The sequence below is a fragment of the Boeremia exigua genome (assembly GCF_020726555.1).
Source record: "Boeremia exigua strain MPI-SDFR-AT-0100 chromosome Unknown C7974scaffold_1, whole genome shotgun sequence".
Taxonomy (NCBI): domain Eukaryota; kingdom Fungi; phylum Ascomycota; class Dothideomycetes; order Pleosporales; family Didymellaceae; genus Boeremia; species Boeremia exigua.
The window spans coordinates 76,955-320,747 of NW_025763518.1; the positions used below are offsets into that span (position 1 = coordinate 76,955).

General features: G+C 51.8%; 82 protein-coding genes across 82 annotated transcripts; 43 read left to right on the forward strand and 39 right to left on the reverse strand.

Moving 5' to 3' along the window:
* Window positions 1–6,325: 6,325 nt before the first annotated feature.
* C7974DRAFT_298621 (uncharacterized protein) lies at window positions 6,326–6,769 on the reverse strand (the record flags this gene model as incomplete). Its single annotated transcript, XM_046137702.1, has 1 exon — window positions 6,326–6,769. One exon carries the CDS (start codon window positions 6,767–6,769, stop codon window positions 6,326–6,328), a length of 444 nt encoding a protein of 147 aa, XP_046002255.1.
* Window positions 6,770–26,910: 20,141 nt separating this feature from the next.
* On the reverse strand, window positions 26,911–28,461 carry C7974DRAFT_467347 (uncharacterized protein; the record flags this gene model as incomplete). The annotated part of the gene is made up of 3 exons (XM_046146358.1): window positions 27,876–28,461; window positions 26,985–27,817; window positions 26,911–26,945 (listed from the first exon to the last, which is right to left on the reverse strand). The coding sequence occupies exons 1-3, from the start codon at window positions 27,989–27,991 to the stop codon at window positions 26,911–26,913; spliced, it is 984 nt and encodes a 327-aa protein (XP_046002256.1). The 5' UTR covers window positions 27,992–28,461.
* Window positions 28,462–29,609: 1,148 nt separating this feature from the next.
* On the forward strand, window positions 29,610–31,250 carry C7974DRAFT_381691 (uncharacterized protein). Its single transcript, XM_046140601.1, has 4 exons — window positions 29,610–29,894; window positions 30,091–30,213; window positions 30,264–30,480; window positions 30,535–31,250. Coding segments are annotated over exons 1-4 (1,047 nt in total). The 5' UTR covers window positions 29,610–29,892; the 3' UTR covers window positions 31,240–31,250.
* Window positions 31,251–31,431: 181 nt separating this feature from the next.
* On the reverse strand, window positions 31,432–34,257 carry C7974DRAFT_438383 (uncharacterized protein; the record flags this gene model as incomplete). Its single annotated transcript, XM_046145253.1, has 7 exons — window positions 31,432–31,478; window positions 31,537–31,905; window positions 32,260–32,500; window positions 32,866–33,120; window positions 33,462–33,519; window positions 33,639–33,954; window positions 34,008–34,257. The coding sequence occupies 7 exons, from the start codon at window positions 34,255–34,257 to the stop codon at window positions 31,432–31,434; spliced, it is 1,536 nt and encodes a 511-aa protein (XP_046002258.1).
* Window positions 34,258–35,704: 1,447 nt separating this feature from the next.
* C7974DRAFT_381692 (uncharacterized protein) lies at window positions 35,705–36,519 on the reverse strand. Its single transcript, XM_046140602.1, has one exon. It carries the CDS (start codon window positions 36,490–36,492, stop codon window positions 35,749–35,751), a length of 744 nt encoding a protein of 247 aa, XP_046002259.1. The 5' UTR covers window positions 36,493–36,519; the 3' UTR covers window positions 35,705–35,748.
* Window positions 36,520–37,030: 511 nt separating this feature from the next.
* On the forward strand, window positions 37,031–38,800 carry C7974DRAFT_438392 (NADH dehydrogenase). Its single transcript, XM_046145254.1, has 2 exons — window positions 37,031–37,691; window positions 37,741–38,800. The coding sequence occupies exons 1-2, from the start codon at window positions 37,139–37,141 to the stop codon at window positions 38,685–38,687; spliced, it is 1,500 nt and encodes a 499-aa protein (XP_046002260.1). The 5' UTR covers window positions 37,031–37,138; the 3' UTR covers window positions 38,688–38,800.
* A 420-nt stretch (window positions 38,801–39,220) lies between these two features.
* C7974DRAFT_370760 (glycoside hydrolase superfamily) lies at window positions 39,221–41,273 on the forward strand (the record flags this gene model as incomplete). The annotated part of the gene is made up of 2 exons (XM_046139979.1): window positions 39,221–40,318; window positions 40,371–41,273. 2 exons carry the CDS (start codon window positions 39,221–39,223, stop codon window positions 41,271–41,273), a joined length of 2,001 nt encoding a protein of 666 aa, XP_046002261.1.
* Window positions 41,274–44,379: 3,106 nt separating this feature from the next.
* C7974DRAFT_381698 (uncharacterized protein) lies at window positions 44,380–45,627 on the forward strand. The gene has a single exon (XM_046140603.1). It carries the CDS (start codon window positions 44,491–44,493, stop codon window positions 45,442–45,444), a length of 954 nt encoding a protein of 317 aa, XP_046002262.1. The 5' UTR covers window positions 44,380–44,490; the 3' UTR covers window positions 45,445–45,627.
* A 1,376-nt stretch (window positions 45,628–47,003) lies between these two features.
* On the reverse strand, window positions 47,004–48,732 carry C7974DRAFT_429607 (major facilitator superfamily domain-containing protein; the record flags this gene model as incomplete). The annotated part of the gene is made up of 4 exons (XM_046144645.1): window positions 47,004–47,178; window positions 47,229–48,215; window positions 48,264–48,488; window positions 48,539–48,732. The coding sequence occupies 4 exons, from the start codon at window positions 48,730–48,732 to the stop codon at window positions 47,004–47,006; spliced, it is 1,581 nt and encodes a 526-aa protein (XP_046002263.1).
* A 484-nt stretch (window positions 48,733–49,216) lies between these two features.
* On the forward strand, window positions 49,217–51,469 carry C7974DRAFT_381703 (amidase signature domain-containing protein). Its single transcript, XM_046140604.1, has 2 exons — window positions 49,217–50,190; window positions 50,250–51,469. Exons 1-2 carry the CDS (start codon window positions 49,353–49,355, stop codon window positions 51,086–51,088), a joined length of 1,677 nt encoding a protein of 558 aa, XP_046002264.1. The 5' UTR covers window positions 49,217–49,352; the 3' UTR covers window positions 51,089–51,469.
* A 945-nt stretch (window positions 51,470–52,414) lies between these two features.
* On the reverse strand, window positions 52,415–54,068 carry C7974DRAFT_381704 (RNA polymerase II transcription factor SIII subunit A-domain-containing protein). The gene has a single exon (XM_046140605.1). It carries the CDS (start codon window positions 53,982–53,984, stop codon window positions 52,836–52,838), a length of 1,149 nt encoding a protein of 382 aa, XP_046002265.1. The 5' UTR covers window positions 53,985–54,068; the 3' UTR covers window positions 52,415–52,835.
* A 124-nt stretch (window positions 54,069–54,192) lies between these two features.
* On the forward strand, window positions 54,193–55,497 carry C7974DRAFT_284 (Tho complex subunit 7-domain-containing protein). Its single transcript, XM_046137606.1, has 2 exons — window positions 54,193–54,276; window positions 54,329–55,497. The coding sequence occupies exons 1-2, from the start codon at window positions 54,234–54,236 to the stop codon at window positions 55,324–55,326; spliced, it is 1,041 nt and encodes a 346-aa protein (XP_046002266.1). The 5' UTR covers window positions 54,193–54,233; the 3' UTR covers window positions 55,327–55,497.
* Window positions 55,375–55,974, reverse strand: C7974DRAFT_291 (tubulin binding cofactor A). The gene is made up of 3 exons (XM_046137648.1): window positions 55,707–55,974; window positions 55,570–55,656; window positions 55,375–55,518 (listed from the first exon to the last, which is right to left on the reverse strand). The coding sequence occupies exons 1-3, from the start codon at window positions 55,866–55,868 to the stop codon at window positions 55,423–55,425; spliced, it is 345 nt and encodes a 114-aa protein (XP_046002267.1). The 5' UTR covers window positions 55,869–55,974; the 3' UTR covers window positions 55,375–55,422.
* A 94-nt stretch (window positions 55,975–56,068) lies between these two features.
* Window positions 56,069–59,405, forward strand: C7974DRAFT_459419 (MCM2/3/5 family-domain-containing protein). The gene is made up of 3 exons (XM_046146102.1): window positions 56,069–56,485; window positions 56,534–57,481; window positions 57,529–59,405. Exons 1-3 carry the CDS (start codon window positions 56,173–56,175, stop codon window positions 59,304–59,306), a joined length of 3,039 nt encoding a protein of 1,012 aa, XP_046002268.1. The 5' UTR covers window positions 56,069–56,172; the 3' UTR covers window positions 59,307–59,405.
* Window positions 59,406–60,583: 1,178 nt separating this feature from the next.
* Window positions 60,584–61,510, reverse strand: C7974DRAFT_419147 (uncharacterized protein). Its single transcript, XM_046144202.1, has 3 exons — window positions 61,214–61,510; window positions 60,975–61,156; window positions 60,584–60,919 (listed from the first exon to the last, which is right to left on the reverse strand). Exons 1-3 carry the CDS (start codon window positions 61,300–61,302, stop codon window positions 60,909–60,911), a joined length of 282 nt encoding a protein of 93 aa, XP_046002269.1. The 5' UTR covers window positions 61,303–61,510; the 3' UTR covers window positions 60,584–60,908.
* Window positions 61,511–63,236: 1,726 nt separating this feature from the next.
* Window positions 63,237–64,000, reverse strand: C7974DRAFT_370769 (uncharacterized protein; the record flags this gene model as incomplete). The annotated part of the gene is made up of 2 exons (XM_046139980.1): window positions 63,237–63,278; window positions 63,326–64,000. 2 exons carry the CDS (start codon window positions 63,998–64,000, stop codon window positions 63,237–63,239), a joined length of 717 nt encoding a protein of 238 aa, XP_046002270.1.
* Window positions 64,001–64,530: 530 nt separating this feature from the next.
* Window positions 64,531–66,923, forward strand: C7974DRAFT_310 (WD40-repeat-containing domain protein). The gene is made up of 2 exons (XM_046138247.1): window positions 64,531–65,614; window positions 65,668–66,923. The coding sequence occupies exons 1-2, from the start codon at window positions 64,658–64,660 to the stop codon at window positions 66,694–66,696; spliced, it is 1,986 nt and encodes a 661-aa protein (XP_046002271.1). The 5' UTR covers window positions 64,531–64,657; the 3' UTR covers window positions 66,697–66,923.
* Window positions 66,924–68,382: 1,459 nt separating this feature from the next.
* Window positions 68,383–69,246, reverse strand: C7974DRAFT_407262 (uncharacterized protein; the record flags this gene model as incomplete). The annotated part of the gene is made up of 1 exon (XM_046143218.1): window positions 68,383–69,246. One exon carries the CDS (start codon window positions 69,244–69,246, stop codon window positions 68,383–68,385), a length of 864 nt encoding a protein of 287 aa, XP_046002272.1.
* A 394-nt stretch (window positions 69,247–69,640) lies between these two features.
* C7974DRAFT_298750 (uncharacterized protein) lies at window positions 69,641–70,294 on the forward strand (the record flags this gene model as incomplete). The annotated part of the gene is made up of 1 exon (XM_046137709.1): window positions 69,641–70,294. One exon carries the CDS (start codon window positions 69,641–69,643, stop codon window positions 70,292–70,294), a length of 654 nt encoding a protein of 217 aa, XP_046002273.1.
* Window positions 70,295–70,796: 502 nt separating this feature from the next.
* On the reverse strand, window positions 70,797–72,908 carry C7974DRAFT_438418 (uncharacterized protein; the record flags this gene model as incomplete). The annotated part of the gene is made up of 3 exons (XM_046145255.1): window positions 70,797–72,530; window positions 72,611–72,732; window positions 72,788–72,908. The coding sequence occupies 3 exons, from the start codon at window positions 72,906–72,908 to the stop codon at window positions 71,025–71,027; spliced, it is 1,749 nt and encodes a 582-aa protein (XP_046002274.1). The 3' UTR covers window positions 70,797–71,024.
* A 1,030-nt stretch (window positions 72,909–73,938) lies between these two features.
* On the forward strand, window positions 73,939–74,524 carry C7974DRAFT_370772 (ribonuclease III domain-containing protein; the record flags this gene model as incomplete). Its single annotated transcript, XM_046139981.1, has 2 exons — window positions 73,939–74,158; window positions 74,211–74,524. The coding sequence occupies 2 exons, from the start codon at window positions 73,939–73,941 to the stop codon at window positions 74,522–74,524; spliced, it is 534 nt and encodes a 177-aa protein (XP_046002275.1).
* Window positions 74,525–76,412: 1,888 nt separating this feature from the next.
* Window positions 76,413–77,930, forward strand: C7974DRAFT_298777 (uncharacterized protein; the record flags this gene model as incomplete). The annotated part of the gene is made up of 2 exons (XM_046137711.1): window positions 76,413–76,724; window positions 76,944–77,930. The coding sequence occupies 2 exons, from the start codon at window positions 76,413–76,415 to the stop codon at window positions 77,928–77,930; spliced, it is 1,299 nt and encodes a 432-aa protein (XP_046002276.1).
* A 102-nt stretch (window positions 77,931–78,032) lies between these two features.
* On the reverse strand, window positions 78,033–79,086 carry C7974DRAFT_438424 (uncharacterized protein). The gene has a single exon (XM_046145256.1). The coding sequence runs from the start codon at window positions 78,937–78,939 to the stop codon at window positions 78,145–78,147; it is 795 nt and encodes a 264-aa protein (XP_046002277.1). The 5' UTR covers window positions 78,940–79,086; the 3' UTR covers window positions 78,033–78,144.
* Window positions 79,087–81,902: 2,816 nt separating this feature from the next.
* Window positions 81,903–83,062, reverse strand: C7974DRAFT_367 (zinc-binding domain-containing protein). The gene has a single exon (XM_046139862.1). It carries the CDS (start codon window positions 82,903–82,905, stop codon window positions 82,003–82,005), a length of 903 nt encoding a protein of 300 aa, XP_046002278.1. The 5' UTR covers window positions 82,906–83,062; the 3' UTR covers window positions 81,903–82,002.
* A 986-nt stretch (window positions 83,063–84,048) lies between these two features.
* Window positions 84,049–85,014, reverse strand: C7974DRAFT_376 (uncharacterized protein). The gene is made up of 3 exons (XM_046140248.1): window positions 84,859–85,014; window positions 84,429–84,807; window positions 84,049–84,373 (listed from the first exon to the last, which is right to left on the reverse strand). Exons 2-3 carry the CDS (start codon window positions 84,528–84,530, stop codon window positions 84,275–84,277), a joined length of 201 nt encoding a protein of 66 aa, XP_046002279.1. The 5' UTR covers window positions 84,531–84,807; window positions 84,859–85,014; the 3' UTR covers window positions 84,049–84,274.
* Window positions 85,015–87,639: 2,625 nt separating this feature from the next.
* On the reverse strand, window positions 87,640–88,054 carry C7974DRAFT_438426 (uncharacterized protein; the record flags this gene model as incomplete). Its single annotated transcript, XM_046145257.1, has 2 exons — window positions 87,640–87,752; window positions 87,799–88,054. The coding sequence occupies 2 exons, from the start codon at window positions 88,052–88,054 to the stop codon at window positions 87,640–87,642; spliced, it is 369 nt and encodes a 122-aa protein (XP_046002280.1).
* A 949-nt stretch (window positions 88,055–89,003) lies between these two features.
* C7974DRAFT_438435 (P-loop containing nucleoside triphosphate hydrolase protein) lies at window positions 89,004–91,581 on the forward strand. The gene is made up of 3 exons (XM_046145258.1): window positions 89,004–90,929; window positions 90,997–91,237; window positions 91,283–91,581. Exons 1-3 carry the CDS (start codon window positions 89,058–89,060, stop codon window positions 91,561–91,563), a joined length of 2,394 nt encoding a protein of 797 aa, XP_046002281.1. The 5' UTR covers window positions 89,004–89,057; the 3' UTR covers window positions 91,564–91,581.
* Window positions 91,582–95,148: 3,567 nt separating this feature from the next.
* Window positions 95,149–96,283, reverse strand: C7974DRAFT_407271 (uncharacterized protein; the record flags this gene model as incomplete). Its single annotated transcript, XM_046143219.1, has 2 exons — window positions 95,149–95,914; window positions 96,075–96,283. The coding sequence occupies 2 exons, from the start codon at window positions 96,281–96,283 to the stop codon at window positions 95,149–95,151; spliced, it is 975 nt and encodes a 324-aa protein (XP_046002282.1).
* A 467-nt stretch (window positions 96,284–96,750) lies between these two features.
* C7974DRAFT_407272 (uncharacterized protein) lies at window positions 96,751–97,738 on the reverse strand (the record flags this gene model as incomplete). The annotated part of the gene is made up of 2 exons (XM_046143220.1): window positions 96,751–97,522; window positions 97,572–97,738. 2 exons carry the CDS (start codon window positions 97,736–97,738, stop codon window positions 96,751–96,753), a joined length of 939 nt encoding a protein of 312 aa, XP_046002283.1.
* Window positions 97,739–98,135: 397 nt separating this feature from the next.
* On the reverse strand, window positions 98,136–99,020 carry C7974DRAFT_408 (uncharacterized protein). The gene has a single exon (XM_046143289.1). It carries the CDS (start codon window positions 98,888–98,890, stop codon window positions 98,183–98,185), a length of 708 nt encoding a protein of 235 aa, XP_046002284.1. The 5' UTR covers window positions 98,891–99,020; the 3' UTR covers window positions 98,136–98,182.
* Window positions 99,021–106,699: 7,679 nt separating this feature from the next.
* On the forward strand, window positions 106,700–111,176 carry C7974DRAFT_381731 (uncharacterized protein). The gene is made up of 4 exons (XM_046140606.1): window positions 106,700–107,074; window positions 107,131–110,144; window positions 110,188–110,428; window positions 110,505–111,176. Exons 1-4 carry the CDS (start codon window positions 106,858–106,860, stop codon window positions 110,702–110,704), a joined length of 3,672 nt encoding a protein of 1,223 aa, XP_046002285.1. The 5' UTR covers window positions 106,700–106,857; the 3' UTR covers window positions 110,705–111,176.
* Window positions 111,177–111,801: 625 nt separating this feature from the next.
* C7974DRAFT_299247 (yeats family-domain-containing protein) lies at window positions 111,802–112,732 on the reverse strand (the record flags this gene model as incomplete). Its single annotated transcript, XM_046137735.1, has 2 exons — window positions 111,802–112,580; window positions 112,678–112,732. 2 exons carry the CDS (start codon window positions 112,730–112,732, stop codon window positions 111,802–111,804), a joined length of 834 nt encoding a protein of 277 aa, XP_046002286.1.
* A 232-nt stretch (window positions 112,733–112,964) lies between these two features.
* Window positions 112,965–114,398, forward strand: C7974DRAFT_381735 (uncharacterized protein). The gene is made up of 2 exons (XM_046140607.1): window positions 112,965–113,079; window positions 113,295–114,398. The coding sequence occupies exons 1-2, from the start codon at window positions 113,025–113,027 to the stop codon at window positions 114,113–114,115; spliced, it is 876 nt and encodes a 291-aa protein (XP_046002287.1). The 5' UTR covers window positions 112,965–113,024; the 3' UTR covers window positions 114,116–114,398.
* A 6-nt stretch (window positions 114,399–114,404) lies between these two features.
* On the reverse strand, window positions 114,405–115,358 carry C7974DRAFT_381737 (uncharacterized protein). The gene has a single exon (XM_046140608.1). The coding sequence runs from the start codon at window positions 115,009–115,011 to the stop codon at window positions 114,598–114,600; it is 414 nt and encodes a 137-aa protein (XP_046002288.1). The 5' UTR covers window positions 115,012–115,358; the 3' UTR covers window positions 114,405–114,597.
* A 139-nt stretch (window positions 115,359–115,497) lies between these two features.
* Window positions 115,498–117,701, forward strand: C7974DRAFT_419162 (uncharacterized protein). The gene is made up of 3 exons (XM_046144203.1): window positions 115,498–116,093; window positions 116,204–116,481; window positions 116,534–117,701. The coding sequence occupies exons 1-3, from the start codon at window positions 115,966–115,968 to the stop codon at window positions 117,421–117,423; spliced, it is 1,296 nt and encodes a 431-aa protein (XP_046002289.1). The 5' UTR covers window positions 115,498–115,965; the 3' UTR covers window positions 117,424–117,701.
* An 802-nt stretch (window positions 117,702–118,503) lies between these two features.
* C7974DRAFT_429624 (aquaporin-like protein) lies at window positions 118,504–119,773 on the reverse strand (the record flags this gene model as incomplete). Its single annotated transcript, XM_046144646.1, has 2 exons — window positions 118,504–119,240; window positions 119,287–119,773. The coding sequence occupies 2 exons, from the start codon at window positions 119,771–119,773 to the stop codon at window positions 118,504–118,506; spliced, it is 1,224 nt and encodes a 407-aa protein (XP_046002290.1).
* Window positions 119,774–121,861: 2,088 nt separating this feature from the next.
* On the forward strand, window positions 121,862–123,552 carry C7974DRAFT_381742 (uncharacterized protein). Its single transcript, XM_046140609.1, has 2 exons — window positions 121,862–122,558; window positions 122,612–123,552. Exons 1-2 carry the CDS (start codon window positions 122,155–122,157, stop codon window positions 123,360–123,362), a joined length of 1,155 nt encoding a protein of 384 aa, XP_046002291.1. The 5' UTR covers window positions 121,862–122,154; the 3' UTR covers window positions 123,363–123,552.
* A 1-nt stretch (window position 123,553) lies between these two features.
* On the forward strand, window positions 123,554–125,145 carry C7974DRAFT_381744 (uncharacterized protein). The gene is made up of 2 exons (XM_046140610.1): window positions 123,554–124,314; window positions 124,373–125,145. The coding sequence occupies exons 1-2, from the start codon at window positions 123,950–123,952 to the stop codon at window positions 124,944–124,946; spliced, it is 939 nt and encodes a 312-aa protein (XP_046002292.1). The 5' UTR covers window positions 123,554–123,949; the 3' UTR covers window positions 124,947–125,145.
* On the reverse strand, window positions 125,043–125,996 carry C7974DRAFT_407282 (uncharacterized protein; the record flags this gene model as incomplete). Its single annotated transcript, XM_046143221.1, has 1 exon — window positions 125,043–125,996. The coding sequence occupies one exon, from the start codon at window positions 125,994–125,996 to the stop codon at window positions 125,043–125,045; it is 954 nt and encodes a 317-aa protein (XP_046002293.1).
* A 1,590-nt stretch (window positions 125,997–127,586) lies between these two features.
* On the forward strand, window positions 127,587–128,963 carry C7974DRAFT_459434 (transaldolase 1; the record flags this gene model as incomplete). The annotated part of the gene is made up of 4 exons (XM_046146103.1): window positions 127,587–127,625; window positions 127,703–128,017; window positions 128,066–128,449; window positions 128,496–128,963. 4 exons carry the CDS (start codon window positions 127,587–127,589, stop codon window positions 128,730–128,732), a joined length of 975 nt encoding a protein of 324 aa, XP_046002294.1. The 3' UTR covers window positions 128,733–128,963.
* A 178-nt stretch (window positions 128,964–129,141) lies between these two features.
* Window positions 129,142–130,332, forward strand: C7974DRAFT_381749 (superoxide dismutase). Its single transcript, XM_046140611.1, has 4 exons — window positions 129,142–129,242; window positions 129,562–129,741; window positions 129,792–129,943; window positions 129,995–130,332. The coding sequence occupies exons 1-4, from the start codon at window positions 129,230–129,232 to the stop codon at window positions 130,112–130,114; spliced, it is 465 nt and encodes a 154-aa protein (XP_046002295.1). The 5' UTR covers window positions 129,142–129,229; the 3' UTR covers window positions 130,115–130,332.
* Window positions 130,333–130,347: 15 nt separating this feature from the next.
* Window positions 130,348–131,895, forward strand: C7974DRAFT_564 (uncharacterized protein). The gene has a single exon (XM_046146864.1). The coding sequence runs from the start codon at window positions 130,396–130,398 to the stop codon at window positions 131,806–131,808; it is 1,413 nt and encodes a 470-aa protein (XP_046002296.1). The 5' UTR covers window positions 130,348–130,395; the 3' UTR covers window positions 131,809–131,895.
* A 1,412-nt stretch (window positions 131,896–133,307) lies between these two features.
* Window positions 133,308–134,913, forward strand: C7974DRAFT_407286 (concanavalin A-like lectin/glucanase domain-containing protein; the record flags this gene model as incomplete). Its single annotated transcript, XM_046143222.1, has 3 exons — window positions 133,308–133,721; window positions 133,770–133,775; window positions 133,828–134,913. 3 exons carry the CDS (start codon window positions 133,308–133,310, stop codon window positions 134,911–134,913), a joined length of 1,506 nt encoding a protein of 501 aa, XP_046002297.1.
* A 2,441-nt stretch (window positions 134,914–137,354) lies between these two features.
* On the forward strand, window positions 137,355–138,261 carry C7974DRAFT_438465 (P-loop containing nucleoside triphosphate hydrolase protein; the record flags this gene model as incomplete). Its single annotated transcript, XM_046145259.1, has 3 exons — window positions 137,355–137,505; window positions 137,555–137,758; window positions 137,813–138,261. 3 exons carry the CDS (start codon window positions 137,355–137,357, stop codon window positions 138,259–138,261), a joined length of 804 nt encoding a protein of 267 aa, XP_046002298.1.
* Window positions 138,262–138,460: 199 nt separating this feature from the next.
* On the forward strand, window positions 138,461–138,948 carry C7974DRAFT_591 (uncharacterized protein). Its single transcript, XM_046146917.1, has one exon. The coding sequence runs from the start codon at window positions 138,571–138,573 to the stop codon at window positions 138,817–138,819; it is 249 nt and encodes an 82-aa protein (XP_046002299.1). The 5' UTR covers window positions 138,461–138,570; the 3' UTR covers window positions 138,820–138,948.
* C7974DRAFT_381755 (uncharacterized protein) lies at window positions 138,581–139,696 on the reverse strand. Its single transcript, XM_046140612.1, has one exon. The coding sequence runs from the start codon at window positions 139,483–139,485 to the stop codon at window positions 139,078–139,080; it is 408 nt and encodes a 135-aa protein (XP_046002300.1). The 5' UTR covers window positions 139,486–139,696; the 3' UTR covers window positions 138,581–139,077.
* Window positions 139,697–141,517: 1,821 nt separating this feature from the next.
* Window positions 141,518–143,626, reverse strand: C7974DRAFT_671 (uncharacterized protein). Its single transcript, XM_046147054.1, has 2 exons — window positions 142,377–143,626; window positions 141,518–142,324 (listed from the first exon to the last, which is right to left on the reverse strand). The coding sequence occupies exons 1-2, from the start codon at window positions 143,265–143,267 to the stop codon at window positions 141,701–141,703; spliced, it is 1,515 nt and encodes a 504-aa protein (XP_046002301.1). The 5' UTR covers window positions 143,268–143,626; the 3' UTR covers window positions 141,518–141,700.
* Window positions 143,535–144,493, reverse strand: C7974DRAFT_429630 (uncharacterized protein; the record flags this gene model as incomplete). The annotated part of the gene is made up of 2 exons (XM_046144647.1): window positions 143,535–144,008; window positions 144,059–144,493. 2 exons carry the CDS (start codon window positions 144,491–144,493, stop codon window positions 143,535–143,537), a joined length of 909 nt encoding a protein of 302 aa, XP_046002302.1.
* A 1,557-nt stretch (window positions 144,494–146,050) lies between these two features.
* On the forward strand, window positions 146,051–147,895 carry C7974DRAFT_429631 (peroxisomal catalase-like protein; the record flags this gene model as incomplete). The annotated part of the gene is made up of 3 exons (XM_046144648.1): window positions 146,051–146,362; window positions 146,412–146,669; window positions 146,720–147,895. 3 exons carry the CDS (start codon window positions 146,051–146,053, stop codon window positions 147,893–147,895), a joined length of 1,746 nt encoding a protein of 581 aa, XP_046002303.1.
* Window positions 147,896–149,170: 1,275 nt separating this feature from the next.
* On the forward strand, window positions 149,171–151,278 carry C7974DRAFT_438477 (uncharacterized protein; the record flags this gene model as incomplete). The annotated part of the gene is made up of 4 exons (XM_046145260.1): window positions 149,171–149,703; window positions 149,781–150,065; window positions 150,130–150,359; window positions 150,394–151,278. 4 exons carry the CDS (start codon window positions 149,171–149,173, stop codon window positions 151,008–151,010), a joined length of 1,665 nt encoding a protein of 554 aa, XP_046002304.1. The 3' UTR covers window positions 151,011–151,278.
* A 156-nt stretch (window positions 151,279–151,434) lies between these two features.
* On the reverse strand, window positions 151,435–151,779 carry C7974DRAFT_429633 (uncharacterized protein; the record flags this gene model as incomplete). Its single annotated transcript, XM_046144649.1, has 1 exon — window positions 151,435–151,779. The coding sequence occupies one exon, from the start codon at window positions 151,777–151,779 to the stop codon at window positions 151,435–151,437; it is 345 nt and encodes a 114-aa protein (XP_046002305.1).
* Window positions 151,780–152,104: 325 nt separating this feature from the next.
* C7974DRAFT_467382 (NAD(P) transhydrogenase mitochondrial precursor) lies at window positions 152,105–156,186 on the reverse strand. Its single transcript, XM_046146359.1, has 9 exons — window positions 155,298–156,186; window positions 155,150–155,243; window positions 155,040–155,102; window positions 154,732–154,990; window positions 154,551–154,670; window positions 154,159–154,504; window positions 152,824–154,111; window positions 152,338–152,770; window positions 152,105–152,290 (listed from the first exon to the last, which is right to left on the reverse strand). The coding sequence occupies exons 1-9, from the start codon at window positions 156,026–156,028 to the stop codon at window positions 152,250–152,252; spliced, it is 3,375 nt and encodes a 1,124-aa protein (XP_046002306.1). The 5' UTR covers window positions 156,029–156,186; the 3' UTR covers window positions 152,105–152,249.
* An 854-nt stretch (window positions 156,187–157,040) lies between these two features.
* On the reverse strand, window positions 157,041–158,435 carry C7974DRAFT_299922 (uncharacterized protein; the record flags this gene model as incomplete). The annotated part of the gene is made up of 2 exons (XM_046137779.1): window positions 157,041–158,109; window positions 158,203–158,435. 2 exons carry the CDS (start codon window positions 158,433–158,435, stop codon window positions 157,041–157,043), a joined length of 1,302 nt encoding a protein of 433 aa, XP_046002307.1.
* A 2,135-nt stretch (window positions 158,436–160,570) lies between these two features.
* Window positions 160,571–161,843, forward strand: C7974DRAFT_381765 (uncharacterized protein). The gene has a single exon (XM_046140613.1). The coding sequence runs from the start codon at window positions 161,243–161,245 to the stop codon at window positions 161,579–161,581; it is 339 nt and encodes a 112-aa protein (XP_046002308.1). The 5' UTR covers window positions 160,571–161,242; the 3' UTR covers window positions 161,582–161,843.
* Window positions 161,844–162,857: 1,014 nt separating this feature from the next.
* Window positions 162,858–165,481, reverse strand: C7974DRAFT_754 (uncharacterized protein). The gene is made up of 3 exons (XM_046147220.1): window positions 164,115–165,481; window positions 163,784–164,067; window positions 162,858–163,734 (listed from the first exon to the last, which is right to left on the reverse strand). The coding sequence occupies exons 1-3, from the start codon at window positions 165,315–165,317 to the stop codon at window positions 162,990–162,992; spliced, it is 2,232 nt and encodes a 743-aa protein (XP_046002309.1). The 5' UTR covers window positions 165,318–165,481; the 3' UTR covers window positions 162,858–162,989.
* An 850-nt stretch (window positions 165,482–166,331) lies between these two features.
* On the reverse strand, window positions 166,332–167,346 carry C7974DRAFT_780 (uncharacterized protein). Its single transcript, XM_046147268.1, has one exon. It carries the CDS (start codon window positions 167,251–167,253, stop codon window positions 166,615–166,617), a length of 639 nt encoding a protein of 212 aa, XP_046002310.1. The 5' UTR covers window positions 167,254–167,346; the 3' UTR covers window positions 166,332–166,614.
* Window positions 167,347–170,372: 3,026 nt separating this feature from the next.
* On the forward strand, window positions 170,373–170,900 carry C7974DRAFT_407297 (uncharacterized protein; the record flags this gene model as incomplete). The annotated part of the gene is made up of 1 exon (XM_046143223.1): window positions 170,373–170,900. The coding sequence occupies one exon, from the start codon at window positions 170,373–170,375 to the stop codon at window positions 170,898–170,900; it is 528 nt and encodes a 175-aa protein (XP_046002311.1).
* Window positions 170,901–172,166: 1,266 nt separating this feature from the next.
* C7974DRAFT_301157 (Metallo-dependent phosphatase-like protein) lies at window positions 172,167–174,240 on the forward strand (the record flags this gene model as incomplete). The annotated part of the gene is made up of 4 exons (XM_046137836.1): window positions 172,167–172,286; window positions 172,334–172,432; window positions 172,500–173,080; window positions 173,130–174,240. 4 exons carry the CDS (start codon window positions 172,167–172,169, stop codon window positions 174,238–174,240), a joined length of 1,911 nt encoding a protein of 636 aa, XP_046002312.1.
* Window positions 174,241–174,274: 34 nt separating this feature from the next.
* Window positions 174,275–177,801, reverse strand: C7974DRAFT_419182 (fibronectin-binding protein A N-terminus-domain-containing protein; the record flags this gene model as incomplete). The annotated part of the gene is made up of 4 exons (XM_046144204.1): window positions 177,752–177,801; window positions 177,638–177,706; window positions 174,352–177,582; window positions 174,275–174,283 (listed from the first exon to the last, which is right to left on the reverse strand). The coding sequence occupies exons 1-4, from the start codon at window positions 177,782–177,784 to the stop codon at window positions 174,275–174,277; spliced, it is 3,342 nt and encodes a 1,113-aa protein (XP_046002313.1). The 5' UTR covers window positions 177,785–177,801.
* C7974DRAFT_381778 (Longin-like domain-containing protein) lies at window positions 177,802–178,902 on the reverse strand. Its single transcript, XM_046140614.1, has 5 exons — window positions 178,673–178,902; window positions 178,498–178,624; window positions 178,410–178,451; window positions 178,313–178,358; window positions 177,802–178,266 (listed from the first exon to the last, which is right to left on the reverse strand). The coding sequence occupies exons 1-5, from the start codon at window positions 178,857–178,859 to the stop codon at window positions 178,069–178,071; spliced, it is 600 nt and encodes a 199-aa protein (XP_046002314.1). The 5' UTR covers window positions 178,860–178,902; the 3' UTR covers window positions 177,802–178,068.
* Window positions 178,903–179,060: 158 nt separating this feature from the next.
* On the forward strand, window positions 179,061–181,917 carry C7974DRAFT_381780 (uncharacterized protein). Its single transcript, XM_046140615.1, has one exon. It carries the CDS (start codon window positions 179,066–179,068, stop codon window positions 181,583–181,585), a length of 2,520 nt encoding a protein of 839 aa, XP_046002315.1. The 5' UTR covers window positions 179,061–179,065; the 3' UTR covers window positions 181,586–181,917.
* Window positions 181,918–183,615: 1,698 nt separating this feature from the next.
* On the forward strand, window positions 183,616–185,055 carry C7974DRAFT_370804 (uncharacterized protein; the record flags this gene model as incomplete). Its single annotated transcript, XM_046139982.1, has 1 exon — window positions 183,616–185,055. One exon carries the CDS (start codon window positions 183,616–183,618, stop codon window positions 185,053–185,055), a length of 1,440 nt encoding a protein of 479 aa, XP_046002316.1.
* A 4,518-nt stretch (window positions 185,056–189,573) lies between these two features.
* Window positions 189,574–190,287, forward strand: C7974DRAFT_280434 (glycoside hydrolase; the record flags this gene model as incomplete). Its single annotated transcript, XM_046137585.1, has 1 exon — window positions 189,574–190,287. A coding segment is annotated over one exon (714 nt), but the record flags the coding sequence as incomplete, so codon positions are not given.
* A 587-nt stretch (window positions 190,288–190,874) lies between these two features.
* Window positions 190,875–192,233, reverse strand: C7974DRAFT_381787 (chaperonin 10-like protein). The gene is made up of 2 exons (XM_046140616.1): window positions 191,723–192,233; window positions 190,875–191,672 (listed from the first exon to the last, which is right to left on the reverse strand). The coding sequence occupies exons 1-2, from the start codon at window positions 192,062–192,064 to the stop codon at window positions 190,971–190,973; spliced, it is 1,044 nt and encodes a 347-aa protein (XP_046002318.1). The 5' UTR covers window positions 192,065–192,233; the 3' UTR covers window positions 190,875–190,970.
* A 129-nt stretch (window positions 192,234–192,362) lies between these two features.
* Window positions 192,363–193,929, forward strand: C7974DRAFT_459449 (nmrA family transcriptional regulator). Its single transcript, XM_046146104.1, has 3 exons — window positions 192,363–192,834; window positions 192,888–193,299; window positions 193,357–193,929. Exons 1-3 carry the CDS (start codon window positions 192,661–192,663, stop codon window positions 193,683–193,685), a joined length of 915 nt encoding a protein of 304 aa, XP_046002319.1. The 5' UTR covers window positions 192,363–192,660; the 3' UTR covers window positions 193,686–193,929.
* Window positions 193,930–195,429: 1,500 nt separating this feature from the next.
* C7974DRAFT_381790 (uncharacterized protein) lies at window positions 195,430–196,112 on the reverse strand. The gene is made up of 4 exons (XM_046140617.1): window positions 195,878–196,112; window positions 195,799–195,827; window positions 195,647–195,742; window positions 195,430–195,596 (listed from the first exon to the last, which is right to left on the reverse strand). Exons 1-3 carry the CDS (start codon window positions 196,024–196,026, stop codon window positions 195,678–195,680), a joined length of 243 nt encoding a protein of 80 aa, XP_046002320.1. The 5' UTR covers window positions 196,027–196,112; the 3' UTR covers window positions 195,430–195,596; window positions 195,647–195,677.
* Window positions 196,113–196,223: 111 nt separating this feature from the next.
* Window positions 196,224–197,241, forward strand: C7974DRAFT_381791 (uncharacterized protein). The gene has a single exon (XM_046140618.1). The coding sequence runs from the start codon at window positions 196,377–196,379 to the stop codon at window positions 197,052–197,054; it is 678 nt and encodes a 225-aa protein (XP_046002321.1). The 5' UTR covers window positions 196,224–196,376; the 3' UTR covers window positions 197,055–197,241.
* A 1,111-nt stretch (window positions 197,242–198,352) lies between these two features.
* C7974DRAFT_381793 (uncharacterized protein) lies at window positions 198,353–199,471 on the reverse strand. The gene is made up of 3 exons (XM_046140619.1): window positions 199,213–199,471; window positions 198,502–199,156; window positions 198,353–198,452 (listed from the first exon to the last, which is right to left on the reverse strand). Exons 1-3 carry the CDS (start codon window positions 199,356–199,358, stop codon window positions 198,417–198,419), a joined length of 837 nt encoding a protein of 278 aa, XP_046002322.1. The 5' UTR covers window positions 199,359–199,471; the 3' UTR covers window positions 198,353–198,416.
* A 311-nt stretch (window positions 199,472–199,782) lies between these two features.
* Window positions 199,783–201,660, forward strand: C7974DRAFT_407307 (Alpha/Beta hydrolase protein; the record flags this gene model as incomplete). The annotated part of the gene is made up of 4 exons (XM_046143224.1): window positions 199,783–200,100; window positions 200,151–200,274; window positions 200,328–200,825; window positions 200,879–201,660. 4 exons carry the CDS (start codon window positions 199,783–199,785, stop codon window positions 201,658–201,660), a joined length of 1,722 nt encoding a protein of 573 aa, XP_046002323.1.
* Window positions 201,661–201,705: 45 nt separating this feature from the next.
* On the reverse strand, window positions 201,706–204,451 carry C7974DRAFT_940 (fungal-specific transcription factor domain-containing protein). Its single transcript, XM_046147558.1, has 8 exons — window positions 204,285–204,451; window positions 204,112–204,215; window positions 203,880–204,064; window positions 203,251–203,832; window positions 202,981–203,192; window positions 202,839–202,937; window positions 202,591–202,789; window positions 201,706–202,535 (listed from the first exon to the last, which is right to left on the reverse strand). Exons 1-8 carry the CDS (start codon window positions 204,375–204,377, stop codon window positions 201,751–201,753), a joined length of 2,259 nt encoding a protein of 752 aa, XP_046002324.1. The 5' UTR covers window positions 204,378–204,451; the 3' UTR covers window positions 201,706–201,750.
* A 1,852-nt stretch (window positions 204,452–206,303) lies between these two features.
* On the forward strand, window positions 206,304–207,526 carry C7974DRAFT_407308 (family 9 polysaccharide lyase; the record flags this gene model as incomplete). The annotated part of the gene is made up of 2 exons (XM_046143225.1): window positions 206,304–206,495; window positions 206,540–207,526. 2 exons carry the CDS (start codon window positions 206,304–206,306, stop codon window positions 207,524–207,526), a joined length of 1,179 nt encoding a protein of 392 aa, XP_046002325.1.
* An 838-nt stretch (window positions 207,527–208,364) lies between these two features.
* Window positions 208,365–210,383, forward strand: C7974DRAFT_985 (uncharacterized protein). Its single transcript, XM_046147659.1, has 4 exons — window positions 208,365–208,814; window positions 208,863–209,720; window positions 209,772–210,204; window positions 210,278–210,383. Exons 1-4 carry the CDS (start codon window positions 208,408–208,410, stop codon window positions 210,290–210,292), a joined length of 1,713 nt encoding a protein of 570 aa, XP_046002326.1. The 5' UTR covers window positions 208,365–208,407; the 3' UTR covers window positions 210,293–210,383.
* A 2,287-nt stretch (window positions 210,384–212,670) lies between these two features.
* On the reverse strand, window positions 212,671–213,041 carry C7974DRAFT_407310 (uncharacterized protein; the record flags this gene model as incomplete). Its single annotated transcript, XM_046143226.1, has 2 exons — window positions 212,671–212,719; window positions 212,836–213,041. The coding sequence occupies 2 exons, from the start codon at window positions 213,039–213,041 to the stop codon at window positions 212,671–212,673; spliced, it is 255 nt and encodes an 84-aa protein (XP_046002327.1).
* A 2,235-nt stretch (window positions 213,042–215,276) lies between these two features.
* C7974DRAFT_1020 (uncharacterized protein) lies at window positions 215,277–216,066 on the forward strand. The gene has a single exon (XM_046134854.1). It carries the CDS (start codon window positions 215,495–215,497, stop codon window positions 215,942–215,944), a length of 450 nt encoding a protein of 149 aa, XP_046002328.1. The 5' UTR covers window positions 215,277–215,494; the 3' UTR covers window positions 215,945–216,066.
* A 2,158-nt stretch (window positions 216,067–218,224) lies between these two features.
* On the forward strand, window positions 218,225–220,522 carry C7974DRAFT_407311 (uncharacterized protein; the record flags this gene model as incomplete). The annotated part of the gene is made up of 1 exon (XM_046143227.1): window positions 218,225–220,522. One exon carries the CDS (start codon window positions 218,225–218,227, stop codon window positions 220,520–220,522), a length of 2,298 nt encoding a protein of 765 aa, XP_046002329.1.
* Window positions 220,523–221,674: 1,152 nt separating this feature from the next.
* On the reverse strand, window positions 221,675–222,728 carry C7974DRAFT_438513 (uncharacterized protein; the record flags this gene model as incomplete). Its single annotated transcript, XM_046145261.1, has 2 exons — window positions 221,675–222,360; window positions 222,413–222,728. 2 exons carry the CDS (start codon window positions 222,726–222,728, stop codon window positions 221,675–221,677), a joined length of 1,002 nt encoding a protein of 333 aa, XP_046002330.1.
* A 468-nt stretch (window positions 222,729–223,196) lies between these two features.
* Window positions 223,197–224,063, reverse strand: C7974DRAFT_1045 (glycoside hydrolase family 61 protein-like protein). The gene is made up of 2 exons (XM_046134903.1): window positions 223,560–224,063; window positions 223,197–223,508 (listed from the first exon to the last, which is right to left on the reverse strand). The coding sequence occupies exons 1-2, from the start codon at window positions 223,960–223,962 to the stop codon at window positions 223,240–223,242; spliced, it is 672 nt and encodes a 223-aa protein (XP_046002331.1). The 5' UTR covers window positions 223,963–224,063; the 3' UTR covers window positions 223,197–223,239.
* Window positions 224,064–225,424: 1,361 nt separating this feature from the next.
* Window positions 225,425–227,889, forward strand: C7974DRAFT_381811 (copper amine oxidase). Its single transcript, XM_046140620.1, has 2 exons — window positions 225,425–225,832; window positions 225,880–227,889. The coding sequence occupies exons 1-2, from the start codon at window positions 225,560–225,562 to the stop codon at window positions 227,683–227,685; spliced, it is 2,079 nt and encodes a 692-aa protein (XP_046002332.1). The 5' UTR covers window positions 225,425–225,559; the 3' UTR covers window positions 227,686–227,889.
* C7974DRAFT_381814 (hinge domain of cleavage stimulation factor subunit 2-domain-containing protein) lies at window positions 227,890–229,315 on the forward strand. Its single transcript, XM_046140621.1, has 2 exons — window positions 227,890–228,088; window positions 228,132–229,315. Exons 1-2 carry the CDS (start codon window positions 227,909–227,911, stop codon window positions 228,966–228,968), a joined length of 1,017 nt encoding a protein of 338 aa, XP_046002333.1. The 5' UTR covers window positions 227,890–227,908; the 3' UTR covers window positions 228,969–229,315.
* A 1,437-nt stretch (window positions 229,316–230,752) lies between these two features.
* On the forward strand, window positions 230,753–231,965 carry C7974DRAFT_381816 (uncharacterized protein). Its single transcript, XM_046140622.1, has one exon. It carries the CDS (start codon window positions 231,232–231,234, stop codon window positions 231,838–231,840), a length of 609 nt encoding a protein of 202 aa, XP_046002334.1. The 5' UTR covers window positions 230,753–231,231; the 3' UTR covers window positions 231,841–231,965.
* Window positions 231,966–232,187: 222 nt separating this feature from the next.
* C7974DRAFT_381817 (uncharacterized protein) lies at window positions 232,188–233,834 on the forward strand. Its single transcript, XM_046140623.1, has one exon. The coding sequence runs from the start codon at window positions 232,669–232,671 to the stop codon at window positions 233,671–233,673; it is 1,005 nt and encodes a 334-aa protein (XP_046002335.1). The 5' UTR covers window positions 232,188–232,668; the 3' UTR covers window positions 233,674–233,834.
* A 2,844-nt stretch (window positions 233,835–236,678) lies between these two features.
* Window positions 236,679–238,432, forward strand: C7974DRAFT_381819 (uncharacterized protein). Its single transcript, XM_046140624.1, has one exon. The coding sequence runs from the start codon at window positions 236,715–236,717 to the stop codon at window positions 238,293–238,295; it is 1,581 nt and encodes a 526-aa protein (XP_046002336.1). The 5' UTR covers window positions 236,679–236,714; the 3' UTR covers window positions 238,296–238,432.
* The last annotated feature ends 5,361 nt before the right edge of the window (window positions 238,433–243,793 follow it).

The following is a 243,793-nucleotide window of genomic DNA, read 5'->3' on the forward strand; positions in this document are numbered from 1 at the left end:
TAGTTACTCTCTATATAGTCGACTGCTCTATCTTGGCGCGTCTTGGTCGAAGCAATATTACTAATCGTCTTCTTATCTGCTAGTCGCGTTATAGTCCGCGCAGGTTCTAACTGCATTATGCTGCATTTGCAGTGCTTTAGCAAAAGCTTCTTGAGTGCCTAATCTATCTATAGGTTATGCTTTCGTAACTAGGGAATTCCTAATATAACGTTGTAAGTAGCTATCCTAAAAGCGTCTAGGGTTATTTCCTTATAGTGTTCTTAGATAGTTATTAGAACAGACAATACCTCGTGGGTTATTTCTGATTCCTTAGGCATAGGTTCTCTATTAGCTACTTATAGTGGGTAAGGTTTTGTCTTCCAAGTAGGGCGTAGTCCGGCTAGCTATATCGCTCGCGAAGAGATATAGTTGGACTGTGATCCGCAGTCTAGTAGTGCCCGCATCTATACTCCTCCTAACTTAATAGAGAGTATAACTAGGCGATCGGTACCGATATTGTTAATAGATCGATCCCTAGCGCATATCGTTTGCGCTAGTCTAAAAAAGACTCATCCTCGCTGTCTAACACTTCTTCGTGTTCAAGGAATCCTTGCTGCCTCTTAGCCTCCTTGTAGCCTTTGCAGTTGTTATATAGGCATCGTTGCTAATATAGGTTTAAGCAGTAATTATTAATTAATAACTATTTAATACACGCATACTAAGTATCTTTCTCTCCTAGGAAGTAGTATTGTTATTGCTTGTCCTACAAGTAAACTTCGCACGTGTTGTCCTTGCATTTATACTATTTATTATAGTAGTGTTGTTTCGTGCTAGGGAACTATCTACTATTTATTTTGTTGTCGTAGTATACCGTGCACGAGTCTGTGCTACAGGCTACCTATAAAAGGGTATAGTAGAGGAGGTTCCTTGTGTCTATTAGGTACCAAGGTGTTGTCCTTCGTCGTGCGGGCATTTGCCTAACGTCGGGTTTATCCTGTGCTGGGATATCTTAGCTAGCGCGTTGCAGCGTCTTAATAGTTGCGTAGTTGTTTTGTTAATAGTCCGCGAACTATTCGTTATACTATTCTTTAGGTTTCTTTAGGAGTTTGTGGATAGATACTAACGCGTTCTTATAGTTCTTGCGGACTTGTAGGTCCAAGGCAACTATAACTAATATCTCGCCGTTGTTATATCTCTATAGTAACTTCTGCAACTAAATGCGAGCTACTATAGGTTTATTATCTATAATGTCGAGTATGTCGTTGTTTAGTGCATAGCGTCCTGCACTTTCTTTGTTGTTGCGTGCTATGCGTTCGTTGCTGATGCGTCGTGCTGCGTCAGCCCAGTGCTTAGCTTCCAGTCGTTGGTCTAGGACCTAGAGCATCTGGTCGCAATGTTCTTAATATTTAGCAGATCTGCGTTGTTTAGTAGTGCAGACTTCTAACTATTGGTGTGGTATAGGTGTGCTGCTTCGGACGTTTTGTTGGTCCTTATCGGGTTCGATGTATTCGTTATCTGTCCCGGATTCCGTCTCTAGGTCTTCTATAAGACGTCCTATGTTATTAGTAATTATTTCCTAGTTACTAGCATCAGTAAAGCTAACTCTTTTACTAGATAATATGTTAAGCTGTCGCGTAACTTTGTTCTTGCTGCGATAGTCTCTAGCGAAGTGGCCTTGTTTGCCACAGCTATAACAAGTTACTAGTAGCTTGTTAGTTCTAGAACTACCCTTGTTCTTAATATTCTACCGTTTAGGTCCTTTGTTAATGTTAGAAAGGTCTATAGCCTCAGCGCTATAGTATCCTGTGTTGGTTCTAGTATAGACTTGTCGTGACGTGTTAGACTAGTAGCGTCCTCTACGCTGTCCTCGTTAGATGTTATTTTTCTATTAGTTCCTAAAGGCGTGTGGTGCAGAATTAGTGGCCCGCGCTTAGGGGTTATCTCGCAATTCCAACTATAGCTTATATAGTTTAACGTTAATATTAATCGCAGTGTTAACCAATGCATTGAAGGTGTCAGTGCTGGCGCTGGTGCGCATTAGCTCCTCCTTGATCTTTAGCTTGAGTCCTTGCTTAAATATAGTTAAAAGTGCGGTGTTGTCCTAGTTAGTGTGTGCAGCGAGTTGTTAGAACTCCGCGGCGTAGTTAGCAGCTAACTTAGTTTGTATAATACGTTGGATCTCGCGTCTTGCGCTAGAGACTTTGTTAAATATGCTAAACACGGGTTTAATCTGTTCCTTAAAAGCATTGAAGTCCTTTATCTAGACATCTACTTCGTCTAGGGCCTCGCCCGCGTTATACTGTTGTACAAAGGGTTTAATCTATTTAAATGCCGCGCCACGCATATAACTGCTAACAAGCACAACCCTTTTAATCTCTTTAACGCGTTCGCCTTGGAACAAGAAGAACAAGTCCTATTGCATAAGCTAATTGTTAAGCTTGTTACATTCGCCGTAGTAGAGATCGGGTTTGTTAACCGTGATGTTACCTATGCGGGCAGCACTATTATCGGTCATGTCTATATTGTTAGACGTTAAGCTAGGGGTAGCTTGGTTTCCTAAGGTAGTAGACATCTTAAGGGTGTTTAAAATATTAAGGTTGTACTTTAAGCAAAGCTCGTAAGCACTATTTAATTAGTTCTCAGGGATAAATACTGTTAGGGAAACCGAAGGGGTCTTGCACTAAGGAGTACAGATATAATCTGTCTATCTTAAGGGCAAGGGGTAACAATAAGTAGTATAGAGTAGACTGTCTAGCTTAAAGGTTAGGTTAAGATCCAATATCATAGATTAATACTTAGGTTAAACACGAACTATAAGGGTTGTGTTCCTACTTGCTATATACTATAGAGAGTGTAGTAGCTTACCAGGCTCGACATAAGCTGCGTAAGCTAGGCTTACCAAGCTCGACGTGAGCTGCGTGAGCTCCACATAAGACCTACTTTAGCTTGACTGCCAAGGAGTAAGCTCGTCACGTGACTTGTAATAAAACTGCGCCATATAGGATAGCCCGTGTAATATCATGCCAAGCGTGTTAGCATTTGCTAGGTGTTAGCATCTAGTTAGTTATAAAAGGGCAATTATAACAGGGGCTAATAATAGCTAGGTTGCTATATAGAACTCTCTAGTAATTATGCTATCTAGTTACTTAAGACTTAATCTTAGGCTTCTAGTATATAAGGTTCCTAGCCTATTTTCCCCTAACCTAGCTACTATAATAGGTAGCTAGTAGTTAGTTAGCTATTTTATATATATAGCTAAGCATAGAGGCAAAGCCTTATGTGTTAAGCTTTCTTATATATTATATAATTATGTCCTCTTTAACCCTAGTAAGCTAGAATAAGTTAGGATAGGAATTGCGTTATAAGGTGGTTTTAGCGCGTTAGTTAGAGAGAGTCCTTTAAGGAATGTTATAGATAGCAGCAGCGTGTTGCTAGCTTAGCAACGCGTTAGATTTTATAGCTTAGATAGCAAGGACTATCCTATCCTCACAAGAAAGCAATTTGAGATCAGGTTGTTAAGACATTGGATGAAAGGTTGAATGAGGTGTAATCTTGGCAAAGGTAAGCGACTCGCTTGCCCGAGCGACTCGCTTACCGCTCACGTTATGTGCAGACTTGTTGGTAAGTATATCTCAGCCCTTGCAGTTCCGTAAATCATGACCTGCTATGCCGCAACCCCTGCAACGTCTCTTTGCCCGTTTCTGGATCAATTTCTGAACAGATTGTCCTCTAGGCCTTTGCGCGGGCGACTTCTTATGGGTTGTAATCTGCCGCTGCATCTTCATCAGCTGCTCCACACGCTCTTCCAATAACCTATTTTGGGTTTCTAGAGCATCCACTAACTCAGCATACAACAAGAGAGTCTGCATCGTCGGTGAAGTAGCAGTCCGAGCGCGCTTCTTATTTGACTTGCATTGAGTAGACAACCACTCGTTTCGACTTCGCTGAGTTGACGTCTCTGGTACGACAAATCGGACCTTCTTCTGACCCGTGCGGTCTAACAGGCGTAGCTCGGGCTGGATCTCGTCTTGGGCCAGGTCAATGGGCATTGGAAGCTCGATGGGACGTTTCGACAGCACAGCGTCTGGATCGTATGGTACTAGGCCGGCGTCTCGGAAGCTTGCACAGATGCTTTGCTTTGTGGAGGCTATACTGAAGGCTGCAACCAAAGCGGACAGGAACCAATATGGCTCAACCACCAACCCTCTGATGCGGTCTATCAGGTCGTCTAACTTTTCCGAATATGCCTTTTGTAAGGACGGGAAATATCCCACATCGAATGGCTGCAGTCGATGGCCGTACCAATATGGTACACAGATAGGGATGATCCTCCTTCCATGGCAGAGACGTTGGAATTGGATAGAGTTATGGAACTCGTGGCTGTGAAGGATGAGCATCCGGTAGGCTTTAGCAGCGCGAGGCTTAGTGTGCTTGTCAAAATGCTCCAGCCATACAGCTGCTGTCCGTGCCGTCGCGAGGCCGTCCTCAGATGTTGTAATCCCCCAAGTGCGAGGCACATCGCTCCCAGGATCCCCTATAGTCAGGGGAGGACGGCCAGCAAAGATGAGGAATGGCGGAACCGCCCGGCCTGTCGCGCTGAGGGCTTGAAGTACTGTAAGATGGCGCGAACATTTGGGACGATGATCTGGGTATCGTTGTCGTCTTACGTCGGAACCCGCTTGTAGGACGCCTTTGTCGCTTCTGTCTACGTCGCTTCGATAGTCGTCAAAGCTGTATATGTTTGCGTCCTGGACCTTGTACTGAGCCTTCACGTCTTTGAAATTGGTAAACCACTGGTTGATGGTATCGACCTCGCGTCGGGCATCATGCTTATATCGGTCACAAAACTTCACTGGTAAGTCCGTCCGGCTCTTGACAAAGTCCTTGACCCAACGGATCCCAACTGAACGCTTCTGGCCAGCAAGCAAATCGTTAGCGGCCTCCTCAATACCCGCCGCCCAGGGAGGGAAGCCTCGAGCTTCTAGCTCCAAAATGTGTTGCACGAGGTGATCCTTCTGTTGCAGCGTAAGCCTGGTCCTCATGGCGCGGGAACGAATGTCGCGCTTGGAGCTTCTTCCCAATCGTGAGAAAGGAGCCGATGCAAGGTTGAGGGTGCCCTACGCCAAGTTGCTTGAGTCTTTAATGCGTGTTGTGAGGAAGTAACGTGGGACGCGCGGTCGCTCTACATCTTGTTGTTGAGCGGTTACAGAGTTCTGCGCTACCTAATGACTAATCGCTCATCGCACGTGACTTTGATTTCAACAATGTGGTCACGCCTTCTATATCACCTAATCATAAAGATGAAATTTCGCATAGACTGCGAGCACCTAACCTAGCTGCTGTGTCCTTTTAGTATAGCCATAGTGTCTGATCATCGTCGCCCAGTGACCTGTCCGTGCACCGAACGCCCGAGTCACGAAATGACTGACTTTATGGCAACAGCTGATGCTCAACTAAGTCAAGGCCACCACTGTTAGTTTTCGGCGACATAGACATCGGCACAGATTTCATACACGTCTAGGAGTCTTGTATGTCGCTTAGAACCTCTACAACGCTATCATGGCTGGTGTGCGGACCGATTTATGCGTGGCCGCCACGCTGCTTGGTACTTGCGGGATAAATGCTCCAATCAAGATGCGCTTACGTGGGTTCAAATTTTTACAGCTAACCTAGATGAGAGAGCCAATCATGAGCGATGGACGTTTGTAGTCACGTGTTGATTCAATCGCTTCTTATCCACGTATTTTCTCAACGCTATATATAGGACAATGAGCGCTGGAGAACGTTAGAAAGCACATGTTAGCATCATTCACATGTTCAAGGGGCTTACGCGTACGACAGTAAGTGTCGCAGGCCAAGCGCTGTCGTGAACCTAAACTGTGTTACTAATCGTGCCACGCAAGGACCTAGATATTAGCTGAGCTATGATGCTAAAATAAAAAAAAACAATATACACACTCTTCTCAAGATCCTATACTTGCAACCCCCGCACCCAACCGTGCGACAGTAAGCTACTTCTAAAGTCATTTATTAAGCAAGGAAGGAAAAAGATCTAATATACGCCTACGCCTATACCCACCTCTATGAGCCAAGCACATCACCACATTCGGGCTACAGGTGCCTTCCAGGACTTTAACATTGGATCTACCGGCGTCTCTCTTGCCCATGTTACTCCAGCTGATGGCTGAGCCGCATCTGGTTCAACACCTCCTGGTTTACTTGCTTCTGGAATAGCGGTCTCGTGTTGACGATGATTACTCGCGTCATCTGCCGGACCTTCTTCAGCCTGGGTAGTTGCCTTCCGTGGGCAACCACGCTTTCCTTTGCCTTTGCCTTTCCCTTAAGTTTAAGGTGCAGCATCCCTCCTAGCACGTTCTGCGACGATATCCTCGTAAGTCATCACCCTTGCTTTCCCAAGGATTTTCGACTTTGTCGATCTGCGAGGTTTTGCCTCATTGTTTGCAGTCCTGAGGACCTTGATGTAATTTTCATCAAGAGCTTGGCGAGCAATAGATTTCTCAACGGCGTTGGCAAGCTTTTGGACTAGCTTACTATGCTGCTGATCAGAGCGAGAGCACTGCTTAATCTGATTTAGCACATCTTTAAGAGCTTCTGATGATAAAGGTGTGACTGGTGTTTGAACAATCTCGTCCTGGGAAGCTCCATCTGCTCTCAGTGCTTGAACAGTCAGTGGAGCGCCTGGCTTTGTAAGGTCACGGAGAACCCTTTCAGGGTTAAATGGAAACAGTCCAGCCTTTGCCCAGCCTGCGAGGATATTTCGTTTAGTCATCGCCTTCTCTCTTGCCCGGCTGTATATAGTGGTGAAGTGCTCCTTGTTGATATTCGTCAGACCTCCGCGGTACAGTCGTTCTACTTGCTCTCGATATGCTGACTTTAAGGGGCCGAAGACTGACACATCGCATGGCTGGAGCTTATGAGAAGTATGAGAAGGAAGTCTAGAGAGCGTAATGTTGTTCTCAAAGCAAAACTCCAGTATCTCAAGGGTTTCGTGGGTTCCGAAGCCGTCACATACCAGTACCCGTGGTTTCCCGTTAGCACGAGCTTTCGTCTGGGGATCAAATACTTCTTTCATCCACTTCAAGCTAAGATAAGAGTCGTTGTAGCCGGTTTCGGAGAGAGCGAAGACCCACCCAGGTGTAGGGTACGTTGTTCAGTTACTCCGATGGGTAGAGGCAGGCCAGATGATCATTGGGTGCAGAAACTCACCACTTGCTGACACGCACTCGATAGCAGTCACCATCGTACGCTTGACACCAGCGCCTCTATAGTTCCGTTGGTCATCCTTACCTATAAGAACTTTGACAGTGCCGAGCATAGAAAGCATAATGCCTGTCTCATCCATGTTATACCAATTCTGTGGCTCAACGTCTGGTCTACAGACTTCCGGTCCGATTACATCGAACCAGTGTACCACCTTATCATATATGTTGTTATCATGGCGTTCCCAAGCCATCGCTCGGTTGTTCCTCGATTTGATCTCGGGGTGCCGGCGGCGGAAGCCCTGAGGCCAGTTCTTGTGCGGCTCGCTGGCAGGTCGATTCGTTGTACGTCGGCGGGCGATGCAAAAAGCAAGCGAGGGAATATATTTTACACGAATAGGAGATCCGCTGGTACTCATACGTAATATGAAATCCACGAGTGCTTTCTCCTCAGAAGGGGTTAGATATTGCTGGCCTTCGTCTTTCGCTTTTCTCGATTGTCGTCCTTTGGAGCGATAATGCACAGTAGTACGAGGGACATTACATTACCATGTCTAGCTCGAGCAGAGACGCTCCTGCGAACATTAGGGGGCAGTTCTAATGCCAGTGCATGACTGGCTGGGTCCATGGTTGCTGTGATTTACGGACGCTCTGAGTGAAGTGGACACGACCGGTTGCAGGCCATCCATCCTCACGGTGTTGTGCTAAGAATAGAACAAAGGAATGTGCTAGAACAAAGCTCACGTGATAAACACGTGAGGATTCTTTGCAGATGACAAAGCTCTTCTCTTCTACGCTAAATTCTCACATTGAATCATCGCAACAGATTCGCGACGGAGAAACCTTAATATTAACGCCACATATTGATATTGAATATTCTAAGACAGGGAAACTGAAATTTTGTATCCAAAGTTGCCCTGTGTACTCTCGACATGCGAATATAGCTTGAATTGGTTGCTTAAGCTGAGATGGCAAGCTAAGACATAATATATCGCTATTAGTAGATTATTGCTGCTTGCTATAATACTGCGTATTCTTATATCTAGCTATTGATATTATATAAAGCATAAGTAAATAAAACATTTTAAAACTTTCTAATATTGTTAACGTACCTTATAGGCGAGTAGAATACTAAGTAAGTAGAATACTTTTGCTAAGCCCCTACTAAAGCCTACCCTATTATAACTTAAAATACTATAAAATAGCGCTGCATAAGGCAAAACAAGCTATAATATTACTTAGAGACTACTTCTATATTATTCTTGCACGTTTGTGCGTTATGTCTAGTCTTACTATACTATCTATAGCGCCTTTAGGTTAGCTTAGCCCTATTAGTGCGCACCTGCTTCTTTGCCTTCTTACTATTACTATACGCCCTAAACTCTATTAGAGCTATTAATTACTAGCCCTTCTTAACTATTAGGGTCTCTTCTGCCTAAACTTACTTTCTATTATAATCTTATAAAGGAGTATAGCATAGTATAATAAGTAACTAACTAGGTTCTATCTAGGTTATAGAGGTATAGTAAGTAGGACTTATAATTATAGTTATATAACTTACTTATTAATAAGTAAGTATATAGACTACTACTTATTAATAAGTATAGTATAACTCTACTTATTAATAAGTACTCTTATTACCTTTTATTAGATACTTATTAGTTACTTATTAATAAGTAAACCTTAGTATTAGTATATAGTAAGTAGGAATATAACCTTTATAGTTTATATTTAACCTAAGTATTAATCTATAATATTAGATCTTAACCTAACCTTTAAGCTAGATAGTCTACTCTATACTACTTATTATTACCTCTTACCCTTAAGATAGATAGATTATATCTATACTCCTTAGTGCAAGACCTCTTTAGTTTCTCTAATAGTATTTATCCCTAAGAACTAATTAAATAGTGCTTATAAGCTTTGCTTAAAGTATAACCTTAATACTAGTAAGCCTCTAATAACTTACTATAGCTATAGTAAAATAGACTACTTTACTAGAGACTATTATAGCAAGAATAAGGTTATATAATAGCTTGATATACTATCTAGCAAGGCTAAGCCTACTAATGCTAGTAATTAGGAAATAATTACTAATAATATAGGACGTCTTATAGAAGATCTAGAGATAAAACCTAAGACTAATAATAAATATATTAAACCTAATAAGGACTAATAAAGTATCTAAAGTAGAGCACCTATACTATACTAGTATAATAAACTAAATAGATCTACTAAATACTAAGAGTATTATAACTAGATGCTCTAGGCCCTAGACTAATAACTAGAGGTTAAGCACTAGACTAATATATTGCAACGCCTAAGTAATAAATATATAGTATATAATAATAAAGAACGTATATAATAGTATATATAGAATAATAATAACATACCTTATAGGTAAGCTACTATATCTGTGCGCATAATGCGCAGATTTGCGTAATGCGCCGAACTACTAAAATACCTCTATACTTATATATTTATAATAATATAATGTAATAGGATTATAAGAAGCCCTCTTAGAGTATAATACTTTTATATCTAAAGATAAGATTCTATAGACTAAAATAGTATAAAAGTATAGTGTTATATAGTTAATGTTAATGCGCATATAGAGAGGTAAGACGCGCCTATATTAGGAGAAGATTATTGCATAATAGAAGCTTACCCCCTAATAAGAGAAAGAGCTTATAACTTATATAAGAGAGCTTACTACTTATTCTATACCTCCTATAAGGGAGATAATATAAAATTTTATATCTTCTATAGCTAAGGATCGCGTAAGCAAGAGCTAGGTTACCTAGTTTATTAACACCTATGCTATCTATCTTATCTCTAAATACTTAACAGGTATAGATACTAATTGCTATAACGCTAATTTATATTAAAAGTATAAGCTCTACTTTAACCTACTATAACGCAAGATTGCTAAATATAAGGTTAATAGCTACTATATATATAATATAGATAAGAAGGGCTTTATAATAGGGGTTACTACTAGGATAAAATATGTCTTTAGTAGATAGATATAGAAGAAGGGGGAGGTTAAGGTATTACTCTAAGATAGTAATAGGGTATAGGTAACGCTACTAGCTTATATATATAGTAATAGGATAGTACTACCGCTAGGTCTCCTCTATAACTCTGCTAATAGTACCCTATAATTAAGCTAGGTAGAGGAGATAGAGCTAGGGGTATACTTAGTATTTGTTTCCTTATCCCCTACTAGCTAGACTAATAATAATATAGGCCTTGCCTAGCTTTAGTAGGTGTTTAATTGCTTTACTAAGACTAAGGCACAGAGGAACTAGCGCCTCCTAATCCTTAATAGCTATAGATTCTATATAATAATAGATTTTATTAACTATTATAATTAGAATAGAATACTTCTAGCTATCCTTTCTCCTTACTTAATATATATACTGTAGCTGTTAGATATAGTAATATTTAAGCCTCTCTTAACTACATACTTAAAGGAGCTTATAATATATCTTTATAATAGCTAGGGACTATTAGTAATTAAGAAGAGTAACTTCTTCTACCTATTCTAGAAGGCCTAGATAAGTATATTTACTTAGGGGCTAATACTTAAGTCTTTTAAGGCAACAGGTATAGTACCCCTCTAACCTAACGTTATACTCTAACGCTTTACTAAGGACTCTCTAGAAGCTTCTAATACTAGCAGAAGCTCTTCTTTAACTTATTCTAGCAAAGATTAGCTTAAAATTAAGACTCTACTGCGGAAGGTAGCTAAGGATAAGAGTAGTAAGGAGCTAAGGAAGATTAGCTAATCTCTCTACTATATCTTAGTCTAAAACTAGCTACTCTACTATAAGATAGCAGGCCTAAAAGAGGTTCTTAAGACTTAGAAGAAGTATAAGAAGAAGAGCAAACCTCTTAACTTCTAGAAACCTAAGGACTATTATAGTAGAGCAGTGTTTTACTCTCCTTATAGGGTTAAGAAAGCACGTTAGTATAAGCAGGTAAAATAACAAGAAGCTAAGGCAGAAGAGGTTAGAAAAGTAGAGATAGCTAAACTTAGGCATGCTAATAAGCTATATAAAGAAAAGCTTTAATAGGAGAAGTATAAGTAGTAGGTAAGGGAGAAGGAAGAGAGAGCCTAGGTTAAAGCTAAGAAGGTAGAAGAAGTAGCTAAATGCAAGGCTAAAAAATAATATTAGAAGGAAGCTTATAATACTGCAAAAGCTATATAATTATCCTAAAGAGGTAATAAGATAACTTTAAAAGCTTCTATAGTAAGAAGTAAGCCTATGCGTTATATAGTAGGTGCTTATAGTTACCCTATACCTATAACGCCTTCTCTGCCTACCTGCACCTATACTACCTATAGCAGCTAAATAGCAACTCTATATAAGTAAAATATATAAGAGAATATTATTATATAGGTCTATAGAGTACTCTAATAAATTATCTTATAATAATAACTATTAAGTATAGCTCTATAGCCTTATTTTTAAGTAAGCTATTTTAGTAGTGTAATATATTACGCGAATCTGCGCATTATGCGCACAGACATAGTAATTACCTAGGTAAGCTAATTACTTTTACTAAGCCTATACTAAACTTTATATAACTTATAATACTATAGTAGTAACTTAGGTTCTACTGCAGGTTATAGTATATAAAATTACTAAGAAATACCTTATATATTATTCTTATATATTTATATATTATGCTCTACCTTACTATATATGCTATAGTGTTATAAAGACTAAGTGCCTAGTTTAACGCGCCTCTTCTTACTTACCTTCTTTCTATTACTATAGGCTTTAAACTCCTTTAGGGTAGTTAAGCGCACTCCTTTACTAATAGTAAGAATCTCTTCCCTCTAGATCTACTTCTTCTTATATAATTTATAGCGCATAGCAGCCTTATTAGTAGCTTAAAGCTCTATAACCTAGTTGCACACTAAAACTAGTAAATATACTATTATTTCTACACCTTTAGTAAGCTAATTAAGACTGTTAACTATTAAAGTTAGTAAGCTATTTCTATATTGCTAAATCCTCTCTTAAATTAGCTTTAATTGCGACCTAAATTCTAGGGTATTCTATAGAGTTTAAGAGTACTATATACTCTTATCTATAGTAGGTAGTAGTAGAGTATATAGGCGTACTTTAAGCTTTAATAATATAGCCTCTAGATTAAAGGGGACTAAGCTAGCGCCTCTAAATCCTCCCTAGATATTACTTCTAGTAATAGAGGTATTAAAAGCTTCTTTAAAGCATAGTAAGAATTTAAGTTTTATAATATAAGTAATCTTGCTATATATTAGTAGATTAGCTTAGTAACTATAGGCCTTCTTTATTAGGGCAAAACAACCTATATTAAGTAGCTATAATAGGTATAATAAGTATAGAGGTATATATAGAGTAATAATCTTATATTTCTTATAATATTAGTAGAAATTAACTAAGTTATAGCTCTTATAGCTGTCTAGAATAAGCAGCTAATAGCTGCTAATAGTGCGCTCCTTTATATGCTTATTAAAGTGCTTTAGCTACTTAATGCTAAGCTTATTATTAGTCTAGCTGTTCTTAGAGATAGTAATAACCTAGTTATAAGGTATAGATAGCTCCTTATACTAAGTAGAGAGGTAGTGCTTGCCTTAGAAGATAATAAAGGATAGAATAACCTACCCTAATGCATTAATACCCTAGATAATACTAGTCTACTCTTAGTTACCCTATTATACTATCTTTAGCCTTCCTTAACACTTAGAGCCTATAATAATAGCTTCTATAGATATAACACCTATTATAAACCTAGACTTATTAAAGTTATAAGTATCTTTATCTAGAATACTATACTTAGCTTTAGTATTCTCTACTAGGTAGAACTAGCTCTAGATTACCTTAGGATCCTTGCAGAGGGCTCTCTTATAGTTATACTTTTAATTAAACTTAACCTTAAGCTCTAGGTAACACTTAATAAACGTGCTAGCCTAGTTCTTGCTAATAGAAGGCTAGTTATATTTAGTAAGTAGAGAGTTAGCTATATCCTCTATATTAGTAAGCTAGGGCAGGTATCCTTGCTTATCTAGCTTTAGAACATGCTAAATAATTACCTCCTCTTTAGTGCTTATTAGTTTTATTAATTTAGGCTTATAATTATATTATAGAGAGGCTCTAGCAAGGCGTGTACTAAGCGTGCTTTAAGAGATTTTATAGATAGCTGCAGCGCGTTGCTAGAAGAGTGTTGCGTCTTGTTAGATAGCCTAGATAGCAAGCTATATATTTGCTTTATTTAAGAGCTTTTTTATAAGCTTATATTAAGCTATTGCAAGTTATATAAAGTTTAGTATAGTCTTAGTAAAAGTAATTAGCTTACCTAGGTAATTAGCTTACCTATAAGGTATGTTATACTTAATATTATAGATAATAAACTAGTAGTAGCTTATATTTAGTTATAGAAGTTACTCTAGAGATATAATAATAGCAAGATACTAGCTATAGTTATATTAGACCTATAGGTTTATAAAAACTATAAGAATATATTAGTATCTATCTATAAACTCCTAAAGAAACCTAAAGAATAGTATAATAAATAGTTTATAGACTATTAATAAAATAACTATATAACTATTAAAATGCTATAATACGCTAGTAAAGATATCCTAATATAGAATAAACCTAACTTTAGGTAAATGCCTATATAATAAAGAATAATACCTTAGTACCTAATAGACACTAGAAACCTCCTCTATTATACTCTTTTATAGATAGCCTATAGTACTAACTTATATATAGTATACTATAATAATAAGATAAATAGTAGATAGTTCTCTAGTATAAAATACTACTACTATAATAAATAGTATAAATATAAGAATAATATATATAAAGTTTATTTATAGAATAAATAAGAATAATACTACTTCTTAGAAGAGAAAGATACCTAGTATATATATATTAAATAGTTACTTATTAATAATTACTACTTAAACCTATATTAGTAATAATACCTATATAATAACTATAAGAGCTATAAGGAGGCTAAGAAATAGTATAGATTCCTTAAATATAAAGAAGTATTAGATAGTAAGGATAAGTCTTTTTTAGACTAGTATAAATAATATGCGCTAGAGATTAATCTATTAATAATATTAGTACTAATTACCTAGTTATACTCTCTATTAAATTAGGAAGAGTATAGATATAGGCACTATTAGACTATAGATTATAGTCTAACTATATCTCTTTATAAGTAATATAGCTAGCTAGACTACGCCCTACTTAGAAGATAGAACCTTACCTACTATAAGTAGCTAATAGAGAACCTATACCTAAGGAATTAGAAATAACCTATAAGGTATTATCTATTCTAATAACTATTTAAGGATACTATAAGGAAATAACTCTAGATACTTTTAGGATAGCTACTTATAATATAATATTAGGAATTCCCTAGTTATAAAAGTATAACCTATAGATAAATTAGGTACTTAAGAAGCTTTTACTAAAGTACTATAAATATAGTATAATATAGTTAGAACCTATATAGACTATAATATAACTAGTAGATAAGAAGATAATTAGTAATATTACTTTAACTAAGACGTGCTAAGATAGAGTAGTTAACTATATAGAGAGTAACTAGCCCTAGCCTTATAAAGTAGTAGTTAAGGAGAAATATATAACTCCTAATATCCTAGATATATATTAATAATATATATAGATATTTAAAGAAGAGCTTATAGTAAAAGCCTTACCTAAGTATAAACCTTAGAATTATAAGATTAAGCTCTAGAAAGGAAAGTAACTAACTTTTAAGCTACTATACTAGTTATTGTCAGGCCTCAGTACCGAGCCACTGAGCCAGGCAACCCTCCAAAAGGTATCACGACTCACTCTGATGAGTGAGCCCTTGCTCGGTACAGTATATATTGTTGTTCCATCCCAAGTCACATGAGATGAAACCTGACAGTTATTAGAGAAGAAACTTAGTATACTTTATAAGTATATTTAAGAGAACCTTTAAAAGGGATTTATTAGAAGATTAGAATTACCTATAAGGTACCCTATTATATTTGTTTTAAAGAAGGATAGTAAGCTATAACCTTATATTAACTTTAGAAAGCTTAATAAAATTATAATTAAGAACTACTACCTACTACCTAATATTATAGAGCTATAAGATTAGTTATAAGAAGCTTAGTACTTTACTATATTAGATTTAAGAGGAGTATATAACCTTATCTATATAAAGGAAGGTAAAGAATAAAAGATAGTATTTAGAATAAGATATAGACTCTATAAGTACCTAGTTATACTATTTAGTCTAATAAATATACTAGCTATATACTAGGAATTAATTAACAATATTCTTAGGGCGCACCTTAATAGAATAGTAGTAGTATATCTAGACAATATCCTAGTATACTCTAAGACACTAGAAGAGTATATATAACACGTTATAGAAGTGCTAGAATACTTAAAGCAAGTAGAACTCTAACTAAAACCTAAGAAGTATAAATAGTATAAGGAGAAATTTAAATTCCTAGGGTTTATTATAGGATAATATAGAGTTAAGATAAGTAATACTAAGATTAATATAGTAAAGAATTAGCCTACCCTAATAATAGTTAAAGGGATTTAAGAATTCCTTAGGTTTATTAACTTTAATAGATAATTTATTAAGGATTACTTAAAGAAGGCCTTGCTACTTATAAAGCTTATATAGAAGGATATACTCTTCTTATAGAGAAAAGAATAGAATAACATATTTAAGTTATTATAATAGGTATATATTAACCCCCTAACACTAATTATATTTAAGAATAATAAACTACTTTAAATAGAAATAGATACCTTAGATTTAGTATTAAGAGTATATATTATAAAAGAAAAAGATAGATAATAGCACCTAATTACTTATTACTTATATAAGTTCTTAGGACTAAAAGAATACTATAATATATATAATAAAGAACTCTTAGTAATTATATTATCTCTAGAACATTAGTAAGTATATATAGAAAGCTATTTAGACCTTATAATCTATATAGATTATAAGAACCTAGTATACTTTATAACTACTAAGGTTCTAAACTAAAGATAAGTTAGATAGTTAGAGATGCTAGGCTAGTATAAGTTTAAGATCCTATATACTCTAGGCAAAGATAATAGTAGAGTAGATACTCTTAGCTAATAATATAACTTAGTAGGTAAAAAGATAATTAATAAAGCTACTATACTTAGAATTAACTAAGACAGATCCCTTAGACTATTATAATAGCTTAATAATATTATATATATATTATAGGAATACTTTATACTAAGCTAAGTACTAAATAACCTTTAAAAAGAAATTATATATAATTATTATAATAATATACTATATAGTTATCCTAGAATTATAAGGATAATAGAACTTATTAAGAGATATTATAAGTTCTTAAATATAAAAAATAAGGTTACTAAATATATTAAAGGATATATTAACTATTAGTAGAATAAGTATAGTATATATACTAAATATAAAGAAATATAGGTAATAGAACTACTAACTATACTATAGATAAATATTATAATAGATTTTATTATATAATTACTAACCTTTAAGAACCCTGTTATAGACTATAAATATAATTTAACATTTATAGTAGTAGATAGATTTATAAAAGCTACTAAGTTTATGCCTTTCTAATATAGCTATACTATAGAGTAGCTTGCTTAGGTATTTCTAGATAGGATTATTTAATACTATAGTATTCCTAAATTAATTATTAGTAATAGAGACAAGCTCTTTACTTTAAATTTTTAGATAATATTTCTTGTAGTAATAGGAATAAAGAAGAAGCTTTTAATAGCCTATTATCCATAGATAGATAGATAAATAGAATAAGTAAACTAGATAATAGAGATATATCTTTATATCTACTATAACTAGTAGTAGAATAATTAGGTTTTACTCTTGCCTATAGCATAAATTATAGATAATAATAAACTATTAGAGGTAATAGGTATAATACTATTTCTTATAAATTATAGAAGATATCTAAATCTCTTTATATAAAGTCTTGATAGTAATATCTAAATAGAATTAGTAATATCCTTAGTATAAAGACTAAAGAAAGTATATTAGAAATTGCTTAAGAATATTACTAGAGCTTAGTTATAAGTAATCTCTTATATTAATAAGAAAAGAAAAACAGCACCTCTACTAAAGAAGGGGGATAAAGTGTATCTCCTTATAAAGAATCTATGCATAAGAAAACTAATAAAGAAACTAGATAAAGTTAAAGTTAGACTATTTTTTATTTTAAAGAAAATTAGCCTAGTTAACTATTAACTTTAGCTACTAAGAGATATAAAAATATACCTTATATTCTATATCTCCTTATTAGAACTAGCTAATACTAGCACACTAATCTAGAAAGACTTCTATTACTAGAATAATAGTAATAATAAATAGAAAGTTAAGAAAATAATAAAATATTAAGAAACTAGACTAGATAAAGAATACCTAGTTAAGTAGTTAGGATACCTAGACTTAGAAAATATATAGGAACTAGTAATAAACCTTACTAACTACTACTAACTAGTATAGAAGTACTATAGTTAGCTATAGACTTCTCTATAAGGCCTATAGTGCTCTAGGTAATTAGCAAAGTATATATGCTAATAAATGCTATAGGATAATTAGCCTCCTCTACTAAATTAAGCTCTCCTAACTTAACTATTTTATTTACTAGGCCTAATGCTTTATACTGTGTGCAATCTTTAGCCTATTTTAGAATCTTCTTATTTTATAATAACTATGTAATAATAGTTACTAGTAAGGTCTTAATATTCTCTACTTTCTTATAATACTTCTTATAAGTATAGTCTAATAACTCCTAGAATATATTAATGCATAGCTTACTAGCTTTAGTGTACTTAGTATATTTTATTCTTTTTAGAGTATTAGGTATAATATAGCACTTATAGCCTTTAAAGAAATAATAGTTATAAGAAACTTTAGATAGCATATTAGCTTAATAAATTTTAAGACTAAGATAAAGGTTATAGACATATAAGAATATCTTAACTTACCTATTACTAGATATAGGGACACTTAGCTATATATAATCCTATTCTTAACTTATATAGTTTAAAGATAAACTAGATAGGAAGGGGAGGTAGTGTTATAATTCTATAAAGGAGTATAGCATAGTATAATAAGTAACTAACTAGGTTCTATCTAGGTTATAGGGGTATAGTAAGTAGGACTTATAATTATAGTTATATAACTTACTTATTAATAAGTAAGTATATAGACTACTACTTATTAATAAGTATAGTATAACTCTACTTATTAATAAGCACCCTTATTACCTTCTTATTAGATACTTATTAGTTACTTATTAATAAGTAAACCTTAGCATTAGTATATAGCAAGTAGAAATATAACCCTTATAGTTTATATTTAACCTAAGTATTAATCTTTAATATTACTTCTTAACCTAACCTTTAAGCTAGATAGTCTACTCTATACTATTTATTATTACCTCTTACCCTTAAGATAGATAGATTATATCTATACTCCTTAGTATAAGACCCCTTTAGTTTCCCTAATAGTATTTATCTCTAAGCACTAATTAATTAGTGCTTATAAGCTTTGCTTAAAGTATAACCTTAATATATAGTTAGACTATAATCTATAGTCTAGTAGTACTTATATTTATACTCCTCCTAATTTAATAGAGAGTATAACTAGGTAATTAGTACTAATATTATTAATAGATTAATCCCTAGTATATATTATCTATGCTAGTCTAAAAAAGACTTATTCTTGCTATTTAATACTTCTTTATATTTAAGAAATCTATAACGTACCTTATAGGCAAGTAGATTAATAGGCGAGTAAATTACTTTTACTAAGCCCCTACTAAAGTATCCTCTATATACTAATGCCTTAATAATAACCTAATCTTAACGCGTTAAAGGAAGCTTAAATATAGCTTGCGCTTTAAGCTCTTAAATAAGATGCAAAACTCTTATAGCAACGCGCTATAGCTATCTATAATATTTCTTAAGCTATACTAAGCTATTAACTTACTAGATAGCCTTTATAAGCTAATACTATGCCTAACTTATAAGAGTTAGATAATAATAAGGAGCAGGTAATTATTAATTATATACTTAAGCTAGACAAGCAAGGATTTAGCCCTTAGCTAGCAGATATAGCTATAATAGCTAATTCTCTACACGCAGAGCGCAATCTAGGCCCTATTAGCATAAACTAGCCTAGTATATTTATAAAGCGTTAACTAGAGCTTAAAGTAAAGTTTAATTATAGGTATAACTATAAGTAAGCCCTCTATAAGGATTCTAGAGTTATATAGGGCTAGTTTTCCCTAGTATAAAATATAAAAGCTAAGTATAGTATTCTAGATAATAATACGTATAACTTTAATAAAATAGGCTTTATAATAGGCTAGATCTCCTAGAGAGTAGTTATTATAGCTTTAGAGAGATAAGGAAGGCTAAAGGTAGTCTAGCTAGGCAACTAGGAGTAGATAACAGTTATATAGGGTATTAATGCTAAAGGATAGGCTATTCTACCCTTTATTATCTTTAAGGCGCGCTACTACCTCTCTAGCTAGTATAAGGAGGAAGACCTGCCCTAGGATTAGGTTATTATAGTCTCTAGTAATAGCTAAACTACTAATAAGCTTAGTTTTAAGTAGTTAAAGCACTTTAATATATATATAAAGGAGCATACTGCTAGTACCTACTAACTACTAGTTATTAACAGCTATAAGAGCTATAAATTACTCTAATTCTAGAAATACTATAAGGATAATAAGATTATTACTCTATATATGCCTCTGCACTTATTATACCTTCTATAGCTACTTAATATAGGCTGTTTTGCCCCTTTAAAGATAGTATATAGGCGCTAAGCTAAATTGCTTATATATAACTAAATTAGCTATATTATAAAGACTAAGTTCCTGCTATGCTTTAAAGCAGCCTATAATATAGTGTTTACCTCTAGTAATATCTAAGGAGGGTTTTAAGGTGCTAGATTAGTTCCCTTAAACCTAAAATAGGTTATATTAGCCCTTAATATAAAGCTTTAGACTCTATTACTACTACTTCCTACTAATAACATACTCTAGCAGTTGCAAACCCCTAGTAATACTCTAGAATTTAGGTTGTAATTAACTCTAATTTAAGAGAAGTATAAGAGGCAGTAGAGTAGCTTACTAAATTCTATTCTAAGCGCGCTTAAGTACTATGCAAAGGGGGGAGCAATCTTATCCTATAAGCTAGTTTTAGCTTAATAGGAAATTAAGGAGCTTTAAGCAGCTAATAAGGCTGCTATATAATAAAAATTATATAAAAGAAAGCAAGTTTAGAAGAAAGGGACCCTAATAGTTAAAGATAGGCAGCAGCTAGCAGCTCTAAAGGAGTTTAGGGCGCGTAGTAATAGGAAGAGGATAAAGAAGCAGGTGCGCACTTAAGAGGGCGAGCTAACCTAATAGCGCTGTAGAAGGTGCAATTAGACAGGACATAACGCGTAAATATGCAAGATTAATATAGAAGAGGCCTCTAAATAATATTCTAGCCTATACTATACTGTGTAGGACTAAAGTATAGTATTTTAGGCTATAATAGGTTAAGTTTTAGTAGGGGCTTAGCAAAAGTAATTTACTCGCCCGTTAATCCGCTCGCTTATAGGGTACGTTACTGCTTCTTAGCCTTCTTATAGCTCTTATAGTTATTATATAGGTATTATTACTAATATAGGTTTAAGTAGTAATTATTAATAAGTAACTATTTAATATATATATACTAAGTATCTTTTTCTTCTAAGAAGTAGTATTATTCTTATTTATCCTATAAATAAACTTTATATATATTATCCTTATATTTATAATATTTATTATAGTAGTAGTGTTTTATACTAGAAAACTATCTACTATTTATCTTATTATTATAGTATACTATATATAAGTTAGTGCTATAAGCTATCTATAAAAGAGTATAGTAGAGGAGGTTCCTTATATCTATTAGGTACTAAGGTGTTGTCTTTTATTATATAGGTATTTGCCTAAAGTTAGGTTTATCTTATACTAGGATATCCTTGCTAGTATATTATAGTATCTTAATAGTTATATAGTTGTTTTATTAATAGTCTATAAACTATTTATTATACTATTCTTTAGGTTTCTTTAGGAGTTTATAGATAGATACTAATATATTCTTATAGTTTTTATAGACTTATAGGTCTAACGTAACTATAGCTAGTATCTTGCTATTATTATATCTCTAGAGTAACTTCTATAACTAAATATAAGCTACTACTAGTTTATTATCTATAATATTAAGTATATTATTATTCTGTGCATACTATTATATATATTCTTTATTATTGCATGCTATATATTTATTGCTTAGGTATTCTACTATATTAGCCTAGTACTTAACTTCTAGTTATTAGTCTAAGAACTAGAGTATCTAGTTATAATATTCTTAGTATTTAGTAGATTCTTTTAGTTTATTATACTAGTATAGTATAGGTACTTTACTTTAGACGCTTTATTAGTCCTTATTAGGTTTAATATATTTATTATCTATCTTAGGTTCTGTCTCTAGATCTTCTATAACACGTTCTATATTATTAGTAATTATTTCCTAATTACTAGTATTAGTAGGTCTAACCTTACTAGATAATATATTAAGCTATTATATAACCTTATTCTTGCTATAATAGTCTCTTATAAAGTAGCCTAGTCTGCTATAGCTATAGTAAGTTACTAGAGGCTTGCTAGTTCTAGAACTACCCTTATTCTTTATATTCTACTATTTAGGTCCTTTGTTAATATTAGAAAGGTCTATAGCTTTAGTACTATAGTAACCTATATTAGTTCTAGTATAGACTTATTATAATATATTAGACTAGTAGTGTTCTCTATGCTGTCTCTGTTAGATATTATTCTTTTATTAGTTCCTAAAGGCCTATAGTATAGAATTAGTAACCCTTATATAGAGGTTATCTTATAATTCTAACTATAGCTTATATAGTTTAATATTAACGTGAGTGTATAGCGAGTGACGCAGTCAAGCGAGTGACGCACCCCAACAAACCATTGGGCCTTCTACGTGCAATTACTCAACACCACAACATTATAATGTAGCTAACAAGATATATCCTTAATCGCTAACGTCTACTACATCTTTTTTACACGTGCGCAAGTTGTGCCCTGTCTCACCGCAGCGCTTGCAGTGCCTTTTGCCCTGCTTGCCTGCACCTGTTCGGGCCCTACCCTCACGCGTTTCCCCCTCTACCTGCGCCTCAACGTCGCGTTGGGCTATCAAATCCTCTGCCTGTTCCTTTGAGAGGTCTCCACCCTTCTGAATCCGCTTTCTTTTACGTGATTTGCGCTCAGAAGCAGCCTTGTTCGATGCTTCAAGCTGCAGCACTCGGGCTGCCAATAACGTCTGCCCATGTAGTAGCATTGCAGTGCCTCTCTGCAGCTGATTAACAATCTCCACCATTGGAGTTGGTGATGATCCTTGGTGCTTTTGAATACGATCGCGAAGCAGCGTTGATTGAGACTCTATCTCGTTGGCGTTGGTGGGTGTCTTGGGGTTCCATTGGGCCCCCCCTGGTAGAGGTGGTGTTGGCGCCCGAAGCTTGACATCAAGCTTTGATAGCACCACCAATGGGTCATTAGGCACTAAGCCAGTTGCCTTAAAGCTTGATGTGATGTTTGCCTTTGAGAACGCCTTCTCAAAAACCTTTGCAAACGTTGCAATGAAGGCCTTCTTGTCAATTCGGCCAATGTGGTCTGTTGCCAAGACTCTGATCTCTTTACTATACTCCCGCTTTAAGGGGGCAAAACAGCCCACATCAAGCGGCTGCAGGATGTGCGACGAGTGTGGAGGCATACACAGAGTAATTATCTTGTTCTCCTTGCAAAGATCCTGGAATGCAAGCGACTTGTGGCTTTCGTGGCCGTCAATTATCAGCAGCACATGGCTACCCACCCTCCGGCCCTTAATCTGCTCAATGAAGTGCCTTAACCAGGCTACACCAATATCGTTTGTAGTCCAGCCGTTGTCGCTGACCCCAATGCGCCATTGGGGCCTTAAATCAGGGTACCAGGACGCGTCATGGTTCTTTGCTTTGAAGATAAGGTAGGGCGCGATTGCCCAGCCTATCGCGTTGATCGCAGCAATGAAAGTTACCCACTCACGGTCTCCCTGTTGCAACCCAATGGGCTCAGTACGTCTCTCTGATGCAGTGACTACTTTGACGCAGTTTCCAATGCCTATAGTAAAGCCAGTCTCATCAAAGTTGTAGGTATCTTCATCCAGGATGCTGTACTTGGCCTTAACATTCTGAACCAGGTCAAACCAGGGCCCAATGACCCCTGGATCGCTGCACAAGACTCTCTGGCGATCTCTCTGTCGAGTCATATGCGATTTTAGTCCAGGTTCGCGTTTGACGAAGTTTGAAGCCCATCGTGGGCCAACAGGCTTTGCGCCGCGTGCAGCGCGCAGTTGATTAGCCATATCTTCAACACAATAGAGCGTTGGGGCAAATCCTTGGGAATCCAGCTTCCTAATATACTGCACAAGTGTCCTCTGCTCTGTCCTCTGAAGATTCGCTGATTTAGGGTGGGTATCGCGTGTTGACTGCGTCCCAGCGCGTCGGCGGCGGAGGGTTGCCTCAGAGACCCTGTACACTGTAGCAGCGCGTCGCACGCTTAGCTCTTGAGGTTTCTTAATTGCTTGAAGTGCAAGCTTGATTCTGTCTTCTTTTAGGAGCGATTCCAGGTCAGGTGGTTGGTCCATTGAGGTTTGAAGGTAGGAAGGCCCAATGGTTTGTTGGGGTGCGTCACTCGCTTGACTGCGTCACTCGCTATGCACTCACGTTAATATTAATTATAGTGTTAACTAGTTTAATAAAGGTATTAGTACTAGCACTAGTATATATTAGCTCTTCTTTAATCTTTAGCTTAAGTTCTTATCTAAACATAGTTAAGAGTATAGTGTTGTTCTAGTTAGTATATATAGCAAGTTACTAAAACTCTATAGTATAGTTAGTAGCTAACTTAGTTTGTTTAATATATTAGATATTATATCTAGTACTGGAGACTTTATTAAATATACTAAATATAGGTTTAATTTATAATTTAAAAGTATTAAAGTCCTTTATCTAGTTATCTACTTTGTTTAGAGTATTACCTAAGTTATACTATTATATAAAGGGCTTAATCTATTTAAATGCTACACTATATATATAACTACTAGCAAGCACAACCCTTTTCTTCTCTTTAATATGCTTGCCTTAGAATATAAAGAATAGGTTCTATTATATAAGCTAATTGTTAAGCTTGCTATATTTACTATAGTAGAGGTTAGGTTTATTAACTATAATATTACCTATATAGGCAGCACTATTATTAGTTATATCTATATTATTTAATAAGCTAGGGGTAGCTTAGTTTCCTAAGGTAGTAGATATCTTAAGGGTGTTTAAAATATTAAGGTTATACTTTAAGCAAAGCTTATAAGCACTATTTAATTAGTTCTTAGGGATAAATACTATTAGAGAAACTAAAGGGGTCTTGCACTAAGGAGTATAGATATAATCTATCTATCTTAAGGGTAAGGAGTAATAATAAGTAGTATAGAGTAGACTGTCTAGCTTAAAGGTTAGGTTAAGATCTAATATTATAGATTAATACTTAGGTTAAACACAAACTATAAGGGTTGTGTTCCTACTGGCTATATACTATAGCAAGTATAGTAGCTTACCAAGCTTAACATAAGCTTTATAAGCTAGGCTTACTAAGCTTAATATAAGCTGCGTAAGCTCTATATAAGACCCACTTTGGCTTAACTACTAAGGAGTAAGCTTGTCACATAACTTGTAATAAAACTGCGCCACATAGGAGAGCCCATGTAATATCGCGCCAAGCGTGTCAGCACTCATTAAGTGTCAGCAGCTGGTTGGCTACAAAAGGTAGATCGTAACAGATTTATAGCATGTGGCGGCCTTATAGGCAGCCTAAAGCTTAGCAACCTAGCTGCGCACTAACCCTAGTAAATGCGCTATCATCTCTGCGCCATTGGTAAGCAATTAAGGGCATTGACTGTCAATGTTGGCGAGATACTGTCACATTTCTGGTTCTTCTCTCGAATCAGCTTCGATAGCGACCCAGATTCTCGATGGCGTGCAGCTTCTTCCCGCCAAAGCACACAAACAACATCGCCACGCTCCAACACCCCGGTGACCCGGTGCTCCGGGCGCTCTCGCGGCGGCGGCGTCGTTTCCACATGTCCCTCACTGGCGAGCCGGGGCAGCACAGCGACGAGGCCAGCACTGCGCACTGCCGCAGCGTCTGGGGGCTGGTCAGACTCGTGGCGGAGGGAATGCGCGGGAAGCCTGTACGGCAGGCGTGCAGGAGAATCAGCCGGCTGGCAGACATACCACGTTCCACACGTCTCGCAACTGCGATCGCACACTGGCAGCATCTTCATCGGCGCGTACCCTTGGGCCAGCCAGAAGCTGTCCTCATCCGCATGAACCCCGCGTTTCGGCATCAGCAGGCTCTGTTCTGGAAATCCCTCTTCGCATTCGAACGTCGAATTTGAGAGCAACGCGCCGAGACTAGACGGCGCAACGCAACGCAACGCGCATCTAAGCTGATATCGCGTTTTGAAACGGAGCGGTTGCTGGTCTTGAAGATTGATGGGGCTGCGGACGGTTTGGTGGCTGTGTTCTTTTCCTTTGGGCTGAGCGGTGTGGTCTTGCTGTGATGCGAGGTAGTTGATATAGTGTGAGCGGATACGTGATCTGTAAGATTTCACGCAGTAATTGATGTTTTGGGACTACGTACAGCGTGCTGCTGGGTGGTTCGCTGTGGTTCTTCGTCAATGAGTAGCTATGTACAGCGCAGAGCTTCCCTTCCATCTTTAACAAGGGCGGAAACTTTGAGATGCCAGTTGAAGTAGAGACGCAAGACACATTTACCCAAAGGGCAAACCAAGAGGCCTACAACACTAACTAGCGGGTCACCCTTGTTAGTGGAACGGCTGATCAGCGCGCAGGGACTAGACGCTCCTTTTAGCAAAGAGGATCACGGCAAGCGAAACAGTCCATAGTCATGCGCTGCACCTGCTAGCTTAGCAAGCGGCAGCGGCGCTGTGTAAGCTGTTAGAGCAAGATGTTTGCTCGTACATCTGTGAGCCCAGCGCAGAGAATCGCGGTCGCTATGTAGAGGCGTTGAGGGTGCGCGCTGAGTGCTAAGGGCTGGGCTCGCAGGCCTGTGTCGATTTCAGCAGTCTATTTGATCACAATTGCGAGCATGCAGCTAGCGAGACTGCTGCCTCTGATTTCGGCCGTCATCAGGTAAGCCCAGCGTTGATGGCATGTACAGGTGCGCGATATAATGCACCGAGAGGTTTTGCTCTCAATCTACCTAAACGCTGTAGCGTCATGTCGCCAGCCAGCACATGTGCGTATTAGAAGTAGACTTTAGGCTGCGGTGTAGAAGCAATACGGCAAGTAACAGGTAGACTCTGCTGTAGCCTATTATAATAGTAGCTAAGAGCTATAAGTATAAGAGTAAGCTATATCTAGTATAACTAGCTTTACTTAATAAAATCTTTACTAGAAAGAAAGATAGAGATATATATATAAATATTAGAGTATTTTAATATAGATATAAGATATATGCACCTCTCTAGTAGGTGTAGCATAGAGTGCTTCCCTGAGTATCTAACAAATCTCTAAGCTGAACAGTAGGCGCAAGCTTACCAAGGCCAACTTCAAAGTCAATTGTGACATTTTTACCACTGTAGTTGAAAGGAATTGTTGGGCCACCAACCTGGTGCAAGCGGATTTTGAGATCCTTCTGTTGCCACATCCAGAAGATGTGGTCGATGTTGCCATGGTGGAGGTAGAATACCGGCTCGCCGGGGCTGTTGTTCGCATCACCAGCCTGTCCGAGAGCACCTCCAACACCGAAGTGACCGCTTCCGTGGATGTTGGGAACGGCGAAGCTAGCCTCGCCTTCAACGGCCCTGGCAAAGCCAGTGTAGTCCTTCTGGGCGAGGACGTTGTTGACGAGCTTCTGGTCGGCCCAGACATTGATCAGAGTGGGGACAAAATCGCGCTTGAGACAGTGGGGAGTGGGGAAGTTGACTGAGAACTTGTCGGCTGTGAAAGGTCCATTCTGTACGCAACCACCTCCTGTTCCGCCAACGATGCCGAAGGGGTTTGTCTCATTAGTGGGTTCAACCTTGTTACCGTTGCCACCGAATCCAGTGTCTGCTTGCCAGATCTCAGAGTCAAAGATGCGTGTTGAGGTGGGATTCTGAGGTTCAGCATCTAGAGACCAATTCCAGTAGGGTTGAGCACCAGTGTAACCGCACTCTTGCCTAAGAGCCTTTTCATAGGTATAGATGAAATAGCGGTGCCAGAGAGTGAAGTGACCGACCCAGTGGATGTCGGGAGTTTGGCTACTGTGTACGGCTTGGAAGTCGTCGAAACGGTTTATGGCTCCCTCGATGCCAGAGATGGCTGGCTTTGATGCTAGGCAGAGTACTGCATCGATATACGCCCTCTTCTGGGGAATAGAGAGTTGCTTCCTGCAGAAGTACAATGGTCAGCAGAGTCCGAGATGATTCATTGGTGTGATTGACTTACCATTCTTTTCGTACAATGGGGTTCTTGCACGTCTTTGGAGCAGAGGCAGGGAGAGCCGCGGCTACTGCTGACGAAGCCAAGTAGAGCGAAGAAACGAGAATGGAAAGGTTGACCATTTTGGCGGCTGAGGTTGAGATTGGCAGCTTTGTGTTTCGGATTGATTGAAGGCGAAAGCGTATTGTCCCTGGCTGGTGACTGTGAGTGTTGAGGGCATCAAGCTTTATTTGTGCCTCACTGCAGGCCTTATCATACCCACTTTACCCGTCTGAGCCTCATCGAAGGATGACCATGCAACTGAAGTCCGAGCCACGAAGGCATGAGTAACGAAAGGAAATAAGTGCTGAAGGCAAGAACGGGGCATTGGACCACTTGCCGTAGTATTTGGGGCGAGATCCGGGTCTGGAAAAAGCTTGTATGCATGGCGATTCAGGAGAGATGCGGTTGTGTGGCACAGCTGCATGGTCTTTCGAGGTGCCCTGGGTCTGGAGGATTGAGTTCGGAGAATGCAACGCGTGCGAAGCGCTTCGATGTGCATATTCCGGTAGGCGCACGCTTACCGGCGATTTTGGTCATGAGCCATGGCTTCTATGTGGCGCACATGCAACAGTGATTGGCCTGCGAGTACTTACCTGCGTATTCTGCTGTGTTACGGTGATGATATGACCAAAAGCGTATTGATCTCTGTAGCAATAGCCTGCACAATTTTCGCATGGGCTGGTGATTAAAGGATAGGATGATTTCAGATGATTGCGCCCGGTGGGCCGGTCTACAGATTCCTGTAGGATTACTCGCATGGCTACGAATGGATTGCCCGAGATCCTAGAGCATGGCATGTAAATGTTACCTCTCGTGTGTGCTTGCTTCATTCATCTTGAATAACGCGTCGCAATAACCTTGAAATCTGATCGGCCGAAATCAAACTCCCCTGCGCCGCTCTTGTTGGCGGCAATGCAGAAGGTGAGGCTGCAAGATTTTTGTCGCGGGGACGGAAGAGCTTACGGGACAGGTTGACCCGCTTTCGCGCTAAGATCCTGCTGGTTTTTGGGCCGTGTCTAACGTTCTAAACCAGCGATTAACGGGTACTTGGGTGCCAATAAAAGCCGCACACCCTATTGTCAAAGCCCTAGCAAAAGTTCAGGAACACCACCACCCAACGCGATCTTCCAGGTTATCTTACTCAACACAAACAAGATTCCAGAGCCTGCGAAAACATGATCTTGTAGAGAATCGTTTTCTCTATAAATCCCTTTTTTAGAATTTCTATTTATGCTATTGTTGTGGGCTTACGTGGAGGAGGTAGTTTGGGTGTGCGGTATTTTTGTCACCCGAGGTGACGGGAAAACACAGGGTCAACTGTGGCAAATAGGCGAGGAGAGGCAAACACGGCACATAGCTCCTGCGGGATCATGGCGCGGTGGACCCTGGAGCGTTCCTTTATTGCGGAGCTGTCGACCTACCAAATGGCGTTCTTCGACCGCGAAGCGATACTCCGATTTTCAGCATCCTATAGTATGGTGATGCGCTAACGCACATACGACTAACCGCTCAAGACTTTGAAGAAGTTCCTCCTATCTTCACGCGGAAGATCGAGTCTAAGAGCTCACTTTGTTCGTCCGGGTACCGGCTCGGCTGGGGAACGGGGAAGTTGTCGAGCCGTCCAGGCGATAACTGAGGGAAACTATAGGTAGTAGACCGTCCAAAACAAAGAGCCGCACCAACTCCAACCAGGATGACTGCAACGAACGCGCGAATCCTTCGCCCTTCCTCAGCGTTTAGCTGGCGTTGCTTATCCAATGATGGCTCGGAGATGCCAGCCGTCCCCAGGAGACTTTACTCACGCATTTGCGGTCCTGTTGGACACACGGCCGGATAATAATACGAAGGATTCACAAGATGAAGCTGCCCAAAGTGCTGGATCATGATATTATGCGGCGCGGAGGGTCAAGCTACAAGGAGGAGCAAGAATTATTCATAGCCCAGAGGTTGCCATGACCTCTTTGTGAGTCCCGTGATTTGAATGTGAGTGTATTCCTACAGTATGACAAGCGGCACGCGTGGCTATGGTATCACCTGGGACAATGGTTCGCGACAGCCTATGTTTCTGATCGTCACTGGAGTTCTCCTATTGTTCTCGACAATCGCTGTAGCGCTAAGGTACGATCTTTCGGAACCTTGATTTACTTACTCGCCGCAAGACTTGCTCACTATCTGCTAGGCTGCACTGTCGCCTCACTATCATACGATATGTAGGATTAGACGACAAGTTCATGATATGTGCTTGGGTGATTGCTATCTCACTCGGTATTCAGAATGGTTTTCTTGTCAGCTGGGGAACTGGGTATGTATACCCGTAGTAGAAAAACTGACGGCAACTGACGGGAGACGAAGGCGACACAATGTCGATTTAGATCATTCAATTATTATGGTCCCTACGTTCAAGCACTGGTATGCATATCAGCTAGTTTACCCTTGGGCGTTGCTCTTCGTCAAAGCTAGCATACTGGCACTCTACTACCGGATCTTCACACAAACAAATTTTCGCTACGCTGTATACGCCGTTAGTATATTCGTCACTGTTCAGACCATTGTAGTCACTTTTGTCAACGTATGTCATACGCGAAACCCCAGCATTCCCCGAGCTCGAAGCTGACTGATCCAGGCTTTCGAATGCGGTGCGAAAGAGCCATGGAGAGCATGGGTCCCTACCTTTCCCAAAGGATGCAACGACCTTCCTAGGACGTATTTCGCGATGGCCTCTGTCAACATCCTCACAGATCTCTTCATCCTAGCCCTGCCAATGCGAGCTTTTGGACAGCTAAAACTCCAACGAACAAAGCGCATTGCACTCCTCGGTGTCTTCATGGTCGGAAGTGTAGCTGTTATCGCATCCATTGTCCGTCTCTACGCCCTTTGGGTATACGCTGTAACAGACGACCCACCCTACGACGACATATTCATCCTCCTTCTTTCCCAAATCGAGATAAACGCTGCTATAATATCCGCTTCAGCACCCGCCCTCCGCCCTCTCCTCAACAAAGCCTTTACTTCGTCCTCGCACGACCGCTCTGGCCCAGGCTACCCAGCTTCTTACGCACCTGGCGGCCAAAACAGCAAGATGTTTAGTCGCGCAGCTAGAACACATTCGAACGGACAAATGGAGCTCTACACATTCAATGGGGGCAATAGGGCTATCAATGTACCAGTAGGGGGTACGCGCAATACGAGCGAGGAATCGATATTGGGTGTGGAAGGTATTACAAAGACCGTGGACATGACAATCGAAGAAGACTATGTGAGGGAGTCAGTACATGGGAAGAGTGGAGAGACGCAGGGGTATAACGGTGTAAGACATAGCGATGTATAAATTGAGTAGACAAGAAACCTGAATAGTCTTACAAACATGGGCTAGAAGAGGACAGCAACCTTGCGTGGTTGGGAAGCCGTCTCCTGATCTCTTTTGACTCCTCGCGATTGCCTTACCTGAACTAGTTGAATGTCTCAGTTCATTAGACCACAGCCTCATTGAAACTCTGTATTTGAAACAAGGGCTGCGCGATTATGCGGATACTTCAATGGCGGGCCGCGTTCTCTCAAATAACAGAGCTATTGCAAATATAGCCCGCAGCCTAGTTCAGACTTGCTGCACTCTTCAGCGACTCACTGTCTAAGTTTGCTAATCTTTGTACGTTCCCTAACTGCTCTGGAGTTTTATATGCGCTTACATGTGACTGCAGAATACTAGATTGCATCTCTAGCAGAATCTCTGCGGTCCTTGTATCTGTTTCGCTCATCTTTTGTTGAATACGCCCCTCGTACGCATCACGATCTGTTGTGTGTTGTTTGTCGCTTTCCTTAAGTTGGCTGATGACTCTAGCAGCCTCGACGTCGTCTTCTGGGAGCTGTGCGAGAGGGGACAGCGGACGAGTAGCACCATCTTCATCCTCGTCGGGCTGGATGTGAGAATCTCGAGGAACAGGAACGTTGGCACTGATGCGAAGACCAAGGCTTGAGGGGGTGGCAGACAGAACACCTAGGGTTCAGGTGCGCAGTGGATGAAGTCACGGCAAGTCTCGCACTACTTAATACTAACAAGCGTTCCTAGTAAAAGCTTCTAGTGAGTGCTTCTAACGGAGCTGGCTATATCATAGCAAATAACGCGCTGAACTGTCAGTGTCGGCGTCTAGGAGTAGAAAAACTATGGTTAGTCGTGTACTGCTAGAAGCATCTCGAGCGACGTTGTTCGTACTGTATGGAATACCAGGGTTTGAAATCCCAATCCGTAGCAAGCAGGTGAGTAAGCGTAAGAACGAAGTGGCGAAGCGTTAATAGAAAAGCATTATTGCATGATTTCGCCCGATGCCGAATTTTCGCCTATGCTGCTTACGCTTCCGCGTGCTATCTCTTTGGCTCGCTGCTGAGATCAACGGAGGCGTATGGGGGATAAATTGCTGCATGAGACGTCGAGACTCTCGGCAATCATGCTGCTCATGCACTTCACCGACAGCGTTCAAAAAGAGCATAAGAAGTGTCGCGTGTAGGCTGACGGCTTTTGATGTAAGCAGCGGGCCGAACGTAGAAAGGACTCTTTCAAATCCAACGTATCCACGATCGCAGACGTTTAAAACCTAGGTTAGTTGTCAGCACACAGTCTCTAGCAAGGTAAGATATACACATAGCTACCTCAATGCAATCGAAAGATCTCTCTATGCTAAGGCAGCGTAGGAGTTCCCAAACATTAACGTTGAACAGTTAAAAATAGATATCAATGTCCTCAATACGCTTGCAGAAACCTGGAAGAGTATCTCTCAAGAAGAAGAAGAAGCTTCCTATGATAGCGTTGCTTGCTCTTGGTGCGAACTTGATGTACTCGTGATAGTCCCAACCGTCAAGAGGGGTCGCGTCGTCCATCATAGGCCGAGTTCAATTCTCATGAAAGAAGGATCTAGCTAACTCAGGTTTACGGTAGGAGTGCAGAAGGTGTTCAGCTTACAGATTTGGTGTGTTGAACTCTTCTCTTAATGCGCCATGCAGAAGCAGCATGCCATCGTTGCGGAATGTCACCATTGCCACCCAAAAAGAAGGGGGCTAGTTGCAAAGCGCGCGATGCAAATAGTCTACTCTCTCCAGAGCCAGCATTACGCGACGCCAAATATCTTGCGCTTGCTCTTGCATTATTCCCGTTGGAACGTAGAAGTAGTCCTTCAGCTTGTCTTATTGGTGCTTCATCAGCGTAACTCGCAAGGATCTACGTCTAAAAGAAAACGTCTTTGCTTAAAGCGAGGTTGGTGGCTTATCCCTGATCTTCTCGCAGACTTAAGCAATGGGTCCGAGTACCATGCCGCCAAGTGTCACTACTATAATATGGGGGAGGAGTGCGGAGTACCATAAATGCATCATGATTCGAACTGCATCGTGGGTCTCAAGACTTAATGCAACAAACAGAAGGATGGCATTGCAGGCCACGATTATGAAATTGATATCGTTTATGATACGCAGGCATCAGCCCTTTTGTCCATCCAAAAGGCCTTCTACGGTCGATTTGACGACATTTCGCAAGTCAAGCAACGCCGCGAAAAGTAAGCTCACATCATGGTCGATGAATCTGCCTAACTCTAACCCTATCTTCCTAGATAAGCTATTAGGCCTAAAACAAGGTAACCTTTATACTTCATTGAATGTGTATTATCTGTATTACTTTCTATTCTCTTAATGCGTGTCTATCTAAGCTATAGAATAGGTGTCTATTTTAAAACCTATTTCTACCACTTTAAGCTTGGGTTCGCCGCAACCCAAGCGTTTAACTTGGGAAAGAAGTCGCGGCTAACACCAATATCAACAAACTCCAGGAACGTCTTCACCTTCTTCTGGTCCTTTGTCATGTACAGCGTAAGCATGTACTCGTTGGCGTACAGGCCGACTGGCGTGTTGGCAGTAGAGCGCGCCCAGATGACGACCGCGTTGTTCTTCTCGTCCTCGTAGAGGTCGTTAATGACGGGCGTGAAGCCGCGGAAAAGGGGCTCGATGCTTTTGAAGTACGTCTTCCAGGCGGCAGCGTCCTTGACGGCAGCGCCACGCGAGACTAGGAGCCATGTTAGCCTAATGCGATGTGCGAGGGGAATGGGGATAGCGTACGCGGCAGGACCTGGTGTTGAAAACCGGGACCGTTCCAGCGGGTGACGCCCTCAACAGTCCATTCCTTGAAGCCATCCAAGACGTCGAATGCCGTTTGGACGCGCTTTGAAGGGTGCTTAGGCCGTACGTATGTCGGCGCCTTGTATTGCTCGACTGGGGCAGCAGGTGTCGTCTGTCGCTTTTGGATGGCGGCGGCTGAGACGGCAGTAGCTGCCGAGCATAGCAAGGTGACAATGTGAGAGATCTTCATGATTGTTGCTGGGATTTGAGATTCTTGGATCGAAGTTTACAAGAGACAACTGTTGATCTGCCTGTCGTCAAGAAAAGCTTGCAGCACCATGATCTTTTATACCCTTGACGGGTGAGGTTTCGACTCAGCTTTCGCATGCATGAATATCTTGGTATTACGCCTTCTGAACGCCTCTAAACGCGAGTCCATGCAGCTATATTAGCGTAAGAATGTTACTAAGTGCGATGCCAGCACAAGCTTTTAGATGACCCAGACGACTGGGCTGCAGGAACAGTCGGCTGCTATACCTGTCTCGTGTCCCTGTTTAAGCTTGAACAATGCGAACCATTACTGAAGGCACTGTCAGGTACGAACTGATTACATCGGCGCGAGTATAGCATCCTGGACAAGCATGCGCCTATCCTGCCCGCCCGCCTCCATTCCTCATCTTGAGGAATTCATCAGCGCTAATCAAGATGCCATGTTCCTCGGAAACTACTTTCTGAAGGTCGAGCCTTTAGCCACAATAAACTTCAGCAGCTGAAGTGGTAGGGGAGCTAGGCCTAGAGGAAGGTGTGATGCACTATTCGAGCTTAGCGTGCGGTCGCCAGTAGGAAGTAGGAAGTGTCTTATCGCTAACCCCGCCCTAAAATCGCACAGATGCAACGCAAGCCTAGGTGCAGATTCTCTCCTACTATAGCCTAATGTTACAGCACCTCTTTATCTATACCCGTTAGGCTTGTTGTTAAGGTCTACTTTGCGGGCAAACTAAGGTGGGAAGTGTTGTAGGGAGGACGCGGCCCGTTAATGTCCCGTTCAGAGATGCCCATACGGTAGGAGACGGCCAGCATAGATTAAATAGAATATTCGTATGCTGTCAGTGTATCTGTGAAGGTCAGCAACGTTGTGCAAAACGTACGCATCTGCAGGTAACATTATCAGGAACAGTAGATGTTGTTAACAACAAGATCAGGCAAACTATAGAGAAGAGGAATCAGGGTGCCATTATTTAGAATTGGAAGAAAAGAATGTAGTTTGTAGTAGAGAAGTTCGTCTACTTATAAAATTCCTGTCCAGAAAGATGATTCTGACGGAGTCTTGGGGCTAGCACGTACCTACGACGATGGCGTATTCGTAAAGCCTATGCATGCAGGGTCCAACCTGATAGCAGTCTGTGTGATAAGTACTTGCATACCCTACTTGCGCAATGGAACTAGACGCACTCCTTGGGGCGAACACGTTCCCGTGTGCATACACGCAGGTCCAGGCTTACTTGCAGGTTAATGGTTGCGATACATATACGCCGACCTGCGAGATCTTGGTTCTCCAAGCCGCATGTGGCGTCAGTATGTACTGTTAAGACATAAATCTTCGTAGTAGGGCTCGCTGATTACTTACGTAGGTACCTGCGTTGCTCGGCCACAGCAGCCAAGGGCCACGTTAGTGCCGATGTGCGAAAATGCGTAACTCTGTATAGACCGCGTTACTCAAACTTACATGACTATTCTACTCCTAGCACCTTGCGATGACATATCTGCTATCTTTTCCATCGGCTTCGGCTGTTTGTAGTCCTAGGTCTGCAGCAACTTGGTGCTGGAACGCCCTCCTCAACCTGTGTGCTGGGGGCAACACCAAGACACCTTCTTTAGTGCCTCCTATGTGAGCTCGAAGCTGCCCCATCTTCTTTAACTCTTGCATAACCGCATACCCTAGCCCTTTCTCCGCAAGCTTCACGTATATGATCCCCGTCTTCATACTCCAACTCACACCGCTCAGCCACGCCAAAGTATGTGCTGCACACCGTCCTCCTGCTCTTGTCAACGTACACAACGTCTCCTGCGCCACCACAGCACCTAGTCTTGCCCGTCTCGCATCGTCAGCCGATATCCAAGTACCCTCATACTCCAATTCTCTGCCGAGCTGTGATCTAACAGCTTTTACGAAAACCAAACTCTTCGTACTGAGTCGTCCCGTTAATCTGACCCGCACACGGCCCTCATAGTGCCGGTCAATCCGCGTAATCAGCAAAGTGACATCCTTCACATGCCCATTCAAGAACCTCATCGCTGAAAACTCCTCACTGACAAAAACATCGAGCAGGGCCTGGGGACGTCCACGTTTGTCCACTGGCGCAGGCGTGATGTCAATCCAGAGCTCCCTCACCCCAGGGTCTAGAAACGGCACGGCACAATACCAGGTAGCGACAAGCTCGGGATGCGTGTAGTTGGCGGGATTATGGTCGCCGAAGCGCCACATAATGCGGCCGAGGAAGGCGGTTGAGAAGAGATCCAGGCACATGCGGGACAGGTTGTAGCCACGGGTGTAGGGAGTGCGGGCTGTGAGCGAGGACGGGTGCGAGATGTAGTGTGTCGGTGTCCAGAGGGCGGTCACGGTAAGCATGTCCTGGCGAATGCGCTTGTTGATGTGCGAAAGGTGAATGAAGTTGGCGTGTGTCTCGACGCGGTTCGTGACTGGGAGGACGAGAAGGAGGATTTGTTGGCGCAGCTCGGTTGGGAGTTGGGTTAGTCGCGACATGGTGATGGTGAGATGAAGACTGTGGTTCGTGGAAACTCCAATACAGTAAAGGTTGTTGGAGTGGCCGCGCAGAAGATGTGGTTGGCATGGGTGCCTGTGGCTGTGTTGGCGATCATCAATGATAGAGGGCGGAGCGCCCTTCGCCAAAGCGCAATGTTAAAGTCTTAGGCGAGTATCAATACCTACGTACCAGCAGGTACAGAGTAAAATCAAAACATACATGTAACTAGTGCAAATTAGGCTTACCTCGGCTCCCCGCCACGGTACGGAAAAACGCTACCTAAACGACACCCACCTCGTATTGTAATATCCAATTCTAACATGCACATCATACCCTAGATTTCAAAGCGCATGCGCCCAGTGTACAATGAGACGTCCAACATCTTGTCGAGAGTGTAGGATTGCAAAACGGAAGTGCACTTCCAACTTCGCAAGCAAACACGACGCCTGTCTCGAGTGCAAGTCACGAACAATGAGGTGTTCAAACACGAATACACCAGAAACAATTCTATCAATACCGACTAATCACTCAACCTCACACCTTGAACGCTTGATAACGTCGGTGGGAGCTGACCCACAACTCGACTCTGAGTACTCGAGCAAGATCTGGAAGTTCGTAAACCTTTACTTTCGATACATTCACGACCGGCCCCATAGTCTTTTCCACGAGCCTTCGATATGGAAATCCCTTCGCACACGTTCATTGCCCGAACAGCTGTGGGCAGCTATGTGCGCTCTTGGATGTCGATTTTCATCAGATCAAAACGATCGAGATTCAGCCCCTGTCTTCGCAGAGAAATCAAGGTCGGTACTCGGCCAACAGCTTGATCACATGACTCTTGAGAACATTCAAACGTGTATACTACTTGCCAACTGGTACGCCGCAGTGCAGAAAAATGATCTAGAAGCCATGTATTTTGGTGGGTATTGGTGAGCCACTTTGCGCTCACTACCATTGACTCTCGATAGGTATCGCTACTCGCACCGCGCTTCTGACAAACATTCAAGAGCGGAATAAAGAGGACTCGTTGATTTTGCAAGAAATCAAACTTCGGACCTGGTGGTCATTAGTGATAGCAGACAATTGGTGCCCTCCCGGACTTGGAATTCCACGCACAATCCGTGCTGACCTCACGAAGCTGCTGCCAATGGACGAACTCGCTTTCCAGCGACTTGGAACCTCAGACCAAGCTCGTGATGGCGGCCGCAGCACAGGTATATGGGCTTATCAGGCAACTTTGGCAAGCACATTCGCACTTATTCAAGACACCAACTACATACTGGTCGCGAATAAAATTGACCATTTGGCAGTCGGCCAGATCGAGCTGGTCGCCCAACGATTACTTGATTGGCATGGCTCACTCCCTGACAATATGGTCATGAGCAATAGCAACCTCGATACGTACAGGAAGATTGGTCACGGTGGCACCTTTATTGCGTTACATTTCGGCTACCACTACTACTCAACAGTACTCTACTTCCAGTTTCTTAATCCAAGCCATCAAGAAATCAAAGAAGCTGGCACGTACGCAAGTAGGGCCAAACATCACGCTCTGGCTTTCAGCCGTCTACTCCATACTGCTCGGACCTGTGGAGATTGCCACGTCGTCTATTTAACTGTCGCGCAGCTTACTATTGTGTCATCATCAGTGCTGCTACACTCTCTCCTCTTTGGCAATGACCCAGAAATTGAAGAGGCACGTGCGCAATTAACAATGAACTTCGAAGCACTTGAAGAGTTGGCGATGTATTGGCCGTGCGTTCAGCGTATGAAGGAGAGATTATTCGTGTTCCAGAACCAATGCCTCCACGAATCGGCAGGAGATGCCTTCGCTCTAAACAGATGGACCATCAGATTTTTGCTGGAGCACGCACTTCCGTTCAAAGAGACATTTGCTGATTGCAAAGTTGCCTGATTGGGCAGATCGTGGCAGTCGTGATCTGATGAGTGTTTGACAAGCAACATGCACACGAGCTTGGACAAGCCATTGCGCTACGGTTGAAAATCTGACCTCGTACACTCGCATCCTGACTGAAAACCGGGGAAACTATCCGGAAGATGAACTACCCCGGGATCCAGCTTTGTCGGTTTAGCATCGAAAATGCCCGACCTGTTCAAGCGACTTCAAGCGACACCCTTTCCCAAAACCGGACTAGTCCGGCTTTGTCCGCCTGTGATTGGTTGTTAAACCGCGAAGCACACACTATCGTGCACTTGATCACGGGCGCATTATCTATATCAGCATCATATCGGTTGGGACTGCTCCGAACCCAGAGCATCAATACCTAACTTTAGCTAGCTTGTCCAGGAGCCCCATGGGGTAATACATGCAACTGCGGGCGAGCTCACCCGAACAAACACGGGTAATTGGTATAAGAGTGGACTTGAAGGCACACATCTTGTTCTACGATACCAGCATCAGCTTCTCTTTCCTCTCTCACATCCTTTATGAAGTCTCTACTCGTCAGTTGCTGTCTCCTCTCGGCGACAGTCGCTCAGCGTCAGACCCTGACAGTTGCTGCTGGTGGTGGGAACAAGTCCAGCCCGCTATTGTATGGCTCTTTGTACGAAGTAAGTTACGTTTGTCAGTTCAGCACTCGTGTAGCTTCCATGGCACCTTCTGGTACAGACCCCAAACTCACCACGCAAAAGGACATCTACCATTCCGGCGACGGTGGGCTTTACAATGAGCTGCTCAACAACAGAGCCTTCCAGGGCTCATCACAGAACAGAGAGGCAAGCCTTACCAGGACCACAGATCACTGGCACGCGATTGGCAATGTTTCCTTGTCAGTAGATCAAAGCACCCCAGTGCTATCTCCACAACTACCATGGAGCATGCGCATCGATGTTCCGGCTGGCACAACGGGCACCGTTGGTATCTCAAACGACGGATTCTGGGGCTTTAGTGTGGACCCAGCAAAACGTTATGCCACAAGCTTACGACTACGTGGAGCATACACCGGAAGCATTCGAGCCTCGTTTCGAAGCAAGATCTCCAACGAGAAGCTCTCTTCCACATCAGCAAACATCCAGAGCGGTAACACTTGGACTACTGTTAATTTTCCTGTCTTCCAACCTACCTTAGCCCCTGGTAATCCAAACAACACCTTTGTATTTACTTTCGATGGTGCTACGCTGGCAGGAAAGTCAATACAAGTGAATCTGCTCAGCCTGTTCAAGCAGACCTACAACAATCGCCCCAATGGAATTCGAGAGGACCTGGCCCATGCTTACAGTGGTCTCAAATCAACCTGGATTCGCCTTCCCGGAGGCAACAACTTACAAGGGCCAGGCTACGGCCGAGAGTGGAGATGGAATGAGACAATCGGTGACCTCACCTCTCGGCCCGGACATGTGGGTACGTGGGGCAACGTTGACACAGATGGCTTCGGAATCCTAGAGCAGCTTCAGTGGGCTCATGACATGGGTCAGACGGTTATTCTTGGAATGTTTGCTGGTTTGCACATTGGTGGCAATCTCGTTCCAGAGTCAGACCTACAGAGGTTCATCGACATGGGAATGGAAGAGCTGGAGTTTTTGTTGGTAAATTTCTTGATTGACCCGAACCTATTCTTCGTCTAACCACGCGTAACAGGGATCTACTTCGACGCGCCTCGGGGCCTTAAGAGCAAGTCTCGGATATCCAACACCTTTTAGCATCGAGTACATCGAGCTTGGCAACGAAGATTACCTGAACGGTGGCAGAGATTCCTATAATGGTTATCGTTTTCCGCGCTTTTACAATGCTATCAAAGCAAAGTATCCTGACATTAACATCATCTCCTCCGTTATCCCTGCGCCTCTCGGCATTCCCGGTACTTGGATCGACCTTCATATGTACGATAATCAAGAGTTCTTCGCGCGCCAGTACGATGTCTTCGATCACACTGACCGCAACTTCCCTGTTATCGTGGGCGAGTACGCGTGCATACGCGCCGGCGGAGCAGGCGGCCCTGAAATCGGCTCGCAGACTGTGGGTATGGCACTATCGGAGGCCATCATGCTTCTCGGTGCAGAGCGCAACTCTGACGTCATTCGTGGCACGGCGTACGGCGCACTGATCAAAAACTATGTTGAAGAATCCAACACTGTAGCGGTGATCAAGCACACTGCTGACCAAATTCTCCGCAGCACGAGTTACTATGTGCAGAAACTGTTCTCGGAATACCACGGCGAGGAAACAGTCGCTGTTCGGACTGAATTTGGATTGGGCATTGATCCCGTGTTCTGGTCTGCTACGAAGACCGGGAATACCAGGTATCTTAAGCTTATTAACTACTATGGGCCGGGTAGTGTGGTGGATGTTGTATTCGAAGGGCAGTTTGCCAAGACAGCTCAAGTCGTCACCCTGTCAGCGGCAAGTTGCGATGATAGTAATAAGCTCCCACAGCTTGGAGGGGAGGCGACGACAGTCAAAACGTCCTCACTTGTCAGCGAGAACGGTCGTTTCACAGTTGCGTTTGGGGCACCGTGTGAGATCAAGGTTCTTGTTGCTTGATAAATCTCTAGAGAGAATCAGCTTTGTGTTCATTGTCAAAACCCAGGAACCAAGAAATGCACGTTTTGATCGCAGGCCTAGGCATTGATGTTTTTCAGCGTGATACAATCGGGACTTCTTCCGTTGATTTTAAGATATACGGGATATGACATTGCTGCTCTCCAGGGATATCCGTACATTCTTTCGCAGACTAGTACTACGCGTATGCGAACAGTCGCTAATCTCTGTGTTCAATTATTGTTCCATCACACTAAACTGTTGGTATCGAAGATAAGCCTAATAATTACAACACCGCCAGTCCAAGTTTAGCTTATACCTGGTTACCTTGATTTACTTCGGTATCGTGAATTAAGCGTAATCATCCACTGGAGCATCCTTAGGGAATCGGCCAGGCAGTGTACCGAGGGACATCCCGCATTTACTATTTTGAAAAAATACTTATCTTTACTCCAAGACTCACAGCTGTCTGATTTAGCCAGTAGGCGTTGAGAAGCGCTTGAAACATTGACACAGGAGAATCAGGCAAGATAGTGCGGAAAATGCGCTGAATTCTCTTGTTTAGAAGGAAATCTGAATCAGCGTTCGTACCGTAAATCCAAGAGGAACCGAAGAGGTTAATCAGTTCAGCCGCTAGGCATTGGTACGATTCTCATGTCACGAAAGCCTGGAATTGGCGAACCTCGGCTACATCTGCAACCGACCATTATACACTTCGGTCATGGGCATAAACATCAAGGTGTGAGGCAACAAATCTCGCTTATAGTTTGCTTTTCTGTTTCAATGCTCTCAGGAAATGTTTGCTTGGCTTCCACTATTCTTTTCTCCTCCAGCCCCTGTCAGGATCGCAGTCTTCCACACGGCGCGGCCGCCTCAGGGCAGTACCTCGAGCGAGCAGACACATGTAATTCAGCCGCAGCTGAGGAATTGCGATGGTGCATAGGTCAGGCAAGATGGCCAATCGGTAGAAGATAGACCCGCTAATATCGTCAAGAAAGAACAGCGTTGCATTCGAACACAAGGTCTGCCATTCGGTCTCTAGCAACCTCTCACTGTGGTTTAAAGCGGCACATTAGATAATCTTGCCTACTGGGAAGAGAAACACGGCCAGACGCTAGAATTGGGTGAACAATCGACTAGGTACGAATGGGTCTCTGGCCCACTTGCTTCTGACGAGCTGTCTGATTATGACGAAATCCGCTCCACGGTAGTCCAGCACATAAACGAGATATTAGTAGCTAACAAGACCCGGTCTACAGGATCTCAACTCCTGCCTGGGGTCGCCTGGAATCGCCACAATATCTGTGGCTTCTTGGAAGCCATGAGGAAAAATACAAAACCTTCGCAGCTAGCCTTCTACCTAGTAGGGGTTACTGCGCACTATTTGTACCCGGAGATACTGGATAGGAGATTACGATGGTAGCTCCGGCTCTTGATCATTTGGAAAATCAATCTCCTCGATATCCTAATAATCGAATCGGGCCGGATGAGCTACTACAGTCTTTTCTGTCCGCCGAAGACAAGTCTGGAATTGGTATCAGATCGGTCCTTGCCGACTTGACGAAACCGATGACGATCCTGGTGTTGACTGCCGATCTGCTTGGTCAGACTCGACTTCGACTCTAAAAAGAGACTAGGTAGCTTGATTAAGCACTCAAGTCAGTCGACCTTCAAAACACGTTCAAATTCGAGCAATTCTCAAACCAGAGATCTGGTCCATGGGTTCAAAGACTTCAAATCTGCCATCTTGCATTTCTCAGGTCAGTGATCCGAGCATTTCAAGTCCTGCTTGATCGAATCTGCGTTACCTTTTCATTATAGCTAATAGAACTCTATTAATTAAGGCTCGAATAAGCAAGGTAGTTGTGTGCGATGCCAGGATCTTTGAACTCAAACAAGGCGAAGTGCAGATTACAGTCCATACGTGCGCTATTTAATCAATAGATGCGAATGTAGGAAGGCTCGGAATGATGCCAACGGAGTACCCTGCCATCTTCGGCAGTGAGGTTGCGGGTATCATAAACGAAGAAGGTTGTCGCGCAGAAGAAAGCCAAATCTGGCGGACTACAGCGCTTTTCGATCATGAGAAACATGTTGTTACCTTGAGTAGCGGCGCTAGCTGGAAGGAGAAAGAGGAGATCCCTGTATCTGCAGCGACGTCTGACTCAATCGCTTGGCGATTCGCGCGCGCTAATAGACCTAAAGAATATACAGCTGCTTTCCAGCACGGGTCATATGGCTACATACAGGCAAACTGAGGAGTCTCGGGCTTTTGAAACTCATCCTTGCACATCCAGTTTTTCCACTCCGACTCGATTAGAGAAATAGCAAACAAATGGATGTTACATTTACAAGCAAAGGATATCTCCAGTGGTAGACAGTCATAGTGTCCCCTGCAAGAGCGCATACGTTCGATAATCCGTCCGCTTGCCTCAGACTTTTGCATTGTGAAGCAGTCACTTCTTCGTATCCTCACTTGGCGGTCTCATTCGTGTTTGTAAGATCTGGGAGGAAGCTTGCCGTTGGTAGTACGGCTCAAGAGGATATACCCAGGCATTCAGCAACGGATTAAGTAAGAAGAGCGCTTCGGAAGTTCGATATCTTTGGTAGTCAGTAGGTCCGTAAGCTTATAATTAACTTAGCAAACAAGAGAAACACTTGAAAACAGAACGTTCACGCCGTCTTGACAGTTGACCAGCAACGCTAACGAGTGTTAACATCTTCAAAATTTGCTACACAACCTTGCTCAAAGTTGGTGATTTGTAAGACGCTTCCACTCGCGCATACACCCCGCTCCCAAACGCACGTACCAGCCTGCATTAGCCCAGCTGACACGATCTGCTCGATCAAATTGGAACGGATCAATTGTTAGCCGAAAGATTCTCTATATCGTGTACTGGTAAGGATGACATGGCGCCTACTCTTAAATTGATCTCGTATATTACTCAGCCATCTCTTGTCCGAGACCGAGCAGCGAACAGGTAAATAATCAGACGGACGAGTTTTGTCGCTCTCGGAAGTAACAGCGTGGGGCCGCATTGTCAGCTCGATTGGTATACAATGGTTTATACCTATGCAGTGATCGCACATAAGTAGGCCATGCTGGTACCGTTCAGGGACAATCAGCATCTTCAACCCTGAAAATTCATCACTTGTTCTTTGCAGATCTCTCCCATCAAAAACCTATACCCCATCTCAACATCAACAACAAATCCTTGAGATGTCTTCCAAGAAGATTATTACTGTTCTGGGTGCGACCGGCAATCAAGGAGGCTCCGTGATTGCAGCTATTCTTGCCCAACCGTCGATTGCCTCACAGTATCGGATCCGTGGTGTTACTCGTGATACTGCGAAACTCTCAGCCGAGAAACTCAAGTCTGATGGTGTAGACCTCATCAAGGCCGACCTCAACGATCTTTCGTCCCTGAAAGCTGCTTTCAAGGACGCGTTCGCTGTCTTCGCGGTGACCAATTATTGGGAAACAATGTCCAAGTCCACAGAGGTCGCACAGGGAAAGAATATTGTGGACGCTGCCATCGCTTCTCGGGTCAAACATCTGATCTTCTCCTCGCTCCCCAACGTCACGACCTTGACCGAAGGCATTCTTCCAAACGTCGAGCATTTTGATTCTAAAGCTGAAGTCTCGGAGTATGCAGAGGTCCAGAAGTCAAAGACAGGCATGTGGGTCACTCATTTCATGCCTGGATACTTTATGCAAAACCTCAAGAATTCCATCAGCAAGGATCCACAAACTAATGCTTCAATTATGGCCGCTCCATGGGACGAAACCAGCACGAAAATTCCTCTTATCGACATTGTCTCCGACGCTGGAAAGTACGTTGCTGGTGCCTTGGTTCTCGGATCCGCTGCCGATGGTGCCAGGATTCAAGCCGTTTCACAATGGGTTACCCCAACCGACGTGGCCAGTACCATATCAGAGATCACGGGCACTAAAGTGACCTTTGTGGAAGTACCCAAAGATGTGTGGGAGGGATATCTGCCGCTTCCTCCTCACGCGAAGACGGAACTCGGTGAAAACATGATCTTGATTAAGGACTACAATTACTACGGAAAGGACAGTCCTGCTAAGCAGCATGGGCATAACGTCTATATTGAGGCTGTACCCGGACAGCAGTTGACTACCCTGGCCGATTTCGTCAAGAATAGGTTCTAAGTACCTAAGATAACTATGCATTGTGCTGTACACATGCGTAAAAGCTCCTCAAGCGGTTGTAAGGAGACATTAGTCTTTAACAGCTCTAGCAATCATTCCAATGCATTAAAAATAAATAACTTGGCTCAATACAAACACGTACGCGCGCGAATGAATCTACCTACTATTCTACCTAAATCAGCCCCCGATCTTATGGCTTCAGGGGCGCTGCCTAACGCTCCAGATTCGAGATCCTAGAACGCGAAACATGGTAAAACGTCAATACTCAAAAGTTACTAGACCGTACATGCTCATTCTTTGGAGGTGACACTACTTGCGGTCCCTTCTCAGGTGCATTTGTTGACCTGATCTTATTTAAGCTTTGTGTATAATGCACAATTGACGTTGATTGTCGCATCTTTGGTTGCGATGACACCTAAATTGTAGGTATCAAGGACCGTGTTCTCTTCCTTGCAAGCGATTCGGTAAATGAATCTGTATACTAAGCACATTAGACAAATGTCCCTCTAGACTAGCAATGGCTGTGATATTGACTGTGGAACTCACGGACGACCTCCTCGAAATCCAGATGTCTATGCATGCTCAGTTCCCAAAACTTCGCACAATAGTACCTTCGTCATTCAAAGACCTTTCTGTGATCCTTGACAAGCCATACATAGCTTTAGCTACTCACAAAATCATTCAAGTTGTCCATGCTATCGAATTAGAAGAGGGTGCAGTCTCACACTATCTCTTATGCTCGACCACTTCTCCAGTGAGTTTGGCAGATTTGCTAATGTAGGCGCACTGCGTCATCTTTACTAAGGCTTGGAGATAATGACCTATGTCTTGTAATGCGACTTCGATCACGAGAGCCTTACCGTTGACTATGGTATGATTCATGCTAGATATCTCGAATTCATGACTGCTGGTCAAGGCATCATTGCTGTCAGATGTTCTAAATACAGTTCTATCCTCTCACCAGAAACATTCCCCCTAAAGTGAGTCAACGCAATGGACTCGTCCACCTAGACTTCGGTGCAAGCAGTATTGACTTGATCGAAGCAACAGTGTGCCCGCATCCACCACTTCCTTACTATATTCACGCTGCTGGAGCAAGCCTGAGAACTACTGCTTCAATTCCAACTGACCGGCGCTTGTGCTTGAGCAGAGTCATCGGAATTATGCACGTCAAGGACTTTGTGGATCTGGCACGGACGGTGGGCTGAGTCGAACGAGCGCCGGTGCACAGAGACGGTGGGCGGTAGTGGCTTCGGAAGACGATTAATGTGATGTCAATTTGCGTATGTGGTGTGGATATGTGGATGAGGGCGTTATGAGTTGTGCGTTGTGCGTTGTGCGTTGTGCGTTACGCGGCGTTGTGGTGGTGATAAATGATGATATTGCAATTTCGTGTCATTGGATGGACGCTGAATTAATCCGCAGCACTCCATCTCATACATCACACACGTATTTTGAGCTCAATCAATCATTATTTTCGTGACCTGATTGTATTGAACGATGATCGCTCTGTCAGCCCTACGGACGCCACACTATCCTTTACATCGCACCTTCGCACGTCAAACGCTTGTGTTCGCTGCAAGTACAAGCTGCCAGTATCTCGTCCTGCTTCGTTCCCTGAGCAACTTCCCATTCCGAATCATCAGCAGAAAGACTGAAGACGCAGCCATACCAACAAAAGCGGCCGAGAGAAAGCAGTTCCGGTAACCTAAGTCTGTCAACCATGGAGTAATGCTGTCTGAGGTCAGTCATGCTCGGAACAGTCGCTTTGCAGTTCTTCTTACCCATAGCTGACCGCGAATGACATCGTGTTACGAATGAGTATCACAGTGACAATCGCGTCGCCGCTGATTTCGTGGTAGCTGTCGATGAGATAGTTCACACTGAGTGTGACGCCTACGCATGATGTGAAAGCGAGGCAACCCATTGCGATCACAAGTGCCATCCAGTGCACCTGATATGCAGCGCCAACGCCCCAAAGTATCAATGAGCTCGGGACCATGACAAGACAGATAGCAAAGGGCCAAAGCCGATATTCAGCTTCCATGACGCCGTGGTTCCTTCGTGCGAGTATGATCGTCAACCAGTCACTGAGGGGACCAGAGACTAGCGACCCCACGACTACGCCAACGCAGCAAGAAACATAGCTGAGACCGACCATTGAAGCTTTGAAATTGTATGGTGATCCGCCAAGGCTGATTGAAGCTGTAGCATTCAGTACGTTGAACCAGATTAGGTATGAACCGTAGCTGAAGCCCGCGTAAACGATGACCGGCCAGCTGAGATACGTCAGACTCAATTTTGCCCGCGTAGCCATACTCTGGCCGGGTGAAGGCTGCCACATCGAGAGTTTCTGTGCGAACGACTTCCTGGGTGCAGTTGGAATGTCCGATAGAGCCGGTAATCTGGTCGTGACTGCACCCTTGCTCTCTTCTTCCGCTGAAGGGGTCTCACTTGCGGTACGCGTGACGCGAACATAATTGGTTTCCTCCAAGAAAAAGAACAGAAACAGGAGGGTGGCGGCGTTGAAGATGGCAGGCCAATAAAATACCCACTGCCAACCCTGTCCTTCAGCGATGAATCCAGATATGATGGGAGCGAAATAGTTACTTCCCGCCAGTGTGAGTGCATACACTCCCATGTAAGTACCTCTCTGGTGGGTGTAATACACATCCGCGATCGAAATCTCAGGTAAGGCCTCGATAGGCGCAGTGAAGAACCCCATCACAATGCATCGAGCAATCCACTCGCCATCACTCTTGACGTACGCGCTGATGCATGTTAATAGGATCCTATAATAGCTCTTCCTCAAGTTTTACCTCCATATGCTGGTACCAATCACGCCCAGCACGGATATGAGATAGGTCAGCCTCTTCCCATATCTCAAGGCAAATGGCTGCCAAAACAAAAGGCCCCAGCCAAGAAATAGGAACATGTACCCTGTACCCTCATTTAGTGTCTTTACAGACACTCCTGAGGCTTCGTAAAGCGGTACAAGCACAGAGTATACGGTCGAAAGCGCGATGCCAGTCATCCAAGTATATCTTCGACTGTTTAGCTACACCATCTACTCAGGTCGCGCTCCAATACCTACAGGCTTGAACAAATCATAGACAGAGTTTTTCGACGCGGCATCCAGTTGAGTGGATCTTCGGGATCATCGGATGGGGCTGGGTGCAAAATGATCTCGTCCGTACCTGCGCGCCGAGCATGGACTGAGTGATCACGATCAATAAGATGCACGGTGCCAGGCAACGAGTCAACACCAGAACTGTAGATGTTCACCATCTTGAAGTCGTGGTTCGGCGTTTGGGTATTTTGTAGTCGTGTGCATTGACCGAAGTTGGTGCCGTAATCATCATTTATGGTTGTCTCGGTTCGAATTGCTGTCATATCATGTGCATTCTCAGCGTCGTACACGGGGACGAGTGCGAGAACAGGTAACCAACCAGTTGCACATCTAATCAATACTCGGCTGACATAGTTCAGCCTGTTTAAGGACCCCTTATCGGACACGTCAATATCCAACGCCAGTGACGTCTGAAGAGTTGTTGGGACTTGTTAGAGGCAAAGATATGGGAAACGACAATCTCGATAAGCAGCCTCGAATCAGATATCATGGGATAGACGACACGAGATAGGTTGGTCGGAACCTGGAGGAACTATGGCTCCGTCGCGGCTATCATTGTACAGTCGGGAGGACATTCTCGAATAGGCGTAGCGTAGAATAGTACATTGATACCTCCGAGATACCGCAACACGTCTCACAGTCCCCACCTTTGGGGCTGTGAACATTTCTGACTTTGAGTACGAGATATCTGGTTTCAATAACGTGCAATACAAAGCAATCGAGATTTACACACGCTCTGCACAACTCGACAGCACGCAGCATTCGTCATTTGACAACCATGGCTTCTGGGACTCTAGAACTCGTCCGCATCAAAGGACTACCTCCAGGGACAGATGAATTCGAAACACGACGTGCAGCAATTTCCAAAGAGTTCGCGCGCAAGGTCCCATCAGAGCTACTCCTGCCGTCCGAATTGATCACGAACCCACCGAATGATGTTACAAACATCCCCAGAACATGTGGTGTTCTGACAGACCAAGAGATTGAGGTTACGGAGAGCTACGATGCGGTAGCTCTCGCAGATGTCGTCGCATCACGCAGGCTCACCGCCGTTGAAGTTACAACAGCCTTCGCGAAGCGATCCATGATTGCACACCAACTCACATGCTGTCTCACGCAGTGGTTCATGGACGAAGCACTGCATCGCGCAAAAGAGCTAGATGATTATCTTGAAAAGCACGGGAAACCGATCGGGCCTCTTCACGGTGTGCCCATCAGTATCAAAGAGCACATCCCTGTCGCAGGGACCTACTCTTCGCAGGGATCGCTGTCTTCTACCGTACTCGACAAAGAAGACTCGCACATGGTTTCGATCCTCAGGGCTGCGGGTGCGATCTTCTATTGTAAGACTAATCAGCCGCAAGCCGTGATGCATCTCGAATCAACCTCCCACTATGGTCGGACGCTCAATCCTTTCAATCTAAACCTAAGTGCAGGTGGTTCGACTGGAGGAGAGGCTGCTCTTCTAGCTATGCGAGGGTCCGTCCTTGGCGTCGGGACAGACATAGGTGGCAGCATACGTGGGCCGAGTGCGTTCTGTGGCATCTACGGGTTCAAGGCAACGTCGGAGACCTTACCAATGAAAGGATTTCTCGCCAATCCTTTCGCTGCTGAATGTAAGAACAGTCACATCATTTCTATGTGAGGGTACATTGACGCTTTATGCTTCTATTAGTAAATATCTCATGCAGTACCGGGCCTATGTGTAGTAGTTTACGCGACATGGACCTCTTCATCCACGTATTGCACAAGTCGCAGCCGTGGTTGCTAGATCCCAGCCTCGTTCCCATCCCCTGGACCGGCTTGAGCACACATCTATCGAAGCCACTCAAAATTGGTATCATCGAGGACGACGGGTTCATCGTCCCTCAACCGCCTGTAAGACGAGTAATTGAATGGGCAAAACTCAAACTCATCAACCCCGAACTTTCCTCGGTCTTGAATATCAAGCCCTTCCAACCCTATGGCGCCGAGAATGCCTGGCGAAAGATCCGCCGTATGTACTGGCCCGACGGCGGCGCCGTGACCAAGGCAGCCATACAAGTATCTGGTGAACCAATCCTGCCGCTGAGCGACCAGGTCTGGAGCGATGCGGAGCCCTTCGGTATGCTCAACGCCGAGGAGATCAACCAACTACGGTTTCAGCGTGATCAGTTTCGTCACGCCTTTTCCGATAGTTGGAATGAGCAGGATGTTGACATAGTGCTTGGCCCTGCGTTTGTAGGTCCAGCCTGTGCGCACGATACTGCGTTTTATTGGACATACACAAGTCTGTACAACTACGTAGACTACCCTGCTGCAGTTGTACCCACACCAGTCAGGGCGAGGAAGGAAGAGAATTACCCGGAGAGTTACACGCCACTAAGTGTTGAGTGCGAGCACGTGAGAAAATTATGGAGTGAAGGCAGCTTTGAGGGTGCACCAATCAATTTGCAGATTGTTGCACGAAGGCATCACGACAATCTTTTGTTCGGAGCCTTGGAACTACTAAGACCTATTCTGGATCTACCGTAATCGACTTCCGTTTGGAGAATATTCGCATTCATGCACTAAGAGACATGTGCTGCCAGTAACGCAGAGACACGATTATTCCAGACAATCCGCCTGGCTCTACCGACGGCAAAGGGCACGTAGATGCAACAGAATATTTGCCGCGAGATTATTCATGGTTTGCTTTGCAAAACATTGAGTCACTTGAGTTCCGACAAGTGTGACCCCTCCAGTGAAGTCGCAAAGCCCCTTTTCAATTGCACCTCATAGTTATATAAGTCGCCGTCGAGATCCTCAATGTTGTCATGAAAGGCAGAGATAGTCCCGGTAGTCATCACTGCAAAGAGCTTGTGTGGTGCGCATAATGTTAGAGACACCTTCAACTGGACATATCTGGTGTCAAAGTCCCAAATGTCCTTCGCGGAGGAGGGAGTCATATCTCCAATCGCGCTCCTCCTCCCCGCTTAAGAAGCATCTCGAGGTATTGGAACCGGAGCCTTAGCATATTTGATATTGCTGCAACAAACTTCGACCAAGCACTATGACGAAATATGATTGAGCAACATGTATTTGAGAGTTTGTCGGTGCGTGTGCAGAAACTTCTGAAAAGATGCGCGAGTGGTAATCATTCATCAAAGGTCGAGTCTTGAAAGGGCGGGCCAGTGAAACCCTTCATTGAAGTTATAGCCCAGCTTCCTGTCTTCTTTGAGCATAGGATCATGTGTGCATAGGATCATGTGTGCATAGGTCAGGTATTGACTTCGGCGATTTGGATGTCTACGCGGGCCCGATGCGCGGTGCTATTCAGCCTAGGGGCCATACATGAACTGCTGACTGTTGATACAGGCCGTCTCCAGGTCATCATGCGCAACGAAAGCTTCGTTGAGGGTAAGTACATCAAGCTCTGACGCTTCGCTAGAGGCTTTGATATACATCGAAGTCTTCAATTTTCTCGCCACTGACAGACACGCGCTTGACAAACTGGGATAGCCTCAGGTATCGCGCAGTCTCCAGGGAAAGTATGGGCTTGTTGAGTTCAAGGAAAACGATTAAGTGAAAGAAGAATCGTAGGTCATAGGCCTTTACTGAGAGTTCGTTGAGTGCCGTGCACACTCGAGAAATTCGCAGCAGATCCTCTCCATCGAAATATTCGCAGACATTCCCGATATGCTACAGTGGCAGGTCAAGCAGACGGAAGGGCGGCACATTGGCTTGAGGTTCGGTAGGTAATGCTGGAGCTATCGATCGAATCACATAGGTACACAGCTTAATAAAGGAAGTATGTGTACGGAGTCTTGGTATCGGGATTGAGGGCGTCCTAGCGCGGTGAATGGTACAGTGTCGCGGTGGTGATTGGGGAAGCTTCGTCAGGCTGAGTGATAATGCACTCACCGATGTAGAGGTGGGTGCTTAGCAACGCTTAAACAAGCTCTACCGTTCCTTACTGGACACAGTCACGCCACGCGATACCAGCCTCTTTGTTGACAAGACAGAGCTCGGTTACACTGTATGCATATGTAGGAAGTAAACTCTGGCTCATAGAATTTAGCGGCTCGTCTTGTTGTATCTTAATGACCAGTCCCCGAACGTCACACAGTGCGTTGATTCTACGGTTAAGCTGACCCGATTTCCCTAACGCCAAATGATACGACCCGTAATGCCAGTGGAGGTGTCAAAAACATCGACATCCACGCAAGATCCAAAACGCTAACGCACAATTCATGTTGTCCATATTGCAACATTTCGCTCGCATAAGTAAGACACCGAGCCCTTACGCCCTCCGGTACTTAGATGGTTGAAACAAGTTAGATTCCCTCTTCCTCTTCGGCGCTACTGCTGCCCCAGCGCCTTGCGCGGTCGCCTTGAGTTTGGGCGCGTTGAACTGCCGACCAGGTGGTAGTGACGGCCGAGACTGTGTCGCGCTTTCTGGCGGCGAGGCTGCTGCTGCTGGTCGGTGTTTGATGTTCTGCTGACTGGAGGCCGGCCTGGGTGCCCGCTTTTCCGCGGCAGAGGCAGATGCTTGCTTGGAAAGCACCATGACTTTTGGGGTCTCTTGCTGCGCCATTCTGACCAGTCGTTCTGGGATGGCGGACACCATGCTCTTCCGCATTGCAAGTTGATGCTGTGGTGTTTGAATCGCCCTAGTTCGAGCTTGGTTGCGGTCAAACATTCCCCTCTTCAGCTTATCCATGGCAACCTTGCCTGTTTTTGTAGGCGGCGCGGTTCGCCCGAAATCCCTGCCGCCCATCGACCAGTGACCACCGGTTCGCCCGTAGCTCTTATTTGTGGTCATTATGACAGTCTTGTTCACATCTCTGCCCGCTTGAAGCGCTCTCATAGACTCCTTGAGCTGATTCTCCTGGTCGAGCTTCTCCTTTTCCACGTCTTTCATGAGCTTCCTGTACACCTTGCTCCAATTCTTATCGTCGCGCGGGGTGTGTGGCTTCCTCTCCCAGTCGGGAACATCTCTTCTAATGTATCGTTTCCATATCTCCTTCGTCTCTCCTTGAATCTGTGGGCAGGTCTCCTCTAACTCTTGCAGCTGTTTGGGGTTTTGGATGTGACGAAGCACAGGCTCAAGGAACGAAAAAGGTATATCGCCGATATCGTTCAGCATGTCGATATTTCTAATGAGGCGATGCCTCGCAAGCTCGTAGAGACTGGGAACCGGCATCGTGAGGCGATGGGTCGGCTCCGAGGACTGACGTGGACTGCCAAGTGGCGGATCGGCGAGTTCTGTGTTGTGGCTACAGGGAGAACCTCTGGAAAGTTTGCGACGGGAGGGCGCGATGCAGAGTATAGCACAGGATCGTTTGTGAGAAACCGAAAAGCGTGAGACCTTTGAGCGTCGGAAGCGACGAGGCGATACGTGAACTTTAGAGCTAGCTTGAAAAGGGATCAAGGCTGACTTGTTATACATTCATCATATTAGCAAACCAAAGTTGAGGAGCTTTCCGACCCACGCAAAGTATGTATGTATGTGAAGAACGATTCATCAGGCACATGTGTCGAACAATGAACGGGCAGGGTGACGTTGGATCCGCGGTTGAGCATGGGACCCCCTGTCTAGCGCTTGGTCCCAGCTTCACGGTCTTTGGTGCGCGAACATTCAGTGGGTGACTGTCAAACCACTGGCAACAACACATCTCGCTGTCCTCGTCAAGCAAACATGGCAGTCACGGATTGGTCGCTACTTCCACAAGCAGAAGAGGGTAGGTACACCGCGTTCCCGTGTTCGCTGACGCACTCCACTGACCCCAGTAGATGCGCTTCATAACGTATCCCGATTGCTGGCCGTCGAGGCTCGACCATACCAGCAAGTCGCGGGGCGCCTCTTGAAGGAGAACTTTTTCGATTTCGCACGACCGAAGCAGCTACTTTCGCCGCCTCCCGATGCCTCGGCTGTGGAGGAGGAGGCTGCCGCCAACTTCGTCGAGCGCGAACAACAATCGCACAAGGTCGCAGTCTGGAGAGACAACATTATGAATGAACTTTCAATGCTCGACTATGCGATCCTGCGTTTTGAGTTCACGACAAACAGCAACCACACCGAGCGCGACCGTTACGCAGTGGAAAAGGACGGCATCACAGCGAAGCAGCAACACGTTAGAGATACCATAGAAGAGTTACGGGTCAAGCTCGTTAAGGCCAAAGACACGCTAGCTGTGCGTAAAACCTACGATGAGTTGACAGAGAAGATTACGAGTAGTAAAATGCTCAAGCCGCGCGACGAACAAAAGCAGGCACATGAGAGATTGGACGAGGAGATTGCAGATCTGGAGCGCGAAGTTCAGTCCGCGAAGAACACGTGGGAGGAAAGGCGCATACAATTTGGTCGCATTGAAGAGGAGGCTAGGGAGATGCTGCGCATGATCAAGGACGAGAAAGAGGAAGCAGAGCGCAAGGAGGGCATGATGAAGGACGGCGATGAGGATGGAGAAGGCGAGGGCAGCACATCTAGGGGAGATGCTAGTCACGTTGGTACACCAAGGCCGGACGGGGGAATGACGCCCATACATGTCAGCCAGGGCGGGGATGGATCGATGTCACTCAAAGTGCCACCACAAGATCGACTCAAACCGCTATCGAGGGATGTTAGTGTTGCACCATCTCTGGCACGGTCCCACGACGACACACCAATGGCAGACTCAGGCGCTGCGTCAGGTGTGCAGGCCGAAGACTCGGACGGCATAGACGAGGGAGAAGACCTGGAAGAGGGTGAGGATGACGGCGAGACTTCAGATAAGATGGACGAGTCATGATCGTTCGCGTTCATTCTCGTACTTCTTGCATAGCGCGGTGTTCAGGTGGGCGGTCGTGACTTCATCAACCATACTTCATACCCAGTCTCGTAGACTCTACGATCCTTCAGCAATAACCTTTTTTCCAGATGCAAGAGCTGCCTGTGCCTTCTTGATCTCCTCTGCGTCACCGCCGGTATCTGTGCTAGTCTCCTACGTTGGATTAGCACGAGCTGTTGTGCTCGAAGTATGCACGTAGCTCACAAGTTCGCCCTCAAGTTTCTCGATGGCCTGCTCGATTCTCGACCGAATAGCCGGGAAAACATTTTGAGTCTCTTGTAGTGCCTGCCTCTGTTCGCGCGTTAAACACTTCGTGATGTTAGAGTATTGTCCGAGCTTACCTCCTGCCTCAGCGTGTACTCTTTGTTCTCGTCACCCTCGCTGGCCTGAAGCTTCGTGATGCGCTCCTCCTGCTGCACGAGCTCTTTATGGTAACTAGCTTCTTCCTTGACCAATCGGGTGACTGATCCAGTTGCAACTGCGAGCTTCGAAGGCGGCGCCATGTTGGATGCTGAGACTACAGGAGATGTAGAGTGATGTTTTGCACTTTACTTCGAGCACGTGGTACTTTGATATGTAAGAGCTGCTGCCTTGTTGCTGTTTGCTTTGTTGCCCTGGCCGACGAATTTCATCGCGGGGCGATCGATAAGGACAAGCACCTTCCCGCATGCGGTTAGAGAACCACTTTACGCGCCTCTCCAACCACGCGTGAGCAACGCGTCAACAGCAGCCCGTCTGCACAACCCTCCCCCACACTCTACTCTATCGTCGTCGCAATCGCTCCTCTTTGAGCACCACGACGCTGATATGTCCTCTCCGACGAAGCGGCGCACGCAGCGCTCGTCTGCCTCTGCGACCCCACAACGAGCAACACGAAATTCTGCAATCCCTTCCAGTCCTGCGCCCGCGGGGGTTGAAGACCAAGTCCAGTCTGAGGCGTCGCAGACTCCGTCGCGTGGACTCCCTACAACACCGAGTAGCTCAAGGTTACAAGCTAGTTCAACACAATCGCAGTCTCCGTTATTGTTCCGCTCTTCGCCCGTAACTGGAGGTGATGCAAACGGCGAAGCTGGGAGTGATGGCGGTGCAACACCAAGGGCTAGTGCCACGAACATCGGAGGTATGACTGACCACTACGGATCATACACACCAATACTGACAAGCAAAGACTCCTCTCCCATCCACTATGCCTCCAGCTCTAGCCCTGGCCGGGCACGCAACACGCAAAACGACGACCCTAGAAGTAGCAGTAGTGCCCTTTTCGTCCGCGGTTCGGAACCAGTAGCCCGTCATCGAAGAAGCGACATCCACTCCGATGTGTTTGGGGCGAGCTCGGCAGCCGGCCCGCGCCGCAGGATGTTTGTCGATCAGCATGGCATGCCTGTGGGAGATGCATCTGACACGGCCACCTTCTCCAACGTGAACCCAGATACCTCAGATGCCGATGCGCTAGGAGGCAATGCGTCACGTATCATTTGGGGAACCAATGTTTCCCTGGTAGATGCCAGGCACGCCATGAAAGACTTTTTGATGAACTTTCAGAGGAAGTACCGCTTGATCCAGGACGGCGAGTTGGAAGAGGGTACGAGCCTTCCTGCCGAGCATCAAGCGATGACACGAGAGTATGTTGACATGATGAAAATGATGCTCGAATTCGGCATGACGCCTTTGAACTTGGATGCCCGCAACCTGAAGTCATACCCACCGACAAGAAAGCTATGGCACCAATTACAAGCCTATCCAAATGAGATCATCCCGATCATGGATGTGGCTATCAAGGACGTTATGCTTGAGCTCGCCGAAAAGCGCATGGCTGAGATGCGAGTCCAGCTGACACAGCAGCGCAGCGCGCAGCAGCCGAGAGCCCGCGATTCCAGCTCTCTGCCGCCAATGCTGAGCTCAGATGCGCCAACACCGGGCGCGCCACCACCTTCTCCGTTTGCAGACATCCCAAATCTAGTGAGCGAAGTCGACCAGAAGACCTACAATGTCAGACCTTTTGGTCTTGACAACACAATCAACCTGCGCGAGCTAAATCCTGCCGATATGGACAAGCTTGTCAGTGTGAAGGGACTGGTCATCAGGACCACACCCATCATTCCAGATATGAAGGATGGTAAGTCAAACGTTCCAAAAATCGAAGACCAGTGCTAACATGCTTAGCTTTCTTCCGATGCGCAGTTTGCAATCATTCCGTCCGGGTTGACATTGACCGCGGCAAGATCACCGAGCCCACCAAATGCCCGCGCACTGTGTGCGAGTCGCCCAACTCGATGCAGATTGTGCACAACCGATCTGGTTTTGCGAACAAGCAGGTCATTAAATTGCAAGAGACGCCGGATAATGTGCCGGACGGTCAGACACCGCATTCGGTCTCGCTTTGCGCATATGATGAGCTTGTTGACGTATGCAAAGCCGGTGACCGAGTTGAGATCACAGGCATCTTCAAGTGCAATCAAGTCCGGATCAATCCCCGCCAGCGATCGGTCAAGAATATCTTTAAGACATATGTCGATGCACTACACATTCAAAAGGTGGACAAGAAACGTATGGGCATTGACGTTTCGACCATTGAGGAAGAGCTCGCTGAGCACGCCGCCGGTGATATCGAGGAAACTCGTAAGGTCTCAGAAGAAGAAGAAACCAAAATCAAGGCTACAGCCATGCGCCCCGACCTCTACGACCTTCTCTCGCGCTCGCTCGCGCCAAGTATCTATGAAATGGACGATGTCAAGAAGGGCATCCTTCTCCAGCTCTTTGGTGGTACTAACAAGCAGTTCGAGAAAGGCGGCAGTCCGAAATATCGTGGGGATATCAACATTTTGCTTTGCGGTGACCCTTCGACATCGAAATCTCAGATCCTGCAATATGTGCACAGGATTGCACCACGCGGCGTCTACACTTCCGGAAAAGGTTCATCGGCTGTGGGTTTGACAGCGTACGTTACGCGCGATCCCGAGACCCGCCAGTTGGTTCTTGAGTCTGGAGCTTTAGTTCTGTCTGATGGCGGTGTGTGCTGCATTGACGAGTTCGACAAGATGTCTGAATCTACCCGATCTGTGCTTCACGAAGTCATGGAACAGCAAACAGTCTCCATCGCTAAGGCAGGAATCATTACGACTTTGAACGCCCGCAGCTCCATTCTCGCATCTGCCAATCCAATAGGATCGAAGTACAACGTCAACCTTCCCGTACCACAGAACATTGACCTCCCTCCGACACTGCTCTCGCGTTTCGACTTGGTCTACCTCGTCCTCGACCGCATCGATGAGCAAGCCGATCGCCGCCTCGCCCGCCACTTGGTTGGCATGTACCTCGAGGATAACCCTGAAAACGCCTCCAAGGCCGAGGTTCTCCCCATCGAATTCCTCACAGCGTACATATCATACGCTCGAACAAACGTTCACCCCAAGATCACTGAGCCTGCACAAAAGGCGCTTGTAGATGCCTACGTCGCCATGCGCGCTCTCGGCGCCGACATCCGATCCCAGGAGCGCCGCATCACCGCGACAACTCGACAACTGGAGTCCATGATCCGCCTTGCCGAAGCTCACGCCAAAATGCGCCTGGCTGAGGAAGTCTCAGCAGATGATGTACACGAAGCCGTTCGTTTGATCAAATCTGCACTCAAGCAGGCTGCCACCGACGCACGCACGGGTCTCATCGACATGAGTTTGCTGACCGAGGGCACTTCGACCGGCGACCGTAGGCGTAAGGAAGATCTCAAGCGTGCTGTTCTTGCTGGCTTGGACGAGCTGGCGGGTGCAGGGCAGAGCGTCAGGATGAGTGAACTTGTCAAGCATATTAGGGAGGGTGCGAGTGAGCAGGTGGAAAATCAGGAGTTTCTCGAGGTGCTCAGGGCGGCGGAGGCGGAAGGCAAAGTGCAGGTTACTGGCGAGGGGCCGCGGCGGACGGTCAAGAAGATTGTAGGGACGTTCTGATTAGACCGCATATGAGTAAATTTCATAATTTAGGTTCAGAAAGGGACTTGTCACAATTCCTAACATTGGCATTGGCACACAATCTACATAATTCCCCACAACAACTATTCATCATCGCCACCCTGTCTGCTCTGTTCCCACCAAACCTCGGGTACTACTGCCTGCAATCTTCTTGAATAGTCTATGTTCAGTAGTCATGTCTTCAAATCTAGCATGATTCATAAAGCGCTCATCCATGTCAATCCTGACGATCCCCTTGATGCGCACGTATCGCCCGCCATTTGAAGAAATATTCTCCAGGTACACACCGTACAAAGAGTCGTCCTCGCCTCTCTTCATACACCCCAGAATCGCAATGATCTCTCCGTCTGGGTACCGCCTGACAGGACGCGAGAGATAGACCCTTGTTGTCGAACAGCACCGGGGTCCGGATACCTTGCTTGTAGCCCACGGACAGCTCGACTCTCATTCAAGTTCTTGAAATAATTGCAGGAATTAGTACCTACAGTCTCGCGCAGTCGATGTAACAGCAGCGATGTATACCCAACAGTCACCCTGTATGAGATAGATACAAAGCTGGACATCACAAGAACCGAAGTTTGGGCGTAGATTGAGAACTATGCTCATGTGATATGCTGTGGTGAGGTCTGGCTAAATCATGCGCACTATGTGGGGGACGGCAATTGCGTCATCGGCAAGATACTCAAGCAACACAAGCACCCCAAGCACTAGCATCGCACAGCTCCCAAGTAAATACTGGTACATCACGGCTTGATCACTTCTTCACGAGAAAACCAGGTAGACCATAGTACTTGTGTGATCCGCATGCTAGCTTTGACAGAAGAGAGGAGAGCAGTAGACGACATAAAGGGATTACCAGCTTCTTAGTAGTAAGTAACATCACTTGTACAGAGTTGGGTCTGACAAAGTAAAGTCTAATCAGAGATCTGTCATCGTCAGCAGCAGTCAGCACTCTTCTGACCCGTCTCTTCTATTCCAGAAGACGAAAAGTGATCCGCTGTCGACCTTCATGATACCAAACGTCCTTATTATTTACAAGCTTCACCTTTGTTTGATCGTATCTTGCGTTTCCCATCATCGATACGGGGTGTCGACATCCTCCCCAAGATCGTGCTCTTTGTTTTTATCCGGCAGCGTCTCACCACTCGCACCAATATCTTCCAGCAGAGCTAAGTACTATCTAGGAGTTGATTGCCAATCATGACCACTTCATTGACACTCGCCTTGCTGATCTGCTTGGTGGCTCTAGTCGCATGGTTCGATCGAAAAGGGTATCGCTGTCCCCGCTGCTGAAAAGATTGGATGTTCTGCTCTCCTACATATGAGAGTTGATCACAATATCTTCAGAGGACTGACGAGAAAGACCATTGGATTAACAACTGCAGCTACATCCTTTACAGGCACCTCACGAGCATACGCCGAATTCCCACCTACACTGCTCGTTCGTCGAGCACTTCAGCCATGATCCGCTAGGGACGTCTACGGTCAACCAGCACCAACTACCACGTGACCCACAGACTCTCCAGCAGGAATTATCGGTGCATCCGTACTGCTCACTTCCGTAGTAGCAATCACGTGCTTCTAGTTCGCCTCTGCCAAAGATGTCGGTCGCTGTACGGTCTACAGCGGAGGTTTGTTCGCGCTTACTACGACGAGCAGGAGCAACGGCACCAGCTGAGAAGTCGGGTGCGAAGTCGGGGTCGCGACTCAGGGGGTGGTCCCTACAGTGGCGCACCTTCCTCTCAGGAACGCCAGCGGGGACATCCATGACACCGAGGTCACCGCATTCCTCGACCAGCTTGGCGCGGTAGACGGGGTCGTTGCGGTCCCTGTGAAGAATTCAATCACACGTTGTTCGAAAAGGCAGTGAAAGGTAAAGCACATACAGCTCGGCTGCGGGGGCAGCAGCAGTGGCCGCGCTGGCGACTTGAAGGCAGAGACAGAGGCTCGCAAGGAGGCTGGCGGAGAACTTCATGGTGCAAGATAGTAAAAGGCTCAGATTGATGTTGTGTCGTCGAATTGGGGGTGTTTGGCGACAACGGGAGCAATCGAGATGGGTCTTGACGACAGGTTGTATATGCAGCCTGGATCCTGAGTCTTCGCATTCTCATCATTCCCTACGGCTGCATTGCGGTAACATGAGATGCAGCAGATATTGATTGGTGGGAAGTGGTCGCACTGCAGCGCGCCTGAATATCACCAACGCGCTTTTTTTGATCATGCATAGAGAAGTAGGAGCCGTGCAGCAATTGTTGTTAATTGGTGTCGCTTGTTCACACCCCTTGTAGATATGGGAAACGAGCGAATTGCGGACAGATCTCTCTACCCGCGCTGAATCCTTTCCAACGTCGCCCAGACGCAGTACACTGCCTGCTTGGTAACAGCCCTGGAGGAGCAGCGAAGCGGTACAGTAACTAGGTAAGTGCCCAATCTTAGATCTCCCAGTACAACGATCACATTGAGCCAGGCGGAACTGTGCGAGGGTCCCCTATTCGCTAGGCTGCCACGTTCTGTTGTGGAGTAATAGAAAGACTTTGACTGCAAGACAAAAAAGGTCAACCTCAAGGTAGTCGTAAAGTCTTAGCGCGACCTACTATTGTTACACCAAAACTATTTCCAATGGCAATCGGCGACAAGTTCGGATAGCGCAGCTAGTATCCTTCCGCGAGATCGCACTTCGAAGATGAGAGATCAAGACCAAAGAAGCCCGTTAGGTATAGAAAGCCGAGGTGAGATGCAAGGCTTGCACGTTCCGTCCGTGTGAATGGCCTTCATAGCAGGCAAGATGTTCTGTCGCCCTTCAGACCTGGCCCACAAATAGGTTTCGATGTACAGGTATGCTGTCAGCGCCCATCATAGACGGATAAGGCACTTCTCTCATTAGGAGCCTGGAAGCCCCCGACACTAGTCTAGCCTCGAGTCCTCCAGAAAACAATGTTTAACAGCTTTTGTATCTCATCACTAACCGCTCATGGACCTACTAGCTTGAGAACGACGGAATATTTGAGCACCCGCAGCGTGACTGAGACATGCACAGCACTGATGCGACGTAACGTGGTTTAGATTCAGGCGGACTCAATCAACGATTTCGAAAAGATTACGACATATGGGCACCTTATAAAAATTCTTCGGTGGACTTATGTCGAGGGATGAGGTTAACTATGCCTCGTGGATATTCATCGGATTTGCACAATTGCCCGTTTCCCCTCGATCTACGCATCGTCCAGCCCCACACACACTGATTGGTCTGTGGGCATAGTTGCATCTGGACCCTGCAATCCTTCTGTATCTACAGTATGTTGTGCCCCGTATTGAGGATTGGGGGTGTTCCTGAGTGGCTAGTAAGGCTGAAGACATGATCCATATTAAGCGCGATCACATACAAAATACACGACCGACGTTGCGCGCATTGGTTTTCCGTACTTGGTAGGTGGTACTGTATACGTAGGATTGTGTTGCCAAGAAGTTTCAGGACCCTTCTACCGGTACCGCCAGGCAGAACTCCCTCGTCACATGAAGGGTTATTAGGAAGGCAATTTGGCAAAGGGACGTAGTTAGCACCTGAATATAAGGTATAAGTCCAGTTGCTCAAGAGTGTTGCACAAGACGGATCCTGCTGGCGATAATTTCAGCCAGCCTGCTAGCGTACTGTACTGCGTGAGCTGCTGCGTCTGTGCCGTCCCACCACATCACAAATGACTTGCGGATCAGGCAACATCTACCTCTCGAAATGAAAGTCTATTGTAGCGATCTGGCTGTGAACAGAGTGACCTACGTACGCATCTCTGTGAAGGTAAAACGCCGGTGAACGAGTAACTTCTTGTTCAAAGCACCAAACGCCAGGCCGGATCTTCAAGGCCAATGCAAATGCCGTGCAACACAATGCAGCTGACAGCTCGATAACTCAGATCAAGGCATCTCGACTCCTCCATTGGTCGGTCTTCTCATCAGCTATGCTAACGTCAGTTGGGTCTTGCCATGGTCAGATCAACACTTACTATGAACTCCAAAACTTCATCGCCGCCATATTGCCTCAAGTCCAGCGCCACCTTCCTTACTGGCTCAAATCCATGTCTCGCATACATCGGTGCCCCCATTGGACTGGCCTCTAAGTATGCCTCCACGCCTGCCTCGTCTGCTCTCTTCGCTCCCCACCGCACAAGCATACTCCCTGCACCCCTTCTCTCGTGCTGCGGCAGCGTGACCAGTGTATCGAGGACGTAGTGTGAGCGGTTCTGCAGGATCTCGCGCTTGTTCTCGTTGAATAGGTCATGGAGAGCGTGGAAAAGATCAGGATCACTTTCTTCGTACGGTTCGGAGCGCTTGAAGCTTTCTTCGACTTCTTCCCACGTCCGCTCCGTCGCGGTGGGATCTGCCGGCTTGACGCAGCGCCAGCGAGCACCTGCGATGATCTCACCGGTTGAAATGTCGACGCACTTAAGGTACAGTATGCCCTTGTTTACCACGCCATCGCGAATCTCTTCTGTCACTCTGTCAAGCGTTCTCTGCGAAGGCTCTCCGCGCGAGTATAGAATCTTGTTGACTGTGGACCGAAAGACTTCGTGCCGAATACGCGTGTACTGCTCTGCTTCTTCAGGCTTTAGTAGGTCGACTTGGAGGTCTGGGTTTCCTCCTTTCGTAGATTTGGCTGGTATATTTTTGGAGATAGCCATGGCTCTGCTCACGAATCCGGATTCAAGGGAGTAGTAGGAACGGGGATAGGAATGGAAGAAGGGTTAAGGGAGAGTGTCAGAAGATACGTCGTTCGGTTTCAATGCAAACGGGCTGGTGCCACAGTCATATTCACTTGGTCAGTTGCTCACTAGCACCTACCATGCTCGGAACAGTCGTTCGGACTCGGAATAGCGGACCAATCGAATCCGATGTTCTTACACAATGGACGACTGACCGGTCATCTGCTGTTGTCTTTGTGCTCACGATGATGTGTTTGTGGAAGCGAGCGGGTCATGTGATGTCGGTCCAGCGATTAAGGCGTTTGAAGGACGTCCAGGTGCGGTAGTAGGCACGGCTTCGGGCGGGTTTAGCGGCGGCTTTGGAGGCTGGGCGGGGATAGACGCCTGGCATACGCGCGCAGTCACGTGATGAGACGACACCGAGCTCTACCTCATATCCTAATGTTTGGAGGTAGGTATGAGTGACATTGGATGGCAGTCTGCGGCTCTGTGGTCCTGTGGCTTGAAGGTCTTGCGCGGAAGTAGATGACACTCCGCCGGGAGAATCTCGGCACCAGATCCCTGCAATAATTTTTGTCAATCCAAGTTCTTCACGAATGCGCGCCTGAAGCTCTACACACACGCGCAATCGCCGCCATGGCCCCTTCCAAGACAAAGACCCCCCCGCACAAGTCGAACAACCATAAGCGTTATCTCGCGGACGATGCCACCGAACACGCAGGATTTACACTCGATTTAGATGGCAGTGACGTTGAGGGAAAGGCGCTGCAGCCAGTGGACGAGTCGATCGACAGCGATTTTGAGGATTTTGGCAGCGACAATGGCAACCGAACCGGAGAAGGGGATGAGGAAAATACGGACAGCGATGCAGACAGTGTGAAGATCAACATCCAGGAAAAGAAGCAGGAAAAGGTCATTGCGCCGAAAGACTCGGAAGAGCAAGAGCTCGAACGCCTCATTTTCGGCGACTCAGCTGGGTTCAAAGAAGGGCTAGATAATTTCTCTCTCGGTCGCACAGCTGGCATGTACGGCGGTACTCCAGACGAAGAGCAAGACGAAGACGCAGATCTCGACAATGTAGCCGACGACAACCTCTTCTTCTTCGATACTGGTCCGGATGCGGCGCCTGCTGGCTCGGTCGCCATTACAAAAGCCGATGAATCAGAGGACGAGGAAGATAAGCCAGCATGGGAAGATAGCGATGACGAGCGACTGGTGGTCAGCCTTGCCTCTGTGCCTCAGCTGCGAAAGCTTAGAGAGACCGCCGAGGACGACATGGTGGACGGGAAAGAGTATGCGCGTAGGCTGAGAAAGCAATTTGAGCGACTCTACCCAGCACCGGAGTGGGTAGCACATGCGACGGGTAGTGCAAAGAAGAGGAGACGAACCATGGACGAAGATGAGAGCGGTAACGAGTCTGGAAGCGACATGGATGTTGACGAAGAGGACCTTTCTACCCAACCCTTGGCGAGGCTGTTGAAGGATGCAGATATACTATCTCGCAACACGCCTAGGGGACCTGCAAAGAGGAGAAAGCTGCAGGCCGGTACAATCGATATCCAGCGGCTGAAGGACGTCTCCAAGGCCGGGCCGGTATGTATCCAGTCCATACATCTCACAATTCCAGTGCTAACAAAAACGCGCAGTCTGCAATTACTTCTCTCTCATTCCATCCCGCATACCCTCTGCTTCTCTCGTCTGGGCCCAGCTCCACACTCTCGCTTCATCATGTCAACCCGAACCCACCGAATCCCAACCCGCTTCTCACGTCGCTACATGTCAAGCGCACGCCGCTTACCACAACCGCGTTTCACCCCTCGGCCTCAGATTCACGCATCTTCTTGAGTGCTCGCCGACGCTACTTCCATGTCTGGAATATCGCGACTGGGCAGGTCGAGAAGGTCACACGAGTGTACGGCCACCAGCACGAACAGCGCACGATGGAAAACTTCTCGCTTTCACCCAACGGGAAATTTATGGCGCTTCGTGGTTCTTCCAGAAAAGGTGGAGGTGTCATAAACATCCTCGACACAAGAACGCTGCAATGGGCCACACAAGTGCGCATCGAGTCGCGAGGTGGCGTTGCTGACTTCGCGTGGTGGAGTACGGGTAACGGCATGAGCATTGCGGGCAAGAACGGTGAAGTCACAGAGTGGAGTGTGCAGGAGGGTGTCGTTGGACGGTGGAACGATGAAGGCGCCGTCGGCACAACGGTCATTGCTCTGGGTGGAAAGAGTGGACGAGAAGACTGGTTAGGCGGCGACCGATGGGTTGCTGTTGGAAGTTCGAGCGGCGTCGTAAATATCTACGATCGAAGGGCGTGGAGCGAGAACGTGGAAGACGCCAAGCTAAGTTCAAACGGTGGCCTACCAAAGGCACCCAAACCGATACGCGCTCTGGGCAACCTGACCACACCCACATCGCACCTTACATTCTCACCAGATGGTCAGATTCTGGCGATGGCGAGTCGATGGAAGAACAATGCGATGAGGCTGGTACATCTGCCCTCTGCGACTGTGTTCAAGAATTGGCCCACTGAGAAGACACCACTGGGTAGGATAACCGCAGTGGCTTGGGGTAGACCCACAGAAGAAGAAGAGCGCGAAGGTAGCCTTGCACAAGTTGCTGTCGCCAACGAGTCGGGTCACATCAGGTTGTGGGAAGTAAGAGCGTAGTGTTGGCGCATGATAATATCACAATCCGCGACGTTGATGCAAAAATTTAAATCCAGCGTTCAACAACGCCATCGTATCGAATCTGCGACTTACCTCCCTAATCTGTTTTGAAGAAAACACCTCAGTCGCTTTGTCGTACAGGCTTGAAGAGTAGGCGCGGTCTGCGTGTACCTGCAAGTTTCAACTGCAACAGCCAGAAGCAGTCAAAACCAACCTTACGGCGCTTCAATCTCACCTTCCCGCACTCAACACAAGAGCTGTCCCTACTTTCCTTAGCAGTCTGCCTGCCGAGCTGTGGCAATGGACGGTGCCGCGAAGTCTGCAGTTTTTTGCAATGTCTTCCTGCACACTACACCACCACACCATCAAAGACAACATACATTCACTGCATCATAACCTAATGCAGACATCCTGAATACTGCATCATATCTGCAGCATAGTCACGCTAATCATCATGGTGAGGAGCAAAGAATCAAGCAAAGTAGCTCGACACCGACACCAGCGGGGAACGCCCGTCAGAGACCGCAAACGACAGGTCGTCACAAGTCGCACTTCTTCGACAGAGGCCGTCAGCACTTCCGCATTCGACGACGATGAATCTTCTCAGCAGGTCGACGCATCTCGTACTGCACCCTTCCAGCTCGATGGTGGTGCTTGTGGATCATCTTGTCCTCCAGTTACAGATCAACACGACCGCACATGCCCGAAGTCACCAGCTGGTACGATTGGGAAACGTGACTCGGTGGTCTCGGCCAACTGGGAAGAGACGAGTGCTGGGAGAACCACACAAACACACACAAAGCAAGGTCACCATCTCAGAGCATGGCGATCATGGTTTAGGGGCTTCTTTCGTTGGCCATATCGGATCTACGGCTGGGTTAAGATGTTTGTGTTCGCCCACGTTCGAGGAATTCAGAGCTCTCGCAGGAACGACTTCATCCCCACTCTTGGCGCACTCCTCGCTTGCGTATACGTCGCGCACACTGCCCTGAACTTCCTGTTTATAACTCTTGTCAAAGGTGCCAACGCACAAGATATCTCCGAAGCTGCCAACTGCAGCATTGTATACGTAACAATACCAGGTCCAATCATTACAGTATCGCTCATTGCAGCCCCGCCAACGGATCCAGCACGGGGCACATACTACTACTCGGTGATCAATGGCACGACGGAATGGCTCAACAGTGTCGTTCCCCCGAGTCGGACGAGTGTCGTCGTTACCCCAACTGCACCAACACCAGACGTCTCATCATTTGATTCTGGTTGGGAACCGTCAATGATACCAATCACCTCAGCCCCAGCACTGTTCACATCAATGTTATCCAGGACTGGCCGGTCAGACACATTATCAAGCACTCTGTTTGTAATTACCAGTATTCTACCGGACGGAAAAACGACAGTTTTCAGAAGTATATCAACGACTCTGATCGTCGGAAGCGGGCCTAATTCATTGCCAGGTTCAGACTTGCCGCCGGCCTTGACTAGCTCTGTCATACCCACTGCCACTTCATCCGACGGCCGTACCACTGCACTCAGTGACTCGCTCAAGTCATCCAGTCCTGCGATGTTATCCAGCATCTCATCACCTTTAACTTCGGGTCTGCCGACGAGTGCCTTCACCATCACTCGATCTGAGGGGCAGATTATGTCATCTGTTGGCACTACTGTCGCCACGTCATCTCTTGGTCATCCATCTCCGTCCAGGGGAAACACGCCGACAATCACGAGCTCGGGTTCGAGTGCATCAAGTGCAGAGTTCACTATATCCCTTCCAGACCCCATCGCCAGCAACAGTGAGGTCGTTTCCAGAACCACAACATCGTTTCCAGATTCCATATCGCAAGCGTCACCCGCGTCATCTGTATCTCGCAGCGCTTCAACTTTCGACCGCCGTTCCTCAGCAGTATCTAACCGTACGCCACTTGCTTCAGCACCGGCTTCAACGTCAGGAGCGACAACGCCCATATTAAGGTCGTCTGAACTTTCAATTTCAACGTTATCATCTATGGCAAGCATATCATCCGTGACGTCTGGGACTCTAGCTACATCTTCCCTACGTCCGACTCGCATTTCATCAAGGTCCTCTACGAACGTAGCTATGTCCCCATCATTCTCGCCAGGTATCTCTATTCCCGCATCTTCCTCCGATGGGATATCAGGAACCTCACCAGTGCTACCTGTTATATCAACGTCTCCATCAAACACGGTTCCCAATACTTGGCTCACATTTAGTCCCACCACGGCATTCATCACAGGTTTCACAAGCTCCACAGCCTCGAGCACTGGGACCTCTTCAAGTTTGTCAAGTGTTAATCCATCATCTCCGATCTCACTGCTCTCTTCGACTTCAGGCAGCAGCCCGAAATTGCCTGGAGTACCTTCATCAACCACATCCAATGCAAAACCGAGTCCCATATCGAGTGCGATGCTAAGCTCTTCGAAACTATCCAGCCGAGACTCGTCTACCAGCAGTGTTTCATTTCCATCTACATCTGTTATATTAAGCTCTGGTCCAGGCTTTGTTTGGCCTACCTCAAATAGCTCAAACATTACGGTGTCGTCGACTCTCACCAGCACATCGACGCTGACTGGGACACGGACGAAAGCGCCCACTGTGATCACCTCAGCACCGTCATCCAAGGTTAATGTGAATTCGACTGCGGCGGCACGTGCTTTGATGACGAAAATTATCTCGTACGGGGAGACATCGTACGTCTTCGTCTTTCCCACGCCAACTATCGTCACCACGCAAACGTACTGGACAGGGACGTATCCCACAGTGACGGGCCCAGAACCTTCGGATCTACAAACGATATCACTGATGACGAGATCGGTTCGCAAGGCTCCGCTGTCGGAAGTTTCTTCTTTCGAGTTGCTCACCACATCAAGTGGGTTCAGAACTGTTTCGACGGCGATGGCTCGCGCTGCAGCGATACCGCTAGAGATGGAGACACCGCCTGCAGCTGAGCCAACGGACTGCGGCGAGTCCGGCAACTTCACGCTGACTTTTGACGACACGACAGTCGGGCCCAGCGAAAGCAATCTGCTAGCGGTCAATGAACTGACAAACCCCTACCACCACCTCTTCTACGCAAATGGATACACATACGTGCCCGACAAATGGGAACCATATCCTGCCGTCTCACAACCCAACATCGCAATGTTCCTACCGCTCACCGGGCGTCTCCTACCTAACACGCCCTTTGCAGGGACCCTCCTCCCCGGTGAGCTCGGAGCCGGGCCCCGCGCCTCAGTGACAGCATACTGGTTCAACGCGTACTCGGGCTACTTTGGCTGCGCCCTCAGCGGCCTCACGCCGTGTACGCTACGCATCTCGGGGTACCGGTACGACGCGGGGCTGCAAGAAGAGGTGCTTGTTGCGGAGCAGAATGCGTCACTGCCGGCGTGCTGGGGCTACGTCGACTGCCGCCTCACGCAGGTCGTCTTCACCGAGGCGTTCCGCGCGCTCTCGGGGATCCAGTTCAATGCGTATACGCACGGTCTGGGGATTCCGCAGGTGCACATGATGGACGATCTGAGAATGGAGTGGTGGAATGGGTCGTGTGCGGCGGGGATTTGGCGGATTGGACATTTGTAGTCTCATAGCTATCAGGATAGGCACACTGCACTGATGTGTACACATAGCATTGATCCCTGACCCATTGTCATGTATCAGGGGGGCGGGGTTCCTGGTGCTGGGGAGGTTACAGTGTATGTTTCGGTGCCTGGAACAGCCTATATATTACCTCCCTTTCGTCCTTATTACAGTGTGTAGTAGATGGGTGCATAAGAGGGCAATTAAATAATGTAGATTCTAGTGTATAGTTTAGTGAATGGAACAGCCTACATATTACCTCCCTTTAGTCCTTATCATAGTGTGTAATAGACAGGTGCACAAGAGGGCGATAAAGCAACGTAGATTCTGGTGTATGGTTCGGCGAATAAAACAGCCTATATCTATATACACCCCTGCCTTCGGTCCTGAACAAGACAAGAGAGCACGCCTGGAATGAGGCCGAAGCCAGCGCCAGACTGTGTTGCTTTTTTCAAGCCCGCTTGGTACATGGCAGCACGGCCTATGCGATGTGGGATGTGGGATGTGATGTATATGTGAGAGATGTGGTGAACATAGTGAGAGATGCAAAAAACGCCTATGGTGCCTTGATGCAAGCCAGCCAGGCGGCGTGATGTCCTCGGCGCGGGACCACGTTGCTTTTCCGAATCGAGAAAGTGTGTGGTGTATATGTGACTTTTCCTTTTTTCCTTTTTTCCTCTTCCAGGGTTGTCATGATTTTCCACGTGCCCATCCATGGTCGTTGTGGCCTACGCTACGCATTACCACCCCAGCCCGCGCTAGCGCCCTCGCCGACCCTCCCCAGCCCACTCAGTGCACCCTTTTGCGCGACGGGCGCCAGACTCGGACTCCCCTTGCCCCCGACACTCCCCCAGCTCAGCCCGCTCAGCCGCTTCACGCTCGAGCTGCTCGTGGTGCTCGCGCCGTCGCCACTCTTCTTCACGTCATCTTCTTCTTCCATGCTGAACAGCCCCTGCTCTTCGTCGATGCGCTCGCGGCTGATGCTGCTGCTGCTGAGGGTGCGGTCGAGTGGCGTGAGGCGGGTGGCAGGGCCGCCGAGGTTGTTGAGGGACGGGGCGGGGAGGCGGTGCGGGTTGGAGGTCGGGGGGCTGGGGAGGGCGTCCTCGCGGGAGGTGAGGCGGGTGCGCTGGAGTTGCTGGCTGATGATGCTCATAGAGGCTTGGCGCGGGGGCGAGGCGACAAAGGGCGAGGTGTCGCCGGAGGAGGAGCGGGTGAGGGCGCGCAGCGAGGGGGAGGCGCCCGGGTGCAGGCTCGAGTTGCGCAGGGGCGAGCCGACGTGGCCGAAGGCGGAGGCGCCGGGGTTCGAGGCGGACTCGAAGGGGTCGGCGGGCGTGGGGCGCGATTTACCCCACAGCGACTGGAAGCGCGAGGGCGAGGCGGCGACGGTGGCGGGCGAGGGCGAGCCGTAGCGGTCCGAGGCGGTGGGCGAGGCGCCGAGGCGCGACATGGACAACGGGTGCGAGAAGGAGCTGCTCTCGGGGTCGCCCTGGTCGCGCGAGAAGCGGCGCATCTGCTCCTGCGGAGTGAGCAGGTCGCTGAGCGAGTGCGGCAGCAGGTCCTCCTCGAACTTGCCGATCATGTCCGTGTCGTCCCACTCGTCGTCCTTGTACAGCGGGCGGGCGCCGACGCTCGACGACATGAGGTTGCGCGAGCGGGCGGCGGCCAGCTCCGAGTGCAGCATGCGGCGGCCGGCGGGCGGGTCGACAGGGTCGGGCGGGGAGGTTCCCAGGGCCGGGCGGGCGGGGCCGTGGCCAAAGGCCGAGTCGTGCAGGTTGCGCAGGGCGGGCGAGTCGGCGGGGTACGACGACGGCGGCGAGGCGGCCAGGAACTTGGCAGGCACGGACGAGGCAATGGGCCCGTAGCGGGCCATGTGCGAGATGCCCTGGCTGTCGAACGAGGCGGGCAGCGGCACGTCCATGACGCCCAGGCCCTTCTGCACGGGCGACAGGGCGCGGCGCGGGTCGGGCGGCGAGCCGTAGGTGGAGCCCGGGTGCGACGAGAAGGTGGTGTCGATGCTCGGGATGTGGTCGTACGGGCGCTGCGGGTAGTCGTCGGGCGGGTAGGCGAACGGCGGCGGGGCCATGTGGGCCTGCAGGGTCAGCAGCGAGCTGTTCAGCGGCGGCTCCGGGCTATGCAGCGGCACGCGGCCGAAGTGGGCGCGGCCCATGTTGGCGTTGACGACATGGCCGTTGGGCAGGATGTGGGCGAGGGCGCACTTGTGGCCGAACTTGCAGTTGCCCTGCGCGCGTTAGCCGGGCGCGTCGGTCGGCGGCGCGGACGTGGCCGTGGCCGTGGACGCGGGCGTGGACATGGACGTGCCTTGGTGAAGTACTTGCACGGCGCGCGCTCCGTCACGGGCTCGTCCGAGTGCAGAAACGGACAGGCCTTGCCGGCCTGGCAGGCGCCCTGGCGGTAGAACTTGCACGGCACGTGCGAGGTGCCTGTCGCCGTCAGCCGTCGGCGTGCTGGTGCTCTCCAACACGGACCCGGACCTACTCTTGTTGTTCGGCGGGCTGCGCGGGCCCGCAAAGCCCATCTCGCGCAGGTGTGCGCCCGAGTGCCCGTTGCGCCCGCCGGGCACCGCCAGAGGCTGTCCGTTGCCGTTGGCGCTCGCCATGGCGCCTGAGCCTGACCGGGGCCTGAGGCTGACGTGTGGCGGCGCGGAAGTCGTGTGCGGGGGCGAGAGGCAGTCGAGCGGGGACGGGAGGGCACGAGAGGCGGGTGTTCGAGCAGCGCGTCGCGAGCAGGCCGTGGCAGAGCGGCAGAGCTGGAAGGTCCTGGGAGAGCCGTCGCTCGAGGTGGGGGCCCTGCGTTAGTGGGATAGTGGGGCCCATCGGCCTTTGGACGCTGCGCACGCCGCATCCATCGTCGCCGCACCTGGTCACATGGCCGCTGAGCGGCGAGTTGGCGCTAGCCGATCAGTCATGGCCCGCGGCCAGTGCCTGCATAAGCCATCAACGCAGCCCGGCCCTGCGTCGCGCGGGAGCCGCCAAGCTCGTCACCAGCGTCAAGCAACCTCTGCAGTGTCTGCACCAACGCGCCCGCGCTAGTACCCCCGCCAGCACCTGCGCGTCATGTGCAGGACACACACACTCCGATTCTCAACTTCAACATACCGTACTAATCCCTCATTTCTTCCACTTGATTATCACTTGCCTATACAATTAAAGTGCACTTGACTACATACCTCTGAGCAGCAAACGCAAGAAGCAAAACAACTGGTTACATGTGACTTCGTCGCCAGTCACGGCAAGGCTGTGTTTACATCATGTTCTGACTTGCGCAGAAGCCGTCTCACCCCAACCTGGCACGTCTGTCCACCATATGTCAATTCTGACAAGTCAATGCAGCTCCATGCCACCAGTGAGGCGAGATGCAAGGAAGCCTCCTCCGGTGAACTTGGGTACTTGCTCCTTCGTCCTTTTTAGTTGTGGCCCAGTTCCCCCTGCCGTGCCTCATTCGTGCATACAACAACATCAAGGCTGAGGTGGCTGAGGGTATCTTGTACTACCTACGATCAGGCTACCGTCAGCCTGCTACAATATAAAATCAATAGCATCGCTGCTTTACTGTCTGTCAACTCATTGCCTTCGACTCCTTTCATCATCATCACGATTTCATCCCCATCGCTCAATACATATCTCAACATGTCCATCGCTACGAGCCTTGCTCACGTTGAACGTATTTTTGGTCATACCTTCATCAACAAGCTCGTCGGGATCGAAGCCATCCACGCCGACAACCAAGAGATTTACTACGACGGCAAATGGCTCAAACTGAGGCGAAACGACGACTTGGCCATCTCTGGCGACAAGACCATCGACTTGATCGTCAGCATACTGTGGTATCGCTCACGCACCAACCAGAGTACTACACCCGATACACCTTATCGGTTCCACAAAACACTGACGTACCGCAGACCGCCCGCTCGTGAAAGGAGACATGTCGGCAATCCAGCGCGACCTAGTGAGCGGCGAGAAACTAGCAGCGCGCGGCTACGCCCTCGGTCTCGACGCGTACGTGATCAAGAACCCTGGTCACGTTGGCCGCATCTCAGAGCGCATGATGGCGACAGCCGTCGAAGCGCTGATTGGCGCCGTGTTGGTGGACAGCGGCCACGATCTTGAGGCTGTGCGCGCCGTCATGGAGCGCCTGCGCTTCTTCGAGCACCCCCTGCTGCTCACTACCGACTGCAGCGCGCTCGCTGCCCAGGCACCGGCCGATGCTGCCTGAGCGCCTCGCTGTCGCCGGGCTTCCGTCGGAATAGCGTAGCAGGGGGCACCGGGAAGCGTTGTCGCAGCGGATGGGGAGTGCCGTTGAATTGAACGGTGCTCCGTAGCTGCTACGAGAACGCTTTCCTGTGCCCCCTGGTGCGGGATCCCGAAGGCAGCTTTGTGATATATTGGTTGACTTGGCTCTTGCGGGGGCTGTGGCTGTAGAGGCTTCTCGCTCCTTTGTGAGAAGAGACTCTACTGGCTGTTGTTGATTGGGGCTTTTGACACGTTCGTCTTTCTACGCGCTTGTTTCTTCACCGGCTGTTGTCTCCTGACATGCTACGGTGGAGTACATGGGATCTGGGTATCCATTTCGCTCCTTTAGCACCATTTTGGCTTTCGTCATGCGTTCTTTTCTTTAGGCTCTTGCTGAGAAGCCATCAACGCTCTTTCCCCGCGCCTGTTGCGCCTTCTATTTAGAAAATCTATTGCGGTTCCTTGCGCGAGGCTCTTCCACTCCCAACTCGTCGGCAGGCTATCTCCAGCTTGCGTGCGTACTTGATCCCCGTGACGCAATTTCGAAGGTAGTAAAGGACTTCCGTTGTATGGTTACTGAGACTGCAACAGCCACTGACAACCCGTTGCACAGCCCGCCTCCACGCGCCGGGTTTGTTTCACACCCGCGTCTCAGCCACAATACTGACGACCAATCGAATCAGACATGCATAGCTTGAACTGGGGTCATCAAAACCGCATCCAAATTTCACATTTCATCATGCCGCCTCCTACACTCCTCTGTTATTCCCAGATAAACAGTAAGGGAGTGGTTCAGAAAGTTGGCGAGCGAAAGCATTTCGTGGTCCCATAACACTCTCGGACATCTGATCTGAGAGTCTGAGCACATTCAAAGAGTTGGGGATGATAATGCTCTGAGTTGCGTGGCCTGGTCAGTGTGCGTGGGTGACACCAGCTCATGGATGGTTGAAAGGGAGGATTACAGGATGCGGCTCGCAGTTCCAGACAAATGCCCTTGAAGAAACATCGACGTAATCTCGGAACGGAGCAAAAGTCGCGTCTGCCCGATTGTGGAAGGTGGAGTTTGAGGATTCGCGTTGTAAGATACCGCTTGGGGGGGGGGGGGGGGTTGTACGGCGGTACGACGCCGATGCGATGGTGATATCAGGACCACACTTTGCAAGCCATCATCCTAATACTAACTCATAAACGCCCTCACCTCGCACCAGTAAGAAGTCTCGTTGGACTGCCGGCAGAAATGCGTCGTGAACTTGCATAAAGCTGACGCCGGCTGGAGGCAACGAAAAGCAATTCCGCGATGCATTGCTCAACGCGGTTACACAGCTTCACAATTGAATCTAGGACGTCCGCGAGCATCTCTACGTGAGTGCTGCGGCACAGGTATGCGCGCCACTTGCACCCAGCCTGTCAGGTTTCGGAAGCTTCTGTTGCGAATCTCCCGAAGTCTTGGAACATTCACACCCGCTGCATGAATTTCAAGATAACCGTCGTTGATGTCCGCCCCGCTCATTTAGCGGATGCATAAACGCACAATCCTGTCTGTAACGTCGTTGGTCGGGGTGCGACGATGCACTTCCCAGCGAGCCGTGTTTCGGATTGAGCCGACCAATGGGAGTGGAGCTTGCGACGACCACTCGACAGGTCTATCCTGACAGGTAACACGCGACTCGCCCGTGTCGACAATGAAGAAGAAACGGTGATGCGGCTGCTGGGCAAGTAGATGCTAGGAGTAGCCCGCGCCGAGGCGACAAAAGGAGGGCCATGTTCGTCCATATGGAGACGGGAGCTCTCGGGACCCAGGTGCAAGGTCGTCTTTCTTTTACGTTCAACTCAAGTCTCTCATTTGAACAACATCTGTACGCTCTATCATAATGCCATCTTTTGCTTTCTGGAAAAGCTCCAAACTGGACGATGCAAAGTCTCCCCTGCTAAGCGATGCTGCAGTGAAGGAGGAGTTAAGTGTGATTATCCCGAATGTCTCAAAGGCCGTCGATCTCAACCCAGGGAACCAAGATTCGGGAGTTTTTCTCTTCGACGAAGATGCTCAGGAGATACCAGGGGACCAGACACCACTCATTGAGCCTGCATCCGACCTAGAAGCAGAGCTCAGTGCAGTGCAAGACACAGACCTTGCGCAAGAAATCCAACGTGGCGAGACGAAGGTGGATAACTCGTTACTAGACGTCGAAGAGCCATCCCTATATCCACAATCGCCGGCTCTCGTGCCTGATGAAATATCTCATAGCGAACAAAGCAATATTAGCACCGAAGAGGATAGCGGGAGTGCGACACAGGAGAACGTCGAGATGGTATCACAAGAAGATACTCCTATAACTGAGGTGGAGTCGTCCGATGTACCTTCTCCGATGGAACAGAAAAACGATAGCTGCCCTCGTCCGCAGTCGCGACCTGTCTCTCTCATTCCAAGAGAATCGGGGCCCAGCCTGTCGATTGAGAAGAAACCTACTCCGGTAGCTTTGGCACGGGTCGACACAGACTTGCACAACCGAGATTCTGGTGTGTATCTCTCCGAAAACGAGAGCTCTCCTGTATCTTCACGACCATCCTCCATCGTATCGAACGACAACGCCTCTCCGCGATCACGAGTCTCATCGCTCTCCAAACCAAAGTCGATGTCGCCTCAGCGTACAAACTCTAGCACAAATTCTGGCACAAATTCCATCTCTCGACTGCAGCGTCCTGCAGAATTGAACCTCGGTTTCAACAGCGCAGTGGACCCGGCGAAGCCTAAGTCCGAACTCGACATGCGATACGACCTCATTCGCAATTCCAAGACACAGTCGAAGGCCGCACTACGATCGCCGACGCAGCTCTTACAGGAACGCCTCAATATGTCGCCAAAGAAGAAGAGCAAAGAAGATAAGCTTCGCGTCTTCACACCGCCACGTGCGACCGTCAACGGGTGCCTACTACCGGGACCTAGTGCGCAAGCGGAAGCGTTCACCAGCTCCTCGGTCCGAGCAAAGACCGAGGCGGGAGGTCGGCCAGCTTGGTGGTGCAAGACTGACAAGCTTGTTGTGTTTGACGGCATCGAGCAACAAGCCGACGGTGAATTGAGGCCAAGGACACGCACAAGCAAAGGTTTGACTGTCGCACGAAGGCGAGGCGATCTGGAGACTGTGGTGATTCCGTTGGACTGTGCCCATTGTCACGAGATGCTTAATCGACATGAGTGGAAATATGACATGCGAGTCTGCAGTCGAAGCGTCTGCTGGGACTGCAAAGAGAGATGCAAGTGGGAATTTGAGCAAGAAAAGATGGCAGTTGCAGCCACGCCCCGTGCAGACGCGAACAGGGAGAGAGCAGACAGCATGCTCCAGGACGAGCAGAGCAGAAGTCATAATCTGCAGAAGGGGCTTGTCGTTTGATCCATTGTGTAGTCTGGAAACGGGACGATGTTAAGCTGACTGTTTCGCGTGTTAGATACCAATTTGCATAGAGATCCAAGAATATTTGCACGAGTAACCCACTAGATCTGCCAGGACATTGACTTGTGATGAACGTACATTATGAGGGCCATATGTCTTGGTATGACCAACTCCATGAGCTGCAGACAGCAGAGTGCGTGCTATCTGGCCTTTCTCAATCAAGCTCCATTGCATCGTCCATGTACTCGAGAGGCACATCATCCATGACCATGCCGTCGTCGACATAGGCTGAAGGCTCAAAGTCTCGACTGGAAAGCCCGTTACCGTTCACAGCAGCCCTTTCATATGCTTGGACGGTGTCGTTCGCGCGACTGCAGCCTGCGACGAGAGTTCTCAGCATCGTTTCAAGCCCAAGGTCCGACAGCTTAACATTCTTGGAAGAACCGTTATGACCGCACTCTGCGTTGTCTGCCTTGATCTTCTCATCTGCATCCTTCCATGCGTTTCGATAGTCCTTTGCCAAGCCTAGCTGCATTCGCACGCCCTGCGCCCCAAGTGAATCATGCAGCGGGCATTTTACGTCGTCGAGTGCTTCCAGAAGATTCGCGTGAAATGCATGTGAAGCTAGAGGGCGCGTGCGCTGCAGATCCGGGTTGGTAATGTAACGAAGAGCGTTGAAATTCTCTCGCGGCGCTGAAGCGGACACACTAACACCGAGAGTAGCGAGACAAGCGGTGATGTATCGTTCCAGAAAAGTGTAGAATTCAAAGAAATCAATTTTGAACATGGACTCTGCTCGTCGTGCAAGGGCAGTGTTTGCCTCTTCATAAGAGTCACAAGCTTGTAGCATCTCCAAAGCTTTGAAATATGATAACATGAGAAGCTCTGCTTTCCACTGCAGACGAACCAGAAGTCGTGTGGCTCTATCCTTTTCTTGCTTTAACTTTTCGGCTTTTGACTGCTGGAGCCGCTCCAGGGGCGTCTGTGGCGCGAATCTGCTAGTTTTCATGCTGGTCTGCGGCCCTATATTGTGAAGTCGTGAGCTTTGTGTCCTCGAAACGCAAAACTGAGTAACCAGACGCGCTGCTTCGAGCAGCAAACATCAGAAGTGGCTCTGACGCTGTACCATTGCGTGAAATTGTGTTGCGGTGGGGGAGACAATGGCATTGAACCCAAGGCGGAAGTCGCGCCGCGGAAAGTCCCACCGTGGAACGCCCCACATAGCTGCTGCTGACATAATGCGTATTGACACCAACGACACTGCTTCCGTCCTGTTGCAATTCTCAAGTGCGGTTAAAAGTCGTTTTCGCACAACTGGATGCACTGATTGTTTCGTTCGATAGGCACAGTTGCCCACATCCTCGAGCTCACGCCAACGTGTCAATGGATATTTTCCTTCATCTGCCTGCCTACCTATACCTACCAGGACAGAAGCCACCACTTGCCTCTACTATGCTTAGCACATTCTATAATAAGTAATATGTCGGTCTCTGGAGTAGTTGGCATATCATCTGTACCGTTAGCAACCGAGACTGCTAATTAACGTTAGCTCAGGGACTCTATGCAATGTGAGAGTCACGAGCCATCATAACTGTAGAGTCACATCTCCCCGCATGTTTCGATCACCAAGATCACGGAGAACCGTCTCTTAGACGAAATCTTGTCCAAGTTACAGCGTACGTTGCGGTTAGCCGATGGGGGTGTCAAGAAAGTAGAGCATCTTGCTGTGACTAATACAAAACACTTCAAATTTGCGTATGCTATAGCGGCTCATCGCAGGGCTTTGTACTTCATGCCAATTTGATTTGAAGGACTCAACCTGTCAATTGCGGTTCAATCCATACGCACGTTCTTATGCTGCTACTAAACATCTAATTTCTTCATCGTGGAAAGATAAAATAAACCATCACACACATCACACACATTTGCGTGAGTCAAACTGATACCATAGTGTTGCATTCTCAATGAATCTCGATTGCTGGTCGAGAATTTCGGACGCCTAACCTCAATAACAAATCCATGCCCCAACTCCGGAGCTACCTGCAGATCTCAAACCAATGGGTCCAGCCCATGATAACAGGTTGACCGTGGTATTTGCATACAAGTACAACGGGCAGCAAAGGCCGCTTATCTCGTCGCGAAAATCATGCCATTCGAACGACTTCCCCGAGATTTCACGCGTGACCTATTCATATGGATCATTGTGCGGCTTATGATACCTCCTCTAGATCCCAGACGCGATCCATCGTTCAGCAGTTGCGCGCATATCGGCCGTTAACATTGCATGCTCCTGCAGCACGTATGTCGAACCCAAAGGGAACACACGCAAGTTGCGGCTTGATTCCACCAACTCCAGACTGTTTAGGTACTTCTCTACAGCATACCCAGTCGAGAAGAACTTATTCAATAAGTCCTCGTAGCGCAGGCTAAAATTCTGCTGAAGCCAGAAAGCCGCCCTCACTTTAACTGGATGATCTCGCGACAGTTGTATGAGCTCACCGATATCCTGTTGCGTTTGCTGGATACCGGTAGACAGACCAAGGGTGACTACAACACAGAGACGTCGTAACTACGCTGCCGGCATACCACAGGTCAAAGCACGATATCCCGATATAATATGTGGAAGATCCCCTCCAAACTCGAATGTGTTCACTTGCCAGTAGACAGGCGAGAGCTCATTACGCAGCTGCCACGAGACTTGACACAGAGGGCACAGCGGAAGATAAGAGAAGGAAGGATTAATGACACTCGGGGCAGACCCCATGGTCTCAAGAAGGTCAGCATTCTGAACCAATGACGATGTGACCCCACATGTTCCAAAGCCTTGGCGGAACGCCACAATGGAACATGTCACGTGTGTATCGGTGCTTGTCGATATGTGCTGACCACCCCCTACCTTGGTACAGTATACTGTCACAGTCACGAGTCAGGTACCCACGCACCCTAATTGGCTAGATAGCTATAGGATGCGTGTGTGTAAGATATAGGGGAGGGCTAGACTCTATATATAATGGTAGTGCGGGGTACCTATAACAGGTACAAAGACTAGACATCTCTATACCTATGGTACTGCTCTACCTAGGTACTAGGTACTTATCTAGACAACCACTCACGGAGGTCACGGAACAGTCACAACGTCGTCATAACATCCACAACATCGTCATAACAGCCACAATGTCGTTATAATAGTCACCATGTTGTCACAACGTTCGACTAGGTAGAGAAAGGAAGAGGCTTGCCCCTATAGATACCTAGCACCTTCACCTAAGGTAGGTATCTCATGCGGGAGGCCCTCTGACAGCAGGGCTTCCCGTGTTGTGTACCAAACTAGGGGTGGTCTGCACATTTCGGCAAGCATTATACCAAGAATCCCACGATGGTCTACACAGTGTCAAAGTTGGAACCACCATGGAACAATGGAACAAGCATGGAACACTCTTTAGTATATAGCAAGTAGGAACACAACCATTATGGTTCGTGTTCAACCTAATTATCAATCTACGATATTGGATCTCAAAGGGTGCGTGGTATCCCAAATCTCATCGTGGTCTTCCTTGTTCTTGCGGTAAGCCCGGGGCTTCTTGCCGGCTCATCTTCCCAAGAGTCTGTGCCAGCGATTCGATCAAACCTTGCTCCTGGCATTGTTGGAGAGACACCTGAAGCAAAAGTCGGGAAGGAGCGCTTGAATTGACCTTTTGTTCGCATTCAATCTCGTTTGGGGGTGATAGCTCGAAAACTTCGAAGACAACTTCGGCACCGGCTTCTTGTTTGCTGACCATTACCACCGCGGTGTTATACTAAAGGGGATTGCAATTGCATCTAATATAGACTTGAACAACCATCCAAGACCTCTCCTACATCACACGTGCTAAACCTAGTAAAGAACAGGGACACGCAGCCCTTAGGATAGAAAAACGATTTTGCGCAAGTCAGCGCATCACACCGCGAGGCCTAAACATAGCATTTCGACAAGCCAAAATCCCTGGCGCTTGCACGAAACACGTAGTTTGCAGAGACCAATGAATTACATTATCAAAGACTTTGATCTATGGCAGTATGTGCGAACACAAGCTTAGCCTGCGAGGTCCGATCTTGACTTATTTGTATACAGACAGGTGCCTCTTTTACAACCTTCGCACAGCTCTTGTTCATGCGGTCCTTTTGAAGCCTTATTGTGTAACGGATTCTCCATCCATACGCCGGCCCACCTCTTGATCCTGAACGCAACCCGCTCGACATAGGTTGTCTCGTCTATGGTAAGGGTGCCCAGCTTCTCACATGACTTGCACCGCTGATTGAACACGACCACGCTGTATCCATTGCCAGCATACCCTCTTATCACAATGGACACCACGCCACTCGCCCACGCCCGCTTTTTGCATCTTACATTATCACACGTGAAGCGGCCTACGACACAAGTTAGGTGTTCGTTGTTGGACCGCTCGCGGTCGTTGCTCTGGAACCAAGTCGAGGTCACGTCTGGCAAGACGGCTTCTGCGATCCTGTCGTGCAGGTTGGGGAATGTGAAGGAGGTCCGCGTCTCTTCTTTGCGCTTGGGGACGGGCACAGTGCGTCTCTGTGGCGGTTTGATGGGTGGCTCTCGAATCGGGATCATGAATACTCGAGGGCTATCATCAGATGCTGGGGATGAGTGGTGGCGGCTTGAGTCTGAAGTGGAGGTGTTGCTGAATGGCGTCTGAGAGTTTCGTCGATTGTTGCGCTGCGCGCGAGCGTTGGGTGGCGATCGCGATGAGTTGAGATTAAAAGTCCGCAAGACTGTAGAGGAAGTGACTTCTGGGGATTGTTGTTGGTGAACTGGAGAATCTTGTAGATGTTGTTTAAGCGCGTTGTTGCTGCTGAACGTGCGCTTGCATGGTTTACAGTAGGTTCCTGTATGCGCGGGTGAATCCTCTTGATGTTGTTTAAGTGCATGCTCGCTGCCGAACGAGCAATCACACAGTACACAAAGAGGCATCGTAGGCTCAGTCGAAGTATTCGTAGATTTGTGTCTTAGAGAGATCAGGGAACGAGGAACGGAGTACTAGAGGTTTTGGAGTTACTTGGTCCATCTCGCAAAAGAAGAGGAGTGTGATAAGGCTAAGATACACGGCGTCTCTGCGACCAATGGTGCATTGACACATAACTCGTGACGATGCGTATCTCCAACCTAAGAAGGATTGTAAACGAGCTGCGGTGTTACCCATTGCGATGGCAGGCTGCATATCTGTACTCGTATGGAAATTCGCCTTGACCGCCCACGCCATTGCAGGATCGCATTCTGTAGAGTGGCATGCAACTACGATTCTCAGCCTATCCATATCAAAAAGCATTCAACAAGCTCGTGGTCAAGCAACAGTCCTTCCCCGACCGTCATAATGTTCGTTGGAAGTGGGAGTCTCGTCTGGCGGCAAAGAGTCGGGAGTGGAGCATTCTACACGCATGTATTGTAGCCTGCATTAAATCGTTTGCTTTCGATTGGTTGCTGTAAGCGGGGTATGGCCGCTTCATTGTCGCATGGTGGAGTGGTGTGAATCTCGGTCGTTCCATCACTCCAACAGCTTCACCAGAATGCGACTCACATGAAATCGTAGTAACTTTTAATTATCATTAGTTTGTCTAGGCATGTGAAATATTGGATTGCAACAACGGTAATCTCTCCTGCGCTTATTTTGCTCGGCATGGCCCGCACTGACTACGTTCTTACCCCTCTCTTGTGTTATCGTCGACAGGGTTCCAGATGCAACCCACTCGAGCCGTATTTGCGGCGGCCTGCGCGGGTAGGCCCGCGGAAACGGTCGCTGACGTGCAAGGTGGGGCGTCAACGTAAAGACACTGGAGTGAGTCTCTTCTCTCTTTGTCGCTGTCGACACCCCAACAAATTGTAGGCGGCATCAAGACGCTCTTGTTGAGGCTGGAGACCCATATTCACCTGTTGCAGTCTTGTTTGAATTTGCAAAGCGCACTCTTCGAAAAATGACAGTGATGCTATCGCACAGTCGTGCGATCTTTGCGAATACATGAGCGATGATGATGCATATCTTGATTACAACACGATCTCAGGACACAACAAGACTATGTCTCTTCGAATCAGCTCATCGATCTCTAGTGGCCCCGCATTCATTATAGCGTAAGTAGGGCACATATCGTGTAGTCCTTGTCTTTCACGCGTCCGATGCGCAACAAACGAACAATGGAAGAGAATATCATAGCTCAAATAAGACAGCTTCTTTGTAGGATGCTTATTGAGTGGTAGATACACGACATTAGTGACATTTCGGTGTTGCGCCAAGACCTAAATCTCTACCACTACGGACACCCTCTGAGATTACGGTCTCGATGTGACCCTACTTGCCGCCAGCACCTGTTTGGTTTGCATTCTTGTCGCCAGCACTCTGAGCTCGCGCTGCGAAGCCACCGGAAGACATATCCTTCCCACCAAGTGCCTTGACTTCGGATTAGTATCAAGGCTCGGTTGAGCATATCATGGGCGAAACTGACCTGAGAAGACTGAATTCTGGAGGCATCAGACGCTGCCATAGTAGAGGACTTGGCTCCGCCATTTTTGGACGCGCCACCGGTCTTAGAGTCAGAGGAAGGCATTGTAAAATACGGTCGTGATTGAGATCATAAGATCATAAGAAGTTCTGTGGTTTACAGTCTATGATGAGCATCATAGCGGTTTTTATACGACATCGCTTCGTAATAGAAGCGAATGCTGTGTGCCTAGTAAGCCCTTCTAATACTGCACGATATTACGCCCACATTCGCTTGCATAGATCATTGTCCGATACAGTCCCGAGTGATTCAACCATCCATTCAGCGTTCACCTGGCGTAACCTGCAGTGAAGGTCCAAGAACATGAGAACCGATTTGAAAGCTAGGAGGTCCGTTAGACTGCAACTGAGAAGGCTTGGGCTAGATCGATTACGCGTCACTGCAGACCGTAATGTGCACAGAATGGTACGGCCTGCCTTTGGACCCCGAAAGCCAATAGATTATCCCCAAATGTTGGATGCAGACGCTTCTTCGGTGGAGCCGTATTGTCGGTAGAATGTCATAAGCGAGCGTCACTACACATATTTTCACAACATGCTGTTTACTTTGTCTTGGACGTTTCGCAGATCATGTGCTGTCGTACCAAAGCTGCGTCTTACGTCGCACAGTCAGGATATCGATAAGGTACCCCGCAATCCTTCAATCAGTACACAGCGCGAACCGTAAAGTGACGTATGCTGCAAAGTAGCTATCCAAACCCCAAAGCATTGTCGATTGCAGCATGTACAACGTTTGAAGATATCGAGACTGTACAGTATGTTGTGCGCACTTCCTAGATGTGCTGACTTAAATGAACTCAAGCATCAAAGCTCGCTGCTGTACCCAGCAAATCGGGGAACACCACTTGCCTATAATCCCGAAGAGAGGGGTTTGTGCACGCATGCGCAGGCGAGAATTCGGTAGCAGAACGTCTAGATTATACACTATGCAATGCGTGTGACGATCTATTCTGTAGCAAAAGTCTTCACAGCGCACTCCACGATTGGCCATGGCAGCATGGCTATTCGCTGCTAGGTGGACGAGCATCAGACATACATACTTCCCCCCGTCCTGGATTCATGTTGCAAGCGTGGCGTACTTGGATTGGCAGGCTGTGGTCGACGAACGTCGTGATACGATGACAAACATCTCCGGTCTCCATCGAAACAAGAGGGTCCAGAAGACAATGGCACGGTCCGAAGCGGATTGCAGTACAACCGCGTACTTGGGGTAGCATTCTCTGACTCGGATGCTCCACGCACGGTCCATGAAGAAGTATATCGTATTACACCTTGGAAAGTGGGTCTGCAAAAGAGACGACCCATGACGAGATCTGCGACGCACGGACAGCGTCATACCTGCTTCGCAGCAGCAGATCGCTCACGGCATGATCTTGGATCGATGTAGATGTCTTTCGCTTTACTCCATGGTTTCTGGATAAGTGGCGATTCAACACTTTACGGCTAGTAATCTTGAAAGTGCAATGTATGCAAGCAATTCCGGTCCACACTCGAAGACGCGGGCGGGCCGCTTTTAGCGCTGACGCCAAAGCCAGATATGTCGATCAGCCTTGGCTGTCTACGACCACGGAACGCTGCCTGATGTTGTGCATCGCATCATCCGCTATGGATTCTCCATCAATCGAGCTGAGGCAAGATAATGTGGGCGTCACTACTAATAGATACAAAGCGGCCAGGAAACTGGCGACCGCGATATACGAATTTCAAGCACTCTTTTGGCATCGAAACGTCAAGGGTGTGCAAAGGAGCTTGGTTAGAGAAGCGTCTTAACACTAGCCGAAAAGAGGTATTTCCACAAGTGCTTGTTGTAATAACCACATTGGGAACAGCTCGGAAAGAGCTTCACGCACACTGGAATGCACGATACACGTAGCACGGTACCAACCAGACAACAGTTGCTTCTGCACGTCCTGTTCCTTCCCTTTTCACATTGCTCGAGTCTTCACCTAAAGGATTGTCTGAACAACTTGAAGCAATGATGTCAATTGATAGCGCTTAGGCCATCAAGAATATTATTAATTATAGATTTTAGCATAGATGTCAGAATCTGTTTAAAGCGCTAACTATAGCTAAGGCTGTTAAGGAGGACTAGGATAGAAATTAAATGTTAGCTTAGCTTAGCACTATACTTAGTAAATCTTTCTAAACTACTTAGCCTTCAAGGTAGGAGTTATAACAGGTAAGGGTAAGAGTATATGTAATATAAACAAAGACTAACTTCTTTTAAGCTTATACTAACAACTTTAGAAAAGTAATAACTAGTAATAAACACTATGCGCCTATTACCCCTAAACAAGTATTAGCAGACAAATTAGATTTAATTGCAAAAGACGCACAATTACTAAATATGCTTACTAAAGCTATAAATATAATCTTAGTAGTTATTTTCCTTCCTTACAGGGAAGACAATAGCGTTGTTTGTAAGACAATGTGCCACCTTGGGTTAGTTAAGCAATGACCCCCATGACGGCTTTTTGACAATACAAACCGTTCAGGCCTCTGACACCTGCTGGTCAGTCGGTCACGTATCTCGACTCGTCGCTTGAATGAGGCGGAGGCCTAACAAACTCTGTCTAATGAGGGGTTTCATACAGCAATCAATCCGCGTGCATAGCGTCTCGCACCGCGTGACAAGGCCAGAAGTACTCATAGCAAGGCGAACAGAACGCCCTGCTACACAACTCGTAGTGAATGGCTTGAGTGCAACGTATCCTGTCAAAGTTGAGTGCCATATTATCTCGTCACAACAACCGCAATGCATTGACCAAAAGCTTCTGAACCACCTTAGGTTCAGTGAGACTTATACCCTGACAAGAGATGGACGGAACTAGTGATGACAGGAATACGCGATGCTTTACAGCCTCGAATATGACGGCCAAGCTTCACCTTTTTAAACCTGCAAACATCCACAAGCTTTGTCACTGCGCGAAGTCTAAGCCTACTCGCTCTCCATTGCTTGGGTGAAGAGTGCAGTATGCAGCCGGGTTGAGATTTAGGTTGAGATGATGAATTGCACGCCGGGTTCCAATACTATCAAGACTACAGCTGTTTAATTCTTGACATAACCCGCCGCAAAGATAAAATTCCGCAAGAGTACTGTTGCATTATTGAAATCATATTGTTCTTCGTTTCACAGCAACATTGGCATCTGCCTTCTAATCTTCGTTATCGGAGTCGGAATCAGGAGCGTGATCCAGGAGTTCATGCTCCAAATCTCTATCTGAATCCTCGACAGAATCTATACTTGGGCTGATAGGACCGTCCGCGACTGTCATGATTAGCTACATACGTATTTACCTAGGCCCAAGACTTACTAGGAAGGTTTTCTATCATTGTCAACATGTCGAAAGCCGGCGCATGTAGAGCATCCGAATTAGGTCTCTGATTGCCATTGAATCTATCAAAAGCCGGCATAATAACCTCTTCATACCAATTCTTATTTTCAATCAGATCATTCCACTCGTAGTGATTAATGACCTCTGCCCCAGTAACCTCCCATAGGCAAACGTAATGATTAGTGTAGTATCTGCTTCCCTTGTTGTAGGGGTCCGGAATGTCATAGTGGACCATCTCGGTAGCCACATCGAGGATTGGTAAACCGGCCCTAAATCGAGTAGCGGGGTTGATGACAGTGAGCGTTTGGTTGCCTCGCCTGGGGCTTCTCCATGCTGCGAGATCCTCAATTGCGCTAGCCGATGTGGTGAAGGAGATGTATGGGGGGGCGACTCGGCCCCCAAGTCGCGGACTAGTCCAAGCTAGGGGCGAGTCGGACCCTAATCGTGGTGGTCGCGTGCAGGTAGGTAGGCAGTGTTTGCAATGCAAGGCAGCACGATAAGCTACCGGAACTGCGTAAGCGGGGTTACGGGCTGTCCCTGGCAGTCGAGAGTCTTTGTGTGACAATTTGCGCGGCAGCGATAGCGACGGGCCTCCGATGTCTTTGTCCCCTCGCTTGTGCCCGACGTCAACAGCTTTTACATTGAAAGGATAAGGTCTCCAGAGCTCTAGACTTTGGGTGAAGCGTCTCTAAGATTGTTTAGACCTTCCTTTGATAGCTGCTCAAAACAAGAGTGCAAAGCGTGATACGACACTTGTAAAGTTTACGTAGTATAAAGCAGAAGATATTCGTTGCTATTGTCTACATAAATCGCAATCTATAAAAACGTGTGCATAGCGAGTACGCCATTCAAGCGAGTGTGTTACCCTAAATCTTTATCGAAGTCACAAAATTCGCACTTTTCGGAGTGTTCGGTTGAATACAAGCACGCATCGTCTCTGCACGAATCGAGCCGGCCCTTGAAACACGTCGCAAGGCTTGCGTGACAGTGTGCCACAGTGCTGGAGAGCCGTTATTGGCCAGAGATAGATCCCTCAGGTCGCATGCAAGGTGATGAATATCAACTGCACGTCGATATTGCAATCCACATAGCTGGGAGTATTTGTCTGTTCAGAGAATTGGAACGACTCTGAACATTTCTTAAGAACAAGTTCGATCCCATTTTGGAAGGGGAAGTTGGATAACATTTCCTCAATTACAATTCATACCTCCATCGTTTACCCCGAAAAACCATACGAGATGGTTGTTCACTCGTTCAACAACCGTGTTCTGGATGAGCTTTGCTCGAAAGATCAGCTAGATCTTTTAGACTCAGTGGACCGTCTCCGCTCCCAGGGCATCGATCATTACGTTTCTCTACCCCAAATTATCGTTTGTGGCGATCAATCCTCCGGCAAAAGTTCTGTACTCGAAGCCATCTCAGGTGTCTCCTTCCCAGTCAAGAGCAACTTGTGCACTCGTTTTCCAACTGAATTGGTGCTCCGAAAGACATCACACGTAGGTGTTATTGTCTCCATTGTTCCGGACCATTCTCACAATGAAGCGGAGCGAATCTCTCTCAACAACTTCCGTGAAACGCTTGACGGTTTCCACGCACTCCCAGAATTGATCGATAACGCTAAAAGAGCAATGGCTATCGGAAGTTTTGGTCGCGCATTTTCCAAGGATCTCTTACGCATCGAAATCTCTGGTCCCGATCGCCCTCATCTCACGATCGTTGACCTGCCTGGTCTAATTCACTCTGAGACCAAACAGCAGTCCATGGCCGATGTTGAGTTGGTGCAGGATGTAGTCAAGTCATACATGAAGGAACCTAGGAGTATCATCCTTGCCGTTGTCTCCGCGAAGAATGATTACGCCAATCAGATTGTGCTGAAGCTAGCTCGATCTGCTGATAAAACCGGAATGCGTACGCTTGGAGTAATCACAAAGCCTGACACTTTGATCCCAGGCTCAGACAGTGAACACATGTATGTGTCTCTCGCTCAGAACCTTGACGTGGAGTTCCGTCTTGGGTGGCACATTCTAAGAAACATGGACTCTGAGACTGGAGCGTGGTCACTTCCTAAACGCGATGGAGAGGAGAGACGATTTTTCACGGAGGGCATCTGGCGCACGCTCCCCGAGTCGATCCTTGGCATCGCGACTTTGAGAGAGCGATTGAGTAGACTCCTCCTTGGCCAAATCGCTGCGGAGCTTCCAGGACTTATCGAAGAAATTGAACTCAAGTCCATCGCTTGCCGTACTCAGCTACAAAAGCTCGGCCTACCTCGAGCCAGCATTGAGGAGCAACGCCATTACCTACTCACCCTTAGCCAGACGTTCCAGTCTCTAAGCAAGGCTGCCACAGATGGAACATACAACAATGACTTCTTCGGTGAAGCTAAAGCTGACATTGGCTACCAGAAGCGCATTCGCGCCGTTGTACAGAACCTCAATCAGTCTTTTGCCGAAATCATGACGCGTGAAGGGCACCACTATGCGATCACCGACTACTCCGATGAAGATTCAGCGCCAGCCTACAACCCGAAAGTAAAGCAGTACACGCGAGTGCAAGTACTTGACCGTATCGAAACCCTTATGAAGCGCACTCGTGGCTGTGAGCTCCCCGGCACGTTTAATCCGATGATTATATCGGATCTTTTCCTCGAGCAATCGTGTGCATGGCAAGCGCTCGCTACAAGCCACATTGATCAAGTAGCGCAGGCGGTGACAAAATTCCTGCAGCACCTCATCTCACACATTGCAGATGCCTCCACCAGTGGCGTGCTGTTCCAGACCTTGGTCGAACCCGCGCTGGAGAGCGTCGTCAAGGATGCAAAGCGCAAGACTACAGATCTGCTCGCACCACACAAGTATGGACATCCGATTACATATAACCACTACTTCACCGAGACCGTGCAGCAAGTCAAGAGAGAAAGGAGTAGAGTTGAGCTTACGCGTCTCATAAAGAAGGTGTTTGGCGTGAATTCGCTTGGTCCATCCGCGCGAGAGGAGTACGCTATCCGGGATTACCACCCCTTGCTGAGTGCACTCATGGAGCACAGTAACCCCGACATGAACCAGTACGCATGTTCTGAGGCTTTGGATTGCATGCAAGCTTACTACAAGGTACGTCACTGGCTGCTTAACTCAACGAAGGCTTTATAGTCACAGTATTAATAGTCTTTCCTATCAGGTCGCTTTCAAGCGCTTCGTTGACGACATCGCCGTCGAGGCCATCGAAACAAACCTCGTCGCCAAACTCAGCGACATTTTTTCACCGATCAAAGTCACATATCTCGCCGCTGATGTCGTGACGAGTATCGCAGGTGAATCTGAGCAGAGCCGCCGCAAGCGCAAGCAGTTGACGAACCAGCTGGATGTGCTGGTTCAGGGATTGGAAACTTGCAAGAAATTTGTTGTGGGTAACCTACACGGTCTGTCTTGTAGTAAGTTGATGCGATGCTGTACATCGGAAACAGAGACTGATGGTCTGTCCGTGGTAGGCACTCGCGATGTAGCGATTCGATCAGCAAGATCAGAGTGCCAAGGTTTGTCGTCTCTCTCTCATGGCACTGAGTTGGACGAGGCCGATGGAAATGGTTCACAAGACGAAGTTGTGTCCGCCGCCACAGCACCAGGAACAGAGGCAGCGCCGACACCTGATGAAGAGGTAACTGCCGTTGACGATTGGCATCTTGAAGTGGTAACAGCAAAGAAAAAGAAATCGAAGAAAGCGATGAAAGCACTTTCCGAAAATTGAAACTGCTTATCAAAATAGAAGATCAGATATTTTCAAATTGAATGAGTTGGGTTATGGAAAGATCCTTCACGTCCAATCGACTCTGGCGCCGCATGAAAACTCAATTTCACTATTAAAAACCAACGTCTCGACAGAATAACCGCTCCCATCCCTCGCAGAGATCAACTCTGTATAGCATCTTTCGAATCATATCCCGGTCGCTCTACAGCAATAACAGCCCATTTCAAGATCGCTCGACGTACGTTTGCTGGTCCAGGTCCAAGATTCTAAGCTCATTCCATGCCTTGCACCGCTGGTTGAAGACTTCAGCGTTATAGCTCCCGTTTTTGTACCTGCGTATGACGATCGACACCTTTGCAACTTGCCGATAATTGCATACTCAAGAATGTAAACTCCCTACTGCGGGTTCCAGGGGAAGATCAAAGCCCTTGCACCGTAGATTGCCAATGTCTGCGATGCATTGTCCAGAAACAAGGCGAAGGTCTTGCGAAGAAAGTAAGTGTATGCGCTGCTTCTCAAGAATGCGATTAGCGTACTATGCGTCTCATATTACAAAGTCTTGTGCCACCGATATATTACCAGACCTCTGATAGAAGTTGCGTCACAAACCTCACATGGAGTAAGTGCACGAGTTTGTGATTTGCGTATACAAGTTGACCGATTCGGGCCCTCATGACAGCATCATCAAGCTAGTGGTCCCGAGACCTACTGGTGAGACAGAGACCCTCAACGTCGATCAGGATGTGCTGTGCAAACATTCTGAGTTTTTCAAGCGCATGATGAAACCAGAATAGACCATTATAAGAGACTCTCCTAACATTATCGACCTTGCCAATAAGACCGCCAACACTGTGAGTGACTATGTTAAACGGCTGTACGCTGGACGAATGCATGTTACACTATACAACGCGGACGACAACAATAAAAGAGAACAGGTGGCCAAGGAGGCGGAAAAGACCTTTGTGATGCTGGTAGATGCTTATGTTTTTAGGGAGAAGATTATTAATGTCAGGTATAAGAACGCCGTTGCAAGAGTAGCAGCAGTAGCTAAAGAAAGCTCTAAGTGGAACATAAGGCCAGAGAGCGTCAGGATCGTCTATAATAGTACACTGCCTAGCTCGCCAATAAGGCGCATAATTGCTAAAAGCCTAGCACGCCTGGCGCATGATAATACAAAGAAGGGTGTCGGGTGGATGTCTTCCATTGATAAATACTCGAAAGAAGCTCTAGCAGATGCTTTAAAGGCTACAATAAGGTTTTAATGTAAAGTTAACAAGGAAGCATTAAAAGCTGCAAAGTCCCTGGATTCTTACTTAGAAAAATAATGAATTAGTACGAGTGGCTCCTACATCAGTGCCTTTTTGCTATCTCATTCTATTGTTCGACCAAAGAGCACTGTCGAATTGATGACCGAATCTATGACAGGAGAGTGATGAGAACATGCCGAGCTTCGTATAAGCCCGGTGACTGCTGGGCTGCACTTCAGTAGACGCGCGACGCTGATGAAGACATGGCTACTGTTGTAGATCGCTTTCTCAGGTTGTTGCGCCTGCTTTGAGTTGCAGCTCTGGATGTGTGTCAACAATCGCAGCCAGGTGCGCGTGCAGTTTGGCACAACCACGTGACGCAACTGTACCGGGCTACAACCTCGCATACCCTGACCTCGACAGCCTGTCAGCCTTCTGACATGTTAGTTTCCTTCCTGCTACAACCTTCAAATGCCACACTACAAGCACCGGCGTCTGGATACAAAGCCCGGCAAGTTTTGCCTCTTGCGTATCGAGAAATCATCACATGAGACGTCACCATTCCGCATCACCATGCGACCTGCTCAACTTGATCAAGTAGAAGCGCACTTCTATGTCTTATCGTGTGCTTAAAGGCACGAGGATGGGACCATCATTGATGACAGTACAAACGAGGCAAATTTCCACTCGATATTGGTGCTCGTTGGAAAGCATCACACACTCATCGTCGATGGATTTTGGAGCCTAAAGATAAGATCGAGACCAGTTATGGGCGAAGTTTACAGAAAGAGAAGACAAGTGTTCAAGGCACGCAGAGTTGATGCCTTGCCCTGTGATTGGCGCCCTCGTCGGGCCTCGACTGCTTTAGTACACAGCCTGTAGCAAGAACGGCTTCACGAGTGGCCCTTCCACAGCATTGCCAAGGAACAGACGCAGCTTCGCGTCTTCCAGTATAAAACGCGGCCACCAGTATTTCTCATCCACAGCGTAGAAGAAGCCGTTTCCTGTTGTATAACATATCAGAACGTTCTTTTTCGTCTTCGCTGTTTCTGCGACCCTGGTATCTGATAAACAACAAAACGACGCGACCATCGCCACAGATATCATAGGCAGTCAGAGTATCATAGAGCTTACAAAATTGCTTCGAGGAAGCACACAAAACCCCTTGGCAGAAAGCCTACGAGGCACTGAGGAGTAAGTAGGTGCGCGATCTCGACAAGCAAGAGCCCACCCCTCCGTTCATCACACCCTCGTGGCAGCGAGGGCCCCATACCTACACCGACAGCGACCCGGACAAGGCCCGCGAACGCCATGATCGAGAATGCGCAGCAAGCAAGAGCCTCAGCATCTACACGGACGGCAGCGGCATCGAAGGCGAAATCGGCTCCGCAGCGGTGTGCCTGCTAACACAACAGACGCTATCCGTACACATGGGAGCGTACACAGTGTCGACAGTATACGCAGCGGAGCTGTAGGGCATCAACCTGGCACTGCAGATCGCGAAGGAATATGCATTCGATACACACAAGGATAATGCTTCCTGAACATTGCGAGCATTATTGAATGTAAACGGCATAATTTTTCCTGCATGTCCCATAAGAATTTCCTGCAAACCACTACTCCGAGCACTTCCCGGAAGTCATACATCCAAACGCCTGAACGATGTATCAATCACATACAACCTATAGATCACACCTATCCGCATTACCGAGCGAAACTACTGCAAATTCGTCCAGAAGGACTTTGATGCCTGTAACAACACCTCCCTGCTTTAACACTGCAGACGTTCAAAACAACTGCGCTGTACGTTCTGCTATATAAGCCGATCGTCTAAGCGTCACATCTGTTCAGGAGTCACAAAACATTACACTGATGCTGCGACACATTGCAAAACGCACAACGCTCCATGTTTGCAACTCTTGATGTTCAAATGTAACGCTGCACCGAAGCTCATGACGACTATAGCACGGTGGGAATAAGCATGTGGAATGCCACAGAAATACCGTGTGAGAACTTATAGTCGGCCAGCACAAAACTTGTCCTGGGCGCGAATCGGGCGTCAGGCAGTGTGTGTTGCATGCATAGTCAGAAAAGCTCGTAGTGTTCGATTTTGAAGTTTTATTGAAGGGAAATTACAGTTGCATGACTGGGGCTATGCCACAGCCCTGTTACCTGGGCCATCTCGTGCAAGGCGCCGTATGAAAGGTGCTTTGAGTGCAGGATCTGCCTGGAGGTCGTGACTCCCTCCCAGTATTGTATGAATTGGTTGCCGTTTAACGCAAACCCTCATTCTCGCTGCCTGTTCGAAGGATCGACTCTTGAGATCGAACCATTCGAATCACAGGCCCTCCTCTGCCCACTTGATGATCTGCTCGCGACCTGCAGCGATAAGGTTCTGCTTCATCACGATCCAGTCTCGACTGGAGATGTATGGATGGAGTGTCCAAGCTCGAGGAATACCTTTGCTGTCCTCATTTGCCAGTGCTTTGATCATGGAATAACCCACCTGAAGAGTCATCCTTACCCGTACCACAAATCCCTCTTCGTAGTCATCACATTCCCACCATCGAGCGTAAAACTCAATTCGCGCTTCAGGCATCAGGTTTTGGATGTGGAAGCAGTATGTTAAGCTCGATTCAGCTAGACCACAAGATGAACCAAAGCCCGCCACCATTTCGATCGGCACGACGAGTGAAAGCGATTTGAAGGTCCGGCCGTTGGAACTGTCAACAAGGAACTTGATAGCCTCAAGTAAGCTCTCCTGCAGTTGAGGATAGTGGAAAGTGGAGCGGGGAGGCGGGATCAGAATATCTCCACTGATTCGGAAGGTGTTGATTTTCCAAACCATATGCGACAGCTCGGAATGAGCCTGTTTACATGTACGAGCGAGTGCAGTGAGTTCTTCGGTGCCTTCAAAAACCCCGACCCATCCAGTTGACCGACGTTCCAACCAACGGAAGACGAGCATTTGGTCAGACTTGAACGCGTAACCGGCTATAATAGCCCTGATCTCTGTCGGTAGATCCATGAAGCGAAAAGGGTGGTGCGGATTATGTCTGATGAAGCTGGAAGCCGAAGCGTGGAATGCAGAGTTTGCGGCGAAGCTGTGCAGGTGAGCAAGTGTCTCTCGACAGCACTTGAGCCAGGTTTGGCTACAAGCAAGTATTCCATGGCGAACGGTCTGAGAAGAGGCTTGTGAAGGCTCCTTGGTGCGTTCGCCATCAAAGTCTTGTTTGTTGCCAGCTCTGGCTTGAGCGGACTGACCTTTCGATCATCTCAAGCATCGCGAACCGGTCGGGGTCGGAGGCTTGTGCGTATAGACTTAAGATTCTGCCGAGTCCAGGAAAAGTTCGGCCGCGAGCTATGGGTGTGTATTGCGAAGTGACAGGCTTGGTCGCAGGCACAACGCGCGCAACGCCTCCATCCTCCTCACGCGTATCGGCGTCTTTTGTGTCGTCCGGTAGCGCAGCCATGGCGGGCAACGATGATAGATATCGAGTGGTGTGCGTGGGATGTGTGGAGACCGGTGCGGTTAGGTGATGAAGATGCAGCTCTGTTAGCACAGGCCAAGGACGCTAGAGTGGGGCTAAGGTCGGTGAAAGAGCGATGCGATATCAAGTGCAAACGGTCACAGCCCGGGGAAGAGTGAAGATAGTTGACCAATCACTTTCTGTGTTAGTATTGCACAATACAAGTACATGTTATATCGTAATAGTGTGGAAAATATCGTTCTATGTTGACGGCGTGAGCAGCAAGCTTGCTGGCTGGCTTTGCAGTTACGCAGTACGGAAGGCCTTCAATTATGAGAACACTTCAGATCATGAGTGAGTTTGTCTCTACCATGAACAAGCTCTTTCTGTCATCACCCTCTGGTTCAAAATCGACATGCGCCAGAGCTTCGTTATCTGAAGGTGGCTTTGGACAATTTGGATGCGCAAGACTACACACCCCGATCCATCCACTCCGCCGCCTCCTCGAAGCCTGCTGCTAACAACTTCTGTTTGATCTGGGTACGGTGTCCGCCAATGATGAGTGGCAAAAGATTCCAATTCCGGGGAATACCGTCCGCATCTAATTTGGCCAATTCCGACGCTGCTTGACGACCCCTGCTCATAAAATCTGCAATCAGAACTGTCCTCTTGACGCATTCCGACGTTAGGTTCCATAAGCCGTTTATGACCGTCCACTTGACCATCGGTAATTGCTTCGCTAGCGATGACATGTGCTCTCTGAAATGTTTGTACTCGCGGTGGTGCCGGAGGTAGTACTTGACAATGATGAACAAAGTCTTTGAGAAGCATGCGTTGACAATTACTTTCGAAAAGTAGACTAGCGCCTTGTCGACCATGATATTGTTTTGATCAACATCAACATCATCGTAATCGTAGTCTTCTTGAACCTCGTCAGATGCGATCGAGTCAAACCGAAAATGCGTGTTTACAGTCCATGTAATGTTAGCCAGCTCGGTGTGAAGTTGTTTCGATACACGTGTGAGTGCAGTGAGTTCCTCCAACCCTCGGAAGGAACCGATGAGCTCCTTTTCAGCTCCGTATGACCACTGAAACGACAGCGGCTCATCAGAAGCAAGCGCATATCGTGCAATCTCTACCCTGAGCTCAATCGGCAGATCCATGAATCGAAACGGCTGTGGATCCGGAACATAGCTGCTGATGTAGTAACCACCCCGGTCTCTGTTGGCGTCGATGAGGAAGCTACAAAGTGTCAGCGTATGATCGCAAGGGTTGCGTTTTTTCGACTCACCTCTCACAGATCTTGAGCATCTTAGGCCTATCCTCCGCTTTCAGCTTCGTGCAGACATCCATGATACGCTGAATATCAGGATCCGCATTCGTAGCAGGCGCGACATGAGCCGGCGAAGGCGACTGCACAGCAGAAGCAACCGCCTCCTCGCCCGCGTGTGGTTCCATAGCGAGATCACTTTGTCGGGTCGGTGGCTGCGGCAGAAGAGCGAGAAGTGGATTGAAGGATAAAGTGAGTGATGGCGAGAGCGTGAGGTCTTGCACCCAAGGTGAGGAGTGGAGCCGCTAGCGCTCTTACCGGGCGGAGAAGTAAAGGTAGGCAGGCACGACGCATCGCGTCTATATGCATGGGAGGCTGTAAGTGGACAAGAGTGAGATGTCATCAAGGTCTTTGCCTTCTGCAGAACAGGGCCAGTCGGTGTGATCAAACCAATAGAATTGAACAAGCCCGCAAACAGTGATATATCGCTAAAACGCCATGGACCAAGCGAGTACTCAACCTCCCTCCCTCGCAGTTAGCCAGCAATCCCATCATCACAGCCCAAGCCCTCGCTCGAGCCATAACAACATACAACCAGCCAACCTCCTCCCTCCCCTTCCATCCCCTTGAGCTCAGATAAACGCCCTACTCCGAATAACAACCCTTATAGTCCTCTTCCGTCTGACCCCACACCCCGCATTCGACACCCGATCATCATCAACATCGCTATCCGGTTCCGAGTCCGAGACCTCGATATCGACGTGTTTTTCCTTGTACAATTCGCCGTCGACTTCGACGAGGGTTTCGTTATCGTCGTCTACTTCTTCGTCGGCGCCGGCGTCTGCATCGTCTGTTGGGGACGGGTATTCGTATCTAATTTCGTCGATGTGTTCGTCGGCGAGGAAGGTTTGGTCGAGGACTGATCCTTGCTCGAGGGTCGATTCTTTCGTGGGCGTCGATGCTTCCTTGAGGACTGATGCTCTCCCGAGCAAGGATCTTTGCTCGAATACTGATGCTCTCTCAGATACTGATGTTTTCCCACGCCGCACAGAGCCTCTCGTGCGCACTGACTCCTTCTCAAGCACGGATTCAACCTCCTCGATATCGTCGAGCAAGCCAACGCCCGTATCGTAACTATGTTTCCTCCTCATTCCCGCCCCAGCGATGACCAGCGCCCTCGACCTCGGCGTCGGTCTGGGTTGCTCCGTGGTAGCGACCGTATTCAAAATGTTTTTCTGTACACCCTGCTGGTGTGTAATTGTAGTGACAGGACCGCCCATTTCCTCTACATCTTCGCTACGGAAATATGGACTAGAAATTGTTTTTATCTGGGACCTCATCAACGACCCCTCCCCTCCAGAGATCCCATCAACTACAAAAAACCCTTCTGGCCAGAGACGCGTCGTAATCCAGATCTGAAGCTGCCGTACTTCTTCTCGCCGGGCGCAGCTTCGCCCATCTCGCCCATCAAGAGGCCGATGGAGGACCCTCGTCTTGATCGAGCGTCGCCGGCATCACTAGCTGCGATGCCTGGTACACCCAATTGACTCCTGCGTTCAATACGTAAGTTTTTGAAGTTCTCCAGCTCGCGCTCGAGCTTCATGGTCTTCTCGCGTTCTTCACGGAGCTCGCGCTCGGCGCGCTTAGCGACGAGTTGGTTTCCGGAATCAGAGGACTGCAGTTCATCGATTGTCGAGAGAAGGTTTGAGATCTTGTCGCGGGCCTTGTTGAGATCCTCGGCAATTGAAGCATTTTGTTTCTCGCGGCGTTCGATTTGCGATTGGAGATCCTTGACTGTGCGATCAACGTTGCGGACTACGCGGGAGTCGGAGAGACGTGTTGACTCAGCATCCTCCAATGCATTCTCGAGCTGTGAAGTAAAGTTAGTCAAGTCAGAGAATGGGGATGTTCGATGCATACCTCTTGAATGCGCCCGTGGAGAAAGCGGACGTCTTTACCGGCAGAGCCACTGTAGCCCTTGGTCTCAAGATCAACAAGACGAAGCTGGAGATCTTTCAGATTTTTTCCGATGAGACCCTTCTCCTTGTGCAATTGGACATTAGCCTCGCGTTCAGCGATGATATCCTTCTGGAGCTCCTGTGCCAAAGCTTCAGCACGTCGCATCTTGCCAACGGCGGCAGCTGCAATGTCTTCCTGCTGGGCAAGACCCGACTTCAGCTCGAGCAGCTCGCGATCGAAGGCAGCAGCGTTGCGCAGTGCCGGCGACTCGGAACGCGAAAGGTCATCCAGTCGGTCTGCTGCTTCCTGCAGGCGGTTCTCGAGGCGCTTCTTCTCCTCAATCGCGGAATCTCGCTCTGCAGCAAGATCGTCGACGTTAGTGCGGAGATTGCGGACCTGAGACAAGAGGTTCACGATCTTAGATTGAGCCTCGTTGTGAGCATTGGCCGCCTCGTCGCGGGAATTAGAGACAACGTGGAGGGTCATCTCCAGACGATTCTTCTCCTTCGCCCAAGTAGAAGAGTTCAGAACCTCGTCGTCCCACTTGCTTCTCATCTCCTCGATTTCTTCGCGCAGGCGTCCGTTCTCTTCGCGAATGTAAATGATTGTGTGGCGTTCCTGTTCGAGCTCATTCGTCAGTGTTGAAAGCTCGGTCTGGTACTTCTTGCGCGTTTGCTCAAGAGAGGTCTCGCCGTCTTCGATGTCATGTGCGTGTTGGCTCCTGTAATCCTCGAGCTCATTCTGGAGACGCTTCTTGGTTTGCAGTGCCGCTTGCAGGTCAGTCGAGAGGTCCTCGACACGCTCTTCGTACTGTTGAACTTGACGTTGGAAGTCCTCTACCATGCCGTCCATCTCTTTACGCTCAGCCATATAGGCGGCACAAGTCTCCTCAGCCTCGCGTGCCTGTGTCCTGGCGAATTGTTCAGCGCGAGAGGCCTTGAGTACAGCGATCTCAGCTTGCTCCAGCTTGTTGAAGTACTCGTCAGCGCGATTCTTGTACAAACTCAAGCTGGATTGAACGTCCACTAGGGTGGACGTCTCGTCATCCAGTCGGATCTGAAGATCAGCGAACTCTTGCAAGAGCTGATTGTGGTTTGCTTGTTCTTGCTCGCGCTCGGACGCTAGTTCATCTATTTCAGTCGAAACTTCACGCAGCTCAGCTTCCAAAGCCAACTTCATCTGCTTGATGTCGTCAAATGCAGTTTTTGCGTCAGCCAGCTCATGGATAGCATTGTTGTGCGCTTGTACAATGGTCTTGCGCGACTGTTCTTGTGACATCAGTATCTCAAAAAGCTCCTCGTGGGACTTTGCCTGCACTTCCTGGTACGATAGTTGACCTGAGCGCAAGCTGTGCTCGAGCGAAGATACCTTCCGCGCAGAATCGTCGAGCATGTCATGAAGACGGAAGTTCTCGCGCTCCAGCTTTTGTACACGCTTCATCGACGGGCTTTCCTCTTGCCAGCTGTTGCTGCGTACGGGAGACTGCTCAAGTTGGCTTTGAAGATGCGCGTTTCGCATTTCGGACATCTGAAGCTGATTCTGGGCAAGTTCCAGCTCAGCGGCCATGTCCATGCGGTTGTTGAAATCGACAGTCCGGTCGGAGTGAGCGGATTCGTTCATCGCGGGGCTGATGAGACGTTGGTTAGTTGGTGTGCTCGGCGAAAAGGGCTTGCGGTTTTCGCTGTCTAACCTTCTGTGTGTCGGTGATCGGTTTGCGTTGACCTGGCCGCTGTTCATCTCCTCTAGCAAGGCGCGTTTCGAGTTGGAATGGCGGGTATCTAACTCGTTGAGCTCGCCCTCATGCCTCTCTCGGAGATCGTCCAATAGCGCTTCTGCGCGATTGTAACGCTCTGTAGCCACACGCAATGCTTGGTTAGTGGCCTCAAGACGCTCCGCAATATCGACGGCCTTCGAGATCTCTGGCTTGGCTGTGTCGTAGGTAATGGCAACATCTGCAGATTCGGGATCAAATACTTTACGGAGGAGCATGAGCTGCTTGTGGCATTCTTCCAGCTCTTGATTGTTGTTGTCTAGCGTCGCTTGGATCGTGCGCGTGTTTGTTTGAGCTTGAGTGCGCAACTGTCTCTCTGTCTCAAGCTTTCGGTTCACTTCAGCGAGCTGAAGACCGACAGTGGAAGACGACTTTTCTGCGTTTCGGTTGCTCTTTGCCTCGCGGTTAATCTCGTGGTTCAAGTCCTCGAGAGTCAGCTCAAGCTTCTCCTTCTGCTTCTCCATCGATGCGATAGTGACTTGGGCGTCCTCGAGCTGACGGTACAAGCGCTTGTTGTCTTCATCAACCTTAGACTTCTCCTTCGTCAGTTGCAAGATCTTTGAACGTTGGGTTTCACCAGCGCGGGAGTTAGTGCGAGCGATGTCGAGGTTCTTCTGCTGGACCTTGTTTAGCAAAGCGCGGTTGTCGTTCTCAGAAGCAGTCAGCCGGCCCTTGATCGTGACCAGCTCGCGCTCAAGACGTTCCTTTTGTTGATCGTTCCGCTCTCTGAAGCCTTCTGCGTCGGCGAGCATCTGAGTCAGGCTGTGCACTTGCTCAGCAAGATCGTCTCGCTCTGCCTCGAGTTGATCGAGTTGTTGGTCTTTGAATTGGAGTTCCTCCTGCTGTGCAGCTTGTTTCTCCAAGGCCAACCGAGACTGTACCCGCTCGGCTTCAGCTTCAACGTCCATCTTTTCCTCCTGTAGTTTGAGATACTGCTCACGTAGGTTTCGCAGCTCCTCCTGGTACTCCCTTCGTTCTTGCTCATGCGCAGTGCGAGTCTCGGTCGCGCGTCGCATAGCATCCTGTTGGGCGTACATTTCCTTTTCGATTGTAATCTTCGAGTCATTCAGAGCGTCAAAGTCGCGCTTCAGCGTATCGTACTTGTGTTCACTAAGTAGCTCTACGTCGTCGCGGGATTGTCTCTCGCGGCTCAGCTCCTTTTGTACCTCGAACATCTCGGATTTGATCTGCTCAATCTGCTCTTGGAGTAACTTGGACTGGGCATCCTCAGTTTCCCGATCCTCAAGAAGACGTTTCGCATCCGCAGCTTCACGGTCCGATTGCTGTTTTTGCACGCGCATGGCTTCAAGTTCCGCGTTGGCCTCACGCAAACGGCTTTGAAGGCCGTCATGTTTCGAAGCGAGCGTTTGCTTTTCCGCGTCGAAGATCTGCCGGTCAGACTCGTACTTCTTCAGATCTGCCTTGAGAATCGCCAACTCGCTTTCCTTGCGGCGGATCAAGTCTTCATAGCTGGTGGAAGTCGAGGATAGATCGGATAATTGCTGGCGCACTTGTCGGTTCTCCTCGAGCAGCTCCTTGATCTGCTTCCTGCCGGCCTCTACTGTCTTGTCTGAAGCCGCTAGCTTGATGTCGAGATCCTGCTCGGTCTTGAGGAGTTTAGATTCCAGCTCTTGGACCTTTCGCTCCTTCAGACTAAGGTGGCTCTGCAGCATGTTCACCTCCTGGCTCATGGACTCTTCAGCTTTGCTGCGCTGTGACTGAGCGGCTTCCATATCATGTAACTGCTGGTCGAGGGTTGCGATCTGCTCCTCGAGATCCTGCTTTTCGGTTTCTAGGTTGCCGATGATCTGACCAGCCTGCTCAAGCTCCTTACGCCAAGTTTCAGCCTGCTCTTCCGTCTTCTTCTTGACCTCCATCAGGGCGTCTAGCTGGTCTTCAAGCTGATCTTGGTCTTCGATAGCACCCTGGAGCTTCTCAGCAAGTTCTGCCTCTCGTATCTGAAGTCGCTTGAAAATCTCCTCCTTATCCAGGGCCAAGGCGCGTTCGCTTTCGAGAGTCTTCTGAATTTTCTGAATATCCATCTCGGCTCTTCGCTTGTCATCCTCCACTCGCTGTCGTTCGCCTGCTTCTAGCTGCATCTTCTCCTCAAGCTGGAGGATCATTTCGTCTCGTTTCTTCACTTCAGCAGCTTGACGAGTAGCGCCGAGCATTGGCTTCATTCGGACGAAAAGTCGCCACCATGGGTTTGACTGAAGATCAAGGTACACCTGGAAGTTTTTCTGCACAATTCGGGTTGCTTCAGCCCGATAGAGGCGTTTGTGGGCGATGCGACGCTGTGTAAATCCGCGGGCTGCAGACTGGAACTGGATCATGATCTCGCGAATAAGGTTGTCACGCTGGTCTTCCAGCTCTGCGAGAACTCCCGCGCGGAAGAAGACCTTAGTGATACCAACGCGGTAGAGGGTCTTGTCCATGCCCAACTTCTCGAGAATCATCTTCGCGACAATTTGGCCCTCGAGGTAGCCCTTGGGAATGTCTTTGCATAGCACCTCGTAACGTTGCCTGAACTCAACAAAGGTCAAGCGATTAGGAAATCCGGTACGTGCAATTCTGATTCCTTCAAGCACACCATTGCATCGTAGCTGATCAAGAACGAGAGGAGCACTGAACTGTTTTGGTCGTTTCTTGTGATTTGGTATGATGCAACGAACGAAATGCGGGTGTGTCGAATGTAGCTGATTCATGAGCGTTGAGAGTTGCTCTTTGTGGCGCTGAGCAACAGTGCGGAACAGGCCCTTCTTCACGCGGCTGCGGGTGCCGCCCACTTCGTCATCGGTGTCTGCGCAGTCTGCAAAGAGAGTCGCGATGTGCTTATCAGACGATGCGGCCAGAAGTCGTGTGACGTTATCATTCAGAGGGTCCTTGTTCTTCTCCAGCCAGCCTTCTGTTGAGTACTCAACCTCGGCGGCATAGTGGGTAAGGATGAATCCTTGGGTCAACATTGAACGCTTATATTTGTTGCTTTTGCGGTCCCATAGAGAGTGCAGCTTCTCGGTAAAGCTAACATCGGTAGCTTTTGGCATGACGCTATCCTCGTCCAGGCAGGAAAAGATACCAATCGGGTTGGGCAGTTCGATGAGGTCAATCGTCGGTTGGAGATCGCGACCAAAGTCGATAAACTTCCACTCGATCTGCTCGCGTGCATACTCTTCCTGTTCCAGTACAAACATGTGGTGGTTGAAGAACTGCTGCAGCTTTTCGTTTGTATAGTTGATACAAAGCTGCTCGAAGCTGTTCTCATCAAAGATCTCGAAACCAGCGATATCCAGAACACCAATGAAATGCGAGTCGTCGCCTCCGCTTCCTGTTTGATCTAGCTGCCGATTGATGCGGTCAACAAGGTTACCAAACCCGCGCTCGTAGATACCTTTAGCGAGCGCATCGATAGCGAGATTGACTTGTTCAGGCGTCTGGACCTTCTCGACCCACTCGCGTCCGGCCTTAACACGAGGATGCAGCAAAGCTTTCATGAAATCATCGGCGGATACACCGAGCAGTTTACACACTTTCCTGGCCTGCGCCTCGGCGTTGAGGTCAAGTGTGGCCTGGTCGGCTCGTCGGCTCTCTTTGATGGCTTTGATGTTGCCCAGGTGCAAAACAGCTGCAATAGTACGAAGAATGCCAGCTTGCTCCTTCTCCGAGAACTTCATGACATGAAAAGCCTCAATCAGCGTGTTCCACTCCTCTTGATCGTCTACGCCAGTTATGGCGTCGTTGCCGTGCTTGGTATAGTCGAAATCGTCCGTCTCGGCCGTGTCAAGCAAAAAGTCCTGCTTCATTGCTTGATCCGCTCCACGTAGCAACTGGTAGAAGATGTGATAATTACGCTCATTCGCATTAAGTCTCACGACTCTGGATTTTTCGAGGAGATACCAGTCGATGTATGCACCAGCGATCTGGCCCGTACGAGTGAACTCGATCCGGATGAACTTTCCGAAACGGGAGGAGTTGTTGTTTCTGACTGTTTGGGCATTGCCAAAGGCCTCGAGGATAGGATTGGCGCGCAGAATCTGCTCGGAGAGATTGGTAAGATTCTTTGCGCTAGATTTCACTCGGGGGGTATCTGAGTTTGCAACCGCTGCTAAATATTGGATGACCTTCTTGGTGTTCTCGGTCTTTCCAGCTCCAGACTCTCCTCTGCAGGATGTTAGCTTGGTTCCTCGATAGTTCAGGAAAATCACTTACGTGACAAGAATACTTTGGTTTGTACCCTCGTCGACAAGGTTCCGGAATGCCTCGTCGGCCATGGCAAAGATATGCGGCTTTGTCTCCTCTCGCCCCCGCCCTCGATACATGTTGATGTAGTCTCTCGAGTAGATAGGTAGCGGACAGTAAGGGTTGACTGTGACCAAGAACAGCCCCGAGTATGTCTGCACCCATTAGTATGCGCACATCACTAGCCGCACTTGCAACTCACGTATATCAGGTCTGCCTGGTATCGCATGTGCAGATTGTGGATGACGGAAGGCTCGTTCAGATGCGTCAACTCAGCCATGTCGCCAGCCTTGTCGAATTTAGCTGGGTTGACTTTGTCGACAGCATCCTCTTCGACCTCCTGCTGGGTGCCGTCATCGCACTGCACCAGCAGCTTGCCGCCCGGCAGCTCTTCTACCACCCATCCTCGGACGAAAGCATTCTTCGGATCGTGCAGCCATACATAGCGCTTGCCGGAGAAGTCGTTCTCGCCCTCGACGATCCCGCCCGGCTTTGCGATGTCTGGGGTTTCTTCGGAGATGAACTGCGGCGCGAAGGTGCCGATGGGTATGCTGTTTCGGTTCGAGTTGGAACGCAGCCGCGACTCACTGCGACTCAGCGGCGGGCTGCTCAGATGTGTGAGCGACTGATGCCGTGCGTGCGCCATCTTGAACTCGGAGTGTGGCTGGTCGGCGATGGAGAGTGGCCGCGGCGTGGGGCCCGGCGACGGCGACGCTGAGTTTCCTCGCGCGAACGGGCTGTTCCGTACGCGTGATGGGCCATTAGGAGCAGGCGCGCTCATGGTGGTGGCAAGCGCGACGGGTCTACTTTCTCGAGTCGATGTCGCGCATTGTGCGGGGAATGCAGTGGGGGGGTCTAAATAGGAAGGCTGCAAAGCAAAAGTCGCAGACAAAAGTCGCAGGCAATTAGAAACTATGTACAATGATGCAGCGATGCGCCGTACAGCGTGGGTCGGTGCAGGTAATACAATAGATTTGCGGAGAGGACGTGCATGGACGCGGGCGGGCGGCAGTGTTGATCGCCTTGTTTACCTGGCAACGCGCGGCGCCAGCGCACTCTTGGGCTGGCGAGATCGCCATCGGCCGTCGGCTGGGCACCGACCGCAAAGCGCGTCCATCACGTGACCGTTCCGCCGCGGCCTTTGATTTTGGGCGTGATGACGGTCCAGCAGCTCTCTCCCAGCAGCACCGCCGCAACCACCCACGGCGCGGAGTGAAGGCGCACTCGTTGGACCTTGCGCAAGCGATACTGGCACGTCCGAACATCGACGCTACTCTCAACTGTTCGATGCGCTGAAGTGCGCGCATAGCTCCTTCCTCGACGCGCCTCACACCTGCCGCAATGGCGAACAACCACTTCCCACCCGGGATGCCCTTTCCTTTCGCGTTCCCGCAGATGCAGCAGCCGCAGAACGGCCAGCACGATGGTCAGCCGCCTGCACCCCCGCCGCCGCCTGGCTGGAATATGCCTGGCCTGCAGCAATATCCCCCCCAGCCATACGCGCCACAGCCAGGCCACGCCGAGAACCAGAACAACCTGCCGCAGTTCCCCCCAGCTGGTGAGTAAACGCCGGCAAAAGGATGCAATGCCGCGAGTATGCTGATTCCAAGCCAGCCCTGAACTGGCCGCCGCAGTGGCTGCAGGCAATGCAGAGTGGCATGCAGAGTGGCATGGTACCGCCGCCGCTGCCCGGCCTCCATTTCCCTCCTCCCTCTCTCCCGCATACCCCGCAAGCTCCGCCGACACCGATTGCGTTTCATCCACACGTTCCCCCGCCATTTCCTCGACAACCCCCGATCGCTCCCGCCTCGGCCCCCTTTGAGCGCGTGCAGGAAGTGATGGACAGCGACAGGGAAGATGGCGAGGTCAGCGATCCTGATCGCAAGCCAGGGACACCAGCAGGACTACCAATTCATGCCGCGCGTCAAAGGTACCCCGCGCCTCCGCGCTCTGCGCCGCAGCCAACAGCCGCGCCTGCTCACGTCGAAGACGCTTACAACCCGGACAAGCCATCCGCTGGCCAAACAGTACAGCAAGCCCCCGCGGTAAACGTTAGTCCGCAAGTAAAGACGGCCGTGAGCGAGGCGGACACGGTGCAGCTCCACCGTGAAGAGGTCAAGCAGTTCATTCGGATCCTGAATGCGAACAATGTTGGCTACCACGCTCTCGCCAAAGAAAACGTTGACTTGGAGCTTTTGAGGAGCTTGTATATCAGTATGAACTTACCGTCAGAACCTGCGCCTATCCCGCCACCCAAGACCAATGGCACCGCTGCGACCAAGCCATCAGCCAACAGTCAACCTTCAACGCCAGTTCCAAGCATTTCGCAAAAGACCGTGCCTCCGGTATCTACCAATGTCGCTGCTGCCAGTGCTGCCCCATCGCCAGTAGATCGGAAAGACTATCTAGCACGTCTGCAGGCAGCTAAGCTGGCGAGGAAGTCTGGGCCAGCCAAGGCCAGCCCTCCTCAGAAGTCACCAACTGTAGCTGCTGCTTTCCCTGCAGCCGGTACTAGCACTCCCCAGGCAGTCATGACGCCGACAAAGAAGCCACCAGTCACGGACGAGCAGAAGGCGCGCCAGACCGAGTTGATTAAGCAGCGACTAGAGGCGCTCAAGGCGCAAAGCAAGCAGAATGCTGCGCCGCCTAACAGCGCCGCACAGAAGCATTCTCAACCCCTCGGCTCACAGCCTCAAACAACAGGTACGGGCTCTTCGGCTCCCCAAACCCCTGCTGCAGGCTTTCCAGGCATCCCCGGTCTATTCATGAATGCGCCAGTGAGCTCAAGCAACGGAACGACAACGCCGTCAAGACAGCCACAGGCCATTCCACAGAAGCGCCCAGCACCCTCGGATACATCTATGTCCACGCCACGGGGTTCGGTGACCCCTTACAATCGCCCTTACGTACAGTCCCCCCATGCACATCAAGACGACTCTATGATCATCGAAGTCAGCGACGACGAGTCAAATGGAAGCGATATGGACATCGATGATGACCAAGCTCCGTCTGGAATTCAGCTACCTCCCTCATCCATACCCGGATTCCCACCTCGCCAAGCTCCTGTAGCCTCTACTGTTAGCACTCCCGGTCCGCAAACGCCTGCCACCCTTGCACGAACTGGAGAGCTTAGTACAAAGGAGCAAGAACTGGCAGCTTTGAAACTGACCCTCAAGAAGAAGCTTGCAGAGCAAAAGCGGATTAAAGAGGCAGCAGAAGCTGCGACAGCGACAGCATCGGCTACGACTACATCGGCGACTACGACTCAGCAAGACACCCCCTCGAAGCCACAACGAACAGTCCCACCTGCTCCGGCTTCGAATGGCCCTACCCCATCAAGCAAGCTTGGCGGGGAATCATCGCGGGATCGAAAGCGACGTCGTCGGACAGAAATCCAAGAGCAGCTGCCTACTCTCGATGATGAAATCGCGAATAATGAGGTCGAGATGGCACGACTAGCGAAGGATCTGGAGCGACTGAAGGCGGACAACGATCGCATCATGCAAGACAAACAGCGTCTGACTCAAGAACTGGAAGATCTTGGCATCGACACCGAAGGCATGTCCCATGCCGACATGCAAGCAACGAAAGATGAAATCGAGCGTGCCATGTCGCCGGAGGTTGAGAATGCTCCACAGATTGGAGATGGAGTTTCGCAAGAGCTCGCGCTGGAGACAGAGTCTGTTGACTCTATCACCGCCCCAGTTCACAGTGAAGACATGACCGCGACTGGAGCAAACCTACAGACACCTGTATCCGATGGTAGCCTGCGCGACCCACCACAGTTTGGCTTCCTCCCTGGGCTTGGCCAGTCCGCTCCCAATGTCTCTGCCTCCACTGCACTCCATTCTGCAGCACAGCCAGCGCGGGAACAATTTGGGGATGCAACTCACGACTCACGGCTCGCATCCGACCTCCCCGAATCTGCCGAGGCGCCGGGGCACGTTGGCATCGTGAACGACCGTGCTTCAGCTACACCCATGGACGACGACGAGGACTTCTACTCGCCACCACCAGTTGATGTCAATGTTGAAGTCGTGGCAGCACCATCGTCTGAGCCACAGGGTGAGCAGCGTAATGCGAATCCTCCATCGCCATCTGAAGAGGGTGAAGTTGAGATGTCAGAGTCTTCTGAAGAGGAGAGCGAGGAAGAGTATGAGCCGGAAGAGCCCGTTGTTGACGAATCTTTCGTTGACGATACTGTTCTCGAAGCACCTGCTATCGACCGGGATGTCACTGCATCGCAACATGCTCAGCTGCCGGAGCCACCAGTAGATCAATCGCAGTCCATTGGACAATCGCAGGTCTCGACCGAAGACGAAGAGGCGTACGAGCCGCCTGACGTGGACAAAGAGATGAGTGACGTTGCGTCTTCAGTCTATGCCGCTCAGCCTGAAGTGTCGTCTCCTGAAGACGCAGATGATGGAGCTATGGATCTTGCATCATCTTCCTCTGACACCTCGGACGATTCCGACTCGGAGTCAGACGGAGAGATACAGTCAGAACTTGGGGACTCGGAGTCGCAGGTGGATGTCGCACAACATGACACTAAAATTGCTGACGATCTAGCACCTGAGCTGCAACCGCCGGCCTCGTCTGTGGCCGTCTCGGATGCTGAAACTCATACCGTGAGTACCTTGCCAACGCCACCTACACTGCTAACAACATCAGGCCCCTGCTGTGGAGGATGCTCAACCACCCGCATTCACACCCTATAAGAGCCCACTTCGCTTCTTCAAGTCGTATCGTTACCACCCCAATTTCTCACAAGAGGTCGATGGCGGCTTCCTGTCCATGACGTACAGTCATCAGATTGATGACAGCAAGCCCCTGTGTCCGTTTGAGTCTGCAGGCGGATCTTGCAACGACCCCGAATGCCCTAACCAGCATTTCCGGGGCATGGGTATCACTGGTGCGTGTCACGGAGGGTCTCTTACTCACGTTTGTCCTACCCACCCCTCGTACGCAGACTGACTTCGTTGATGTAGGTGAGAAGCTGCTCGTGCAGCTCGGCACGGCCAACCCCGGCAAGACGCAAGAAGAGAAGCAGCAGTGGAACGACGGTTTGCGCAGCGTCCTGAAAGATCTCCGCCAGAGAAGCATCAAGGACCCCAACGGTATTGCGCGCGAGATCGCAAAGTACCGGCGACAGTTTCTTAACGACGACACGCGGGTCGTCAACCTGTGAGATTGTAGACCAGCCTCCGCTGGGCACTGGATGCGCTGTCCGTGCTCGGCTCTTGACCTTTGACTGTACAGCGCAGCTCTCGTTGCTCTTTTCCTCATTCCCCTGCCGACCGAGCGCCTATCCTTTTTCCCTGCGGGCGCACGGCGCCTGTCTTTTGGTTCGTAAGCATCGATACCCTTGCATTGGGACGGCGTTGGGCGTCGCCGGCTTTAGCTCTGGCTTTTTGCCTGGCATTGGTGCTGGCGCTGGTATTGGTCCTGGCTTTGGCAGCAATCATATGTGACTTGTATACCGCACAGGCTGCTGCTGCCGTCCGCGCTGCCGTTGCCTGGCTCGCCACGTTACGTGACTTCTCGCGCTCAGCCGCTAGCCGAAGAGATTCGCTTGTCTCATGGGTTGGGCGGTGGGCGACGAGGTGGCGCGTGATGCATGGTGCGTGCGGGTGTGCGTGGTAGATAGATGAATATTATTCGGTATCCTACATCAGTGGTTTCTCGATAGCTGGCTGAGTGACTTTGTGAACACGATGCTAGCTAACCCACCTGCTCAGTTGTACAATCCTTGAGCTTCTATTGTATTAGACCAGAAGATACATAGACTGATCAGGGTCCTATACCGTCTGAAACCAGTGTGACAACGAAGCGGAGTTCGCTTCACATCGTACCGAGGTGAAGTTGCTCACAGAGGTTGGCGAGAGCATTCAGTCTGCTATTCCTGATTTATTTTGATACAGACTGGCTACTCTACTCCACACGGCGGGAATGAAGAGGAATGACTCGCTACGTCTTCTCTCGCAGCGGTACACAAGTTAGCTATTCGGAGAGCTAAATGCGGATGTTCTAGCATGATCATTCTTCCATTCCATAGATGACCAAGCTTTCAGCGCAGGCGGCGGTGTGTATTTCCGGCCCTGACGCTGCGCCGGGACTGGGGACAGCGACTCGCGTCCGCTGGGTAATGTTAGCTGATATGCCTTCTCCGATGACGAGACGAGTGGCGTGTGCATCCATGTGGTGCATGCTGTATAGACGCTTCTCAGCAAAACACCACAGCTCCAAGCAGCAAGCCCTGCCAAAGTTATCCCTATCATCTCCAGCTCACCGCCTGCGACTCCTATCGCCCGACGCCTGCTGCGCCGCCTGCTGCGCAGCCTCATGCCCCAAATCCTCCCTCAGCGCCTTGAGCGTGTTCTCCGTCTTCTCGCGCCTGGCTATCTCCTTCTCCAACTCGCGATCCACCTGCGCAATCTTCGCCATCAGCGAGTCAATCAGCCCCTGCTCGTGCTCCTGGCTGAACGGCACATCCTCGGCGCCCTTCTCCGGCAACTGCGCGCTGCGCTCGCCGTTGGGCAGTCCGCGCTTCAGCCGGCCGTTCGCGCCCAGACTCGCCTTCTTGCTGCCACCTCCCGCCTTCGAGGGGACCAGATGCGCCCACTGGTCCTCGGCAGTGAGGGCGTCGTACAGCGCCTCGGTTGGCTCGTTGAAGTGCACGACCTCGAGGAACTCGGAGCGCACGCAGCCCGTGCGCTCCTGCGCGCTCTGCTGCTCCTCGGTGCCGTACTTCTCCAGCTGCAGGAAGTGCTGCCGGTACTGCGCCTTCTCGCCCGAGATGGGCGTGAAGTGCAGCCGGATGTCGATGCTGAAGCCGCCCCAGCCCGTCTCGGTGACCTCAAAGGGCGGGTTGTCGCACGTGCGCAGCGGGTTCTCGTACGTGTTGAAGATCTTGAATTGCACTTTGTTGAGCCAGGTCGAGAGCGAGGGGTCGCCGTCGGGCTGCCGCACGTACACGGTCCAGCGCTTGGTGTGGTCGTCGGGGATGCCTTTGGGGCGGTCGGGGTGGCCCAGCGGCGGCAGCGCCCAGGCCTCGGAGCCGATGACTGCGCGTGTCAGTGCTTGTATATGATGGGCGTGGAGAGCTTACTTATGTTGCGCGACACGCGCTTGTTCTGGCATGTGTTAGAGGCATGGCGCAACAACCTGGAGTGGTGGGACGCACCTTGACGCGCTTGTTTGCCGCCGGCGCAGGCATTGCGGCGTTGTGTGTGACTTGAACGTTTTTCGCAGACGTATGGACGCCTATAAACTCAAAGGGCGCACCTGTAGAGAATGCGCGCGGGAAAGCGTCAGCGATGGCTAGGAGCAGCGTCCCGATCGCGCCCAAAGTCGCGCTCGGAGGTCCCGCTTTTCCGCCGCAACCACCCCTGTCAGCCCTACGCAGCGTGGAGCTATCGGCACTATTTTGGCGTCGAGTGATATCACCACTCGCAGCCCGTGTCCCGAACTTCCTCACTTCTCGCAATCACCCGCTACACACCGCTGCAATGGCTTCCGCAGCGCAGAAGAAGCTCGTCGTGTGCGGCGGCAACGGATTTCTGGGTATGTATATCTGTTTCGTGAACGTTGCTTGGACCCAATGAGCTCTGAATCTGGCGCAGCGAGACTGCAGCAGAATTGGCGACGAGCAGACATGCAATTGCGTGTGAACCAGGAACAGTTCGTTGAGTTTATCACGGAGCTCGACTCCATCTGCTCGTCCGCCTTCAAACCCTCATTCACTACCACCTCTACACAGCACCCACTAACACCCCCAGGATCCCGCATCTGCCGCGCCGCCGTCGCCCGCGGCTGGGCCGTCACATCAATCTCACGCAGCGGCATCCCGCACTGGCCCTCAATAACATCCTCCTCCACCCCGCCCCCCTGGTCCGAGAAAGTCACCTGGGCCAAAGGCGACATCCTCTCGCCCACCACCTACACGTCGCACCTGACCTCGGCCACCGCCGTCGTCCACACCATGGGCATCCTGCTGGAAGCCGACTACAAAAACGTCCTCCGGGGCCGCGAATCCCCGCTGTCGGGTCTGCGCCGCGCCTTCTCGCCCACCAAAGCGGGGACCCAGAACCCGCTGGACGTGAAGGAGGGCGAGACGCTGCGCCCGCAGGAATCCGACGCCCAGCTCACGTACGAGGTCATGAACCGCGACACGGCCGTCAGCCTCGCGCGCGAAGCGCACGCCCGCCATGTGCCGTCGTTCGTGTACATCTCTGCCGCCGCCGGCACGCCCATCTTGCCTGCGCGCTACATCAGCACGAAGCGCGAGGCTGAGAGTATTATAAGCAGCGAGTTTCCGACCATGCGCAGTGTGTTCGTCCGTGCTCCATTCTTGTACGACTCCAGCCGCACCTTTACGTTGCCGATCGCGGCGGGTGGTATGGTGGCGAGTATCGTGAATGGCGCGGTTGGGGGGCGACTGACTTGGTTGCTGGGAGCTGGGGGTGTGAAGCCGCTCAAGGCGGATTTAGTAGGGGAGGCGGTTGTGGAGGCGCTGGAGGACGGGGAGGTGCATGGGCCGGTGGAGGTGGCGGAGATTGAGAGGCTGGGGACGAGGGCGTGGAGGAAGGGGATGCTGTAGGCTTGAGGGGGTGTGATGTAGCAGGGACGATTACCAGTTTAGTTGCGTGCTAAGGTAGGCACTTCGTGCACGGACGGCGAGAAATAGATGTCTAATCACGTTAAACTAGCAAGAGGTTTGTGGAGGCTGGTAGTCTTTGTGTTTTTCTTCGCAGGTGACGAAGCGAATGCTTCATAGAATCAGAGGCTTGAGACTAGAACCTTCGCGTTTGAGATGCTATTCTCGGAGAGTCTGTCAGCACAGATGATGTAGGGAATGCACAATTGACAAAATGCTCAGATGCGATGAAGGCCTGTAATGATTATGCTCTTTGTCTCTATCGCAAGCTGACTGGCGCCGACTTGCGAAATTCTGCGTCCAAATCTGTACACTGACTCATCCAACCACGGGATACTGAAAACAAGGCTGCCCGTTCGCTCAGCCTTTTGCAAGCCATGTGTATACTTAATGTTCCGTGGATACATTTATGCAACATCCGTACCTCACTCTTCGTCCTCGTCGTCCTCCTCCTCTTCCTCTTCCTCTAATGCGCAGTCCAACAAGTTATTGCACAATCTGACAGCCCTGATCTTAGCTTCATTTTCAGAGACCTTCAATCCCCCAGGATGCTCTCCTTTCCACGATATCTTAACGATTGTGGCCCAGTCCTCAGTCTCGGTTTTGTTGGCATCGCCAGCGGTTATCTCCAGAGAAATTTCCTCGCGAGGTGTCCAGCCGAAGTAGATGTGAACAACAGCGCTGTCTTTCGCGTCTACAGGCGCGTCGGTTTTGATCGTCCACTTGTCCTCCATGGCTTGCGGTGTGTGGCCTTTTAGCATCTTGGTATAGTCTTCGTGCGTGATGCTACGATCCCATTGTGCCACTGCTGGCGGGGTTTCGAAGGAGATAGCCGGCATTGTTGTATGTGAGCTGGGATTGAATGGTTTGAGAGACAGGCCTAGCGCTACTCTGATAAATGGAGCAAAGAGGATGTTGCGGTTGGACTCTGTTCAGTGGGAATGACAACGGAAAAGGGGAAGGAATTAGATCCCGTGCAGACAGTCCGGAGATGATGAGGATGAGTTGAAGTTAAGTGCGATGCGGACAGTAATCGGGGCTCGGGCACGTGGAAATGTGGCTGAGTCCGGAACGAGCGCTCGTGCAACATCTTCCAGGATCAGATCAAGGACTCGATTGTTTCATCGTGTGTGTAGTTCATTGCATGTAGGCGGAAAGGCATAGTGCTTACATAGATAGCGTGCGGCGTTCGTTGTTGACATGTCCTAGGTTCGTGAGGATGTTCTAGCCCCGCGCTAAATGCTAATCCGACCAATTATCGGCCATGTCAGCTTAGCGCCATCTATGTATGGACTTCGAAGTCCGACAGCCCCCAACTCTCGTGACAATCCGATGTATGCCCAACCAGAGGCGAGTATGACACGATTTGCCTGATCCGGGTAGATCTGAGATGACTTCGACGATGAGTGCACAGGAAAGTAGAGCTCAGGCCTCATTCGCGCGAGCCATTGTACCTAGGTACCTAGGTATCGGACATCCGCCCACCGTCAATATAATTTTCGAACACCGATGATTTCATTGTCTCCGAGATTCAAGGGCGATTGCACTATGGATGTTCTTATGACGAGAGAGAAGAGTGGACTCCACAAAGCTATATAATGTCCATCTCCAGCAGCGTAAAGAGTCCAGCAACATCTCACTCTCTTCGTTCAATCACTTGCTCATCTCCTCTTGACACTCTTTCACACTCTATACACTCATTTAGCGACTTGTCGCACTACCGTTCGTTCCAGATCTGAATTTCGTTCAGCCACTCAAACCAAACTACCTCGAAGAACATACTTGCAGGCAATATGTTTTGGCAGAAACCTTTCGTCCTTCTCGGGCTCCTGGCTGGCCTGGGCAGCGCAGCTCCAACGCTTTCCAAGCGTCTGGACCTTGATATGCTGAATGAAGAATTTGTATTTTTCCGAGCTGATAGGTGAGTCTCTTCGGAAACACTATGTGCACTGCGTTTCTCAAGCACAGGAAACGCAGAAGCCGATTATTAGGCTTATTTAGACACGCGCTGACCATATATCTACAATATAGACGCGGTCCTGACGTAATCAAGAAAGAAAAGGGCTTTGAAACCATGGCTAAGACAAACAAGTTGCCAGAGAACATTAGTCTGTGGGATCATTGCAAGGTCAAGGGAGCGGAAGCGAAATTCGGGAACCTGAAAGACGACGGCTACGTTTCCACGAGCAGTGACTTTGGAGTTTGCCTGAAATGGGTGACGGACTACATCGAAGACCCTGCTGGCGCCACCATCTACAAGATCGCGTCCGACCGGAACCTCATTGGTTGTCACGACACACTCAAGCAATGTACGTACATCTGTCATTGTATCATGTTTTGAATACTAACTCTGTGGTTAAGACAACCCACTCCCAGATGAGCAGGAGTACGCTGCCATTGGCGGCATCCCTTGGGAACAAGTCATGGGTTGGTACAATCAATTCACGCTGCGCGGCAAGACGATCACGGACGCTGTGTTCACCCCGAACCCTACCTTTGTTGCAGCCAAATACAACGAAATTCCGGAGGGATCCGATCCATCCAACGGCGGAGAGCACTACAGACTCGCTGGCTGGCCCAAGGGTGACAAGAGATGGAAAGAAGCGCCCTGGAACACCGCCGTCGACCCAGTGTGCGGCGTGGACGAGAACCCGAAGAAGCCGAAGAAGGGAGGCAAGAAGGCCCGCCGCGACATCGAGGACATCGAGATCAACGAAGAAATCGAGATCAACGAAGACGCGCAGCTCGTACCCGAAAGCAGCGACGACGACCAACTGGCTGCCAGGGCCCCTGCAAAGAAGCCCAAGAAGCCCACCAAGACACCCACCAAGACGCCCACCAAGCCCCCTACCAAGCCTCCCGGAAAGGACACATGCACAGCGGCCGAAAAGAAGAAGAACGGCGGCAAGTGCCCTGCGCAGCCTACCTGCACCGCAGCCGAGAAGAAGGCCAACGGTGGTACATGCCCAACCTGCACTGCGGCTGAGAAGAAAGCCAACGGCGGCAAATGCCCAGCAACGCCCACTTGCACCGCCGCCGAGAAGAAAGCCAACGGCGGCACGTGCCCAACCTGTACCGCCGCCGAGAAAAAGAAGAACGGCGGAAAGTGCCCGCCGAAAGTGTGCGCCCTGCCCAAGACCAACAAGCAGCTCGCAGACGAGTATCTCAAGCTGTTCAAGGCAGGACAGCTCGGCAAGGGCAAGGGCAAGGGAAAGCCTGCCAAGCCGAAGGGCAAGACCGGCGCTGTTTGAAGGCTTTGGGAAGGTAAATTTAGATCGAGACAGAGATCTGAGTACGCCGTGTACTATGTGGTATTCTAGCACGGGTAGTGCAAGGGCTGATTGCAGATCAATGTTGTGTCTTGTAGCTGGGTTCCAATGCGATCGGGTTTTTGGGTGACGATCTGGGGTATGCGAGGAGGGCGCAGGACGCAGGAGATTGTGTGGGGGGCGTTTATTGGGACTGTTTGGTTTATGTATAGTATCGGTATAGAATTAGGCACACTCTGAAAACAAAGCACGGATTTTCGGACTTGTCATAACTGTTTTGTTGACGCATAGCTCGCTTTACTGGGAGAAATTATAGGAGCGATGAATGGCATGATGGCTGGGAGGAATCTCACTGTGCAGTAAGCGGATGTCGTACCCGATCTATCGAGCTGACTGGGCCTTCAATTTTCAGTCTTGGACAGCTCAAGACAATCAGAGACTTTCGCAGGCACCCTGGAAGCAGCAATGTACGTTTTTATCGAGAGTCGATATGGCCGTTGTGGGAGCTTGGCCTCCAAGCAGTGGACGGTTGCAACTTTTCTGTCAATGACCATCACACAGCAGCTCGTTTTCAACAATCATGTGAAGAACATCTTTCTCTATATCATTATGCTCTTTGATGTAGGTCGTGATCCTTCTTCTGGCTTTGCGGCCAGTAATATACGAGGATTTGTGCATTCAGCCTTGCTTGAATGAGGATGTTTGCTTCCAGATCCGTGAACCTTAGAAACAGCCGAGTGTCCCAGTGGCCATAGTGGAGATGACTGCTGAGGGATGGCCTAGTTGTCAAGCTTTGAGATCGATAACATTCTTTGGCTATTCAACTCGGCTGTAAAGAGGCCGGTGAGCATTTGTGACTAGTGAACAGTTAACTTTATTACAACTGAAGATGTTAACGCTCAACGACCCCAATAAACACCCAACCCAAGAACCATTTCCTGTCATATGTATACAGTACGCTTTTGAACCAAGACCCGCAGCAAACCCAACGCCCGTCATAATATGGTCATAATATAGTCATAACAACACAACATCAGGCCGTAACTCGTCCCACCAGCACACTCAAGCATAGCTCGACGGCGTCCGCCCAAACCGCTGCCGCGGCTCCTCCACGCGGGGATGCACACTACCTCCGAGCGGCACATCGACCCCATGGGACAGCCCGGAGTACATCTGGTCATTCGTCGACATCGACGGCGAATCGACCCGCGCCTCCGCCGGCACCACACCGCGCTCGCCCAGGTAGCTGAAGCGTCCGACCTGGCTCCCCGTCGTGGTCGGCAGCGGGCGCTGGGGCTGGTAGGGCGCATGTGCATCGGACTTGTCTGACGCGTGCTTGCTGTGGATGGACGAGTGGGTCGACTGGCGGCGGAACTGGGTGCCGTACATGCCCTGCGCGTCGACGGGGTAGGCAGCGCGGCCCTGGCCGTTGGCGACGACAGCGCCATCCGGGCCGCCGGCTTGCGCGACTGCGGTCTTTTCGGTGAGCTCTTGGGCGACTTTCTGGGCGTCGTATTCGTTGATGCCGGCGGCGAGGAGGAGGTTCTTGCGGCGCTCGACGTTGGCGGCGTGGTCGTTGTCTTGGCCCGGGTTGGCGGTTTCGTACTCGAGGATCTTGATGAATTTGTAGAATCCCGCGGCGACGATGGCGCCGAGGATCGGGCCCAGCCAGTAGATCCAGTGGTAGCTGTGGAAGGAGTGGTTGACCACGGAGGGACCGAAGGATCGGGCGGGGTTGAGGGAGCCGCCGGTGAAGTAGACGCCAGTCAGTTCGGCGATGAAGAGGGCGAGACCGATGCCTAGAGGTGTTAGGGGTGAGAGAGTCACGGGGGCTGGTTGACGTACCGACTGGGGCGATGAAAGTACCCTTGTGCTTCTCAGCTGCCAACATGAAGATAGTGAAGACCAGCTGAGCAGTCAAGAACATCTCGATGAACAGACCCTGGACGACAGTAGTACCACCTCCGAGGGAGGTACGCACGTTGATCAGACCGTCGCGGGGGAACATGCAGGCGACCAGAGCAGCAGCAGTGATACCGCCCAGGATCTGCACACCGAAGAGGAGAGCACCACGGACCCATGGTAGCGCGCCAATCAAGCACATGCCGAGTGTGACGGCAGGATTGAACAAGCCTCCAGAGATGCGGAAGAAGACCCAAGCGTTCACAGCCAGAGAGAAGCCAAAGCAGAGAGCAATGTACTGCAGCTGCTGGGGATTCGAGCCGATCTGAGCGACTGTCTGGCCATCCGATGACGGGATGCTATTGGCAACCTGGGTTCCAGAGAGGGCGAACCAGAGGAACAGCACAGTGCCGACGTACTCTCCACACATGGCGACGAAGTGGTTACGGATACTGTCGGGCAGCCTCTGAAGCATGGGAAGACGGAGTTCCTTGTCGGTCATCTGTGCCGTTGGGTCTGCGGCCTTGGTGAAAGGGATGGCAAAGGCCCTGCCCTGTCTCGGTTCCTGACGATGTTACTACCCGAGCGATGTATGATGGGATAGATTTGTCGGATCACGCCGATTGGGATCTGGCAATCGGAAGAAGACTCCACAGTGTTTGACTTACATTGATATTCATAGTGTCGGATACGACTTCCCAGCCGGAAATGTTTGACTTGAAAGAAGAACGAGTACCGGAGAATTCTGCGAAAGAAAGTGCGAAATAGTTCAGGACGTATACTCCAGCCCCCAGCCTAGCTGAACCTGCACCGAGACCTGCACAACCTCTCGCCCGCCTCCAGCAGCCTGTCGTCATCACGACAGCACCACCACCAGCCGCAACGCCAGTTCCGGTGCAGCACAAACCCCCTTCGAACGCACCACCCGTCACTCCCATCTGCTCCCGCCCAGCGATCGTAGCCGCAGCTCTTAGACCATGCGTTCGAACAGCCACAGCCCGTCTACGTCCCGATGCGGTAAGCTATGCCTGACGTCGATCCGCACGAGGGCCATGTGGAAGGGCGATCTGCAGCACTGGGCTTAATGGGGAGGGTGTGGCGTTGTGTAGTGTTGGATCCAGAGCGTGGGAGGCAGGACTAGGCGGGCTTGACGACGTACTGCTTGAAGTAGCTGCGTACTTGTGGGCGCCGTATTGCTGACGATGGGTAGGTGGGCGGAATGTGAGGTGCCTGCGGTGTCTTTGTGGCCGTCTAGACGCACTCGTAGACGTACACATGAAAGGTGGTGGCCATCGCCCTCACCAGAACCGCGCATTGGACGTCCAGACCAAGAAGCGTGAATCTCATCTCAACCCCGATCTCCCTAGCCTCCGCCTCCTAATCTACGACGCTACGCACCTCCATCCCCTGCCATAAACAGGCTTACGTCCCAACCTGGCACGTCGTTGACGAAAGTAGCACCCCTGCTTGTCCGGATGCGGCCTCGGTGGACGCACTAGGAGAGCATCGACGTCGAAAGGTTCAGCTGCTGTGGCCACTTACAGCAGAACCATGGACGAGACTGCGCATCATGGGACGTCTGACATCATCGAGCTGCTGCAGTGTCGGCGACAGAGTTTCTGCGCGCTGGGTGATGCCTCCAGCGCGGCTGAGGGGCTACGTCCTTCGAGTCCTCGAGCCTTCGATGATGGGGAAGGTGCTGACGTCACATCTGTTGGTCGCGCGACGACATGGTAAACTGTAAAACGCGTCAAGATTGGCATTATTATAGGTCCACGCGCACTACTATCGCAACGGTGCGGCGACGGACAATTGCGATCGCACCGTTGCAAAGTCTAGATGACCGTTGCGCATCGCTATACCGACCTGATTTTATCCATCCGAAGTGCCCTGCGTTTGTCCACCTACAACACTCGACGACTTGATAATCCACAAGACTCGACAATTGCAGCGCGGCAGCTTACATACCCTCGATCAAACACCGCTCCAATCGATCCATCACATCTTCTAAAAGTCGCTGTCGGGTATCCGTGCACACGCACCCGACCCTAAACGCGACCGCGTCACGGCGGCTGCGTCTACACCCCCTGTCCACCACTCACCCTTATCCATCTCAACCCAACCACTCACCATGCCCCATCCCTCCACCCAGCCACACCTAGAGCTCCCATGAAACATTCCAGGAAACCGGTGAACGCGGTATACACAGTAGAAGAGTAAAATGTGACGGCCGCGCCCGCGACCAGCATCAGCGGCACGCACGGACCCGCCTCGGACGCAGACAGAGCGTGTAGAGCCAATGCACGGCGCCACTCAATACATGCCTCTCTGGGCTTTTTGCCTAACACCACATGTGCTAACGCGATTCACTTTTTTTTTGCTGGGTTTCGCTTGTTTCGTTTGCGGATTATGCTCGTTTCGGGAGCGTGGTTAATGCATCCAAAGCGGGCTGTTTTGCGGGCTATTCACGCTGGCTCGGGACTGGTCCAGGGCAGCGGCAGGTACGCGGCGCGGGTGAGGGAGGGGAGGGGAGGGTGCTTGGCTTGGGTTCTGTTGGGGGGAGGGTGGGTTTATAGGAGGGGGCTGCTGGGTGTGCGTGCGGTGGGTTGCTTTGCGATTGTGAGAGTCTTTTGCCCGGGAACCTACTACGTTCGTTCGTTCTGCACTGGCTGGCCGGTGACTTGTTCGTTTCTATTATACTCACTATTGTATTGCCTTCGATCAAGTCTACGTCGGTTCTGTCGACTGGGCATATTCCGACTTTGATTTCGTCCATTTGTTTAATACCTACCCTTCACTCACCTCACCAAAATGCAGCTCCCCCGCAGATCAGTCCGCAGTATTGCAGAGCTCCCGAGCATCCACACTGCCTTCCCTGCACATTACCGCCCCGTTCGGACACACAGCGCCTCTACGGCGTCCGAATCAGCGCGGTCCCCGGACATCGAGGATGGGCTGGAAGTTGTGCCATTGGAGCACGACAGCATCCGGGCGGCGCCCATCGTCAGCGCGTATCTGGACGAGAAGGAGGTGTATGTGGGTGTGCAAGAGGTGCGCGAAAAGCCGCTTCCAAGCATACCGACGTCGCTGTGGGGCCGCACGTGGGGAAGGATGGGGGTCAAGTATCGCGTGCTGACGGTGCTGGGGCTGCAGGCGCTGGTACTGATTACGGTGGGCGTGGCGCTGTTGACTGCGAGCCCGAAACCAGGGAAAGAGTACAGTGGCGCCTCGAAGTGAGTCTCTGGAGAGCAAGCTGACGCGGGTCTAGCAACGCGTCCGATGTCCGCACCACAGGCAATGCCACAAACACATCCTCGAGTGATGCCATCCAGCGCGGCACGTTCGTCGTCCCGATCCAGTTCCCGCAGCAGCAGAGCTCGGCGTGTCTCGCGCGCACCAACGAGTCCCGGGCATGGCAGTGCGCCTTCGACACGACGCTTCAGCTCAGCATCCTACCATCCCTCGGCGACGACGAGAACCCAGCCATGATCACGCTGGGCCCGCCGTCTGCGTCGAACAGGAGCGTGCACTGCGGACAGCAGGCGCCAGAGATCGGACCTACGGGGCTGACGGCGGTCAAGAGTGAGGGCGGGCCGCAGTACAGGTTCGCGGCGCGGTACGATCGCACTGTGATACTAAGGGGAGACCAGTTGGGGCAGGACGGGGGGTCGGTGCCATTGCTGGGCCAGCCGAGGCATACGACGTTTCTGCCGGGACAGACGCTCTGGCGCTGCACGTTCAACGATACGCTGCTGGAGGGGTTCGTCTATCGGGATGAGCAGGGCGGGGTGGCGTCCAATGCGACGGACGTGACGTCGCATCTGCCGTACAGGCTGAAGCTTGTGGAGCACAATGGAGAGGCTGGAAGTGTGCCATACTGCGAGAAGGTCGTCGTCGGTGTCGATGGAGGGTTGGGAGACGGGATTGAGAGGGTGGAGCTGCAGTCGTCTGAAGCTGGGTCTGGCGCGGGGGAAGACCACTCAGACGCCATGTGTGAATGTCAATGGGTTGTTGGATAGCTACTTAGACTGACGGTATAATGCAACACATAATTCAACACTACTTTGTGAAGTGTGCCGGCGGACGGAGTGGCTGCAGCGTGCATGTGAAGATACATGTGATGCCCCAAGCCATCGGCAGCCGACCAGCGGCCGTGACCTGCGTGCGGGTCACGCGTGCACCCGCGGGAAGAACAGCGGCGTGCGCTCCACCCCCATAAGCCCCCATCCTTCGGTCTTTCGCAACTTTCACCCTTTCCGTCGCACTGCGGACGTGTTGAGCTCAACCTCAGGCACGAAGCCGCAGGGTCATTGCCCGGGAACTACTGTTAGGTAGTGAGTAGCGAGATCGGCCATCGGACCTCGGCGCGCCTATCACCTGTGCGCAAAAAATAAACAGCCCCGCTGCGAGCTCACGTTCCCAAGCCGCCTCGCACGCAGTACTCGCGGTACTCACATTAATTCTCCGCAGCCACCTTCGCCCGTTGCTTGCACATCTCCGTGCACTCTCACGCCGCGACCTCTCCACGCCCTCCGAGCCCTGCACCGCGCAACTGCATGCCCAAGACACCACAACACGCCCCCCCGCCCGCGCCTCTCTCCCCAGCATGAGCTGGCTCCTCACCCTCAGCGCCCTTCCCGTCGCGCTCGTCATGCTGCTGCGCCTCCTTGCGCTCGTGCTGCCCGGGCGCCTGGGCCAGCAAGCTTCCTTCGTCGCGTTCAGCATCACCGCGTTCGTGCTGCTCGCGCTGTGCGCCAGCTACGGCGTCGTCGCGAGCGCCGCCCTGCGCGTCGTCGGGTACGGCGGCCTGGGCCAGTGGACCACTGGGCGCGCGTTCAAGTGGACTATGTGGCTGTGCACAGGCGTGACCTTCCGGGTGGACGAGGTGGGCGGGCGCGCCGAGGGGGGACGACGCGGCGGGAAGGAGGCGCTCGAGACGCGGCCCGCCGTGTTTATAGGGAATCACCAGACGTGCGCATCCTTCTCTCTCCTCCAGTGTCACGCTCAGCAAAGCTAACTGCCGTCACAGCGAACTCGACGTCCTCCTCCTCGGCTGCATCTTCCCGCGCTACTGCTCCGTGACCGCCAAAGCCTCGCTCAAATACACCCCCTTCCTCGGCCAGTTCATGGCCCTCAGCAAAACCGTCTTCATCGACCGCGCCAACCGCGCCACCGCCCGCGCCGCCTTCGACGGCGCCGCAAACACCATGCACACCGAGCGCCAGTCCGTCTTCATCTTCCCCGAGGGCACGCGCTCCTACGCCGCTGAGCCCGCGCTGCTGCCCTTCAAGAAGGGCGCCTTCCACCTCGCCGTGCAGGCCCAGGTGCCCATTGTGCCCGTCGTGTGCGCGAACTATACGCATGTCTTGGATATGAAGCGCAAGGTCGTCAGGCCGGGCGTCGTGGATGTCAGTGTCCTCCCCGCCATTCCGACAAAGGGGTGCACGGCCGCGGATGTGGACGCCCTGGTCGAGCGGGCGCGCAGTGCGATGATGGACGAGTTGGTGCGGTTGGCGCATGTGAGCAGCGGCGCGGCAAATGGGGGGGCAGCACACGTCAGCGGTGTTGACAGCGGGCGCGCAGATCTGCGGCAGCGGAAGTAGGAGCGCGCGGCGCACGAGAGGAAAAGATGATGAACAGCAGCATCAGTACACGATACATTCACATACCCTATCAATGCATCCCTCAATCAACACACCCTACAACTTCGCCTTTGCCTCGTCCCTCCGCGCACCACCCCACCCCCCTGCCTCAAGCTTACCCCAAACCTCCCCTTCCATCTCCTCTAGCCTGCTCACAGTATGCCCTCTCCCCGACGGCCCGGGATCCATGAACTGCCCCACAACCCTCGTCTGCCCCCTCCCCACCTCCAGCACCCCTCCCCCTCCCAATTCCCCCTCCAAACACCCCAGCATAGCCTCCGCCACCTCTTCGGGGCTCACCCACTCGTCCGCTTCGCCCACAAACTGCATCTTCTCCGGCGCCTCGGTCCACAGCGGAGTGAGCACGAGCCCGGGCGCGACGCCGTTGACGCGGATATTGAGGCGCGGCTCAAGCGGCGCCAGGGTACGGATAAACCCATTCAGGGCGTGTTTCGCAGCGACATAGAGCGGGGCGTGCAGCGTCGCGGTCTGCCCCGCGATAGAGGAGACGAGGAGAATACGCTTGGGCGGTCTTGCACCCGCAGTCGCACCGCTCTCCTCGTGCTGCGCCACAAACTCCCGGATCGCGAGCTGCGCGCACCGCACCGGGTGCACCAGGTTCACGTCCAGCGATGCGTAGCGGCCCCCGGTGTCCGCATCACGACTCCCCGCGCTCCCCGGCGGGACCCAGAAATTGCTCCACGGCGGCTCGTACACGCCCGCGCCCGGCACCACGATGTCCAGCGCGCCGAAGTGCGTGCGCGCCGCGGCGAACATGCGCGTGAGCTGCGTCCAGTCGGTGACGTCGGTGGGCTGGAAGGCGGCGCGCGGTGTGCCGGCGGCGTAGGTGGTGAGCAGGGCGGCGGCGGGGGGGAGCAGGGACAGGTCTGCGAGGAGCACGTTGCAGCCGCGCGAGAGGAGGAGGGCCGCGAAGTGGTAGTTTATGCCCGAGCCGGCGCCGGTGATGATGGCGGTTTTGCCGGCGACGGAGAAGGGGGGTGGGGAGGCCATGGTGGTGGGGGTTTGGGAGCGCGAAGGGCCAGTGTCTTGACTTGGGGGACTTTGGGAGCTCGAATGGCCGATGTCTTTACCTTAGGTGGGGACCTAGGACTTGTAAGATATACCTAGATATTGCCGGTTCTTACGCGTGTGCTTGCAGCCATCTTTACTCGATGTGTGTTGCTACACGTGGTGATGCGAGTGATGAGCGATGAGCGAATGAGGGGTATCGTGGGGTAGCTTCCAGCTTACGGAAAATAATGTCCGAAAGCTTTATACGAAGTACACGCGTGTAACTTATGCGCAGGTCTTGACTGACGTTGATCTTTATACGTGATGTTGCGCTGTTATGCCGTTATCGGAGTTTCTGGCTACGTGCTGCTTCAGGTATGAATATGCCAACGTCCTCTACAAATACTGTTGACTTCCTTGCCATGACCATTTTGGGTGATTCATCCTATGTGTATTATGCCCTCATACAACTGACTCTTTCTCGACGATGAGCGCATCGGCATCTGATTCGACTCTGCGAAAGCCTGTCGTGGCTTTGAATTTTGGTGTTGAGCGTGGCATACCATCTGTACGACGCGTTATGGTGGTCAGTCACAGCCTAATCCTGCAAGTACAGTATGGTCAGCAGTGACTGCCAGGATAAAACACTCGATACGAAGTATCGTTCAGCAAGCAAACCAGTATGCGCGGGGCTTTCTCGTCTCGAAACGCTGGGTCCTGTTGAGGAATCGCAAGCCCGTTCGCTCGCCGACATCTCCGAAGTGTGGGATGCCAATGCAGCGACAAAGCAAGCACGCTTCAAATCACAGCTTTTCAGGCTCAATCTAGAACGCTTCTCACGATAAGCTGCAGCGAGGGAAATTACTGGCAAGCAGGTGTTGGTGTTATGACGAGCTCGCATCGACGCGGCCTTTTCTCCGGCTGCCGCGGAAACATGTCATGCAGGGCAAAGGCCGCAACAAGAACCCGTGGCGGCCGGCGACTGAAGGACTGGCTCGGCTGGCAGTCGTCCGAAGCGTGGAATTTTTCCAACATGGATCCAGGGAGCCGGTGGCACTTGTCGAACATGCGACAATTGCAGCAGGCTCTGCTGAGAGCGGAGAGAGGGGCACGGCGCGAGCAGTGGATGCTCGCCGTGTGTCGCCCATCGAGGCAAAGCAGTGCATCAGAGTTGCGGGAGCATTGCATCATACCGCCGATGAGTAAGGATCCTGCGACAGCTCGAGCTCTGCAGCGCCGCTGTGACAGGCCCAACGGCCGTGGAACGGCGAAACAGCGACCGCAGCGGGCAGCCCTACGCCGCCAGGCCTGCTTACTACGAGCAATTAGCACGCTGATTGATGCATTGACGACGGGTGGGCCTATCAGCCGGCGTTGCGCCAATGCTAGCCAGCTGTTCTTCCGGCCGTCGCGGTGGCCACGCTTGTGACGCAGCAGCCTTTTCTGTAGCGGGGCTCTTGGAGACCGACTGATTGAAAGGTGCTCCACCACCGCGACCGCTCAACAATAACAACCTCTTCTCTCTTCCTCGCCCATATACCCCCAGCTCCGTCCTTATACCCCATTTCACACTCACACATCACATCCATAATGACTTCCTCCCTCGATCAATTGAAGGCCACTGGCACCGTAGGTAGCCCCACTACTCCTACCCCCACGGCAGCTGCGGCACTGCACAGTTGTTGAGCTGAAACTAACACCCCCAGACCGTCGTCTGCGACTCTGGTGACTTTGCGACCATCGACAAGTACAAGCCCCAGGATGCGACCACCAACCCCTCCCTGATTCTCGCGGCGTCTAAGAAGCCCGAGTACGAGAAGCTCATCGATGCCGCCGTTGCGTGGGGCAAGAAGCACGCCGACAACATCGAGGACCAGGTCGACGCCACATTGGACAACCTCCTCGTCCAGTTCGGCAAGGAGATTCTCGCCATTGTCCCTGGCAAGGTTTCCACCGAGGTTGACGCGCGCTTCTCTTTCGACACCAAGGCCTCGGTCAACAAGGCCCTGCGCATCATCGACGTGAGTAAAGGCTAGCGAAACTGCAATCCGCAAACTAACATCTCCCAGCTGTACAAGGAGCAGGGCATCGACAAGTCGCGTGTTCTGATTAAGATTGCCGCCACATGGGAGGGCATCAAGGCCGCCGAGATCCTCCAGAGGGACCACGGCATCAACACCAACCTGACCCTCATGTTCTCTCTTGTTCAGGCCATCGCCGCTGCTGAGGCGAACGCCTACCTCATCTCCCCCTTCGTTGGCCGCATCCTTGACTGGTACAAGGCCTCCACCAAGAAGGAGTACACCAAGGAGGAGGACCCCGGTGTCGCGTCCGTTGGCAGCATCTTCAACTACTACAAGAAGTACGGCTACAAGACCATCGTCATGGGCGCTTCGTTCCGCTCCGTCGGCGAGGTCACTGAGCTCGCTGGCTGCGACTACCTCACCATCGCCGTAAGTCAGCTTCACACCATCAAAGTTCCTTACTAACAAATCACAGCCCAACCTCCTCGAGCAGCTCTACAACTCCACCGACTCCGTGCCCAAGAAGCTCGATGCTTCCAACGCCAACTCGCTCGACATCGAGAAGAAGACCTACATCAACGATGAGGCTGCCTTCCGCTTCTACTTCAACGAGGACCAGATGGCCGTCGAGAAGCTCCGCGAGGGTATCTCCAAGTTCGCTGCTGACGCCGTCACCCTCAAGGACATCCTCCGCAAGAAGATTCAGGCATAGAGCCGTCCGATGACAGTCGTTTTCTTTGAATAGTTATGAAGGCATGAATTTTACGGTTTGAAGTCAGCTGCAACCGCACTTATATAGCTGCTTGGTACTGCGATGCATCAAAAATACAATGAGATAAAACTGCCACACCAACGTACAACGTGATCAATCTGCAAAAACAGCACCCTTAATAGTCTCAAGGTTTAGAGGTGCGATCAGGGCTTACACAGTCCCAAGGTCCAGACGCAGTCAGCGAGGTGCATACTGATTTATCATTCGTCTTAGCCCAGAAGCTTCGGCGGCTGGCTTGACAAAGTTCCGAGGGGGCATTGGGTGGCACTGTGGGGCCTCGCTCATTGCGTCAGGCCGAGCCCCGCAGAGGGTACAGCCGTAAGAGCTCTCAATTCCACAGCTTCGTTCACCTCCTCACTCTCACAACAAACACTTCAGACGTCAAGTCAAGCTTCAATCCATCTTACATTTATCTTAAACCGTATACAACCGCCAAAATGGTCAAGGCTGGTACGTCTATTACCCTTTGCAGCCCAGACTTGCCCCGTTATAGCAAGGTGGGGTAGTGAGTGCGCGGGATTGAGCACATTGTGTCTTGACGAGCCTATTCTGGGTCTCAAGATACCGTGAGTGGCTCAATTGGAGCTGTCTGAGGACCTTGCTGAGCACCTCACCGCGTGGCGTGCTCCATGTTCCTAGTGCAGATGCTCCAATCAGCTCCGTGCTCACCACACACCTTGATGGCCCTTCACGCATCTGTACACCAGCGGGCGGGTAGTGCCGAGACAGGAGCTACGTCTTTAGAGCGTTAGGCTAACATGCTTCCAAGTCGCTGTCATCCGTGGAGACTCCAACATCAAGGGAACCGTCACCTTCGAGCAGGCCGACGAGAACTCGCAGACCACCATCACATGGGACATCTCCGGCCACGACGCCAACGCTGAGCGTGGCATGCACGTCCACGCCTTCGGCGACAACACCAACGGCTGCACTTCTGCCGGACCTCACTGTGAGTGCCGTGGAAAGCCAGTGGCTGCCCGACACAACTGACCATAACAGTCAACCCTCACAACAAGACCCACGGCGCCCCCGGCGACGAGGAGCGCCACGTCGGTGATCTCGGTAACTTCAAGACCGACGGCCAGGGTAATGCCCAGGGCAGTGTTCAAGACAAGCTGATTAAGCTCATCGGCTCTGAGAGCGTCATCGGCGTATGTCTCCACCTATTCCGCTTGGACGAAGAATATACTGACTCCCAACAGCGCACCGTAGTTGTCCACGCTGGCACCGACGACCTTGGTAAGGGTGGACACGAGGAGTCCAAGAAGACTGGTAACGCTGGTGGCCGCCCTGCATGCGGTGTCATCGGTATCTCCAACTAGACACTCACTAGCATCGCGAAAGCCGAGGACTGCTAATCAAGTCTGAAGCATGATGATAGAATGATAACCTAGTAAAGGGAAGACAACGTACGACGGCCCCTCCACTGCTCACCGTGACCGTGTGAAGACCCTGAATACCCTGCACCCGCACAATTGATATTTGTAAGAGCCCTCGCTACCACACGCCCCACCCCAGCAACTCGTGCACACTGCTCCCATTGTTCGCCAGTCGACCTCCTTATGCATCTTGCCATCACAGCTACCACCGTCTTGCACACACCATGTCCCGCAGCACGCAATGGTCGTCGCAACTTCCACGCCAGGTGCCACACCAGCGCTCCATAGACTACGACGCGTACCCCACAATGCCCCGTGCTCCGCTCCCGCAGCTCACGCATCTCCCTACGCTGGATCGGTTCAAACAGAGCAGGCGCGAGCCTCGACCAAAAAATTGCTATTCCCACGGCAAGCGCGAGGCCCAACAACAACGCCCTGACCCTGGCTCCGACCTCGATTTCAACGCCGACAGGAGACGTGTGGACTCTCCTCACACAAACCATACGCGCGACGATGCAGGTGACTCCCACCCAGTGGTGGCGTGGAGCTACGTGCCATCCGGTACACCGTATTTGAGCTTGGGAAAAAGAGTCGAAGGTGAGAGAGAAGTTGGGGTGCAGGAGGACTTGTATGACGAGGAGGGTTTTCTGATCGAGGAAGAGAGTCTGACATCGACGGGGAGCGCCGAACTTCTTCGTGACAGGCAGGCGTCGGGGCACCCACCAGTGCCATACGGACAGCAGACTCACAGCACACTTACCCGGCCAGAGAGAGCTCCAACGGCGAACCTCGCATGGTGGCAAAAGAAGCCGCGGCCACGGACAGCGCCCAGGAAGACCACTGCGCGGCGCAATGTCTCGCAGTTCAGCTTCGACCAAGACGATGCCGAGGAGGCGGTCATGTGTACCCGGGCCGTCGTCGACGCGGAGAAAAAGCGCAGACAGCGGCAGGTGTGGCTCGGTCTCGCTACCTGCGATCTGGCGCTGGACAAACGCGTATTCGGAAGCGTGCAGCCTCCTGAACTCGACTATGTGAGTGGCGTAGATACCTCTGGCGTACACCCAGAACGGAGTTACCTCCCACCTGACCACCCTGATGGCCTGCGCCGGCGGCTCCGCAACCAGGAAGTGGCGCTCCACGGTGTTCCATCACACTGGGAGCGGCTCGTACAGAGGCAAGCCATGGTTCCGCAGGATAGCTGGGAGCACGTACAGTTCGAAGCCGAGTCGTCACATCCGCTAGCCGTAATGTTCGGTACCGCAGACGAGCGGGCGGAGTGGCTGGGGGACCCAACAAGCGCAATGGGTGGAACGCAAGGGTCCGTTCCAGTTGGCTATTGTGACCAGTGCTCGTCGCTCCATGTTGGTCGGCTCACCAACGCGCAGGACAGCGTTATTGAAGGGTTTGAGCAGGTGAATGCGACTGAACTAGACGGCGAGGCTGAGAAGCCCAAAGCTTCGGTAAACGAGACAGCGACTGATGATGAGGGACGATATGATGAGAGTCGGGCGTCTTGGTGCTGGCCGTTTCGCTGTATGAGAGACGAACTGGCAGACAGCGAGAAAGTGAAGCCTTGCGGTTCGAAACTCACGACGCAGAGGAAGAAGCCATGCAAACTTCCTCGCGGGATGCGATGAAAGGAACACATACGAGCAAAGGCTGAATGACTACCGAAATGATACTTCCCTGTGCCAAGTCTAAAGTAAGAATTATATGTACGACACCTTGAAGCTTAATTATGCTTTAAGGTAAGGATGTTCGACATACGCTAACGCATCCCGCAGTCAAGGTTGCTGGACTACATACATAGTCACGAATTGTTCAACACGCGGCCAGGACTCACTGCTAGGTGAACCGCCGTCAAAGTCATGGATGTTGATGTTCGATTAGTGTTGGCGGCTTCTCCGGATCTGGGGAGTGTGAACGCGGGGCTATCGCGCTCCTCCATGCCGACACGGCCACACCCACACGTCCTGCGACCTATGAGGGCCGATGTAACACCGCAACGACATGTCACACAGCGACTTCCTTTACCGCACCCACAACCCTGCCTCCCTCTTACCATTCGTCAGTAGAGATCCGCCGCAGCGCGGTCAAGCCCAGCAGGCGTTCGGCGTCAGCGAGCACAGCCCTATGCCACCAGCATCACCCTTACACAGTGACAACCACGCGATCTTCCGGTTGGTAGATCATTTCATCAGTGGCTGGGATGTTGTTTGAGATCCGCGCGACATCAAAGCAAACAGCTAAAGGGTGTGCGGTAGGGCCTATCGCAATCAGCAGAACCACCGAAGCACCAGGCAACGTCATGGCTACGCCTCTGAGACCTCAGCATTCCGCAGCATCGTCATCTCACATCCAGTGCCGGATCTGTGCAATGTAGTGGCAATAAAGATTATGACATATGCATGAAAACGCTTTACCCCACAGAAGCCTCGTCGTGGGTCTCCATGAGGCCATCTTGAGGCCCTGCAGAGCACCGCCTCAATATTGCGAAGCACCACCACGAGGAGAACAGGTGCAGCGAAATGCAGGGTCTGAGTGGCTGTCGCAGATGTTTTCTGCAAAGTTAGGCCCAGGCACGTACGCGTTTTGATAGGTCGGGGCCGGCGTCTGGCATGTCTGACACACCCTAGTCTCCACACTTGTTTCATGGAACCTCAGACGGGAGCGAAGGAGCGCACCGATTGACCAGTTCGGCGTGCCGAGCCTTCAAACAGGAGACTGACCGCATGAGCGGACACGAGAGGCCCCATGGCTACGACCACGGACTCTAACGGAGATTGCGTCGCCTTCGTGTGCCGGATTTTAATACTCGGTGCTCCAGCACTCAGGCCCATTCTTGCCCCAACCTTCACTTTTGTGCATTTTCACGTACCTTATACCACGCTCCCTTTCTCTCTTTGCGGACGCTGGTCGACCTCATTCTTTACGTCTACGACGACAAAGCTCTATCCCGAGCAATACATTCATTACGTTGCTGCCTGCGATTGACTCTCGTTGTCTCAACTTGATCCGCAACCCGACCAACGCCAACCACAACAACAACGCACCTTAATCTTCTGTGAAGACTACGTTCTACAAAGGCAAACGAACACGCCTAAAAACTACATTTCGACAAAAAAACACCTTCAAAATGCGCTTCACAACCTACGCCGCCGCGAGCGCCCTGGCTGCTCTTGCCAAGGCTCAGACATTTACTGACTGCAACCCCATGGAGAAGGCGTGCCCGAACAACCCGGCGATGCCTGAGACCTTCGAGACTGACTTCACCACCGGCAAAGACGCCTTCAAGGGCTGGAAACAGACAGCCGGTGCCCTCACATACAACAACGAGGGTGCGGTGTTCACAGTCGCGAAGAAGGGCGATGCCCCTACTATCGGCTCCGAGTCCTTCTTGCACTTCGGCTATGTCGAGGTCAAGATGAAGGCGGCGCCCGGTCAGGGTATCATTTCTTCAATTGTCCTTCAGTCGGACGACCTGGACGAGGTTGACTGGGAATGGATCGGTGGAGTCGACTCAAAGGTCCAGATGAACTACTTCGGCAAGGTGAATTTTACCCTTTTGTTTCGATATACGCATGCTAATTATGAATAGGGAAATGTATGTGGCTTCTTGTGTAGTGCTTTGAGTGCATGAATGCTAACAAGCGCAGACCACCACCTACGATCGCATGATTGAGGCGGACGTTGGAAGCACCCAAAACGAGTTCCACACCTATGCTCTCAACTGGACAGCAGAGTCCCTCACATGGCTCATTGATGACAAGCCCATGCGCACTCTCAACTACGGCGACGCCAACGGTGGTAAGAACTTCCCCCAGACTCCCTGCAACGTCCGTCTTGGCAACTGGCCTGGAGGCGACTCCAAGGACAAGGGTACCGTGGAGTGGGCTGGCGGCAAGGTCGACTACACCAAGGGCCCCTTCGACATGACCGTTGCTAGCATCAAGGTCATCAACTACTCCCCCGGCACCGAGTACCACTGGAAAGACAAGAGCGGTTCCTTCGGCTCCATCGAGGTAATCGGCGCTGGCAACAAGGACGGCGCTCCCCAGAACACCGCTGTCCTCGACGCCACTGCATCTGCCACCGGCACCGGCGCCCCTCTCGAGTCTGGCTTTGCCGCACCCTCAGCTACCGGCTTTTCTAACGGCACATCTACCTGCACCGAGGAGAAGGGAGCCACCCCCGCGCCCTCCACCCCCAGCAAGACCAACGGCTCAGGCGGAAACTCCGACTTCAACTACCCCGTCAGCACCCCCGCTGGCTCCGCCAACACCGGCGGCAGCGGCTACGGCACTGGAAACAGCACCTCGGGCGACGCCCCCTGCGACTGCGGCACCGCAGTCGTGACCGTCACCGGCACACCCCCCGCCACTGCCACCGCCGTCCCCAGCACCCCGGCCTCCTCCCCCGTTCTTGGCGGCGTCGGCAGCACCCCCGTCTCCACGCCCCTAGGCACCACCGCCACGCCGCCCTCGACCCTCAGCACCGCCGTGTCTTCCTACGTAGCCTCCTCCGGGCTCCTCATCGAGACCGCGCCCGCGCCCGAGGTCCCCGCACCCTCTCCCGCCCCCGTCCCCGCGCCCGTACCCTCGGTCGTCGCGCCGCCCGCGGGCGGAAACGCAACGACGCCCACGACATCTGCGCCCGCGCAGTTCACCGGCGCCGCGAGCTCCCACCGCGCCGGTGCGTGGATCGCGGGCGCTGTGGCCGGCGTGTGGCTTTTCGCCTTGTAAGCACCATGCGGGATTTCACGCCCAGGCTCAGGCCCAAGCTCCCCGGCCCAAGCTCCCCGGCCCAAGCTTGTGCGCAAGCGTTTGAGGTCAAGCGCAAGGGCACGCTTTTGATAAGCACCAATGCCCTGGGCGATGTTGGCGGAGACTTATTGACACCAGTACATGTTGACAGCGAGACACGATGGAGCGCAAGCCGGTACTTTTGCGGAGGACTTCACGATGAACGTAGCTAGGGACTGTCTTTGCCTTGTTTGTGTATATTTAATGGCGTCTGCGTTGGATACGTGTGCGCTTGCTATACGAGGGTTCGCTGCTGCATGGACTGTTGATACGATTGTGCAGGGTGGATGCATAGATTTCTGTATGAGCGCTGTGGATACTATACCATTGATGTTGCCTACCGTTGACGCTGCTACTTTCTGCTCTTGTGTTGCTGCTGTGCTGTGGTGTTTAGTGGGTGGGAGTTGGTGTGGTGATCCTACAACTGTGCTGAGCTCATGGCCTGTGTCTGATAGCGGGACCAGGGCCGGTACAAAAACCCCACCCGTTGTGCAGACCTCAGTGCACTGCCCCTTTTTGCACCTATCGAGCTCGCGCAATCTCGTCTTGCCTCTAGTGTACAGCTGCGTGTGTTCAGCGCCTCAATCAGGATACCAGCCTAAGTAAGTCGTCCAGCTTCACTTTTGGTCGCCGTGATGCGCGGACCGCTACAGCCACAGTGCTGACTTGCTTTAGGCAGGTTGGTGTGAAGGAACGATAGGCGAGTAGCTTGGTTATCGGATGCACTGCCCTGTGTGGTGTCGGACTAGATGTGCACAGCCAGCCAGAGGCCTTCACTGTCGCTCTATCTAGGGGTGGGGTGGTCCGTACACTTGGACCAGCACCGATAGACGCACACACAGCTCGGATGACTCCCGGGCAATCCTCATCTCTGCACTCTCAAAATGGGACTCTCAAGTCACGTCCTGATATATCCAGATCGCACGCCGGCCTGAGAGTCGGACCCTGACTGTGGAGAGCACCCGTACCTCAAGCACAAGGCTTCATCAGTGCGCTCTATTGGCATTCTGGGCGACTACCAGAAACAATCGAGTGTTCTCTCGGTTTTGAAAGAGCGGTATGTTGGCTACGAAAGTCACTCCGCAGGGGCTTGAGAGTCTGAGCCCGAACTCAAAGGGGGCGGGGCCATCGTCACATGGAAACGCCTGTGGTTCATAGGCTCGAGTAGTGCACTGTTTGGAGTTTTGGAGTCTCGAGGCACTACAAAGGATTGCGGAATGGGGTTGAGATTCAAAAGGCTGAACTGATAGCCACAGCTTATGCTGATCCTTCCCACGACCCAAGGCCGTCGCTTCCCTCGACCTAAGGTCGTCGCTTCCCTCTGCTGGATCCACGAACTCAGCTACCAGCGAAACAATCTCTGTGTGGTTTTGGGAAGTGATCCATATCACAGATAGGTCCGGTGTTTTCGCTCTTTAGTGCCTTGTTACTTTTTGTAGTGGTGTCGCAGCTCGTGTGTGGTTGAGCCAAGTTCAAGTTCCTGTCCGGTCTTGGAAACGTCTGTACCTGTGTCGGGAGTGACGACAGTACCTGACGCAAGAGCGATCGTGATCGGGATGTCTGTGGCTTCTTCGGCTTTACACGGCGTCATGATGGCATCCGTGTCAAGCCGACGTGGATGGAATTCCGGTGTCCCTATACCGGCCACAGTCTATTCTTCATCTTGACTGTTACTTGTGATGCAAGAAGTGAGAGTAGGTGCCATACCGCGTCGATGTTCCGGATTGAGATCCGTGATGTGCTTCCCTTCGCAAGTTCGGGTCCGACTCTTTTACAGCTGCCGAACAACACAGCGCTGCGTCTGATATTATGGCGCCTCTTTTGTTGTGAGACATGCATTTAAAATACTCAGCTCGTGTCTTGTCCAAACCAGGAACCACGACCCACAGGTAATGGGGCGAATCTTGGTTGACCAGGAGGAGTTCAACAAAAACGTGGTGCCGACTTACACAAGTTTCATGGCTGAAGATAGACTCTTTCATCTGGAAATGGATGGATCTCTCGATCTAACATTCAGCGAGTTGATGATTTGCCATCATCGAATATCGGTGCTTGCCAAAATGTGCGGACCCCTCTATAGCTGGCACATGGGTGTACACACTGGTAGCGTACCAGCCGATACATATTGGTCAGTATGATCAGTGGCTCCTGTCTTTGGTTTGACCCTGCATCCTGTCAAACCAGTATTAGACAGCCACTCATAGACACATATGCAGGCATTCCATGGACAGCCTGCAGTAGTGTCCCAGATATAGGGGGATCCGCACATTTTGGCAAGCATTATACCGGGGTTTTCTCTTCAGCACAAGAACTGGGGCATCTTTGATGTCGATAAGATTCGAGAGGTCGAATATAACAATGATGCATTTAATGATCTTGCAATGCCACAGCAGAAGAAAGATATGATGGCTTCTCTACTCAAGTCCCATGCCAACAAGGCTTTACAAATTGACGATGTCATCAAAGGAAAAGGGAAAGGACTGGTCTTCCTCTTACATGGCCCTCCAGGAGTCGGCAAGACCCTCACAGCAGGTATGGCCATGCACCGATATGAAGACATTGCGGCTAACTGTGTACCAAGAAAGTGTAGCAGATTGCTACCAAAGGCCTCTATGCGTTTTAGGTGCAGGTGACCTGGGAGGCTTTGGCGCTCGTGTTGAGAAGAAGCTCGATCAAGCGATGCGATTGGCTGTAAGATGGGACGCTGCATTACTCATAGACGAAGCCGACATTTTCATGGAAGAGAGGAAGGAGAATGAGATCCTCCACAACGAGCTTGTTTTAGGTATGTCTCTACAATGCCAGCGTACACGTCTGTTGACTGATGCGTTACCGCCAGTACTACTGCGGTGCGTCGAATATTATCAAGGCGTCATGTTCCTGACTACAAACCGCATGGGTTCCATCGATCCAGCGTTCAAACCGCGCATACACCTCGCCTTGTCACTCCCTCCACTATGCATCGATGACCGAAAACGCCTATGGGAAAGATTTCTCGTCAACGCCACTGGGGGCCGCCCCAAATTCCTTACCGCGAAATACATGGACAAAATTGCAAGGGAAAACATCAATTGCCGCGAAATAAAGAATATTGTGCGTCTGTCGTTTGCTTTGGCAACCAGTGCAAACCGTCAATTACGATCCAACGATGTCGATGAGAGCCTGCAGTCACTCAAATCGTTCGAGAAGGACTTTGAGGACGCGCAGAACGATAAAAAGAGGACTGCCGAATTTGAGTCCCAACGAAACCCCAAGCGTGTAAAGAAGCAGTTCTTCGGCCTCGTTTAATGTCGGACAAAGGCTACTTTTCGTTTCAGCTTCTGTGATACGTATCAAGGATGCAGGTGGAAGAAGACAAGACTTCTCGTAATGGCGATCAACTTCTTCGCGAACGCTTAACAAAAGCGAGAATCAGGCTTGGATTTAAGGTATCGGCGTTGTGTCGTCGTTCTTGTTGAGCACTTCTATCTTGCTACTGCTTTGTATCGCGCCAAGTCTAGACCACTTTAGCAAGCTCTCATACTGACGGGAGAGCTAAGATGGCCTGAGTAGTTCAGTCGATGATGTGTGCTTGTGTCCACTCTGGGTGCCTTCTTGATGCAAGTATCGACCATAACAGCATTCTTGCGCTTTATCTCTATCTCTGTCATGCTGACGACTAGTCACTTTGCGAGACCCTTCTCTGCCCTCACTATCACGTGTTCAAATCGACACGAAATCTCAGTTCAAAGTGTCTTTGGGTCTCAAATTGTGCACCTCCGTTTGAGGTCTCTTGGGTTTGGTGATATAACAACATCTAGGCTGCCGATTTATGGTTCCGTGTTAGATGCATTGAGTGGAACATAGCAGCCAACAGCATATCGTAGAATGTGGTGTGATATCGATCAACACAGTATTTAATAGAAGATCGATGAAGTGACAAACAAACTGGTCTCAATCCAGCAACCACAAGCAACACATCGCACCCAGCAGTCACCCTTCCGCCCAAACAACACTCTACCGACATCCTAACTGTCGTTGCCAATACATGCTTTGAACTCTCTACGTGCTGCGAAAGGCCTCGTGTAGCGAACTCTGATTCACTCTCTTCCCTATGACGATCTCTTACGCCAACTGGATGAAGATGTTGAAGTTGTCTCCGGTTTTGGGGACGTTGACGGTAGTGGTTTTCCCGGGGTTGAGATTGACTGATGCGAGAGTCTTGCCGCCGTAGGAAACTCGGTAGTTCAGAGTGCCGCCATTAGCTGGGGCGGAGCTCCAGAATTGGAACTTGTAGTTGCCATTTCCCAGGTTGGTAGCCTCGAATTGCGCGGACAGACCACCGCCATAGACCTCAGTCTCGGGCCACGAGAAGGTTTGATCGTAAGGGTTGAAACCCTGGCGAGCTTCGAGAGCGACGGTAGCGTCGAGCGACTCGGTGCGGACTGCCAGGGAGGTCTTCTCGACTGGGACGATGGCTGGGAGGGCGGCCACAAGGGCGACGAAGCTGGCAATGATGATTGAGGAACGCATGATTGATGCTCAGAGCTGTAAGCTTTCGTAATGTGTAGAAACAATGTATATCAAAGTGAGTTTTGCAAGTGTGGGCGCCGGGTGTTCGACAAGAAGACGTGGTAGCGTCATTGCGTCGACCTTTATATTAAACTGTTCGGACAGCTCCTCGGCTCGATCAATGTTTACCCGGTAGGAAGCTTGTTTTTTGATAAGTTTCGGAACCCTTTGGGCATGCATTCCGTTGCGTGACGCAGACATGGTAGACCCCGTCACCCCTACAAGCCCCCCTGGCCTATATGCATGCAAGCTCACGCAACCCTCGGCCAGAAGACAGTGGAGTATCTGCATCGTGTCGCATTATATCTGGACAAATGTAGCTTAGTTCTTTGCAACATGGCTTACTCGTAAGTTTACATTTAACTAGCCCTCTCTACCTACCTCAGAGCTAATACAGCAGATTCTCATGTCTTTGTGGCACTTTTGCGGCTTGTAGAGATGTACAGTTGCAATTATAGGGATTAGCGTTGATCTTTCCTAATGAAATAGGGTGGGGACAGACTTGTAGGATTCATGAGGGGCCGTGTCACAAGCATGTTTTTCATGGTCGTGCTTTCAAGCAGATTCTTGCCTACCTACTAATATACTGACGTGAAAGTGAATAGGTCCACGAGTAGATGTGTGCTTACCTTTCGGTCGATTGCACCGCTACGCCTTGCAATTCTATTGCAATACTGCTGCAAGAGCAGTATAGCTCACTGTCTGAGCGGAGCAAGACCGAGTGAGTACCAAGGAATTGAAATGGGCTGGAACGACCAATCGGAGCAATACGGATCAATCCCGGTGTGGACTAGCCCACCGGTACAGGTACAGATGGAGTACGTATCAGTACAAAGTAGGCCCCATCTAAGTTGATTACTTAACACTCATTCTCACATTGATTAGCCATTCGAGTCTTACAGCTGTCCACGAATAAGTAAGATTTGATGTACTGCGTGAAGGGTGTTCTCTAAGCCATCAGGTAAGCGTGGCAAATTGGAAAGAAGTTTCGACAGGTGAAGTACGACTTTGTTGGACAGAATATCGCCCAGGCTGTGCATCGTGGCCGGTGATGCCATACTACAGATACTTATGCAATATGCGTGATCCAACGAACTGTTGCGCTGGTTACGGCAGGTGCTCTGTTGTGAATTGCGGGTTATGGCGTAACGTCGGCGCTAAGTGCCTTAGCTCAATTTGCCGAAATCCTCCGGCGGCAGTTGGTTTTCGCGCAGGCCCGTCCCGCAAGCAAGTCACCAGAGACGTGACTGACGCTCCTATAGTAGACACAAGCTCAGGGGTACGGACCGAATGCTAAGAAGGTCCTGGTTTTTCGCTCACCTAATGCCGTAGCATCTCATATATAGTATCTAGGTACTATCACTGTAATCTTGCGGAGGCTGTATTCGAAGGGGGTACAGATAAGGGAGTACTAGGTATAAATGTGGTCTTACGGTAAAAGCAGTCTCACATAACGGACATCACCGTCATCTACGTTATCTGCGGCTTTGGAACACTCACACCTACCTACTTGGGAGCTGGTCCCTAGCCACCCCGAGGCCCACCTACAATACTCACGCCTGCGACCACAGTACGCTACTACGGCTTGCGAAATCTGACTAATACCTACAATTGAGAATTTGATATGCCTTGCTGCAGCTAACAATGGAGGAGAGCCTGCGACAGTTTGGCCTGCCTTGCCTGTTAATGTGATTGTTTTATGAGTACATGAACTCCAGAACAGTACCTCAGCAGGCGGAGGGTCGAACAGGAGAAGATGTTCTAAACGTCTCGTGGTCGTCTGTAGAAGAAATGGCTCCGGTACATTCATGTAACGCTTTACGATCGTATTAAACAAGCCTCGAGGCTACATTGGAACTGGTCGCGTCACTACAACTGCAAATGAAGACAGCAAAAGTACTTGAACGTTTGCCTGAGTATATAAGCACTAAGCCACCAGCTGTGGTTCAAGACATCAAAGATTCGGTTTCTTGGTGCTTGAACTCAACAATATTGATGTTGGTCTCAAAGAAGCTCTCCAAGCTACGTGCTATCATCTGTTCGCGCTGACGATGCATACTAGACTTCATCGTACCTTGTCACACTCGACAATCGCCGAATTCGAGGACCTCAAAACCCCACCTGCTACGCAGAATCATACACGTCCCCCACAAGAGAACGAACCATTGCCCTGAAACTAGATATCAAAGTAAAAAGTCGGACGTGGCCTTCCTCCTTTGGGGAACTGGAGCGCTTTCACCTCAAACCCATCATCTCCTAAGCTCGTCATGATGTCGTCTCCAAACCCGACCACATCTTGCATGAGGGTGATGAAGAACGGTACTCCCAGCAGCTTGCTCAGATTCCGCTTGATCAGCTCAAGCACTACTTGACGCATTGGATCACGGTCCGACTGCGCGTTCTTCCACAACAGCGCCAGTGAGTTGAGAAAGCGGTCGACAGGTGTTATCTTGGTCTCACCGTCATTGTGATCGTCTGCAGGGGCTATGATCGGAAACCCAGTTGTGGGAAACTGAATGCTGGGATTTTGGTCGTCGGGAACCATCAGGAAACCGTTGTCCAACTCTTGCTGTGCAGTAATGAGGTAGGCTTTGATGGCGCAGTCTCGGAGCCCTTTGATGTTGTACTTGCGGCCAACGAGGTAGGCGTGAATGTGGTAGTCAAGTGCTGAGAGAAGGGGATGTCTCGTAAATGCCCGCTGATCGAACACGTAGTAGCCGGTCTCGATGAAGTAAAGCATGATAGTGATGGCGTATGGGAAGTCGTCGCGGAGGCGGAGGCACCGCGTGAGGCCAGGGTCCTAGCTTGGTGTTAGACGCGCTTGGGAAATGTATGGTTGGGGATCGCCTTACCAAGGAAGGACCTCCAAGCAACTGAGCGAAGAGGCGTGAGGCGTTGCACAGCGCATATTTGTTCGCCTTTCTAATCGCCTTGCCCTTGTCGAACAAAACAACGACTTCGTTTGGGTGGATCACTGGGATGGATCTGCGAACGTGCGAGCGACTGTGCTGTACTTGATAATGAGAGTCGAACTTTGAGAAAGAACAGGTCGATACCATAGAGACTGTCGCGCGGTTGCCTTGAACGCTTTGCCGAAGAGGCGATGACATGAACGAGTATCCTTCGCTATTCAATGACAGATCGCCAAATTTCAGAGTGCTTGGTGTCAACGGGTTCACCGCTGTCGTAGCATCGCTCATTGGAGGGCCTGCGTTTTCGAGCACGCCAGATATGAATGCAGTCTGGGAGCAGGAATCTGCACTACTACCCAGTGACAAGCTGAGATTTGGCCTGAGATAGGGCGAAGGGCCAAACATCGACTTGCCTCGAACGATCGACGGCGTTGAGAGAGGAGATTTGCAAACGTCTGAGTCTCTCAAGCCTGCATTTCGTACAACAGAGTTTGGGTCGTAACTAGTACCAGCCTCTGGTCCTGGCCCGTCGCCGTAGAGTTCGTACTGCAGCGAAGCGGTATTGTACAGTACAGGACGTGTGCGCCGCAAATTTATAGGCGGCGGATGACGGACCTGTGTCCCGGGGGCCTCGTCAACAGTAGAATCATAGTCTAGATCAAGTGGACCGTCGTTCTCCTTATCGGTGTTCTGGTAACAGAGACCCATAGAATGAAGTGGGTATGTCAAGATGCGCTTGGCTGGTTGAGAGCGGCTGTCACTGAACCTGGGTTGATTTGCAAGCTGAAAAGCCTGACTGAAGGCACGCTTGCGCTGATCTTGGTAGTCCATGGTCGACAAGTTTGCTGGTTATTGACGTAGCTAGGTGATCGAAAGTTTGAATGCGGGAAGACGGTGACTGTAAAGAGACGAGTTTGCAGTAAAGGTGAAATTGGGCACGCGAATCACGCGCGTCGACGCGTTGGAGGCGCGCGATGAAATCCGCATGATGGCAAACGTGGTGCTGAGTGAAGGTGAAGACATACTTCTAAGACAAGAGAATGCTACAAGTCTAGACCCTGCATACCAGGACACCCTTGAACACTCGAAGCCGAACTTTTACTTCCATCGCTTCGCGAGCTCTTCAAAAAGGTCTGATCTGAATTCGGGGACTTCGTCCATCAACGCGATAATGCCCGACACCTCTTTCCCGATGCCCAAGACAGCACTGCCAAGATGGTCTGCGCAGAGCTTCACCGATAAGCGCCGCAGCTCATCTGCTCTTGTCCTTCGTGAGGGCGTATAAAGGTCTTGAATAGATCGAACGAATTCCTCTTCGTCGCCTACTGCTGTCAACACCGCCACAGCTAGCTTCTCGTACTTTTGCACTGCAAGCTTCTGCAAACCTGGCATACCATATCGTTCTGCGAGTAGATATGTGTCAAGGTGAGGTCGCAATGCCACTATGCTATAGAGTGATGAGTTTGAGTTTGTCCGTGTGTCGCCATAGTCCAGCTGATAACAGTACTGAATCATTGCCGCCACAGCTCCCGGGTCATCCGCACTCAGGTCTACGACACGTTTCGACATCTTCTATTTTTTGTTAATCTTGCAGATTCAAAATCTCGAGTCGGTGAACCTACTGAATAGTTGGCTTTTGAGTACACTTTGGCAAACCAGTTGCTATGGTGGCACATGATTGAGCGGTCGACATGGTAATCGTCGTCTCGACATCGCACAAGCAGATCTGCTTGCTGGACATCTACAATGCGCTCTGGTCCAAGAATTGTTACTGGTCGGAGCATTGATGTTGGTGCTGGCATAGGATCGCTTTGGCGTTGAGGCACTTGCTGCGACGACTGCTTCTTCTGCAGACGTCGTGTGACTTGAAAGCCATCAGACAGCGCCTTTAAATGGCGACCTCGCTTTACCGAGCCAACAGACGAAGTAGATGAAGCTGTCGTTGAAGTAGAACTAGTCCTGCTATGCCCTGACGATCGTGCGGATAGCGCAGAATACGCAGAACTTGATGTGTTTGAAGCGTTCGAAGATGCACGTGATCGGCCAAGATCGAGCATCGATGTGGCAGGCGAGGAATCTGCTGAGAAGTGGCTACCTGTTACATAGGTGGTTTTGGCCGCCTGCTTTGTGCTGCTTGAATTGCGTGCTGGGTTTGTATTTGCGTTACTACATACCTAGTGAGCACGCGCTTCATCAACAGATGTACATGACTTACACTTTCAGTGGAGCGGTAATGGGACTCGCAAAGAGCCTGCTGGCACTCAGTGCAAGGATATCCATGTTCGATGACTTTCAGATCAGAGTCGATGATATGATGATATGAAAAGTGGGAGTGCGCGATGAAGAGGATATGAGTACGTGGACACAACTTTGGCCACATTGTCGTGGGTGCAGATCTTCGTCTGCGGAAGACTGGTAAGCCTCATACGACCAATGGAATTAATCTTGGGCACGCAAGACGCAGAGTAATGTGCACAGATGGATATCTCAACCTGGGTTCCGGTAGTACCAAATGGGAAGGTGCATCACATAGATGAGGCAGGTGGATACGACCAATCACAACATGCTGGTTGATTGCGCGGGGCACGGTGTGACCTTCTTATCGATTGCGGATAGTGGTTTTGATTGACTTGACCAGAAGAGATCCGGCAGCTGGATGCTGTGGGGTAATTCTACCGAACATAGCGTGTTCTTCATTATTTTTGAATTGTGGTGGCACGGAACATATCCATCATTGAGTCTGTCTTATGAAAGACGGGAAGCATCGTTGAGGTTGTGACCCTCGCAGTCCTGACAAAGCGGGCTATACTGTCTAGTTTCCGGAGGCTCTCGAGAGTCGATCGAAAATAGTCCGTAGGTGAACAAGGTAGATAAAAGGTTATGAGAGGCTCTACAAAGATCACGAAAGAAGCGAAGGCTAAACAATCGAGTGGCTTCTAAGTTCTGGGCATGCTCGGAACTTTAAGAACCGACAGTGTCCCGTCTTTTCTGCTTTTCTGCGACCAACACGAGCGCGGCTAGGCTAGGCCCACTATCAGTGACCTTGCGCATCTTGCCACAAAAGATCAGGCCGGAACTACCTGTGGCTGTTGCAGCCGCTCGAATGTAGCCTTTGATTTGTGGGAATATCAGTGGCAAAGGTACTTCGAACAAACGGTATGAGAGAAACTCGATGTCGAATCTGAAATGCCATGTCGACATGACGGATGATGATGTCATTTCTTAACAGGCTCGAGGTCTATGCCCATTTGGTAGTGCTCGACCCTCAATGCCGACCACACCGGCCTGTCAGAACTTGCGCTATCTCCACAATCTTGCGATCGTTGGTAATGCAAGGCATCTGGCTGGCGCTGAGAATGCGGCTGTCCGCATGCTGCTAGTTCCGTCACTCAATCTCATTGCCTTGCCGCGTGTCTGGCCAGAAGCATTTCAGGAGAGACTGTCAGGCTGCACCTGTAAGCGTCATCGTAAATTCCATGGGAGCGATGACGGTATATTTCACGATCGACGGGCTAGTGGTGGTTGCTAATGGTCGCTATTGTAATGTGGTATAAGAGTGTTGGCTGTCAACGACGTCCGAGGAGCCTACACACCTCGGCCTTCGTACTACAAACATGACACCACAAACAAACGGCCACCACGCCAACGGCGATGGTTACCCCAAGGGAATGGACCCAAACGGCCACACCGGGCACGCACCTGATGGCAAGAAGAACGGTGACCTGTACCGCGATTATGTCGATGACCGGAACGCCACATCTGAAGAAGTCACCTACGCAACATCAAATGGCGTTCCTTACCCTCATCCCTACGAATCACAACGTGCCGGCGAGAACGGTCCCCTCCTACTCCAGGACTTCCATCTAGTTGATCTTCTTTCACACTTCGATCGCGAGCGTATCCCCGAACGAGTTGTACACGCCAAAGTGAGTACTTACCAGTGCCATTTGAGAAACATTTCTAATGTAGTCATAGGGAGCCGGCGCACATGGCTATTACACCACTACAGACTCGTTGGAAGATCTGTGTTTAGCGGATATCTTCAAGCAGGGTAAGACTTGCCCGGTGACAGTTCGGTTTTCGACAGTCGGCGGCGAGTCTGGATCGCACGACTGTGCCCGTGATCCTCGCGGATTCAGCGTGAAATTCCGATCGCAGGAGGGCAACTGGGATGTTGTTGCGAATAATACTCCGGTGTTTTTCTTGCGAGACCCAGCCAAGTTCCCCCATTTCGTGAGTTTGCAGCGCCCAACCCCAAACAACCCAACTAACGAAGTCTTCAGATCCACACCCAAAAGCGCCATCCATCGACCCATTTGACACATGCCGATGACTCCACAAACTTCTGGCATTACGCGTCGCAGAATCCTGAGTCTGTTCATCAGTTCATGATCCTCTTCGGCGACCGTGGCATTCCAGATGGGTACCGCAAGATGCATGGTTACATTGGCCACACACATAAACTGGTGAACAGCAAGGGAGAATGGGTATACATGCAACTCCATTTCAAGTCTAAGCAGGGCACTGGTTTCATCACACAAGAGGATTCTGCAAACTATTCTCCAGACTACTCGACAAAGGACTTGTATCAAGCAATCGAGAAGGGCGACTACCCTGGCTGGGACGTTTGCGTCCAGACTATGACGCCCAAGGAAGCTGAAGAGCTATGGGAGAAGCAGAAGATTAATGTGTTTGACTTGACGCACATTTGGCCTCAGGACCAGTTCAAGCTGCGCAAGGTCGGAGAATTCTTCCTCAACGAGAACCCACAGAACTACTTCGCAGAGGTTGAGCAAGTCGCTTTCAACCCTGCACACTTGGTCCCTGGTATTGAGCCATCAGCCGACCCCGTCTTGCAGTCCCGTCTGTTTTCCTACCCTGACACCCACCGCCACCGCCTCGGTGCCAACTATCAGCAGTTGCCCGTAAACGCACCGCGTGTACCATACCGCTTCGGTAACTTCCAGCGTGATGGTCAAATGGCCTTCTACAACCAAGGAGCACGACCAAACTTCCTTTCTTCGATTGAACCTATCTCCTTCAGGAACCGGTCTGTTGAGTTGAATAAGGTCCACAACAACTTCCAGGGCGATGCCATTGCCTTCTTGTCTGAGATCCGGCCGGAAGATTTCAACGCCCCTCGCAAATTATGGGAGAAGGTGTTTGATGACGGCGCAAAGGAGCGCTTCATCAGCAACATCTCCGGGCACATGGAGACTTGCACAGACGACGAGACCATCAAGAGGGTCATCTCCATCTTCAGAGAGGTGTCGGATGATATCGCTACACGCCTGGAGAAGGCCACGGGCAAGAAGGGCTACGATGGTATTTCCAACCTACAGTTTAATGGTTCCCACAATGGCATGACCAAGGATTCTACCAAGGCGGCAGCAAACGGAAAGGAAAAGAGGTTTCATGAGAGGAACGGTGCTCCTCGATCTGGGGGCATCAAAGCTTAAAGTAGTCATACGCACGTTAATACACGAATGAATGATTGTCTTCTTTACTAAAGAGCAAAAGCACGTAGTACGTAGTGTTTAGAACCAGGGCTAGCTACTACACATGGCCAGATCCTAGCTCTCGTGAAGTGACTCTCATATAGCAGACAACACCATCTTTCACAACTGTGCAGTAGAGAAGAAGACTGGATGAAATTTTCGTAAGTCCCCTGTGCAGATTCGGAGTGCGCAATTTGTGCCTACTCTGCAATACGGGAGGCGGTGCCGGTTGCCAGCGTCATGCTGGACATGACTACCTACCAAAAGCAGCGCTTACGGGGTAATCAATCAACCAGGCTGCTTCGCAGATGGACTGCCTTGCACCTGCAGCGCCGCACGTTCTCAGCAATCTGTCGAGGTGGCACGAGCACGGGAAGCCGTCTCTGTTCCTGCTCGATCCGGCGGTGAAGGGCGCTGCCTGAGACCCCTCTCGAAAACCCGACCCGAACGGGCGGCCAAGCGCCGTCGCTCGCGCGGCTTCGACTTGCAACTTTGTGTTGTCACTTGTTCGCACCTTCCAGGCCAGCTTGCCCCCACCTTCTTTCTTCAAGCTCTTCGGCAGCAGCGCAGAAAGCCCGAAACCGTCTTCTTCCGAGTTCTTGCGCGAATTCTAACGCTCATCGAACCCCTATGGAGCCAATCTCACAGACCGGGGGCACCAAGCTTCTGAGTCACGTGAGCCGCTCACAGCACTTCGCGCTATGCCCTCCTCGGCGGCAGCGCATTGCCCCGGCGGGCGGGCCATGTCATTCACGCGCTCAGCGGTAGCGCAGTGAGGAGGCCCTCGAGGAGAATTCGCACCGCCGCCAGGCCCTCTGCAGCCGCGACATTGCTCACCCCCAGGGCCGCAGACAACACATCGACTTCAGAACATGCTGTCTTCCGCTCACAACGCATTCGAACAGCTGCTCATCCTCTTTGCTGTCGCTCTTTAGAGCTCCAGAGCTTTTGTCCCGCTCGCTCTCCGCCCGGCAGCGTCACCGCTGCGCTCCACCACGCTCGAGCTACCGGCGTCGCACCGCACTCTTTCGGCGTCTGCCTCCTCCTGCCATCGAATTGTCGCTGCACAGCCCGCTACCAGCCAACCGTCGCCGTCAACCTCTCGCTGCCATCTGCAAGCACGCTCGGCGATACGACGTCCATCGCAGGCGCACCTAATACAGCGCAGCCGACACCGCGATCTCTGCTCCTATCGAGCCCGTATAATCTCTGCAGACAGCGACGGCTGTGCAAGCAATGTCCCCGCGTCGATCGTCGAGGGCTCGCACCACTCAGCCTCCGTCCGCCTCCCAGACCGCGCACAGCGGCTCCTCATCCTCCGTCTCGTCGGCGCGCACAGATCGTGCAACACGAATCGACGATAAGCAGACGTCGCCGCAGAAATCCTCAACGCCGCACTCGCTCTCGTCCGAAGAGCCTGAAGACCTTGCACACATGGACCGGCCCTTGACACGCCGCCGAACGCGCGAGCAGGACGTCGATGATGACGACCTAACAAAGCTCGACGACGAGCTCGATGACGAGATGATTGAGGAAGACGAGGTGACTCGCTGCGTCTGTGGGTACCAGGAATACCCAGGCCCGCCCTCGGACGCAGCCAGGTCATTGGAGGGCGACGACCTCAGCGGTCTGTTTATCCAATGCGACATTTGCAAAGTCTGGCAGCACGGCGGCTGTGTGGGCATTATGGATGAAGCCGCCAGTCCCGACGAATACTTCTGCGAGGAGTGTCGCAAGGACCTCCACAAGGTCACAACGAGTCCCAAAGGGTACGTCCGTCTCTTGATTACGACAAAGTCACACGCCACGGACTCTTCGCTAGACAATACGCTGACTCGCCATCTAGCCAGAAGTACTCTCGTTACCTCCCCGTCTACGACCAGCAGAATGGCAAGAAAGCACGCAAATCGTCCGTCTCGAAAGAGACGTTGTCTCCATCGAGCCGGCACAACGACCGTAATCCGAGGGCTAGCGTCGACTCCCTCGGGAAACGTCGTTCCACCATGAACAGCCGAGCTGCCTATGATGAAGACGAAGTGTTGCGGAAGGTCCTCGAAGAAAGCAAACATGAGGGCGCCCCTCTCTCAGAAAATGGAACCCGCAAAAAGCGAAGTCGTGATGACAGCGAAGAGTGAGTCTCTTTCGGCTAAAGCACAAACTGCATAAGCAACCGACTCTGACGAGTTATGCTACAGGTCCAAACCGGAAGTCAAGCGACAACGCACAAGCTCAAGATCCCCCAGCGACTCTCCTGTGATTGAATCAGAGGACGACAGCACAAGAGCCTCGGCGCCGAAACAGAAACCGCGTGGCGCAGCCGCAAGAAGCCAACGAGAAAAAGAACAGCGCGAGAAGGAGCGTGAACATGAACGTACCGAGGCAGCCAACAGGCGTAAAGGACGCGCTGAACGCCGGAAAGCAGATGGTACGTCATGCACGGTTGCAAAATGTGTGCTCAGCTGACAACGAAGCAGAGCCCGAAGCCTCAGAAGCCACGCCTACTCCCACTGAGGAGCCTACCGTTTCTGCCATCACTTCCGCGTCTGCGCCACCCGAGGCACCGGTCGAGTCTTTGAAGCCGACACCTACTGCGCGTCGAGGTGGTCGGCCACCACAAAAGCCGCGCGGTCGCCTGGGCCGAAACCAATACTCGCGAGACGCAGCGTCCGCCGTGAACGGCGCATCTCCTGCGAACGACACGGTAAACTCTCCTCATTTGAGTGGCACAAACGGCAACAGCAATGGGCACGAGAGCAGTGACGGCGCAAACGGACATAAAACAGCGAAGTCAAAGAATTCGCGTCTCCACAAGCTGTCATGGAATGACATCGTTCGACCTGCTGGCGCTATGCAGAGCTATATTGCGCAGCGCCAGGTGGAAATGGCTGGCGAGAAAACAAGTCCTGCACCGGCTGTTCAGCCTCCGACAAATGGAGAGCACCATGTGCCGGAGGCGAAACAGGACGAGAACGAACTGTCTGCTTTCAAGCAGCTTACTACAATCCAGATGATGGACAGTCTGAGCCGCGATCTTGTGTATTGGCAGAAGAGGGTTACCGAGCAGAAAGAAAGGTAACGCCTTTAATCCCAACGACGACACACGATTTCGGATTGCATATTTGGCGCACCGGCGTTTCTGTTTCATCCAACAGCTTGTAACAGCTACCATTCTCTTTACCATGGCGTTCCAAGGTGCAGCAACTGTTTCTGGCATGGGTTTGCCGATCAGTACGGATACCCTCCACTTCTCACAGATTCGATGTGCATGAAAGATTCTGGCTTTCGCACTTATCACATCATCAGCGGGTTCGCTGCATATTCTAGTGTGTATATTAGGAAACGGTTCGGCGCTTGATGACGCTCATCATATTCAAAAAAGACGGTCCATGTGATAAATAGGCACAGTAGATGAACGGCATGGCTCTCATAATTCATAACGTCTGTACTCCACTAGACCCTGTATCACCATCGATTTCACAGCACCTTGTTCTTCCGGCAACCTACTCCTCCGCCTTCCCAACCTTGACCTCCAAAACCCCACTCTTCGGCTCGCGCTTCAACACCTCCAAAATCGCCCCAAAGTTCGCGTCCGTCACCACCGTATACTCGGGCCACACCTTCAGGTCGAACTCCTTGCCGCTCCAGTGAATCTTGAACTCCTGGATCTGCTCTTTTGTTTCCGCGGCTTTGTACTTGCCCATGAACTCGGCGCAGTTGGGCGACGCGGCGAGGGTGGCGGTGATTAGCTTGTTGAGCGCCTTGAGCGTTGGTTTTGTGGATGGGTCGAGTGTGATGAATTCGTGGCGGTTGGAAGGGGGGATGGTGAAGACGACGGGGAAGGACATGTTGGTTGGTCTGGGGTGGATTTGATAGGCAAGGTAGTGTTGTGATATGTTGTGTTGCGGTGTCTGGGCGTGTTAGTCTAGTGTGCGCTGAGGCGCAACGCACGCGCGGCGACATGGTATGGGGTCTTACACTTCTGTGCGTCTGTGGGTGGATGAAGGCGAATGCTAGTCTCAACGGCGCGCTGTCAGGTGTCTACATATTTGACTCGTGGGCTGCGGCCTGCCCATACGTCAATTGCAGGATTCCGGCTTCAGTGGTGCTACGCAGCTACGTCATGCGGCACGGATGAGGGGCGCGAACAGGGGTGTGGGGCGGCTACGCGGGGCAACGCGAAAACGTCAACGTTATTTCCCGGCGGGAACATCAGACTCGAAAGCATTTCGGAGGCAGGGCTTGTGCTGAGATCATATGTAATTCAGCAATTATAGGTAGCAGATGTAACGCCAATATTGCAGACCCGTCCCCGAGCTCAGAGACCCTTGAGCTTCTCTTCAAGAGCGCGTTTGATGGCTGCGGAATGATTAGCAGGCGTGGAGCAGCCGGGCTGAAGCACTTACCGTTGCAGCTGTCGTTCGCATCGCCGAACAGCATCTTCGTGTTCTCCATGTAGAACATGGGGTTTGGCACGTCCGCATACCCACTTGCCATACCTCTCTTCATGATGATCACGTTCTTGCTCTTCCACGCGTGCAGGACCGGCATGCCAGCAATGGAGGAACCAGGCTCTAGTGCGATCGGATTGACAGTATCGTTTGCACCGATGACGAGTGTGACATCTGTCTCGGGGAAGTCGTCGTTGATCTCGTCCATCTCCAACACAATGTCGTAGGGCACGTTGGCCTCGGCGAGCAGCACGTTACACTGTCCTGGCATGCGGCCGGCGACAGGATGGATGGCGAAGCGAACGTTTATGCCTTTGGCACGCAGAGCTGCGACGAAGTCAGAGATGGCATACTGCGCTTTTGCGACTGCCATTCCGTAGCCGACGACCTAGGATGCGGGTTAGCTTGTGCTCAGAGCTTCTGCCGGGGAGCTTGACTTACTATAATGACATTCTCGGAATTCACCAATACCTCCGCTGCCTCATCTGCGGTGGTCTTGGTAATTTCACCCTCGATCTTGGTCTGGGTTTGAGGCGTCGAAGCTATGCCGCCGAACAAGACGTTCGTAATCGATCGGTTCATGGCCACACACATGATGTACGACAGGATAGAGCCCGATACACCTATCAGGGCACCGACCGTGGTCAGTAGAGAATTATCCAACATGAAGCCCTCGGCCACAAGTGCGAACCCCGAATACGCGTTCAGAACCGTAATGACGACGGGCATGTCGGCACCACCAATCGCCGCTGTAGTGGTGTATCCTTTGATGAAGCTGAGTACTGCGTTGCCGATCAAACAGGCAGCGCCAATCATAGGTGCTCCAGGAGCATATGCTAGGAAGGCTCCCAACGTGGCAAAGTTCGCACCCAAAAGCGTGCCGTTAACGAGATGGCGGCCAGGAAGCACCAACGGTTTGGAGGACATCTTCGCAGCCAGTTTCAAGAAAGCGACAATGCTTCCCGTGAAAGTTATACCACCAATGAGGACACCAAGATAGGCACTGACCAGATGCAGGGTGGAGATGTCTCCGGAATGGCCGAGGACGCTACCAATACTAGTCAACACAGCTGCGAGGCCGACTACCGAATGCAGTGCAGCAACTGTCTGCGGGAGTGAGGTTGGGGTAATTCGTCGGCCGATGGCCAGACCGGCAATGGTACCAATAGCAGCCACTCCAGCGAATTGAGCGAGCACGTCAGGCGTGAAGCCGACCGCAGCCAAAGAAGCCAAGATACCAGACATGACACCTAGTATACCCAGCAAATTACCTCGGCGGGCCGTAACCTGGGAACCCAGTCCAGAGAGGGAAGCCACACAAAGGACGCTGCTGACAAGATAACCCGCCTGTACAAGACCAGCCATTCCAGTGGATACAGCTGCAACGTAGCCTCCACCGAACAAGACGGCTGGTACTGCATAAAGCCATGGGAATTCGGGTGGATCGGTTGGGCGCTTGAACATGTCTAGCATGCGCTTGGTGATGACGAAGCCTCCTGCGACATTGACAGACGCGAGCAAGACAGAGAGCGCACCAAGAGTTTGAGGAATGGTTCCTGGGAAGTAACCGCCTCCCATAACAAAGAGACCTCCAATACCAACCATGCCGGAGATTGCATTGGTGACACTCATGAGCGGCGAATGCAGGGCAGGAGCAACACCCCAGACGACGCGATATCCAATCAGACTTGCCAGAGCAAACGTGAAGGCGTTCGACATGAATAGGGGCCTTGGTATTGTTAGTAACTTGATCTTATTGCAAAGAATAAAACCTACGAAGTGTATTTGCCGAGGGCGAGGGCAGCAGTCATTCCGGCAGTGACGGTCGCGACTTGGCGGGATTGAGTTTGCCATGGTGTGAGAGCAACGATGTTCGCAACTTGATCCGCTGGAGAAGGCGCTGCTTTGGCCTGTGCAGGCGGGGGCGCAGGTCGGGGAGCAGTCGGGAGAATCTTTCCGTCGTACGTGACGATGGAACCACGCGTGACTTCATCAGTAAGATCGACATCGTAGTACTTGTCTTTCTTATCCTTAGGTACGAGTGAGAGTAGTAGCTTAGTAACGTTGTTAGAGTAGAGTGTAGAGGACTGAGTGGGTAGACGAGATGGAAGATCGGTGTAGCCTTGCCCAGGTTAATATAGCTTCATACAGAGTTGTGTCATACTTGCCAATGATGGTAACGTCCTTGTATTTGGTCAACTTCCCTGGTTCAGTCGCTTCGCAATTGCCACCAGCCTCAGCTGCAAGATCCACGACCACTGATCCCGGATGCATAGCTCCTAGCATTTCTGCGCATAGTCAGTATCAAAGAATGTAACTCTCAACAGAAACTCAAGAAGCTGCACTCACGTTTGGTAATCAGCTTCGGGGCCGGTCTTCCAGGAATCAAAGCGGTCGTGATGACAATGTCGACCTCGCGACACTGCTCGTAGAACAACTTCATCTCGGCTTCAATGAACTCCTTGGACATCACTTTGGCATATCCACCGGCTCCAGAACCGTCCTCCTCGAGTTCGACTTCGATGAATTCAGCACCAAGAGATTGAACCTGCTCGCGAGCTGCTGAGCGAGTGTCGAAACCACGCACAATGGCGCCCATGCGTCGTGCCTGAGCATATATAAGTACTTGTTGACGGTCTGCAGATATTCGAGCTTACAGTTGCAATGGCACTCAATCCTGCTACACCAGCGCCAATGACGAGGACTTTACAAGGCGGGATCTGTAAAGGGTCAGTGATGCGGTGAGAAGCTGCGACGTTTCCAATACCTTTCCTGCAGCGGTTGTCTGTCCCGTAAGAAAGCGTCCGAAATGATTTGAAGCTTCTAGGACGGCCTTGTACCCAGCAATGTTGGCCATGGAGCTGGCTGATTGTTAGCGACATGTGCTTGTTTCAGAGTGTTTCTCTAATACTGACCTCAGCGCGTCAAACACCTGCGCACGTGATATACGCGGGACCATGTCCATGGCGAATGCAGTAGCTTTGCGCGATGCAATACGGTCCACGACATGCTTATTCTGAACGGGATAGAGAAATGAGATGATAGTTGCACCCTCACGGATAGCATCGACTTCACTGTCTTCTCCTTCAACACTAAGAGGTCTGACTTTCAGCATGATATCGGCTTCAGAAAAGACGCTCCTGCGATCAACAGTCTTGGCGCCAGCCTGCTCGTACGCTTCGTCTGTGAATTGGGCTTCGGCTCCAGCGCCGCGCTCGATGAGGACCCTGGAAAAGCCCTTCTTGAGCAAGAGTTTGACATTTTGAGGTGTAATGGCGACTCGGTGCTCGCCTGGATAGCTCTCCTTGGGGACACCGATAGTCAAGTTGGCGTACGGTCCAGCACTGAATGGCGGTGAGGTAGGAATCTCTTCGTCGTGCGGCTCCGCTGCAGCATGGGACGCGTGGCGCGTAACGGCTGTACTGGGGATCTTCGTGACACGCTGCTGCAGGCTCAACGGACGCAGACGGGCCAAACTCCGAATACCCGCAGCTGGTTGGTTGAGATGTTTGGAATGGACTTCATGCTGCAGGACTGGTGTTGCCCGGAGGTTGAAGAAGGAGGCACATGGCTTGAGGCCACGGCGGCTGCCCCGCGTGCGAATAGCAAGCCGGTAGCCAGCGATACAGTTGGCTGGCGCGCTCATGATGTCGGCTTGGGATAGAACAGACCAAAGAAGATGTCTGAGACCCGCATCTGCTGGCAAGCAGTCTGCGCGACACACGGATAGCTGGGGAGTAGATGCAAAGGGGGCGCGCTCAAGTGCCACGGTGTGCGAAACACAGGTACATATGAGCCGTACCTTCGGGCACCGTTGGCATGTACCTACGCGCCTGCCTCGCGTGCCATTTTCCCGCTACCCAAGCTTCCCCGCACCTTTACCCCACGCCACGCAGGCTGCCGCACTCCGCAACACTGCAAGGGCGTCAAAGCCTCAAGTTCAGGGTCTTAGAGCTCCAGGAGCTTACTGCTGTGCTTCCTTGCGATTTTCGAAATGACTTTTCTCCAACATCCACCGCAACCAAGCTGTTGTCGCCCCTCGATGAACGTGCGCTACCCCAGACGTTCACACGATGATCACGCGTGTGGGTCTCGGCTGTTGCAAGACCCGCCCTCCTTCCCAAACGAGGTGCTTGGGCCCACCACCCGCAGTCGAACACCCGGTACCACCGGCTGCCTTCGATGCCGTAGCTTCCTGAAGCCTGAAACACTGTCCCTGAGGTTGCTACTTTGAAGCCTTCTTCGACCGACTATTGCTTTTAAGGATTTATGCCTATGCTCCGCCATCTCTGCCATCAGAAAACTCGTTTTCTCTGAAAACCGAGTACTTGTGTTGGCAGACTAGCCACACCTGCATACGTCAGCATTAATGTTTGAGGAGCAAGGCGCTAAACTACTCCAGGTCTCACGAGATGCAAAGGCGAGAATGTTAACAAGACTAATACATTAATTGCAAGTGCTAACTATACAAATTTCAGAGTGTCGTCGTGACAGTTGAGCTGAGAAGCTCAAGAGGACCATGAATATGTACACATGATAAGAAGAATACACTGTTCTGTCGACCACCCCAGTGTCTACTAATCGAACCCCAAGCGCCGAGAAATGCACATGCATGCTTTGACTCATTTCGAGTGTTCCGAATACTTGACTCGAAACACTTAGTTCTTCCAGGAACCACCCCAGTTGAAGCTGGCGTTGACATCGACATCCCAAGTGTAGGACTTCTGGCAACCCCAGCCGGAGGTGCCACCGACAGAGATGTCGAGAGTGGCCTGGGCAGGAGTGAACTTCTTGGTGAAGAGGCGGCAGTGAGTACCGAAACCCTTGCCGGACTTCTCGAGGTAAGCAGCCTGGAACTGGACGCAGCCACCCTTGTTCATGCCGAGCATGGAAAGAATGGCACCGAGCAGGCCCTTAGCGCGGTTGACCTCGTTCTGCTTCTGGGCGTAGGCAGCGCAGAGCGAAGGATCGAAAGGACCGGGGAAAGTCTTCTGGCCCATGCAGTAGCGAGGCTGGTCGTGGATCTTGTTGCCGCAGCTCTGGGGCTTGCTACAAGAAGGAGGAGTAGGAGGAGTGTAGGTGCCCTTGTTGTAACCGTTGGATCCTGTGATGACAACTGTGAAGTCATCACGACCCTCACCAGTGTTGGTAGCAGTCTCCTTTGTGACCTTCTGTCCCCAGATGGAGCACTTGTAGTTGATGATGGAAGGAGGGTTCGTGCAAGAGCACTGGTGGGGGTTCCACTTAGGGTCGCGCTCGATGTAGAGGTTGAAGCCAGTGCAAGTATCGGTCTCGTCGCAAAACTTGGAGCAGGCACCGACATCATAAGTATCGAGAACCTTGTAAGAGATGTATCCGTTACCGGTAGTAGCGCCCTGAAGGTTGACGAAAGCCTGCTCGTAGCCAACAGGAGTCTTGGCCGAGACAGCGAGCTGCTTGTACGCAGCGTTGTTGTAGAACCCGTCAACGGTGTCGTCCTTGGGAGCAACGCCGCCTCCGGAAGGCTGAGGAGCACATGGGTCATCGGGGTTGATGAATCCACAGTAGGTGCCGACCTCGACTTGCGTGGGGCAGGCGGGATCAGCTGTGAAAGCGTAGGTGTTGATCCAGTTAACGGGAGTGCAAGAGGAAGGAACGACACCGTCAGTGGTGGAAGGAGGCCTGGTAGTCTGAGCACCAGTATCGACAGTGGTTGTGATTGTGGGAGTGGCGGAAGCCTGTGTGGTGCTTGTAGTCTTGACGGGGTCAGGCTGAGGAGCAGGGGCAGGAGCAGGCTTGGGCGAGAACCAAGACCACCAGAAAGTGCGAGCCTCAAGAGACTTCTCGTTCAGGCTTCTCTTAGCAGCCTGAGCCGTGGCACCGGCTGTAACCGCAGCAGCAGCGACAGACTGAGCAGAGCCCTGTACGTAGGCAGTTTCCTGAGCAGGACCAACACCGACAGGCGGGCCTTGAGTGAGAGTAGCAAGGGCATCAAGACCGTTGGGGTCAAAAGCCTGAGGAGCCGGGCTGGCGACAACGAGGGCAGCAGCCCCGAGAACGATTGCGTAGCGCATAGTGAACGATCGAAGTAAAGGACCTTTGTACAAGGGTGAAGATAAGAGTAGTGAGTGGAGGTGGTGTGGAAACCGTTGATGATGAGTTTCTTACTTGGTAAACCTCAATCCTTATATACGTGAGGCTTCAGTCCAGAGCCAGCGCGGATACGATGAAAGATTCCATTTCGAGGTCAGTGCGGGGACTCGAGATCCGCCAGTACCCTGGGTCTCATCGTGGTCGGTCGACTCCCGCTATAGTCGAGTACAATAGCGTCCTTCTCTGACAGGCCAAATCAGGCAAACTTTCGGGAACAGGCAGTTGCCAACAAGCGTGGCTCATGCAGGTACCGGGTCTGGCCACCAATAACGCAGTGTCGGAGCTCAAGCGAAGGACTAGTGAAATGACTGATCGGGTTAGCTGCGAGGCTGAACGGGCAGACAAAAGCTTAAGATACTTTTAGAAGATCTGTTTGGTGTTTCACACCCGCGCTACCTTGCTAGTCTGATAACCGCTGTTTGCTAATTCAATAGTTCCTTGGACTGCTTGCACGCAAAGCAAGCTTTCGGCACCAGGGCGATATCTTCGCGTGGATACGCAGTCGAAACACTGATTTTTTTATTTTTGGTGCATGCAACATGTCATTCTGTACATCTGCGTCATACTGAAGGTGTAGAGTTCTCATCTGGCGCATTGTCTCGACTGTCAATAGGTTGTAGACTGCTCCGTTGCAGGCTTGTTCGCGCAATTTTCAATAGCACGGCTGGCGTCTAGGCTATCGCTCGCCGGACACCATCAGCCTCAGTGGCGAGAATCTTGGATGCTACGAACATTTGGAAAAAGACACTGGACCTCAGGTTGTTAGTCGCTTCGGCGCCGAGAGGTCGAGTCAGTTCGCGTGGCTTGTCCGGCGACATGAGCTCACAGACCGTGGCTGGTACCCTAACCACGTTATGTTCGTATCGATAGGTTCTGAAACTGGACCGACCACTGCGTGAAGCGATTACAGCAGCCTTCGGAACCTACAAGCCATTGTGGGGTGTGTGGTGCGATCTGTTCACCAAGTATGATTTCAGTTGTTGTTGTTGGTACCCAGGTCTGGAAGTACCGCGGCTAGTGGCCCAAAGTGTCGTCCACGTGTGTTCCCTGAACCAGGTCAACAATTGGCAATAGTACATGCATCTTCATGCATCGATGCTGTCACTATCACCTACAAGCAGTTGCACATCGACTCGGATGGACTGAAATGCTACGGACGACAGGAAGTTTCTAGTGCCATCTTCAGCTGAACGGCACTCTCACAAGTCATTCAACTCGACGTTGCTCAGGCCATCGCCTCGTCGCACATACCTAGGCGTTTTTAATGTTTTTAGTGAGGCTTTGATCCATGGTGCGGACATCGTGGGCTGTTGCCCCTAAGTCACAGGCTAGACAAACCGGTCGCCAACCGAAGCCACCTCGGCGGTCATCACAGAAGCTGCTTAGTCAATGGAAAAATGGGTTTTGACCACAGAAGGGGCTTAGCGTTCAAGATAGGAACCATTGATCATCGTCTAGTGCCCGTTCTGCGCCCCGACATGATCGTCCCCCTGACTTTAGCCGACCAGGGCCCCAATAGCCTCAAAGTTTGGCGATCTGTTCGCCCTGCAGTATGTATGCTGCTGCTGACATGCAGTGTACTCGGAAACAGCCACAAGCACGGAAGTTGCCTCGAATCAAAGTCGAGAAACGAAATATTCAGCCACTTAGCATCCCTGGGCAGTGTTGACACCTCGCGAAAGGAGCCCGCCATGCTTGCAGGCTGTCAATTAGCTCTCATGCGCCGTCAGAGTCTGCGAGAGTACTACACTAGACCTGACGTCCGCCTATCGTCCTCCTATCGTCCGCCATGCAAGTCATCCTCTAACGTCGTCGAAGCTCTAGTGAATCGTAAGGTAGCTTCTACATCAGTCTTGGCTAGCCGAGAAGCTACCTATTAACAGTACGCTGCCGATTCAGCCGGTGACCTTTTAGTAAGTGCAGTTTCAGATGCATTAGTGTCTTTTGCTGCACTCCTGTGGCCATTGCGCAGTCCAGTATGCGGATCGTGCGATCGATCAGGTTACCTAGTTATGTTCGCCTTCGACACTGCATATTGATTTGAGTTCCTTCTCGTCACGAGTCCCACACACGAGTGCACTGTAGTGATGTTTTCTGGTCCAGTGACCTCACCCTAAAAGAAGATCAGGAGTGGTGCGACCATTGAACTAGCGCGTTCATACAATCCCCCTTGAGGCTTTGAAGACGAGGTCGGCAAATCGAGTCCATATTCCTCAAAGTCTCTCAGCTTTCCTCTCGGTCCCGAAACTTCCGGCGTCCGTTGTGGCTTTGATCAGGACTCCGACCCAGAGGATAAAGCAGCGTTGCGACCGTTCCTGCGCTTGCGTGCAGCCGGACAAAGAAAAGGGTCTTCCAGCCAGACATCAGCAAGATCTTTTCTCCGACGCGCGAACTACCCACGGTCTTTGGTCTCTGGGCCTTCTAGTCTTGCTGTTCTGCGGCTTAGCCCTGGATGCCTCCCGTGGGCAAACTACGGTTGACCAGCGTTCATCTCGCTTGTCCTTGAGGACCCTTCCACGGATGCTCCCACGAGGAACCCTGAAATCGTCAGAGTACCAAGAGTCCTGGATTCCCGAAGCTCTGGCTCTGTCGTTCGGTACAAGCTAATGCGCCCTGCTGAGCCACAGCGTTCTGTTGAACTCTGCCCTGTGGCTGTCTGTAATCGAGACACCTAGATTTGTACGGAACACTATTCCGTACTGGACTGAAGATCTTCGAGGCCTCCTGCATGTCGTATTTTATGCAAGGGATGCACCAAGTGCTACTTTTTTGCCTAGGCTTCGGTCAAAATCTTGGATCACTAGAGTTCATGCGCCATTTGTGTTTACTCAACATCTCAAGTCAAGTGCATCCTTTCAAGTCTTCTTCATGTGATTGCACAGACATGTGGAAAATCCACGCTGAAGGCCCCGAGATCCACTTCTCGGCAATATGCAGAACAGGGTCAACGACGATTCTTCCTTTGAAAACGCCAAGATCTGCAAAACTCCGACATGCAGAACCTGCTGACATTGAGACAGTTCTTTCACGTAAAGCATCTTTGCAGGCTCCGCCAGAGACTTCCTGATTGTCGTGCCAGCTACGGATATTACTCTTGATTTCCCTTGCATGATATTGCTGCCAAGAACTCTAAGTGAGACGCTTGAAAACACATATATCCCTCGTTGTTATGTTCAATTCGTAATCTATCATAGCAGCATTTTGCAGATGGCGCTTACACAACAAGTTTTGCTGTTCATGAGTAGATGTCAAGGTCGATGATCCGGACCAGGAGTCCCAGTGCTGCCTTGGGTCTACGCCAATATATCCATCAAACTGCTCTTCCAGCGGACTATACAGTGATTCTGAGTCTGTGCGCGCGTCTGATGATGACCGGTGTTGTTGATATCTGCAGACCATGACGTGCATCCTCCACCTTCCAGATGAGCTTCTCCTCAGCGTCGCTGGCTACCTCTCTGATTCAGATCTGAGGGCTCCATCACTGACAGCTAGCGCGTTCAAAGGAGCCGTGCAAGAGCGTTCACATACTGAGACATATTTAATGACAAATCGAAAGGACTCTGTCTGCATCAATTTACTCATACCCTTCTTCACCGAAGCGACCTTACTGATAAAGTTCGAGTACTCAAAATCAGTGTCAGAAGCAGTCTTCAAGCGTACATCATCAATTGGAGCAATTGGCACTTGTCTGTGGTGCCAAATGCTTTATACCAAGAACATTCGATGCATGCTTAGTTGAATTACTGCGTCTCACCAGGCGAGTAAAGGTACTCCACATTCACGGTCCCTTCAACGCTGGCTCTTCTTCCTCGCTTGCTCTGGCCAAGTGCAACCAACTCCCCACCCTTATCATACCTGCCCGCGTGAGTACAGAAGAAGGCTGAGCATCCATACAAACACTAAGATCTCTTAATATGGCTGGTGTCTGGAAGTCACCGGACTGTACTGTTCCCAGTGAACCGAGTGTGATCATGAGTCTCTGCATGCGATTCCGTTCATGCGTACTGCAACTCTCTTCACGAGTAACGAGCGATCTAGCAGCGTTTGTACGATAGCTTTCACAGCTAGTAGATCTACGATTTGAGTTTAAAAACAACGATACTACCCCGTTGGGTGTTCAGGTTGGGATGTTGGGGGAGATTAGGAAGATGTACGACCCGAAGCCGGGACTGAGGAAGTTTTTACATACCGCGAGTATCGCAAAACGTTGAATGCGTTGGTTAGCAAGTTTGATGAGATTCACGTCAACCTCATCATCTTCGACAAAGATTATGAAGAGTGGTGATCTCTGTTAAATCTCGGAAAAGCTCATGCTGCTTGGGAGTAATAAAAAATGACACGACATAAATTGGCGACTTCGTTGGAAAATTTTACTTGAGATCATGTTTGCTTTTGGATGTCTAGTCATCGTGGTATCTTTTCTCACACGCCAACATTCAAAACTTTCGTTAGCCAACTGATGCTATTACACCACTTTACATCCTCTCCACCGGGCTGAGCCCAAGCGCCCTCATGCCGTTGTTGAGCACTTGCCTGGCGGCAACGTACAGCGCCAGTCGGGGCACGTTGACCTTCTTCTCGCTTGACACGACCTGCAGGTGATCGTAGCTGGCGCTGACCGCGTGCGACATCTTGAACAGATATGTCAGCACAGTAGTGGGCTCCTGTGTCTTGAAGGTGTTGAGGAACGTGTCGGGCCACGACGCCAGTTGGCGGATGAGGTCCACGGCATGTGGCTCCTGCAGCTCCGTAAAATCGACAGCCGCAAAGTCCAGCTTCTCTAGCGACGGATCGGCGTCCACGGCCTTCCTGTAGATAGAGCACAGGCGGGCGTGCGCATACTGCAAGTACGGCCCTGTGTCGCCCTCAAAGGACGTCATGCGGTCCATATCGAAGTTGTAGTTATTGACGCGCTTGCCCTTCATGTCCTGGACCATGACGGCGCTGATGCCGAGGATGTCGGAGGTCTTGACCGGGTCCTCGACCTGCTCGTACTTAGCCTGGTTGCCGCGCATGACCTCGTGCATCTTCTCGCCGACGTCGCGCAGGATGTCGTCGAGGAACTTGGCGGTGCCTTTGCGCGTCGACATGCCGAGCACCATGCCGAAGTTGATGTGCTGCGAGATGGACGAGATGTCTTTCCAGCCCATAAGCTCTTCGATCTTGAAGAGTTGGGCGAGGTGGAGGTCTTGTTGCGAGGCCACGACGTACATCAGCTTGCTTCGGGGTGGTTAGCGGGGTCCGAGGTGGGAGTTAGGGAACGACGTACTCAGGGTGGTAGGTCTGCATACGCTCGTATGCGGCACCGACATCACGGGTGAGGTAGAGTGATGTACCGTCCTTCTTCTTGATGACGGCCTTTCCGAGCTTCTTGGAGTGCTTGGTGAGGTCGACAATGACGGCGCCTTCGGAGTCCTCGCACACCTTCTTCTCCCACATAACCTTGACACCAAGATCCATGCTCTCGTCCTTGATCTGAGACTCTCCGCTGTAGACATCGTAGTGGATGTTGAGGCGGGCATATGTCTGCTTGTACTTTTCGATGGACAGTTCCTACATATGTTAGCATTTACTTAATCATGTCTGGTCGATTCACTTACCCTGAAGCGCTTCCAGATACCAATAGCCTTGGGCTCGCCGTCGACCATACCCTTGAAGTACTGCCTGGCCTTCTCGTCAATGCCTTCGGACTCGATCTTTGCGATTTCCGCTTCCTTCGCCGCTGTGTCGTTGCCCGCCTCCTTCTCTGTAACGATTTCGGCCTTGAGCGCCTTGACCCTGTCCGCCTCGTCCTTCTGAATGTTGCTGACCTTGACGTAGATGTCGTACAAGTGGCCAATGGGGTTCTTGACGAGCTCCTCCTCAGAGCCAAAGTAGTCAAACCCGATAGCCAACACACCATACTGCTTGCCCCAGTCGCCGAGGTAGTTCATACGAACAACCTCCCAACCCATACCCTCGTACAGGTTCGATAGGAACCCACCGATGATTGTAGATCGCAGGTGACCGGCGTGGAAGGGCTTAGCGATGTTGGGCGAACTGAAATCGATGACCATCTTCTTCTTCGAGCCATCCTCCTTCAAGCCAAAGCTGCTGTTGAAGCCATAGCTCTTGCCGGCCTTGAAGATCAAGGGTAGCACGATTGAGATGAGCGACTCGGGCTTGAAGAAGAAGCCGACGAAGGTGCCGGTGACAACAGGCTTCTTGACGAGCGGACTCTCGGGAAACTTGTCGGCCAACTCCTGCGCGTACGCCTTCAGGTCCTTGCCCTTAAGCCTCAGCGCAGGAACAGCGAGCTGCAGATCGCCGTTTTCAGGCTTCGCAGTCCACGCCAATGTGGGGTATATGATCTTCTTGTCGACGCCAGAGGCTTCTGCGAGCAGCTCGGTGATGTGGCTTCGGTAGATGTCGAAGGGGTTGAGCTCAGGGTATGTGTTTGGCTCCTGGGGAACCGACTCGAGGCCGAGGCCCTTGAGTGTCTTGGTGAGTGCCTCCATGCTGATTGCGTGCGCGTCGAGACTGCCAAAAGGCGCGGAGGGTCGAGCGTCGGTCTGTCGAGAGTAGCGACGGGTTGTGCCGGCGTCTAGCGTTGCGCGACTTTTATAGGCGCGTGGGTAGTGGTTGATATGTAGGAGAGGCTTGGTGCGCAAGCTAGGACGCGGGGAAGCTGCGACTGAAGTAGAGGATGTGACTGTTCGGTGGTGAGTCAATTGAAGGGACGCGCAATGAGTCGCCCGCGGCCTATTGAAAGAGTGGGAGAAAGAATTGAAAAGATTGAGAGGGGCACGAGTAAGGGCACGCATGCAGAGCAGAAAACCAATGCAGTGGGGTCACGATGTGCTATGCGTCAGTAGAGGTCGCTGCAAACGCGCTAACCTGAAAAACTTAGAGGGGCAGAACAGCGCCAAGAATCCTCAAAGACGAGACGAGAGCTCACGTCTTCAGACCCGTGATCATCACCACAATGTCGACCCGGGTCACTGCTTCATTTCCGATGATCCCTGACGTCCGTATCTGATCTGTAACATGCGGCATCGTCGGCACGATGTCGCGGAAAAGCATCCGTCGAGCCTCCCTGCAGTTTGTCAAACCATCGTAGACCAACCTTGCTCAACAAAGCATTATGGTCTATCTAGATCTCATCTACGCGCGCTCCCTGGTCAGCGCTCGTGCACTGTCTCCTGCAGACACCCCGGACTCTCGTATCTGATCGATCAAAGATCGTACGATGATGGGATCGGAACGAAAAAGCAGATAATCGTTGTAGCGCTCCTCGCTGCCAGTCTAGCTTCGGCGGATTCTCGGTTCGCCTTGACATCATTTGGCTGTAACCTTCTCGAAGTGCTTTGGCCATTCTTCGTTGTCGCTGTGTGACCTTGGCTGTTCCAGTAGAATCTTGGATAGCCACCGGATAACCGCCAAAGCACGAGGGGGGAGTGGATCTGTGGTGACAAGTTGGCTTTTCTATCTGAAGCGTCTCGTCTATCCTCTCTTTGTTGGCTGTCCGTCTGGCCTCTTCTCGAATCACGAACATTCGACCTACTTATCAAGGCACCAATAGCGTGGCTTCCGACTTGATGTGTTTGGTTGATACCTTGTTAAAATGAGAGGTCTTGTCGTGAGTTGGACGTGAATTATTTGGCCGTGGATGCAACGACTGAGGCTGACGTAGAAGTGAAACCTGGAGTTGATGTCTTCCGGTCAATCTGTCAGGCTACAGGAGTAGTACTTCTACGTGCAATTACTTTCAGCTGAGCATAGGTTCGTGGTGGTGGTAGAAGCGGTACGTAAGTGCCCTTATGGACACATAAGTGGTTGCCTCATTTCTCTTACTACTCAAGAAGTAATGATCAGGTCCGCTCTAGGAGCTCCGGAGACGATAGTCTGTGACTTTGAGCATTGTTTAACAACGTGTGGCGCCATTGTGGCGAATCTTAGTTGACTTGGTCGCAGTGCGGCGGTGTCGAAAACAGCAGACGCACACGTACTGCAACGCCCCTCTGCTAGGTGACGACGCAGAAACAGCAAGACGCGCATATTCGATAAGCTGTTCAACGGTGGCTTACTACCAAGGACAAAGCAGGGCCAATCTGCAGCATCTCAATCTACAGCCTCACGGTCTTCCTGCAGGGCAATTTTGTGACATAGATTCAGATCCGCCTCAGTCAGTCCGTATTGATAGAGAGGATCAGGGTTCGCAACAAGATTAATGAACGAGGCGAAACAGTACAGTGTTACGTGGGTGGCGATACACAGCAAATTGCGGCTCCTCGGGTCCATGCTCCCGCGAAACATGGTGTGGCTGCAAGGTGTACACGAGCTAAGGCAAGCAGCTGTGATGAACTCTTTCGCTAATCGCGGATCGTAGTAGCCCTTGATCTGCAGCACGTCAGAGATCGCGGGCCGATTGCTTGAATGTGTTTTGAGCAGCGCACGCGTGCGAACCTTTGCGGTGGGTATTTCAGGTTCTTGCACACCCGATCTAAGGCAAAGCCTTCGTATTGGAAAACCGTCGCGTACGTTGCCGAACAGCGGTTTGTACTGCATTGTGCGACGCGCATTCTCCAATGCTTTAAGACACTTTCGCATTGAACTGCCCCAGGCTGTGTTCATTGTGACATGACGGCGTTCCCGATACCATGGGTTCATCAAAGCTAGAATGCCAAACGTGGAAGGCACGCAGGATGGATTTGTACTCCTGTACTGAGACGCACGCCTTCGCGCAGTTGACACAAGCATGCGTCGAGAGCATGTGACCTGATATAACACAGGCAATTGATGTTTTTGGAGGATCCCTTCAATGTAGTATCGTGCCGTTAGCCTCTCCTTCGGCCGCACAACACCGGTCAGATTTGGTAAGAGATCGAGGTCTGAATCTAGATGATCGAGGTTGTGGGGTGATCAGGCACCTAAAGACCGGAGAGGTCAACGGATGGCCCAGGAACATTGTTGATGTGGGAGTGACGGAACATCTAGAACGTGGTGCAGACGATCTGACGCGAAGCAACTGCAGATGACTAGAATAGGAACGTCGAAGTGGGACGCACGCAGGACGTCGGCGAGGTCGCTGACGCACGACGCTGGTTGACAGTACAAAAAAGCAAGGCTCATGGTGGCAACCCCCTGTCGAGGTGGAGACTCGTCCAGCCGCTCGGAACCGGCTGTGCGCTCCGCTTCCGCAGAAGCACATGTGCATCCACAGATCCAGGGATACGAGATCTCGCGACCCCTGGTAGATCGAGTGCAGCGGCAGCTGGAGGTCCCAATCTTCCTTTCGAGCGAATCCATGTCAGAAGCAGAGATCCTGCAGCTAAAGTGGTAGCGTCGGCATGACATCCAATAGTGTCCTTGTGGACATGCGCACCCACTTACAGTAACAACGGTAACAAGGGACTCATGCCATTGGATGCTAAGATTCCTGCGTGGGGTGGTCACGAAGCTCATCTTGGATAATGCGGTGTCAATACAACCGCGGCATGCGCAGGCAAGAACGCCGACCGCTGCTATCTGTCAGCAACTGTCAAACAGAACAGATTTATGGACACATACGACCGAAACAACAAAGTAATCAGGGTGTAGGCCGGCGGTGTGTGACGGACGGTGGTTCCTCAAGTGCCTATTCTGATGAGTGTGTGTAACGGTGCTCGCGTGAAAGAAACTGATTTCATAGGCCTGGGTACCGCTGATGACGTTTCGGTCAAACAATCGACTGTGCTCGCTACAGCGACATGGTCTGCTGTCGACATCAGAATACGGTATGTCATTGCACCGTCCAGCGAGCTAGGGTCGGCACGCAAGTAGCGTAGTTGCGTAGATGAGATTGCGGAGTTGTTCGGCTCATTGCTTGCATATTGGGAGTACCGGGATCAACTAGCACGGAAAATACTTGAGATCAGAAATCGTGGCTGTCCACGAGGCGACGGGGCGGCTAAGCCTGGGTGCTTCTGATGTAGACCGTTTTGCTTTTGAGGCCAATTAGACGTCGTCCCGGCAAAGGCTGCATGCGTGGTACAGATCCCCTGGAAATCAGGAGCCCGGCAGTCGGTATTGGTGGCATCTGTGGTGAACGTGATACCATGACGATGCTTTGGGATCCGCCAGATATGTGGCAGCTGCCCAGATCGGCAATGGCGCAGCCACAGCTGCAAGATGATCGGGCGCTCGTACTAGGAGAAAGCAAACCCAAGGCCGCCTCATTCTGTGGGGCGGCGTCGGATTGCGGTATGCTCCACCGGCGCTTGGTGAGAACAGGGACCTCCAGGGCGGCGGCCCGCCATCTGATTCACCCAGGATGCTGGTTTGAACAGAAGCATGCGGAGGATCTGTCAGAATGAGGAGAATGATGCTGAAGCCAATAGCGGAAGGCGGCACGCCGTGGAAACAGCTGCAACCCAGACCAGGACCGGCAAGAGCGCTTGCCATGCCTGCAATTTGACCCGACTGTATAAGACGAGCTACTTACCAGCTCCATTATGACCATTCATCTACAAGAAGCATTACGCCGCTCAAGATTGAAAAGCATTGGCTCCCCACGCTCGACGACTGAGACATCTTCCACCCTTCACCGTTCCCGGTTCCCAGCATTCAAAGGGACTTTGCCTGCCTCTGTACACTGCACGGCGTCGACATCGACAGAGAACATTGTCCGGAAGGTACGTCGGAGTGGCTCGGAGTGACTCGGAGTCTGTTAGCATGTGCACCGATGTCGATATGCGATGTTGAGTCGGCGGATTGCGGAAGCTCCATGCACGAGCATGTTGTTCGAGGGAACAGATAGCTAATATACTGCCAGGTAACAGACGTCACTTCGCCAGCACAGCGCACCAGCGAGTAGAGCCGAAGAAGCACCTTGCCAGCATCCTATCATCTTCGCGACCGAACTTCTACGACAATCCCCAATTTCATTTCGCAGCCGTTGCTGTTCTCACTGTCAGATCCTTGAGGTCACAACATCTGCAAGATCGTGTGCGACCATCGGAACGTGAACACGAATCCGAGCACCCTAGCAAAAAAGAAATCCCAGTGCATTGGTGAAACACGCAACGCAGGTGCCGTGTGACGACACAGGGTAAGCACATCCATTTCGCTTCCGAGCCCGTTCCTGCCCCTCAACCTTCGATCTGCATCCCTGTCATCTCTGTCACCCCTGTCACCCACATGGCTTGCCGGGCTGCCGTTCGAGTATCATCCACACCCTGCGTTTGAAGGAGCGCGCTGCATTTCGTGTTTCTTTTCACGTCTTCTTCTGCCTGCCTGTCATCACAGCGTGAGGCCTGATTGGCCGTCTTGCAGTGATCACGCGCTCTGTTGGGCTCAGACACATGCATGAAGCATCCCAATCAGAACTTGCTCCCACAGATGCTGTTCAGCACCGCAGATGACCGGCGTAGGGATTTTCATCTCTTCCTATGTATCGTATCGTCGGCGGCACAGTTATCTCCGCTTACGCGGACGCTAACGATGTGAGAGCAAAAGTGGAGAAGTCATTTCCATCCTCTATGCCTTCAGGCACCGTGTCGAGGCATCACCTCCGAGGAGGTGATGCTTGTTATCTTTCTTTCTTCCATCCATTGCTGTCCACCCAACGACACTCGTTCAACTGTATTAAGCTTGACCCACTAACCCACATCAGAGTTCCTCACTAGTATATGCAAAGAGGCCAAGGACAAGGACGACGAACATATCCATTATCTGAACGCAGCGCATCCACCAGAAGAAACAGGTCCAATCCACCTTCCACCCAAGACCACTCAAGCCCACCCGAGCCTCGTCCACAATCAAGACGAACCCCCTCTGTGCTCCGAAGATCAGCCCGCATTGCCGACTCCCTCCACGCCATCACCACCTCCACCACAGCAATGGCCGACGTAGCAAGACACCCTACCATGGGCCGCTCCGCCCACCCCCGCCACCACAACCCCGCCCGCACATCCCGCCCGCGCCCCGGGCACTCCACAACGCCCCCCAGTTACGCCATGGACTTCATCGTGCAACCCCCGCGCAGCGCACGCACCTCACAAACCCTCCCGAGCACCATCATCGTGCGCCTGTGCACCACCAACACAGATCCTGACCACGCGGCCTTCGACACGCCCAACCTGGTCGCCGTCGTCGCACTCATCCCCGGCGACAGCACGCCCGCGGATCCCGCGCTGCTGCACACGTTGCTCGCGGGACAGCGCATCGACAGCGTGCACGCATTTGCGGACGACGAGGCGGACGGGTCGATCGCGTCGATGGACATGGCGGGTGCGCAGGGCGTCGGGTACATGAGTTTCCCGGCGCTGGTGGTGCAGCAGGCGGGCGCGTTTCGGCTGCGGATCACGCTGTTGAGGGCGGGGGTCGCGGTGCAGATTGCGGACAGTAATGTTTTCACAGTCAGGTAGTAGTGTGACAGGTCTGGAGTTTACGCGGTTCGCAAGTGTACGATGAGTGTTGTATGATGAGCGGCGCTGCAAACAATAGCGCGTTGAGCGGTCCCAATTGGGATCTTTTTCTTTGTTTGAGGCGGCATTGACGTTGGCGTTGGGCTTGATAGGTATTGGCGCTGGCATATATGGTTTGGTTTGTTTGGTCCGGAATGTATTGATTTGGTCCGGCATATAGGTTTCGGAAAGACACTGGCGCTGGGCTACAATGGAAGGATGGGACTGGGTCTGCATTTACACTCACATGCCACGCGGCATTTCGGTAGTTTTATAGCGCACATCTAGGTATAACCCTTCACAATCATACAGCGACTCGTTCGTTGTGCAGATACTTTACTTCGGTATCGTTTATGGTGTGAGAACGGTGTGTGAGACTGTAAGGCATTGACATTCCAAGCTAGAGGACTTGAGTAGTTGACCAAGGTGTAAGGATAGGTGATCAAATCCATTTACGTGAGTGCTCTCCTCATGCGGCTGTTGATACTGTTGGTCTTCGTATACTAATCCCTGTTTGGTTTGAGCCACTCTGATCGAGCCGATTGGCGTAGCTGGCTCCACCATACTCTCACTCTCAACGTGCTCCGCAACCTGCTAGAACAGATCCGGATCATCTCTCCAGCCCGTTCCGATCACAAATTTCACCAGCCACTTATCAAAATGCAGCATCGGGTAAGGAGAGGCAACTATCGTCCTGAACACTTTTCCTGTCAGGGTACAAATGTCTAACAATCTTTGTAGTTATAAATCCACATCTCATCAGCAGAGATAAAAGTGCCTACTATAAATAGGATCCTACAAATGTGCTCAAGGGCTCGGGTGTGCCTTGTGCCTTGCATTTTAATCGCAGCATCCCCACACTGTCCTGGAGATATGCTGCAGAGACCGTTCTCCGCCAGTGGAGACCGCCGCTGCCCTACCACCGATCGGGAAGGTCCCCATCTCGACCAAGCTTTCCGTTAGCGCATCACCTAGGCTTGTCGAAGCTTATCAACTCTATCATCCTCCAATGACAACCGCACGTGCAGCGATGTCGCTCAATCTCCAGCCATGACCCGTGTATAAAATGGTCCCCGGGTCACTTGCTCGGGGCCATCACTCACGCCCACAATGCGCCTCCACCTCGCCACTCTGGCCGCGGTCCTCGCCGCGGCGTCAGCCTGCGAAGACCACGGCTGCTACGGCCCGCTGAGTGATGATGTGGTGCTGACGCGCAATGTCCGTCGTATGCAGCCCGATGCGCACAATGCGTCAACGGGACCCAGGGCGCCGCTGGAGTGGGGACAGATTAACTTCCTGCATACTACGGATACGCATGGGTGGCTTGAGGGGCATATCAAGGAGCAGGTATAGTAGTACTGGGGAAGTTCTGGGAAAGTGCTGACTGGGTGCAGAACTACGGAGCTGATTGGGGTGATTATGTCAGCTTCACGAGGCATATGAAGCAGAAGGCGAACAAGCTTGGTGTGGATCTGCTGCTGGTTGATACTGGGGTAAGTGCACCTGTGCGGGGTTTTGGTGGGTCTGTTGGTAGTTTGGAATCAAGCTAATGGCTTCTAGGATCTTCATGATGGCGCTGGTCTTTCAGATGCTACGTCGCCCAATGGCCTTGTCTCGAATCCGATTTTCGAGAATCTCGAGTATGACCTCCTGACAATTGGAAACCACGAGCTCTACGTCACAGAGATCGCGTATGAGACGTTCAAGAATTTCTCAAAGGTGTATGGCGACAAGTATCTCACTAGCAATGTGCAGATCAAGAACCCGGCGACCGGGCTGTTTGAGTACATCGGGGCGCAGTACCGATACTTCACCACGGAACGAGGCTTGAAGGTCATGGCGTTTGGTGTTTTGTTTGACTTCACTGGCAACAGCAACGTGTCGAAGGTCATTAAAGCAGCGGATATGGTGAAGGAGCAGTGGTTTCTCGACGCGGTCAACTACAAGGAGCCTATCGATCTGATTGTGCTGACTGGTCACAATCCGGTCAGACTCAACGAGTCGAGCAGCTCTTTCGATACGGTCTTCAGCGCTATTCGCAGCCTGCGTCCTGACATACCTATTCAGGGTTTTGGAGGCCACACTCATATCCGCGACTTTGCTGTGTGGGATAACAAAGCCACAGCATTGGAGTCAGGTGAGTATTGAAGTAGTACTATGTGACGGTAATGCTAATTCAAGTGCAGGCAGATATTGTGAGACATTAGGGTGGCTGGCAATGTCTGGCATCAAGTCCAGCGCGAAGAAGGTCAAGACGAATCCCAAGGGTGTCCCAAATCCCACTCAAAGCGCGGTGCCACCTCCAAGCAACGGTACAGGCGCTGCATTGCCTACATCAACCTCGCCTTCAACTCTACGCTATGCCCGACGCTATCTGGACTGGAACCGTCGAACCTTTGCGTACCACGCTAAAGGCAGCCAGAACATGGACGCTTTCGGCACCCCCAAAGGCGCCTCAGTCTCATCCTCCATCACCACGGAGCGCGCCCGCCTTAACCTTACGAAACTCTACGGCTGCGCCCCAGAAACATACTGCCAATACTGCAAGCCCTTTGGCGCCCCCGGCAACATCTTCACCCTGCTCAGCACCGCCCTGTCCACCGTTGTCGTAAACGAGACGCGCAAGGATACTCCCCGTCTTATCATCATAAACACCGGCAGCGTGCGCTTCGACCTCACCCAGGGCCCTTTTACCTACGACGACTCCTTCATCGTATCCCCCTTCGCCGACGCATTCCAATTCCTCCCCGACGTGCCGTACGCCCAAGCCTCGCAGGTCCTGGGCATCCTCAACGCTGGCCCCTTCCAGAAGCGCGACCTGCAGACCTCCGACTTCGCCTTCTCCTCTCCCGCCCTCCTGGACGCCGACTCCTGCATCTCGCCCCCGCTGTCCCGCGACCTGGCCCACTCCCGCCGCGCGTTCCCCGCCGCCCGCCTGCGCCGCCGCCAGTCCACGGCCCCAACGCCCGGGTACACAACGCACGACGACTTTGGCACTGACGGCGACGATACCCCGCACGCGGTGATCCCGCACTACCCCCAGCCGAATGATTTGCAGGCCAATGCGTCGTTCCCTGCTGACGGGACGCTGCCCGAGACGGTGGATTTGGTGTTCTTGGATTTCATTGCCGGGGTGGTGGTGGATGCGCTGAATAGCGTGGGAGGGGCGTTTAACAAGGGGAGTGTGAGTTATTACATGGACAAGGGGTTTACGACGAATAGCTACTTGCCGGCGTATGCGAAGGTGGCGTGGCAGACGGAGGGGGAGTGTGTGGTTGGGGAGGGGGTGGGGTTTGAGTGAACGATGATGGAGAGAGTGTTGTGTCGATAGCGCGCTACATGCGCTGTAATTGAACCGCAGCTTCGAAGCGAAGTGTCTATTTACTGCCGGGCCCTCGCTGTCTACACTCACTTCTTCTTGCTCCCCCTCCCCCCCCCTCGCGCTCTTCTTCCCCTTCGCCGCCGCCGCCGCGCCCCGCCGCCCCCCCGCAATCATAACCCTAACCTTCGCCACTGGCAGCACGCTCACAACCTCGGGCTCCTTCCAGCCGCGAATCAGCTCGATCTCGCGCGGCCAGATGCGCTCGACGTCCTGGCTGAGCTTGTCGAGCACCTTGGCGTCTTTGCCCGCGTTGTCCCAGATGCTCAGGACCTCTTTGACGGCCTTGCCGCGCTTGGTCGAGCCGGGCTGGATCTTGGCTTTGTACTTGTAGCTGGCGAGCGCGGCCCAGGGGGCGGCGACGGGGATGGCGCTGAGTATTGTGTCGCCGGGCAGCGGACGGCCGGTGAAGGCGTCGAGGTTCAGGAGATTGGCCCTCAGGGCGTCGGCGTCGTCGGCGTCGTCGTCGTGGTCGAGGGCGGCGCGGCGCGCGTCTTCGGCCGCTTTGCCTTTTTCCTGCGCGCGCTGGTGTTGTTCGCGGCGGCGCTGTTTGTTGGCCAGGGCTTCTTCTTCTTTCTTGCGGGCTTCGGCGGCGGCGTCTTCGGCGGCGGCTTGGCCGGATTTGGAGCCGAGGAGGCGCATGGCGAGGGCGCGGTCCTCCTCGTCTTGGGCGGCGTACTTGGTGGCGAGCTTCTTTGCCTTGCCGCGTTTGCCGCGGGGGAGCGGCGCAGAGCTGTTCTTGGTGGCCTGTGATGTTACGGTGCCTGGAGCACGGGTTGCAGGCTTCGATTCGTCGCCGGCTGAGTGACCATCGTCTTCGTTCTCTTCGGTGGCAGCCGAGCCGGGTGTAGCATCCGGAAGCTGGCCCTTCCTCAACATTCGCCGCTCTCGTGCTGATAAGTGCCGGATGCCAGACTTGTCTTCTGTCTTGTTCTTTTCCTGCGGCTTTGCAACATCATTGTCGGATCCAGTAGCAGCGGGCTCACTTTGAGGCGAAGTATCATCCTCGTCCTCATCCTCCGAGTCGGCCTTCTGATCTGCAGTCTTTGACTGGAGTGGGTTTGCGGGTGCTTCAGCATCAGACTCAGCATCGCTCTCGTCCGAGTTATCCATCTTCGCGTCGGGGAACTCCTCCTCGGAGTCTGAAGCCATCTTCGCGTCTGGGAAAGCATCGTCATCGCTGTCTGCGTCTGCGTTAGGTTGAGCTGCTTCTTTCTCCTGTGCTAGCTCTGCCTCCGCCTCTGCAGTTGTAGGCGCGAGGACGCCACCCTGGACCCGGTGCTTGTGGTGGCGAGCTTTGCTGTCCTCGCTGATCTCGAACATGACACCAAGCCCAACAATGAGCTGAGCTGGTGGCAGGTACTCTTTCTTGCCCTTGATATTGAACACACCAGGCGCAAGAAATTCTCCAGTCTGACCAGTCTTCGTGACGCCATCAGCAAGGACCCACCACGCCGACATGACGGCCTTCGAGTCCCACGCTTCTGACGTGCACACGGATAGATTGCCTGCTTGCGAAAGCGTCGAAGGTGGTATGGGCGCATCCGGAGTGTTGGGGTTGTTCTTGATGATCATGGGAATTGATCCCTTCAAATCAGAATGGACGTAGACGTCGCCCTTTCGCAGATACTTCCGGTAGATAATCTCGTTTTGCTGAGCGTCTTTGCCACCAAGCACCATATAACCGTCTGAGGAGATGAAGTAGATGTACTTCTCGAACCAATGTTGCTTACGTACAGGGCGCAGCACTTCTTTCTCTTGTTTAAGGCCCTTCTTGAGGTCTTCGGCAACCTTCTTCTCGTGGCTCTTGAGTGCTCGCTCGGACGCCTGGAGCGTGCGCTCTTCTTTGCTGGCTGCTGTCTTCTTCGAGTCGAAATATTCGGTCGAATTCGCCCAAGGTGACAGACCGAGGTCGATGTCGATTGCGAGTTTCGGCTGTGCGGCTACCTTGATAGGGGTAGGCTTCTTCTTCACGTCGGCGCTCTCATCGTCAGAATCCTCGCTCACTGAGCTAGTCTCTTCGCCCTCATCTGCCTCGTCCTGGCCCTCAGACCAGGTGTTTTCATCCAGGAGCAGGGTGATGGTGTTCTCTTGCAGCTTCAGCGGAAGCTTGATGAGCTGTGCGACGGCGTTTCCTGCAGACTGCTCTCGCTCAATCAGACGTCCAATGTCTACCCAGTCCATGCCCTGTGTGATTAGACCGTTGATTGCCTCTGTGGCTTCGGTGACGCGGTGTACGTTTGCGAGGATAGCTTCAGCCTTGCGGAAGTCCAGCTCTTGCGCTTTCTGCAGCCCACCGATGCGCTCCTCGTGCTCCTTGCGCGCCTTTTCGAGCTTCTTCTTTGCATGTGCTTCGCGCTCTTGGAGTTTCGATTCCAGCTTCTGGCCTTCGATCGACGAGAAGAACTCGTCGACAGCCTTGCCAAACGTGTCGAACTCGAGGAACTCAAGATCTGCGTTCTCGAACTGCGCGGGTCGGAATGGATGGAAATCATCGTACATGTGCCTGCTCTTTTCAGAGCCCTCCTCTGTGGTTGACACAGCAGGGTTCGGCTTAGCTAGAATGTATCCCTTGACTTGATCAGGCTCGGTGATCTCTTTCGTCATCCTCAAGGCATCCTGCAGGACTGCTAGTAGCTTCTCCAACAGACTTTCATCTGCAAGCACCTGCTCCGGCTTCAGCGTCGAGTCGTAGTGCGCAACATGGAGTGCGTGATCGACGAGCAGCGGTGGCAATTCGGTGATGGAGGTAGCTAGCGCCTTCCTCAGCGCATCCTTCCCTGCCTTCTTCGCCTTCTTGCCAGCTGCTTCGGGTTGTGCTTGTTGGCGGTCGACGGCCTTTTGCAGGCCCTGACGAATGCGCTCTTGGGTGAGCTCTGGTACGCCCGCATAATTCTGTCGCAACGATAGATTGTACTGCAGCCCTACTCTCAGTTTCTCGTGTTCCTCGCCCTCCTCGACATTTCGCAGCAGTGCAAGAATGTTGAGATCGCCGTCGGTCAGGACGATGTTGCCGCCAGCGTAGAACTCGAGGTACAGCCTGTACAGTCCGTCGGAAAACTGAAATTCAAGGATGCGGTCGGTGCCAATTTGGGAGACGGAGGTGACTCTCCTGGTCTTTAGGTATTTGCGCAGCTTCGCAACGAAACCTGAAGGAGCGGCTGCCGTGGTGCGCGCATAGTCGGTCAGATGGCAGCGGAAGCCCGAGTCGATCAGCAGCTGCTCGCGGTGGTCGGGCTTGTGGAATTTGATCAAGAAGATGCGCTGTGTTGGCGTTAGAGTTGTCTGCGCTTGCAGCTAGGAAAAGGTGGTGGCGTACTGATGAGAGATCGTAGACATTAGTAACGCGTAACGAAGTCAGCGCCTTGGAAAGCTCGTGCGCAATGACCTGGGCAGGTCAGCATTGCACAGTTGTCACTTCAATACCACCGACCTTGACGTCCAGGCTGGAGAATCGCTGCTTCATGGTTGTCGTGTGCAAAGTTTGGCGGGGTGGTGGGCTATGACGAATGACGGAGGTGATGCACGGCGCTAAGTCATGTCATCAATCGACGGCCGTGCAAGTGCACAGGGACAAACAGCAAACATTGACAGCACTCTGCGGACGATTCAATTGCACTGTCGAGGTCAGCAATGGTGCTGGAATTGCATTCGATGAGATGTACCGTCTATCACGATGGAGAATGCCAACTGCTATGCTCGTTTTGCCATTGAGAACGCCTGCAACGCCATGCCCTGTGTCTAATCCAACTACAGTCCCTGCCGTATCCTCTCGGCCAGCTGCCTCTTGCCAAAGTCCCACATGTTCATCAGACCCTGCTCGGAGAGGTCGATGTTCTTCATCGAGGTCACGTCCTGCGCGGGCGGCTTGCTGACGCGCGAGGCGACGACGACGGGGTCGGTCTCGAGGATGATGCCGTCGTCGACAAGCTCGTCGACGGCGAGCGACTGGGGGGGTCAGCAGAGGCGTGCGTGGGGGGTTTTTGCAGCATACCACGAGGTCGTAGTTCTCGATGACGGTGCGCTTGTCGACCGAGTTCCTGCGAGTGTCAGCATTGCAGGCAGATGCGCGTGTCTGTTGTGCGGCTTACTTGAGGAGGATGTTGAGCGAGTCTCGCAGCGCAAGCACGACACTGCACCGGTTAGCACGAGCCCTGCCAGTATACTGGCGTGCCCTACCTGTACAGCAGCACCTCGTTCTCGTCGGCGCTGCCGACGACGTACAGCATGACGTCCGACTCCATCTTGAAGACGATGACCTTGTGGTCGTACAGGATGATGTCGGTCGTCTGCTTGGCCGTCTTCTCTGCGGCGGGTCAGACGGCGGCTCGGGCGTGGTCGGGCGCAATCATACCCAGCAGCCCCTTCTCGAAGGCCTTCTGGTCCTTGACCGTCTTGTAGGCGATCTGGCCGGGGTAGTCGCCCTGGTTGCCCTGCGGCGGGTGGGGGTTCGAGTAGTACTTGGTGAGGATGCGCGAGCCATCGTCGATGGCGAGCACCAGGATGGCCTGGACGCTGAAGAGGGAGAGCGGGCGCGACATGGCGGCGGTCGTGTGCGGCGGGCAGCGGGTTGCGATCGGTGCAATCGTGGGGTGTTGCAAGCTGTCTCCGCGAGCGACGAGGCCAGCGCGGCGGCGAAGCAGCCAATCACGGGGGTCGTAGGCGCGGCCTCAACTCAAAAGTTGCATCGCGGCCACGACGTCCCCGTCCCGCGACCGGCACGCCCACCGCCGCACGCCCACCCGCCATGTCCGCCCTGACGCGCATCCCCCTCGCCTCGCTCGTCTGCCCGTCGGCGCCGTTCCTCGCGCCGCGTCTGCTGCGCGTGACGGTCGCTGCGGGCGGCGCTCTACAGGCGCGGGCGCTCTCGAGCACGCCGCGACGCCCCGACAACGCGGCCAAGGGCAAGAAGTCGGCGCGCCACTACTGGGAGGAGAGGCGCACGCGCGAGCACCAGGCCGAGCGGCGCGACGAGACGCGGCGCAGGCGCGGCGAGAGCGTTCCCGTCGAGTCGCCCGCGCGCATCGAGCTGGCGCAGGCCCTGCAGACGGCCACCAAGCACCGCAACCTGCCGCTGGTGCGCCAACTCTACCCCGAGGCCCTCGCCGCCGGGCTCGTCCACAGGGCGACCACCCACGCCATCTGCCAGCTGCTGCACACACACGTGCGCCGCGACGTCTCCCGCGATGCCGCCTCGCAGCTGCCCGAGCTGCTCCCCTTCGCCGACCAGCTCGTCAGCGACCTCCAGAGCGGCCGCCTGCCGCCGCACCGGCAGGCCTACGTGCACCTGCTGGGCATCTACAAGACCGCCCGCCACTTCGCCGACGGCCGCGCCCTGTGGCAGTGGCTGCACGCCCAGGACCACACCCACGTCTCGCAGGCCGCCTATGGCGCCGCCATCGAGCTGCTGGCCGCCGCCAACCTGCAGACACTACCCGAGCTCGAGGACCTGTACGCCGAGGGCCTCCAGCGCTTCCCCGGCACCTTTGCCGAGTACCACCTCTCGCCCGACGCCATCGTGCCCGACCGCTCGCAGCCCGTGCACATCCTCGGCCTGCCCACCACTCTGCTGCAGGGCATCACCACCGCCCGCCTCCATTTCCGCGACTGGAAGAAGGCCTACCTGGCCCTCGACACCATCCTGCGCCTCTACCCCGCCCAGACCCCGTCCCGCTTCTTCGAGCTCTTCGTCACCCAGCGGCCCATCGCCGAGGCCTACACCGCATACATGCTTGCCTGCCGCTCTGGCGTGCAGATCGGCGGCGCCCAGCTCACAGTCCTGCTGAACAGGCTGCGGTCGGCCATGACACAGACCCCGGTCATGGACGAACGTCTCAAGGTTGTGCGTGCCATCGCCAACGCCATGTATGCCTACCAGCAGTGCGGTGGAGGCCTTGCCAGTGTCCATGCCGGTCAGCTCGTCAAAGCCTTCGAAGCCCTGGTCCCGCAGAAGGCCCCAGGCCAGCCGTTTACAGAAGGAGAGCAAGCCCTTCGGACAACCATCGCCCGCACCGCCCGGGAATACGTTACTGGCCTGGTCCAGTCTGGTCTGGTCGCCGGAGCCCACCCGTTCGCGTCTCTGACCTCTCTGGCTGGCAAGCTGCAGGATGCAGATCTCCTCAAACAGACACTCGACGACGCCAAGAAAGCAGGTGTCACTTTCGGCCCCGTCGACCGAAGAGCCCTGCTCACGGCTGCGGGTCTCATCCCAGACCGCGATCTCATCCACGCTCTGTGGTCCATTACCGTCACTGAAGCTGCGAGCAAAGGCACCCAGCTCAGCTACAGCGACTGGATCACTTTTGCCAAAGCCTGCAGACGCGCCCAGTACACACAGTACTTGGACCAGCAGCTCCAAGAACAGGCGCACTCCATTACATCCACCATCGAACGGCAGGTCAGCGCTACCATGCTTGAGTCCGAGCCCGGACCTGCCAAATCCTCTGCTGTGTACATGACGCAAGAACAGCTGAGCTCCGGCATCGCCCTCCTGAACGACCAACTCAAGAACATCCAAACCGTGCTCATGTCCGGCCAGCCCCTGAACATGGAGCACTCCCCACTCTGCATGCACATCGACCCCTCGCAGCCCCCGCTCGGCTCCGAAGAAGACCTCCGCACCATCTACAACGAGCTCACCACCGACCCCCACCAGCCCCCCGCACCCTCCACCACCACCCCGCCCGCCCTCAGTACCACAGCCATCCCCCTCGCCACCCTGCGCTTCCTAAACTGGATCACAGTCCACGAAATGCTCAGCACCGCCGCCGCCCTGCCCGCACACGGCGACGCCGCCCCGCCCGACGTGCTCTTTCCGCCTGTTGCGCCGCCCACGACGCTCGCCGCCCTGCGCGACCACATCGCGGCCCTGCGCAGCACATTCCGCCGCGTCGAGGGCGACACGCCGGCGGACGCGCCCACCCACGCTGCAGACATCAAGATCCATAAGCACACGGCGCGCGCACCGGTGCGCAAGTTCGTGTCTACGGATCCGCGGTCTGTGGATCCGCGCACGGGGCGCGTGGAGAATCCGCAGGACGTGAAGACGTTAAAGTGGAACGAAGAGACGGGCGAGCTGGAGGCGCTGGCTGGTGGCGAGGAGGCTGCCCGTGTGGGGGAATCTGCGGTTGTGGAGGAGTCTACCGTGGAGGAGCCCAGTGTGGAACACCCCAGCGTGGAACAGCCCAGTGTGCAGGACCCTGCTCCCGCGCCGCTGGACGCGTCAGGGAGTCGCTGGGTGCGCACGAAGCCTTCACGGGTGCGCTGAGGAAGCCGCGGTTGACTATGTGGTGGTCGTTTGTTGATACGGATACTGATACTGATACCCCCTTTCGCGCTCATAGACTGTAATACCCTGTACGATACACCACCAAAATAGACACGCGCGATGCATATATCAACCTCCAGATCCTCACACCCCTCTCGTAGAGATTCCTAGTACACTCGCTGTCCGTGCCATACTATCTAGGCAGCAAAATAGGAAGTCGACGTCCACCCTCCCGCACTCGGTCGTTGGCTCATCACCACACCGCCAGCCTTTACTGTGTAGCAGCGGCAAAAAGCTCGCGCAACCAGCAAAAAAACAAAAACGAATCTGGTACATACATACAACAGTGGGGATTCCCCAGTGGTCACCCACCTGAGTACTAATCCACCGGTACGTTGCTTAAATAGGGCTGAGCGAACGGGAAGCCTTGTTTTCAACGTCCTATGGTCGTATGTGGAAGTGATTCTTGTTTGGGCGTTTATATTGTGGTTCGTGTGGTTGTATGGCGCGCGTGTGTTTCTATAGCGCGCGGGTTGAGCTGGTGGGGATGGGACTATGATGCTATTTTCTACCTATGATATTGGTCCTGAAGTGGTTGATCGAAGAGGAGGGCTTGTTTGGAGTTGTGCTGGGCTGGGGTGTGTTTCTCGCGCACCTGGGGACGCGTGGGGATGGAATTCCCCATGTAGACTTTACGTAGGGCCTCTGTCTTCAACACCATCAGAAGCCGGGCCGCTGGACGGAGAACACCTACACCCAGGCACCTTATAGGGGTGTAGTTCCCCCCGGCTGTTAACTCACGGGTTTTTTCATGGAGAGCCCGGCTAATACAGAACAGCCACGACACGCATAGAGCTTCTGACTTGCTGAATGCATAGCGCGCCGGCACACTGTAACAGCCCGGCGCTGCACGCTCCTGTGGAAGAAGCTGCAGCTGGTGGTCACTTGCCTCGGTCGCTCTCTCATCGACTCAGTGGGTCCGGTGTGTTCACGGTGTATGGTGGGTCTCGGGGTCGCTACGACCGGGTGCCGCCACCTCAGAACTCCTGCTGCTTTAGCTCACCGATAGTCTATCACGACTGCGTCTCGGGTTTAGGCCAGGCACTTCCGGCCCGAAACAAAGAGATGGGTTTATAATGTCTACCAAGCAATATTTTCGCCGTCAATCTCCCTCTGAACTTCAAAAAGACCATGTGCCCACGACTCCGCATGGAGCCGCCTCTCCGATCCTGCTGAAGAAGCAGAGGCCAGTGTGAGAAGTTACTGGTCAATGGACCTGGGAACGAGTGAGAAACATAGCTGACGTAAGATACAAGATGCGATGTATTCGACAGACGAGGCTGCTTGTGTCCTACGCTGTACATGTTTTAGCCAAAGGCTGACTCTGGCAGAGAGGCCTGGTCCTTTAAAGGCTTGTTGCGCTTTGCCTTCTCCCATACCACCCAAGCATTACAGATGAAGTACAAACACGTTGGTAGGTAGGCTCAAGCAAAGAAGTTGTCGGATGTATTTAAGCGTCGCCGTCTGGGTGCTTATCTCGATGTCCAATTCATCTTAATGCTGTGAGATGACACAAATGTGAGTAATGGCAAAAACAGAGCCCACTAGATCCAGAATCGGTGCTGCCCAAGTAGGTGACTGGCACGAGCTGTGCTTGTCGAATAGTGTGCAGAGTTTGCCTAAGCGCCGGTTCATGTGGCCAAGCCAACAGCCGTGTAAGTACGCATCTCCGCCTCACTCCTCCTTCACGGCTCAGCCCACCCCACCGCCGCACAGCCACGACCCATCCGACAATAGTTGGACGACATCAGAGCGCTTCAGCCATATCTGTCGCAATGCACATCTGCCAAGAGCCGAAGCACTGCCTCTATTCGTTGATGCGCCTATAGGAAGCTGTCAGCTATGTCGAAGGACGCTGCGTTTCAGCCTTGTGATGGGAGCCTACGGAGACAGTCGAAAAATTCGCCTTTAAAGAGGGCAACAGTGTTCAGACTAGACATACGGATCTCTGTCCCAAAGTAACAACAGAAATGACTGACGCGAACCTGAAACAAGACATAACCAATCTTTCTCAACCCGATGACTCAGCACAATCACCTCTAGGACGGGAAGGAGAATCTACAGGTGGACCTGCATCAGCTGGAAACTCTATCGCTCCTGAAGACAATTTATTCAAGAACGACCTCAAGTCACCTTCTTCAGACCCGGCTTCATGCTTACCTGAGATCATTGAGCTCTCGAAACTTACGTTGGAACGTGCTAAGGCACAGAAGTGGGCGTTTGAAGATATTAAATTCTTGGTCTTTGATGATACTGGCGATGAATCGGGCGAGTGTAAAGAGACAGACGTCAGTAGGGCACCGACTTCAGCACCAGTGAATGAGCATGATTGCACTCAACCTCATTCAGATGCCACTCTCGGAGCAGGACCCCATCAAGATGAGCATGCCGATGGTTACGACAGTGATGTCGAGGAGCAAATGATGGCATATGCCATGGACCTGAGTCGCGAAGGTAACAGTGACGATCACAACGCTCGTCCAGGAGTTGCATCACGCACAGAAAACACTGGGCGCCCTGAAACACCTTGCCGCGTCTGTTCGTCATACCCAGAGTTTCCGTACAGGTCAAAGCCTCGCACTTTCCGTCTAGTCAAACCTACGGTCACGGACGTCTGTACCCATTACGTTGCAATCTCATACTGCTGGCCTCCTGCCGATGAGCAGCTCCCAATGAGTAATTACTTGGTACGAGATATTGATGGACGCCAACGACCCAGTCGTGCCCTTGATGACGTCCTTGACCGGGCCGTTGATTTCGCAAACTCTTGTGGCCTTCGCATGATCTGGATTGACCAGGAATGCCTTCCCCAACCCAACAAAGACAGTCCCCAGGCCGATAAAGATGAGCAACAATTAGGGGTACAGTCGATGGACATCGTCTACAATCGAGCAACTGTCACCGCAGGTTTACTTGATGTTAAGATCGATTCCCTGTGGCAGATCAAAACAATCACCGCGCTGATGCGCAGCACAGACGATAGCGCTCGGAGAATCCCTAACCAAGAGGCCGTCCGCCATCTTCTCGATTTCCTCTACAGAACGAGTCAAGATAGATGGTATACTAGAGCTTGGGTCATTCAGGAGTCACTATGCGCTGGAAGCAAGCTAGCCTTAGCCTTTCGACTCGGTCCAGGCCTTAATTCTTCCGCTACGGTTCGCCAGAGCAGGGACACAAAACGCCCCCCTCATTCCCTTGATGTCAGGACCGAACAGTACGCTGCCAAGCTATTCATAGTTCCCCTTCTGGAGTTCTGGAGGGTGCTAGACAAGGCGAAGCAACTGCTTGCGCATGCATTCGTCCACTCAGGAAGGTACCTCATTCGTACCAACAACGGCCCAGCCTGTGAGATCATCATAAACATCAGATCTACTCACCGTACAGAGCCTGAGGGCCATGAACCCCAGTAATCTTAGATTGCATGTCCAGCCTGCCATCGAGCAAAGCGGCAATGAAAACATAGCAAGCGTGAAGATTGTCTTATCTAACTAGCTGAAGAGCGGAGACCTGAGCATCAAGACAGCAAGCAGCAACGAAGTCGAGGCGCTGCGACAGTTTGCGGATGACTGGGCCTACCGTATTGGCAGTGGAATTACAGTGCAGATCCCGACATTCGGCCTCCTGGCTCACGACATACGCACGAGTGCGATGGACATGAGCAAGCTCGACGAGATCAGAGCACAGATTCTACAGGACAACTGATCGTTCATCCACCACGCAGAGATACATCACATAAGCTGGCTGGCTAGAGACGCGTCCGCCAAGACGTTATCAACTATCACCATCGAGTTCACAAAGCCAGACAGGGCCGGAGCGGGCTGCATCAGTCTGGACGATGTTTAAGGGATTGCACGAGACTTTGGTCGCGCATCGCCAAGGCAGTCCATCCAGTAGACGCATGCGTAGTGTGACATTGTGAGTAGGTCTTGGTCAGACGGGCCAAAGTCATCGATAGGAATGCCTGGCGCTTCTTGACTATACATTCCCCCGTGCGGTGTCTTCAACAGAATGGCAAGCGACTAGCAAGCTGATCGCTTAGGATACGCTGACTTTGGGAACTGTGTCGGGCCGGCACGTAGCGCAACGACGACAGCTATCACCATCGTCATCTTGTCTCGAGCGAAGCATTCACCTAACACTAGCAAGTGGGTTCAATTCAGGGGAAAAAGTGACGATCTCGGTGGGTAGCATGCTATAGGTGCATAGGAGGCATCAAATTTGATGTGCTGAAGACTGATGACACGATGAAAGATTTGAAAATCATTAGGGCCCGCAGAGACCATGTAGAATAAGTAGCACAATCGCAACAAATACTTTATAGAGTCACCAATCGCGCGAGAACAAGCGGAGATTGCGATTCATTGGTCGTGCCAGCCATACGATACCCAGACTTAAGCAACAATGTACTTCTTCCGTCTGTGCAGCGCAAGCCTTAGCCAGCGCTGGCTCTCAAGCGTGTCTTCATGGTCTTTGCCGAGCGTCTCTTCTTGTCCGTCTGCTGCCCGTCAAAACGGGTGTCCATAATGACGTAGCGAACAGGAACTGCGTACTAGTCGACAATAGTAGTGGGGTCATTCATAGCCTCAAGCCTCTCCGTACACGTATACGTTTCTTTGTGCAATGCATATATCCACAGTGTGACAAATCGAAGTCTTTGGAGATATGGTGAAAGTCTTGGATCCCCCTCTTTCAAATGACTCGCAGGCTTCCAATCGACAGGGTGTCGATCATGTTCTGGCATGTTTTCGTCTGACTTGGTGTGTCTTTGTACGAAGCTTGACAAAGACCAAGTCGCTCAAAATTGCTCCCAGACACTTGTCTGAGGACTAAGCCGAACCATCTGTGCTCCCTCTCATTGCGCCACAGCATGAGGATTTGGTACCTGACTTTCAAGTCGACCGGTTTGACTCCACTGCTCAGATCGTAGTCCGGTTCGAAGCGCCAGAACATTGGTTTTAATTGACGATAGACGGCTGGAATCTGGGGGTGGATCTTGTACAGAGCCTCATTTACGTAGATGTTGGAAGCGTCAGGCACCTGAACGATTTCGAGAGACGCAGTCAAGATCGGTCCTCTGAGCTGTACGCTTGCGTGCTCAACTTCGCCCACATGTGGGGGGGGGGGGGGGGGGCAACGATCTTATACGCAATACCGAGCAGAAGTACCAAGGTTACACCAGCGCAGCTAGAGCCAACATCTGTCGGCAAAGGTCAGCGTCAACCGACACGCTGATCTGCCGCATCATCTGCTTGTAAAGCGCCTTTAATCCTGGCGGGAAGGTATTCAGTATCTTTAGCACGTTCCATCTCGCTGTTGCTCCAAGCTCCTGACACACCAACGCTACCCACAGGAAGGTGCTATCTACATTTGCCGTCAGTCTCTCCAAAACTGTGTCCTGCATCTGCTTCTCGTAATTCTTCTGTTGTGCTAGCTGAGTTAGCTTGTGCTGGATGAACACGCCGACACCTGTAGATATAGACTCTACATTTAGCTTAAGGCTTAGCCTGACCTTATGCCTAGTTTGCTCTATCTACTCTTTAATCTGTGGCTAGTTGCGGCTTAACACGATCTACTTAACGTGGGAAGAGGTAGAAGACTGCTCTATAATAAAGTAAAGTAGTCTTAGCAAATCAGTGACACACTTGTCTAGCGCATTAACAATCTAGTATGTATTTCTTAGCTGTAGGTCCTGTAGCACGTCCGTAAAGATCTCTGTTAGGGCAACCTAGGCATTTGCATCCTTAAACAAGGCTTTGCCTGCATGATCGTGCTTCTTATAGACATGTGATACAAGTGACGGTTGCTGGTGTATAGGCATATACAGCAAGGCCCGTAGCTATAGCACTATTGATGCGCGGGTTGGTTGCCTGGCAAAAGAAGTACAACAACAGGGCGGACCTTGGCATTGAGTTGTGTAGCTCGTCAATGATGCCACACAGAAGCATCGTCTTTCCTTTCCCAGGGTCGCATCTCACCTATAACAGTTGGCTATCTAAGCGCTGTTGCTATTGCTGAAAAGTAGGATTGGCAAGCACCTAGTGGTAGGAGTCCGTAAGACGACTGCCTTTGGTATCCTTAATGCGCTTCTTGTTGTTCTAGAAATCTGTCTAGTGTATGTCTTGAAGGCACTTATCTTGCTTTTTGGCCTTATCTGTAACTTATTTCATTGCTTTAGCTGGACTCTAACTGTTGAATGGCAACAGACTAACTCCTAATATTCCTATTAAAGAGTATGCGTGGTCTGTTAGAACTTTTGTTACCTGGTGTTTATTCTATGAGATTTGCTTATTTATAGTAAAGTTGGACAACAGTTCACCCTGCAACGCTGAGTAAGGAATGCTAGTGACCTCGCGCACTTCTTTTGCTAGCGACAACTTGTTGCTAAGCTTGGCACCTTCCTTAGAAAAGAACTCTACTGTGGATGGGGCGAGAAGCTCCTATAGTGTCTATCTATGAGTAGACCTGCTTTCTTTAATTGTGGACTTAGGCGTCTGCTTGCTGCGCATAACACCGCTACTAACTAGAGTGCGTGCTACATGGCGCGAATAGAAGTAGCAATGCATCACGCTGGTGTACCATCTTGACAGTGTACAGAGAATAGAGTGTCCAGATCTTAAAAAAAAACATCGTGAATTGTGTTGGCCTGGCGTTACCGTGATATCAAACCACAACGTCGGTGGCACATGGTACACTGTCATTGCTGTATACAGCACAAGGCTTCTCAATTTAACGGAATGCAGCCCCAAATCTCATATTGCAGAGCTGTACAGCCTCAAACCCTCTTGAGACTGATTAGCGGGGCTAACCGCCAAGCGATTGAGTCAGATGTCGCTGCAGATAAAGGGATCTCCTCTTTCTCCTTACGGCCAGCGTCGCCACTCAAGGTAACAACATTGACTGTCGTATCCCACTTTAATTTCCATAATTATGTTAGCCTGTAACAGTACGACGGCTTTTTCCGTGATGATATCAAGTCTACATGAGTCTTGTGGAGGCATGCTGTCACGCTTATATTGTAGCACGCTCGACAGACCTCCATTCCTTGCTTATGTCTATGACAGCACTTCCGAAATGTCCACTGTTCATTTCAAAGAATCTCCTCTGTGGTTTTGCCTGGGTACGTGCAGTGTAAGACGGACCCCCAGATGAGGCGGGAAGGTATCGACGAGCCAAGATTGGCAAGATGTGCCGCTCGGTGTCATCTTCCAGGTCGTGCCAAACTCAGCCATGTCAAGCCGTGTTACCCGATGATTTGCACCAGCACCGCACCGAGTTTCTGTCTAGAAAAAGGTACTACGATGAAGGTCTCCCATGTTCAATAAATTGCTACACACTGGACAGTCTGTGAGACTCTCCGACTGGGTCCAGACTGCATTGAAGATGGTGCCGTCTGTCCGAATCTTTTTAATGCACCTGCAGGAAGGATTGTCCTTCACCTGCGTACATCTACTCCTTACTCCTTCACTGGCAGGACTGAGGTGATAGATATCAAATTTCGCTTCTGATCAGAAAGTGCCGTGAAAGAGATGTCAAAAAGTCTGGGCGCACATGTTTCGATCGGTCTGAGAACTGCAGAATTGCAGGCTACATCTGTTTCTGGCGTCGTATCTCCGGCATCAATGGCGCTTTGTTTAGAGTGTTTCAAGTTCCCGTGCGTGGGCTTCTTCGAAATGGATAGGCACGGAATACCTGAATTTCCATGCGATGTAGCATAAATGGTGTTAGGTCGTTCGCAAAATCAGGTCACTACCACATTCCTTAGGTTTTTGGAACTCACTCTTTTCTCTTCAACTCTGCGCTTTTTCATCTTAAGGTAACTCCATTACTTCCTAATTAAAGCAGCATTGGCTTTAACGCAACGATCGTAGTGCTAAAATTTGCCAGCTTGACCTCGTCCATCGACACCCAACTGCGCAATGCTTTTCCGATCAACAGTCCTACTTGCTACTGCGTTCGTCTCTCGGGTGTTATCGCACGGTATCATAGGCGAGTTCATCACCGACGGCATCCGCAACAATGGCTTCCCAACCGATGCTATCTACAGAATTCAAAACGGCAATCCTGTCCCAGACATTGCTGCGTGGTCTACTGAGGCTGTTGACCGAGGCTACATTGAGCCCAACAACGTCGGAACTCTGGACATTGTTTGCCATAAGAATGCCGTCCCAGGTGTTCTGACAGCCGAAGTCACCGCGGGCGGTAAAGTTGACTTCGTGTGGCCAGACTGGCCGCATAACATCGGTCCTGTGCTGACCTACATCGCGTCCTGCAACGGTGACTGTGCCTCGGCCGACAAGTCCATTTTAAAGTGGGTCAAAATTGACGAGGCTGGATATGACGGCACTTGGGCTGGACAGAAGCTCATGGACAACAATTTCACCTGGACGACGACAGTGCCCTCCACCATCGCTCCTGGTAACTACGTCTTCCGCAACGAAATCATCAACCTTCATGATGGTGCATTGAGGGACGGTGCACAGCTATATCCTCAATGCATGAACATTCGTATCGTTGGCTCGGGCACCGACTCTCCTGCCGGTTTGTTGGGTACTGAGCTCTACAAGGCCGACGATACGGGCATTCTTTTTGACCCCTATGCTAAAATCATCAACTATACGCCTCCTGGTCCCCCGTTGTACAGTCCCAGTGGCTTGAGCACACCAGTCCAGACCAGTGCGATTAGTGTTTCGGGCTCAATACTTTCAACTTCAGAGGAACCTGCTTCAGCCACAAGTGCGCCCTCCACTTCAATCCTGCATGTTACTGTTGCGCCTTCTGCAACAGCCAACTCAACTGTGGATCCGGCCCCATTGCTGACTACGCTCGCAACTCGTACGCATTCTCGCTTGTCTGTTATCCCACCTGGAGCCTCTGATTCTGCCACCGTGCCGTTGTATGGTAAGTAACAGTCCGCTGTCAGAGCGAAATGTGACAATTTAGGAATACTTCATCGCAATACCTAAATGGAAGAACCCTTTACTAAGATTTATACAGGTCAGTGCGGAGGCAAGGCTTACACCGGGCCGAAGAAATGTATTCCAGGAACTGTGTGCAAGCTTTATGGCGCTAGTAGGTCTCTCTCATATCCCTTTTTCTCTGTTTTTCATCTGGCGACATGAGGCTGATTTTTGTCCTACAGCCTACTCTAAGTGCATGTCAGTGTGAACAAAACCTTGCGTTTAGCGAGAGTGTATTTGTGGATTTCAATCAGTGCTTGTCAAGACAACCATTACAAGTCAGAAAGCGTCTTCCTATTAGCTAACAAGATAAACAACTTAAGATTTTCTGGACGTATAGTTATATTAGCTCTTCCACCACTGCAACCTTAGGTCCAGGGTTCTATTACAATCTTCCTTGCACTAACGCCCTTCAAAAGTAGATCAAATGCATCACTAACTTTCTCAAGTCCACCCAGAACATCTGCGGGTACAGTCTTCAGTAAGTCATTCTTTATAGCCTGCTCCAGATATCCGCCACGTGCTAAGAAATACTTGTGCCACTCCGCATTCTCTGGAGCTGCAGTAGCAAAGCGATGGGCCTGAAGGGTGACACCTTCAGGGATATTGGTAACACCGATCATGGACGGTGGGAGCAGGACAAGAATGTTTGCTGTTACCAAAGATTTGCCATCAGGCGCGAGAATCTTGAAGATCGACGTTATTGAAGGTTGCAGCGAGATGGTATCGAGCCAGTAGTCGATTGGAAACAAGTCTCTAATCGCGTTGATGGTGGCTGGATCACTGTGATCGAAGATGTAGTCGGCACCGCATGCTTTGAGGAGGTCGAAGTTACGCGGCGAACTCGTACTTATGACGGTGTAGCCAGCTAGCTTCGCATACACAATGGATAGCGATCCCGTAGAAGAGGATCCACCCCAGATAAGGACCTTCTTGCCTTGCTCATTGGCAGGGAGGGGAGAGGGTGGGATGGTAGGGCGATGCAGCTTCAGTGTCGAGTCTGCAAACAGAACTGCAGGTGGGGTGGTGGGTGCCAGTGTCGTAGATTTGACGAAGTCGACATCGCCAATCTATTATATTTAGTTAGGCTTGACCAGCGATATTTGGATAGCTCACTCACTTCGACAAGTCCAGATGCATCCAGGATTGAGAAGCGCTGTAATCCGCCAAATTTGGCTTTCTTCTGCGCAACAACCTTGGTCGTTCCCACAACTCGGTCACCCACTGCAACGTTAGTCACCTGTGCCCCAACGGCTGTGACGACACCTGCAACCTGACTACCGAGGATAGTAGGGTACTCCATTGGCATCATCCCAAGCCTTCCAATTTTCGCATCTATTGGTTGAACGGTGCAGGCATGGACTTTGATCTGCACTTCTCCTGGCTCGGGTTCAAAGACCTCAGTATCGCGCACAACAACTTCGCCCTTTGGACTCTCGACGAGTGCGGCTCGATTGCTCATTCTGAATGAGATTGTGTGCCTGGATGATCGTAGATGAAGTGATGACAGTATGAACGCGACAATTATTGAAACAGCTACCGTAAATTCCAGCCTCCACAACGTACTGATATACGGGTTAGAGAGTTTGTCAGCCGGTAGCACACATAGGAGCGAGGTGCGCGATGGGGTGCTTAGTCAGAATTGCTGACAAGTGAGATACATACTGATTGTGTCGTGTTACAACTCCAGCGGTCGGCCCGATCGCATGTCGGCAATCAAAACTTCCGGCTGCTTTGTCACGGTGCGCGCTCAACTCGCGCCGAAACTTGTCAGCTAGTATACTAATTCAACATGACCACAAGCTTTGTCATCGTTCTTAGATTAACGTACGGGATGTGGTGGAGGCTAGTTACTCCATGTTGGATATCGGTCCCTACTTGCGCGGATTAGTTGTAGCTGGGCATTGCGTTCGTAAGAGAAAATAGCAAGCACAATGAAGTATAAATGGAGGCCTTGCCAATTATTCGTTTCATTATATCCCACACAGTCGAGCCAGTACAGCACTCAACTCTCTTCTCAGCCCTCAATCTACAGGGAAATCCAAACTATTCGCGAACATGTCCAAAATCATCACTGTATTCGGAGCCACAGGCAACCAGGGTGGTTCTGTCATCGAGCAGCTCCTCAAGGACCCCGAACTTTCACAGGGGTTCAAGGTCCGTGGCATTACACGCGATACCTCAAAGCCTGTCGCCCAGGCGCTCGCCAAAGCTGGCGTCGAGGTGGTAGCAGTAAGTCGACCTCAATTGGCTTGTCAGAACAATATATTTAACCTCGACTATAGGCAGATTTAAACTCAAAGGACAGTCTTCAAGCCGCAATCAAGGGCTCTCACACTGTTTTCTTGGTCACCAACTACTGGGAAAGTGCCAGCTCTGATACCGAAATCACCCAGGGAAAGAACGTCGCAGATGTGTCCAAAGATGCTGGAGTGCAGCATCTCATCTTCTCGTCGCTTTTGAATGTGACGAAGACAAGCAACGGTCGCCTCACCCATGTGCCCCACTTTGATAGCAAAGCGGATGTTGAGCAGTACATTCGCGATAGCGGCGTGCCAGCCACTTTCTACTTACCTGGCTACTTCATGAGCAATCTCGAGACGATGATAAGGCCAGGCCAGGATGGTGCGTTGACCTGGGCACTTCCCGTTGGAAAGGACGCAAGATTCCCACTCATTGACATAAAGAGCGATACTGGTAAGATGACACCTTGAAAGCCACTCAAAGCTATAGTGGTTGCTAATCAGTGGACAGGCAAATTTGTGAAGTCCATAATCAAGAACCGCCAATCCGTCCTTGGGGCTCGCATCTTTGGAGCACGGGATTATTACACTCCAACCCAGATTCTCGATCAATTGGCCAACGTGACGAGCAAGAAGACTCGCTTTTTGCAGGTGGACGAGAACACTTACAAGAGCTTCTTGCCAGAGTTCATGGCTGAAGAACTGCTACAGAATCATTTATTCATTGAAAACCCGGGTTACTATGGAGGAGAAGGGTTGGAGAAGAGTCATGAGATTCTTGACGAGAAGCTGGTGGGTCTGAAGGAGTTCCTGGAGAAGAGTTCTTTTGTCAAGGCTTAGGATCAACATTCCCCGAAAACGGCGACAAAGCAACAATTTGTGAGCCCTAGCAGCTTAAGGAGGAATGGCAATGTATCTCCTTACGAAAGAACAAGTGAAGTGAGCACTTGCCCAAGCATAAGATCCCTTTACTTTGGCGCTTGAAAGCAATGTGACCAATGTATGGAAGCGATCGGGATTGTCTATTCAATGATACCAAATAGAAATTACTGCCGCAACATAGTGGGCAAATTGAAGAACGAAGTATCATAGTGAAGCAAATGACTGTGACTCCTGTGGCTCATGAACGGGGTATTTGTCGCCATGTACTACGAGATATGACCACTGTAATGCGAAGGAGTTAGCTCGGAATCAGCCAGTCCGCTTAGCTAACGAAAATCACTTATGCTTCGGCGCTAACAGACGAGTTAAAGATGATGAAGTCTGGCTCCCAAGGCGTCAAAGATGTATTCTTCCAAAAGAAACAACTCCCAATCTATCCCGCTATCTCAACATAATATTCTTGATTTGCTCTTTGCAGCAGCCATCAGCAGGCGGGATTAGCCCAGCTTGCGTCTCACCTAACGAGGATCTTCAACCAGAGCCTGCACCTAGGATACTGCCCGGCCCACTTTCGCGAGTCGACTACGGTCGTCTTACGCAAGCCGGGCAAAGACGACTACACGGCACCGACGTCGTACAGGCCCATCACATTGATGAACACCACAGGCAAAACGTAGATATGTCAGGCGTAAAAAAAATCGATGATTACGCGCTGAAAGTGCTTCTAGAGGCGGAAGCGTTAGCCAAGTTGGCTAATCAAACTTCTGTCTGGTTGAACTTCTGGCTGGAGTTGAGCTTCTGGCTGGTTGAACTTCTAGCTGCTTAAACTTCAAAGTTCTAGCTGCGTTATGTGACGTTTAGTCGGACTAGGAGGAATGAAGTTCCTAAGGTCTGCTTACGTAAAGATTCCACAACTTGCATGAGCCAATCAGCTACGAGGTTTGCTTAGCCAATTAGAGGTTGCGCTTTCTGAACACCTAAGCCCCTCCATTTCGGATTTAATTGCTTCCTCCGGAAGCAATCATGGACGCAGTCATGGCACGGCGACTCAGCTACCTAGCCGAGACCCATCACGTCCTACCGCCGACACACATGGGTGACAGGAAGATGCGCTCGACTGAGCACGCTCTTCATGCCGTGACCCATAAGATATACGAAGCATGGAGCCACAACACTGGACAGGTTTCCCGGATCATGCGTGGTTGCTGGACAACAAGAGCTTGATATGTTTCGTAAAATGCACCGAACGTTCCCTGCACCTGAACGGCTGCACTATTATACTCGCGTGAACCACACCTTCACAGCCACTCACGGGAACTGCGTGTATGCATGAACTACATACCGGTACCATCCAAAGATGGATCGAAAGCCGCAGCCAATTAGAGAAGGAGCGTCAGGTATCGTACCAGATAGGAATCCACAATCTACTTAGTAGTTATAGTTTTCTAACCTATATATACCTTTATAAAAGTCTTCTTAGTCTTTCTAGCAACTCTTATTATAGAATTATCTTTTAAGCTTATAAGCCTAAGTAGTTAAGAGCTATCTTATAGCAATAACTTTTATATCTTATTTACTAAGAGTTTTTAAAGCTTTAAAAAGCTAGTCTATAATAAACGCGGGATGCTAGAGGCTTAAGCTAGGCTAGGGCCCATAAGCTAAGATACTTACTTTATATAGCATATATAAAGGTATATCTAAAGTAGTAAGCACTAAGGTTCTCTTTATAACTAGCTCTCTACTTAACTTATCTTAAAGCTATATCCTCAATGCTAGAATTGCTACCTTTGTCATCTGAGCAATCTCCGTCGTCGTCTGAAAAAGTTTCTTCATCCCAGGGGATGCGCTGGCCTTTGACGATCTCCAAAGCTACTACTGGTCAGGGTTGTCTACTCCTCATATGGATCATAACAGCTAACCTTCATCTTGACTATCAGAGAGAAATCTCAGCTATTCGAGGGTATCTTCTTTCAGTTGAGGAGCATCGCGAAGCCTATTTTCGAGTGATCTGCGCCCTTTGTCTAGTGTTAATAGGAGGCACCGTATAGATCTGTCGTTGGATAAGACCAACCCTTCCGGTGTGCTGCGATGTTACCTGCCCTATGGCCTCAATCAATAATGACGATATTCAGTGCAGACAGACACCCTACCACAGCTTCAAGCGATCGAATTCATCTGCTATCAGTCCCGCCGGTACCTGGTCTGAAAACCGCGAAGCGCCATTTAATCGATTATTAAGGTTGATAAACCTGCGGGCACACCCATCGACAACTGTAGAAATCAAAACAGAAGCCTCCATCTAAGCGGGATAGAGAAGGATTTTGGATTATACGGGTTGAGAGATGTTATAGTCATCGTGTTATTTTACTCAAGCGAGGCGCCAGAGATCGCCGAAGGATTGAGGGGTTGCGGGACAACCTGAACATCTCATGTATGTGCTGTCAGCACGTAACTACCCAGCTGTCGGGCTGGGAGCCCCGCTTCGCACCTTTCTATCAGCACACCTTCAAATATTCATCTTTCACCACAGAGCTCACGCGAAGACCAGATTGTTCGGCCCTCTTGATGAGTGATGCTCCTTGCATCTGAGCGACTTGAATCACACCAGATGCCGAGAAGGCTTTTCGAGTGTCCAGTATCACAGTTAAGATGGCAACCGGACAAGGATACGGACTCAAGATCTTCCCAACCAAGAAGCCTCCACACGATACTGAGTTCTGGTCGGTATCAACGCTTCGGAGCGCTTTGAAACGTGGACATCGTTTTCAAAAACGCGATCGTCTTTGGCTAGGTGTCACGCTGGCTTCCAGCGTCTTGCAATTGCACGAAACAGCCTGGCTTGAGGAGAATTGGGGTATCGATAGCATTTTTCTGATTGAGCGTCTAGGTACGACTGCCTACGATCACTTCTTCGTATCGAGATGTTTCGATCAGGCCAGTATTTGTATGAATGAAGCGGTCCCAAGATCCATCGCTCGAGTGATCCGCAATCAGACCTTGTTTGCATTAGGCGTTGCTTTGATTGAGCTTTGGTATGGTCAGACGCTGGATGAACTGCGGATTCCAGCGGATGATGAGCAATCTTCCACTACGCCCGAAGAAGCAGCTTTATTGACCAGATACAACATAGCTGACAGAATGGCTGAAGAGCTGGAGTTCGAGGCAGATGTATGCTATAGTGGTGCAGTTCGGCGATGCATTCGGTGTACTTTCGATGCGGGCATCAACAAATTTAACGACGCCAAATTCCGGCGGGCCGTGTACCAGGGTGTCGTTATGCAACTTCAGAAAACCTACGAGTTCACAATAGGACATGGCGATAGTTGATCGAAACGCCGCCCCGGGCTAGACTGCGGCTCTGTCTCGGGCGCAATGTCATCTTAACATCAACATCAGCTTTGGTGAAATAAAACGCCGGCAGGTGTGCGGAGACAGGAAACGGTTGACAATATGCCCGTACTGGCATCCCTAAAGCACACATATCTTAGTCTAGTTGGGAAAAGGGAAATCTTACCTCCGCTTTTCCCTCTTCCGCATCGTATAATAGATCATTTTAGCACTCTGCCAAAGCCATTACGCTCAAATATTTTCCATCTTCCATTTGATGTAAGATATCATCGAAAGGTCGTGACAGCCAACTCTTGCAGCATGAGGTTGTCATGTGCCAGCCACTCGCATCTGATCTTGGAAGGGCATCGTGTACGGTTGGATACTTCATACAGTGATGCCGAAGGTATGGTCCGAGATCGTGTCTAGGAAAACGGTGGACTGGACGCAAGAACTTGTTCTCAACGTCCTGTTGATTACTCCAGATACCTGCGCATGTACATCACTTTGTATCAAGCTAGCATGTGGTGATGTGGTTTGTAGGCGACTGTACGTTTTGCAATTTGCCTGCGAGCGGCAGCAACTCTGTCGCCGACGTAGTTGTCGAGCGCTGTCTCAGTCATTGCCTGCGGAGTGGCAGTAGAGTCTGCTTCAAAGCCTTCAAGTACATCATCACATTCACGCGCTTCCAGCTGCTCTTTGCTGTCTCCTGAAGGTGTTACACAGTCATATTAAACACTACACTTATCGGCAGGTAGTCGGAGTCGTGGTCGAAATCGTGGTCTAGCTCACGGTCTACTTCGCTCTGTTGTCGTTAAAGAAGTTAGACGCGTCAGAATGGAGGAGGTGCAAGCATTGAAACTCGCCGCACAGCATGAGCTTCATGTACCACGCGTTCACGATCGCGGTCCTGGTTAGACAGATGGTGAAAATTATATCCGAATGGACTACATCGCGGGCAGGCCACTTGATGAGGTCTGGGACATATATACAATCAAACAAACACGCAGTATATGCCGGCAGCTGCGAGAAATTATTAATATAATGCGAAGTTAACCCCATGATACTGGTCTCATAGGATCTTGCTCGGGCGGGTTAGCGTATGACACCGTCTCTATACCCGACACAGTGGCGGACCTTCCTCCAATGAAGCCACTTTCAACTACTCATTCCACTTCGACCTTGTACATACAGCGTCAGACGGGATTCGCACCGCCCTGTCAAAGCAAGCTCGCACCGACCACCACATTATGTTCTTTAAAGGAAGAGATATAATCTTCTCTTGTTATAAAATATAGTTATGTAAGGTTATGTATATTCTATATAAAGCTTCTATACAAGGTAAAAACAATCTCTGTCCATTTAGTACGAGAGCATAGGCTGGCGGTTTGGATCGAACTGGGCGCAAGTCAACAGTGTTTGCGCCATACGCGAGGGGGCCACCTACTTTACGATCGCTTCCAACATCAAAGACCAGACCTTCTTTCCCAAAAGCGATGAAGCTATTGCTTGCATCTACGAGCTTATCTCCACTGTCCATAAAAATTCTCTGGGCTTTCCTAATGGCCGTCAAAGATCCCCTGTCCTTGATGTAGATCTTGTAGGTAACCGGATACTCTGGCATGTTTTTGCCACCGAAGTAGGCTCGAATATCAAACTGAGATTGTGGTAGACTGATGTTCGCCTGGATACCATAAACTTCATCCGATGCGTATGTCTGCAACACCTCGAGCAGAGCAGGCGACAATTCTCGCTCAAACTGCTCCTCGGAGACTTCGGCTTTGCAAGCCAAAAAGAGGACAGCGACTGTGCGAAAGCCTTCATCTAGCCTTGCGGAAGGGGTGACAGCGCTGCCGAAGTGCAACTCCTTTTCGATAGTCATCAGTGGGATTGCTGTTTCGAGATCGTTAAAGTTTACACCATCAGGCCCAATTGTCTTTCTGACGTGATCAGATCCGAAACAAGCCTTCAGATGGTCCCAATCTCGAAACCAGAGCTCGGTCATATCGTCGCGACCCGTCCAAACATGATTTCCAGTCCCAGCAGTGCTTCCTGACCGTGAGCCAAACGCTGCATCGAAAAAGTGGGTCTGGATGTATTTACTGTAGACGTATGTAAGTGATTGCATTGAGAGTATCACCACACCCATTCAACATACTGTGGCTTGTGGTCTGGGGTCGTTGGCTTGTCGGATATCGAGCCATGAATCTGGAAATGGTAAGTGAAGAACTCTTCACGAGTCATGTCCGATTTGCGACGTATGCAGGCGATCTGCTTTAGGGTAGACGTTGAGTGTGATGACATCGTGCGATGGCAGGGTCAGGCAGAGTGAAGTGTCGCAAGCAATCGTCGCAGAAGATGAGATATCTGTGGGCCGTTCAGCCATGCAATAAATCGTACCTCGCTGTTTATTTGCGTACATTTCTTATGTATGGGGTTGCGCGGGGATTCCGGAAGCGCGATCCCATGTCCACCGCGGGTGCTCCGCGTCAACCTAAACCCGATTGGCAATGGTCGCCGTCACCTCGACTAATAGACATTCATCCTACACATCCGTCTTGTGCGAGACTGTGGAATTTACCTTCTATGTCGCGTTGTACGACGCATCGAGACCCCGCACGCAAGAAAGCTGTTGGGGCTCGCCGCTCGTACCACTTCCTAATATATAATGACTTGGGCTGAAGAGCTCAATCCAATCACCAACAACAGTCGCTTGCCATCTGCAAATATGTCTTTTCCTCATCCTGGAGCTTTCGAGACAGTTCCACGTCGTGAGACTGAAGAAGTTCATCGCGACGGCTACAAACTCATCAAAGATGTCTACATATCAACGAGAGACGGGTCCGAGCTCTGTGGGAACGTTTACCTGCCAACCAACACTGATGTTCAGAAGTTTCCTGTACTTCTTACCATGGGTCCATATGGCAAAGATATTCACTTCTCAGAGTTTGGCAAGCCTAAAACAGACATGTATGCGAACATGGCGAAGGCGATCTCACCACTTGGGCCAGACGCATGCTTCGAGACTCCAGATCCGATTGTTTGGGTAAGCGAAGAGCTCAGGGTCGCAGGGATTAAGAACTGACCCACCAGTAGTGTAAATCCCACGGCTACACTGTTGTGAGGATTGACGTGCGAGGTTCTGGCGGCAGTCCTGGTGTACTTGATCCGTTCGGCATCGGGCGAACAGTGCTGATCAATGACGATTCGGAGGGCAGAGGTGAGCACGAAAATCTGCAGTGGCCGCTAAGTATCATTGCTAAGGTCCCATAGATTTATACGATGTCGTTGAGTGGGCAGGCACTCAAGAGTGGTCAACTGGCAAGGTCGCCATGTGCGGCATCAGCTACTACGGCATGGCGTGCTACTGGGCCGCTATGCAACAGCCACCCCATCTGAGCGCAATCGTTCCGTATGAGGCATTGGCTGACATGTACGGCGACGCTGTCAGGCAAGGCGGCGTGTGGCATTCCGGCTTCCAAAAGCATTGGTACAACAACATCGTCGTTCCTGAACAGTACGGAAAGAAAGAGGGGTTGAGTGAAGAGCAGCTCGCCAAGCAACGATTCGACTACGATGCGCTCGCGACGAACTGGATTTGGCGCAAGGAAGGCCCGTGGCCCATTCTCGATCGTACAAGAGACCTGTCAAAGATCAAGGTTCCCATGCTTACAGCCGGCAATTGGATGGATTCCGAGCTCCACCTTCCAGGCAATCCGACGTCGTATGAGCGCGCTTCATCGGAATGGAAGTTTCTTGAGATGCACACAGGTTCGAACCCATTGTCGAGAAGCTAGTCTGATGATTTCTCTAATCGAAAACAGGTAATCATCTGGCCGCATACTACGAGCCGGAGCAAATCCACAGACAACTCGAGTTTCTCGATCACTTCCTGAAAAACAAGACGGATAATGGCCTGAAGGGTGCCCCTCGTGTCGACCTCCTCATACGCAAGGGTACCGAAAACTTTTACAGGGCTGAGAAAGCGTGGCCACCAACAGACGCCAAACAGACTCCTCTGTACTTTGCTCCCAACGAGTCCTTGTCTTTTGAACCGTACAAAGGCTCGTCAACAGATGCTGTCCTCTCCTACGCAGGTCTGACGGGTGTGAACTTTTTCCAGACTGAGCCACTGCAAGAGAAACTCGAAATCCTAGGTTTTCCACACCTCGACTTGACTGTGTCCACAGACGCAAAGGACATGGATTTATTCTTTTATTTCTATGTCATCGACCCCAAGGGTGAAAAGCTTGTCTTTCGCGGCAATCATGACGAGCCTGCGGTGTCCTTCCTCCGAAGCTGGTTTCGGCTCTCACATCGTACGCTCTCGAATGAATCAACGCCTAACAGGCCTATACTTAATCAGATGGGGCCGGCGGCTGTGGAAGCTGGTCAGTGGTATGATGTCAAGGTCCCGATTGTATGTACTTCCATGATCGTTGAGCCAGGGCACAGACTTGCCATTGGATTACGCGCCAATGACGAGGAAGATATCATTCCTCCGATGCGGCACATTGGACCGGATAGACCAGAAGCAATTTTCTCGGGAACGAATCGCATCAAGCTTGGCGGGAAGTTGGTCTTGCCGATCGTGAAGCGAGTATGAGCAACGATTGGCATGATTCACGCTGAGCGGATCTTGTACATGTCGCACTTGTCGCGATATCGGTCACAGGAGGAGATGGTTTTTACTCTGCTATCTGTTCCAAAATTCGAACCAATCGCTAGTATTGTTAATGTCGTTGTTGTTGCTGTTGTTGTTATAGCAGTAGTTGTTGTTGTTGTCTTCTAGAATGATACTTGGAAATCCCGTGGAGCCAAAGAAATATTGTTGATGCCCAGAGTAAAAGTCGTTGGTCAAATCATGACTGTAAAGTGCGCTATACATTTCGGTCTGGAGCGTATTTGGAGACACCGAAGTCCACGAAAGGCTGTTCTCCAGATTTGAAACGCCCCCCGAGTGATGACTATTGTCTCGCGTTGGGGATCTGCTTAGATCTTGCAACTCTGGTGCCTGGACTTGTGCAGAGACTTCGTCGGTATACAAAGGCTCCGGAGGATTCGCATCCGTGGACGTAGCATCGTGGGCAACATGTACTCTTTGCCGTTTCGCTTTGGACTGGACGCGACGACGAAGGTATTGACGTACTACTTCTGCACAGCGTTGCGAAGCCTTCAGAGGGATCTTTTCAAAGATCTCAACAGCATGCAAACATGCTGTATCATCCTCTGGGCTGAAGTCGTTCGATTGTGGCAGTAAGACCAGGATGGCTTGCAGAGTATAGAAAGTGTAGTAGCCCCAGCGCCTTAGCTCTGGAGCTCTTTCGAACGATCGATGAATATGCATGATCATGTCACGAGCGGCATCGAGACAGATTCTGCGGTGCATAGCCATCAATGGACAATCAGCAGCGCCAGAATCCAAATCAAATTTGGCGTTCACTGCGCCTCTCAGTAGTATAATGTTTCCTAAGTTAAAATCTGCTCTTGCGTTAACATGGCAAGCTTACGACCGCGACAATGATTTTACACATACGGATTCTGAGGCTACTTTGCTGTCTTGCTCTCCAGTCACGAAGGAAGGAGAGACTGGCGTCTCCACTATCAGGGATCTCGCTACTGTTGCTCTCAATGCTTAAGTAAGACGGTAAAGAGTCTCGCCAATGCTCGAGCTGTTGTCGCAACGACTCCCGCTCTTCTAAAAGCAAGACAGGCCGTTCTTCATGAATATCCGACTGATCTCAGGTCAGACTTGGTCCAGAAGTTCATAACTTTCGATCTTACCAGCTTCAATATCGTCCTTACAATCTTGGAGAATCTTGCCAGATGGGAGATGAAGACAACCTGTGCAAGATCTGTTCGCGACTCATGTGTAGCTGGTAGCTTTCTTGGTCAGCTTGACTTGCATATCTACCAGCTGACTTACTTGTACAGTTGGGTAATTCATTTCCATGTCCGAAGAACGCACTGACATAGGTCTGCCCGCGTCTAAACTGAGTTCGACTTCCTGTATATAGATCATCGCCCAAGTTCGCTTAGCTTCTTCCCTGTCAAATCCCAAAGTACGATGCAACGATTCGACATTCAGACCAATTGAGTATCCCAATCGCGCTGCAATGCCGTTAAGATTGTAAGCCACTAGGCATCTATTAGCTTGAGCACATCAAAGATTCCTTGAAGCCGGTGCTATAAGTACAATTTGGTTTAATCGCATGCTGCGCGTATGCTCCAAGAAATGTTGCTGCTTGAGCCAGATCCAGATTGCTCGCGTCCAGTAGACGCCCAAGCATGCTTTGTGCTTCGGCGAAGTACCAAGACGCCCATACGCAGCTGTCATCTTGATCATCTTCATATAGAGCGCCTAATGCCAAGATTGAATACAAAAGGCACACAAACTGTGGCCGATTGGGTTCTCCGGACGTTGCGAAGGTGAGTTGCTTGTCTCCAAATAGTCTCCGCAACGCATTGTACCTCGCCTTGAGATGCGCTTGATCCAGGATGGGCAGAAAGATGTGAATCGTGCGGAAGAAATTCTCAAGGTGCCTGTCAGCGACATGGACCTGAAGACGTCTATCACCACGCAAAGCATGTGGTGGAACAACGTAATCACAAAAGCTCGTGAGTTCATCCAAATCCAATGTCTTGTGAGCTGTATTAGGCGACTCCGGAGGACTCGAATCAAGCCTTCGCTTCTTGGATGGTGGGTCTATTGCTGCATCATTTCGATGGTCAAAAGTCTTTCCGAGTGTGGACGCTATCTGGAAAGTCGAGGTTCGACCTGATGCTGATAAGTTTTCACCTTGTGCACACTAATCTAAGACGTACCGTAATACTCAAAGCATCCGGTCTGCTGATTGAGTTTGACTATACCACGGGTCTGTGGGCGCAAAGCGAACAGCTGGGGCTTCGATGCTATTGCCGGTTGGCTGGAGGGAATTGTACTGCTGGTGCCTTGCTGACTCAACCTTTTCTCAATTTGATCGAGTCGCGCAAGAACAAGGTCAAGCCTCCTATACTTCTCAGCACATGCTTCTATGAAGCGCATGAGCTCACATACTCCGCAAGAGCCTCAGTTCCACCTGTTTTTTGTAAAGGTGCGATTGTGAAGTCGCATTGGAGACTTTTCTTTACACACTGGTTGCACGGCTGGAGACCATCACACTTCCAGGTCGTTAGCATCGGACACCGGGAGTCGCAGTTTGTTTCTTGCAAGTCGAAGCCAGTGCTTACTTTGATACGCTTGCCTCGACATCTTTCGCACGCCTCTACCGCCTTCTTACGCGCTACACCTCGCACCGTACTGTGAGCAACGAGATCTGCCATTAACTACTGCACTGGGATGGAAGTATTCGGATGAGGTCGCGTCCTCAACGTGCTCGGTCCAAGCCAAGCCAAGGTGTAGGCGTGCCGGAGTAGCGCCGCTTCCACCCCCGCAAACCCAACACCGTGCGAGTGCAAGCGGCAGGCCTGTGCATATGCGCGTTAAATAATACTAATTAAATATCACGGTCGCGACTGATTGGTTGATTGCTCTTGCTGGCCTGGCCAAAGCGCATTACCACGTCTCCGATGATAGTCAAGGGTGGGCTGCTGTGGCAAGTTGACAAGCACAGCATCGTACAACCAGCAGCCTATGTACATACTCGGTTGGTCAAAGCCCTGACATGGTCGTGGGCATTAGTCTCTGTTTCTGCGTGTCACTATTTTGAGAGCTCGCGACACATGAACAGAGACCACAAGGAATGTTGCCTAGACTGGAAGGACCAGACTTGTTCGCATCTTCCATGCAATGCACGCTAACCATCGAGGGAACGCTTCCGGACGTCGTCATCAACGATCCACAAGACCCAAGAAGATCATTGGTCTGACGAACTTTCTATCGCATTGAGTTTGTACAAAATCAGACCCTCTCCAGCGCGCCGCCTGAAGTCGCATGGGACATTGCGTACTGCGGAGGGTGGCCAAATCACACTCTTTTCGTTACCTCAAAAGACCTGGATCAGCAGATGCAAGGCAAAGTCCTGACCGCAGAAAGCGGCAAGCGACACTATAAAACATGTGGTATGCTGAATATTGCGCCTGATCCGTGGACGTCTTGGTCGGACTACATGGCGCAGCAGACGTTTGATATATCATAGCCAGACTGCAATGGCACGAGAGCGTGCCAGAACCATCTGCTCGCAGGTTTCATCGGATTGTCGATTTCTCGACTTAAGTATACGTCGCCCAACAGCGAATGCGTCTCAGAAACACAAGAGCAGCTCGCCCGCGCCCGTTTCTCCAAAGCCGCTCGCTGCTGGATCTCATACCGCTCCTATCGTCGAGATTGATGGAGCCTGTCATGTAGACATTATACCTACAACTCCCAGCGCATGCTAATCACGAGTCTTTCCATAATTGGCACAGAACACCACACTGGACTACCTCTTTCAAGCTATCTCCCAGCGCGATCAAGCACTCGTTTCGGTCCTGCACTTGGCCGCTTTTCAGTTTCCGTGTCTACGTATCCAAAGCTCAGAATACCGACTCCGCGGGACTTTTGTAACAGAGCTTGGATGCTGCGCACATGCGCTGCTGTGCACAGCGGCGTACCCCGGCGAGATTGTAGGGCGTGTTGGGAAGCGGGGAGCCCCTTACTAGTGATTACCTGCTCTTTCGTATTTCTTGCTTGGCTGGTATGTTGCAATCGAAGTTATCGTCCCATCGCAGCCACTCATACCTGGCCTTGGGGCATCCTTCGTACAGTGATGCCGAAGAAAGGCCCAACCCGGGCTCTAGAAAATCAGTGTATTGGGCGCGGGAGCTTCCATGCATATTTACTCAATCGGAATATTTGTGTTGTGCTAACATGTCTTGCTGTCGAGGGCAGTGCTGTGGTTCTTGCTTCAAACTGTGGTGTGTAAGTGGCTGTGTTTTTCGCGACGTGTCTGCGAGCCAGAGTATACATATACTTGACCATGTTCCGGTCGGCAGTCGCATGTCGGCAGTCGCGTATCCGACTCATACACACCGCCGCACTACCTTGGCATCGTCTGTTTCTAGTAGAAAGTAGATTTTATTGGTGGAAGGGTGGGGCCGGGGACGTGCGCGGAGGTAATATGTGTATAGTGGTTAATTAGCGGCGAGCAGGGATGGGTTGAGATGGCAATGTCAGTGAGATTGGGGGAGATTTTACTGTTATAATCATGATCTTGCTGGTTTTCTTTCCGTCGTCGCATTGTTCCATTCGTTACGCAAATACTCGCCGTCATGTCCAGGAATTCCGTAACTTTTGTGGTGGCTCTTGTAGCACTGACAGGCTCGTCCTTGGCAAAGGATATCTACGTCTCGCCGACTGGTACTGGTGCTGGTACTGCGGCGGCGCCGTATGGATCTATCCAAGCTGCTGTGAATGCGGCGGTGGCGGGAGATAACATTCTTCTCAGGGCTGGGACGTACAAGGTATGCCAGTATATCGAGACTAGAGATCCAGCTGACAGTTGCAGCCAACGACCAACATCCAGATCACCAAGAGCGGCACAGCTACCGCTCCCATCACACTCCGTTCCTTCGAGAATGAACAAGTGATTCTTGACGGAGAGGACTTACCAGGCACCCCTTACGCTCTCGACGCCTCCCTCCCCAACAAAGAACGCGGCATCCTCCACATTGAGAACGCGAACTACTGGCGTTTCTACCACCTCACCCTCATCAACGGGCCCTACGGCGTCTACGCCCGCACCGCCTCCCACAACACCTACGACCTGCTCGTCACGCACGACAACTACGAGACGGGCTTCCAGCTCGAAGGCGTCTCCGCCAACAATACCGTCACAAACCTCGACTCGTACCGCAACCGCGACCCACGCAAGAACGGTGAGAGCGCCGACGGCTTCGCCTGCAAATCCGGGTCCGGAACGGGCAACGTGCTGCGCAACGCGCGCCTCTGGGACAACGTAGACGACGGTCTCGATCTGTTCATGTTCGCGGACGCCGTCACGCTGGACGAAGTGTACGCGTGGGGCAACGGAGTGAACCGATGGGGCTTCTCGTCGTTCAACGGCGACGGCAACGGTTTCAAGCTCGGAATCACCGGGAACCCGCCCGCGAACCACATCGTGCGCAACTCGATCGCGTTCGCGAATGCCAAGAAGGGGTTCATTGATAACGGAAACCCAGGCGCGTTGCAGGTGAGCCGGAACACGGCGTGGGCGAACGGGGATGTGGGGTTCAATTTCCGCAGTTCGTCGTCGAGGGTTAGTGCGAATATCGCTGCGGTGAACGTGGGCTCGGCTCAGGTGTCGCTTGTGTCGACTGTAGTGGCGACCGGGAACTCGTGGCAATCGGGGACCTGGTCGAACTCGACCTTCAAGAGCGTGGATCCGAGTGTGTTGAAGGGGCCGAGGGGTGCAGATGGAAGGGTTGTGGCGAGTGACTTCTTGATTCCGGTATCTGGTGCTGCTATTGGGGCGACCACGCGGGCTCGTGTCTGAAAGCGGATTTCGCGTGGTTTGGGCAGGGCTGGGTGCGTTTTTGTTGACTTGGTTGACCGCACGTCTGTATCTACTGTTTGTTCTCGTTCTGGTTGGATCCAGTCGTCTCGCTGTAGCAGTGGTTCGCTGTGTGTGTTGTCATTACTGTATATACTTCTTCCTACTGTATATACTTCTTCCGACCTCTCTTCGCAGCTCTTGGGGACTTCGTCTGTGTCGCCAAATGAAACATTCTTCCTAGATTCTTCAATCAAAACCAAGACAACAATACTGTGATAGAAGCCATGTCCATCTGCTATAAGTCGTGTGTCCATCTCTTTTTATAGATCAGCTTGCCAAACTGTTGCTACTCGACAGTACTCTCTTTGAAGGATTCCATGGGTTTCCGAATCTATCGCGACAGGCGAGACTCTGGGCTCTGGTTACACATCTGCTCGGCCTCCGCTAAGGCGCTTGTCAGGAAGCTACTGACACATGACGGGGATCATTTGTACAGATCAGTGGTGTACCTATATGTTGTTGTGAGACGGATTTTGGTGGCACTTGGTTCTCCCCACGCTCAGAAGGGCGTTCCGCGCGAATGCCAAGCCACCCCACGATGCACACGTATGTAGCGCGACCAATAGCAACTTCTTGCAACACACGCCCACATGCCTAGGTATTGCCCTTTGCGCTCACTGTCACCATACAAGAAGTAGCCTCTGAACTGATGTCACATATAACGCGTGTCCATGTTGGGGCGGGGTGCATGCATGGTGCAGCACAGCCGTCAACTGCTCAACGAGGCTGATGTGAGCTGCGCCCCTCATCGTGAACCTGGTCAACTGCATGCCCTGAATACAACTACAGGAATGCTCTCTCGCATACGTACTGACTGAATCATGGATCCACTCAGTGTCACGGCTAGCATTATCGCTATCCTGCAACTAACCGCGAAAGTCGGCGAGGCATTAGGCGATGCAACAGACGCCTCGACGGACCGTAGCCAGTTCACAGCCGATCTATCGAACCTGTCAAGTCTGCTTGTCAGCTTGTTAACTCGTCTAGAAGAAGGCTCCAACGACCCATGGCACGCGAACGTCAGGCGACTGGGCGGCAAGGATGGAATTATCTCTCAGTACCGTGTTGCGTTGGAACAACTGAAGGATAAGATATCTGATGCACATCGGATACAGAAACTGGCGAAGACGATACTCTGGAAACACATCAAAGGCGATGCTGAGCGCATTCTATCAAGGGTAGAGCGACTGAAGTCGCTAGTGCTTATAGCCCTTGAAATGGACCATTTGTTCGTGTCCCTCTAGGTATGGATTGTTGATAAAGTTGACAAAAATAGCAAGCTATCCCAGAGCATTAGGAGCCGCATCGATTCCCTTCGGGACGACACTAAACCATTGAGAAAGGGAGTTGATGCCCTACAGCTGGACCGGGAACGTCAGAAGCACCGCCGAATCATGGACTGGCTATCTTCAGATGACTTACCAGCTCAACATGCAGACTTCATTTCTCGCAGGCAAGCAGATACTGGACTGTGGTTTCTGGACTCGCCCCAGTTCACCGAGTGGGTCCATGGCGCAGGCCAGACGCTGTTCTGCCCTGGCATTCCTGGGGCTGGCAAAACAATGATGGCTGCAATCGCAGTGGATCATCTCCAAAGCACAGTGCAAGCTCCTGACGTAGGTGTCACGTATCTGTACTGCAACTACACAACGCAGGCAGATCAAACGACTTCTAGTTTGCTCGCTGCTATTCTGAGACAACTTGTACAGGATCGGCCATCGCTTATGCAGCCCATATCGGATCTGTACGAACACCATTCGGGGCGCAAAACCAAACTTTCGTTGGGCGAAACAGTTGGGGCTTTACGATCTGTGCTCGGTCACTACGCCAAAGTGTACATTGTTATAGACGCTCTAGACGAATGTCAAGGGCGAGATGGTACACGGAACAAGCTGCTAAGCTTTTGCCGAGATCTGCAACAGCAAACAGTTCTGCGTCTTATGGCTACATCACGACACATATCTGACATAGTAGAGAAGTTCGACGGCACGCCTCAGTTAGAGGTGCGCGCGAGCGACGCAGATGTAAAACGATATGTAGTCGGCAAGATTGACCAGCTTGCCAAATGCATCCAACGCGACGACGAACTACAGGGACTTGTTCAGAACAAGGTCGCGGGAGCAGTGGATGGAATGTGAGTTATTCATGTATTGTGATGGAGTGTTGTTACTCATGAGTCTCCTAGGTTCCTGCTTGCCCGCCTCCACGTCGATTCGCTTGCCGATAAGAGAACCAAAGCCAAAGTCATCTCGGCGCTGAACAACCTGTCCAAGGGCGATGAGGCGCTCAATGATGCGTACAGCGAGACAATTGTGAGGATAGATGGCCAACTACGTCAAGACGGCATCCTAGCGAAGAGAGTCCTTTCATGGATCTCGTATGCAAAGCGGCCACTGACTACAGCAGAAATCTGCCATGCCTTGGCAGTAGAATCAGATGATGACGAATTCAATTCAGACAACATTCCAGATACTGAGGACATCCTATCTGTGTGTGCTGGTCTTGTCACAGTCGACGGAGGGAGTCAGGTAATTCGCCTTGTGCACTACACAGCCCAAGACTACCTGGAAAGCATACGAGAGACGTGGATCCCCCACGCCCGGTACGAAATTGCGTCTGTATGTCTCACGTACCTCTGCTTAGTCAGTGATAAATGCACGACCTCTCACAAGCTCACAAGCCTGTCTCAAGAGTTCGGATTCATAAGGTACGCTGCCCAATATTTGCATCACCATATAGCTCCTGTAGAAGAAGAGATATGCGACCGGTCGATGGATCTGTTCCAGGACAGTAAACGCGCATTTTCTGTTCTTCACATTAGAGCGGTATACAATCCCGTATGGTACGGCCCACACGAAGAGCAGTCAACAGGCCTCCATCTATCGGCATCACTTGGGTTGCTGCGTATATCCAAAGAGCTTCTTTCCCGTGCTGAGAAAGAGAACATGGAAATTGCGGATGCCAGAAACAGAGAGGGTCGGACGCCGTTGATGTATGCGATCGAGTCCGGCAGCAAAAGCTTGGTTGAGCTTCTGCTCAGCACTGGCAAGGTGGATGTGGATGCGAGGGATAGATACGGACGTACGCCACTTATGCGAGCAGCCCATCACGGCCAAAAGGACACGGCGGAGCTACTACTTATCAATGGAAATGTAGATGTGAACGCGAGGAATCGGAATGGAGACACACCTCTATCGATGGCAGTAATAGGGGGATACAGTGAAATGGTAGAGCTGTTGCTTCGCACCGGCAAGGTAGATGTTAATACGAAGGATGAGGAAGGAGACACACCTCTAACAAAGGCAGCAGTAAGAGGATATATCGAGATAATTGAGCTGCTGTTCAACGCTGGCGCTGAGGCGGAGGATAGCGAGGAGACATAGTTTGTAGGCACACTGTTGGCTCATGCGAGCCCTCAATACCGAGATCTCTCCATATCAGTACCATGTAGCCACTCTAGAAGAAGAGTTCATGACCAAACCTTCATGTTTCAGGTCATACACATGTGAATCTGGATGAACCGGTAACTGTACAAAGTGCATGCGATCACCTCTTCCCTGCATAGGATGAATGCTTTTATACCGAGATAGTGGCGAGGGAGGGCCTTCATCTGATCCTATGGATCTGGATCGACGGGCTGTGGGACGAGAACGTGGATGGCTATTATCTGTCTGCTTAGCTGGGTACTTGCTGCACAAGATAACTGGGTCTGGGTAACGTACAGTATAGCAGGGGTAAGTAATCAATGTAAATCCTTAGATATTCTCCTTCTAGCAGCACCTTTCCGCAAGTAATAGTAAAGCACACTAGACTAAACAATGAAGTGCTAACATTAAATCTGAAATATTTTGTGCACCTCTATAGGCCAAGTTTTGTTAACAGCTGGGTGCTGCGAAGTCTTGTGACACATTGACTACTTACCCCTGACATACTGTGTACGTTCCTGGGTCGACCTAATACACTCAGGCATATTTGAAGAGTCTATTAGCACTTCTGTAGTATCGGAAAATGAAAGGTCATGTATCGCAATTCTCAGCGACAAGCTGTAAGCCAGTATTACCGGAATTTGCTCAGACGTTATGAACAGACCTGCTCCAGCACGGACATTACTTGAGAAGCGAAGACACACTCCACTACAAGTCTCGTCAGGCGTTGACATCCGAACTGCCACGATTGAAGTCCCGAAAGCGTATCCCATATTGCCTCCACTCCACGATCAGAACGCATGGTATGTATACAGCGTACATCGCCGCGGAGAAGGATGCAGACTCGCCGGCAGGTACCGGAAAGACGAAGTGGGTCCGACGACGAGAAATGTACATACCCAGCTGCGATCAAGTCGGAGTACGTACAAAAGCACCCACCTGCACCCACCTTCATTCATTTCGCACAAAAGGCGTCGGAGGGAGGCAACCGAATCTACACGCCCACACCCACACTTCGATCTTCACCACTATATATCCAGACAACACAACCCAGCACACAAACCCCTCATGGAGTTTTGCACTGACAATGCCGGCCATTAGGGACAAGGCGGATAAAAGCACTGCGTACGGGTATATCCAGGCTGTGTCTGGATCTGGCGGCGCGACGGTTTCATGTTTACGTCGGATCTGGGGCGGGGCGGACCGTGCGCCACTGCTGTGGAGGTGTGGAGGGAAGGCGTGGCGAGGCGGGATCGTGCGGCGGGGAAACGAGGGAGGGGTGTGAGAGCGAGGTGTTGGCATGCTGGTTGGTGTTGTGGGTGTGCGAGAGGGCTTGGTGTTGACAGGCATGTAGCGAATCACGGCGCGGGATAGGTAGACCTGCAGGTGGTTTGGCTCAACGAAGAAGTGTAGATTATAGAAATATCCCGTCTGCTCCTGCGAGCCTGCGATCTAAACGTGACGCTAAGAGGTGCAAAACGTATGCGAATGTAAATGTAAATGTAAATGTGAATGTGAATGTACAAGAGCGAAGCGAACTGAAGCTGTAAAAGTGCGAGCGAGACCGTGGCTGCGATCAACGCGCGCGAGAAGGCAACTGTGAAAGGAGGTGGAGACACAAAGTACAATTCCAGCCTACCCTACCATACCCTGCCCTACTCATAAGAACCGAAGAACCGTAGACCCGAAGAATCCAGCACCGCGCTCGCTAAAATGCCAATGAATGAAATGCAAAAAAGAAGTGGAAGAAGAGTGCGAACATCCGATCGACGCTCTCAGCATCTATTTGTGCTGGAGTCCGTGTGCTGCAGAGGGCGCGCTCACTCGCCTTGCTTCTCCTTCGGCGTGCTGGGGAATGAGAAGTCGATTGGGCTTGGCGGCGGCGCGGCGGTCTCGCCGTACACGATGGAGCGCTGCTGCGAGGGCGATGCGGCGGCCTTGACTGTGAAGGCGGCGCTGACGTCGTGACCGAACGAGGCGTTGGTCAGGATGGAGAGGCGCTGGCGCGGGTTGAGGGTTGCGGAAGGCATTGTGTGTCGTTTTAATCGTGTGAGATTAAAAGATGATAAGTGAAAGTGATGGTGTTGAGCAAGCTTTTATGCTTTTGACTTCAACGAAGGTTTGTTTTGTGTCGGGTAAGACAGAATTCCTGATCTTGGAACTAGTATGGAACAGAGGGAACTGGCGACGAACTCGGTTTCGCGGGCAATGCGACTATATAGACCGGAGTTGAGCTGGGATAGATCGTCGCAATGATGCAGGCTGAAGTGGCAAGTCGTGTCGTCGGCGAAAGGCGCAAACACGGTCTGAGTTGTCTCGGGCTCGGAAAATAAATGTCTTCGCTGGCAGTATTGGCGGAGCGGAAACAGGCTGCTTATGACCCGAGGCTGAGGTGTACTATATGCTACGAGCCAGAAATGGGAGCTGTGAGGGGTGAGTCAGACTAATATCGAATGCGTGGGATGGACACAGGGCTAGCGATGTATGCATGGGAGTGTGTTGGCACTGCGAACCAGATGCCAGGGCGGGTGGTAAGCGAATGGCGGAGATGCCGGATTGGTGATAAGTTTAGAGAGGGCTGCAGGTGAGGCTTACTTGATTTTCTAGGCGGTTCCAACAAACGTAAGGGAAGGGAAACGTGTGTTGGTTGGGCGAAGCGACGAGCGAATGGTTTAACGTTTTGGAAGCGAGGGTTACAAGGCTCGAGCCAGAACGTGGGAGTGTTTAGACAGATTGCGTCAAGGAGAGTCGATAAGCACCGCTTATATATAGCGCAGGGGCTATGTAATAGACTACTCAGTTGGAAGAAGCTGGTTGTGAGAGGTGCTTTGTGCTTTGGGAATGACGGCGCCGCAAGGGGAAGCTCTTGTCTTATACTTTTCACCGCCGAATCCTGACTCGCAGGGTTGGGCTGTTGCGTCGGGATGCAAAGACGCTTTGAGCGAAAATAAAAGTGTATCAGCTTTCAAAAGCGCCGGAGCGAACGGGGAAGCGGACGGCTGCGCTCCTTGCTTTGATCCGTTGTTGCACACGGGGAGCAGGTCCCACCGCACGGTCAAACCTTCCAGGAGTAAATTTAAAGGCGTCTGGGGTTCCTCTCACACTCGACTTCAGACACATGCTTGTTCAGTCGGAAGCGGCATGAAATGGCCGGCTGCCGTATGCAGTGATCCCCACGTATGTCTTTATCGAGTCCTTGCTGATGAGCGCGTTATCGCAGACGGGGTACCTAATGGCTAAGGTTGACGGGCCCGCGCATGGCGTCAATATCGCTGCGTCTGACTGACGTGGGACATGCTCCTTGGATTTTTTCAAGTAGGACGACAAATCGAGCCGTGGTGTGCCGGACGGAGGACAAATCATTCTCTGACCGCTTCTCGATCGTGTTCATTCCATCATCCCACGCCACGCGTGGCTTGCGGCATTGGGGTGGGGAAAAGTGGGTCACGGATGCATTCCCCGGACCCGGCTGCATGGGGCTAATATTTCAAACAAGGCGTCTGGAACTGCACCGATGAGACTCACGGAGGCCTTCCGCTGGGATTGAAGACAGCGCCAACAGCTGCGTGATGATACGTTGAGGTGAAATTGGACAAACTCTTGAAGCTGGATGGTACTTCACAATAGGCAGCTGCAGCAGATTCTGTGCAAGCTTTGTGCACGGTGGCGCAACGCGATTAGGATTGTTCCTGCAATGAGGCTTCGAGAAGGACATTAGAAGGGCGCTCGAGCCCAGGCTCCGATACCTCCGGAAAAGAACCATGTCGCTCGTCGTCGGCTGCTGGCACGACAGACTCTGGAGAAACCGGCAAATACCCGCTTGATGATGTGATCTGTCACTGACCCTCCTGTGCTGGATCTAACGCGCCGCTCGCCCAAACATGGTGCATGGTCACAGCTTGGCGCCACCAGTGCGCCTCATCCTAGGCCGCACGTCATGCTGCTTGAGACAACACTACGAGAGACAGCGCTACGCACTGTCTGCAGCCTCACGCTCCTTGGGCGAATCGTCTGACCGTTGTTCTAGCTGCGGGACGCGTTGCTGAACCTTTGTGGGCGCGAGACCGCCGTCGGTTACTCCTTCCAGACACCGCCCCGCCCGCTTCTGTCGTACAACGCCGAGCCGAGAGAAACTTTGTACTCGTGCGATTTGTCTCGACTTCAAGTAGGTAAAAGCGGTGGGCTTTGTTTGTCACAAAATAACAATATTAGATCCCTGCCACGGCGTCTACAGTCATATATGGCACTTTGCGTTCGCATCGAGCTAGTAGCGTCCGCGCCTCTTAAAGGTTCTTTCCTCTCCGCATTGCCAGGGTACGCTCCATTGCCTCATCTGGGGAAGCCGCCCCTCCCCTGTCGTATAGGGCTGCCCTTTTCCGCATCTGTGGAGATTGCTATCGCAGCTCCGTGTGGTACAACGCGACGCGGTCTGTCGATCCGGACGTTGTTGAGATAGCCGTTGCTTCCGCCCAAAGCCAATCCGATGAGTAAAGGATCTTCGATGCAGCATCCAAGCTATGCACCTCGCCGCTGCTGTTTCATGGTCTTCTCACCGCTTTTTCTTCTAAGCGATGCTCCAGTGAAAGACCAGAAACTGTGTGTTGAGCGAGAGCAGCAATTACCCATTGGCTATCGCAACGGCGGCGGTTCCTGCAGAAGAGGATGGCCTGCGAGGTTGGTTGACAGCCAGCGAAGTGAACGCAACCAATTGGGGATGCAGCAAGCTTGGACTCGCTGTAGTTACACAACCTTACTCAACAACGCAGGCAAACTTCTCGGCTGCGCTCGCATCAAGGTTGTTCTTGTGCACTGCAGGCTCGATCGCGCATTTTGGCTATTCTGGTCCAGCATTTCAACATGCGCATGTTGCCATGCGGCGCCGCAGTACCTACTGGCTTTATGCAGCAAGTTGGGGTGTAATGTGAGCAAATGACTGCGGACCCAAAGATGAGAAAATATCAATGCCTGAGTAGCGTCCATAATGGGATGAGCGTTGCGATTGCGCTTGTCACGATAAGATCGGCAGATGCGTATCTCCGGCGGCTTCAGTCGCTCAAGTCACCAAAGGCTGCTAGATGATTATTTACGGCGCTGCTCATAGACACTTTGCTCGATGGCCTCTCGTTCAGCGGAGCAGATGCACACCGCCATTTCGAGCATGATTATCACTACTACCTATGGCTGCTCGGAGGATAACTCAGGCGATCTTCGCCACCCCGAATCATGGCTGTGTGGTTGCAACCAATGATGACATGGCGAGACCTTCGGAAAGCATATGGAGCGTATGTAAAGATGATCTCGATTATTCTCAGCCTATCGCTCATCCAGGCTTGGTGGTTCTAGAATTTGTCAATCCGAAATCGTCCTACAACTGATACCCGGCTTGTCCGCGTATCAGAAGTTCCGTATATATCTCACTTAATCCTGCAACCCTGCTGATTAAGCTGTAGCTGGTACGCAGTTCGAGGAGATTACAAGACTGGTAAGAACCTTGAGTGTATCTCTCACCATCTCAAATGTCTATGGCAAACCCAAGCGCTACAGAAGCAGCTTCATCTGAGTATCCTAGTGGTTACCGTCTGGCACCTCTTGCGCAACAGTGCTAGAGCCAGATCATTTGCATCACCATGAGTATCCGCGCACTGACATAAGCCATGAATGATTTTAGAATCGAATCGTAGGCGAAGAAAGTTAAGAACTCGGTCAAGGCGAGAATGTACAGATTTCGATTGACCAAACCGGACACTCAGTCCCACTACCCAGTCAGAAACCGGGCGAATTCTGCTGTCCTCTAGTAGAGAGAAGCTGCGTTGGATGCATTCAGATACATCAGAACTACAGCTCATATTGCAGTAGGCCACCTAATGACAGAGCTGTCCTTTCAACACACGCCATCATAGGTTGATATAGACAGAGCCCTCTTGTCAACATCTCGGAATCAGTCAACAGAGTAGACCTGAGTTTACTTCTTTGTTGCACATCCTGACCCTGCCCAGCAGATCACATGCACATCCGACAACCTGTACCTAGTGTCTGCTCGATCAAAACCTACAAGGCAGAATACAACGCGCATTCACGGTGAATATAAAGACTCTGGAACGACTGTAGAGGAGACCGAAACGCGACTTGCGTTCACCATGGATATGCGCGACTTCAAGGTGTTCCGTTGTCTTTCCACTCGGCGCCTTGCAAATGGACGTTGTATTGATATTGAAATCCGCTAACTGCACCAGATAATACCTACTAGCTCGCGTGGAGATTTCGTTAGCCGTCAAACGTGAGGCACTCGTCGGGCATTCCTGAATGTACATTCCCTCACTGAGTGTCTTTAGTACATGGCATCAAGACCCTTAGTTCCCTCATACCTTGATATTTAATTTTCTCTACATACGCTCCGAAGCCCTGTCCACTACATAACCCAAGGCGTACCAATGCCTGTCGCCTATGTCTAGCTGCTGTGTCGATATCTCGTTTTCCCGGTAGCTATTCTCTTTCACCTGCGATCTCGCGTTTGTTTAATTACCCTAGAAGGTTCTAGTGCGTCACAAGGGCTGATCTTGTTTTGGTTTGTTTGTGTCGCTGTTGCCTAAGCTAGCTGCTCACCTCCAAGCCAATATATTCCCAATTTCACGCCTTTCTCTTCATCCCCCACTAGGTGTGCCAATCCACTCACGGTTGGCCAATGTGGTGTGTTGATTGGTTTGCCATTGGGTTCTCGACCACGAACACCTTTCCACTCGTCCTACAACAACCTCTCGTAAAGTAAGTGATACCTACCAGATTCCATCGCCCAAGAGGGTAGACACGGTGTGCTGAAGCTTCAGAGGTCAAGATGTTGTCGCTGTTTTCTGTGACAGAATTGCTCCCCTTGTATCTTGCACTGCCTGTCTCGGAGCAGCAAGCTTTGGTCGCATTGCTGCCCGGGGAACAACGGGAAGCGCTGCATGCGGCCTTGAATCAGCATCGCAGCACGTCCATGGAAGCAACCGTCTTCTCAGATCCCGTACCAAGGGAGTCGGCTTTACTCCAAATGAGAAACGACGCTGAATCGTGGTTGCTTGTGCTTGAAGAACATATTCACCGGTTTCGCCCTGAAAAGACTGAAATAGATCACCTTTTCCAAGTAGCGGCCGATAAGGCAAAAGCTAATGGCGAAATTTCTCTTCCCATTGCAACATGTCGTCACATCTCCCAGTCGTTTGTCAGAGAGATTATGGGATTGCACAAGCGCCTGGAGAGGATCCTGTCGCATCACGAGGCTTCAATCCAGACCAATTGGCGACAGAAATCAAGATCTCAGAGACAAAAGGTTCTGATCAACGCCTGGCCAGATATACCATCAGTGCATCGCCCAGACATCGCAGTATCTATGAATGGGGGCCTCAAACACCACGGCCATGAGGTCAAGGCCACCTTTACCTGGCCATACATCAATCTTGAAGACCTTCTTCGACCTAAGGCACTACTCATCTTTCTCAACGCAAGGGCTCGCCATTCCCCAGACAAGTTCGCGTACTTCGATTTGGAGATGGCGCCACTCTTCAAATTGCGCAAAGAGTTTCTTGACCTTCGTCAAGACACCTTCACAATGGATTTCCTTGGTAGAAACACCTGCGACGAGTATGGACAGTTGGTGGAGTGGGCCAGTCACGAAGAGCAACTGGAGTCTTTGCGTTCGGGGCACACTATTCACGTCGATCATGGTATTCAGATCCTCACCATCCAGCGAGGTATCCTCAGATTCCTCGACAAATGTGTCTCCCAACTAGTTGGTGATATTGAGATTCCAAAAAAAGCCCTCGATACTTCGCTGGAACCAACTACCCTGACAGACAACACTGATGGCTACTCATTGCTGCACATCATCGCACGGGAGGCACCATATCGTCTACCAACTGAACTGGATCTTAATAGGCTTATAGCACTGACATCTGCTCAAAAGCTTCAAGCTATTGAGCATGCTTGGGGCTTACGGGAAGACCCTGCTTACTTTGCCGACGCGGTTGAACAGCAACGAGATCATAGAAACGAACTCATTCCTGATCTGGCTGGTAAACTTCATGAGCATGCTGGGGATTTTTCGCTTTATAACAAGGCATTGAGACACTTGATCATGGATGCCCACTGCATGATCTTTAATTGGGACCATATCTCGAATAGCTTGTGTCGATTACGCAATCTGTCAACCAAGTATGCCGACATCATCTCCGTGGATTCAGATCTACCCACCGGTCTTCTCTATGAGCTTATTGAGACGCGCTTCTTCATTGAATCTGTGAGCATTGATTTAATCACTATGACCAAGACTTACTTCCCGGCCTCTCCGCCTCTCCGCAAGCATTCCTATCGGGGTAATCCAGATGACCCGAACAAGCGTAGGATTTCCGTAATGCCTCGATACAGTGATTACAAAAAGTACGACGATACTTTAGGTTATCTGCTGCGCTTGATCGAAATGTTCAAAGAAAGGGGCCCAAGGGACCTCTTCACTCTCCACGTCATTATGGACGAGTTTGAGAGATTCATGCAAAGCGGCGCTCAAGCAAAAGCTCTTATATCACCTTTTATGGCAAATTTGCTCTCTCAACTCGCCATACTTACAGAATGTCTTCATCACTTACACTGCTTCCAGCCATGGGCTCGCAAGGTAGAGAATGAGATTGAGAAGAACTACAGAGTGCTTTCTGATCGATATGATGCTCTTCTCATACATTGGGCACGAATTGATCTGGCTCACCGAAGTTTCGAGAAACCAGAGCTGTGCAAGTTGGGTAGTCCAAGAGACGGCAAGTTTGACTATCCAGTCCTCGAAAAGCGCACTCGCGCCAGCGTTGAGAAGATGCGATCTGCCGAAGCCGCGTTGGACAGGTTCTGGGAAGCAGCAAACGCACACTGGCTCCGAATGGCTGGCAACACGCCGGGCGCCTTGATCAAGGACATTGTCGGCCAGCGAACCTTGTACAGGACTCCAATTTGGGTGGAACCTCCTCCAAAGCTCCCGAAGTCCGTCAAAGGTGCGTTGGATGGCATTGCGCCTCCTGCACCGTTCTCCGGCCACGTGCACGACAGCAGCAAAGAGTTTACCGGCACATTCACAAAGCCCTCTGTCCCCGCCAAGACAAAACACAGGAAAAAGAACCTTGAGGTGCAAGCCAACTTGCCTGAGCAGGCTACTGCTACTCCAGTCCCAGAGCCGAGTGCGGTGCACGCAGTTGACAAGAGGGCTCTCAAAGTCTTCAGAACACTGTTTCACTCCCCTGATTCTCCGGATCAGCCTGGTGGAATAATCTGGACCGACTTCCTCCATGCGATGGTGTCTGTTGGCTTCGGTGCAGAGAAGCTGCAGGGATCTGCTTGGCACTTCACTCCTACTGCCTTGGGCGCTGAGCGATCGATACAGTTCCATGAACCTCATCCCGGCAACAAGCGCCCGTTCATGTGGGCGAGAAGGTATGGCCGCAGACTTACCAGGACTTTTGGATGGACAGCTGGTACTTTCGAGCTTGCGTAGACTTGGCCACTCTACATCAGTCAAGTCCATCATCTGAGAGCGACGCATACCCTGATAGCTTTGCTACTACGTTCCAACGGCTGGCACCCGCCCGAGCAGCACAAAGGCTTCAGGGTCAGCCGATGTATTATAAGGAGGTCATTGGCTGCATAGAAGACCAAGAGTCTAATCGTCTGTTACTTTCCGCGGGTCATTGGGCTTTTTTTTTTCGGTCGCCCGGTTGGCACAATGTCGTTGGACACTGATCTCTCACAATGTCGTCCTTCGCTTTGCTGTTCCCCTACTTTGACTACGCGGACGAAACTTTGATTAGCACAGAATGAAGAATCGAGATTTGGAACCTGTTATCGTGGCAAGTCGATTGGCACTAATGAGCACGCAATCGAAGTGTACAATGCAAAGCCATGTGGAGTGAGTGGACAACTTGATTGACGTTGTTGCCCCTAGGACACGAGTTTACATTGTGCATGAACAGTGTGTGAGCAAAACGGATCACTTCTACTTAGGAAACAGAACGCGTCGACGAGATCAAAGAGCAAATGACCTATCTTTCGATGTGACCCAACAAGTTCCATGAACGACTGCTATATCTCAGACGCGGTTTCGAGTCGCTGCGGAGACACTCCCCTCCCCGCCCCGCATCTCTACCAAGATCATCCACGATGCACCTCCTACACTGTGCCCATGTCCCCCACAACATCACCTCCAAACTTTCCGATGTCTAGCACGTTAGACCCATTCACCCCACACTCAACCGACCTGCAACCATGGCTCCCGCCCCAACGGAACCCAAGCAGCGCAAGCGGCCGCGGGGCCAGACATTCGTACAGGTTGTGGCTTTCCTGTTCTTGGCGTACGTGTTGCACAGGACGGTTGAGAAGAAGGTGAAGAAGGCGTTGAAGAAACGGGGACGGAAGTGAGATGGAAGAGGGGGGGGGGGGGGGGGGTAGATGCTGCAAGAAGAGATGCGCAGTGGGTATGTGGAGCTCAGAGTCACCACCGGTGGCGACAAGATCATTTGTGTTTTGCCGTTGCTGCAAACTCTACACAGATATATTCCCATAGATGACTAGGTAGCCTAGTGAATCAATTGGTACCGCCGCCGCCATCCGTCCACCAAACCGCTCCAGGAAAACGCCTCTCCGCTCACAACTAAATCCTGTGCAGCCAAATATGCAAACTCTGCCCCCCCAACCTATTCCTGCTATTATCCCACCCCACACACTTCATCGTCAACACCCGCGCCACCGCATCCCCATACTTGAACGTCTGCCCCTTCTCCCACAGCCCATTGCCGAGCTCAATACACTCCGTAATCGCCATATTCTCGCACCCCTCGTCATCCGCGTTATTGTTGCACACCTGGATCAGCCGGTTGAGCCCCGTCGACGACGAAATGTGCAGCATCTCGGTCAACAGCTGGGCGCCGGGGGACAGCCACGGGCACACGGTGCCTTTGATCTGGATGAAGAGTGTGTGCTCTGCGGCCTCGACGTGGGTCGCGCCCGGCGGTATGCCGCCCGGGAGCTGGGTGACGTCGGCCTGGGGCGGCTGCGGGGGCGCGCCGGTGTTGCCGTCGACGGCGAGGGGTGCGGGCGCGTGGCCCGGGATGCCCATTCCCATGCCCATGCCCATCGGCATCATGGGGGGAATCATGCCGGCGCCCATCGGCGGCACGTTGCCGAATGTCAGGCCGCTGGACCACAGGGGTACGGTTGGGGCGAAGGGCGGGACAACGCCGGTTGCGAGGGCGCCTGGGGGCGGGGGCGGGAAGGGCATGCCGCCCGCTGCATGCAGGCCGAAGCCGATTCCGCCGTGGGCGCCTGGGATGAAGTTTCCTGGGGGTGTTAGTAGGGGTTGTGGGTTGGGGGTGTGCAGGAGGGGACTTGCCGGTGCGGATTGGTGCTAAGGGGCCGCCGCCGTACATGAGGGGATCCATGAAGGGCATGGAGGGGAACATACCTGTGCCGAAACCTGCGCCGAACGGGGGGGCGAGGCCGAAGGGTGGGGCGATGCCGATGGGGACGGGGGGACTGTAGATGGGCGCTTGCTGGTGCCCGACTACAGCTCGGTTGCCTGCTGCAGCTGGAACGGGTGCACTACCCGGGACTACGTTGAGCGGTGGAGGAGGAGGATCGCGGTTGATGTTAGGGTTGCTGCCGATGTTTGCGCACCAGGGTTGGCCGAAAGGAGGGCCGGCAGACATGAAGAAGACCGGAAGAGAAGGGGCCGACTTGGAGGGTCGATAGCGAGAGTAAGATGCAACAACTCAGGAGTCTGTAGGGGCTCTGAATTTTGATGCTATATGAGGAATGAGAGGTGAGGATAAGCTACATTGATGTAGACGGTGAACACCGTATTTGTATCGCTGGCTCAGTTCAACTTTGAATGGCATGTCGTGAAGACTGATAAGTGGCTGAAGGAGCAGTGAGGAGCAGTGACATCGCAAACGCGGACCGCCGATTGTAGCGTGACGTACGATAAAGACCACGAGGCTGCCAGACGTTGTGAGATTGAAGTTATGCTGTGAACTTCAGCGCCACGAACGTAGTTACGCTGCGAATTGTGAACGTGTAGGCAAACGCTTCGACTATAACCAACAAGCACGACAAAGAAGAACGACACGGCATGGGGAGATCGATAGTGAATAAAACGCGATAAATGGTGGTATATTGAACTTTCAAAAAATGTGACAGTCATTACAATCCGCTCTCCACCTAGCAGGTCGCAACCTTCGGGCCGGGAACAATGTAGCTGTTGAAGTTGTTGTAGATGTTGGCAGTGAAGCCGGGGTCTGTTGACTTGACATGTCCCGGGATCTTGGTTGTGGGCGAGAGTGTCTTCGATCCGCCGCCAGTGACCTTGATCTGGGCGCAGGAGATGTAGAACTGGGGAGGAGAGCCGGGGTTGTGGATTGCGAGCTGCTCGATGCGGAGCAGGTACTCGCCAGCAGCAACGCAGGAGGGGATTGTGACTGCGTAGTTGTCTGCTTGGATGTTAGTATAGTGTGATAATTGGAGTTTGAGGTCAGACATACCCTTCAAGTCCCAGGTGGCCTGGCCGCCAGAGAAGGTGGGGCCGATCTCCTTGATTTTGACCCAGTCGGTGGAGCCATCAGCAGCAGCGGCGCTGTTGACCTTGGTCAGGTAGAAGGAAACGGGGCCCTGGTGGTACACAGCCTGGTCTGCTGTGAATGTGACTGATGATCCAGCAGCGACCGAGACCGTGGTGGTTGATGCTCCACTTCCACCGCCAACATTGCAACGCAGATCGTTGGAGGCGAGGTCGGTGACAGGCGAGTTGTTGTTGGTGTTCTGGCGGATATTCTGGTACTGAGCGCCCTTGACACCGTTCGCTGTGAGGTACTGGAAGATGTAGTGACCGTGGGCAACTTCAGCGAGCGCCGCGCAAACAAGAGTGATTGCTGCGAATGACTTCATGATGCTGGTTGTTGTAGAGCGAATGTGAATGCTGTGAATGGAGTCGATGTGCTGAACAGCAGTACGCTGCACCTCTTCCTTTATATAAATTCCTGCAAATCAATGGCGATGCAACCTTAATATCCATGCTCGTTTGGTAGTACTTGAATCTGCCATCCAATTTAGACGCCCGCCTCTAATTGAATCAAGCACTTAGCCACAAATGCAGCCCCGGTATACCATGGCGGATAAAGACTCGGGACAATGTTCCTGTTCCCGGCGGCTACTCACACCCGCTGTCAGATGTGGATCGGCGTGGCCTGAAACATCGACATTGTCATATAGCGAACGTGCGTTGGTAGGACCAAACACTCTAGAGCGGATCCTCAAATATCGCTTCGACGTCGCGCCCACGTATTCGAAACATGGACAGACCATCTCTATCGAGGTTTGAGTGCCAATGCTGGGATATCGATCAGGGAAATCAATTTTGTAGATGGTCGAACAGTCCACGTGCCGGGTAGATTAATATATGAGTCAATCTGCCATATTAGTTCTGGATATGAGCCGGGACGTGGCAACGCCAGAACGGCGAAACAAACAAGAAACAAAACATCAGCCAGTGTCACTTTAACAGGTTCGACGAAAGGGGTCTATGCGGGCGAACGACTGAGTGTCGTCCCACAAACACGTTATCCTGTCAAACAGCCAATGGTCACGGGTTCCTCGTTCAGGCCGGGTTCTCCACAACACTCTCTTCAAAATCATAAAAGAGTGTCTTACACCATCTGCGACTGCGCTCGCGTCAGCGCAGGAGGCTTGTCGAGGGGCGAGGCGATGAAGACGAAGACTTGTAAACCGAGCTCTTGAGGTTGTCGTACACCGTGTTGTTGCGATGAAGGACCTCAACTATGAGGCCCGTGTTACAGTAAGTATTCACAAGTTTGTACGCGCTCATAAAATCTGCAGCGGTGTCGTCCCTTCGCACCGCCAACCTGCCAAGCGAAAACCGTTCTAGCGAGCATCGTACGTGCGGGTGGTGTGACAGCTGCGATGTCAGATCCGAGTGAACGCAAAGCTTTGAGCTGGGGCTGATGTGGGAAAGCTGTCAGCTTCATGCGCAATGCTCGTGAGGTTCGAAATGTGGGATAGTGGGATGCAAGTCCAGCTACAGAGAAAGCCTTCGCGGCAGATTGACACTAGCGCTGCAAGACATCAAACATTAGCAAGACTGCAGCGACGTTTGCAGGATGGAAGCAATTGTCTCGACTTCGCAAAATGATGCTGGTGTTACGCAACGCATGCGACTTTTCTGCTGTGTGGTGAACAGGCATCGAAAACCGCCGCTTGTAGGCGAAGCGGGGTCACCCCGCGCCGCGGACTTCACCTTTCGAGCAGGCGGCTAACCTGTCTGCGGCAAGTCCATCCGACCAGGTCGACGGCTTTGGCGTCTAAGATAGCAGGTCCACTTTCTTATCAAGGACTGGAGTGTAGACGAGCACGAAGACTGCATCGGGAAGTCGAAGTGAGATTTGACGGGTGATCTGACAGAGCTACAAATACTCTGACTGGAGTCGCCCACCAACGCTTTCCGCACCCAACGTGTTCAAAACTCAACATGTCTGCAGAAATTGCCACCGACGCAGCACCACGGGCCACCAAGGCCGTGGCATCACATCCGCTTGCGCCGCTATCGGCCTCGGAGATCACGACTGCGGCGTCGATTATCAAGGCTTCATGGCCAGCACACACAGACCTGCACTTCAAGGCCATCACATTGCAGGAGCCACCCAAGGTGGAAGTCTTGAAGTACCTTGAAGCCGAGCATGCAGGAAGCCCTCTTCCAGGCATTAGCAGGAAAGCTTTCGTCAACTACTACATTCGAAACACAGTATGAAATAAAACATTATTCAGATGAACAGTCATTGACGCGAACAGAACAAATTCCATGAAGCCATCATCGACGTTGCATCAGGGCGCGTCGAGAAGAATGTGCTTCTCGGACCATTCATCCACGCCAACGGAGATGGAGACGAAATCGTCGCCATCGAGAAAATCGTGCTCGAAGACGAGGGTGTCAGGGCCGAGATCGCCAAGCTGCAGCTGCCAGAAGGCACCGTAGTCATCAGCGACCCGTGGATCTTTGGAGCCGACGGCGTGAACGACGAGGACCGAATGTACCAATGCTTTCTGTACTTGCGCGACCCCAACAATGCGTCTGAAGCCGACTCCAATCACTACGCCATGCCGATTCCCATCTCGCCAGTTCTCAGCACGGAGACCATGAAGGTTATCCGCATTGAGATTATGCCCACTGGAGCCGACAATACGATCAAGCCGATCGAGAAGTACAAAGTTCAGCCGCCAAACGAATACATTCCGGAGGCGCAGACTCTTCGAACTGACTTGAAACCGCTGAACGTCGTCCAGCCGGAGGGCGCCAGCTTCGAGGTGAAGGAGGAGGGCACTTCAAGCGTCGTGTCGTGGCAGAAATGGAACTTCAGGGTCGGTTTCAACCAACGCGAGGGTATGGTGCTGTACGATGTGCGATACGACGGCCGCCCTCTGTTCTACCGATTGAGTTTGAGCGATATGAACATTCCCTACGCCGACCCTCGACATCCGTTCCACAAGAAGTCGGCGTTCGATCTGGGCGATGCTGGTGCTGGAATTATGGCGAACAATCTGAAGCTCGGGTGCGACTGCCTGGGCTCGATCTACTACCTCAGCTCGGTGCTTTCAGACGACAAGGGAGGCGTCATCGACATGCCGAACGTCGTCTGCATCCACGAGCAAGATGCTGGCATCGGCTGGAAGCACACCAACTACCGCACCGGTCGAGCAGCCGTCGTCCGCTCCCGTGAGCTAGTACTGCAGTCCATCATCACCGTCTCCAACTACGAATACATCCTGGCCTTCATCTTCAACCAAGCCGGCGAGCTCACTTATGAAATCCGCGCCACCGGCATCCTCAGCACCCAGCCGATCGACGAAGGCATCACTGTCCCCTTCGGCACCGTCGTGCACCCCGGCGTCCTGGCTGTGCACCACCAACACATCTTCTCGCTGCGCGTCGACCCCATGCTCGACGGCCTCACCAACACCGTCGTCTACGACGAAGCCCACCCAATGCCGCGCTCCGACTTCAACCCGCACGGCACCGGCTACACCGTGTCGGAGACCGTGATCGGCAAATCCGGTGGCTACGACACGGCCTACGAGCACAACCGCACCTTCAAGATCACAAACCCGCATGTGCGCAACCCGATCAACGGCAAAGCCGTGGCGTACAAGATCCAAGCCCCGCCGTTCCAGAAGATCCTCTCCGACGAGGACAGCTTCAACTTCAAGCGCGCCGAGTTCGCGGACCACAACATCTACGTCGTGGCGCACCGCGACAACGAGCTCTACGCCGGCGGGCAGTACACGAACCAGTCGCGCGGCGGCACGGGGGTGCGATCATGGGCGCAACGCGGCGATGACGTGGAAGATGCCGATGTGGTGGTGTTTGTGCAGGCGGGGATCAATCACGTCCCGCGCGTGGAGGATTTCCCGGTGATGCCGTGCGAGGTGCTGAAGATTCACTTCAAGCCGGTTAATTTCTTCGACAAGAATCCGGCGATTGATGTGCCACCGAGTGAGCAGGTGTTCAACAAGAGCAGTTTGCTGAGTGGGCAGCATGCGCAGCCGGTGGTTGAGGCGGTGGTGGGGAGGGACGGGGAGTGTTGTGCGCCGAAACTGTGAGCGAGAATCTAGAGCGACGGTGCGTTGCATGGGTAGAGAATATGGTAACAAGATGGTTGGTGAAGCTTGCTATATAGGATACACACGGGCGACTTCCTAGAGGTTGAAAATACAGACGCACTATGACACATATCAGAACACAAAGAAGCTCGATGCATGGTTTATGGTGATTGAAAGTGATTCCTGACTTGCTCGAACTCTGCTGAAGTTACCATCTCTCACAATGATGGAAAGGCCCGTGCACGCGCTAGTCAGTGACGGAGCGTGGTGCTGGAATGTCTCAAAGAACCACCAGCACCAACCACCAAACCTCACCGCATACACGCCTCACTGGGACCCTCTGCGCAAGATGGCGCCAAACGACAAAGCTGGACGCGTCGTGTTCATCGGCAACATCCCCTATGGTGCGCGCTCTTTCCGTCCATACGACGCTGCTAACATAGACAGGCGGCACCGAAGAGCTCATCACCGAGACGCTCGGGCGCGTGGGCCAAGTGGTGAATTTCAGACTCGTGTACGACAAGGAGACCGGGCGGCCAAAGGGCTTTGGCTTTGGAGAATTTGCCGACGCCGACGCAGCAGCATCTGCGGTGCGTAACCTCAACGATTACGAGCTCATGGGCCGCAAGCTGCGCGTCGACTGGTCCAACGACAACGGTTCCGGCGACAACGCGCCCTCCAACCAGACGGCGCCCCCTATGAACGGCCAGGCGCCCGAGGCCGCGCCGCAGCCCTCAAGCACACTGGGCCCGCTGCCCCCCGGCGTCGACCTGCCGCCGAACCTCACGTGCCCAGACGCCATCTCGCGCACGCTCTCGACCCTCCCCGCGCCGCAGCTCCTCGACATTCTCTCGCAGATGAAAGGCCTCGTCATGACCGACCCTGCCAAGGCCACCGAACTGCTGCGCCAGGCACCGCAGCTCGCCTACGCCATCTTCCAGTCGCTCCTCCTTCTCAATCTCGTCGACGAGTCAATGCTCAGCCGCGTCGTCGAGACAGGCGCGCCGGCACCTGCTCCCGTACCGCCGCAGCCCCAACCCACACCCGTCGCGCGCCCGCCCACAAACTACGCCATGCCGCCCGGCTACCCACAAGCCGTCCCGACGCCGCCACAGATGCAGCCATACGCGCAGCCGCCACAGGCGCCGCCGCCCATGGACAACAGCGCGCTGTATGCGCAGGTCATGGCGCTGCAGCCGGAGCAGATCGCGCAGCTGCCGCCTGACCAGCGGAACCAGATTATGCAGATCAGGCAGATGATCATGGCGGGCCAGCGACCGTAGGGGGTTGCGGGCGCGCAGTCAGATACATGTGCATTAGGACTTGGGGCGCAGGCACGGCAGGTGGAGGAGCCGCAGGGACCCCACGCACGGAGGTCGAGGCAAAGGAGGGGGCGCCGGTCGAAGAAGAGGGCCGCGCGCATGCAGGATTGAATGAAGACTGTGAAAGGCCGGGACAGTGCATTGTAGTATGGAAACAATAAGTCAGGCCAGGGAGACAGCAGCACAGAACTAAAAGCTTCGATGCCAGGAATGCTTCTCGAAGGCAGCACACATTGACGGCCGGCATCAGAATTAGGACTAGTATGCCACATGGCAGCATCAATGAATAAATAGATACCCCTCTTTCCCTTGACAATGGTTTTTGTACCAGATCTTCGACAGCGACATGACATGTTCGCAGCATCCTCGGACCAGCACCTCGAAGCCAGCGCCAAGACCGCTTAGCGCCCCCCGACCCCGGTCCACTCCCGCAAATGTGGGTCCGGCCTCCAGCCAGGATGTCAACAAAGGCGAGTGTAAACAACAACAGCGCTATGCACTCAGAGTAAACACTCGAAGAAAGTAGAAGTGAGGCGACGCTGCAACCAGGCAGTCGCTGCATTGCAGATTGCCTCGGAGTCTGCTGATTGGCGACTGCAGCCAGACGATTGCAGACCGTACAAGGATGCACGACTGGTGATGTCGGGCATCTGAGTGGATCCACGCGGCACCCGCGAGCGCGCACGCGATTGGCCCAGCCCCGTGGCGATCGCGGCCAGCTCAGCAGCACAGCTGAAGCGCCGCCTCGAATCCGCGACGGTTCCTACACTCCACCGGCGGCTTCGCATCTGCTTTGTGGGAGAGCAGCCAGACGAGCGCGTCGCTGATCTAATAACTGCTGCTTCTGCTTCTGCGCCTTGCCGCGTTTCTGATGCGCGCTTGATGCTAGAGCCTGACGCGACCCAAACCACTGTTTCGCTGCGACGCATACCCAACGACACCAGGGCATCCCCGCGCGCACCGCCGCCTCATTTCCCCATACATACACACGCTTAATACACCCACCTCCACACGCACACGCACACCCACGCCCCAGCGCACCGACACACGCACCCACACCCACGCACCATGTGGAGCAAACTCACCAACCCCTCCAACGGGAAGAAACCCAAGCGCGACCGCGACCGCGACGAGCGCTCGTCGGGCTCGTCGCGCAAACCCGCCGCCCCGCCGTCGACACGGCGCGATAGTCCGCCCTCGACGATTGCGAGTTTCGCGACGGCGTTTGAGCGGCGAGATGATGGGGGCGGGCTGTGGGAGGATGGGAGGGAGGATGCGCGGGATGAGCTGAGAGGGGGGAGGGAGGATAGGGACAGACGAGATGATAGGGATAGACGGTCGAGTTATGCCGAGTCTGCGGCGTCGACGGTGAGGGAGAGGGAGAAGGAGAGGAGGAGGGAGAAGAGGGCGAGCAAGGATAAGGAGAAGGACAAAGACGGCAAGGACAGGGAGAAGCGCAAGTCGACCCGGTCCAGCACGTCGCAGTCGCAGGCAGGAGGGTACCGCGGCGAGATCGTCGACGAGCCGCGCGCGCTGGACAACAGCGGCGTCGTAGCAGGCGGCAGCGCCCTAATGAGCGGCGCGCTGCCCATCGAGTACCCCGACCAGCACCAGCACGCCCCGCTCTCCTCGCACATCCACGCGCAGTTCCCCGGCCAAGACCCCGTCTCCTTCGCCGGCCCAGCGCACAACCGCTTCGGCGCCGCCGCCGACTTCTACAACGACCAGGGCCAGTCCGTCAGCCTGCAGCCGGGCGTGCGGCCGCAGCCGCCCAGCGTGATTGTCGGGCAGGACACGCCGCATCTGGTTGCCGCGGGCGCGACGGCGAATCCGGTCGCGGACACAGGGAGCGGGAGCGCCGCGGATTTCTATGGAACTGCTGCGCCTGCGTCTGCGCCAGAGCCTGGGAAGCTACCGCGGCCCAGCTCGATGCCGGGTGCGTTTGTGGACGAGGGGCCGCTGGAGGTGCGGCCGGGCAAGGCGAGTACGTTTCCTGCGGCGGCGGGCGTGGCGGGCGCGGCGCTGGGGTATGCTGTGGGCCATGGTGCGGCTGGGTATGGTGTGAACGAGCAGCACTCGTCGTCGTACAGCAATACGCACAACGCACACGACGCTACCTACAACACCAACGCGCACGGCGCTACCTACACCAACACGCCTGCCGGCCACAGCGGGTCGTCGTCCGTGTACTTCCAGGGCGACCTCCCGTCCACGGCCGCCGTCAATGGCAGCTACAGCAACATCCACGACGCCACCAACAACAACTACAGCAACATCCACGACACCACCAGCAACTACAGCAACGTCCATGATGCCCTCTCTGGCGCGCCGCCGCCCAAGCCACCGCGCCCCGGCAAGGAGAAGCACTCGAGCTCCAACGCGGGCCTGTACACTGCCGGCGCTGCCGGCCTCGCAGCTTATGCGCTGCATAATCACAACTCGCACTCGCACGCCCAGCACGCGCACACCAGCCACACCCACTACACCCACCACACCCACCACACCCACAACCACACACACGCCATGCCCGGCGCATTCCCTGGCGCCCACGCGTCCTCGCCCTCGCCCTACACCTCCGGCAACATGGCGCACCAGCACGCCCACGCCGGCACCATGTCGCGCTTCGTCACGTGGTGGAAGGACCACGAGGACGTGCAGAAAATGGAGGAGTACACCGAGTACATCGGCGTGTGCCGGTACTGCTTCGACCCGCGCTCCTCCCCGCTCGACGCCCCGCGCAAACACCACTACGAGCGCGACCGGCGGCGGCGCTCCGACGAGTTCGACCGCCCTGCCGGCTCGGGCGTGGACAAGCGCGCGCGCTACGGGCTGAAGGAGAAGAGCAGCCGCACGTCGCTGTACTCGTCGAGCGACGAGAAGCGCAAGACGAATAGTAGCAGCGGCGCGGGCTGGCTCGCCGCGGGGCTGGGCGGCATCGGACTCGCGACGGCCGGCAAGGCGCTGTTCGCCGCCAACCGCACCGACTTCGACGACACGTACAGCATCAAGTCCGGGCGCGACAGCCGCGCTGAGCACGACGGCACCGCCGCGCACAAGCGCCACTCGCGCCGCAGCCGCAGCCGCGAGAGCACCCACAGCAAGCGCTACAGCTACGGCAGCGCGGGCATCCGCCACCGCAGCCGCTCGCAGGACCGCGTGAGCGTACTATCGACGGGTGTCACCAGGCCCCGGCACGACCGCCGCACGCGCCGCCCGGGGTCGCGCTCGAGCTCCAGCTCGCGGTCGCGCGATGGGAAATCCGGGCTCGGCACCGCGATAGGCGCAGGGCTGGCGGGCGCCGCGCTGGGCGCCGCAGTCGGCCGCAAGCACACACGCAGCCGCTCGCGGTCGGCGCACACACGGGTCCGGCGCCGCAGCAGCTCCGACGAGCGGCGGCGTGAAGTGCGGCGCAAGGCCTCGCGGAGCTCCGCCTCGGGCGCCTCGTTCATCGACATCTCGCAGGACCAAGCGCCCGCGGGCGGGTTCCTGGGCGGTTTTTTCGCAGCGCCGCCGCCCAAGCCGCGGCGCGAGGGCGCGCAGCTGAAGAAGAAGAAAAAGGGCTTCTTCACGTTCAGCAACGGCTCGTCGTCGTCGTCGGACGAGATGGCGTTTGGCTCGGGCTTCGTGCGGCGGACCAAGTCGCGGCGCGACGTCAGGAGCGATGTCAGGAGCGAGGTCCGCACCAGCCAGCGCGAGACACGCGAGGCCCGCGAGACAAAACACCTCAAGACGCAGACGTCGGACGAGAAGCTGCGCGCCACGCTGGCAGGGCTGGGCGCCACGGCGGCCGCCATCGCCGTCGCAAAGGCGCAGCGGCGCAAGGGCTCCGAGGCCGAAGTCGTCGCCGTGCGGCAGCGGCAGCGGCGCAGCGGGCGCGCGGGAGCGCCCTCACTTGGCGACGATGAGTGGGAGGACCTGCCCGACGACGGGACATCCTCGTCAAGTGACGCAGGTCTTGTGTACGGCGACCTGCGCAAGACGCAGAGCCGCGAGTCGATCAACTCCGCGGGCGAGGGCACGAGCAAGTGGGGCTGGCGCTGGGGGTTCGGCAAGAAGAAGAGACGGTCGAGCGACAACCTGTACGACAACATTGCGAGCACGCCGCTGGTCGCACCCACAACGGCGGCGGCGCTGGGGGCCGCGGCGGGCGTGGCGGCCAGCGAGGCCAGCAGCCACCACACGCTGCAGAGCGTGTACCCCGTGGCGTCCAGCGACCCGACGAGCTTCGACGCGCGCCGCACCAGCGTGGCATCGACCCCCCAGGCGCTCGTCACCACGGGGCCCGGCGCCATCAGCCTGCACCAGCCGCAGCCCATGCACCAGGTGCCGGGCTCCATCTACTCGACCCAACCACCGCCGCAGCAGTACACCGCGCCCGCCGGGCCGCCCGTGTTCGCGCAGGCCCCTTATCCAACGCCGCCGTATCAAACGCAAGCCCAGGCCCAGAACATCACCATCCACAACCACGTCCACTCGCACCCACACCCGCCGCCACCCGCACTCCCTCGCCGCGCCAACTCCTCGCCCATCCACAAGTCCTCGTGGAAAAAAGACGTCGCCATCGCTGGGCTCGCGGCAACCGCGGGCGCCGCCGCGATCGCGGCCGCAAGGGGCAGCGACACGTCGCGGCCGTCCAGCGCGCAGAGTAATGTGCGGTTTAGCCTGACCAAGGAGCAGGCGGCGCGGGACGAGCGGGAGCAGCGGCGAGAGCAGGCGCGGCGGGAGGAGGAAGATGCGCGGCGGCGAGAGGAGGACGAGCGGCGGCGCGAAAAGGACGAGGAGCAGCGGCAGCGCGAAGCCGACGAGCGCCGCGCCCGCGAAACCGCCCAGCGCGAAGCCGACGACGCACGGCGCCGCGACGACGAAGACCGCGACCGCGCCGAGGCAGACCGCCGCCGCCGCGAACTCGCCCGCCAGCAGGACGAAGCGCGCACCGCCCTCGAGACGCAGCGGCGCGCACAGCTCGCACTCGACGCGGAGCTCGACGCGGAGCGGCAGCGCACGCACGACGAGCTCGCCGCGCGCGAGACCCAAGAAGCCCTCGACCGCGAGCGCCGCGAGCGCGAAGCACGCGCCGAGGCCCTCCGCCGGCTGGCGCTGGAGCGCGAGGATGACGCCCGGCGGCGCGAGAGGCGGGATGCGGATGCGGCCGAAGCCGCGCGCCGGGATGTCGAGACGCGGTCGGATGCTGAGCAGCGGCGGCGCGATGAGCGGTACGCTGCAGACCGTCTCGAAGACCAGCCCACAGGCACCTCAGAGACGAGCTCCGTCGCCACGGCGGTGCGGCGCAAGGAGAGCGAGCTCGCGGCGCGCGAGCGCGAGCTTGTCCGCCCGGAGACGTGGAAGAGCGGTGCTGCGGGCGCGGTGGCGGCGGGTGCGGTCGCGGCGATTACTAGTGCGGCCATTTCGGCGCACCGCGACAAGGGGAAGAAGGGGAATGAGAGGGAGAGGGAGAAGGAGAAGAAGGGCAAAGAGCGCCGCGAGAACTGGCGCGATACGTCATCGGAGGAGAGGGACGGCGCGGGTAGTACGAACACGCCCAAGACCAGCGCGGCGGTTGAGTATGCGCCCAGCTACACGCAGATCGAGCCGGGCAAACCCAAGACCAGCACGGCGGTTGAGTACGCGCCCAGCTACACGCACATCGAGCCCAGCTTCACACAAATCGAGCCCAGCAAAGTCGCGCAGGACTACGCCGACGAAGACATCTTCGACCCGGACATGTTCAAGAAGAAGCCCGCGCGTGCGACGACGCAAGACATGTTCCAGGACCTCGAGGACCGCTACAACGCCGCGCCCGTGTCGCAGGCCGACTTCTTCGCGCCCAAGGACCTGCTGGAAGACGACACTCTGCCCAAGACGCGCCGCTTCGATCCGAATGAGGGAGCGCCTGATTTGCATGTCTATGAATCTATTGATGACTACGGCGCCAGCCAGCCCCGCGGCCCGCCGTACCCGGCCTCGTACTCGTTCACCGCGACGCGCGATGGCCGTGGTCCACGCACGCCCGACCCCGTGCCGACGCTGAATCTGATCCAGCCGACGCCGCCCGGCAGCCGCGCGCCGTCGGTGCGCAGCGTGTCGATGCCGCCGTCGCCGAACATCCAGCCCGTGGAGGAGCACGAGCCGCGGCCCAAGAACGCGCCGTCGCGCGTCAGCTGGGGCGAGAACCAGTTCCACCACTTCGACGTGCCGACGCCCGAGTCGTTCCGCGAGCAGTTCATATCGGACAAGGAGCTGAAGGAGCAGGAGCGCAGTTCGCCCGATGAGGTCGCGCAGCGCGACGCCCCCAAGACGACTACGTACAAACCCTCCGCGCTCTCGCACACCACGCCGGCCATCGCACCCCCCGCCGAGCCCAGCACCCCAGCCCCCTCGCGCAAGGCCAGCAAGAAAGACAAGAAAGCCAAGAAAGCCGCGGCCGCGGCCGCCGTGGCCGCAGGCGCAGCAGGCGCGCTGACTGCCGCCGCCATCGCGCAGAACGACCAGGACGATCGCCTCAGCGACTGGGAGTACAAGCACGGCGACAACCGGTCGACGCTGAGCAATCCGTTCTCGGACTCGAAGATGGCGCGGTCGACGATTGCGGCGTCGGCCGTGTCGTCGATTCCGTCCATGGGTGAGGCGTATAAGACGTCGCAGGTAGATAAAAACCGGAAGGCGGAGACAGGGGCGGATGCGTACAAGACGCCGCAGACCGAGACGCGGGCGGATGCATACAACCCGCCGTCGACGTCGATGTCGCCGTACTTCGACTACATCACCGAGAGCGAGGCGGGTGCGTCTGCGCCGAAGGACACGGCGGAGCTGCACATGCCGGGCGAGTTCATCGACTCGCCGTCACTGCACAAGTTCGCCGAGCCGTCGAAGAGCGTCGAGTCCGCACCCAAGACGGTCGAGACCCCCGCCGAAGAAGACGTCTGGTCCGCGCCCGCGAAGAGCAAGAAAGGTAAGCGCAAGAGCAAACCCACTGATGACGAAACAGCCCCGCGCGACCTGCCCGCCCGCGATGATCCAGCGACCCTCTCCCCCTCCGACACGCTGCGCCTCATGAGCAAGAAAGACCAGGCGCGCCGCGAGAAGGAGGCCAAGCGCATGAGCATGATGAGCGTGCAGAGCTGGGAAATGAGCGACGAGAGCAGGCCGCCGAGTCCGGATTTCGAGACCGACGGGTATGGGTATGAGTATGGGTATGAGGGTGTCGGGAAGGAACAGCAGGGCGCCCGGGGCGCGTTCCCCGCGTCCGAAGTGTCGACGTACAACTGGGGCGACGATGCGCAGTCGGCGGCGTCCGCGTCGACGGTGATCCCGTACTCGCGCACCGTGCCGCCACGGGACGGTCCGGCGGAGAGGTCCAGCTGGGGCGGCGGCGATGATACCCAGTCCGCAGCGTCGGTGTCGACGGTGGTCCCATACTCCAGGACTGTCCAGGCGCCCGGTGCGTCGGAATTGTCGACGTCCAACTGGGACGACGCGCATTCGCAGTCGACGGGCTCCGTGTCGACGGTGGTCCCGTACTCGCGCACCGCGCCGGCTGCACACGATGCCGTGCAAGACACTCCAACCCGACACGTCCCCGATGAGCGCCCGGTCAACGTGCAGTGGGACACGCCGTCTGAGCACGTCGCCTCAGCCCGCGATCCGCCGTCGCGCGAAGCCCCTCCACCCCCTCGCAGCAGCAGCAGCAGCAGCAAAGCCACCACCGCCATGCTCGCCGGCGGCTTCGCAGCGCTCATGGGCGCCTCGGCCCAACAAGACCGCGACCGCATCGCCGCGGAGCGCGAGCACGCCCGCCAGGCCCTCGAGGCCGCAAGCACGCCCCGCGAGCCCGCATCGCCACCGCGCGACACCCGCCCCCTGAACGGCAACACCGCCATCACGATCCCAAGCTACGCCTTCGAAGGCGTCGAGGAGCCCGAAAAAACGCCCCGCCGCAAACTCGACAAACGCCACAGCAGCGGCAAGTGGTCGCCCACCGTCGGCTCGCCGCTGCGCTCCGAGATGAAGCACGAAGACTATCTCGGCCGCACGCGGCACGGGTCGCCCGAGCAGATCCGCAGCGCGGCGCCGCAGTCCCGCAGCATCCAGGACTCGGGGTACTACGCGCCGGACGACGCGCCGCTTAAGGCCAGCACCGAGCGCGACTCAGACGAGTTCTTCTCTGCGGGCTCGGAGGAGCGCGAGCGCGAGCGCGATCGAACGGACAAGGCGCGCGAGCAGCTCATCGACAAGTACAACGCATATCAGCCCGGTGCCGGCGACGCGTACACCGCGTATCAGCCCCAGCCGCGGCCGCGCAGCGATTACGACGAAACCAGCACGTACGTGACGGCGTTGAGCCGGCCGGATGACGAGGCGGAGCGCGCGCGCGGTGATCTGATTGAGGCGTACAATGCGTACGATACGCGCAGCCAGTACGACCAAGACGACGCGAGCACGTTTGTGTCTGCGTTCAGCCGTGCCGAGGACGATGTGAGCACCGTCGTTGCCGCGCGGGGGAAGGCCTCTGACGGCAACGCGCGCGGGAAGGACGTGGACGACGACCCCGACCGCGAAGAACGTCGTCGTCTTCGTCGGGAGGCACGGGATGCGCAGCCGGGGAGCCGCGAACACAGCCGCGACCGCGGGTATGCGCTCGACGACGGGGACCGCAAGCGCCGGCATCGCCGCAGGGAGGCCGATGAGAGCGGGTACGTCTCGGACACCAAGTCGACTGTGTCTGAGGCGCGGTCTGAAGGCAGCAGGCGCAAGCACAAGCGCCGAGAGAGCGAGAGAGATGGGTCGACAGAGAGCAAGGTGCGATCGCGCTCGTCTGTGGCGTCGGATCCTGAACTCAACGATGGGGACCGCAAAGCATCACGCAGGAAGTCACGGCGAGAAGAGGACATAGATGACAACGCTTCCATGATATCGACGTCTTCGCGCCGCGACGAGAAGAGTAAACGCCGGGAAGAAAAGGAGAAGGAAAAGGAGAAAGAGAAAGACACCTCTTCCAAGCGCCCCGGCCTCTTCAGCCTCTTCAGCAGCAAGTCGAAAGAAAACGTCTCTGAGCCCAGCAAATCCAAGACCAAGTCCCGCGACGACGACGATGAAGACCGCAAGCATCGCAGACGGAAGCATAGATCGGACCGCGGCTCGGCATATGGCTCCGACGACGACGACACAAAATCGACCATCTCGACTAGCAGCCGCAGCCACCGCGAGAAGAGGAGCAGTCGCTCTGAGCGCGACGACAGAGAGAAGAGGGATCGGGATAATGAAAAGGTACGGCGGACTTCTCTGCGTTAGGCCACCGCGCAGTAGAATACCAGTCTCGGACAATGCCTTGAAGAGCAGACTTGTCAAGACTTGTGTCGAGACTGGGACTGGCGGCGGTGGTAGCGCTTCTACGCATGTAATTAGAATGAATGTTAATATTGTGATAACAGGATCGCTCCGTGTCGCGCCACTCCGCTGCGTCTGCCAAGACCGATCGACGATACACCGACGAGCATGCTTTTTTAGACGATAGGGCGGTGGCCGGGGACGAGGACACGGATACTCTGCCCGACGTTGAGGCTCCACTGCCCGACGAGGCTGCTGCCCAAGACGCGCACAAGGTCACCCCTGGCAATCGGGCCGAGGCGCTTGAGGGTGCAGGGTTGGGAGTTGATCGACCACGGACGCCGCCGCACCTGTCCATTGAAGACAGCCGCGCGCTGCTGACGCGCCTGACAGGCCTGCAGCCGTGGCAGCTGGAAGCGTTCCCGCACGAACTCCCCCCGCTGCCCGTGTCCCCCGGCTCACCTACCCGCTCGCCAGACCACGCGCGCCCCACGTCGAGCGAGCGTCGATTATCCTCTTCAACGGCCGTGCCGATCCGCTTCCGCAAGCCGCCCGTGTCGCCCGCCGTTCCGCAACGCGAGTTTGCGGAACCCGAGCCTTCGAGTCCAGTGACCCAGTCCTCGCCGTTCCGTCGCCATGCCAAGTCGCCGTCGAAAGAGTTCACCACCTCCCGCGAATTCAGACCGCTGTATCTCGTTGAGCGTAACCGCAAGTCTAACGACCTCGAGGGTGCTGAGGATCTTCCCGCGCTCCCATCGAGCGGCAGCCCGTCGCGCTCGTCTTCGGCGCGGGAGTCAGAGAACGAGAATGAGACAGAGACGGAGGGCGAGTACGAATCTGCCCCCGAGTCCGCCGCCTACGAATCTGCCTATGAGTCGCCCCATGGAAGTGTAAGTGAGGCGTCTGAGGACCCATTCTTCGACCCGATATCAAACCTGATCCTGCCCGCTCCCTACCCTGGGACGGCCGATTCTGCAGAAAGGGATCTCGATGCTACAGACAGCGGCCAAGCCACGCCCCGCGCCTCAGATTTCGCGGTGCCCGCCACAGGACCCAGCCACGCGGCTCTTACCGCCGCGCTGGAGAACGCGAGAGCTGATGACCGCGATGCCGTCTCTTCTCCCGGACGCGCAAGCCCACTGGCGGCGAGTCCGTTTTTCGACGAGCGCAGGCGCATGAGCACCGACGATAGCCCCGCGGACCGCAATGTAGACCGCTCACCCACTAGATCGTCCGCGAGATCATCCTTACTTCAAGGAGCTGCGCTCGGCGCGCTTGCGGGCGGCGTTGTAGGTGCTGCACTGCGGGGATCGGAAGGTGGGGAAGAGAAGAAGGGCAAGAATAAGAGAAGCAAAAAGGGGAAGAAGGGTAAGAAGGGCACGCGTGAGGATGAGGACCAGCAGACCGAATCCGACGTGCAACGCAGTGTTGAGGACACGGTCGCGCCGCGGGATCTTGGACTCGCGGATAATGAAGAGCGATGGACGAAGGATAACGACGACGCTATCACCACGGATGACGACACGCTTGTTGGCGAGTCGAGGCGAGACTCCCGTGCGGATCCGAGTGCTGGAACGGGTGTGGATCTAAGTGTAGGCCCCGAACCCAGCAGCCTCGAGAGTAAAGACGCGCAGGAGGTGCAACAGAAGGTGCTCCACGCCACTCAACCGTCTGTGAGCGACGAGCGCGTAGAAGCGCGACGTTCGATCGTGGATGGCAGTGCGCTTGATATTCCCGAGCCCGTGTCGGTTTCCAAGAGCGTTGGTAAGAACGACAGGGAAGAGGATGTAGACAGGAGCGCTGAGTCTGTGAAACCGGCGGTTTCTGCATCCGCGGTCGACCAGTCAACGGTCGACGAGTCGGTTTTGCCAGCGGCCAAGGACTCTGTACTGCCAGCGATCGAGGAGCCAGCCCTCCGCGCGGTCGAATCCGAGACGAATACCATAGAGCCCCGCCTGTCCGAGGAAGATGTTGAGCAGTCTGACGAGGCGCTGGCATCGACGCCAGTGTTAGTGACAGCCCCTGCTTCTCCGCCCGCAACGGCCCCGTCGGACGAGTCGGCCGTGGATGAGTGGACGTCCGTGACCCCAGAGGCTCCAGAGGAGGTCCAGAAATCTCCTTCTTCAACGCAAACGTCAGCGCCAGCGCCAGCGCCTGTGTCCCCAGCCCCCTCAACATCCGCACCAGCATCCGCCAAAGCGCCACCAACTCCAGAACCTGCGCGCTCGTCGTGGGGCTCTGGGCTGTGGGGTGCGATTGGTGGTTGGGGCAGGAAGAAACCAGCAGTGGTCGAGGAGACGGTGTCAGATACGGTAGTGCAAGAGAAAGCAGTGCCAGAACCGACAGCGCCAGCAGAGGCGGTACAGACGCCGGTGGTGCCAGAGACGGTATCGCAACCTGAGACCTCAATCCCAGTTTCAACTCCCATATCCGCCGTCGTCGAAGGCCATGATGTGAAGGGAGTCGTCAGTGGAGATTCAGGAGAATCCGACTCGCACATTCCGTCCATCGCGATTGGCACGACTGATACTATCTCTGAAGGTCCTTCACAAGACCGCTCACTTCCTATGACCATCTCGGAGCCAGGGACCATTGATGTGCCACTCGAGGAGTCTGCTGTTGTTGCGGACGAGAACGCCAGCGAGGCACTTGCATTGCCACGCACGCTCGATACCGCCCCAGAAGCGCAAGAAGATGCGTACAAGAGCCTCCTAAGGACGTATGCACCGCAGACCATGGTCGCTACGGATGACAGTAGGGCTTTAGGGTCTAGTGAGGCAGAATCTCTGCACACTGATCCCGCTGAGCATGCCGCTGTTGAGTCTGTCGCGGCCGCTGATGTTGACAAGACCCCCACTCACGTTTCTGCTGTTGCTGAACAAGCACTTTCGGTGGCAGATAGTGGGTCCACACCCGCCGCCGAAGAGGCACAGCTTCCAGCAGCCGATGAAGACGCGCCAAAGGCGTCCTCGGGCAAGAATAGGAAGGGAAAAAAGGGCAAGAAGAGCAAGACAGCCAGCGCTCAGCTTCCAGAACCGACTCTTGTTGATGACCGGCAGGAGCAAGCACTGCAGCCTGAGGACACGCCACTGTATGCGGTACCGCAGACTTCTTACTTTGGCGACAGTGGCCTCCCAGCGTTCAGCTTCCCCAGCTTCGCTCCTCCGCCCGTAGACTCACACGAGACTGCAGTGTCAGAAACACACGCTGCTGAGACGGGTGGAAATGAAGGGTCTGACATACCTATCCTCGAAGGGCATTCTTTGGAAGCCCCTGCCTCAGAAGCCACAGCTTCCGCACCCGCTCCCCCCAGCGACCAAACCTCACACTCAACCACCGAAATCGATATTGTCCCCAGCGTCCGCGAGCTCGTGTCCGATGTACCTGGCGTCGATCCCGTGATCGATGTACACGATGCCCCAGGTCTAGAAGCACGGGGTGGATCTGCGACCGCGTCTACCGTGGACGCCGCGCTCGTTGAAGAGGTAGCGCCCAGCAAGAGCAAGAAGAGCAAAAAAGGGAAGAAGAAGCGAGAGAGCGCCCTAGTTGAGACTCCTGCAGCAGAACCTGTCGGTCTGATAGCTGAGGATGAAACGTCACGCGAGCGTGTTGACGCTGTTGATGCTGCGGCTGTGCCTTTGCCTGACACGCAGGATGAAGGGTTGGACGATGGGTCGGGTGGGGACGTGCATGCCGGCCAAGTCAACCCGCAGGTCAAGACTGATACCAAGCCGTCCGGAGAGGGCGGTGATGCGGTTGGTGGAGTTGACATTGATGCTACCACTGTGCCTCTGCCTGATACACATGACGACGAATTGGATGGCGTTTTGGGTGAAGGCGCTACGCGAGCTTCGCCAGAAAATGTTGCGCAAGTCACGTCTGAGAACGCAGAGTCTGCACCTGTTGAGGCTGACGTCGAGACGGATGCTTGGTTGGAAGGCAGACCGTTGGACCACGAGTCGACGCTGCTCGAGAAGGAGAACCCGCTCGATGCAGATGCGACAGTGGTTACAGAAGTACCCACTGCCGATATCACTGGTGGCGAGAGATCGACTATCGAGACTCCTGCTGTCGAAGCACCCGTCGAAATTCCGGTCGTCGAGACTCCTGCTGCCGCGCCCTTGTCCAAGAAAGACAAAAAGAAGATGAAGAGGAAGAGCAAAGGCACTGAAACTCCAATGGAAGACGCGCCATCGTCCATTGAGGAGCAAGCGAATTCCATTCCTCTTGAGGATTCTCTCAGTGCCGTAAAGCCTGCTGAGACCGAGCAAGCCCCGGATGCTGTTGAATCTGATGTCGTGCCGGAGGAACAGTCCAAGGATGTCGTTGAGTCTGCGCCTCCGAGGGTGACCGAGTCTGCCGTAAACGCCGAAGCTTTGCCTGCGGAGCGAGGTTGCGTTGTCGTAGCTGTCGAAGAGAGGGAAGGTATCGACTCATCTCTGCAGAGCAGAGAGACTCAAACTCCTGAGACCCAAGGTGGAGAGATCACAGAAGCTCAGCCCTCTGTGACCGAAGAGCAAAACACAACTCTTCCGGTTGAAGTGGAACGGCACGAGACTGACAACGCAACTGAACCAGTGTCCGTGGACCATGCTTCTGTGCATCCACCGCCGACCCCCGAGGATAAGAGTATCACACCCACTGTATCGAAGAAAGACAAGAAGAAAAAGGGCAAAAAGGGAAAATCGGTTGATGTACCGGAGACATCTGTTTCTGAGGTCGAATCCGCAGTCTTGCCTGTAGAGGATGCGGAGGCGAAGGTCGTGTCTGAAACTGCCTCTTTAGAGACTGTGATACCTACAGAAGACGCGTTTCCTGCAAATATGGATCTGAAGTCGGGTGAGCAGCAAGTGGTTGAACAGGCAGCCGTTGACCCGGTCAACGTACCTCTACCTGCGGATTCAACAGAACGCGAGATCTCGACCACCGAGACGCCCAATACCAACACAGCGGACCAACCCTCGCAATTTACCAACCCCACTGAAAGTGTTTTCCCCAACGAAGAACCTCAAGAACAAAGCACCAGACAGCCCGTTCCAGTACCTACAGATGCTCCCCTAGACACCGCTGCAACGCTTCCTGCCCAGGATGAACCGATTGCTGAGTCCAAGAAGAGCAAGAAAAAGAAGTCTAAGAAAGGAAAAACGACAGACATCGAGCTTGATACATCCGTGTCTGAGGAATTACCCGTTGGCTCGGCAAAAGACGATCCTGCACCGGACAGCGCGTCTGAAGCCTTGAGGTCTGACACTGGTGCTGGAGCGAGTGGAGAACTGGGTGATAAGACGACGTCTGTTGAAGGGGTCCTAGTACCTGGGACTGCTACGAGTATTCCCGCCGAGATCACGACTACGGTTGAGGATGTTCCTGCTGTTGAGGAAACATCTGCCTTGGATGCGCCTCAGGTTGAGACTTCCCACGATCTTCCCGCTCCAGTTGATGAAAGTACAGTAATCCCTGAA

Coding starts and splice junctions, on each gene's coding strand:
- C7974DRAFT_381793 (XM_046140619.1), bottom strand. CDS start 199,358: ATGTCATCACACTCAACGTCTACCCTAAAGCAGATCGCCTGCATACGT. Junction 199,157..199,212: donor ACCCCAGACCACAAGCCACA/GTATGTTGAATG, acceptor ATACGTCTACAG/TAAATACATCCAGACCCACT. Junction 198,453..198,501: donor ATGTTGGAAGCGATCGTAAA/GTAGGTGGCCCC, acceptor ACTTGCGCCCAG/TTCGATCCAAACCGCCAGCC.
- C7974DRAFT_381691 (XM_046140601.1), top strand. Junction 30,214..30,263: donor CTTGTCAGCTGGGGAACTGG/GTATGTATACCC, acceptor CGGGAGACGAAG/GCGACACAATGTCGATTTAG. Junction 30,481..30,534: donor TTGTAGTCACTTTTGTCAAC/GTATGTCATACG, acceptor TGACTGATCCAG/GCTTTCGAATGCGGTGCGAA.
- C7974DRAFT_381811 (XM_046140620.1), top strand. CDS start 225,560: ATGTCTGCAGAAATTGCCACCGACGCAGCACCACGGGCCACCAAGGCC. Junction 225,833..225,879: donor ACTACTACATTCGAAACACA/GTATGAAATAAA, acceptor TGACGCGAACAG/AACAAATTCCATGAAGCCAT.
- C7974DRAFT_381814 (XM_046140621.1), top strand. CDS start 227,909: ATGATGGAAAGGCCCGTGCACGCGCTAGTCAGTGACGGAGCGTGGTGC. Junction 228,089..228,131: donor TCATCGGCAACATCCCCTAT/GGTGCGCGCTCT, acceptor CTAACATAGACA/GGCGGCACCGAAGAGCTCAT.
- C7974DRAFT_467382 (XM_046146359.1), bottom strand. CDS start 156,028: ATGAGCGCGCCAGCCAACTGTATCGCTGGCTACCGGCTTGCTATTCGC. Junction 154,991..155,039: donor GATTGAGTGCCATTGCAACT/GTAAGCTCGAAT, acceptor ATATATGCTCAG/GCACGACGCATGGGCGCCAT. Junction 152,771..152,823: donor ATTCCGAGAATGTCATTATA/GTAAGTCAAGCT, acceptor CCCGCATCCTAG/GTCGTCGGCTACGGAATGGC.
- C7974DRAFT_591 (XM_046146917.1), top strand. CDS start 138,571: ATGCAAGTATCGACCATAACAGCATTCTTGCGCTTTATCTCTATCTCT.
- C7974DRAFT_940 (XM_046147558.1), bottom strand. CDS start 204,377: ATGGCAGATCTCGTTGCTCACAGTACGGTGCGAGGTGTAGCGCGTAAG. Junction 203,193..203,250: donor GCATGCGATTAAACCAAATT/GTACTTATAGCA, acceptor ATAGATGCCTAG/TGGCTTACAATCTTAACGGC. Junction 202,536..202,590: donor GCAAAGTAGCCTCAGAATCC/GTATGTGTAAAA, acceptor ACGCAAGAGCAG/ATTTTAACTTAGGAAACATT.
- C7974DRAFT_381780 (XM_046140615.1), top strand. CDS start 179,066: ATGTCCGCCCTGACGCGCATCCCCCTCGCCTCGCTCGTCTGCCCGTCG.
- C7974DRAFT_438392 (XM_046145254.1), top strand. CDS start 37,139: ATGAGACGTCCAACATCTTGTCGAGAGTGTAGGATTGCAAAACGGAAG. Junction 37,692..37,740: donor TCTAGAAGCCATGTATTTTG/GTGGGTATTGGT, acceptor GACTCTCGATAG/GTATCGCTACTCGCACCGCG.
- C7974DRAFT_381704 (XM_046140605.1), bottom strand. CDS start 53,984: ATGTATAACAAGTCAGCCTTGATCCCTTTTCAAGCTAGCTCTAAAGTT.
- C7974DRAFT_419162 (XM_046144203.1), top strand. CDS start 115,966: ATGTTTTGGCAGAAACCTTTCGTCCTTCTCGGGCTCCTGGCTGGCCTG. Junction 116,094..116,203: donor GTATTTTTCCGAGCTGATAG/GTGAGTCTCTTC, acceptor TCTACAATATAG/ACGCGGTCCTGACGTAATCA. Junction 116,482..116,533: donor TCACGACACACTCAAGCAAT/GTACGTACATCT, acceptor TCTGTGGTTAAG/ACAACCCACTCCCAGATGAG.
- C7974DRAFT_408 (XM_046143289.1), bottom strand. CDS start 98,890: ATGAGGTCCCAGATAAAAACAATTTCTAGTCCATATTTCCGTAGCGAA.
- C7974DRAFT_1045 (XM_046134903.1), bottom strand. CDS start 223,962: ATGAAGTCATTCGCAGCAATCACTCTTGTTTGCGCGGCGCTCGCTGAA. Junction 223,509..223,559: donor GGCCACCTGGGACTTGAAGG/GTATGTCTGACC, acceptor ACATCCAAGCAG/ACAACTACGCAGTCACAATC.
- C7974DRAFT_754 (XM_046147220.1), bottom strand. CDS start 165,317: ATGCGTGCCCTTACTCGTGCCCCTCTCAATCTTTTCAATTCTTTCTCC. Junction 164,068..164,114: donor GTATCTGGAAGCGCTTCAGG/GTAAGTGAATCG, acceptor TAACATATGTAG/GAACTGTCCATCGAAAAGTA. Junction 163,735..163,783: donor ATGCAGACCTACCACCCTGA/GTACGTCGTTCC, acceptor ACCACCCCGAAG/CAAGCTGATGTACGTCGTGG.
- C7974DRAFT_381787 (XM_046140616.1), bottom strand. CDS start 192,064: ATGAGCAATCGAGCCGCACTCGTCGAGAGTCCAAAGGGCGAAGTTGTT. Junction 191,673..191,722: donor ATGCATCTGGACTTGTCGAA/GTGAGTGAGCTA, acceptor TAAATATAATAG/ATTGGCGATGTCGACTTCGT.
- C7974DRAFT_381765 (XM_046140613.1), top strand. CDS start 161,243: ATGTCGTATTTTATGCAAGGGATGCACCAAGTGCTACTTTTTTGCCTA.
- C7974DRAFT_381817 (XM_046140623.1), top strand. CDS start 232,669: ATGTCAGGAGCGAGGTCCGCACCAGCCAGCGCGAGACACGCGAGGCCC.
- C7974DRAFT_419147 (XM_046144202.1), bottom strand. CDS start 61,302: ATGAAGTTCTCCGCCAGCCTCCTTGCGAGCCTCTGTCTCTGCCTTCAA. Junction 61,157..61,213: donor GCTGCCCCCGCAGCCGAGCT/GTATGTGCTTTA, acceptor AATTCTTCACAG/GGACCGCAACGACCCCGTCT.
- C7974DRAFT_381735 (XM_046140607.1), top strand. CDS start 113,025: ATGGCTTCCGCAGCGCAGAAGAAGCTCGTCGTGTGCGGCGGCAACGGA. Junction 113,080..113,294: donor CGGCGGCAACGGATTTCTGG/GTATGTATATCT, acceptor TAACACCCCCAG/GATCCCGCATCTGCCGCGCC.
- C7974DRAFT_438424 (XM_046145256.1), bottom strand. CDS start 78,939: ATGAAAACTAGCAGATTCGCGCCACAGACGCCCCTGGAGCGGCTCCAG.
- C7974DRAFT_381744 (XM_046140610.1), top strand. CDS start 123,950: ATGAGCTGGCTCCTCACCCTCAGCGCCCTTCCCGTCGCGCTCGTCATG. Junction 124,315..124,372: donor TTTATAGGGAATCACCAGAC/GTGCGCATCCTT, acceptor CTGCCGTCACAG/CGAACTCGACGTCCTCCTCC.
- C7974DRAFT_284 (XM_046137606.1), top strand. CDS start 54,234: ATGGCAGTCACGGATTGGTCGCTACTTCCACAAGCAGAAGAGG. Junction 54,277..54,328: donor ACTTCCACAAGCAGAAGAGG/GTAGGTACACCG, acceptor TGACCCCAGTAG/ATGCGCTTCATAACGTATCC.
- C7974DRAFT_381778 (XM_046140614.1), bottom strand. CDS start 178,859: ATGTCGCGCCCGCTCTCCCTCTTCAGCGTCCAGGCCATCCTGGTGCTC. Junction 178,625..178,672: donor CTTCGAGAAGGGGCTGCTGG/GTATGATTGCGC, acceptor GACCCGCCGCAG/AGAAGACGGCCAAGCAGACG. Junction 178,267..178,312: donor TCGAGAACTACGACCTCGTG/GTATGCTGCAAA, acceptor TGACCCCCCCAG/TCGCTCGCCGTCGACGAGCT.
- C7974DRAFT_564 (XM_046146864.1), top strand. CDS start 130,396: ATGTCCCGCAGCACGCAATGGTCGTCGCAACTTCCACGCCAGGTGCCA.
- C7974DRAFT_381698 (XM_046140603.1), top strand. CDS start 44,491: ATGTCTTCCAAGAAGATTATTACTGTTCTGGGTGCGACCGGCAATCAA.
- C7974DRAFT_381742 (XM_046140609.1), top strand. CDS start 122,155: ATGCAGCTCCCCCGCAGATCAGTCCGCAGTATTGCAGAGCTCCCGAGC. Junction 122,559..122,611: donor AGCCCGAAACCAGGGAAAGA/GTACAGTGGCGC, acceptor ACGCGGGTCTAG/CAACGCGTCCGATGTCCGCA.
- C7974DRAFT_381819 (XM_046140624.1), top strand. CDS start 236,715: ATGCTCGCCGGCGGCTTCGCAGCGCTCATGGGCGCCTCGGCCCAACAA.
- C7974DRAFT_291 (XM_046137648.1), bottom strand. CDS start 55,868: ATGGCGCCGCCTTCGAAGCTCGCAGTTGCAACTGGATCAGTCACCCGA. Junction 55,657..55,706: donor AGTACACGCTGAGGCAGGAG/GTAAGCTCGGAC, acceptor ACGCGCGAACAG/AGGCAGGCACTACAAGAGAC. Junction 55,519..55,569: donor AGAAACTTGAGGGCGAACTT/GTGAGCTACGTG, acceptor AATCCAACGTAG/GAGACTAGCACAGATACCGG.
- C7974DRAFT_310 (XM_046138247.1), top strand. CDS start 64,658: ATGGCCCCTTCCAAGACAAAGACCCCCCCGCACAAGTCGAACAACCAT. Junction 65,615..65,667: donor ACGTCTCCAAGGCCGGGCCG/GTATGTATCCAG, acceptor AAAAACGCGCAG/TCTGCAATTACTTCTCTCTC.
- C7974DRAFT_381816 (XM_046140622.1), top strand. CDS start 231,232: ATGGCAGCTACAGCAACATCCACGACGCCACCAACAACAACTACAGCA.
- C7974DRAFT_459449 (XM_046146104.1), top strand. CDS start 192,661: ATGTCCAAAATCATCACTGTATTCGGAGCCACAGGCAACCAGGGTGGT. Junction 192,835..192,887: donor CTGGCGTCGAGGTGGTAGCA/GTAAGTCGACCT, acceptor CCTCGACTATAG/GCAGATTTAAACTCAAAGGA. Junction 193,300..193,356: donor TGACATAAAGAGCGATACTG/GTAAGATGACAC, acceptor ATCAGTGGACAG/GCAAATTTGTGAAGTCCATA.
- C7974DRAFT_1020 (XM_046134854.1), top strand. CDS start 215,495: ATGAGTAAAGGATCTTCGATGCAGCATCCAAGCTATGCACCTCGCCGC.
- C7974DRAFT_381755 (XM_046140612.1), bottom strand. CDS start 139,485: ATGCGTTCCTCAATCATCATTGCCAGCTTCGTCGCCCTTGTGGCCGCC.
- C7974DRAFT_459419 (XM_046146102.1), top strand. CDS start 56,173: ATGTCCTCTCCGACGAAGCGGCGCACGCAGCGCTCGTCTGCCTCTGCG. Junction 56,486..56,533: donor TAGTGCCACGAACATCGGAG/GTATGACTGACC, acceptor TGACAAGCAAAG/ACTCCTCTCCCATCCACTAT. Junction 57,482..57,528: donor CATTCCAGATATGAAGGATG/GTAAGTCAAACG, acceptor TAACATGCTTAG/CTTTCTTCCGATGCGCAGTT.
- C7974DRAFT_381791 (XM_046140618.1), top strand. CDS start 196,377: ATGGCAACCGGACAAGGATACGGACTCAAGATCTTCCCAACCAAGAAG.
- C7974DRAFT_780 (XM_046147268.1), bottom strand. CDS start 167,253: ATGCTTGTGTCAACTGCGCGAAGGCGTGCGTCTCAGTACAGGAGTACA.
- C7974DRAFT_381790 (XM_046140617.1), bottom strand. CDS start 196,026: ATGGAGGCTTCTGTTTTGATTTCTACAGTTGTCGATGGGTGTGCCCGC. Junction 195,828..195,877: donor TTCGATCGCTTGAAGCTGTG/GTAGGGTGTCTG, acceptor TTGAGGCCATAG/GGCAGGTAACATCGCAGCAC. Junction 195,743..195,798: donor CATCGCAGCACACCGGAAGG/GTTGGTCTTATC, acceptor CACTAGACAAAG/GGCGCAGATCACTCGAAAAT.
- C7974DRAFT_381703 (XM_046140604.1), top strand. CDS start 49,353: ATGGCTTCTGGGACTCTAGAACTCGTCCGCATCAAAGGACTACCTCCA. Junction 50,191..50,249: donor CAATCCTTTCGCTGCTGAAT/GTAAGAACAGTC, acceptor TGCTTCTATTAG/TAAATATCTCATGCAGTACC.
- C7974DRAFT_376 (XM_046140248.1), bottom strand. CDS start 84,530: ATGCCTTCCTCTGACTCTAAGACCGGTGGCGCGTCCAAAAATGGCGGA. Junction 84,374..84,428: donor CCAGAATTCAGTCTTCTCAG/GTCAGTTTCGCC, acceptor TCCGAAGTCAAG/GCACTTGGTGGGAAGGATAT.
- C7974DRAFT_381731 (XM_046140606.1), top strand. CDS start 106,858: ATGGCGAACAACCACTTCCCACCCGGGATGCCCTTTCCTTTCGCGTTC. Junction 107,075..107,130: donor GCCGCAGTTCCCCCCAGCTG/GTGAGTAAACGC, acceptor ATTCCAAGCCAG/CCCTGAACTGGCCGCCGCAG. Junction 110,429..110,504: donor CCGGGGCATGGGTATCACTG/GTGCGTGTCACG, acceptor TCGTTGATGTAG/GTGAGAAGCTGCTCGTGCAG.
- C7974DRAFT_381749 (XM_046140611.1), top strand. Junction 129,742..129,791: donor CACTTCTGCCGGACCTCACT/GTGAGTGCCGTG, acceptor TGACCATAACAG/TCAACCCTCACAACAAGACC. Junction 129,944..129,994: donor GCTCTGAGAGCGTCATCGGC/GTATGTCTCCAC, acceptor GACTCCCAACAG/CGCACCGTAGTTGTCCACGC.
- C7974DRAFT_367 (XM_046139862.1), bottom strand. CDS start 82,905: ATGCCTCTTTGTGTACTGTGTGATTGCTCGTTCGGCAGCGAGCATGCA.
- C7974DRAFT_381692 (XM_046140602.1), bottom strand. CDS start 36,492: ATGTGGCGCTTCGGCGACCATAATCCCGCCAACTACACGCATCCCGAG.
- C7974DRAFT_381737 (XM_046140608.1), bottom strand. CDS start 115,011: ATGCCGGCTATCTCCTTCGAAACCCCGCCAGCAGTGGCACAATGGGAT.
- C7974DRAFT_438435 (XM_046145258.1), top strand. CDS start 89,058: ATGGTTGTTCACTCGTTCAACAACCGTGTTCTGGATGAGCTTTGCTCG. Junction 90,930..90,996: donor GCATGCAAGCTTACTACAAG/GTACGTCACTGG, acceptor CTTTCCTATCAG/GTCGCTTTCAAGCGCTTCGT. Junction 91,238..91,282: donor TGTTGTGGGTAACCTACACG/GTCTGTCTTGTA, acceptor CATCGGAAACAG/AGACTGATGGTCTGTCCGTG.
- C7974DRAFT_985 (XM_046147659.1), top strand. CDS start 208,408: ATGGATCCACTCAGTGTCACGGCTAGCATTATCGCTATCCTGCAACTA. Junction 208,815..208,862: donor GCCCTTGAAATGGACCATTT/GTTCGTGTCCCT, acceptor TGACAAAAATAG/CAAGCTATCCCAGAGCATTA. Junction 209,721..209,771: donor GCGGGAGCAGTGGATGGAAT/GTGAGTTATTCA, acceptor TGAGTCTCCTAG/GTTCCTGCTTGCCCGCCTCC.
- C7974DRAFT_671 (XM_046147054.1), bottom strand. CDS start 143,267: ATGGACTACCAAGATCAGCGCAAGCGTGCCTTCAGTCAGGCTTTTCAG. Junction 142,325..142,376: donor TGCTTGGAGGTCCTTCCTTG/GTAAGGCGATCC, acceptor ACACCAAGCTAG/GACCCTGGCCTCACGCGGTG.